We start from the raw sequence: 288,358 nt of genomic DNA on the forward strand, positions 1-288,358 counted from the left end.
TCGAGTAATCGGGTACCCGAATATGCAATTTTTTGGTACTCGGTAATCGACGAGTATTCTCCAATTACTTATTCGAGGTCGATTTATAATAATAATAATAATCAGCTAGGCTAACACCCAAGGCACCACCTTAGGCCTAAGTCACCAAGCGACTTTTGAAGCCATTAATTCAGGTGGCCGGGTTACAAAAAAGGCCCAGTACTCGATGATGTTCGATTACTCGGCCAGCCCTACATATACCGCATCACACAACTCAGTGTTTCTGTGTTTATTAATGCAACCAAGAAGACGTGGCAGGTGCAATATTCGATTGTCTTAACATAGTCATCAGTAATGGCCTTATGGGTTGCGAGGCCCTAGGAAAAATGCCAGGCCAATACTACAATGAATTCGTAAAATTTGGGGCATATGATTATTATTGGATCCAACCAAATCTGGAAAGGATAAAATATTTGGGGATCAAACTTTGTTACCAAATAGTTTTTTACCAGAAAGATCAAATTTGGAATCAAAATATTTTGATCCATTGCGATTTGTTAAAATTTATATCCAAAATATTGTAAACTAAGATATCATGAATATTTGGACAAGATTTAATACATTTTTTTTGCAAAAATTAAATTAATTTGTATTTTATCCCCATTTAATGTGTTCAATTTTGATCATATCTGGATCCAATTTGGATAAATCATACTGGAAACTAAGCCCTCTATAAATATTAATTTCAACTTGACATGTTGATCGGCCCTGTGAGAACCTGCCTATGCATAAAAACCCTCACTGATAAAATAATTCTCCCGACAGTATTAATAAATACATTGTTGATCCAACTAACGATATAACATGTAAATATTAACTGCCTAGTGATATTTATTTACTTATAAACCATATTTTTCCAATAAAATAGTTTTAGAAAGTATCTATTCTTTCTTTAGAAATACATTTAAAAAAATCAACGGGAACCGGCGAAGGTAGATGTTTCAAGCGAATAACATTAGAACTCTCATGTACTTCTGATAATATCAAATACGGTTTGAGTAAAATCAGTTGGCACAATGGCGTTCCATATTTCTTATATGAAAAATACATTTCGAAGATATTTCCAGATATCGTAGCCCCTGCAGTGATCCGAGAGACATTGAAATGTCTTTTCCAACGCTCGCAACCATTTATAAACCCGCGTCAAGCGTATTAGGGTGATTCAGCCCTTCAAAAGTAAACGTCTAAAGAGCACTCAAGACTGCGAACAGTAGGCTACGTCTACACGTTGTTCGTTATACTTACTTAATCTCTGGAGAAAATTTCCTTTCTTCAGTTTTATTACGTATCAAATCTGAAGAAAGTTACGACTGGAATTTGCTTCCGAACAAAAACTGTAGAGAGTAATATCTCTCGGAATTAATCCTCCCAATTCAAAGGTGAAACTCATTTTTCACAAACCTTAAAGAGCTCTATTGTAATTTCGCGTAGACGGTACGTACGTTAAAATATGTTGATTGGAAATCCCCGAGCTTCTTTTGTTGCATGGGTGGAATGAAATAAAGATGATTTGCTTCGCGCGTGTTCCTAGAAAAGGGGCGTGTGTGTTGATTTCAGGGCCGCCATCATTGTTCCGACTGCAGCACCTTGTCTCTCAAACTTTAGTTTTACAATCCCTCTAAAGCATTTTTTGTCCAATTCCAGATCAAACTTGTAAGTGTACTAAAGAATTGTTGTTATAATTATAATTATTATATTATTATTATAAATATAATTATGTTCCATAAGCGTGTTAGTTAGTCGAAATAATAACCGATAACTAACGACGTAAGTGTGGAGTGACGTAGTATATCGAGAAAAATACCCAATTTAAAACACAAATTATCACGCGCCATTTCTACGTACGTGATCACCATGACGACGAGGCAAATATCACGTATTAGACCTAATGACTTATAGTCTGAAGTTCACCCAAAATTTGTGCTCCATTTAAAAATGGCTCTCAGAAAAATTTAACACGTCGAAGGTACGAAATAGGCACGCTTATGCGTAATATCATAAGTAACATAATAGCTATGAGTATGACAATTAACGAGCTTTACAACCAAACTGATTTTTATAGTTATTGCGTAATCAAGATGTTTTCTCAGCACAGAGCCCTCTAGTGTCTAAAATATGCGAGACTTCCCCTAAGCCGAAATATCTGGTTTCCGATAGATAGGTGGAATATTAGGCTAAATAGATAAAAATTAAAAACGTTTTACTCGGCGCCACGAGCTCTTGTTTTTATCACGCGTGATTCGCACGCAGGCTTCGAAACAAAGCCAAAGCCCCTCGCGACTCCAGAACGTGCTCTCCAGAACGTGCTTAAATTTTTATCAAAAAGTAGTCATCCAAAATGGTAAGTCGCGAGTCCAAGTCACAGCTTGAAGAGAGTATCAGTGCCAAAAAAAGTTTCGGTTAGAAAATTAGCATTAAAGCAATAGGAAGTGTCATACTTATTGTTATTATATTACTGGTTTACAGGTTTACAGGTGTATTGGTAGCCGTAGTTATACACCCTTTTATAACAGGGCGGCTCCGACACAGGGCCGGAGCACAGCCTACAATTTTAGCGTTTTAAAGTTACGAAAATTATAACAACATTTAAAACTATAACGTCCTCATACAATAAACACTCTACAAACGCAAAACAATAAAAAATAGAATACAAATATAAGTCGTATTAAAAGTCTTATTAGTCTTATTAGTCTTATTAGCCTTATTAGGCGGCTCAACTTCTTTTCCTTTACACATCTCAGCCACCCTTACTTCAAGTTGACCAATGTCTTTTATAACTTAATTCCTATCATCCCTAGCATCCTCTGACAAAAACAAGAAACGTAAAAAGGGTCAGTGCAACTTATCGCGGCGCCATTGCTCCCTGGCATTGTGCCATTCCAACAAGATACATTTAACTCCTACTTATGGTAATATAAATATAAGCTTATAATTTCGAATATTAAAAAACAAGATAAATTGAAACGCGGCAGGTTCGTTAATTAAATCAGAAATAAAAACCTCGAAATAAATTTTATTAAAGGGAATATAACCTGCAAAGCAATCTTTATGGAAGACCCGTTCAATTTTTAAAATTTCCCTGTACAGTGGCGCCAAACATTTTTGTAGTCAAAGGCTAGAGCGGTCAAAGCTGCAAACGTTGGTGTTCCACACCAAATACCTGAGGTTATATTCCCTTTAACAATAAAAATACCTACTATTGCCGGAACAACGTTTTGCCGTCAAATTTATTTATTGTTAATAAAAAAAAATTTACTTACGAAAAAATGTCTTTGTTTTTACATTGAAAAATCGCTTCAGGGTCAAATTATTATATTTTTACATGGTGGTAATTTTCAAGTTCTAGTATAAATTATAATCGTACCATTAATTTTTGAGTAAAGGGAAAAATCATTACCACCGTTAAAATCGAAACCCCCCAAAAAAAAAGAGACGTAGGATAAGAAAATTTAGCGCTTATATTTTTAAAATTTCCCCAAAAATAAAACCCGGCCTTAAAAAGAAAGTTTTCCTTCTAATTTTCCGATCGCGCGTATCAATTGACGGAAATTGGAATATGGAAGGTAGGATGGTCCGGGAGACATGGCCCAAATAACATCGTCAATGAGATCATCGCCAATTAAGTGGGAGGTCCCAATACACTCTCGTCTTGTTACATTTCTTTGAATTATTTGGGACACTTTTCCCTTTATACGGTGGTTTTAAATTCTGAATTGGAGGTCATTATTAGTTAGATATCTGTCTCGAACACTAGTTTTTTTTAATTCGCGGTAATAATTTAATTTAAAACAAATTGGTATTCTTTTCGCGGATGCAAAAATATATATTTTGGTTGTTTTTTGGAGGACATAAGTATCAGGTGTGACTTGTTTACGGTTTTTTAAATAAAATGAAAAAAGATTGTTTATTTAAACAACAATCTTTTTTTAAATCACTAAGTTTGTTTTTTATAAAATTAGTAAACCTTCGTGTTATGACCAATAGAATATCATTTCCAAAATATTCTTATTACATTTTAATAAGAAATATTAATTTAAGGAAAAAATAACCAACGATATATTCAAATACATAAATTACAATTTATTTAAATATTTATATTATTATTAATTTTATATTGTATATTATATTATTTATATTTAGATTATTATTAATTTCATATTGTATATTATATTATTTATATTTAGATTATTATTAATTTCATATTGTATATTATATTGTTTATATTTATATTTACAATATTTTTTATATTATTATTAATTTTATATTGTTTATTATATTTTTTATATTATTATTAATTTTATATCGTATATTATATTTTTTATATTATTATTAATTTTATATTGTGTATTATATTTTTTATAATATTATTAATTTTATATCGTATATTATATTTTTTATATTATTATTAATTTTATGTTGTATATTATATTTTTATATTTACAATATTTTTTATATTAATATTAATTTTATATTGTATATTATATTTTTTATATTAATATTAATTTTATATTGTATATTATATTTTTTATATTAATATTAATTTTATATTGTATATTATATTTTTGATATTAATATTAACTTTATATTGTATATTATATTTTTTATATTAATATTAATTTTATATTGTATATTATATTTTTTATATTAATATTAATTTTATATTGTATATTATATTTTTTATATTAATATTAATTTTATATTGTATATTATATTTTTGATATTAATATTAACTTTATATTGTATATTATATTTTTTATATTAATATTAATTTTATATTGTATATTATATTTTTTATATTAACATTAATTTTATATTGTATATTATATTTTTTATATTAACATTAATTTTATATTGTATATTATATTTTTTATATTAACATTAATTTTATATTGTATATTATATTTTTTATATTAACATTAATTTTATATTGTATATTATATTTTTTATATTAACATTAATTTTATATTGTATATTATATTTTTTATATTTATATTTACATTATTTTTATATTAATATATATTTTTATTAATTTATATAATTTTATAACGTACACTTTGAAGAAAATAAAATCTTCTATTTATCATTAAAATCCTAAAATTGCAACTCAGCCTAGTCAAACGTGAGAAATAACTAACCCTTAATCGACTTCAAATAATTTGATAATATTTTTTTAAAAGAGCACTTACGTTAGTACCATATTATTTAAAACCAACGTACAAAATCGTACTATCCTTTAAGTTAACGCGAAAAAAATACCAAGTGAATTGTTGCTTGAGATGTTGACAATTTAATCAGTGGCTTAAGAGAAATTAGAAACGGTGGTAACTTAATCCCGGATGGAAGTATTGATGGAATACTCATGAATCATGATCAAAGTCGGGTTACGAGTAATTATCTCGCCCGTATGGTTCAGTCGCCAGAACTTGCTAATGATGAAGACATGAAATCTCCATCCTTCGACGTCAAATGAAAAGCACCATCCTCCCCTCCCACAAAGAACGCGAAACCCGTTAACTAGAATATGACTCCTTCAAAACCCGGTAGGGGGCCTCACCGTCGCAGTCGGCCGCTCAAAGACGAAACATTAGACAGACGCGAAAAATCACCCGGCAAATACAAACGTCGAAAGAGAAAGGCATTTCCATAGTATCAATCCTACTATAAATAGAAGGAAAATACCGAGCGATCGAATCCGATTCGTCAGTCGAAGCGAAACGGCTGTAAATGGTAGGGGGAAAAGGAGGCTACGGGGGTAAAAAGTAGGGCGATATTACGAAGGTATGGCGCAGTTTGTCCCACATTTTCATTAAGCCGACGAATAATCGGGGGCGCCAGGCGCGTCGGTACTTTTCTCCGCGCCACCAAAGACCTGTTTCCAAAAGATTCAGCCCGCAACCTGTCGTTTTGGCTCGATAGGCAGAAGTTGTTGAAAAAAATCCGAAATTCCCCCGCAAAAACGAGTCGAAAAGCGTTTGTCGAAAATATTTGTGGAAAACTTTCAGTCAGTGGTCGCGGTGCGGACCAGATTAGGCGCGTGTGTCATCATTGTCTACCGCCGCCAATCGGACAACATCCGGACTCTGGATTTTGGCCCAATCGGTTCCATCTCGACTCGGATGATCATTTCGGGATGAATTGTTCCAGCCTCCGGACGGGCTAAGGACGGCAATCTTCCAAAATGATATCTTGACGACCCTTTGCCCAGTTTCGGCTTACAATCTATTCTTCTCGCGAACTGCATTTTTTTAATTGTTAATCCGTTAATCCGCCTCGTTCATTTTATAGCAAAGTCGCGATTTTTTTAACCGTTCGCGTTAATTTCTCCTTTTTCTTAAAGTTTTTTCGCAAGCGGCGCAATGGCATCAACGTTAAGGATACCGCTTTCTTGGTCGTCGTGTTCTTGGACGGCTCTCTTGTTTCTGCTCATCTCGTCTGGTAAGTCGAAGAGACTCGTTTTGAATCTTCTGTCCCAGTTATTTCTCGCCTTCGGTTCTCTTTCCCCTTTCAGTTTTACGAGAGTTGCTAATTTTCTATACGGAAGAAGTTCAACGATAACATATTTTCTTATTTCAAAAGTGTCAGATGATTTTACAGGAATGAACTAGAAACTAAGTCGGTTTTTCGTTTACAGATTTTCATACCTTTATTTTAGATATTATTCCTACATTCCCATTTGATGTTGAGAATTTTTTAAGCTAAATTAACATTGATTTGACGTTGATAACTTATTTTATAGAATTGTGTATGAGAGCTAAGTTCATACTATACGACTTTTGTCAGCTGATTTTACTATTTTGGACGATTAGTAGTTAAAAATATACATCAAATTTAAGATTATGTTAGAAAAAATTACATTTTAGAATTTATAAATATTAAAAGATTTTAATCTATCCATGGAAATTGTTTAACTAAAATTTTTATTTATTTTTTATTATTAACAGAGAGACACGCATGGATTTTTCAAAAATATTATTTAATCAATAATTGGGGTGTAAAGAGCCCACAATTTTACCAAAAACAACTGAGCTTTCGACCCGTGGGTCTTCGTCAGATTAAATAATATTTTTGAAAAATCCATGCGTGTCTCTCTGTTAATAATAATAAAAAAAAATTAGAATTTATGGTACATTTCAAAATATTATAGTGTAATTTGTTGGAAAATTGCAACATAACTTTATCCAACATATGGACCAGCTGACCGATTTTAAAAGTTATTGTACCCGAGAAAATACCGCTACATTATGTACCAAAAAATATATAATTGAATTTTGAGATTGGTAAATTGTGTAAAAACAAATATTTCTAATATTATAGTTTGAAATTAGATGTATTGTATGACGCTGATTAGATTTTAGGGAAATGCGCAGTTAAGATAAATATGGCAAATTAGATTTTTTATCTGAAATGGTAAATATTACCAATTAGGTTTTTTATCTGACATGGTCAATATTACCAATTAGGTTTTTTATCTGACATGGTCAATATTAACAATTAGGTTTTTTATCTGACATGGTAAATATTACCAATTAGGTTTTTCATCTGACATGGTAAATATTAACAATTATATTTTTATGTCTGACAAGAATTTTTAGTAAATCGAGCCTTTTAAATCGTACATATTTCCATATATAAAAGTTCAATAATTAGAAAACTATTTTAAAAAAAGACAAAGTTTTGAGGCATACTTAATTACGTTGTATACAAATACTAAATTTGCTATAAATTCATTAGATTTATGGCTGAAAAAACAAATTAGTAGAATTTCCTTTGTTTAATCCAAAGTGAAAAAAATTAAATCGATGAATAAACCGTTTCGAAATCCCAGCCGAAAAAATGATTAAACAGCGACCTTCAATTAGTTTGAAATTAGATCTCTCTTCATTCCCCCGTTTTTTTTTTCAAATGAAAGAAAAAACAATAATTTTCAAAGGCAACGCGTTTTACGTGTAGCCACTTTTCTTTTCGTCATTATAAAAGCGAACTAGTATAATTACCGAAGATGAAAACAATATCGTCTCCTCTCAATTATAAAAGCATTTCGGAAGAAGAATATTCGTCCTATATGTATCACCATTTCTTCTTGTAGCCGAGAGAAATGCTAATGGCTTAATTGGCGATACTATCGGAACAAAGGATACTCGATTCCCAGGGTTACGGTCGAGTGCACCTCGACGCGCGCCCAAAATTTCTCACGGGGGGTGCCCCGTTTCCAACGGGACCTCTAACGTCGCTTTCAATTTCTTTTACATTTTAATTTCTCCTAATAAACCTCCATTAGAAAAAGAGCGTCTCTTTATACGCCATTGAATTAATAAATATCGATAAATCGAAAAGGATTTTATAATTCGAGACCGATAGGCTTAAGTGTATATTTGAAAGACAGGTTTCTGGAGCTGAGACCGGCTCCTGTTATAAGACCGATAAAATTTCAAGGTAATCCTGTACCCCCTCCTCACTTCTATAGAATACATCTTTTTGGCCAGAAAACTAGCAACTAGTATTTGACGTAAAGAAAAGCTTAGTTTCGATCAGAAATGCGTAGCAATTTCTTATTAAAGGCCATCTTGTTATTATTACGATTGTGTAGTTTTTGCACGAGAATTAAAACTCGCTTTTGACCTTTTCATTATTTCCATAAAATATAAAAATTATTTATTGTGAAAACTGTAAATTTATATAAAACCTGATTTGAATATATTATAATCTTAAGGGTGAATTTCGAAAGTGGTTTTGTCGTTGGGAAATGGCTTTTAATTTAAAATATATAAATTTACAATAATAATAATAATATACAGGAATATTTCGAGTTTGAAAAAAACAAAAAAGGGTCTTAGGCTCTTAAATATTCGCGTAACCAATTGGTAAGAAGGTAGAAAGGATAGTCATCAGTGTCTTTATATTTTGTAAGTAAGCCAGTTAGTATAGCACCTGGATGAACCGTTAAATCTATTAGATATACATAATGGGTGAGACGGATCGCGTAGATCTACGTTTTAAAGTCCATTCACACTATCCAACTTAAAGGGAGTATAACCCTACGGGTTTGGTAGGGTGCACTAAGCTTACTCAAAAATCCACACGAGCTATACTTTATACTAGAAATCTACTTGTATATTTGGGTTTAAGGTCATAACCCTACTGATTTCCCCGTTATATTTTTAAACAAAAGCATCGTAAGTAGTGAATTAACTATATCGCAATGATTACGTAAATAGTTAAGTCATAAACGCGCCATATTTTGAAATATAATTTCTTCTTGTAGTTTTCCCTAACTATCTATTAAATATCGACTTGATCCGCATTCAGTAAGGTATTCGTCGTAAAAAATTCTTATTCATTATCCCAAAAACACTCTTATGGTTTTGTATCTTAGGCGCCTGGGAGGAATAGATAACTTTTTCCCTTAAATTTCGATAAAGGTTATACTCCCTTTAAGTCAGCTGAATTGTCAGGTCAGTTTGCGCATTCACACTGTCCGACTTGTCAGTATTGTTATGTCGGGTACTTTAGTTCATACGTTTGCCACCACAGGGAGTTCGTAAATTATTAAGGTAATCAGCGAAATGGAAGCTGTCTGCTAGAAATGTTATAGATAATAAAACAGACGGTTGATTAATATTTTGTCGTCTATTAACTCCTTCTGAGTTGAGTTTGCAAGTTCTCGCGTGGCTTGCGAGGCTTTCCACCACCCTCCTACGCATTGTAACCCGGACACCTGAATAAAAACTTGTTGAGGTTAACGGTAATAGTTAGTGTAGGGAGCTGTTGGCTCGTACGCGTGGCATGCAGGGCTTGCCACCACCCTCCTACGCATTGTAACCCGGCCACCTGAATTAAAGGCTTCAAAAGTCGCTTGATGACTTAGGCCTACGGTGGTGCCTTGGGTATTAGCCTAGCTGATTATTATGATTATTAATTAAAGGCTTTAAAAGTCGCTCGATGACTTAGGCCTAAGGTTGTGCCTTGGCTATTAGCCTAGCTGATTATTATTTAAAAATAAATTTGAAATAATGTTTTTATTTTTACTGACCGTTTATTTCAAAATTCTGTTCTAAACAATAACAATCACGATGCACTCAATATAGTCGAATTTTTGAATTTTAAAATTTAGTCAGCTGACTAAAGTTGGATAGTGTGAATGGGCCTTTAGAATACTTACATGACTTGTAACTTAAGAAGCAGTCACGAAAGGTACCTAGTAATGTAAAATACCCGGGTATTTATAACGCAGGCTAAATACCTTAGGTACTTACCCGGGTAAATACCCAGGTGCTTATAAACACCATTAATTTCTTTGTTATTTTTTTTATTTATTCAATTAAGAGTACGGTAATTGAAAAACCCACAAATACATCAACTTATGCTCATATTAAATTTTAATTATTGTTTCTTACTTTTTTTGCAAGTTTTACATAGTAACAATAAAATATGATATAACTATTAAATATCATTTATTCATTTTCTGGACGATCACTTGAAAGTTCAGTCTCTTCTGCCCCTGGCTCTCCTGAGTCTCCTCAGACTCCTCATCATGACTATTTTATTAGCAGGCTTAACACTAACAGTAACGTGAGCAATTAAGGATTTTATTCATTTCATTTGGGCCATTAAACATTTCCTGATATGCTTTGTCATTTTGTTGACATTAGAATGTTTGTACTCCTAACAGTAATATTTGAATAACTCCCAGGCTAGAAATAAAATAGACTAAAATAAAAATGTAGTTTGCCCAAATTGCCCTACCTAATAATAACAGATAGTACCACTCAACCCGATACTGACTGACGCCCCAATCATAAAAACCCTAGTTTTGGGTATTAACCCGGGCATGGGGTAAATACCTATTTAAATATACCCTACCCACTGGGTATTTACCCGACGTACATCACTAAAGGTAACCAATGCTAAGTTACCCCAAATTCCCCAAATATATGATATATGTTTCGAATAAAATCAGAAGTATTTAAAATTTATATTAGAAGTGTTTAAGGGAAAATATGCTATTACCAATAATTACATAATATACGGAGTGTGATTATACGTTTTTACATCGATAGGCGACAAATTTTGAACCGTCACGCGGTTTGGCGGTAAAATCACGTCCATCGCACGATTCTTCGAAGGTACACGTATCATATTTACTTCCCAGATGTTAAAAATATATTATATACTTGTAATAAAATTCATCGAAGAACATACTATAACAAAAATTAATTTATCTTACAACTATATCGCTTCCTGAATATAAGTCAATATTTTCCAACTTGCTAAAACATATTAGTCAGAGATAGAAACTGTCATAAGGAAATAACTAGAAACCAAATAATAGTCATCATGAATAAAGCCGGCTAGTTAATTAGAACCCCCGCGGAAGACCAAAGTTACGATTATTTCCCGCAACGCCGTTGCGAATGTTAGTAGAAAGGGCAAAGTTCCCTCGCTACCGCGAACCGAAGAAGGAGGTTGTCGTCATCACGATTTCAGACACTTTTTCTTTTCTTTACCTTTGATTATTTATCAAAAGAGACCAAATTATCGTAATTCAGTAGTTCTTCAACGCTCGTAATTTGAAAGTCGTAACTTTTTAAAAATATACATTAGATGATACGGATAAGCAAATTATTTATAAATTACCCGACTGGAATATTTTAATAACGCTGTCCTACCTTATTGAAAGGATAATTTCTGTTCGAAGGAAATTGGGTATATTTCGAAATACATATAAAATTTCGCTATTTGAAAAAAAAATATCACCAACCAGCCTTGCCACGAGCGATATAAGACGTTTTCCCAAACGTTACCGGATAGTTCGGATAAAGAGGCAGATATGGTTGATAACTGGTGGAGAAAATTGTCCGGTAATAAGCGTTCTTGAGCGTAGGGCGTTGTACCCACTAAAAGGCATTTTTTTGCCCTCTCTCCCTTTACGGGAATAACTCGACCGTCACTGTGTCGTTCCTAGTGTGGGTATAAAAATAAAACCTATCATGTATAATATTTTATAAATTTTATATAGCTTAAAGTTATAATTGGTGTTTTTGTGCCCATAGGAGGCGTTGCCCCGAAAGCTTCCTTTTCATAAAGGTGATGAGAATTTTTCTATATTTCAAATAATTTCGACTTGTAGGAAAATTTATCTGATAATATTTTGAAACCAAAAATACCACTTTCAGATTAGCGTATTTAAATAGTAGAAAAAAAACCCGCAAAATGTATTAAATTTATATGTTAAAAGTCCCTGAGGATAAAATTGGCGGTTTGAAGCAAAAATATATTTTTAAGGTATTTAATAAAGTAAATTATCACTTGTAATATTTAATAACATGATAACTATTCTAATTCAAAATTATACTATAAATTGAAATATGATAGATAAATATCAATTGATTTATGTAAAATATTTATAATATAATAAAATAACATTTTTAATGTGCACATCGACAGAACAGACCTTCAAGGATATACACAGCAATTGGACAATATTTAGAAATTCATACAGAAAATGTTTAGAAATTCATACAATGTTTAAAAATTAATTCCTACAGACAATATTTAGAAATTCATACAGACAATATTTAAAAAATCATACAGACAATGTTTAGAAATTCACACAGACCATATTTAGAAATTAACACAGACCATATTTAGAAATTCATATAAGGTACAATATCACAATATTTAAACATTAATCAATTACAAAAAAGGAAGCATTATATAATTTTTTAATATAAATTAAATTATAATATAATTCAATTAACATAATTAATTATAAATAAATATAATATAATTAATATAAATTAATATAAAATAATTAATATATATTAATATATTATAAATAAATTAATATAATGTAATATAATATAAAATAATTAATATATATTAATATATTATAAATAAATTAATATAATATAATATAATATAATATAATATAATATAATATAATATAATATAATATAATATAATATAATATAATATAATATAATATAATATAATATAATATAATATAATATAATATAATATAATATAATATAATATAATATAATATAATATAATATAATATAATATAATATAATATAATATAATATAATATAATATAATATAATATAATATAATATAATATAATATAATATAATATAATATAATATAATATAATATAATATAATATAATATAATATAATATAATATAATATAATATAATATAATATAATATAATATAATATAATATAATATAATATAATATAATATAATATAATATAATATAATATAAAATAATTAATATAAATAAGTTTTAAGCTTAAATACGACGTGAAATATTTGTAGATTGGTTAAATTAAATGTTTAGTACTTTAAGCGTCTTTTATCGTCCTTAATTCTAGTAATATATTTATAAATAATTTTATAAAAGTAAGGAATGTAAAAATACCTATTCTTAATACATTAAAAAATAACAAAACTTTAAAAATAGTAATTCGATATTGGAGAACACAACAGCCATTCAAACTGAGCTATACACAACAAGAGGGGATTATAAGGTAAAATTACAGAGTACGTATATTTAATGGTTCTCTTACGCGGGTCAAACGTTTCATTATTTTTCTCCCTAACACGGTATAGCACTGAAAAACTTCCTTAAAATCTCCTCAGCGAAACGCTTTTGAAAAGTTAAAAATAATATCAAATATCGAGAACCGTCAAAACACTCAATCAAATCCCAACTTCAAATCCAGGTTTTAAAGCATTTTATCTTACAATCCTGCAGTTCACTCAGAATAAATCTAGCCCTTAATAATAATAATCAAAATGTTGATTTGTTTCGTAATTTTCGGCAAAAAAAATCGGTTGGTTACTTCACGAAAGGGCGTTGGAAAATTAGTCGAAATTCGGGCGAAGTTTTAACGTACGAAATGAAATCAAATCTGAAACACAATGGGTTTACGCGAACTGCCAATTAAAATCAAATTATGAGACTTTATAATCAGCCGCAAACCCGAACTACATTAACCGAAAACAATTAAATGAAAGAGATAAAAAATTCGAAACAAATTAGAATTTCGTAAAACCTCGTCTCATTTGAGAAATAAAAAATTCCGCAATTAAAACTAACTAATAATAACACATCCGCAAATGATTAATTAATTGGGAAATTAGAAAAATTAAGGAAAAATTAAAAACAGGTATCGCGAATTAAATAAAAATTATCGAAAGTAATTTAAAGAATAGTTATAAAAAATCAGTATTAAATCAAGTTGAACTAGATTGTGAGAATATAGTCTTAACGAGTGATCGAGGCGCTAGTCGATAGTACCACCAAAGGCAGGAAGAAGCTATATAATTCTGACTCATTATTTATGTCAAAAAGTGTCAACGAATACAGTATATAGAGAGAAAAAAAATGAAAGTGAAATTTCACTGGGAACCTGAAATGAAGTAACCTGGTTTTATTTTATTTATTTTTTCATTATTTCCGATGCGACCTATCACGTATCAGAAAATAATTCATTCAAACGAAAAAGACACATTTTACTCCCTTTTTTTCTCGATATATATTTTGTTATCTTTTTTGGCGACATATCTATCGTGTACCGGTGTCTACGGTTTATCCACAGACACGAGTTACACACACGCATTTTTATCTGTAAAGAGAAAGCAATGTTTTTTTACCCCGTTAGATATATTAAAATTACCGTGGGCTAATTCCTATAATCCAGAGTGGAAAAGGTAAACTAACTTACTTCCTACAAATATTTCTCTCTCGAATACCGATCGAAATGATTTGGACATATTTTCAAATCTAATCGAACTTTCCCATAGTTTATATAAATATGAAGAAATAATTAAAACAAGTGATTTGACTAAAAACCCTTTTATAAATAAAATAAGGTAAGATTTTAATACAAAATCTTTTTTACAAAAAAGCCATTAATATTTTTATGTTTAATATTTATCCCGAATAAGATATTATATTTTTTCCTGATACTTTATCGAAATCTATACACACTAAATGAATAATAAAAAACGCAAGAGTTAATTTTAGTTTCACGATTTAACGCGAACATTTAATATTCCGCACGATTCGTTCATTTTTTTGTTTCTATCAAATAAATCGTCATATTCTAAAGAGTTAAAAACCCCAAAAAGTGCTCTAGGGCGGTCAATTTAATTGCTATCCCCTGAGAAGATCGAATCGCTAATTCAAATTCAATTTTTCCTCCGTTCGTATGGCATTTTTCTAAAATATATTATTTTAATTTTATTTTAAAGCTAGAAGAATACAAAAGCAAGTTTTCTATGTGTATTTAATTTAAGGGTAAGAACTTCCTGTTCTAACTGCTGTAATCCTTTGTTTTCCTGTTTGCAGTGATATACAGAAATAAATGTACGTACAATCAGTATTGTTTTCTTACGAAGAAAAAATGCTGAGTGCAAAGAATGGAAAATGAAATGAATGAAGCTCGAGTTTTTGTTATTTAATTTTTTCTCATTTCGCATTAAGGCGCTTCAAATTGCGAAATTTAAAAATGGAATAAAAGAATATTGTTTCGCTATAAATGTGTCTCACACTTCCGCTTGTGGTAACTTAAGCTTCAAAAATTGGAAATCACGAACTTTATACTGTTTAAACTTTCTCCAAAAATAAATCTTTGGAAAAAATAAATTCTATATTAAACTTACTCTCCCGCTGAGATTTAAAAACCGTTAGGAATGAGAAGAGTATATAGTCGATGCACGAACTTCAAATTTAAATTAAAAAGAACCGTGAAGTATATTGGTCGTAGACTGTACCATCTTTCAACCTTTATCCGTATTTATCTTTGTAGATAACGCTACATTAAAGTATATATTACAAAATATCACGTATTTTGAGGATTATAAAACTAAAATTCTTTCTTATTTTGCGCGGTGATTCTATATAATCTGCGATGTTTAATCTGTTTGTAAGGCACGTTTGAACCATAATTTTCGAGAACGAAGGTCTATGTCAACCAAATACATTAAAATACGTGAGATAACCCGAAGAAATAAAAGCATTTTCATTATGAATTTTTCGATGTAAAATGGGTTAAAAACCCTCGATTTTAGAGGATTATACGTTTTAAATTTCCTACTAACGAGGTAAAAAAATGTATATTTAAAAATAATTAAAAATCTATTAGCTCGTTAAATTAATAGCTGCTATTTTATATAATAGATCGAGTAGCGTATAAAAAGCATTATCAATGTTTAATAATTATTCCTTTGACAGATAATTAATTAGAAATACATTAGCGTAAATTGAACGCGGAAGGATATAAAGTATATCATAAATGTATAATAACTATACCGACCTTAATTATATTGGAATTTATAAATATCGAGTCCAAATAGCATGACGAGTCATAAATTTAAACGAGTTCGATAATATGGATGAAACAAATTCAACGAACTATTAGTCAATAAACGTTCATCGTAAAAACAATTATTATTTTTTCAATTATAGTTTTATTATTTAATCTAAATAGATATAAAATAATGCGTAATATCGTATTGTGTTGGTCGATCAAATTTTGATCAAATAATAATTTGTATTTTATCCAATTTTATCAAATCACGATTGTAATAATTTTACATCTGGACTTTGCTTTTTTATTAAATATTAATTAATCATTGATACAATTTGGAAAAATCTTTATTAAAGTTCTGAAAAATCATTGATCACGTTCTGAAAAATCATTGATCACATTCGGAAAATACTTTGAACAAATTCTAGAAAATCATTGATCACATTCTGAAAAATCATTGATAACATTCGGAAAATACTTTGAACCAATTCTGAAAAATCATGGATCACATTTTGAAAAAACATGTATCACATTTTGAAAAATTAGGTATCACATTCTGAAAAATCTTTGAGCAAATTCTAAAAATTTTAATTAAGCTCTGGAAAATCTTTAATCAAGTTCTGAAAAATCTTTAATCAAGTACTGAAAAATCTTTAATCAAACTCTGAAAAATCTTTAATCAAGTTCTCAAAAATCTTTAATCATATTCTGAAAAATCTTTGATCAACTGTTGAACAACTCATATAGCAAAACGTCACCACATCCTATAATTTTATATAATTCTCTATATTGAACAGAAATAAAGCCATTGAACAAACTGATTGAACTATAATAAACTGATTGAACTATAATAAACTGATTGAACTATAAGAAAATGATCGAACTATAAGAAACTTATTGAACTATAAGAAACTTATTGAACTATAAGAAACTTATTGAACTATAAAAACTGATTGAACTATAAGAAACTTATTGAACTATAAGAAACTTATTGAACTATAAAAAAATGATTGAACTATAAGAAACTTATTGAACTATAAGAAACTTATTGAACTATAAGAAACTGATTGAACTATAAGAAACTTATTGAACTATAAGAAACTTATTGAACTATAAGAAACTGATTGAACTATAAGAAACTTATTGAACTATAAGAAACTTATTAAACTATAAGAAACTTATTGAACTATAAGAAACTTATTGAACTATAAGAAACTTATTGAACTATAAGAAACTTATTGAACTATAAGAAACTTATTGAACTATAAGAAACTTATTGAACTATAAGAAACTTATTGAACTATAAGAAACTTATTGAACTATAAGAAACTTATTGAACTATAAGAAACTTATTGAACTATAAGAAACTTATTGAACTATAAGAAACTTATTGAACTATAAGAAACTTATTGAACTATAAGAAACTTATTGAACTATAAAAGTGTAATTTGAAATATTTTCCCAATATATCTTTATATTTTCTTTAAGTGAAATAAAATACCGAACCATATAACGTTTTAAGATACGTCAAGATGACGCGCTAAAATTCTCTTAAGCTTTGTTTTGTCATCAATTGAGGTCGACAGATTCGCCTAAAGAAGTTTGTAAATGTCAGAGGCCTTTGAAAGCAGCTCATCTTTCCCAGGTTTCGAGTGAGACGGAGGCCAGAATTCATTTACTTAAGCAGGCTGCGAAGAAAAAGAGCCTCTACATAATGAAAGGGTGAAACGAATTTCATTATCCTCTTCAGATATCCTCCCTTCTTCCAAGCGAGCGTAAAAACCTTTTTTGCAACGCGCGTGCTGGGGTTTACAACAATTAAGTCGATGCCGAGCTCAATGAGTTCGAGGGCGAAAGGTAACAGCGCCATTGTTTTAGATATTCTTGATGGGATGAAATTAAGTTTAATTGCCCTCGGAAGCCCTTGGATGCCCCCTCGCGGTGAATTAAAAATGAATTTAAAATTAAGAAATACAATGGAATGGGGATATTATCAAATTTTAAAGAGAAAACAGTTTTAGACGTATTTATTTAAAAGTAAATAAAGTAAGCGGTTTGTATCAACAATAAAGGTTTTATAGGTTAATGTTCGTTGATTTATAGTTCGTGATGGGTTTAGTTACGATACTCGTAAACTTCACCCGCTCCTTCGTTTTGTTTTTAACTGTCATTTGATTTTGCTTCGCAAATATACCGTCTTGAAGACGTTTGACAAAAATGTGTTAAGTTAAATATTGTCAGAGTATATAGGAACTTGAATATAATTAAAAGTAAATACATAATATATAGAATTATACTTTCATTTACCTGAAATATTTCGACGAATTTTTTTATGGTACTAAATTTGAAATATTTAAAAATTAAAGGAGATATGGCTATCAGGGAAAAATAAAATAAATTGAACAAATGACGTTCGACCAAACCCACTGGTACCACATCCTGCTATCTCGCAGTTTCCCAACTAGATCACAACGATATATCGTCCTTACATCGATAAAAATTTGTAGAAAAAATCGAACAATAGGAACATAAATTTTGTCCACGTATTGAAACCACGAGAAAAATTCATTATAATCCAATACTATTTCCTATATACGTATAATTTTACAAAAGGTACCGCCCATTAAATTACCCGAGAAAAAATACAATAATTAAAAAGTAATTAAATATATACACTTGTTTACCGTAAGCTATAATCGAATTAAAATACGAAAAAACTACCAGAAAGGTTAAGTCGAAGATTAATGTAACTCGAGGTCTTTTTGTTATCAATCACTTAACTGATAGTTTTGCGGAAGGGGAGTGGTAAGGTAAAGACTGTTCACTTTATTAGTCACGAGTTAATTTTTCGAGTATTTCCAAAAATGAACGGTTAAATATCCGTGACGTCGTCATAGCTAATAAAATCTGAAGGAGTGTAAAAGCGAAGCAAGGGCAAAAGTAAAGAACGGTTTACGGCGATTCGACATGGCAGGGGCGCCTTGACAAATTCCCATTTTATTTTATTTTTGTCGGTGTGTTTTTCGGCAAATTTGAGGGGCCGCACCGTGTCAGCCAGAGCGACCTTACTCTTAAGACACGCCCTGAAAATAACAACTGAAACTGTAACGAAGTAGATCGTCATTATTCAAATTTACGTCGGAAGAAACGCGTTCTACACTGAGTTTTGGGGATTTTTCTTTTACGGGAAAGTTAATAAGGCGTGGAATCACGGTCAACCGCCTTTTAACCCTCGAGAATGCTGACAAATTCCATCTCAAAAGTGGTTTTCCTTTGGCGGTACAAATATTAATTACCGCGTTCAAAAATCCTCCCTCACTTTGGAAAATAAAAACAAAATGTCATTTTAAAAATATCCAAGGATATTTTTTTCGAAACGTATTTAAAAACATATTAAATTAGGAATGTTAAAATGAAGACGTCTTCTTCGCAGAGTTTCGCCGTCAAAACGCAAAACGCAGTGCCCTTTTTCAAACGCGATTACGACGGTCGCCATTAGGGAAATCCCAATCTTAAACAGCATCTTTTAAAACAAAATGGCGGCCTCCACGCGTTTGTTACTAGTAACTAGAGCCCTCTAGTTATTAGAATTAACACACAAAAGCTGGCTAAAATCCTTGAAATATCTTTTGGCTATATCCACGAAGGGAAAAAAACGCGTTTTGAAGTGAAACTGACTGACGACGAACCGGTACCACGTTAGCTACGTATAAATCAACCGAAAGCGGTACTGAGAGGAAAGCTACGATCCGCGGCGATGATTAATGGGGCTGTAATTTCGAAGTTAGATTGATCGAAACGAACCCAACATTCAGTCAACGCGCGCTCCAGCCTTGAACCAGATTCCTACAGCGATTCTTTTCAAACTCGGCGAATAAGTTAAAAGCGACGATTTTCCCCGTATAAATATCCCTTTACCTAGCAAACCTGATAGCGAACGACGGGCGGCACCCTTGTGCCACGACAATCCACTCTGTCAAAAGTCACTTTCTCGAAAAGGGTAAAAGATAGAACTTGTAAAAGTAACGAGAAACAATTATGGAAACAATTTTTTTTCTTTCAATTTTGGCGCTTCGGGCCCCGCCCAAATCAAGATGGGATCGAGACCCGGCTGCGTTGATGGCAAATTTTAAATCTGAAAAATATTGCCCTGGATTAGATTCTCGAGGGGTAGAACGCTATCCAAGGTCGATTACACTGCCTACAGTTTCGCTTAGACCTCCCGAAAAAGATGTTGTACAAAATTACGCCCGGGGTTACTTTCTTACCTATCATTACAGATCGTAGAAGAATTTTGAGGAGTAACTCGGTTGCGGGCATCCAATGTTTCGTTTTTTGGGGCATTTATACTTTATTTAATTGTAGGTATTCGATTTCAATACCAAATATATTTCTTTCTTAATTGGACGAAATTGTGTAGTATTTTTCGCGTCTCCAATGGGAGCGTGAGACACTAATGAATTAGCAGACAGCAGACGTACATTAGGCTAAGCCTGTTCGCGCTTAACCCGCTCTTAAACTATAATTAAACTTAAATAATGCCCAGTGAAAGCTGCGGGCTACATTATTGTCATTCATAACGTATTCTTATATTAAATTATTATAGCCATAATTGAGGTTGCCACGATCCGTTTCAAGACAAATTGTTATCATTTAGGATCAAATTTAATTTATTTACACCCCAAAACCAAGGACGCCCAATTTAATTCAATTCGAAGTTTTAAGAGAAATTTAACAATAAAACGAATGAAATTATATCAAAAACAGAATACAATAGATTACGATCATAATCTATTGTATTCCGCTTTTGTTATCATTCGGTTCTCGAAATCGTATTTCATTACAATGATAATATACTGTAAAGAGAGACAAAATGTATTTTATAGAATTTTAGTTAGGTTGGGCGTCTGAATTTTGTCGTACTTTGAATTTTTCTCAATAAGTATAAAATTAAATAATAATTTACATAAATTCTATTTTTGTAACGAAAAAAAATTAGCCGATATATGCTAGACTAAACGTTATAATTTATTGGTATTCCGTTCAATAGAACCAATGGACTTGAAAAAAAAAATTATACTGAATTTCGTTTAATAGATTTCAGAACCTCACGGAAAAGTAGTAAAATACGTGGATAATTATATTTGAGCTACACAAAATCAGAACTGGATCGTATATATTATATTATTTTACAAATTCCGATATAAAATGATTGTACGCTAATGAACACGGTTGATTTAATCTCGACAATGTATTCAACTCGCGAACTCGTACAACACGAGTTATTTACGTGATTACATCACTACCTTTTTGAAGGTAGCGCCAATATAGAAATAAGGTTTCAGCGTCTTCCCTTCATCTAAGTATGCCGAACGTACAATAGACCAAATCTAACGCGTCAGACAAGCTACCAACAAAGACGGCGGCCGTCAAACTTTTCCCAATCATTGTCTACATTGTTTAACGTGTAGAGAAAAATTATTCACCGCGAATATCTGACCGCGTTTTTGGGTGAAGAAAAATAATACAAGATAGCAAAAATGCCTTTTTTCCACCCAAGGTTCTCTTGCCCAAATATTATTTCAGCTTGACCGAACCCGAACAAATCATTAATAATTGCTTATAATTACCCTCAAGGATCCAAAGTAGTTATAACACGTACACCCCAGAGAGCGCACAATCAAAATTCCGCATGAGGAAATACATTATTACGAGATTAAGTCCCTACCCAGAAAAACGTGTTGAAAGAACGCCTGCTAGCTGATCTACTCGTTCTTCCTACGTGTTATTGTATCGAGCGTAATCTCATTTATCCTTGATAGAAAGATTTGAAGATACCGCGTTTCTTTCTAGATCACAACGTTTATAAACACCCCAAAAATCGCGTAAAAAAACCACGTATTTACAAATTATTCATAACCAACTTTTTTATTTCTTAAAGAATTCTGGAGATGTTACGATGTTCATTATATTTGAAACTTGAAAAAAAGTCCGACTTTTTTTTCCCTTCGATTCAGTTTTCTTTTTTAAGTCACACATGATTAAACCGAAAATGAGGTAAGGAAAGGGTAGCTAGTTCTCGCTATGGCCTCCTTTACCTGTTTTCTTTTTCAAGTTTCCACAGCGCGACAATGAAAACGGAACGTTTTCCTAATTTTCCGGCCAAAAATTAATTATTAACAGTTTTTTTGACAGTTACCCCCATATCTCGCGAGAAATTGGGGTAGAAAATGTTTTCGCAACGTCGTGTTTGTCGATAATTAGTCTTCCTATACCGGAACTTTCAAAACGTACGGATAAATACTGGTTTAGCCTTGCTTTGGCTTTCAAATTAATTTTAAACTTTTCTTAATAGGCGGTATTTATAGGTAAATCTTTTATTCGTTACAGCGATTAGTTCCGTGATTACCTCGGACCATTGCTGTTTTTAAAAAGTATGAAAAGTAAATTTTTCTAAAATTAAGGACGTATTGAAAATTAATGGGAATATTTAAAGTTTTATTTTTTTAATTAACTTTTGGGAAACAAAAAACAGATATTAATTTTTTGGTAAAAAAAACATTTTTGGAAACTTTTCCTGTTGAAAAACTATTTCTCTAAGTGATAAATATGTTTGCCTTTACACTATTGTTTCGGTAGAATAAAGGTTTTTTCGATGATGCTTATAAAGTTTTACGTGGACGCATTTGGTTACACGTAGGTAGAGATGAAACATACATTTTACCCAAAATGAAACATTATTATTAGTTAAATATTTAATTTTTCATATTATCAGAAGTAAATGAACCGAAGTTATCGAGATAGCGCTCAGAATCGGAGAGCGTTTTCCTTATGAAAATGATGAGAAAATCGAGTCAAATAAAAGCTAATTTCCATCCCCGTCTTTTGACGCGATAAATTGCACTTGGGAATTGTGGGTATAGCTATTTCTATGTATAAAAAAGTATTTCATAAAAACAAAAACGCAGTGGCGTAGCTAGAATGAGTGGCACGGTGCGCTACTTATTAGTCAAAACGTGTAAAAACTTTTTTCGAATTTCTCTAGTTTGTGTAAATTTTTATTTTTTTCACGGTCGGGTGCCACCCCCCAGCTACGCCACTGCAAAAACTTTTTTTTCGGCATAGGAGCGCTCAAAATTTCAAATTCGAGGTCAAAATATAACTTCGTAAGAAAAACGCCTCCAACATGGGGAGTATAGCAGTCTGATAACTTCGGTTCATTTACTTTTGATATTATGTTTATATATTTAATATATCGGGAACTTTTTTTAAATTTTGGATTGAATATTATTCCCCCATCGAACAAATGGAATCACCCTGTACAGGGTGCACTCTAAGTATTCCCAGGAAGCGACAATGTAACTGGATCAAATGTCCATCTCACTTTCGTACGAATAAGCCAAAATGTTGCGTAGATAATTTTTAAGTGAAGGGTGAAAAGTTAATATCAAAACAACGGGGTTGGTTTTTTTAATTTGAAGGCGGCTCACCGCGCGATGCTTAAATAATTCTTTTGTTTTTTTCCTTTATTTTATTTTTTGTTTCTTTAAATAAAAAATAAATGGTTTGTAAGATAAAGCGCGGGTGGGTGCGCGTCACCAGTTATCATCAATGGACCGAAGTGCCCAAAAAAGAAACAAGTTGATCAACACCGCGGCACTCGTTTCTTTTCGCTCAAAGGGCTACTTCAGGGCTGATAAAAGTCACTTTTTTTAAAATCAGTCTCTAAAAGTCACTTTTTTTAGAATCAGTCTCTAAAAGTCACTTTTTTTAAATCAGTCTCTAAAAGTCACTTTTTTTAAATTTGTTCACTAAAAATATTTTTCAGAGTAAAATTTCATAGGGAATATTACTCATAATCTAACAAAAATTGTTAATTTAACTCAAACATATCATAACTCTAATTTTGAAATCGGATATTTTCCCTCTAAGGTCGATTATCTTATTTCTGCCCCTCTAATTTAATTACAAATATGTTTAAGAAAATATAAGAAAACACAACTTTTAAGAAGTAGAAAGTTGCATTGTAACCCGGCCACCTGAATTAATGGCTTCAAAAGTCGCTTGACGACTTAGGCCTAAGGTGGTGCCTTGGGTATTAGCCTAGCTGATTATTATTATTATTATTATTACAAATGCTGTGATTTTTACTTTAATAAACTTTTTATTTTTACTGACGTTTTGATCACTATTTAGTAATTTTTGGTCACTATTTTCCAAGTGGCTAGTCACTATTTACACTAAAATTTAGGCTAACTCTAACAAGGAGAGTACCCGAGGTGTTTATTTCCGATTTTGTTCAAAGTCGGGCATAATGTAGGATTGGTTGCACTACCCATTCGATTTGCCATGGCAACCGAAAATGTTTTTGACCACTTAAAACAAAAATAAGATTTTTTACTTATTTTACCCAAAAAGTGTTACAATTTTACCCCAAAAAGGTTACAATTTTCCCAAACTCGATGAAATTTACCTAAATGTGGTCCAAATGACCCATTTCGTTATTTTAAAATTTAAAAAACCGAGAAAATCCCATGCTTTTTTAAATTGAGATTTTTTTGTTTTAAGTGGTCATAAACATTTTCGGTTGCCATGGCAAATCGAATGGGTAGTGCAGCGTCTCCTTTTGGGGAATTTCATATCTCATATAGGTCTACATTACGCCCGACTTTGAACAAAATCGGCAATAAACAGCTCGGTTACTCTCCTTGTGAGTATCAGCATTGCTACTTCGTACAGCGTCTTATTCGGTTGTTGTAGTAGTTGCAACCGGTGTTGATTTCGGCGGGAAGGAGAATAGAGGGCGGAAACAAAGAGATTCTTTCTATTTCGTCTTTTTCCCTTCAATTTATTTTTCATTCGAGAATCAGGAAGTGAGCGAGGCGCCGCCACGCGGCAAATCCCCGTATATCTGATCGAAATTTAAATAAAAGAAACAGTTTTTTGGGCGAATTACTGTCATCATATTTACGAATTGTAGGGTTCCTAATTTCCCATCGACGAAACGATACCGCAATTTAATAAATTCAAAAAGGAAAAGTTGTTCACGATTTATTTATTCCAAAAAAAAAGGAAAAGTTGGGTGCTGAAATAAACTTTCAGATAAAAATATATTAGAACGGATTTCAATTTCACGAAATCGGTTTGATATTCAATAGAAAAGTTACGTACGTTGGTTTTATATTTCCATTAGGAAAGCTACGTACGAACAAAACAAAAACGTAGATATAATCAGCCTTCTTGTCTGCATTTACTAAGCCTTTTTAACACTTCAATCTCTTGAAATATTACGCTTCAAAAGTAGCTTGAAAAAGCCTGATAGGCTCGACCATAAGTAACATAATACCAATAAGGATGAAAATTACGATAAAACGTCTTTATGGAAAACGCCAAGAAGTAATATTTCCAAGAACCAGGACCTGAAAGCTACGGTTTATTTAGTGCTTGTGGAAATTGTACGGACGTTCTGTTGACAGGTGACAAGTTTCCATTATTTCAACAAGAAGTAACTTGCAGGTCCTGCCTCTCGGACATATTACTTCTTGGCGATTTCCTTGAAGATGTTTTATTTAAGCGCCTATTGATTTTTAGAGTTATTGCGCAATCAAGGTTTAGTTCAACGCAGAGCCACCTAGTGTTTAAGTACGCGCAATAACGTGTACCAACAAGGACGATAATATACTACTCAGTTCGGTAACGAGTCCAAGTCAGAACTGAACGATAGTGCCAGCTAGGAGCAAGAAACACAAGGAGAACGCAGCTAGCCTTTAAACACGCTAACGCAGAGTTGTGTACCTTTACGCTGAACGTTTTACGGAAAGGAGGGAAGACAATTTTGAAATTTCCCCCTTCCGACGGCAGCAGGAGATAATGCATCTAACCAATGAAAAATGTACGCAAGAAAATGCACGACTTTTGACGGGTTGCGTTCTCCTTGTGTGAGTTGCGGCTCCTAGGTGTCAGTGTCAAAAAAAAAGGTACGGTAAGAAAATTAAAATTAAAATAGGAAGTGCCATACTCATTGTTAATATGTTACTAATATGATATTAGGCTTCAAAAATGCTTCGAAAAGGCTTTGACGCTTTACCTACACGAATTTCCCGTTCTTAACCTCTCTAATAAATCATGAAACTTCAATATTTATTTAGATCTTGTTTTTAATATATAGTTACAATACGGCGTAAAAATTGCTATTCGTAATAACAGGTCGACCTATATTGGTGGAATTTCGGTACAATTTCGTAGCTCATCTCTGAAAAAACCCCTTTGGGCCACCCTATCGTCTCGCTCATACATAAAGACAACTTGCGCAAGTACGGATTCGATAGAAAAAGTAGAAATATAATAGTGGAATAAACGAAGGCAATCAAACGGCCAGGCGTCGTTAATTAGCCCTTAATATTAATTACCCATTATACTTAATAGATGGAAAACGTGACCGAAGGCCCCCGTTAATTACTTTTTCAAATTTAAAGAAACTATTTCATCGTTGCCTTCTTTAACAAAAGACGATTCCGCTCCGGGCCACAAAGATTTTCCCAGAACTAAAGACGAGCTTCAAAATTGCAACGCGCGAAGAAAAAGTGCTAGTAGATTTATATAAGTTTCTATAGTATGACCAGGAAAAATACTCGAATTTCGCAAAGGATGACATTCGTATCCCCACCTTGACGTTTTTTCGCGTTTAAAAAAAAAATATCTCTATGATCCACATTTTTCCATTGAAATCAAACCTAGGCCTAGATTCGATGTTATTTTTATTTAGTTCGGGTTTTTTTCGTCTTCTTCAATTCCAATCTTGAAGAGTTTAACCGTGATTTCCTGTTTATTTTTCGCACTCTTGGTAAGTATCCACCGTGATTTTTGTTCATTTAAAACGAATGATCCGTTTAATGATATTTGCGGTTTTTCTTTTGAAGTCATCGATGGATACGTTTCCGTTTGTAAATGGGAAGATTAAGCGCTTAAGCCCGTATCATAAAACGCGTACGGAGAACGCCTAGACGCGGTGACTAATACTATTTCTTAACTTGATTTTTTTTTTAAAAAACAATGAAACTGGAGAAGATCACACGGAATAATTTTATTATTTAGAGACGTTTCGATTTGATTTTTTTTTGCAAATAAATTTATTTAGGTCATACGATAAGCGTTAACAACGAAATTATCGCTACAAATATAATTATTTATTAACTATACGCATTCCTTAATTAGATATTTAAATTTTCTCAGTATTTGAATTTAATTCAGTGTTAGATTATCGTTAAAATTAAATTTAAATATTCTACAACTACAATTTTTCCCGGGTAGTATCTACAGATTTCAAACCAAACAATATTTCTTTGCGAAGGGAATATTGAATGACGTGGGTTTGTTTGTCCTCCAATTTCAAAGTAATGATTCGGCTATTTAAACCCTGCCTACGCTTTTACGGGGGTTTTAAACACCCTGCTTATTTAACAGATCATATTTACAGGCTAAAGTTGGCTTCGTCTAGTCGCGAAGGAACAAGAGATTTTAAATGAATTTCTGGTCGTACATTTATATTTATTTTTGAAGTTTGTAAGTAAATCGTGACTTATTCGAATTGAACCAAAAAAAAACTCACGAATTTTGTAAAATACGAAATTATTTTGTACGTAGAGTGACATTGGCAAGGTTATATATCCCAAATCGGTCGAGATAATTTGCGGCTATCGAAAGTAGCGGGTATCGGTGTGACCTAGTTGGCCAGTAATTCGAACAATGCGCTCCAATCGCAATTGTAATCAAAGGGAAGGGGGCTGTAATTATATTCCCCATTTCGGAAATGTTTTCCCCGTAAGCGCCGAGACTTACCGTTAACTGGAGTAAGTCCGAATGACTAATGAATGTTCGTGGCTAAAGCGTTCGGTGGACATGGAAACGGTTTTTTAATATCTGCGGTTAAAATAACACCCAGCCACCTAACAGTTGAGTCATAGGCGGGAGGTGGGTACGTCCGGCGCCTTTTGGCGAATGCCTGACTTGGCCAATTTCTCCCCGAGACCGTTTAGCGATGCATTCACTGTACAAAGTTGGGCTTCGCTCCGTTGATCGCAATTTCTCCGTTAAGCTCCCAGTTCCGGAACGAAGCGGCTTATAATAATAGATTACCCCCAAAAGAAATATTTTCCTACAAGTCGTTGCCCATAACGTAACGTATGATTCCGATAAATAGAGGTTAAGCGTACCCGAATACGTCTAGAAATACGTCGAAAGTTTTAGCCTTTTTCCATATACATTCCGCCAACCCAACTAGATCAGAGTGGGAGGATGTTAGGCTTAAGCAATGCACTCTAAAAGTCTGATAAATTTGACGTATTCTTTATATTCTTAAGCTCTCGATTATTGAGCTAGAAAACGCTACAAAGCGTTTACGTATTTCCACCCACAAAATACCAAAATAAATAGCTATTTCAACCCGGTACCCCGCCAATCTCCCAACCCGAAATTACTCCACTGAAAGACTTTCAAAGTCTTACAGAATGGATATAAAGTAAATTGCTATTCCATTGTTTATTTATACGAAGAAAAACGGGGTTATTTCGTATTTACGTTTTTATGCTAAAATATGCCTTTGTTTCCTAAAAAAAATGAAAAATTTTGAACTTCCAAACTAATATTAACTCGAAATCACCGTTAGTTTCCGTATTTAAATTCAACTTTCACGTAATTCCACTCAAAACCATCATATTATTCATTAAAATAAAAAATGTTCGCGTTATTATCAATTCATAAAACCCTAAACCAGAATAAATTATTTTAACCCACCTTTTGAATATTTTACCATTTTAATAAAAATGTATAAAAAGTGTTCGGGAGTTTGGCTCCTTGAACGGTCAATCACCTTCTTTAGAAAATGACACACTGTCCACTAAATACTCTTCTTTTTTTTTCAATCTATTTATAGTTTTTGTAAGTTAAATAATTTTTAAGAAAAAATCCTGTATTGGCGGAGTTTATACAAAAGGGCAATTTCCCGAGGTATTGTTAGAAAGTGAAGCAGTTTTTTTCGACCTAAAATGGTACTCGGACGAAGACGAAATTATTTATTCCATTTTTAAGAAAAATGTTGTTCTAATAGTGGCGGGCCACTCCCATGTCGCCCGTTTTTCGTATCACTTCAAAAGAAACCGGCCTCGAAAAAAAAGGCACACTTTTGACCAAAATATTCTGCGTGTGGGCGAAAAAAGTAAACACAATTATTATGTTTTTCATATTTTTGTTTACATCATCCGCATTAAATTATTAAGATCCAGTTTCAAATTTCTCTTTAGAAAATCTGCTTCGTTTCTTAAACGGAAAAAAAGACTACTATTATATTTTTCACATTAAATACGTATTAGGATAAAATACCTTTTAAAATACATACAATGTGGTTCAGATAAGATTTATAAAAAAAAATATTTGGCTCAAAATTAGACCAAAATGTCTGATAAACTATTAATGGACTGTTAGCTAAGAAACTAATTAAAATATAAGTTTCATTAGGGTAACACTAAATAATTATAAAAAAATTTACTTAATTATTTCTTTATTTTTGAGAAATAATTTTAGTTCATTCATAAACTTGCCCCAGAACTATCAAAAAACATAGTGGAACTTCCAAAAAAAATCTGGCGCAAATCCTGACAAAATACCCTTAGAATAAATTAAAAATAACTGTTAACAGTTAAGCGATTAAAATTATGTCACCGCGGAATATTATTTCGAGACTCTAGACACCGTTAACTTGAGGGACGAATAAACCACCAAAAAATAAAGTACCCCGCTCTATAAATATCATTGAGGCGCCTCAAAAAGCTACCAGCATCCCGAACAAAAATTAATGATTCCAAATCATTATTTCCTTCGTGTCGCCAACAGCCTTCACCTTAAGTGCGAGAAACAAAATTGATAGAAAACTCATAAGTTCCGTCGAGGCGAGAGCAAACACCTAGCATAATAATTAGTTCACCGAAAAAGAAAGTTTGTGTAGTAACGGTAAGCCAGCGCTGCATCCGCCTTAGCGTATAACGCCCTGCCTACAAATTTATGGTCTTATATATACACTAACAGTAAGACTGAATTTACACCCATTATTTCAATAAATCAAAAATTGCGGCTCTTGACAAAAGCCTCTTTATAAGAAATCGAGCGCATTTTTTTATCTTTCAAATGGACAAGTGTATTGTATTTTTTTTTTTGTGGTAATAGGCGCTCGCACTCGTCAACTCGGGGGGGTGTTTCTATTCGCCCTAAATAGTGAGATAGTAAACAGGGGGGTTATAAAATCAACATTACGACACACTCGAAGCACGCTGCGCGGAATCTGGATGAGAGAAGTAGCTTGACTCCGGGGCTCAAAAACTAATCTAGATTCGCAATATACGCGCTCGACTTTCTATCTTTCCGAAGGAGTGGTTGAGATGTTATTGGGCAGTGTCTCAGGGTGGGGTTGCCGTGTACCCGCTAATACCATTAGTTTATAATTAAATATATATAAGTGTGTCAATTCCGGATCTCCCGCTTGTTATTATTAGGACCCTAAGTAACGTAATAACGATAAGTATGACACTTTCAATCGCTTTAATGCTAATTTTCTAACCGAACCTTTTTTCGGCACTGATACTCTCTTCGAGCTGTGACATGGACTCGCGACTTACCGTTTTGGATGACTACTTTTTGATAAAAATTTAAGCCTAATATCGGAGAGCACGTTCTGGAGTCGCGAGGGGCTTGGGCTTTGTTTTGAAAGATTCTAGATTCTGTTAAGTCTTGTAGCCGAAATATGAAATTCGTTGATCGTTAAATTTCTGTATTCAATAAATTGCTAATTTGTCTATTCAATAAAATACCAATTTATCTACTCAATAAAATCCCAATTTATAATAATAAAAGTAATAATAATAATCAGCTAGGCTAATACCCAAGGCACCACCTTAGGCCTACACAACCCCAATTTCCCTTCTCAATAAAACCCCAATTTCTTTACTCAATAAAATCTCAATTTCTTTTCTCAATAAAACCCCAATTTATCTCCTTAAAAACCCAATTTATCTACTTAGTAAAACCACAATTTGTTTACTCAATAAAACCCCTATTTCTTTACTCAATAAAACCCAAATTTATTTACCCAATATGCCCCAATTTCTTTACTCAATGAAACCTAAAATTTATCTTCTCAATAAAACCCCAATTTCTCTCCTCAATAAAACCCTAATTTCTTTACTCAATGAAACCCCAATTTCTCTCCTCAATAAAACCCTAATTTCTTTACTCAATAAAATCCCAATTTATCTTCTCAATTAAACCCCAATTTCTCTCCTCAACAAAACCCTAATTTATTTACTCAATAAAACCCCAATTTCTTGACTCAATAAAACCCTAATTTCTTTACTCGGTAAAACCCCAATTTCTTTACTCAATAAAACCCTAATTTCTTTACTCAATGAAACCCCAATTTATTTACTCAATAAAATCCCAATTTATTTTCTAAATAGAATCACAATTCCTATATTCAATAAAATAGCAATTCCAAATCTAGCTAAATATTGAATAAAACCATATCTTCCAGATTATTCTCTCGGCGCTCGCGAGATGTTACACGCGATGAAAAAGTGGAGGTTAAAAAAAATCGGGTGTGTCTTATATAAAACAGGCGAGAGAGAGAATTTGGTGGCGCCTAAATTTCCTGTTATTTTGGTGATACAATTTATATTAGGCAATAGAGCGGCGAAGACGCGGTCAGCTCGGACTCCCCGGGGCCAGCAAATCTAATCAGGGAGAAAGCCAAGCTCAATTGCAAATAGATCACATTGAACTTTATCTGTCCATAAAATAATTCTATTTTAGAAATTCCCTCAAAACTTTCGTTTTCGACTCGGCAACGAAAACAGACCGGTTTCTTTTCATTTCGGAGAAAATAAAATTGAAAAAATAAAATGGTACGCGGGCAAAACGTAAGGAAAAAAAAGATTTGCCTTTACGATTAAAGCTAATTAAGATTTGAAATGTCTCGCTGTTATTTAAAAATAGAGCGACTTTTTTTTAAAGAAATTTTCTACAACTACCTCTTATTTGTATTTATTAATTTTCCTAGGTTTCGAAATATATTAATCTGAATATGTTAATTAGGTAATCTACGGTCTCCTACTGGTTTTATTATCTACTGTACGTTGTAGCTTCCATTAAATTAACTCGGGGGATAATTATCTGTCTAATGCGAAAGGAGTTTATTAAACTGCCCCCCCCCCCCCTTGGTGGCGCTGATGGGACGAAAACGTCATTTAAATAAAATTGAGAAAGACCTGGGTTTAACCGAACGAAACCAAAATTATAACGGTTTTTTTTATTTATCCAAGACCGAAAAACAGAGGTAGAAATTAGGACAATGTTTTGGTTAAGCTAGTTTCGCAATAAAAGTTTAATTAATACAATATAATTTGAGGTTTTAAAACCAATTTGTCGTATTAAACCCAACTTGAACATTTTTATTCCATTTTCCAAAATATAAATTGAACCTAATTTTCCAACTTTATTCATAGCATTTTTTTAAATAAAACGAATTTCCAAAATTATATTTTGAACAAATTGCAAAAAATTTAACCTAATCGTGAAAATTGAATTAAAAACAATTTTATTTTTTTAATTAAACCGAATTTTCAAAATTATATTTTGAACAAATTGCAAAAAATTTAACCTAATCGTGAAAATTGAATTAAAAACAATTTTATTTTTTTAATTAAACCGAATTTTCAAAATTATATTTTGAACAAATTGCAAAAAATTTAACCTAATCGTGAAAATTGAATTAAAAACAATTTTATTTTTTTTAATTAAATCTTCTAGTGAATATTGTATTTAAAAACCATTTTAAAAATTTATTCAAACCTAACTTTAAAAATTTTATTCAAACCTAACTTTAAAAATTTTATTCAGACCTAATTTTCAAAATTTTATTCAAACCTAATTTTAAAAATGAAATTAAACCCAATTTTTAAAATTTTATTCAAACCTAATTTTCAAAATTTTATTTAAACCTAATTTTCAAAATTTTATTCAAACCTAATTTTAAAATGAAATTAAACCCAATTTTAAAAATTTTATTGAAACCTAATCTTTAAAATTTTATTCAAACCTAATTTCAAAATGAAATTAAACCTAATTTTCAAAATTTTATTCAAACCTAATTTCAAAATGAAATTAAACCTAATTTTCAAAATTTTATTCAAACCTAATTTCAAAATTTTATTCAAACCTAATTTCAAAATGAAATTAAACCTAATTTTAAAAATTTTATTTAAAAATAATTTTCAAAATATTATTCAAAACTAAATTTAAAAATTTTATTCAATCCTAATTTAAAAATTAAATTAAACCCAATTTAAAAATTAAATTAAACCCAATTTAAAAAATTTTATTCAAACCTAATTTCTAAAATTTTATTCAAACCTAATTTTCAAAATTTTATTTAAATCTAATTTTCAAAATTGTATACGAACCCAATTTTCAAAATTTTATTCAAACCTAATTTCAAAATGAAATTAAACTCAATTTTCAAAATTTTATTGAAACCTAATCTTTAAAATTTTATTCAAACCTAATTTTTAAAATTTTATTCAAACCTAATTTTCAAAATTTTATTCAAACCTAATTTTTAAAATTTTATTCAAACCTAATTTTTAAAATTAAATTAAACACAATTTTCAAAATTGTATTTAAATACAAATTTCAAATATGTATTCAAACTCAATTTAATTTTTTTTTATTTAAATTCAAATTTTAAATTTGTATTCAAACCATTTTATTTTTTTTATTCAAACCATTTTATTTTTTTTATTCAAACTGAATTTTCAAAATTATATTTAAACAAAATTTGAAAAACATGAATAAAATAAGCAGCGCTATTAACAATCTCAAAATCTCTTTCCAAACGATTATATGGTGGAAATGATCGGGCACAAACCAATGAGAATATTTATTGTATTAAATTTCCAATTATTCGAAAGAAAAGAACGAAACTTGGCCATCTCTCCTAAGAAAAACGTTAAAATTCACTTTCACTGTTGAGAAAAACAGGCATTAAATAGATTGAGAACGAGGGCACCCAATCGCGTACGCGCAATGCGATTTTAAAAGGTCGAGAATGTGCCCCTCGCTTATAGCCACGAAAAAAATATATATAAAGGCGTTAAAACTCGATTTTTCTCACTATAAACCAAAAATGAGAGGATGAAAATATAATTATAATAATATGGAAAATTCTCGATGCCGCCCGAGCCGCCAAAAAACGAGAGCCGCCGATACAAAAGCTTTTGACTTTTCACAATAAAAGATGGCTTCAATCCGGTAGAGACAGCATGGGGCGAACGGATGGATGGAATCCTTTTAATGGCAATTTTTTTTAATAGAGAGGTTAAGCTCCGACGTAATGAACGGGAAAGTTTAGGCTTCCAACAGTGCTTTGCGGAAGTTACTTACTGACACGCCATTGTGAAGTTCCTGTCGAAAATTAAGATGAACCTCTCTAATAATTCCCGAGGTCATTGCGCTATCTGAGAGCGAAAATTAAGCAAGTCGAAAAGACCCTATTTGCGAAAACTATTTGTTTGTTTGTTTGGAATTTAGAATAATAAGAATAGTAATAAGCAATAAATAATATACCACTTAATACTGATTTTCGAAAAAGGATTCTATGATTGGCAGTGATTTCACCCATTTATTACATATTTTCTGTAGTTTCCAGTTATTTATCACATATTTTTCTATGGTTTCCAGTTATTTATCACATATTTTTCTATGGTTTCCAGATATTTATCAGTTTTTCTGTGATTTCCAGATATTTATCAGTTTTTCTGTGATTTACAGATATTTATCAGTTTTCTGTGATTACCAGATATTTATCAGTTTTTCTGTGATTTCCAGATATTTAACAGTTTTTCTGTGATTTACAGATATTTATCAGTTTTCTGTGATTTTCAGATATTTATCAGTTTTCTGTGATTTCCAGATATTTATCAGTTATCTGTGATTTCCAGATATTTATCAGTTATCTGTGATTTCCAGATATTTATCAGTTTTTCTGTGATTTCCAGATATTTATCAGTTTTCCGTGATTTCCAGATATCAGTTTTTCTGTGATTTCCAGATATTTATCAGTTTTCTGTGATTTACAGATATTTACCAGTTTTCTGTGATTTCCAGATATTTATCAGTTTTCCGTGATTTCCAGATATCAGTTTTTCTGTGATTTCCAGATATTTATCAGTTTTCTGTGATTTACAGATATTTACCAGTTTTCTGTGATTTCCAGTTATTTATCAGTTTTCTGTGATTTCCAGATATTTATCAGTTTTCTGTGATTTCCACTAATTTTTTACAATTTTTTATACTATTTCCACCAATTCTTATACGTAATCATTACATCTAAATACTTAAATGACTAACCCTTCGATCAATATACTAGGAAAAGTTTAAAATAATAAAATGATAAGTAAATGAGTCAATCTAATATAAAAACAGAAATAATTATTTTATTTTGTCACCCAAAAAATCCCTTATCTCGACTTGCTTGACTTCTACTCTCAGGTAGCGATGATCAATATGTCACCTAGCTCAAAGTATAAAACTGTCGGAAGCGACGCGGAACAAGGCACATCTTTTATTTATAGACTTAAGCGCCAAACTTGTTAGGCAAGGTGAGCACAATCGGAAACAAAATACTCGCGAAAGAACCAGTTTGCTTGGGCATTCCAAAGAGCGGGCTTTTTCAAGGCATTTCGTAACGCTCATGACGTTTATCTTACAGTCGTGTTAGGCTTAAGAAATTCGTTGAAAAATCCCCATATTCCTCCACGTATTCGATGGGCGGAATACGCGTTATCAACCTCTTTATTAAAAAGCGTTTTAAATTGAGTAAGGTAGATTGGAATCGTAGTTGCCAGATAACAACACTTTTTATCATGAAAAAAAAACGTACAAAAAATCAATCACAAAACGAGGGTCATAGAGATAAATTTTAAATTCCCCGCAAAAACCGACATACATGACTGTATTCATCCACAAAACAACCAAAAATGTTCGCATTCCATGGACAAGTGGGTGCTAGTAACCCTTGACGTACCCGTTCAAAGTTATCGGGGTATAATATTTATACTATTAATTTAGTATAAAATTCACGTGTGGGATATATCGCCCAAGTACCAACCTTGGTGTATAAACGTAAAAGCAAAAGTATATAATATATTTAGAGACAAGTATACTGCTAATGTTATTTTTATGCCCAAGATGTTGTTAATTTTCCGGAAAAATAAAAAAATTTAAATATAAATTAATTTTAGAGGATTTTTAATTTTTTTAAATTATTGATATAAAATGTCTAATAAAAGTAAAAATCAATAATAATCAGCTAGGCTAATATCCAAGGCACCACCTTAGGCCTAAGTCATCAAGTGACTTTTAAAGCCATTAATTCAGGTGGCCGGGTTAAATACTACAAAACATTAATAATGTTACATTGTTAATCAGTTTAAAGATAGTCTAGAGGTTTTGTTTTACTTTTAGATTCGAAAAAATGAAGCGAAAATGCCGCATTATTTCAATTTGCAAACAATATTAGATTAATAATGATTTTTTTTCGGAAAAATACGGAAAATTTTCGGGGGAAAAGGCCGCAGTCATTTTCCGGAAAATTTTCCGACTTACAACACTAATAAATATTATATACTTTTGGAACACTAACGTTTGCAGCTCTGGCCGCTCTTGCCTTTATATTTCGAAATGTTTGGCGCCACTGTACAGGGAAATTTGAAATATTGAAGGGGTCTTCTATAAAGATTGCTTTGCAGGTTATATTCCCTTTAAATAGCGCCTAAAGGAACCAAAAATAAAATAACTTTCACACGATAATAAAAAATATTATGAATAATGATAATACATGATACTTAGGTGTGAAGAAATAGATACGCCATGATCATGATTCATGTTAATTGAGCATACTTTAGAGTTCTTAGATTTTAAATAAATTTCAAAATCAGAACCCTAAAAATTGAAATATTTAATTTTTATATTATATTTTCTTTGCATTCTCAATCCCTGTAAATTAAAATGTAATTTAAGTAACTACGAAGGTACGAATTACGTATATGCAAATTAGGCGGTACTAATTAAAACAAACGGGTGTTGTCGGTGTTGGCAAAATATAATAACGACATTAATAAGTCCCCCCCCCCCTCTCCATTCAAATATTCAAAATTTTCACCTCAATTAAAAATTACAAAAAAAAACTAAATTTAAACTAAAAGAGATAAAGAACGTGTATATATATCCTAGGCCGTCGCCTTTTTAATTACCAATTCTCGAGACGGTTCGTAATTAGCGCGTGGCTTTTCAAGGATAATCCCCTCGTGCGGCCGGCGTGACAGTAAGACACGCGCTTTATCTAGCGGGGACATTTAAGAAGATAATCTCAAGGGCTTATAGAAAATCCAGTCCCGATTTGGAAACGGACTTCCCCTTGATTCGCTCTACAAACTGTACCCCGACTTTATCCTAAACCCTTATATTAGGTCGCGACCGCAAAATTGGATAAAAAGAATATAGCAGTCAACGTGGAATATTAGGCCAATTTCCATATGGAAATCTAACATTCCAATCAAATACTTTCGCACTTTCGAAGGCCCGCAGCCTATAATTATATCCCAATCTGGATAACGAGTATATACGTTTTTTTATTACGGAAGTTAAGCATCCTTCGTTAGGAACGGGAACGTCTAGACAATTCCAGAATACTTCGTATAGACGGACCATTTTGAAGTTTAACCTCTCTCTAAATTCGTTAGTAAGCTCCTGCAACTTCTGCCTACTTATTTTACTTAATTATAGACATTATATTTCCGCACGCTGCGGCTAAAATGTTAAGAATATAATTTAAAACCTAAATTACATCAAAATTTACCTCGTTCGTGATGGGAAGATTTCATAAAAAGGGTCGATAAAGTGTTATGATTAATAGCGATGCTAAAATCTTTTTCTTTTTTAGCTATTAGGTCGCAATAGTTTCGTGGCGTTTTTTCCAGAATTGTTAGACGAAAACGAAATTGTCCCAAATCCGTGTCTTTTAGTCAGGGTGTGGTTAGTTTCAGACAACTGTTTGTAATTCGAACCTCAACTTTTGTCGACGTAAGCCGTATATCTCGTAATTATTATAATACTCGAATATAAGTACTGTCCATGGGAGAAAAACACGGATCAATTAGGGTTGGTAATTACCAACTTGATTATTCGCTCTTGTTTGCTAGGCACAATTATATATTAGAAGCCGTAGCTGGAAGGATTCTAGATTAGAATGTTTTTCACTCTAGTTTTCGATATTGAAGACGTTCCGTGAATTACAGCTTATTTGACACACATTTATAGCGTGGGAATCCATTTATAAAAATTATATTTTCTGTATTTTTAAAAGATAAGCATTTTTACATTTGTCGCAATCAATCATGCGATGATTAATAGTTAAGGGGGAAAACCAATATTAAAGTTAAAGTTACAGTTTTATTTCGAACAAACATTTTAGGTATTTCGTGGATTCAAATGGGATTTTTCTTCGAGTGCAGTACATCAATTAGCTCTTTTTGTTTACCAACAAGATGAAGTATTTCATTAATTTGAAAAAGGGGTTAAAAGGGGTTTTTCTTCTGGTACTTCGGTTTTCCCCTGCGGTGGAAGGGTAGTTACGTTGGTTAGCGATTTTTGCGTGCAAACAAGAAAGGGTATTAAATGGATTGAAAACGGGGATTTTCCACCGAGTTCTTCGATTTCGCCTTAGCAATTCCAGTTTTGGTTTCTTAAAGTTTAAAAATTTCGATGGGTCGGACATTCAAAGAAATCTCGTACTTTTTCCAAGAAATACGAAATTCAGCGTGGATTTCTTAATCCGGAGATTGTGGGAAAATCTCAAAATCGGGTAAGAAATCCAGAAATTCTACGAAAAATCTCAAAATCCGACAAGAAATCGAGAAATGGCAAAATCTCGAAATCCAGAGTGAAATCTCGAATTCCGACGTGAAATCTCGAAATCCAGAGTGAAATCTCGAATTCCGACGTGAAATCTCGAAATCCAGAGTGAAATCTCGAATTCCGACGTGAAATCTCGAAATCCAGAGTGAAATCTCGAATTCCGACGTGAAATCTCGAAATCCAGAGTGAAATCCAACAAAACAATCTTGAAATCCAGCGTGAAATCCCGGATTTCAAAATCCCGTACAAATTTTGGTGAATTTCCCAGACCTCGAAAAATTCAAAGTATTGGAAAGGTGATTTTAAAGTTAAAAATGCACTTTTACAAAAGTTTTTCAGCCAGAATGTCAAAAGTGATATCAATAAAAACAGCGTCCAGAAAAAAACGAAATTCCCGATATTAAATTAGGCGTAAATTTCGTAAGTAGATTATGAAAAGCAACAGGTAGTTCAGCGAAACGATTTCACTCTTGAGACACCATAGTAAATAAGCGTAGCATTCTAAGTTTGTAAACAAAACATCAATTGATTTATATCAATAATAACATATATACTGGGCTGGAGTAGCCAACGGACCGTGCCCGATTTTCTAGTCAAATACGATAATAAGGTGAAAAAGGTTAAATCGCCATTATAAACGCTATTACGGTAGCGACAATTAAGGGGGCCCCCACAAAAATTAAAAAAAAATTCCAAAGGATTGAAAAAATAATTTCACAAGATTTGTTGAGACATAGTTACGGCCCTGAGGAGTTCCAGGGGGCCCCTTTTTAGTTTGTTTTGTTCTATCACGGCACGAGCTTTTCAGCGTTTAGGAAAAGATTTTTTGATAAATCGGGGATAATTATAAATAAAGTATTAGTATTATCCAAGATTTCAAATACGAATTTTGCTTTCCTGAGTCCGGCGACTACTAACGTAGTAATAACCGTAGATAAATGTCCGTCGCGTTTTTAGCCAATCTTGTTCAGTTTTTAGATTAACGGAAACGGATTATACGGATAGTTGGATTATCTCTGTACTGTGTAGTGTAGTTGACATTGAAACCGACTTTTAAGTTTGTAAGTTCTTTAAATTTTTACAAAAATTTATTAATCTTGAATTAACCCTTTGTTTAAAATCGAAAATCTTACAATACATAATCTAAAGTGAAACTAAAACTTTATCGTTTCCCTCAAACGTTCGATATTTTTTATGATGTAGTAGTGTTTTTAAGAAAAATATTGGTTGCGCTGTGCCTTTTGTCTTAATTACACTTTACAACATTCGATGGGTTATGTTTTGATTTCATTTTTATTGTTTCGTTTCTAATGCTAATGTGGGAAGAAAGTCATTAGGACCTTGCCAAACGTAAGCTATTTTAACTACAAAGATTTGGGGGCCCCCACCGCAAGTTGTGCCTAGGGGCCCCCATAACCTAAATCCGGGCCTGACCAAGATATTATTTAGATTACTGAGGACATACCTCTTTCAAAATGAAACTCCATTTTCCGAAGAACCTTTTCGGAATTTTGGTTATATTTCGATAAAAGTACATATACATAGTACTGGAAAAATGAAATTAAACGTGGTTTAATGTGTACCAAAACAATACAATTGTATCAGGAAGTTGATACACACACTACAAAAATGTATTCAGTAAATTAACCAGTAATTTAAACTTGTTTAAACTCTCTGAATTTAAACAATTTAGTATATGTATAGAAATATTTTCCTTGAAATATGAGTAAATTAACGATACAAAGTCGAATTCAGTTAGGTAAAAAAATTGAAGAACATTTAAAAATTTCTCAAATCTTAATTAACTATCAATTTAGTTAGTAAAATTTTAATTAAATCTTAATTTAAAGTTTTTTTAATTAATCATATACGATAAAATAGTTGATAGATCTTCAGTTATTTCGAACAAACATTTTAAGCCGACAAAAGATATCGTTACTTATTTTCAGTCAGATCTACGAAGTACACGTCCTTCTTGCTTCTGTAAACGTGTAGACTACTACGTTTTCAATCATCTAAATACGTTCTTGGTTTAACGGTTTCTTAAATAGACTAAATATATTCTAATTAAACCAAGCGTGTTTATCTCATTAAACCGAAAGTCGGTACGAACAATGGAGAAGGTAGATGTTGAGAAAAAGTTAAATATAACTGTGGACAATCTCGGCATCAATAAGATGAGTCAGTAATGGTACAATGACACGGGACGCGTGTCTGCGAGTTCAAAGACAAAAGAGGGTTACGAGAAAGGGGATACCTGGACCAGATAATCTCCCCTTTGAACGAAGTCCGCCCCGACAATGCAACGTCCTAATCGCGAATAACCTTGAATAATTAGGGAAAGCCGAGCGTTGCGCCCATTGAGCCAGTTTACTCGGGCGCGTAATGAACCGCTGATTTCAATGGGCAGCGAAGGCAATGGCGGGGATACGAGTAAAGTAAACGCCAGCTCAAGCGCGGCCCGGAGACTTCGAACGTTGTTGGAATGCCCTTTCAAGTTCACTGTTTACTTTCACACAATAGAAGGAGGAAAAATTAAAACGGTGTATTATTATTTTTCATTATTCGAGCCCGAAATGGGTCTGGGCTAAAAGGAATTAATTTGTACCCTTCAAACGAGAACAATACCACGCCGCGCAACCAACGCCGAATGTTAAGTTCAACAATTTTATTTCAAAAAATAAAGATAGAGAATTTATCCAGGTGTGTATAGCAAAAGCGTAGATCAACTGTCTGATAAAACTTGAATTTTATAAAGGGAGCTACAGATTTAATTTCAATTGATAGTGACGTAACCCGCGAAATTCGGCCGTAAGAAAATTTGCATCTCCAGTAACCGTGAGTGCCTTGGATCCTGAAAAACGTTAATACTGAACGGTTATTAGACCAAAAAACGGACAAAAAACGTGTACCGAAAACTTGTAGGAGGCCGGGTTGACATGTGGTAAAAATCGGAAAAAAGTGGAAAAAACTCTTTTCAGGCTAAATGAATAATTGATATATTTATTAAGTTACAAATTTGGTCATTGCAAATAGGAGAGATGAAAAAAGGCCAGAAGAAGAGTGAATAGAATACAAGAATATACTGCTTTTATTATTTTTTTTATTGAATTTTGCCACTAGAGGTGGAAAACCATGGAAGTACGATTTTCCAGACGGTTTTTAACGGGAAAACAATAGGTGGAATAACCGCGGAAAAAACTGGTTTTTCCACCCTGGGCAAAATCGTGCCAACCCTGGTAGGAGGTGCAGACTGTACATATAATGGTAGATCTACACTCAGTGGCGTATAGCTAGGGAAATTGGGCCCCAATGCAAGATAAGTAAATTGGTCCCCTGTGACAATTTGTGTGCGTTCCAATGTACGCGATTGGGTTTGTTGGCCTATTTACGCCACTGGATTCCAATATCGTGAGACAGGCAATCGGGTAAACGTTTATGGGCCCCATTACTAGGGTGGGCCCCAATGCACCGCATTGGCTGCATTGGCGTATTTACGCCACTGTCTACACTCCTACAAGTTTCCCTAGTCTCTATTGGGGAATTTAAAATAACACGTAATATAAAGTCTAGAGAAAATTGAAATTTTCACAAGCAATTTAAATTGCATTAATGTTTCCCGACCATACAATGCACTGGGAATCCAGCCTAGTCATTAATAGATCTTAAAAGAAATTGATTTGAAAAATTCAACGGTTATATTGTGTAAATTGACGCGTGCTTGCTCGGAAGGGATAATCTTATTGGCTAAGACAAATGCGGATAAATATTGCTAAGCCCACGTGATTCTATTTTATTATCAGAATAAATAATTACACGTGCTACGAAAAAAACCCTTCCTTTTGACGTTTTTTTATTTTGGAGCGAATAATTTCTTTTAGCGTCTATACTAAATTACGAATATGTTAATTAACTTGAATCTGATGATTATATAACAGGCCTTGGCTATAGGGGATAGCCGGCAATTAACGCGCGAAAGTTGGGTTCGGAGACTTGGCCGTTTCCATCTCACGGACTACAAAGTCTCGAAATGCCTTTAATGTTATAAACGTTGTTGGGTGGAGCGTTTTTTTGATAAAGACGCGACTATCCCAAATGTCTTTGACGACCATTAAGCGCGCCACCTGACCTGGAAATGGAACGCCGAAACAATCGGGTTCATTTCATCGCGCCAGAATTGTTAAGCCCGAAAGCAACGTGTTGAATTTGTAAGAAGGGCCGTTCTATAATATATACTGCTTATACGGAGAAGGGGGGGTTCATACTCAAAAATTATTTTCAAACCGATCAATTACAGAATGTATTAAACTTTGATGGCTTGTTAGTCTCAATTCTAGCTGTTCTTCGAAAATTTCCGAGAAAAAATAATACATCTTTAAAGGGAGTATAGATTTAGTTGGAAATTTTGGGGGTAGTAAATGTGGGACAAGTTACTTAATTTAAGTTACTGGTTTAAGGGGTTTTCCGTCGAGCTCTTCGGTTTCCCTTCCATAAAAACTTGTAGAGTTTAACGGTACTAATAGTGAATGTAGGGAGCTGTTGACTCGCGTGGCATAAAGGGCTTGCCACCTCCCTCCTACGCATTGTAACCCGGCCATCTGAATTAATGCGAGGGGTCGGACACTTGCCATTATTTTGTACGGGATTTCGGAATTTCGTAGAGATTTTGGCGATTTTATCATTATTATGGGATTTCAATGTTAATTTACCATAGCGAGAGTTAAAAGATTTTGCGATTTTAGACAAAGTGTACGGGATTTTGGTAAATGTCCGACCCCTCGAATTAATGGCTTCAAAAGTCGCTTGATGACTTAGGCCTAAGGTGGTGCCTTAGGTATTAGCCTAGCTGATTATTATTATTATTATTATTATTATTATTATTTCAAATCCACATTTCACACACTGTCAAATCTGCACTGCTGCGTATCGATGGGATTTTTTTTTTCAAATTTAGACAGTGAGTTGTAGTAGAATCTCCTTTGAACGAATCATCTTCCACTAAGCCAAGAGCCCGAATTTGCGTAAGGTAGTAGGATTAGTGGCTCCTACAGACTTTTCATCTCCTAAGAACCTATCACTTAGCGGGGAAAAACATGAAATTCGACTGCTTTTAAAACTAATGAGTAATGGTGGCAGAAGCCCGCTTACATATTTTTATGGGCAAATTACCGATAATCTTTGAAACGCAGAAGTTCCAAAAACAATAATTACGCTACCGGTATAGCGTTGAAAAGTAATTTTGAAGACGGATTACCATTCAAAAAGTAATTTTCGAAACATTATATCACTGTCATTTTTCTTGAAAAATTAGTTTTACCATTTTAGCGAAATGCAATTACGGGTTTTGGAAATATTAAGCGCATTCTGGTTTGACTAAATGGTATTTTACCGGCCAAATTGAAAAGCCGTTTGACCACACGGTTTGACCCTATGTGTCAATGAGAATTCTATATAGCTTTGATCTTTTCGGAGCTTGGCGCTGATGAAAAGAACTCCAAAATCGTGCTAACAAAAACTAGCTCATTTTTCGTTAGGCTTTAGACACGTATTGATTAAACCATAAGTAACATAATAAACGTAAGTATGACGTTTCCTATTATCCCAACGATAATAGTCTGTTTCGCCAATGAGCATATAAAATCATTACGTGGCTATGCAATGAGATATAACTCTACTGAATGTTACCTGAGACAACTAAAGCGGTTGGCATTTAACACTAATAAATCTCATTTATTTGATCAATAGATGGCATTAGTCCTCTTCCGTTTTTTAAATCTTCAAATAATAGTACTCACAGATAAAAAACCGTCATGAAAAATTAGTAGGGCTGTGCCTTTTTTGAGGCCGAGTACTCGAACTCGACCTCGAATAAGTAATTGGAAAATACTCGTCGATTACAGAGTACCTAAAAATTGCATATTCGGGTACCCGATTACTCGAATAATTGGGAATTTCTTCAAGTTTGGGTAAATTGGAACATTTTTGGGGTCAATTTGTATCACTTTTTGGGTAAAATAAGGAAAAAATCTTATTTTGGTTCAAAGTGGTCAAAAACATTTTTGGTTGCCATGGCAAATCGAATGGGTAGTGCAACGTCTCCTTTTGGGGAATTTCATATCTCCTATAGGTTTACATTACGCCCGACTTGGAACACCTCGGGTGTGACAGACTACTATTCACCAAAATCTTTCAGTGTCAAACTTACGTTTAAAATGTTACTTATGCTTAAACCCATTTAATTCGTAATACAAATATCATTGAGAGTTTTAACGGGATAAACAGGCAGTCGGGGTTAAACCAAAGCAGGAAACCCGAAGTTTCAGGGTCACCATTTAAATAAATTTACCACCAAAATGCGGCGAACAAAAAATAAAATAAAAAATATTTGTGGAGTCCTAATAGCATGTCGATATAAAGCTTTCATTAAAATTAAAAAGTACATTAAAAGCGAATTTCGGGCGGAAGGCAGCCAACGCCTCGAAAAGGGTGTAAACCCCGAAACATTTTATACCGAAATATAAGTATAAATAACCGAGAGAGTTGGCAATTCATTTAAAAGCGATAAAGGGGGTAAACTCTTCGCCATTTTTTTAACTAAACTAAATAAAGAACAAAAACGGTCCGGTTACCAGCGTCTTTTAAACGTTATTAAAATTATTCGTTCCCGCATTAATTTCGATATCAGATGGCCTACATGATTACGGACAAATGGATTTCAGCATCTTCCCCCGCCCAATGAAGAGCGAACTCTTTGGAATATTTCAAATCAAACTTATTTCTAGCACACATGGTTGCCTTTGTGAGTGTTTCACTATCATCAAATAATTATATATTCCTCTGAAATGCAGGCGCACGGTGTTACCAAAAGTCTATAATTAGTTTCAAAAGTGACGCAGTTTGTCGACATTATTACGGATTATAACGTTACATGGAGTGACGTTAATAGATAAGAGCCTTCAGTGGCGTAGCCAGGGGGGGCACAGGGGGCACATGCGGAGTGTTAACACTTTCGTCTCGCAGCAAGAGGAGCTGGATTCGATCCCAATTTGGGGCACTGGGTGAAAACTCGGAACAACTCCTTCAAGTTCTCTCCCCACTGGCTTAAGGGGTTTTCCACCGAGCACTTCGGTTTCCCCTTCCATAAAAACTTGTTAAGGTTAACGGTAATAGTTAGTGTAGCGAGCTGTTGGCTCGATCGTGTGACATGCAGGGCTTGCCACCACCCTCCTACGCATTGTAACCCGGCCACCTGAATTAAAGGCTTCAAAAGTCGCTTGATGACTTAAGCCTAAGGTGGTGCCAAGGGTTTTAGCCTAGTTGATTATTATTATTATTATTAAACGTATGGTCATACGTACAAATACTTTTATTTTTTTTACTTTTTTTTTCAATGGTGTGCCTCCCCCGACACAAAATCCTAGCTACGTCACTGAGAGCCTTACGGGTGTAGAATGTAAATCGAAAACTGGTTTGCTGAAACGATTTTACCACCAAAAATGCGTGGTCTTAATTATAAACTTATGGCGTTACCCGAACGACCGGATTTATTTTAGTTCATTTTAGTTTGCGCGATGTTCGCGGAGTTCATTAACTGATAAGGAACTGTATGTAGAGTTCACGAACCGCGTAGCTCAAATTGTTTCCAAAGTTCTCCCAGTCAACAAATTATTGTTGGTAAACGATGGCGAAAGTAGATCAAGATTCCAGCGCGCTGCAGTCTTTAAGCGCGTTACGGCGCCAGTTGTTGTTCCCGGTGGCATCCTGTTTATTGGGTAATATCTCCGCTTTGCATAGACGTTAACCTACTTTCTGAGACAAAAGAGGAATGAAACGGAAGGGCCAAAGACTGTATAATAGCGCGATGGTGGCACGTTTTTGGAGAGCTCATCTCTTTTCAATATTTTAAAATATCTCATCAATTGGTTGGGAAAGAAAAGCTAACGTCGTCAAGAGGAAAATTTCTCAATCCTTTCTACAACTTTCTTTTTTTCCTTCTGGTTTTTTTTTGTATGGGAGAGTAAAATAGGCTATCAATTCTATAGATCAGCGAAAGTTGCTTTTATAACGAAGATACCACGTTCATTTTGGAGATTGAAAAAAATTGGTACTTATTTTTCGGTCGATCGATTATTTTAATATTGGAAAAAAAATCGTGATTTCTCAGTCATTATTTTGGTGATTTTTCGAGATTTTTGGTTGTGATTTTGTGCGAAACTTAGAGTTTATTTAATATACAGGCAAAGCTACAATTTAGGGATACAATCTTTCATAGAAAAAAAGTAGAATTTGCGCTAAATCCGACTGATAAGAAGTTTAAATTAGTCCAAATTTTAAAATAATTTCAATAATGACTCCAGGAACCCTAAATTTAAATCCAAAAATAGTCAAAAATATCATTTTCTAGCCCAGTTAGAAACGCCCAATTTTTACAGCCATTTATAAAAAATTAGGTATAAAAAATACGGATGAAAATATTTATGACGGAAGTTATAAATTTGACAAGAATTACAATATCGAAAACATCACGTTTAATAACAACATAATCGTAATGATTTTAATATTTCTAGGAAAAATGGTAAAAATATTCTGACTAAAATGAATATAATAACAACGGATCCATTTTCTTTCCACTCGTAACAATGGAAAGGCGAAAGTGGTTCTTTTTAAATGTCCCTCATCATCATCTTTCCCCCTCGACTAAGTAGTCAGCGACTCAAGAACAAAATCATCTTATAATAACAATAATAATTTTTTTTTCATTTCTTTTAATCGTCTTTACATGAAAAGCCCCCGTCAAGAATCATCTTCAATTCTGATGTCTGCTTCAAAGTAGGGCAAGTCGAAAGTCGTAATCGAGCGGTACCACTATCACCGGGTGATCCACGCGGCGAAAGGGATGATGGGAAGGCAGAGGGGGGGATTTTATTATCTCTCGTCAACGGGAATAACGGGAGCAGACTTTACCCTCTCGACTGGTTTTGGGCGATTCTGTTTAAAAATGAAGTCATATATTCCGGCATTGTCCAGAAGACAGACACGGATGGCCATTAATGCGTTAAGTATCCTTCGCCTTCTCGCCTTAATTGTCCCGAAAACAACTCCCGTGAGCCGTAACAATGAACAATCGCCCGTTTTAGGGTATTATAAAATATGATCCCCGCGATACTCTATATGGTCAAATAAACTCGTTGCTAACCGACTTGATATATCGTCTGCAATCTCGGACAATACGTCATCTTTGTCAACTATTATATAAAAGATTATATAATTTATATAATAATGCTATCATATTTTTTCTCTCATCGTGTACAAGGTGATTTTTATTTCTTTACAGACGTTAAATTGTTTAGGACTACAGTCGTTATAGAGTGGTTAGCACTTTGGCCTCGCAGCCAGAGGAGTCCGGTTCTATCCCAGCTTGTGGCACTGACAAGGAGACATCCCGAAGTGTAACCCACCGATTTTGTTCAAACTCGGGCGATTGGTAGACCTTCATGTATCATGAAAAATCCTAAAGGGAATTTATTCAATGGGCAAACGTTTTGCCATGGCAACGAAAAATGTTTTTGACAACACAAAATATTAAATTTACCCTTTGAAAATAACATGGGATTTTGACCTCAAATTGATCAAAAGTTGATCAATTTTGATGTTTTTTCGTCAATTTTTATCTATTTTTTCTATTTTTGGCATTCTCCAAATTTTTAAATTTGTTAAATATTTTCACAGGGGGGTCCTAGGAATCGGTCAGAATCCCATGTTATTTTCAATGGGAAAATTTCCATTTGTTGTTGTCAAAAACATTTTTCGTTGCCATGGCAAAACGGTTTCCCATTGAATAAATTCCCTTTAGGATTTTTCAAGTTAGATGAAGGTCTATTAATCCCCCGAGTTTGAATCAAATCGGTGTGTTACACTTCGGGATGTCTCCTTGTGAGTGAAAAACTCGGAACCACTAATTCCGCATAGAGTTCGCAAGTTCTGTCCCCACTGGTTAAAGGGTTTTTCCCTCGAGCGCTTAATTTTCCCCCTTTTTTTATAAATATTGTAGAGGCTAACGGTAATTGTAGGGAGCTATTAACTAGCTCGCGTGGCGTGGAGGGTTTGCCACCACCCTCCTACGCATTGTAACCCGGCCACCTGTATTGAAGGCAATAAACGTCGCTAGATGACTTGGACCTAGGGTGGTGCCTTGGGTATTTGCCTAGCTGATTATTAAAAAATGTTAAAAATTTATTTCGTTGTTATCGTAAAACTACTTCCTTTATGCATGCCTCACAGCAGTGTACAAGCCGACCATTCTATTGTTGATCAACGTGTGTTAAGTTATTATTGAGCATATAAATTATATTGCATTGTATTATATTATAAATTCTGAGTTACTTAATACTAAAAATCAGAATTCCTAATCTTCATTCTACATACTAGAATAACGACACTAAAATTGGAACCTAAAACCTTTGATGTCGGATTGCTTTGTTTACGAGGCCGTTAATTGCGAGGTCGTTGCTAAATAAATTTCATTGTTTAATAGAAAAAAATTACCCATTAAATATAGAGCAAACGAATACCTTTAAAAGTTGATGGAGGTAAACTTAAGCTTAAAATATACCGTAGAGGCTAGACACTGTTGGCCGAGGTACTGTACTAGAGAAGAGGTATATTTACCCTTAAAAGATCAGTTCAATGTTCCGGTAATCGTAGCCTTTTTAACTATAATAGAGATATAATTGCTTTTAAAGGTTCAAAATGAAGGGGTCTTTAAACTATAGTTGAGATGCAATTGCCCTTAAAGGTTCAGGTAGAAATGGCCAACCTTTTTATCTCAAGGGCCAAATTCGAAAATTCTAAATATGTCTAGGGCCGCAAGTTTAAAATTTCAATTTGTCTCTTACCAAAACAAAATAAAACCGTTCAGTCCATTTTCCATGAAATGTACGATTTTCGTACATCATCTCCCTTTTTCTGAAAATACCACGTTCCTTCAACGAAATACTTATCTTATATTGCACAAGGCAGTGCCGTGGAGCAGTGTGAGAAATAAGGCACTATCACAGGCCAATCGCCAGTTTAAAAATTAGCTGGGCCAGTTTAAAAATTAAATGCTTGGGGTGTTAGTGGCCCTGGTGACCACTTAATTAAATCAGAGTTTTTTCGCTTCAAGATTTTAGTTCATTTTAAAAAAATACTATATTAATCCCTAAAATTGTTTGCTCTTTGCTTCTATGCTGTGTGCTTGGCCTTGTGTCAATTGCGTGTATGGGTGGGTGACTGGTGTCCTGAGTCTGTCTACTCTACACTCTACACACAGTATAGAAGAAGCGAATTTAGCAGTTAGCAGAAAGATATATAAACAATTTCTCTCTCAGTAGGCTTATTCGGGTCGGGTCTATAGCACATTTTGTCAAGAATAGATAGTTTGACCATAAATTATGAAAGCCCTGTTTTGAAGGTTAAAAATGGAAAATAACTACCTAGGCTCTACTGGCCACAGGTCCAGTTTAAAAAAAATCCTTATTTCTCACCCTGCCGTGGAGGTAACATAGTAGCATATAGAGAAGCAGACGACGCGAGAAAAATGTTTCCCAATAAGGATTTTTTGAATTATTAAGCGGGAAAATTCAAGGCTACGATGCTGCTACATTTGAAAATCGGAATTCAAAATGTCTAATTAAGTTAAATGCGCACCGAAATACAATAGGTGTTTCTATAAAATAAATAATTAAAAAAATTAAATGTATAAAATGTTTTTCCCCGCGTGCTTTATTGGCACGCGCGTTTCGCACGTCGACTTCAATTTACCAAAATCTTTATCGACTCGAGCGCACGCTCCTTATCTTCAATAAATATAGCTAGTGACGTAGAAAAAACATTTACACGTGACCTCCCGTATTTTATAGAAACTCCTATTAATTATCGATTACTTTCGTGGGCCGCAATTTAAAACACGGCGGACCCACGTGTTGGCCATCCCTGCCTTAAAGGTTCAGGTCGAAGTGACCTTTAAACTGCAGTAGAGATACAATTGCCCTTAAACGTACAAGCAGAGGTGACATTTGAAAGGTTGTACTAGAAACGTGCGAAGAATAATCGGAACCCAAAAAATCATATCAGTACCTTGACCTTAAAAACAGAGGTACAGTTTAAAATTGAGTATCCCATTGGAGTGTTATCCGCCCTTCGAAGCCATAGCACCCTGTACACGAGAGAGTATCCGCTTGGAAAGTGTAGTCCGATTTATTAATGGCACTTCTCACAATGAAAGGTAACGATGTCAATCACGATAGGCGGCCATACCAGAAAGACCGGTCTCCATTGGGCGTAATTACATTTTCGCCGCTGCCAGGCTGTTTTACATTCTCCCTTTTTTCCTTCGTTGCAAACAAAAACCTTTCTCCGTCTAATTCGTTGGATGGGTATCTCTCAGCTCTCCCCAATTTGATCGTAATAAAAAGATAGGAAACCTCTACTCTTATTTGACCTTTATATTCGCCACCACCCCCATCTGGACGAGCTGGTTTCGGAGACCGATTAGTGGACCCCGATGTATTCGCGGGTACCGAAGGGTCAAATCGAGAGGTCCACCTACTCCGAATCAACAATTACTGTTGGAAAATATCAATTTAAAGTTTGAATTTCGACGTGTTGTGACAGGCCACTCTTATCGGATATTAATTCAATTGATTTATTCTAATGTATAATTGTTTCCATTGAGGTTTATAGATTTTTAAAATTCGTGTAATTCCCCCAACGAAGATAGCTTTAAAATGTAAATTTCTTACTAATGGAGGCCAGTTTTTCCCCGGCCACCTTGTCAGTTACACAACGGGGAATTGGGTACAAAAAAATCATTATACACTGGCGGATGGCTCGTCGAAATTCTAAATGAATTTTAAGAAAATATTATAATTTTTCTTCGCGAATATTTTCGCGTTATTACGAATAAGTATGCCATCTTGTATGTATTATATGGGTAAACCATTCTTTTTCAAAAAAAATGTGTTTTATGTTTTTATTAAGGAACAAAATATCATGGTGCGAAACCGAGAAAGAGTACATTACGTTTGGAACACAAATAAGATAACAAAAACAAACGAATTTTGTTTATGAAATTAGGAACAGAAATCCCGTTTTATGGAATCTTGCCATAAAAGTAATTCTATGAAATACGTAAATATTGAGAACATAACGCTAACTGAGTGCCAAAGTCAAGCCAGTTTGAGATACCTGACTTTCGAAAAAAATTTAAATAAGAATCCTTACCTGTTTAATTCTGTTTAAAACCATTTATTAGTATATTTTAATTATCATGTTATTAATGCTTTTATTTTAAATATAAACCTGAAAACTCTTTTTTCCCCTCAAATTGGGGTTTTTTACACTTGCTTGATTTTGCTATCAGGTAATGTAGCAGTTGTAGTTAGAAACACTTCGTAAAAATCATATAGTATATATTATTTATGATTTTCAGGAAGAAGTTAATTTATATGTTAATTTATATTGACATTTGAAATACCACTTAGTGTTCGGAATTGTTTATTCATTATCCAAAAATTTTCCGATTTATTTAAAAAACGTTGGTAAAAAGAATATCATTTTAACTTATTTAATCATGTTTTTTACGCAACCAAGCATTTATTTGAATAAAGTGGTATTTATTTAAATAATTGTTTGTTTTATTTAAATAATAGGCTGATTCACTTTCGATTATTTAAACATTTTACAATTTTTATTCAACTATTGGTTATTTAAATATATATTATTTAAATATAGTCGAGCTTATTTTATTCATGGATAAAAATTAATCGACTGCCGACCTCTCATACCACTTTTGATTTTGACTGATGCACTGTGATTTCGGAGAGAAAAGCTTACAATTTTTAAGCTGCTCTTACATCAATAGTATCGGTACCACGTCACTTGACGTCACCCATGCTCACTCCCATAGAGAAAAAGTCTCCAAAATGTTAATCACAGAAACATTGTGAAAATTAAATGGAACATGCAATTTGTGAAAAAATCAATGAAATTCACATGCAATTTGTGAGAAATCAATGAAATTCACACGCAATTTGTGAGAAATCAATGAAATTACAAGCAATTTGTGAGAAATCAACGAAATTCACACGCAATTTGTGAGAAATCAATGAAATTCACACGCAATTTGTGATAAATATATGAAATTCACAGGTAAATGACTAAATAATGAGAAATCAATGGAATTGAAATGTTTTTGGAAAATCAGTACTAGGGGCAGCTCACTTCAAAGATTATTAGGACCCCCTCGTATGATTAAATCATGATTACATTAGATTAAAATTCAATCTGTAGCTTTGGTTATACAATGATTAAATCATTATTAAATTTGTAATAATGATTATTAGGACACCCTGTAACAAAGTGAGCTGCCCCTCTAATCAGTAATCAGTTGTACAAAGTGCTTACGAGTGACTATCCCCATGGCCATAAATGCGGTAATACAATTTTAGACGAAAGATCCGAATCAACGAACTTATCAACCTCATCCAGCCTTGTCTATCTCAATCGTAATCACCTAGTACAGATCAAAGGAAAGGAGAAACAAAACCAAAAACTTGGTTTTGAGCATTGAAAATTAAGGCGGAATTTCCCACATGATTTGAGAATCGGAACGCGGCCGGGCCGGTTGCGCTAAACTGGATAAAGTAAGCGCGAAAATGCGAAGCAAACCGCCGAGAGTGGCGCTGCTATAGCGCTGTTCAATGACGCGTTCCCGCGCAAACAAATAATTCGTTCAAGCGTTCACTGGGAAAAATAATAAACGCTTCCTTCCATTCCTTTCAAAAGTCCCTTTTTATCGTCTTTGGAAATTAATTTTCTTTTCCGCGTATCTCACCTTGATTTTTATTCACATTTAGTTTCTGTCTAGAACTGGGTTACTCTCCGGATTCGATCCGAGAGTCTGTTGGTATTGATATCATTAACACCGGCATCCAGTCGGTAAAAATAGCCGCGAGAATTAAATGTTAAATGACCCACAACAACAAAGAGAAAATCGACTTCGTTTTATGGGTGTTACAAAAATAACTCGATTTCTAAAAAGTAATAAAAAAATAACCAGAGCGATTTTCCGATTTTCAATTTCACTGTTTGGCCCGTAAAAGAAATTTTTTCGCCTTTCGACAAGATCGACCCGCCGCCCGACCCAAATCAACCACTATTTTTTGTATTATTTTCAACTTTTTAAATTAATCGTATTAGCGAAACAAAAGGGTTTTTATAATGTTTAATCTTTTAACGTACTTGACTTGCCCCATATCGCGTTCTTAGGCGGTTAAATCAACCGGTATTTTGCGGCAGTAATACTGGATTTAAATTATACCTCTTAGCGTGATAGTGTGGTTGAGAATTGTGGAAGGGATTTTAAAATAAACGGAAGTTTTTACCTGTTTTCAATCATCATTACGTTATTGTTGACACCCATTTATTATAAACCGAAAAGTTCGCGAACTCTAGTTTTAATAACGGCTAGAAATACTTCGAAAATATATATCAAATCTATGTCTTAACGCTGAACAATAGAAATATTTACGGTTAGAACGAAAAATTTATTTTTAATTAATATATATTAAAACGCAAAGTATTCGTAATTATTGTTTACAAGTAAAAAAACCAATTGTTGATTGTTTGAAAAACAGAAATTGTCAATACTTTTTATCAAGGCCCTTATTACACCTTTAACGTTGAAATCGCCCAGAGCGTTTAAGACAAACCAATGTCCTACGCCGTTGCATGAAGTTATAACTTTCTAAGACTGCGCTTCAGAAAAGTAAATTAATCACTTCGTGTTAAAAAACTGAAACTAAAGAGTTCAAAAGAAAGTTAAACGAACTTAAGAAGAACAGAAAAAAAGTTTAAAATGATTTCCCCGTCAAGATTTTCTCCAATAACTCGAGGGTTAAAAAACTCTTATTGAAATATAGCTTATTTCGCGTATTAGGGTATGGAAGAGGAATAAAATTATTCGATTAATACCTGCCATTTTATAATATAGTATTGACCGAAATATTTACCACCTTTTTCATATTGAATTATGGTTAGCTTCAACTGGACGTCATCGTCATTTTCATTCTAATGTTTAGAGGTTTGGATCGGCACAGTTTTTCCCACTACAGATGTCTTAGACATGAAATCTGAAACAACTTGGCGAAAACCCAACTATTCATTGTCCGGTAATCCAAAATAAATACGCGAAATCCATTGAGTTGCTAATATAGTACTTTTAGAGCCAAAATTGGTATTTAATGGCTGGAGGCACTTTCTTGAAATCATGTACGTAGCGAAACCGTTATGATTAGTCGGTGGCGTCATCTACCGAAAGTTGGCGGCGATAATAATTTAAGCTAGTGGCTCTATCTACCACTAGCGTGAACAAAGTATAAGCAAATGACATTTAAAAAATTATATTTTCTTTGATAGGTGACGCCACCGACTAATGATAACTGTTTCGGTTCTTTCATGGTTCTTACCCCAGCCACAGCAGATATAATTTGTGGCACTAGAAGTACTATATTCCCAACTCAATGGTGAAATCCTAATAGCATTCGGTCTCTCCATAGATTTCTTATTCATGAAAATAAAAATTTCCAGGCGAAATGCTACTAAGACTCAATCCCTCTACAGATTTCTTTGTCCATGAAATCCAAAATAGCTAGGTGGAATCCACTTAAAGATTAGTCCCACTACAGATTATTTAATTAACGCAACCCAAAATAGCTAGACGATATCTCTTAAGGACCAGTCCCTCTACAGATTTCTTAGTCCATGCAATCCTGAACAGCTAAAGTATAAAACGAATTAGGAGTCAGTCCCTCTACAGATTTCCTACCCCGCAAAATGACCAACAAGTAAAACTTCCTTTATCGATAGTATACGACGTAACTTGGATGTTAATTGAAACGCGGGCACGAAGGTGAAGTCGAGCTAGTACGAAATCAAGGACCTCTTTGTTTGAATAAGCGTGACAACGTGGCACTCATTTGGTCGGCCAGTCGCCACCAGGTAGCGTGCGAGGCAAACCACCGAAAACGCAACTGCAGGCTTGGCTTTCTAAATGTCTAAATTACAAATTTGGGAGGGACTGGTGGTCCGGAATACCTGAGCACTCTGTCATCGGCTGGTACGCTCTCTACCTTGGCACCCCGTCAATTAAGAGGTACGACCATGCCTTCGTAATAACGGCCCAACGTCCTTGCACCGAGAAAGTTTCATATTTGAAAAATAACAATGCTATCATCTACGCTCTTCAGGAAGTTTTTTTATTCCGAGTTTTTTTTTACGTATTAAGATTTGTGGTTTTGACTGAGGATTTGGGGCGCTTATCTACGTATTTTATCTCGGCTAAACATTTCGTAACTATAATGTCACACCGTATGTCATTTTTACGGGTAATTTCACGAGAGGTAATAGCCAATTTACGCCCTCTAGAATAAATTAAAATTTGCAAAACAAAACACGAAAGCTTAAAAGAAATCGAAGAAAACATGCCTCCTGGGATTTTTATATCGAAATTGCACTAAATAATAAAGATTAAGCCCGTTTAATAAAACGCGAATGAAAAACGACTAGAGCTGTTAAATTTCATTACACAAATGCTTATTACTGTTATTATTATTATTTCGTGCTTTAACACTTATCATGAACCCAACAAAGAGCATTTTAAATATATTTAACATTAAAAAAGAAAATGTAAAGCGGTTAGACATAATTTCTAGAAGTTTTTCCTTCAAGTTTTAACCTCGGGCTTAATCTATCAATACAAAAGCTGTCAATAGTACGTATTAAAAACGCCGATATTTTGGGGTTAAAGTGTTACCAGGGGCGCTTTTAATTTCTGCAAAAAAAATATTGGAATACCGGTTATACGCGCGTAAATATAATAAAAGTAAATAAAAATATAAACCCACTTTCGATACAGTCAAATATAGGGCGTTTTCCACATTACAAAAAATCTGGAAGCCTTGTAGAGGGAAACTTATCATCTGGCTAGCCTTTAAATAACCTTTGAACTCTCGCGCGAATAAAAAATCTACTACTGACTATATGATATATCCCATAGTGGGCCCCGCCCACAGTAAACCACAATAGCCTTTAATTAACCTTTGAACTCTCGTGCGAATAGACCCTGTTGAGCGTGATTCTAGTCTGACTCTGTGAAGAAACACGAGAGGTGCAGCGTTGGTTGACGTAATTTTCGAAGTGAGACGTTAAAGGCGCGTAGCCAAATAATAATGATAGGCTAGTAACGGTGGACACGATTTCAATCTCGTTTTAATCGAATTATAGAAGTAGCACGTTCGCTATATAATAATAACCTCAATATCCTTGAATTATAATTTTCTCGTGTTTAATTCCGGTACAGTATAGCACCTCGATGCGAGATTGGAAGGTTAATAAAAGGTTCAAGCAGTTCCCACCCTGAGGTTAATGACGACCTTGACCATCCCACGGGAAAACACTCATTTCATCTATTAACAGTTATAAACGACATTTTAAGCCGCTATCTTCAAACCATTTCCTTTCATTACATTTTTTATATTCAAAATGCTAAAACCCGAGTGGCTGGACCACCCTCTGTAAGTCGGTTTTTCGTACATTTTAAAACTTTTCAATGTTAATTTAATGATTTTCAAATTGATTTCATGATTTTTAAAGTTTATTTCATAATTTTCAAACTTGACTTCATTATTTTCAATGTTGATTTCATGATTTTTAAAGTTGATGTCATGATTTTTTAAGTTGGCTTCATTATTTTCAATGTGATTTCATGATTTTCAATGTTGATTTCATGATATTCAAGTTGATTTCAAAATTTTATGATATTCAAGTTGATTTAAAATTCACGATATTTAAAATCTGTTTCCTTGGAAGTGTAAGTGAATTTTGGGAAAATAAACCCAAACTAAAGTAAATAGCACCCAAAACCTGTTGATATAAACTAGGCAGTTTTCTAAAGCGCTGTCATGATGCTGGTATCAAGACGTTGCATACGTAAATATCGAACAATAACTTCCAATTATACTACCCAGCAAAAATCAGAGTATAGTATAAATATTAGTTATCTACCGCGAGGCAGACCGCTTTGAAAACCTCTTCGTGTAAAGAACAATTTCGTGAGCTCATTGTCAGTGGACAACGGGTTTAAGAGCGGGGAGACGGTAGCCGTCCTTTTGATTTCGATACAGGTTAGATTTGTATCCGCGCCAAATAGCTACCGGGTCTTTCGATTTTGATATCAAAGGAAAAAGAAGCGCTGATGTTTTATAAAAGAATCTCGAGCACGGCGGCGGTTGCCTCGGAAACCAGATTGGACTAGATGGAAAAGAAAAACATCTTCTTTTCCATCAAAAATAACGGGAACTTTTGGCCAGAAACGCAAGCACGAACTGAGCTCTACTTTAACCCAAATCCGAATGCCAAATAATAAATACTCTAGTGCCTAGATTGGAAGAAGAAAATTACCACCGCTGAGAGTTAAACGCGCGCTAATAAGCGCTTCGAGCGATAAAATAATAATATGAGAACCCGATGACAACCCTAACCTTCGGGGGGCCAAATAAGGAACAAAAATGGCAATATACATGTTTTAAAGTAAATATAAATAAACAATATGAATGTAGGAGTGTTCAATGGAGTTTTTATATTAGGTAATAACGCCCTGGAGACTGGTCATGAAAATTAACGACCTTTTCTGACTTTTGAGTAAATTATCTCAAATTTATACACATGAAATATACGCCTCCAAAATCAAGTCCATAAAAATCTGAAAATATGTAAAAAAAGCTAAATAATTGATATTTAAATTATCGTATACAAAATTTGGAAGTTTCCAAACCCCTCGTGATTTGCCCAATTATTAAGTAAAACTCAATTTGATTACTCCCTAAATTATCTCATTTCAAAATATTTAAATTTTACTTAGTTTGTTCTTTAGGTACCCAATATTCCTTGTGTTTACTTTGTTTATTATCCACCTCAAGTAAATTATAACTTTAACTATAAAACCACAGAGGCAATTTTCGAAATTCAAAGTGTCTGAATCCAGTGATTACTAAACAACTAATTTAGAAAATAGCGATTTGATTTAGCAATCATAAATTTTCGCTGGAAACGCCCAGGGTACCGAAAGATTTTGGGACAAATAACATTCCCGCCCCAAAAAAATAAACAAATTAAAAATTTCCCCAAACTATAATAATAAACCTATCGAAAAGTTGTTCCCAAAAACCCAGTAACCATCAATCTACGATTTCATAAACACGTGAATCAAAGCGTAACAATGTCACACTTCAAGTTGCTCCTACCTGGCTTTCATAAAAACTCGAACACATTGTTCTGGCGGGCCTCTTACAAAAACATTTTTAAAAAATGTAAAATATTTTAATCCGAGCTGATTCGAAATTTTGCAATGCCTGACAGATCGGAAGGGTGGAACTAGGCCTATATATTAAACACTTTAAAACAGCCTTAAAAACGAATCTAGAGCGCGCATAACTTAAATAAGAGAGAAGATTTGATTTAAAAAAAAAGATTTTAAAAGGCTTTTAAGAATTGGGCGATCCTTTACAAATGCGTCTCAATTATTTCTCTCGAGTACCCCTATTTGGCTAACGACTTAGCTGAGAGTTAAAACATACTGACTTCACCCTCATTTATAGCCTTGGATATAATTGTCATTTAATCCGAAATGTAATCCCACTACTTCGATGAAATTTCAGTCACGTTCACACTATATATTATTTATCAATAAATTTTTCAAAGAATTTTTAAATTGTTCTTCCAATTAAATAACTAAGGCACCACATTAGGCCTAAGTCATTAAGCAGATTTTAAAGCCATTTATTCAGGTGGCTGGGTTACAATGCGTAGGAGGGTGGTGGCCAGCCCTTCATTCCACGCGAGCCAACATCTCCCTACACTAACTATTACCGTTAACCTAAACAAGTTTTATGGAAGGGGAAACCGAACAGATCGGGTAAAAACCCCTTAAACCAGTGGGGAGAGAACTTGCAAACTCTACGCGGAAGGAGTGTTTCCCAGTTTTCACCCAGTGCCACAAGCTGGGATCGAACCCGGCTTCTCTTGCTGCGAGGCGAAAGTGTTTGATGCTAGCAACTAATTTGTCAAAACAATTATTTTCTTACCTTCATTTTCATACTATAATATCTATTAGAGGAATAAAATTGCTAGACAAGTTTTCCAACAGAAGTAGAGTAGTGTGAACGTTGCTTTAATCAATGGGGAATCTACATGCAAATACCAAAACCTTTCGCAAGAATATGAGAGCACAAAATTTTAAATAATTCGGCCATTGGCACTCCCACAGGTTGAAGGGGGGGAGGGGGAGGGCAAGAAAAAAAGGATTACCCAGATTTTGTGTTACAATCGGAATTACGAAATTTCTTTCGGATTCGGTTTGGAAAAAGATTTATAGCTCACGCACGCTTTCGCGTTACTTTCCGAAAGCAACCCCTCCGCCACCCTAAATGAGATCATTTGATTAAGGTTGCATGAAGAAGAGAGAGTAGGAATGAGCGGAGATGTTACGTCAAAAGTGTGTCACGATCGGAACTCATCGTACGACAAGAACAATCCGGAAACAAAAGCTTTCCCCCCCACTTTACGCCAACAAATCTCTAGAAGTTTTGGCTTTAAATTATTATAAGATAAACTCAAGCGTATCTTTACCCACCCTCGCCGGAACGGAACTTTTCGATGTAATCGGTAAATGAAAACGTTACGAATTTTATCTAAATAAGACTATAGTATCTGGGACTATGGGCTGAGGCAACGGTTTCCCCCTATTAAGGGAATCATAAGATGGATTATAAGTACTACTTACGAGTCTTTTGTGTTTCTCAAGATGGGTTAGGTCGGAAGCGTGCGCGCGGGAATCTGACCAAAATAGACTTAATCGCTTTTTGTTTATCCCAGAAATATGAAATGCACGGTATTGTTTTACGTTTAATAACGGTATTGTTTGCGTTTTATCTTTTTCCCGTAGTGGTTCCTCTCTTTTGCCAAGCTGTTGACAAGCAATTCAACTGTCCCGAGCAGTTTGGTTACTATCCCGATACGGAAGACTGTAGCAAGTACTTCGTGTGCGTCTTCGGCGACGCCCTACACGAAAGTTGCACCGGAGGATTGTACTTCAGCGTCGAGTTGCAAACTTGCGACTGGCCACGAAATGTTGAATGTGCCAATGGTACGTTAATTATAAATACTTAATAAACTCCAACGTATTAATTGTTTAACCTTGGTTAGGTTACAAACCACCCGTCGATAAAGATGGTCCGACGCAGTCCAAAGAGGGAACGTTCTCAGCCAACCGTAGGAACCCCCCTCAGAACGTCAACAAAGCGCGTTCCGCTAGACCGCAATTACCGGCTTCCCAGGGAAGGTCGGTGTTGGGAAATGCGCCAAATAAGAATCCTCCTCCGAGATCGACCAGCTACGAAGAAGACGACTTCGACTCGTCCAGAAACGGACCGGTACGAAGTGTCACTCAGCACAACGAACTGAGAACGACCCCGCTGCCCAGGGCAACGACGCAAAACACGATCCCGGCTACCTCGACGCTTCCAACTACGGACAGCGACCGTCCCACTCTACCCGTGACCACCACCGCTTTGCAAGTCTACAAGGAAACATCCGACGACTACGAAACGGGAACTACCGACACGACCACCCAAGCCAACGGACCCAAAGACTCTCTGGACTCTTTGGAAAACGCCAGAGCTGATCCGCCCAATAACAGGTTCCCCGGTTACGACGCTCAACAACCTCAATTCGAAGAAGCCGTCCCGTCCGTCGTCGACTCGGAGGGACGAATCCACATTCCTGATGGACTTTACAGCAACGGCCCCAGTATCCCGGGAGTGTCGGACATCAGCGTTTTCGTCAAACCCATCTACGAAAACGACGAACGCGATCAATCCGATCGCAAAACGCCCGAGGACGATGGAAGACCGCGAAAACCCTCTCAAACTAGCTCTTACGTCACGCCGGTTTATTCCAACAACGGTAACTCCAGGGACCACGACGCCGATCGCGTAATTACGTCATTCAGATCGACGGATCAAGATGAGGATGACGAGGAGGATGATGATATTTCCGACAACGAGAAACCAGTTGGCAGAAGCCGAGACCTGATCCCGGAAATTACCAGTAATAATGGCAATCACAAGGAACCGGAGGAAGAAGTAAACCGTTATTACCGAACGAGTGGTAGTCAGGAACATAGGGATAGGGCCACGCCCGTCATACAGGTGTACCCGCAAAATCCCAGAGAGAATGGACCTTATCCTCGACTTCCCAGCAACCACAACAGTTACGGTGAAGCGGGACGTTCCATCAGGTACCCGAACCAACCACCCATAGAAGTCACCTTCGGAGAAAATCCGCAAGTATACAGAGAAACCGCCCCGGCACCAGCACCTAGTTACAGAGAACAAAGTACTACTGGAAACGTTTACGGACAAGAAGTCGCGGTTAGAACTCCAGCTAGAGAGTTGACAGTTAGAGAACCGGCCAGAGAAATTATCCCAGTTCGAGAGACACCGAGAGAGATAACGCCTGTACGAGAGGTAGCTAGAGAAATTGTGGTGCCAGTTAGAGAGGAACCGATAAGAGATCCGTACAGAGAACAAGCTCCTCCCAGAGCGGTGTACCAAGAAACTCCAACGGTCAGAGAGATACCAAACAGAGGTCCCAGTTACAGAAACCAACCGGATCAAATTCGAAAGAGGGCCTCGACAACGACAACGCCAAAGCCGACAACCGATACGTCCATTGTCGTCGGTCGAGATGGTTCCAGATACTCGAACAATAACCAGAATAACAATCGTAATGCCTACAGGACTACGAGCCAGGATCGATCCAGAAGACCGAATAAAGAAATCCCGCTGCAATACGTCTCCACCAGACACAGACCGAACCCGAACCAACAACCAAATTACGGGTTCACGGAAAACCCTCCGAAGACGGACTACAACATCTACGCGACCCCAAAACCGGAAGTGACGGAAGCGCCGTACGAGTACGCTCGAGTTCCATCTCAATACGGATATCCTCAAGACCAATACTACCACGACGATAATGACAAAGCCGTTTTCGTCGCTACGAGACAAAGAAGCACCCCGAGACCCACATCCAGGTCGACTAGACCACGAACGACGGCTCTGGTGACCAGCACCACTCCCGCTCCCACAACCAGAAGCAACAGGAGACCGATGCCGACGGGTCTCAACCGCCCGGCTACGAGACCACCGTCCACCGAACCTAAACTGCCGCCGAAACCGCCTTCGAGGCCGGCTTCCAGGTACGCCACGCCAGTACCGTTCTCGACGGCCACCAAATGCAACAACCGAAATTGCAAACTGCCAGACTGCAGATGCGGTGGAACCGATACACCAGGTAAGACCTTTACCACTGCTACCCGATGTACGCGCGTACACATAGTCGTAAAGTATATCTGACAGACAAATTAGAAAAAGGCGGAAATATATTTGAATACTTCTAGCGCAAAAATATCAACCCACTATCGCTTAAAAATAGCATAGGAAATAATAGGAGTAGGCTTAAATCAGTAATTTTCGCAATATCCGGTAACATCCCGCATAAGTGAAAATTGAACCGATGCCAATGAAGATGCACTACCATTCTTTCCCCGGGTAGTTTCTCTAAATTACCCTCACCCCATCCTCCCTCACCACCAACAATACAATCTAGAAAAAAAATACAAGAATTTAAAGTATTACCAATTTCACCTTAGACAAACGCCCATAGTAGGCCGGCTAAATACAGTCACACCAAAACAATAAGGAAAGGTAACGCTAACCCGTGATCACCCCTCATTATTACAGGCTCGATTCCGGCAAGCGACACTCCTCAGGTGGTCCTCTTGACCTTCGACGACGCCGTCAACGACCTCAACTACGAGCTGTACGAAGATATCTTCACGACGCGCAAGAATCCGAACGGATGCCCCATCTTGGGTACCTTCTACGTCTCCCACGAATGGACGGATTACGGAAAGATCCAAACGCTCTACGCCCAGGGCCACGAGATGGCGTCCCATTCGATCACGTGCGTCACTTACACTTTTCTTTCTTTCTTTCGTTATTCGTCTTCCATAAGCCACCTAAAGTGTTAAAAATAAGCGTGTAAAAATGTATCGCGGGTAGATACGTAGGTTGCCTGTTTAGGTTTCCGTGAATGAGTTTTGTGGCGTAACGAAATTTTTAAAAGTTCACCGTGTGGGTAGCGATTTTAAACAACACCTATAATAGGCGGCTAGTGCTTTATGCTAAAATATTCACCGGGCAAGGTTAAAGGCCTATTCGCAAAAGCTTATCTTTGAGATAAATTCGGTTGTGACGCCATCTATCGCTGTTTTACAGAAACAGATCATAGTTACGTTTTGTAGAGGGCAGGAGAAATCGAAAATCACATAATTCTGATATTAGATGATTCGTTTTTAGTGGCGTAGCGAGGATATTTGGCACACGCCCCCCTCTTCCGTTGCCTCTGGAAAACTAAATTTTTTGTTTTATTTAAAAAAAAGTGTACTTTTCAAGTTTCAGGAAAAATGAGTTTAATCGAACAAATCCATTTTACATGCCCCCTAGCAATCCGCGCCCGATGCCCCCCTACACCCCCGCCCTCGCTACGCCTAGATCTGTGCGTTTTGGACAGACCGATTGCTGAAGTGGTATACTACAGATTTTTTATAAGACAGTTGTTTTACCACTACCAAGTTGACTTAAGAGCTCCCAAGTGCGAATCGGCCGTAACATTCTTCACGTCCAATAAAACAACTCAAACGTACTTGACCAAAGGGAGAAGGATAATAGTTGAAAATAAATTAAAAATTTTCTAATTATAACTGATTTGATATAATCGGGATAATGAGTCGGCTTTCACGTCCCCAAAAGAAAAGAGAATTCGGCAAATCAACCCGTTAGGCTTAATTATAGAAACACAGTAGGGTTCCAATAAGCGACGCCAATGGGAAACTAGGTCCGGGGACGCGTTTCCTCAAATACGACTGATTTGGGGGGAAATATTACCCAACTTGTTGAAAACGCCCGAATTAAAAATAGATGGTATATTATCGTCCCCCCTCCAGGGGAGTTGCTGCGATCGGAGCCGACAGAAAAGACATAAATTAATGTTTGGGAAATATAAGGAGTTAAAACACGAAAGGGATGTCGTCCATATTTAGTTTTCGGAAAATTTGTTGGTATAATAGCGAGCCCCGCAGTTTGATAAATGTCGGGAGAATGTTCTCGATGTAAGGAAGAGGGCCAAAGATTAATTTCACTTCTTAGAAACTATACAAATAAGACGTAAGAAGGCGTTTCGCGGGTTCACTCAACTCCATCTTTTCGCTGCTTTGGCCGTCGTGTTAAAAAAACTGACGCGACTTTCAGACTGTAGACGCGACCTTGGTTACGTTACTTCGTATTAATGACTAGAAGGGGTTATCCGACATTGTAACGAAAGGCGGGGAATTGTTCCGCGCGACTATGGCTATTCTGTCAGTTGAGACGGTGACTTAACCTAACCTGGGCAAGGTCATTTCGAAGATATGGTTGGTTTGATTTATGTAAGTGGAGATGGCGATAAGAATATCGGTGGTTTAACATCATTATTAAGGTTGTTCCCCCGTTCTTTCCCGCTCGTTTTCACCAGCCATCATTACTTGGTAAATCATCTAATTTTGATCATTTATCTCGTATAGTTTACGGCCTAAGGCCATTCCGAAGAACCCCACGCGATATTTCATCGCGTCTGTCCCGGGACGACAATCCATTTTTTCTAAAGCAAAATATTTTCTCTCCCAAAAACAGGCATAGCTACGGAGAAAAGTTCTCCAAGAGTCAATGGCAGAAAGAGATCAACGGTCAGCGAGAGATCCTTCACCTTTACGGCGGAGTTAACTTGGAGGACGTCAGAGGAATGCGCGCCCCTTTCCTGCAAATTGGCGGCAACAAAATGTTCGAGATGTTGCACGAGTCCAACTTCACCTACGATTCGTCTATGCCCGTTTTCGAGAACAACCCACCGTTTTGGCCGTACACGACGGACTACGCCATCAACCACGAATGCATGATCGCGCCCTGCCCAACCAAGTCCTTCCCGGGCATCTGGGAGGTCGGGATGGTCATGTGGATCGATCTTCGCGGTGGCCGTTGCTCTATGGGCGACGCCTGTTCCAACCCGACGGACGACGAAGGCGTCTATAAAATGTTAATGAAGAACTTCAACCGCCATTACAAATCCAACAGAGCCCCGTTCGGACTATACTACCATTCGGCCTGGTTCAGTACCCAACACCATCGCAAAGGTTTCTTCAGGTTCCTGGACGAAATTAACGGCAAGGACGACGTGTGGCTCATTACCACTTGGCAACTGCTCCAGTGGATGAGGAACCCCACCCCTTCGTCCAAAATCAACAGTTTCGAACCTTGGCAATGCAAGCCAGACTCCAAGAAACCACCCCTGTGCAGAAACCCCATCGTCTGCAACGTATGGGATCGCGGCGGGGTTCGGTACATGAAAACGTGCCAACCGTGTCCTTCCAAGTACCCCTGGGTTGGCAAGACGGGCTTCGAAAGCAGCCGCGGCGGTTAAACCAACCCAACTATAGCCTCGATGGACAATTCAGGTTTTTCTCCTGGAAAGCGAAATTTTCGAAAACCAAATATCATAAATGGACTCGGACACGCAAAAAATAATTAAATAAAATACTCAAACACGGTTTCGATATCGTGGTTTATATTTTCATAAACCGGTCGCTGCCGTGGGCTGTTGTTTTATATCATATTTCGTACGGAAAAGTTGGCAAGAAGACCTATACAACAAGTCTTTCAGATATTTGTTTGTTTATATTATATTCGTATAAGAGGGGCGCCCGCCCTCCCACGTGGAGTCTCGTGCGATAGTTTCCCCTCCCCCCCCCTGCACCCCCCCTCGTTGACGTAACGTTGTTTTGACTTTGTCCGCGTGTGTGAAAAACATTAACGATTGGTCAAAAATGCGGAAATTTTTTAATAAAATCATCAAAGCGAATTTCCAAGAAAAATTAATTTATAGTGTCGCGTTGTGTGTATTATTATTTTGAAATGATATGTTCCGTATCTAAAGTCGAACGATAGTTATTTAAGTTAAAGATAATAATGTTTTCGGTTGGATTTAAATACGTATTAAGATTTTATAAAGTGAACTGAAAGGAATTAATAGAGTGAAGATATAGTAACTATTATTTTGTTAGTTAAGTTTGACTTTAGCCGAAGTTTTACCCATCCTAAATCTCCGACCTTTAATCTGTTTGTTAGTACCGTTCGAAATACAACGATATTTTTTTTTCAAGTTCTATCCAATTCCCTAGTTCGAAAAAACCCTTTTTTCACCAACACAAAGATAAAATATCCGCAGATATTATTGAACCAACCCCTTTTTGTATTGTTTTAAAAGTACGAAAAGAATTTAAGGAGTTCTCATTGCCATGTTAATTTAATGTTTTTTTTTGTTGTTTTTTTTTAAGAATCGCGAAACATGACCTTTCTTCTAGTTTTATTCGAAATTGGAAATAATTAATCGTTTTAAAACATTCTTCTGAGAAAATAAAAGGCCAAACAATATTCTCTCTTTAGCGCTGTTTTAATCGCTGAAAACTGGAAAGGTTTTTACGTATCTTTTCTAATTTGCATTTCTTTCGGTGTTACCCCTTTTACCCAGACAATCCTGTTTGAAAGCAAAAACCATGAAGTTCTAATGAATAAATTTAGGAATAATTTAAATTTATCCGCTGTTGATTTTATTCGCATACTGATAGTGTTTTAAGTTAAAGAGCCGTTTGAATTTTGCTAGATTACTGGGCGGGTTCCGGAAGTTGGCCTAGAAAAATCCACGAATGTGATTGGACAGATAGGCTAAAACGGGATACGGAGGAGGAGGAGCTACTTTTATTTTCACACCGATTTTTCAAACACCCTTGTAGCCCTTTAATACAATTTTTTTTAAATCCTAGTTTCAATAATAGCCACAGATGGCGATATTCACCAAGTTAACGAAAATTAAAAAAACTACTTTTTTCCTAATATAATATAATATATCTAGGGTGCCCTATGTGGAAGCAGTCTACTGCAATTTATCGCGAAATTCTTCACCAATTATTGCACGATGGTCGCTATACAGCAGACTTTACTGTTATAGTTTGGCAGATCTAACTTCATGAATTAATTCATACACATAAACATTTCAGGGGAGGTTCATGTTTATATTTATTAGTTTACTTTACCTCATCTGTACGGTCTGCGCCCGTAATATAACTAGTATCATAAGTAACATTGTATGTCAATTGTATGTTTATATTTAAAAATGCATCATTTTATTTCCAAAATGAGTTTAATTTTTAATTTTGAAAGCGTATCAATTTTCAATGGTGATTTTCGCACTTTTACCTGACAGTTCCAAACACTAGAAAGGACTCGCGTAGAGTGGTCAGTCCTTAGCCACGTTAATATTTATATTGTCATTGGTGAAAGAGACTCATTAAATAATAGCGTTGGAAGAATAGCGTCATACTTATAATAGTACGTTACTTACGCTAGCATTTCGTTATTACTAAAATTAACATTTTTATAAAAAATATAATTAAAATTTTATTAAAAGTTTTAAATTTCATATTCAACAAATTGAAAAAAATATATATATAATATAAAATGAATCAGTGCAATGCCAGGGCGCGAACCCACGACATTTCAACTCCCACACGAGGCGCCCTCATAAAATTTGCGGTCAGTACCAGAGCCCACGCAAAGATGTCGCTACTAGTCGCTAGCGTCGCAGCTGTAAATATCACTCTTACGATTTGTATATAAATAGGCCTATCCTTAAAGGGTTCCAGGGGATGACAGTGGGGGGTGAAATAGCACTATTTTTTAAAGCGGAAGGAGTCAAATTTTTGGTAATACGAAACTTTACAAAACACGTTGTAATTTCGCGGAAATTCGGATTTCGATATCGGTCGCAACAGATGGAGTTTTTGTCACCTTGGCCTAGTTTGCTTTTATTGGAATTTAATTAGAATTAACATGGAAAGTTGTTCTTGTTCAACGAATTGTCTTAGTGATTGATTTTCTTTTCATTTATCATGTATTTTATTATTACCATTAATTTCATTGCTCGACATTGTTAAAACCGAAAATTTTAAAACAGACTGGCGAACTCGCGGAGGAATACTACGCGGTCATCGTACATTCGTTTAGCGCGACGTACGCCCTCTAGTGACGGTAATCGAAATCAAAATCCGGACTGGCATTCTTCAACGTTTCCAGAAATGGTAATATTTAATTAATATAGAGCCACTTAGCTACTGGACTTTCATCTGCCAAGCAGTTGCTTTGTGTTTTAGAATAGAAAATGCATCAGCTAACTAACTTTCCCACTTTGGCCGCTACGTGGCTCTATATAAACTGAAAAGACTAATCAATTTACTCAGTGGTAAGTGAACAATGAACAGTGGCAGCGGAATAGGGGGTTACAGGGGTACAATGTACAATCCTAGATTTTACAATCAATGGTATTTGTACCCCCCAAATTGTCCGTTCAAAAATTTCATAAATCACATTTTAGTCTATACAAAAGGTGGGTAAAAATGCAAACCCACCCAGCAAAGCTTGAATTTATGTAAAATAAGACCAATAAGAAACTGCAATTTCGTTAAAAATCGTCTGAAACGCAAACGATTTTAAACCGAGAACACGAAATTACGCAACATTGTTTGCATCCCTACGTCATCATTAATGCAGTTCCAAGTATAGATATAAGCACCAAGAATAAATATGTAATATTTGTAATTTGAGCAAGAATGAACCGTACAATAACGCCATTTTGCTGGTGTATATTTCTTACTAATATGCGAGGGTTAACAGTTTCAATCGTCTGTTTGCGGATTTTAATTATTTTAAAATGATTAAGAATTTAGTTTCACGTTAAAAATGGTTACCTGCCTTGTTAAAAATTGTTCGATTAGTTCAATTAGAATTAGAGACCTAATATTGTCGTTTTATTCGATACCGAAGGTAATTGTAAAAGGGATCACCACAAAGGCCTAATTTGATAAACTTTGCCAACCTCTTTTCGTAGATATTCCTGTCGTCATTTGCTATTAATTTAAATAACCAGGGTTTAAAATCTTATCTGGTTTTGCTTAAAGGGGAATTGTCACCAAAACCAAAGTTTACGGGGTTTTTTTACAGAATGATAGACAATATATTAATGATTATGTCACTGAAATTTTATAGTTATTGGGAAAGTATTTAAAAAGTTACGCTACTTTTTCCGCAACCTACATCAAACGGCTCCAAAATTTTCAGAAATCGCGGTTGAACCTACATGCAGCGCCAAAAGAATGAAGCGGCGAAAATTTGAGAAAGGGTGGCGTTTAAGGCATTTTAAAAACACGATAAACTACAATCTACGAATTTAACTCGGTTAAAAAGCCAAGGAGAATGTCGTAGCAAACCGAAAAACGATAAAACCGGGGAAAATAATATTTCGTCCACGAGATGGCGCTTCAAGTAGGTTCAACCAAGCGGTACTGAGAATCTGAGACCAAATTTGCCGGATTTTATCACAGCGAGCGCTGCCGGGGAACGAGAAAACGGATAACCTTTTTTTGAGGGGCTTTGGGCTCGACCAAAGATAATCTAAACTCGTACCCTAGATTCGAATACTGAGAGCTTTCCCATTGACGGTTTTGTTACGAAGCGTTTACCCTTTTCCGGCACGTGACCTCAGAAAAATCACGCTCCATCGGTTGCGGTAAGGCGCAAACCATGGAACGAATTTTTTCTGAGTTCCAGCGGGAAGTGGGTAAACGCTATCGGCAACGCGCGAGAGAGTGATTTCGAATCTTGGGTACGAGTTTAAATTATCTTTGGCTCGACCAGTCAGCGAGCGTTATGCCGTCACGTGGTAGACGCAAAAATTATTAAGCCTACTTTTAAAGACTTTCAAAATCGCTCCTTATATCACGTGACAGCGAAACGCTCGCTGATTAGTTGAACTCAAAGATCTTCAAAAACCGGGAAAATAAAGTATAGATATTTCAACATTTTTTTATCCGTTTTCTCGTTAACCGGCGGAAAAATCCGGCAAATTTTGTCCGTGTGTACAGTCGTTTTCCCGTGCGCCAGGACAACGGGAAAAGGTGGTAAAACGAGAAAATAGAGAAAATCAGGCTTAAGTATAAATAAAAACATTCTCGTTAACAGTCTAGTCACGTTACTAATCCGCATTAATTTCCCGATTCGATTTGTCAAAGTCAAAGTGAAAAAAGAAATGGTTTTGAAATAGGGCGTTCTCTAACGGGTGTTGCAACTTTTACAAGCCTACAATATTTTATATCTTACAATGGGTTTAATTTCGATATTTTTTTGCTGGTAATCGAAATTGGCGAAGAAATTAAAGTAATTATGGGGCGTGAAATTCAGACATCCGAGATAAAATTCGTCCTTCACGAATATGCATATTCATAACCAAGGACGTTGAAAACTTGGCCATTCAAAACGAGTTGAAGGGGCTTTCAACTTCGTCTACGTGGACGAAAACCCATCGGGCAAATAAAAGAACTTAAGATCTTAAGAACTACTGAAGACTAGCTATAATTTAACCGCCATTGTTGACAGAATTACTACTAGGTTACGTTGATGGAGAATAAATACTAGCAAAAGTGTATCCAGCTACGAAATAAAAATGAAAAGTGTAACTTCTCGGGCTCGGCACGTATTTCAATGGTCTCGAATTTCTCATCCAACTGCTGAAAATTTATTTACTTTATTGATGTTTTCTTATTTTTAAATTATAGATAGCTTAAGCGGAACACTTTAAAATTTTGAACAACAACGTCAGTGGTGCACCCAGGGGGGGGGGGGGGGCAGGAAGAAAAAAATATGCATGACTGATGCCTTCATAAAACGTTTTTTGCTCTCAAAGGGACACTTCTCTACCTAAAATTTTTTTTAGGACTCACCGCGTTTTTCAGAATCAGCATAAACACCGTCCGATAGATGGCTACACTGAGTTCAGTTTTCCGTGTCACATGTTAAAAGTCTACCACGAGATCCCCCTTTATTTTAACAGCCCCCTAAGGGAAGAGGAATTACACTGCCTAGCCAGTTCGGACCAATAATTTCCCCTCCTTACTATTCCTTCATGGTTGCATTTGAATTTTACTATTTTTTAAGAAAGTCGCTCATCAAGAACGTAGCGACTTCTCGCGTCAGTTAGGCTAACTACACAGAAATACGGTTTTAATTGAATATAAAATTAGTTCCTTAATCCAATCATTCCAATGTGAGGCTAGCGGCAGAGATTTACCGCGTCCAAGGCCTAATGTTTCAACTTCCATTATTAAAAATATTCAATTCCAAATAATTTTATTCCAAAACATTGTTAAATCGAAAATATCAAAGTCCAACTCTCGGAAACTAACCCAGTTCTTTTCTCCATAATAAATAAATTAAGCTAGGCCTTAATTCATGGGTTCGTTGATTGCGAGCTAACTCAGCGAAGAAAATCGAAAAATTCGCGAATGAGAGCGAAATTGCGCCACGTGGCAGCACTAAGGAGAATAAGGCTTTCGCGCTGTATAAAATCATCCTTGGAAAACCTACTTACGGCTTGTTGAAGAAAACATAGTTCCCCCCCTGCATGACCACTTGCGTTGCCCTTTAAGACGAATTTGGTGAAATAAGTGCGAGTATACAAATTGAAACATTTGCGGTACACTCGGGCACACGAAGAAACAAATAATTGTTTTTCGACAACACTCAAACCCATACATAATTTTGCTATTGTTCAAACGTTTTTCGTATACCCTGGGTCAGCGAAAGGTGTGCAATTTGCTAAAATTCGATTGGAAACGTACTTCATTGCGTTTGCCGGCGAACTGAAGCGCGCTTAACCAATTTTAAATAATAGAGAGGTTAAGCAGGACGCTCTAGAGTTGAACGACAACGTCGGGAGTATCTACACGTTCGTGAAATTAGTTTCTTTAAAATCGGTTAAGCGTGCTTTCACTTTGACGGCTAAAGGAAACATGAACAGTTACAATAGAATTTTAACACATTTTATAAATATTTGCTAAACATGACGAAAATAAAAAGTGTTTAACTAATACTAAAACGCGCTTTATTTATGACTGAGAAAATTGTCTAAAAACAAACATTGGTTTTCGTGTACCCTGGGACGCGTCAAAATTCTAAGAAGGAATTCTTCTCTTGAGAAGAGTTCTTCGTGAGAATTTTTCTCCCCGTGAGAACTCGCTAAAAAGCGTCAAATGTAAAAAGCTTGGAATTTTTGATCTAAACCTAATGGTTCTCGAGATAATTTTAGTATGACCTTGAAGACATGGTTCAAGGTCGTACAATTTTCCAAATGTTAAAATATCCTACCATGATGCGATTGTCTAGCAAATTTCGATAATGTAGCACGACTTGTTTTGGAGTTATTAGCGCTGTCTTGCAATTTTCCCTTTTACGACCTTTGTGATTTTGGTACCAATTTTCTCGACTTACTATTGGTCGAATCCGATCATGTTCACGCTATGTAGGCATAAAACGTGACGGGGAACACTTTTCTAATTGAAACCAACTTTCTAACACTTACGGTTCTCGAGATAGTTTTTGGGTGACCTTGAAGACATGGTTCAAGGTCATCGAGGTTATCATTCTTCTTTGGCCCCCTGCACGAGCTACGTAACATAAAAATTTCAAATTCCTAGAGAAAACGGTTTCTGAGATATTCGCCCTGGATCGTTTTTTAGTGGACAACCTGTATATGAAGGAAGAAAACATTTTATTTATAATTTAATAGGAAAGATTTCTTCGGAAAATAGCTTAACATTCGGTTTTCTCTGAAATTCATTTTCGTCCACAAAAAGATCATATTAGCTGAAAACTATTCGTGAGTTCTGAACCGTTAAGAGAACGGCCTAGGACTGAGCTGTAACGTCACGCAAAAGTTCTGGATAATTCAGAACTTTTGGACGAATAGTTGTGATTCGTACGATTTAACGTACGCAGCCCGATGTGCGGACGAATTTTAGAGATTTCAACCTTGAGTTCCGACCAGTACTTGCTCTTGAGCAGGTACCATTTAGAACGGTTCCGAACGGTTCAACAAGAGGTTGTTGTCTGCGAATAGTTTGCATTTGGGTAGTTCTAGAATTTTTTTGCCGAATAGTGCGCATGGGGACTGGTTGAACGGTTCAGAACTCACGAATAGTTTTCAGCTAGTGTTTATTTTATTTAGCATCAAGTGAACTGACTAGAATATTAGATTCCATTTTTATTTCTATATCCCCTTTTTGACCAACTCTTCTCAAGACAACTCGTGAGAAGAGATTACGTCACCTCCTGTAAACAACCGTAAAAATTTTGAGAAAAGAGAATTCTCCGAGGGGTCGGACATTTACCAAAATCCCGTACACTTTATCTAAAATCGCTAGATCTTTAAACTGTCTCTATGGTAAATTAACATTGAAATCCCAAAATCACTTCAAAAAGTAATGATAAAATCACCAAAATCTCTACGAAATCCCGAAATCCCGTAGAAAATAATGGCAAGTGTCCGACCCCTCGGAATTCTCACTATCAAGGGAAATTTTTTTAGAATTTTTACGCGCCCCTGGTTTACTTTAAATGTGTCTCCGTAGAGTCCGTAGTCCGATTTCGCCTATAATATACGAGGCTTAGGAGCATTTTAATTTAAACCAGAATTTACGATCGCTAAAACGCGTATGTTGCCAGAAAATTATTTGTTGAGCAGGAAAATTGTAATTTTAAGTATTTTTATTTGAACGCTATAGCTATTATACGACAGTTCACATTAGCTCGACATAAACATGGCGCCGTCGTCAGTTATAAAAGGTTCCGACTCCGAAGTAGAAACGCGAAAAGAAAACCGTGGAGAATGATCACGTGACTCGATCTCGACGTTGTCGTTCAAACGTCTATGCGCTCTGCTTAACCTGTCTAATATTTCTTCTCAAAAGTCGAGGTACTCCCGACGTTGTTGTTAAATCTTCTAGAGCGCTTTGTTTAAAATCTCTATTCTTATGATTTTTCCTTTCGAAAAATTAGTACCTTCAGAAACGAAGCGAGTTTTTAAAATACTAAATTTTATGTTTCGATTCCATAAATTTTCATTATTTCACAGAACTAAGCGTTATTTTTACTTTTAAAAGATTTTAATTTCCAAATAAACCTTGAAAAAGTTCGTGTGTTAACTCAATTCATAAGTTCGAATGTGTAAATAAAATACTTTATTTTTATCGACATATTGGAAAATGGCGACCAAAAGTATTTAGACGATTAAACTTAATACGTCATCTTTTACGATACTTTATATTATAATAAACTAGAAGCTTACAATATTGATTGTATGTTCATATTCTAAACATGAACTGAGAGACACTAAATTTATATTCTGACATGTGGACATTCGTCATAAAAACAAGTTTGAGTTTCAGAGTTTGACAGCAAGAAAATGTGAAGACACCGAAACGAATCTAGCGGTGTTAGGCTCTTCCGAGATAGCACCTAGCGCCACCTATGATCTAGCGTCTGCTACTGAGGAAAATTTCTAACTCCAGCGTCGTATTTGCACTGTGTTACTATGTAGGAAACAAAAAACAGTGTAAAATTATAATAAAATGTAACTTTTATTTCGTCCGTCAATACACGTAAATCTTCACGCTACTGGCTGGCATCTAGGAGCAACAAACACAACACCCCACACAAGGAGAACGCAACCGGTCAAAAGTCGTGGATTATCTTGTGTACGTTTTTCATTGGCTAGACGCTTTAGCGCCTGCTGTCGTCGGAAGGGGAAAATTCGGAAATTGTCTTCCCCCCCGCCCGTAAAACGTTCAGTGAAAAGGGTCGTCCAATGAAATTTGTATTCAACTCTGCGTTAGCGTGTTTAAAGGCTAGTTGCGTTCTCCTTGTGTTTGTGGCTCCTAGTTGGCATACGCTAATAGAGTCTTCTAATACGCTATCTATCTAGTTTTCGACGGAAACCAAGAGTGCGTAGCTTTTCGCGACCGAAAACTATAAGGTTCGCCATCGAAACCTAGATAGTTAGCGACTAATTAGTTTTTCCTCATCGTTATTCGTAAATTTGATGATATAAATAATGATATTTGCATTTCAATATAATTTTTGAATCGTTTGCTTATATTTTGATAAGTTTATTTAAGACAAAACGTTCTTAAGACTTTTTGATTTGTCTGTAGCAGACGCTAGATAAATAGGCGCAACCTATAACGCTTTTCAACATCTATGACCGTCGGGGCGCCGCCCCCAAAGAATTCTTCGATCGACTCCTTACCGGACTTACCCCGCCGTTCCTCATCGTTGGAGACTTCAACGCACACAATCTCCTCTGGGGTGGCCACCACACCGACGCACAAGGTCGCCTCATTCAGACTTGGCTGGAGGCCCACGACAACGTGGTACTCCTCAATACGGTGGAAGCAACCCGTCACCCAACCCACGGCCCGGAGAGCGCTCTTGACCTCGCCTTCGCTAGCGTCGACCTGGCCGCAGGTCTCCCATGGCGTGTCCAACACGATGCCCACAAGGATGAGAGTACTCCCCACTGGCGATATGCGGAGGCTGACTGGAAGGAATTTCAGATTGTCCTTGATAATGCTCTTGGCGTCTCCTCTGCGGAATCCCTTCTTCTCGACTCGACGAAGGCGTCGATCCCTCTCACCAGTGGCCACAGGGGGTATACGCCCCACCAGCCGCCTTGGTGGGATACCCGCTGCTCGGCGAAGGCTACAGTCGTCACTGCAGCCCGGCGGAGAGCGCAACGTTCGGGCCTCTCAGCCGACGTGATTCTTTATAAGCGGGAAAAGGCGCTCTTCAACAAATTGGTCAGGGAGACGAAGCGGAACAGCTGGCGGGCCTTCTGCGATCGGTTCCATGCTCATACGCCACTGCCCCAAGTCTGGTCCCAGGTCCGATGGTTCAAGACGGGAGTTCTCGCACCGAAGCTTCTCACGCTACAGAAGGGGGCTCATCTTATCACCAACCAATGGGACGTTGTGGAGTGCCTAGCCTCCAAAGCTGCAACGAATATTCATCCTCCCCCGGACCTCTCGCCGGATCAAGCCGGAGCCTTTTCTAGCACGTCCGCCGGCCGGAACTCTACAGCGTCATCTCCGGGCTTCACAACACGGCCCTGGGCGCGGATAACACCTCGAACCTACTCCTTAAAAACACCACCCCAGCGTTTCGCGCAGCTCTACTCAGGCTCTACAACCGTCTCCGGACCGAAGGCTTCATGCCCTTGCGGTGGAAACATGCGATTCTTCATCCCATACTCAAGTTGAACAAACCAACCAGAGACCTCAATTCCTACAGGCACATCTCCCTCCTTCCGAACCTGGGCAAGATCTACGAGCGGCTTGTTCTAGGTTGACTTACTTGGTTTTTGGAGGTAAATCATGTGCTCCCACCAGAGCAATCAGGTAAAGGCCGCAGAGCGACCGATAACGCCCTCCGGCTGGTCACCGCTGCCAATGTTTGGCTGTTTTCCTCGACTTAAAAGATGCCTTTGGGAGTGTTCACCATCGGGCGCTACTCTACAAGCTCCAACGCCGAGGCCTCGAGGGAAACCTCCTCCGCTGGGTGGAAAGCTTTTTGGACGGCCATTCCTTCCAAGTCCGGGCCAATGGCAAACTCTCAAAGCCGTACTCGGTTACCCGCGGCGTGCCGCAGGGCAGTGCAATCAGTCCCCTCTTATTCTGCGTCATGCTCGACGGCATTCCCGAGCTATGCCCTAGGCCTATGGACCAAGGGGCCCATGCGGACGACATCGGGTCACGGATTTGCGGTCCAAACCTCAGCCGCCTCTTCCCTGCCATGCAGCTTGCTCTCGATAACATCTCAAGTTATGGGATCACCTGGGGGCTAAATTTCCAACCATTGAAATGTCAGTACATGGTCATCACCAAATTGAAGCAGGTCCAGGCAGGCTTCCACCTCACGCTTGGGCGCATTGCCCTCACTCGAGTCTCGTCCTATCGGTATCTAGGAGCGCTGATCAACGACAAGCTGTCCTGGTCTCCACACGTAGAGGTCCTTGTCGCTTCTTCGCTGAAGCGGCTTAACCTTCTGAGAGCCGTCTCCGCGACTCGCTGGGGGGGCGGGAAGGAAGGTCCTTCGCCTTTTCTACACGCACCTCCTTCGCTCTCGGCTGGATTACTCCAGTTCTCTCTACGCTTCGGCCACAGCTACCACGCTCAGCAAACTAGACAAGGTTCAAAATGCCACTCTCCGGGTCATCCTAGGTGTTCACCGTCCACTCCCATCCAGCTAATGGAATCGGAGAGACCTCTTGGATCTTTTTACCATCGCTCCCTGCGGAGCGTCTGACACACCCGATTTCTACCCAGCCTTCTTGCGGTCTACCCTACCTTCACTGGAGATCATCGAGGACCGTTTCCCACCGGGCCGTCTTCCCTTTCCCCTTCAAGCGTGGCGCCTGGCCTAGGAGTACAATCTCATATGGCTTCTTCACTACTCCGGGGATCATCTCCCTCGTTTGCGAACACCGGTGTGGGAACCACCAGTGGCCACGATCATTCCCCGTTGACTTTCATCTACCAAGGGAGACCTAGCATCTGACGCGCTTCGCCAACTCTTTTTTGCGACCCTCGAACCTTACGCCAATGAAGCCACGGTCATCTATACGGACGGCTCGCTCTCCCCGGACTCGGGTGTTGCTGGTGCGGCTTTCGCCATTCCCGCCCTCGGTGTCGGCTCGAGGTCCTTCGTGGACTCCGGGCATCCTATCAACAGGGTCGAGCTCCTCGCTATCCAGATGGCTCTCTCCTACGCGGTGGCAGGAGTGCGAGGTGCGTTGGTCATCTGTTCCGACTCCCGGAGTGCCCTCAGCCAACTTATGACGCGCTCTACTGATCCGGTGGTCACCATCATCCATGACCTATGTGACAATTTTTCCAGCCCCGTCACTTTCCTGTGGTGCCCAGCTCACGTAGGAGTGCCAAGCAACGAAACGGCTGACACACTTGCCGGGGTCACTCAGCTTCAACGCCCTCAGTGGGTGCACTTCCTCCTTCCCTCGACACTCTCGGAGCTAAAGAGTGTCTATGGGCGGACGATCACCACTTCATGGACTCGCACCTGGCGGTCTCTCTCAGCCCAGTGGCCCCTCCTAGCAGCGAAGCCAAACCCTGACTCTCGCGCCGTTCTTGCCTTTCGACTTTCCCGGCTTGAGGACACCCTTCTCGCGCGGCTTGGTTGAGGCAGACTTCCCACCAAGGCGACTCTTCATCGTTTCGGGCTTCGGCAATCCGACTCCTGCCCTAGGTGTGCAGTGCGGGAAGACGACGTGCATGTCCTGTTCGTTTGTGTTCCTCAAACTAGAATGGTATAGAATTTATGGGAGTTTTCAAGAATAGCGCCCCCTCCTATATATTAGTTTTGATTGTGTTATATTGTAGCATTTTTTGCAAGGAATCTATTGCCATTAAAAAAATTAAGAAATTAATACTTAAAGAAATATATTTAATTAAAAATTGTCCCCAGCCCCGTTCTTTATAATCATCGCGGGTGCATATATAAACTCCACGTACTAACATCGTATCTAATTAAATCGTACCTACTGACAATAAATAGAACTTTGAAATTATATATAATTTTAAATTAACTATATCCCCTTAAGTTTTAATTTCTGAAAAATAATTTTAACAGCAATAGATTCCTTGCAAAATATGCTATTATATAGCACAATCAACACAAATATATAGGAGGGGGCGCTATTCTTGAAAATAGCCGAATTTATTTAACAGGGAAGTATTCCGACAAAATTAAATTTACCGCCTATTTTTCAATGATTAGATAACGCATACTGGCTGCCATCTGTCGGGAAAGCTTAGAAAGCTACTAAGCCAGTAATATTTCAATAAAATATAACAACGAACGCGTAGTTTATTGATATAAAAAAAAAGATATAAAAGACTTCAATTTTTTGGTTTTAAAAGTAATCCAGTATTTGTTCGTACCCATAATTTAAAGAAGAAAGAGTTTTTAAGAAAAGTTTAAACGAATACTTGTGTGCGCTTTCACGTAATTAGAAAATAACATTGTCGTAGCCAAGGCTTAGACTTTACAAGTTTTGTAGAATCTTCTATCTTCCATACTTTATAAAACAAAACTAAGAACAAAGAGCCAACCATCATGGCTATGCAAAGAAAAGCAAATGTGCGTCTGCCACCGGAGGTAAATAGAGTGTTGTATGTTAGAAATTTGCCCTATAAAATAAGTGCGGAAGAAATGTATGATATCTTTGGGAAATACGGGGCTATCAGGCAGATTCGGGTAGGCAACACTCCGGAAACAAGAGGAACAGCGTTTGTTGTGTATGAAGATATATTTGATGCAAAAAATGCTTGCGATCACTTATCAGGATTCAACGTCTGTAACCGCTACCTTGTTGTACTTTATTACCAATCAAATAAGGCATTCAAAAAGATTGACCAAGATAAAAAGAAAGATGAGATTGACAGAGTTAAAAAGAAGTATGGTGTGTCAACGGATTAATGTGGATGTCAACCAAAATGTATACTTTTGTTCACAGACATTGTTTCGTAATAAAATGTATGTATCCTCTTAATAAGGCTATATGAATCAAATTATTTTATAACACCAACTGGCTTTGATTTTATTGCCAAAAACAAGTACAAAAATGGGAGAAATTTTTCCAAAATTTTACAAAGAAATATCCAGTCAAGGCATATTTAACTATTATAATGGCATCCATGAATATGTAATTATTGTTGTCGGATAATGTAAACAACCAGAAGTCTTACTCTTTTAATAGCAAGCAATCAATAAATTAACAAGTGACTAGTGACCATTTGCACAAAAGGTGTTCTCATCATACGCAAGATTAACGATATTTTTAATACCCTGTCACAATCACAATATTAGAAATAAATTTTTTTTATCACATTAATCGTAAAATAATCATTCATTTATACACAACTTGCGAATAATGTATTTTCAAAATTGCCTTACTAAACAATGGAATGGCTTTGATCTTACATTCAAGAATAAGTGTTTAAAACACATGGACGGGAATATAGCTAAAGTTATGGAATGAAAAATTGGTGGGGGTTTAAATAACTAGGTTTCAATCCTTCAATTTTTTTCTAAAAAGATTTTTGGGATACCACTTTCACTTTAAACACTATAATAAAATTGAAAGGTTACGTATAACCCACTATGTACAATAATCTAAAAATACCAGGGAAAAATATCAACTGTTATATTTTTTGCAAAAGACAATATTAGCTACAAAAAATATTTCCTTTTCCTTCAAAATTGGTACTTCATAAATTTTACTGTTATTAAATGTGATGCACATTTAGCTATTTCATTCGCTACACTCGCTAATTAAATGCGTTATCCATGTCATTTTACAATATACGACTTAGTAAATTACTAAAATTAATTATTTAATGAGAAATTGAAAAACAAACTAAATGAGTAGATAATTGAAAAAACAAAACCTAAACGAGTAAAATAAAAATAAAGGCTAATTTAAGTATTTTCATAGTGCTTAATTCAAATTAAATAATTGAAAAACTATAATAGATTTCTTTTTGTTCAGAATTGAAATTTACTCTAAAAGATTTACTAAAATTAAATATATTTATACTGTATCATTCATACGACAAAAGTGAGAAGTTACGTTGAGAATTATGTATAGTTTGTCCAAACCTAAATCTGGAAACTTCACTAAACAACGGGAAACTTCACATATATATAAAAAATATATAACAAAAACATTTACATGTACTAAAATTGTGCGAAAATGTTGATAGTGGTTTATTTGGTTTTACGGGTTTACTTTTTATCAGCAATTGCTGGGCTAGATTTGGTGCCAACTGTGTTGATATTTGTAAAAGACCCGCTGGGTGTCACAGAAGGTACGGGTAGCCGCCAATATGTAAATGAACTGTATTGTTCAGGAGCTACAAAATTGGTGGATAAATGGCCATTGACCGATTTGCGACGTTCCAGAGGTGGAAATACGTGATCTACCACATCACTCAGTCTTGTGTAACTATTTAGTAAAAAAAACACATTTAATGTTTTGGATTTTTAGTTTTTTACACATGTTATTTGGCTCAAATGGAGTATTACCCTATCGGGGATGATCAAGCTCCTGTCAATACTCACTCTGGCACTACAGTCCATAATGTAGCAGAAATTTTATCATCCTGTTGAAATTATGCAGCAGGTTTTTCTACTACGTTATAGACTGTTGCATAATGAGTAATTATTGACGGATTCTAGAATAGCTAAGCATGACTAATATTTGTAAGCTCTGCACCTAAAACAAGCAAGTAATTTATACCAAAAAAAGGGAAAAATTGAAGTACAGCGGCCTTTTTTTTAAAAAAATTTTTTAGGTGATACAATAGAGTTTGACTCGGACATTGAGAGGGAGGTTTTATTTGGTGAATTGATTGCATTTAACACAATCAAAACCCTTCCCTTTTATCATGGAAAATACCACAAGGCTACCAAAAATTAATTTAAAAATTAAACTAGTATCTTGCGACAAAATAAAAGCCAGTTAGACCAAATGAAAACTAAATATTTTAAAACTGAGATAACAGCAAGGGACGTACCCATAAAACAAGCGCCTTGTATAAATACTATATAGTAGAAAGCTAACTGATAACAAAATCAGCACTTACGAAGATTCAAAAGTTTGAATGAGTTCAGACTTAAGTTCTCCCCTGTGGTTTATTGTGAAAATTCGTGTGATGGGAATATCAACCGCTCTATAAGCCCACGTATCCTAAAAACAAATAAGATAATTTAAAATACAATAGGGTAAAGAGTGAAAAGAATAACTATCAATATTAATCAGAAAAATTAAATTTAAACTTAAGTGCGGATGACACTACACTTTATCATTTACTAACTCAAAACCCTATCGATATATATAACAGTGATAAATGGCTCGCATATCAAGGTTGACAAAAATATATTTGACAAGATAAGGAAAATATTGGTAAAACTCACGTTAATTTTGTTTCCAAAACCAGCATAAAATGAATTGGGCATATCCTTAGGGAATAAATCCTTTATACTAGTCAGGCAACTAATTTTAAAAATCTCTGGTTTCTTCTCTATAACTTCCCTGCAATATTAAATTTGCAAAGTTAGACCTCACATGGTTCCAAATGTAACAATACAATACCTATGAAAAGCATTGATGAGTGAGGTAGGAGACAGGAGTAATGGTCCATCCGGCAGACACAAGTCCCCTTGTCTCACATTCCTTAAGTATTCTTTAGTAACTCTGGCTTGGCCAATGGCCCTGGCAGACAGGTACAAAAAGTGGTAGCCATTCTTCCTAATCTTGGTGAAAAGTTGAGCTACACCCGATTGGGCCCAATCATTACCGATGATTGGCAAAATGTGACCTAAAACATCTGACCTATTCAAAATGAGCAATAAAAAAATTAATACAGACAATTTAAAAACCGCAAGGTCGTTTGGAAGCATACTTGGTAATTGTTCCATCTATATCAGAAATGACTATTTTATCATCGTAATTCCATAAGTAAATGTAACATTTACACCTAGTAGTCCCCTGATAGGCTGTTGTCACGCTAAACTCCACTTCATTGGCTCCGTCTTTAAGGTTAAGGCTAGCCTATTGGTTAAAATCTGGTTGGTTAGGATCATTACCAACTCTCGTAAATGTTTGAAGTATCTATACCAGTTCATCGGTTGATAGGAATAAAGTTTTCTTGTATTTTTCACTCCTCTTGCCAGCCTCAATTGACTCGGCGTCACTGTCTACATTGACTGACGTCAGGTTCAAATTGGTGGGTTCAGTTGAGGTGCCAGTTGACTCTTGTCGCGGAGGAATGGATAGTGGACTTTTGTAGGATCTGGCTTTGTTGCCATTGGGCGGCGTTAACGACTCTAATTTCCCACTGTGTTCTAAGTCCGAGAGACCAGATATCTAAGAAACAAAATTTGGGATTACCCTGTGTTATAATTGGCGTTTTATCTATTAATATACAATATATAACAAATAGTAAGCGTATCAAAATTTAAACTTATTTTTTATTATGAAATCTCAAAGTTAGTTTTATGTAGGCTGGTTAACTGGCTGTTCATAGAACTTGTATGAGCTTTGGCAAGTGTAAGATTTATCTGTTGGTTTTTCGGTGTTAAAATAAGACTCCAGTTAAAAATAAAACAGGTTTTATTTAAAAATAAAAAAGACAGTGCAACAGCTGCCTTGAAGATCAGAAAGGGCGCTGGTGATGTAGTTCAAACTGTAAAATTCCAGCCTTCAAACTGGATTTTAGAGTTTTTTCTCTTTCTCCAAAGAGCAGTCAGCAATTGAATGCTAGCATAATCGTTCCACTAATAAAAGGCGTTGAGAAAAGAATAAGTTTCGAATCTTAAATCCTTTTGAACAACTTCTTGCAACTTTCCTCAATTAATATAAATCAATTAACAAGGTCATTTTAAATAGGTAATTACTAAATAGAATATACATTTGGCACCATAGTTAGTCTTTTATATTTCAGCTTATACCCATTTATATAGACATCGAAAAGTTTATTGTCACAAAACCAGTTTTATACCCTTGGAATACTAGATAGTGTGGTTATTTCGTGGTTGATTGCATTTTGGACTACGTATTTTCCTCAAGAAATAACGTTTCTATGTAATACTTAATAGCACCATTTTTTATTTAGTAAATTTGAGATGGAAGGGTGGGTGTATATATCAAAATGCTTGAAATTATTTGGGTTCTATTCTAGTGACTGGGTAAGAAAATTTAGAGATTAGAAATTCTAATCATCACAGAAAAATACTATACAGATAAATTACATAAGTGCTTACAGATAGAGATACCACGTACAACTATTAGTATTTCTTTACCTCGCTTTGATCTTTCTTTATATTATCGGATTCAACTGTAGACCGCCTCCAAGACCACCAAGACGAGTAGGATGTCTTCTTTTTCTTCTTTGGCATGTGTTCTGATAGTAGCGTCACCACAGCTTTCTGTTAAAGTGAAATTAATAAGGGAAAATGTAAAGTGTTAGAGATGGTTATAGATTTGATGACTCGTCCGGCTTAAAGTTTATAAGTATAGTTACTTCAGTTAGAGGTCTCTGAAACAACGCTAGAGACAGTAGCATGGGTCCAGCCGCCTGCCAATTATAAAATTTTCCACCCATTCTCAAGACTAGATTGGGATTGTGGAGCAAAGATGGTTTTTCACAGAAGTCATCGTAGGTGACGACAAACTGCAAGAACCTTTCATGAGGGATATCGCCATTATATTCCTGTAGCCCTCCACATAGTGACAGCTCTAAATCATTGTAATACTTGCTAAAAATTCAAAGAATATTAAGACTCCTAAACCATTTTCCTTCAAAGGCTGTTCTAAGTAACATGTATACCTAGTGTATTCGAAAATGGAGGGTCGTTCTTCGGAATCGCTATCAACGCACATGGGTCCACCTATGGCACCCTCTACGCTGTTGGGCGAATGAGGCAGAGATGGACCATTGCCAGACTCTGTATCTTCGTCTTTAATCGACATCTCTTTGTCATTCAAAGGTCTCTCGTAGTGCGACCTGCAAAATTGAAAAAGATGGCATACACACTTTCCAAAATGATTCCGTTTCGCTGGATATCAAAGCGGGAAATGGCATTCAGTAATGAAAGGATCTCTTTACAAAAAATAGAAAGTACCAATGTTGAAACCGAAGGTTTGTACACGACCTTCCGCGGCAATTAAAAGGTTTTATTTAAAACAAATGGCTGAATGCCAAACAAAAGAAAAGTTTAAACGGCATAGGCGAGAATTTTGGGAAGAAGGGATAGGATGGCAACAATACAGGTTACTCTGAAAGAATACACTCTAGACGCTCTAACCTGAATTTGGGAAAGTAGAGAGCGGCAACTTCAGGGTCTAGTTCGTCAGGGTTTAGCTCGTCTAAAAAGATCCCTTCGCTCTCTGGAGCGTGACGCATCTTTTTAGTGGTCCTCATAAAACTCAACATACCACCCAACATTGACCGCTTGTCCATTTCACCTCCTGTTTCAACAAAAAAAGTACCATCGGGATGAGAACGCGTATAAAGTGACGGTTTGGAAAACGGTGGTCGTACCTTCCTGCTTGATTTCCAATTGACCAGAAGTTTGCTCGACGACGGAACCCTTCCGCCATTCTCTCATTTTGTCGCTTGGCACCGACGGTAATTCACCCCAACCCCAGCTTATCTGACCCATCTCAGTTTGGCTCATCGCGTCGTGTTTTTGCCTCTCGAACTCCGAATCCGACTTGGGGCTCGGCGGACGAGAACCCGCTGGGCTGCCAATTGCGAATGTTTATATTTTTTTACATTTCATAGTCAGGATTAGATTAGGGTGAGTATTTATAAACGAAGCGTCTATGTACCTAGTAATGGGAGTAACGTCTCCGTCGCTGAAAGGGTGAAATTCTCCGGCGAAAGTGGCGGAAAGTTTTTTGCTTTTCCAACTGTACGGCAAATCGTGAATGGGAAGAGAAGAGGAAAGGGGCAGGCTGAACGAGCGGCTAATGTAGATCGGGGACGATCTGCTCAGCTGCTCTTTCTTGAAGTCTTCGTCGTCATCCTCCATGTGGAAGATTTCGTCCAAGTCTCGTCGATGAGGTTTCTTCAGTTTGTGACTGTGCGGGGTTTCCTGATCCGTCGAGGCGCTACCTCGCGAATCGGAACGTTCTCTACCTACATCTGGCGAAATTAAGGAACAAGGATTTTAAGAATTTGGATCGGAAGTGGCTCGAAAATCGGCCCAATTTCATAACCTTCGTTTCCAATAGTTTGTAAGGAATTAAAAGTCGCTGGTTTACTTGCGCCTATGGTGTTGTCTTGGCTATTATCCCAAGTTAGTTTATTAAAATGCTAAAGATCATCTTTAATTTTGCGTACAGTTTTCATTGGTTAGACGCTTTAGCGCCTGCTGCCGTCGGAAGGGGAAAATTCGGAAATTTCCTTCCCCCTTTCCGTAAAACTTTCAGTGTAAAGGTTCGTCCAATGAAATTTGTACACAACACTGTGTTAGCGTGTTTAAAGGATAGCTGCGTTCTCCTTGTGTGGGGTGCTGCGTTTGTTCTAGTTCCAATCAAGCCAACTGAATCGCGTCTACGGTAGAGGTAGGAAACGAAGGTGAGGAACGGAGCAATTTGCATGATTAGGCGTAGAATATAATTCGACTAACTGATGACGCAAGCGATGTCCCGACTGGAGCGCGTCTTCCGTTTGATCATGGACTTTTTCTTCCTCTTCCTTTTGACTTTGTCGGTGGACGCCTCGTCGTTCCTTTGATCGTTGGCGCCTTCGTCTTGGCTCTCGTCGTCGCCTCGCGCGGCCAAAGAGCTATTGTTACTATTATTCAGTTTACTACCGTCCTCGTATTTCAGCGGGTCGGGGTTTTTCAAAGACACGACGACCTTGTCGGCTTTGTTATTATTCGCGTCGCCGCTGCGAACGTCACTAGACGCCGTTTGGGGCTCGATTTTAATGGGCACAAAGTCAGTCACTAAGGGGCTACTCCCGTTATTAGTATTGTAAGAGTCATTTTGGTTGGATTCCATCTGGAGCACGACGCACTCTACGCTGCGAGCGACCGTTATTGTCCCGTCACAGCTGGCGACAATCGTCTCTTGTTTTTTGCTGAGGGTGGCTTTGCGCTCCTGAAACTCCATTTCGAGTTTCATCTTTTCTAATTCCGCTCCGATGTCGGTCGCCGGTGGGATGGGAGACGTTGCCAAGTTATCCGGGATCTGTTGACATTTATATACACACAGCCATGAGTATCGCCAAAACCCTATTATTTCTTCGTTAAAAATAAATTATCTCAACTGACCAAATCGGAATAGTCTCCGGTGACCTCCTCGACGAAAAAGGCTTCCCCGCTTTCTCCTAATTTCATGTGGATGTCGATGGGCTCGCCGTTTACCTCAATGTCAACCTGTTAATTTTAACGGCTCCATTGAACACGCAACGCAAAACAAAAACCGCGCGGATAGGAAACACGATTTTGGGAATTTTTAAATCAGTTTGAAAATCCCAAAATATAAACAAAATTATTCTTAAAATCTGGGTGAACATTAATTCTGAAATCCGAAAATCTTAACTAAAATTATTTTTAAAATCTGGGTGATATTGAAATCCCTAAATCTGAGCAAAAAATAGTACAAACCCTCAGCGAAAGATAGTAAACAATCCCAAAATCTGAACGAAAACATTAAAATCCCAAAATCTGAACGAAAATATTAAAATCCCAAAACCTGAACGAAAATATTAAAATCCCAAAATCCTTAAGACTAAAATTAATTCTAAAATCTGGGCGAACCGTAATCATAAAATCAAGTAAAAACCCTTAAAATCGTAACGGAAATCACACTAGGATATCAGAAATCACTACCAGATTCAAAACCCCGTACACAGAATTCTCCAAATGTGCAACCCATCGATACAAACCGACCATATAGGGGTGACGCTTTTAAATAAAAACTTTCCCAATCCTACTTTTTTGTTTTCTTTGGTAACACTCGCAATCAACGCGCGAAACTCCAACCCCCGCTCTTTCAATCCAACAAAAATATTTCTCTCGACTGACAAAGAGTTTTTGATTATTCCCACATATGGCAGACAAGGCCATCGCAACGGGGAGCTGTAAGCGCAAAAATCTCACACCCAACGACATTATATAACGATATTTGCTCTTACCCTTGCCACGGGCCCCTGCAAATATAGGATTCCCCCCTTTTACATTTATAACCATCAAACTATGGCAACTGCCTTAAACGTTAAATGTTAAAAAACTTACGATTTTCTCCCGACTTCGAAGCACTCCGATTTTCCCGAAACGAACGTGAAAAGGAGAACTTTTCAAAGATCCATCGGGCTGACGGATTACGACAACGTCAATCGCGCCCGTTAACGTCGCCGAGTTAATTTCGTTGTAGAAATCTCGAAAGTTAGTGATGAACTTCCCGATGTAATTCATCTTGCGGATTTTTAAGTCCTCGCGCTACGGCAAGATCCTACAAAATGAGTAAAAATGACTGGTTTAACAAAAATGGAGGAATAGAAAAGGACGTTATCTCGGAAAACAAATTGCGACAAGATACGAATTGACTATCGCAAAACACGTTGTGTAAAAGCACGCAACTACACAGCTACTTTTTCGAACAGATACCGAAAAAAATAAAAGTTTCCGATTTGATAAAAATGGGGGCAAAATAAAGATTACGGGACCCTCGGAGCGACGACTATGGGCATTGTGGATATTAACAAAAACATGTAAATTTAATTTTAACGCACAAGGAACGCCAGAGGGAACCTGACAGGCGACATATTTCGAAATTCGACCTATAAAACCGGGAAGTTCTTGGAAATGAAAAAGTGCTGGTGGAAAAACAATAATATACCAACTTGCCATAGTCATTCAATCATTTTTCCTAATTAATATTACAATTAACGTAATGAAGCGGGGGAAAACAAGGTACGTAAAACGAAATATAGAAGAGCTTAAGATAGAGATAATATAAATTACACCTTCCGCTACTCTGGGTTTTTAGCAAATTAATGAATGATGGAGACAACCCTTCGCGTTAGTTATACGCGAAAAGCGCGGAGGGGGAAGCGGCATTTATCTAGGTCACGCACACCCCCGAAGCGGCCAATGGAAACGACGATTCCGAATGACGTAAAGTCACACCACCAGAAAAGACCAGCGGCGGGATTGCGATTCTGAAACGCTACAGGCTGTCACGCGGGCGTTTCGAGCGTCAGGAATTCTATGGGCGGGGATGTACTGTACCCAAGGACGAAATGTTTAAGCTGGTGTTTTGCACTGAAGATGTATTTTGGCAAAAACAACCGAAACTATAGAGTGCAGTCCTCATTTAACCCTAACTATACAATCAACGGGGATATTCTCTGGCTCTGCAACCGATAAACAAGCCTAAAAGCGTCATCACAACGTTCAAGGACTAACTCTGGCAGTTTCAACAACAATGACACATCCGTTATTATTTCCCAGAAATAATAGAAGCGTTACTTTTCCCCTTATTTACGTTCGATGGCTTAGTGCAATAGCCACGGGATATTACAGGCGTTGCTTTCTATATTATACTATAGGTCCGACTATACCTAATCATAAATAAAAATACAAACAATATCAAATTATAAACATTAAGTGATTTATCAATAAGATTATCAACCTTCTTACGGGGGGGGGGGAGGCTTCAAAAGTTTCTACAGAATTTTACCAAGTAATTTTTCATACAAAAGCTCGTCATTTTTATCTATAAATTTCGATATGATTACATTCAAGGTTTTGTAGATAGTTTTATCGCGAAAGCGAGAAAGTATCGAATAAACACCAGTTCAATTTGGAGGTCAAGTTTAGACAAACGCTCCAAATTATAACGTTCTTTCTTATATAGTAACAGCGTTACTTTTAGAGTAAAGTGCGATCCCGTCACACGTAGCCTTTGACAGCGCCTCGCTAGGGGGAGATTTTATTCTTGTTATGACGTCACTCCGTTACTAGCTCTCAGTAAAATATTCCCCAAAGTTACACACTTATGGAACAATATTATAGACTTATGGTATAAATGATGGATCGAAGAAGTTCATATTCCGGCCACCAGGTTTTTTCAGAAGCTAAGGGTGATTGGCGCCAAGTACGTAGCACGTGTTAGAAAAATATTTATCGATTTAGTTTCGACTCCCTTTAACCTAGGAGCAACAAACACAAGGAGAATGCAGCTAGCCTTTAAACACACTTGTTGTGTACAAATTTCATTACGGGCGGTGGGGGGGAAGACCACTTCAGAATTTTCCTTCCGACGGCAGCAGGCGCTAAAGCGTCTAACCAATGAAAAATGCACGACCTTTGACGGGTTGCGTTCTCCTTGTGTGTGGTGCTGTGTTTGTTGCTTCTAGCTTTAACTGTGTTTAATAAAATGCTGACTACATTTAACAACTATAATTTAAGCATGTTCACTCAAGCGTATACAGAATGCTGAGTTTCCCCTTGCCGCAACTCGCGCATTCCAGCGACACCCCGACTGTATTGGGGGTTTGGGTGCCATTCACAAATTATGTAGCACGGTAAAGGTAGAACTGGAAGAGTCGCTGAAATGTTAAGTAACATATTGCAATTTCAAACCATAATCCTAACTTTTAATGAAAATTTAATACTACTAGGTTCTCATTTATTAAAGATTAGGTTATTAATACTTAAAAGTTAAAAAGCTTATTGTAAAATGGAATATTTTCTAGTTTATTGCTATTACACCACACTTCTGATGAGGCAATTGAAACATTGGCTACGTGCGAATAAAGGGGGTGGGGAAATCGAACCACTGGCTCCGTGCGAATAAAGGGGGTGGGGAAATCGAACCACTGGCTCCGTGCGAATAAAGGGGGTGGGGAAATCGAACCACTGGCTCCGTGCGAATAAAGGGGGTGGGGAAATCGAACCACTGGCTCCGTGCGAATAAAGGGGGTGGGGAAATCGAACCACTGGCTCCGTGCGAATAAAGGGGGTGGGGAAATCGAACCACTGGCTCCGTGCGAATAAAGGGGGTGGGGAAATCGAACCACTGGCTCCGTGCGAACGAAGGGGGTGGGGAAATCGAACCACTGGCTCCGTGCGAACGAAGGGGGTGGGGAAATCGAACCACTGGCTCCGTGCGAACGAAGGGGGTGGGGAAATCGAACCACTGGCTCCGTGCGAACGAAGGGGGTGGGGAAATCGAACCACTGGCTCCGTGCGAACGAAGGGGGTGGGGAAATCGAACCACTGGCTCCGTGCGAACGAAAGGGGTGGGGAAATCGAACCACTGGCTCCGTGCGAATAAATGGGGTGGGGAAATCGAACCACTGGCTCCGTGCGAATAAATGGGGTGGGGAAATCGAACCACTGGCTCCGTGCGAACGAAGGGGACAATTCCAAATTTACAACACCAGTTAAAATGTTTTTATTAAATTAAATTTTGATACGAAAACAAGAAAAAATGGTTTTGTTAAATAAACTTGTGTATACGTAATTACTTATCCAGTATCAGATACTAAAGATATAAACACAACGTTGTAAAAATCAAAATTATGTTTATGTGCTTATCATAAAATATTTTAAATTGCACGAAACCATTTATACAATTTAAGACACCGCCACACTTTTCGGTCACAAATTGTCTGACAAAAGCTTATTATCTCGGTATATTTGAAACGTTAATCAAATTCAAGGTTTTAGTGAGAGAAATGTACGTAGATAAACCGAGCTTTTTAAAATAAGGAGGGGGGGGAGTAAACACGAACGATAATGGCTACATGACCGAATATCTCCTTAAGCTGGAACCACTTTTAATTTGCTCCACGTACAATATATCAAAACTGGGAAAATACCAAGGATACGTTCAGGGACACCGGTTGAAAGATATGACACTTTCCGGCTACGACTGGTTTTCAAAGTTTGTTGCCTAGGCTAGTCATTTCTCGACCGCCACATATTGTAGCCTTTATGATATTTCTATAAGCACACTCATACGCGTAGGCTAGTTTGAAACCAGGACCGTAGCTGGGCGGCTGCCCCGGGCGCCGTTCGCGCGATAGGGTATAGGGGCGCCAAATTTGGTCCATATTATTATATTAGGGGGCGCCAAAATTGCAGCTCGCCCCTGGCGCCATTTTCTCTAGCTACGGCCCTGTTTGAAACTAATCGTAAGAGGCCTGTTCCTCCGAACGGAAAAGCGAGGAGCTAGCCACTTAAGAAATCTGGTGTACAAGTAGCGAGAAATCGAACGATTATTTCAGGAAATACAGAAAACTGCAAGAAATAAGTAAAATTTAAAAAAATCCGGATAATAAGAGGGAACCCTTATAAATATATTGGCGGGGGGAATCTGGATAAATATTGTGGGGATATCTCACGAAGTATCGAGAAACCCACGAATACAATGAAGAAATATTAGAAATATTTGGAAATCAGAAATAAAGTTTTCCGAAGTGATTAGCCTCACGCGGAAAAGAATGCACTTCGAAAATCAAGCTTATTCTTTCCCAAGATATTTAGTTTTGTCAAGAATCAATGTATAAAAACAGACACTTTAAAAAAACAAAGGAACGTACGCTAGTTTCTATAAGTTTAATTGGTTTCAAATATCGTTTAGCAAGTACCTGTTGGAACGTCTAGATCTTGGAAATTTAGAAGGCACGAACAGCTGTGAATTTGACGTACAGACGTTTATATTGCTAAAATTTGTCTCTAGACGTTGTTGGTTTAAGAAATGTACCTTACAAAAATACTTAAAAGGGGTAAGAAGTATTTTAAAATTAGATAATATATATTGGAAAAATCATTTATTAATTAGTGCTTATTCCTATACCATGTAATTTTTACATTTTACACGTTTTATTTTTATGGCCTAATTGGATCTCTCGTATGAAATATATTCTAAGCTTCTGGTAGTAATAAAAATTTGTTCCATGAAATGATACTAGAATATCTATCCTCCAACCGTGTGTGCTACTAGCACTTTGACGACAGTTTTAGCAGTATAATGACTACTATATGCCCTCATTTGATAGCACAACTAATATATTTAACTTTATAGTTAACAGTGGATGATAGTAATTAGTATTTACTGGGCTGACCATAAATCCAGCCTCCCCCCAGTGGTTTATAAATCACAAGAACAGATCAAAGCAACTTATAAATAAAAATTACTATTATTGGTCTGCGAATTAATTTGTTCTCATTACCAGTACGCCATATCGCCCTACTAGCCTACATAAATTTTAATAGTACAACAGCTTATAGAATAAGAGTGGTTCATGTTATACAACTACATGTGGGTGAACTTAAAAATTATGTTGAAAAGACATCACGCAGTTTACAAAAACCATCTTTCTTTATATATTTATAAAGAATATATATATATATATATATAAGATTCAGCTGGTTTCTTTAGTGATGTCAAAAAATAATAATCAACAAGAATTTTCTGTTACTTCGTGTAATAGTTTTTCAGAATTTGCAAACCTATCACTTGGTAAGGTTCTACCTTCATTGTTATATAAAAGATAATTTTCACTGATAATTCCAGATTTCATTGTAATCATGATGATGTTCTCACAGATTAACAATCAGGGTGTAGAACCTGGCATTATGCCAAATTCTATTCTTGCCTACATATATTATTACATGCCATTTCCTTATGTTATAAAACAAACATGGGGGGGGGGGGGGAGCTGACTAAGCAAACCTGGTAGGCTGGCTGTCATTTCAAAATTTTAAGAGTAAGAAATAGATCTAAATCATGTGAAAGAAGTTTCAAATTCCTAGTATTTACACAACTTTATAGGAGCTTATAACTTTAGATAAATATTTGACAAATTACATTATAATTTGTTCCATTCTCGGAAAAACTACAGGTGCATAATAACTAGATGACATTTGTTTTAACAAAACAGCTCATCCTTTTGGAAACGAGCCAATCCGTTAATCTTTCAGAACGCATGTACATTTGCCTAAAGTAAAATTACCCATTTTAATAGAGTAATGATAGGCCAATGACTTTAAGGAAAACTTACTCAGTTATTAATAATCATTAAAACATAATTATTAAAGATAACATTCCGTCCATAGCTAAATGGGGTTACTAAAACTAAATATCCTCTTAATTTCTCCAAGGCATTGTGTACTTTGAGTTAATCATAATTGTGGGGACATTAAAGCTTCGCAAAATTTTGGCAGCTATTTGTCGCTATACTTTAACGAAAAATCGAAATTACTTACCCAAAATACAACTCAATACTGAATCACTCAAATTAATATTAGCCTAGGAGGCTAAGTCGGCACGTCGCCAAGGCCCGAAAATGACAAGCTCAAGTTAATTACGCAACACACAACGAAGACACTAGAGGCCTCGTAAAGAAGCCTTTACAAGGTTTCATTCCAGATATTTTAGGTAACATTATACTACATTCGAGCAAAATATTATACTTCACACATATAAAATTATTTCTTTAAATAAATTAATTCAAAGAGGAATTTGGGAACACCAGTTTCCCTGCACCTCTCACGAACGCGATTCATCAAAATAATGACGTTCGAGTTCGACGTTTTCAACCCGAAACAAACGTCCAACTGGCAGCGACCCCTTTCGACAAATGAAAGGCGCGCTTTTCGATCGGTGGATTTCGACGACGTTAACACCGTTTCTCCGATTTTTAATGAAGTTTTAATTATCCTATTTTTAGAACAATTTCCGTGTGGTTATAATGAAATCGAATATTTTTTTCGCAGTCCATAAGTATTTTTTTATTTGTGCGCTGTAATTCGAATACAACAATTGTTGTTTGTTGAATTTGTTGAACTGTATTATAATTAGGCCTTTGTAAACTTTCTTTCGGCCTTGAATAATGGTGTTTTTGGGGGTAGCGATTAGAGAAAAAGGCCGGAGAAAACTCTGTAGATTAATAATCACTCTAGGGGCTTTGATATTTATAATGGGCCTCGCCATTCTTATTATTGGTGCCTCTTACAAGAACTACATCTGTGAAATATCCCGGTTGGTTTTATACGAGGAACAGATTGCATTTTATAGCGATTATCTGATTTACATGGGGGCATCGGCAGCCATCTCGGGTTGCCTGCTCTTCAAGATGTTCCTGGACATCGCTGGTGAAAGGAACCATTACAAAAGTCGTTGGATGATGGTAGTCTTTATCCTTCATTTGGATTTGCTCGTTACGTCGCTATTGATGCTGGTGGTCGGTTTGGGTTTGTACCGGTTGTCTCAGGAACTGTTGGTGCCAGACGCCTGTTCGGGGCTCTTCGTACGAATGAAGGAGTATGGTTCGAAACAAGAAATTCAGTCTTGGATCGATTGGGCTCATAGACACTTCGCTTGTTGCGCTTCCAAGGCCCATCGAGAATGGTTTCAAATTGAATGGAATAAACAGAGAGGGTATTTAATATTTGAGTTATTATCGATCGCTTTTGGGGTAATTTGATATTCTAAACAGAAACAGAAACCAAGTACCGGCTAGTTGTTGTGACCCGAAAAAGAAGAAGCAAGTTTGTTTCTACGAGACGGCACCCTTGGGTGTAGGAATGGGAGGAATATACGCTCATGGCTGTAGTGATCCTATCTGTTCTATTTTAGCTAATATATGTTTGGCTACGGCGGTTACTTTATGGTTAACTCTCATCGCGCAGGTAAAACTGTTTTCCTCATATGTGTGATAAAAACCATGGAAGTCAATATGACTTAATTCGTACAAAGTAATATTGACTTTTGATAAAAACTTGTTGATTTTGGTTAAGATTAAAAATTATCTCCCAATTTTCAGATTTTGGCTTCGCTTTTTGTTCGATACGTTCGAACTTCGATAGATAACGCCACGAAACGATTTAATCCGAACGGGCTTGGAGTGGGCTATCTCTTCGAGGAGTGTACCTTCTGTCCATTTTTAGAAAATTATAAAGTCAAATCTTACGCGGTTCCTGCTCGAGTAGATTTTTTGGGCTAACAAATTTTGTCAAACCTTTATCCTTCTGTGAATAAAATTATTTATGTTAAAATAATATATTTTTCTTAATTTTGAGCCTTCTCTTCCTTAAGTGATCAACACTGAAGAGTGGCACCTTTTATATGAAGTCTTGGGTGCGTCAGTTCATGGAGAAAGATATCTTGGGTTTTATTGCAAGATTGGTACTTTATGACTCTGCTTGCAAGAATTCTTTCCAACTTTACGCACCCCATTGTAGAATATAAAGCAGACGTTTTATTTTTTCCCGTTTTTTGATTGGCTAAAATCAAAACTGAAACTAAAACGTCATAGTTTAAGGAATTCGTTTGGTTTGCACTAGCACGTTTGCAGTTGGCACCCGAACATATTATGGTCAACTTCGAGCTATACTTTTGCCATGGACTAATTAGTCCATGCTTTTGCTATGACTTAATTTAAAAAGCTGGTAGTAGTACACCTTGGGAGAGCTTAGAGCGGGCACGGACATTCAATATGTCCGTGGTGCAGGCAAACAGTTTGTGATTTACAGCATGGACGGTTTCTTTTTTTAGCTTAAAAAACAATTTATTTCAAAATTTCCCAACTGATTTTCATTATATAAACGGAAAATAATTGTTCAGGATGTCATATTTTAAGAAACGTTCTTTGAGTGGTAAGAATCGAAGTGTAGTCGTTAGTTGATTGAGACCTTTTGCTCATGTGCTTTATATTCCTATGCTTTATATTCTTATGCTTTTGCTCATGTGCTTTATATCCCTATGTTTTGCTCATGTGCTTTAAGGAAGTGTTTAGTTCAATATGTAGTTTGTCATATACTGATATTTCAGAGTCTAGTTCAGATGAAGATACTGCAAGAAACTCAAACGCATCTACTAATAAGCCAGCTCAAGTTCCAAAGAAAAGACACCTTGATAACTCTGATATTACTACCCCTAACAACAGTACATTTCCCACATTACCCAAGAAACGAAAATATACTTACAGCGAAGAAACAAGCTCTCCTCAGCCTGAAAATGAAACAGCTAAGAGTACGTTCAATTCCAATAATTTACTGGATTTGAAATTATTAAATAAACTTCAAAATTATTAGGTTCAAGCTCTGAAAGTGATGATAACAATGAAACCTCTGGAGGCAGTCGATTTTCCTCCCCGACCTACAGTTCGATGCCTACTGTTAACGATACAACTTCACAAAAACAAAATACTTTGGGTGAAGGTGGAGTGTATAATGATAAGGCCTATGATCTTATGGTATAATAATGGGTCTAAGAAAAATGCTGAAACCCTTTATAAAACATTAATCTTATTTTAGGCGAAAATGGGTTTTAAAGCTGGATCGGGTTTGGGAAAGCGTGGGCAAGGTATCACCAACATTATAGAAGTATCAAAGCAAAGAGGAAGAAGAGGTTTGGGTCATCGTATTAAAGGATTGGAACCCAGTGATGTTCAATGGAAGTCTGAGGATGAGCATGTAATGGAAATGTTTTGATGTTCAGAGCTGTTTATTGATGTAAACTTAAAATTTTCAAAGATTACTGTTGACGAGGAAGTTATTTGGATGCCTGAATGTTCTTTAGAACCTCCTGATATTCAGGAGTTGAGAAAGTGGTGTATAGAAGGGGAGAAAAAGTTAACTATAGATGATGAAACTGATTTCTGTGACCCTCAAATTTTAAAAGACATCATTGGTTTAAAAGTAACAAGATTTCAATAAAGGCATGATGCAAGTTCCTAATTCTATTTTTATTTTCAGTCAGTTTTTGATGAACTAGAACCTGAAGAAATGAGAAAAGCAAGAACAAGATCAAATCCATTTGAAACCATCAGAGGTGTCATATTTCAAAATAGAGCAGCCATGAAAATGGCTAACATGGATGCCATCTTTGATTTCATGTTTACAAAACCAAAAGATGAAGAAGGGGTATAATACCTGTTGTCAATTATACAAACATTAGCGATGTTTTACCTATGATATACTTTCAGAAACCATTAGTAGGACCAGATGAACTATTATACTTTGCTGATATTTGTGCTGGACCAGGGGGATTTTCCGAATACATTCTCTGGCGTTTGAAGTGGCATTCTAAGGGCTTTGGATTCACCCTAAGGGGAAGCAATGATTTTAAACTGGGAGAGTTTTTCTCAGGGCCACCTGAATCTTTTGAACCTCATTATGGTAAAGTTGAATAATGTATTTCTTTTTCTAGTTGATTATTAAAATTAATTTTAAATTAACAGGGGTTAATGCCAGAGAAGGAGACGGTGATATTTTCAAATCTGAAAATTTAAGGGCATTCAGAAGTTTTGTTCTTCAAAATACAGACAATCAAGGTGTACATTTTGTAATGGCTGATGGTGTAAGATAATTTATTTGTTAAAAATTATATTTCAATAACCAAAGATTCATAATTTTTTATTATTAAGGGATTTTCAGTCGAGGGTGAAGAAAATATACAAGAAATCCTATCTAAGCAACTTTATCTTTGCCAATTTCTATGCGCTTTGTCAATCATACGAACAGGTACGCATATTTTTTGATAAATTTGACATATATTCAATTAATAAAAGTTTTTATCACTTTTTCACAGATGGTCATTTTGTATGCAAATTATTTGACATATTTACTCCCTTTAGCGTTGGTTTACTCTATCTTCTCTACCGCGCTTTTAAAAAAGTGAGAATTTTGTCACTTCATTTACTACAGATTTTAAATAAAAATGATTAATTCATAGGTTTGCATACATAAACCCAATACTAGTAGACCAGCCAATTCTGAAAGGTAAAATATATTTTTTTCTTTAAACTGATTTTATCACTTAAATAATTTTTTTGTGCATGTTAGATATGTGATATGTAAATGGAAACGTAAGGGTGTGAAGGCCATTAACGACTACATGTTTGAAGTTAATTGTCAGCTTAGTACATTGTCAAAAGGGAAAGATATTGTAGAAGTTGTTCCTATGTCCATATTACGAGATGATCAAGAATTCTTCGATTATATTGTGGACTCAAATAACACGTAATGAGCTGTTAATTGGATTGAAAATAATTTTAAGAGTGGTCATAAATATATTTTAACCTTAATTTTTAGGTTGGGAAAATGGCAGGTTGCTGGTTTGGCCAAGATAAAGGCTTTTGCTCAAAATACGTAATAAACACAATTTTTTCCTCTAACTTGGAATTATATAAATTTTTACGTTGCAGAAATTTGTTCGAAGAGAGGCAAGGTGACCTCAGAAAGGAGTGTTTACAAAAATGGATCGTATGTCTGTCTCATAGTGAATATAGGTTTTATTTTGCTTAAAAAAACTTAAATTTACAGGTTCCTGATAAAATGAGAGCTACGCATGCTAGGTCAGATCCAAATTCCAAATTCAAGGAACTACTGGGTGGGGAGTCAACTAGTTTCATGAGCCATAAATATGAAGATTTAACTCCGAATATACTACAAACTGTCCACAGCGTTTATGATTACCACTGCATTGTTGCTGGAACTAATGGCAGTAACAAAGGAGAAAGGGGTTATGTTCTGGGCCTTGGTGTATGTAAAAGTTGGGTGGTTAAACAACAGCTGCATTCCTTACCAATTTCTTTTTTCAGAGATCTCATATTTATAAATGGGATGGAGCAACTGCTACTCCCTCTTGGACAAAGCTTGAACACACGTTCGAACTTCCCGCTGACACACTACTGTATGCTGAAATTGTACAGGAGCTCAAAGGAGAGGTATTGTTATTTTTAAATCAAATTTGAAAGTTGACTAAAAAAATCTTTCTATTCTAGTGTCGGGCTCAGCGAAAAATTACCGCTATTCATATTATCGATGTGCTATATATTGGAGGAGATAATTTCAGAAATTTAAGCTACGAAGAAAGAATGAAGCAAGGAGAGAAGCTAGTCAAAGCGGTCTATAAGTCAACGAGGGTAGATCATATTCCCATCAGGGCCAAAGAAATTTTTCCACTATCTAAAATTGACCATATTTTTGAAAGGTATTAGATGTAGAAACCGGAGCTAGAAATTTTTCCATGTTGATTTTACATGATCCAAAAATTAATCGAAGAAAATGCTACTTCTAATATATTATTTTTGTAGGTTGCAAATGACCCAGGTCAAAGGTTCTAGCCATAACCATCGACTTTGTTATAGGATGCAAAATACACATAATTTTTTGCCCAATGGCCTTTTCATTATTAAAACAGTTAAAGAGCCCTGGATGGTGGCCATGAGTAAAAAGAACAATTGTTCCTACAGGTATAACACAAAGAGCCGAGAATCCCGATATGATTGGCCTAAAGGATCTATAGGAAATTTTACGTATGGAAAAATATATCTAGGTCTCGTCAGACAAAGGTTGAGAAGTTAATTTTACATTTTAGGTACTGTTTTCAAAATCGTTTGTTCTGGTCATGGGAGGAAGGTGTAAAGCTACTAGATGGCCATCGAGAAGATGTAGGCAGGGTTCACAGAAACACCATATCCAAGTTTGTTGCAAAGAAAACAGCGTAGAATGTAAATCTTTCCAATTGCAAACTTTTTATTTGAAATGTATAAATTTTTACCCTTTTTTATTACAATCAGAGATAAAAATGACAAAATGGGAAAAAAATGACACTTAACTGTACATAAATGGATATCATATAGTCTCATTTTTCTGTCAAATTGAAATTCTTATTGCAAAGGAAAAATAAATTGTACAAAGTAAAATTTTGTTCCAGGATGACTAAATTTTTTTAAGTCAATTGTTATCCTCTTCCTAACTTTTCTAATTTTTATTCTTCCATATAACAGGTCAATATCACTGATTTAAATTTACAAGATTACAGACCTATTCGTACACTTCATAAATTTTATTCAGTCTCAATCAAGTTTCCCGATTGTTTCACTTTCCGAGACCACCCATCAGATTGCCCAATCCTCCAGAAGCAGCGCCTTGAAGCTGTCTCATCATACTTTGAAGCCCATTAACTCCGCCTACAAGCGAATAAATTGAGTTCAATAATGGATTAATATAAAGAGTCAGGAAAATCATACCCATTTGATGAAGTACTCTGGGATCCATCATCTTAGCCATTTGTTGGTTTAATTTTGCCATCTGAGCCGGATTAACATTCTTTGCCATATCTCCTCCTATAAAATCAAACAATTAGCCAAGAATATTAATGAAAGTAGAATTTTTGAAAGACCAAAGAACCCATAGCCTTTTTTGAGAAGTCATGCTGGAAATGAGAGGCAAGTTCAGTTAAGGCAATGACTACTTTTTCACTCAAAAGCAAAAAGAAGAAACAGAAAACACCACGTTTCCCAGAATATTTACCCCTCTGACCTTTGAAGAGTCCTTTAATTCCACCCATTTTCTTCACCATTTGGGCGAATTTAGTGTATTGAGAAAGAAGTTCCTGTACTTCTCTACTCGTAACACCAGAACCTCGAGCTACTCTAACAACGCGTCCAGGCTGACGGGAAAATAGTTTGGCTCCTTCCCTATGGTCCAGTTCTGAAATTTCAAAAAAAGACATTCAAATCTTTGGGTGTGAGTTAGAAAAGTTCCACAATACCTTGATCATTCATGCTGTCCATAATTGTCATGAGTTTTTTTAATCTCGCCATAGACTCTTGTTCGTTTCCTTTAGTCATAAAGTCTGTGCTAAAACCAGGAATCATGTTCTAAAGAATAAGTCAATGTTTGTTAAAGATTTATTAACTTCATGATTTATATATTACCATAATTTGACTAAAGGGACCCATCTTCATGATATTTTGGAATTGTTCGTACATATCCCGGAGAGTAAATTCACCTGCAAATAACACAGTTAATACTGCTGCTATTTTTTAAATTTAATTTAACAAACCATGTTTTAATTTCTCTATCAGTTCTTCGTTATCATCTAATTTTAGTTCGTTTACTTTGTCAATGAGCCCCTCTATGTCTCCCATACCTTAATAAAAATAAACCATAAAAAATTGGAACCAGTTTAAAAGTCTTAGATAAAAATTAACCTAATAATTTGCTGACAAAAGGTTTGACTTTAAAAGGTTCAAAATCATCTACATGTTCTCCAGTACCAATAAATATAATAGGACTACTTGTGGCAGCAACACTAAGAGACAAAAAAAGATTTTAGTTTAAAACGATTCAATTGAAAAATCATGTTAACAGAGAAAACATACGCGCTTAAGGCTCCACCACCTTTGGCATGGCCATCTAACTTAGTCACGATAACAGAGGCTACATCAACCTTTTCCTTGAAAGCTCTGGCCTGAGCTTCGCAAGCTTGTCCAATGGAAGCATCCATAACAAAAATTACATTATCTGGAGCCTACGCGTAGAAAAACAAACTGCCGCAGAGGATAACAAAATTTTAAAAGAAATGAAATTTGGAATGAAATACTTACAACAGCATTAGATACTTGTAACATTTCTTCAAAAAGGGAATCTTCTTGCTTATGTCTACCACTAGTATCCACTACTATAATTTCAAAACCTTCATTTTTGAATTTTTCAACACCTTCCTGAGCTATAATTACAGGATCTACTTCCGTGTAGCTGTAAGAAAAACTTATTACAACTCAAGATACAAGTTTTAGACATTTTTTATGCCAAAACAAACCTTCCGTAAAAAGGAATCCTAGCTTTTGTGGCATTTTGTTTCAACTGGTCAAAGGCACCCGCTCTGAAAGTATCTGCGCAAACTAGAGAAGTTTTCCAGCCTTTTTTTAAATAATAATACGCCAACTGTGTTGAAGAACCAAGGTTAATAATACACTAAAAAACCTTCCTCAGTTATGGAAAAGAATATTACCTTTGTACAAGTTGTAGTTTTTCCACAACCTTGAAGACCTACAAACATTATTATATTGGGTTTGCCTTTTGTTGGAGTCCATGCTTTTACACCAGGATCTACAAGCTAAAAGAGATAGATTATATAAAGATTTTACCTCAAATAATTATTAATTGGAATCTTACTTTCACTAATTCTTTAAAGACGGCAGATTGGATCATGCGACGTTTGTTGAGGCCTGCAGCCATTTCATCGAAATCTATGACGGATCTTTAAATTGGGTAAAAATATTTTAATATACTTGAACTACTAAAATTACACAAAATATTACCTGACATTTTCCCTCAACTTCTTCACAAGTAATATATTTACATCTGCTTCTAATAATGCTGTACATATTTCTTTTAGCATAGAATCAAGAACCTTTAAATTGAAACATATTTAAATTTTATTTTGATATTTAACATTCAAGGCTTAAAAGCTCCAGTTGAAAAAGTTAAAACCAGCTGTTATAATTTACCTCTTTATTTATAATTGTTGCATTACTTAAGGATCGCAGAGCGGAAGTAATCTTCCTTCCTAAATCGGCTAACACCATTTTGGTGTCTTAAACAATTTGACTTCGTTTATCTAATTCAAATTAACAATATTAAAGCAAAATATGGTTTGATTAGAGCTCCAAGATTAGAGCTTAGGCAACCTACAAAATAATTTCGTTGCGTGTACAGTGTCAGTGTCGTAAAATAACACCGCCAGATGGCAATCCGATTTTTGTCAAAGTAATTCCTAGATGGCAATGTGATACGTGTCAAAGGACAAAATAAAGAGTGCATTTAAAAACCTTGGTGCTGTACATAGAGATAGAAAAGAAATAGAGGGAAGATTACCGCGTTAAGGCACCCCTGTTTTGATCGGCAAAATTCATCCCCCTCCCACGCATGTATGAAACGGAGATGGGCAGACTTTGCAACGCCATCTATCCTTCTTTTGTTTACATCAAATGACAGCTGATTTTCCAAAAGGAATAATGTATTTCATTTCACCGCGCGTCGATGGCGCCACGTAATCTGCCCATCTCATGGCTTCCTACATGGGCGAAAAGGGGGTCGGCACTCGCGGTCAACTTCGCCAGATACAATAGTGCCTCTATTTCTTTTCTATCTCTATGGCGCTGTATTTCGCTTTCCGATTCCTAACTCAGCTAGTTCAAGGACAGTAGATCTACTGTCCTTGGCTAGTTTCGGCCCTTTCGGATAGAGGCTTGCGCCGCCGCTAAACGCCGCCGCCCCCGTTAATTTTGAACGCGCCGATCGCGCCGCCGCCGATTGTTATAAAATCGGCGCAAGCCGCCGCCGCCGCCGATACAAAGAACGGCGCGCCGCCGTTTCTTTTTTTCTTTATACACTTTTTTTTGGTATATTAAGCAGCTGCTTAGTTTTCATTTACGCGAAAATAACTACATTTGAACACGACGTCGAACGTCAAATTTTGGTTTTTCGATTTCGGTCGACGCAGAGTAATTGCATTTTCACTTAGCGTCAATAGATTCCAGCATTGCTATCTCTTTAAATTTAAATGTTGCTTGGTTTATCGATATGTTTTCTAAAATTGCATTATAATAATCAATGTAGGACTGGGTCTAATATTTTTTGGTTGCTAGGAGACTAAGGATCCCAGCTTTAACAACTATAACGCTACCATGTTTACGGAGGCCCACTTCATGCTTGGAAAAGGGAAGTATTCTGGATTGGAAAATCCCATAGCGGTAATAAGAACGTCCTTTCCCGCCTATTGCTTTTAGAATTACCCAGACTACCCCGGTTAAACCGGTTTTTGGTCGGACGTCAGCTTTATCTGCCATCATTCTGGCTTGATGACGTCCGACCAAAAAGTGCATGATGGGAATTTTACAAAGCCGCAGGTGGCGCCCGACTTTTCCACTCCAGTATACTTCTCTTCTCCAAGCTTCATGAACGCTCCATGGGATCTACGCCATCGGGCAGGTTACCTCTATGGCCAATCCCAGACTGATCAGAATTTTTTACTTTAAATTCAATAAATGAAACATTTGATACACTGCATTTTAGACCTATAATACGTTTATAAAATCACATCATAATACCTTAAATTATATTTAAATGGAAAATAACATATGAAAATAGCAATATGTATGTTCACCGTGCGATGATAACCTTCGGCAGCAAAAATGATATTATTCGTAACTCGGATTTATTTCTGATTGGAAGGCTCAGAGCGTCAGTGGCGTAGCCAGAATTTCGCCAAAGGGGGTCCAAGAATGTTAATATTAAGAGGGGTGTCGAGAAAGGGGTGTCAATTTAGTATAGTCAAGGTAGGCCCAGGGGGTTGACATTGAACCCTCCTTGTCTACGCCACTGCAGAGCGTTATCGTGGAGCACGACCAAAAAAATAAAAAGCCAATATCGAGCCTTCAACCGAATTTTGACCCGGCATAACTGCGAATAATTTTGGATGTCGTTTGACGTCAGGTCAGTGGCCTACCTCGGAAGGACCATGGAATAATTAATGTACTTCGCACATTAAAACATTAAAACCTTAAATCAAACGTTTTACAAATTGAGCCAGCCCCACGTGTTTTCCAGCTGCTGAGCCACATTTGTATTTTCCCTCCCCTCACCCCTTTTCCTTCTTCCCCTGTTATCATTAGTTAGTTAGTTCCTAACTCCGCCGCCACGGCACACGTTTAACAATCGCCCGAAACAAATATTCGGAAACGGGGCGTCCCTGTGCGAAGTATATTAATTAGTCCATGGAAGGACTAGTACGAGTTGGTATTTGTCCAGGCTTGCCCTTCCCGAATCTATCCGTTTGGATCATATCACCGAAAATGGGAGGGTATTTTAGGTGGTGGCGGAACAACTGCGCTGGGAGGAAATATGCTGCATTAAAATAATGCTAAAAAGCCATTGGAATAACGCGTATATTGTTAAAAAGCCATTGGAATAACGCGTATAATGTTAAAAAGCCATTGGAATAACGCGTATAATGTTAAAAAGCCATTGGAATAACGCGTATAATGCTAAAAAGCCATTGTAATAACGCGTATAATGATAAAAAGCCATTGGAATAACGCGTATAATGTTAAAAAGCCATTGGAATAACGCGTATAATGTTAAAAAGCCATTGGAATAACGCGTATAGTGTTAAAAAGCCATTGGAATAACGCGTATAATGCTAAAAGCCATTGGAATAACGCGTATAATGCTAAAAGCCATTGGGATAACGCATATAATGCTAAAAGCCATTGGAATAACGAGTATAATGATAAAGGCCATTGTAATAACGCGTATAATGATAAAAAGCCATTGGAATAACGCGTATAATGCTAAAAAGCCATTGGAATAACGCGTATAATGCTAAAATGCCATTGGAATAACGCGTATAATGCTAAAAAGCCATTGGAAAAACCCGTATAATGCTAAAAGCCATTGGAATAACTTGTATAATGCTAAAAAGCCATTGGAATAACGCGTATATTGTTAAAAAGCCATTGGAATAACGCGTATAATGTTAAAAAGCCATTGGAATAACGCGTATAATGTTAAAAAGCCATTGGAATAACGCGTATAATGCTAAAAGGCCATTGTAATAACGCGTATAATGATAAAAAGCCATTGGAATAACGCGTATAATGTTAAAAAGCCATTGGAATAACGCGTATAATGTTAAAAAGCCATTGGAATAACGCGTATAGTGTTAAAAAGCCATTGGAATAACGCGTATAATGCTAAAAGCCATTGGAATAACGCGTATAATGCTAAAAGCCATTGGAATAACGCGTATAATGCTAAAAGCCATTGGAATAACGCGTATAATGATAAAGGCCATTGGAATAACGCGTATAATGATAAAAAGCCATTGGAATAACGCGTATAATGCTAAAAAGCCATTGTAATAACGCGTATAATGCTAAAAGCCATTGGAATAACGCGTATAATGCTAAAAAGCCATTGGAATAACGCGTATAATGTTAAAAATCCATTGGAATAACGCGTATAATGTTAAAACGCCATTGGAATAACGCGTATAATGCTAAAAAGCCATAGGAATAACGCGTATAATGCTAAAATGCCATTGGAATAACGCGTATAATGCTAAAAAGCCATTGGAAAAACCCGTATAATGCTAAAAGCCATTGGAATAACGCGTATAATGCTAAAAGCCATTGGAATAACGCGTATAATGCTAAAAATCCATTGGAATAACGCGTATAATGCTAAAAGCCATTGGAATAACGCGTATAATGCTAAAAGCCATTGGAATAACGCGTATAATGCTAAAGGCCATTGGAATAACGCGTATAATGATAAAAATCCATTGGAATAACGCGTATAATGCTAAAATGCCATTGGAATAACGCGTATAATGCTAAAAAGCCATTGGAAAAACGCGTATAATGGTAAAAGCCATTGGAATAACGCGTATAATGCTAAAAGCCATTGAAATAACGCGTATAATGCTAAAAAGCCATTGAAATAACGCGTGTAATGTTAAAAATCCATTGGAATAACGCGTATAATGGTAAAAATCCATTGGAATAACGCGTATAATGTTAAAACGCCATTGGAATAACGCGTATAATGCTAAAGGCCATTGGAATAACGCGTATAATGATAAAAATCCATTGGAATAACGCGTATAATGCTAAAAGCCATTGAAATAACGCGTATAATGCTAAAAAGCCATTGGAATAACGCGTGTAATGTTAAAAATCCATTGGAATAACGCGTATAATGATAAAAATCCATTGGAATAACGCGTATAATGTTAAAAAACCATTGGAATAACGCGTATAGTGTTAAAAAGCCATTGGAATAACGCGTATAATGCTAAAAGCCATTGGAATAACGCGTATAATGCTAAAAGCCATTGGAATAACGCGTATAATGCTAAAAGCCATTGGAATAACGCGTATAATGCTAAAAAGCCATTGGAATAACGCGTATAATGTTAAAAATCCATTGGAATAACACGTATAATGTTAAAACGCCATTGGAATAACGCGTATAATGCTAAAAAGCCATTGGAATAACGCGTATAATGCTAAAATGCCATTGGAATAACGCGTATAATGCTAAAAAGCCATTGGAAAAACCCGTATAATGCTAAAAGCCATTGGAATAACGCGTATAATGCTAAAAGCCATTGGAATAACGCGTATAATGCTAAAAATCCATTGGAATAACGCGTATAATGCTAAAAGCCATTGGAATAACGCGTATAATGCTAAAATCCATTGGAATAACGCGTATAATGATAAAAATCCATTGGAATAACGCGTATAATGCTAAAATGCCATTGGAATAACGCGTATAATGCTAAAATGCCATTGGAAAAACGCGTATAATGGTAAAAGCCATTGGAATAACGCGTATAATGATAAAAGCCATTGAAATAACGCGTATAATGCTAAAAAGCCATTGGAATAACGCGTGTAATGTTAAAAATCCATTGGAATAACGCGTATAATGATAAAAATCCATTGGAATAACGCGTATAATGTTAAAAAACCATTGGAATAACGCGTATAATGTTAAAAAGGCCATTGGAATAACGCGTATAATGCTAAAAGCCATAGTAATAATGCGTATAATGCTAAAAGCCATTGGAATTTCAACCACAAAATCAGATTAAAAAAACCATTTCATTATGGTAAAAGAGAGTATAAAAAGGCTTTATTTAGCCTGATGAATATCAGATTTACATAATTAAAATGAAACCTATTTTGGTAAAACATAAATATTCAAATTACATTAACTGTAAAATAAGTAAATTCAGCAAAATCAGAATAAAATACCATTTGATTATGGTTAAGGGAATATGAGAAGGCCCGGATAAAAATCAAATTTACAATTAGGAACAGTGGCGGCGGAATAGGGGGGTACAGGGGTACATTATACCCCCCCAGATTTCACTAGGGGGGTACAATGTATGTATTTGTACCCCCCAAATTGCAGCACAGTAATACTACCAATAGTTGATTTTATAAAATGTCTTTACGCTTGCCCAACTTGTTGAAATGTTGCCCTGGAATAGTTCAGCCAATGCCTAAGAATGAGTTCATAAACTCTTTAGTGGGAGAGAAAACGGATCCACAGCTGAAGCGGGGAGGCAACATGGCCAAGGTTATTTTATAAAAAGAACTATTACTACAGATGGCCCATCTACATAACTTTCTTTTGTCCTCCCCCCCCCCGCGTTACCAAGTTAGACGCGTTTGCTTGTTTATACCCCCCCTAAAAATTAGCTTCCGCCGCCACTGATTAGGAATATAATATAATAGGAATACTGACAAAATCCCCCCAATTTAATAATAATGGGATCAAAGGTAAAAATAATGGATTTGGGTGGGGAGTAAATATATTAAAATTTAGGTACATTATTTACTAGCGAAAGTTATGTTTCTATCCGTCGGGTTGGGTTGGGTTGGGTTGGGTTAGGTTAGGTTAGGTTAGGCTAGGTTGGGTTGGGTTAGGTTGGGTTAGGTTAGGTTAGGTTAGGTTGGGTTGGGTTGGGTTAGGTTAGGTTAGGTTGGGTTGGGTTGGGTTGGGTTGGGTTGGGTTCGGTTCAAAAGCAATCTACTGTGTACCTACCCTGGTATATATATAAACGAAGGTTATATTTTCCATCGATGAGCTTTTTCGTCATAATGACGTCGTAAGTTGCTGAACGCTTTTATTCAGTCATCGGTGTTTTTTAAAATAGCGTAGAATTAATAGTAGTTTTAAGTCATAATGACGTCAGTCATCGGAAAAACCGACTATCTCTTTCGGTGATTTCGGTGTCTCACAGATGACTATCGTGACGTCAATACCCGAACACCGGTGTCAGCGGTGACTCAGCGGACTCACCGGTGAGCGTTTCTGAACGCAGCCCTAATATTGATGGTTTTTAAAATTCATTTTATGCGTGAAAATACGACGCCATGTTTGGGTATTAAAGCAGGTAAATAAGCCTGCTATAACTCACTGTAAAGTACTGTTACGCGCAAAAACATAATTTAGAAATCGGCCAATTCCGCCAATCTATCGGAAACCAGATATTTCGGCTTAGCGGTAGTCTCGCGTATTTTAGACACGAGAGGGCTCTGTGCTGAGAAAACATTTTGATTACGCGATAACTATGAAATCAGTTTGGTTTTAAATCTCGTTAATTGTCATACTTATTGTTATTAAGTTTTTTATGGTGAAATCAAATAAAAGTTAGTAAAATCACCTAAAATCAATATGAAATCAGAGAAATCACCGAGAATCAATATGAAATCACCGAGCAGTGGCGTAGCCAGAAGTTCCTCAAGGGGGGGGTCGAAGTATGTGAATGTTAAGAGAGGGGTCGAGAAGGGGGTGGAAATTTAGTACAGTCAAAGGTAGACCCAAGGGGGGGGTTTGGACACGGAACCCCCCCCCCTTGTCTACGCCACTGTCGCCGAGAATCAGTAAAATTACCGAGAATCACTAGGTAATCAGTGAAATCACCTGAAATCTGAAATCCAGTGTACAACATCTTCTTTAGTGGTTAGCCCCTCGATTAAAATTGTATTTTAGACTAAATTGGATATATATTCATATATTTTCTCGTTAAAGTGAGATAATACAAATACGGCCAAAGGTGAATTAATACGTTTTCACTCCAAAACATTTTTTAAGCTAATCTTATCTCGGCCGTAACATGTGTAAATTAAAAAAAGCAATGTAATATTCACGTAATTTTAGACACCTCAGGGAATTGAAAGCCTCAAACACCGGAAAGCAAAGTTTTAAGAAGTTTAAAATCACATTGCTTTTTAGTTCCTGCCAATTTCTCAAAATATTGATATTTACATTTATAAATATTAAAATTTCTTTTATCTATAGAAAACGCTTAACTAATTATTTTATAAAAAAGAAAAGACACGCATAGATTTACTTTTAACAATTTATATTAGGTCTTTTACAACCTAATAAATTGTTAAAAGTAAATCCAGGCATGTCTCTTTTTATAAAATAATTAGTTATATTTACATTTAGTTTTTGTCAAAACAAAATGGCACCTTTGGCAAAATATTTCTATTTATATTTAGTTCTTTCCCAAAAATCCGGCATATTTTGGGCGTTTGATTTTTTCCTTTAATAGATTTAGTACAGTCTAAACATTTCGACTATTTGGTTTCCGCCATCACTCGTATGGTATCCAAAATATCTATGGATGTATTTGTTTAGTCGAATTGACGATGTTAGTAGACGAGAGAAATACGTGCAATTTGGAAATTTTCAAACAAATTTAAAAAAATACTAAAAAAAAATCGAAATAATTTAAAATCTAGAAAAATCGAGCACTGAAAAATGGTCTTGACTAACTTTATTCAAATCTGAGTTTTATTTTTCATTTTAGAAATATAATAATATTAGTGAATGATGTCATCTTTAGAATACAAAACTATTATTTTCGGCGATCTAGTCCACAATTTTCGTTTAATGATGGTTAGAAAATAGAAATTTTTATTTAAAACATTATGTAATACGTGGAATTCGGTGACATAAGTATGCTGAGTAGTATCCTAGCCTCGCTGCCTAGTCGCATTATACGCGTTATTCCAATGGCTTTTAGCATTATACGCGTTATTCCGATGGCATTTTAACATTATACGCGTTATTCCAATGGCTTTTTAACATTATACGCGTTATTCCAATGGCTTTTAGCATTATACGCGTTATTCCAATGGCTTTTAGCATTATACGCGTTATTCCAATGGCTTTTTAACATTATACACGTTATTCCAATGGCTTTTTAACATTATACGCGTTATTCCAATGGCCTTTTAACATTATACGCGTTATTCCAATGGCCTTTTAACATTATACGCGTTATTCCAATGGCTTTTAGCATTATACGCGTTATTCCAATGGCACGCGTTATTCCAATGGCTTTTTAACATTATACGCGTTATTACAATGGCTTTTTAGCATTATACGCGTTATTCCAATGGCTTTTAGCATTATACGCGTTATTCCAATGGCTTTTTAGCATTATACGCGTTATTCCAATGGCATTTTAACATTATACGCGGTATTCCAATGGCTTTTTAGCATTATTTTAATGCAGATTGTTTCTTCCCAGCGCAGTTGTTCCGCCACCATCTAAAATACTCTCCCATTTTTGGTGATATGATCCAAACGGATAGATTCGGGCAAATGGGCGTTCGGGGAAATGGGCTTTCGGGGAAATGGGTGGACGCCGTACGGGTTTTTAAAGTGTCGCTACCATTGAGTTGGGAATATTAATCTAGAGATCCAATCAAATCTGCTCCCCGCGAAACAAGTTTTTGAAAAATACGAATGTGCCATCTGCTCTAAAATGACGAGCAAACGTTATCATATGACCCGTGGCGCCATCCATTATTTTGAAGAAAAAAAATCTTTTTGCTTGAAAACGCGTCTTATTTGAACGAACCATTGAGAGATAGACGACGCCACGGGTAGAATGATAACGTTTTCTCATCATTTGGGATGCCGATGGGAGCAGACGACAGTATTCTTATTTTTAAAAACTTGTTTCGCGAAATACTGAAATCCGACGTTTTGATTGGACCTCTAGATTAATATTCCCAACTCAATGGTCGCTACAAGAAATAGCTCTAAAATTTATACAAACGCCGGCGTACGCCGCCGCCGTCGGTTATTTTGGCCATGCCGAAGACGCCGCCGCCGTTGGCCTAAACGCCGGTGTAAGCCGCCGCCGCCGCCGCCGATATATTTTGGGTCAAACGCCGCCGCCGACCCTTATCAGATCGGCGCAGGCCTTTACTTTCGGAGCTAGGGACTCAATTGGTTTCAAACAGGCCAGAAGGCTAGTGTAGCAGTAGCAGTGTTACTCGTTGGGAATGATGCTTCAAGCTGGAAGACAATGCTTACTTTACAATAAATATTCCAAAATTAAATTTTTATGTGAAAAATATCATTCAAAGTCTGGGGTTTTTGGTTATAAACCTTATAAAAGACCAGACAATCACTATGGTAATTTAACCAAATGAGAAAATGTTGTATGTTGTTTATTAAATTATCTCCTTCTTCCCAAAGTGTCCAATAAGGATTTGCTGAATAGAATAGAAAACTGTAATGTTTATAATATAATTAAAGCATACCGTGAACATGGTCATAAAATTGCCAAAATTGACCCTCTTGGCCTGCGTAAACTTAGGTAAGCGCTTACTTTATTTAATAAGAGCCTTATTCATTATTAGTTTCTTATTTACAGACGTGTACCTGAACTAGAAATATCCCAATATGGTTTTGATTCATCAAATTTGTCAAATTCTGTTACTATAAATGGCTTGTTAAATGGTCTGGAGTTCGATGCTCCTTACAAAATAGAAGAAATAGTACAGTTCCTTAATGATACGTATTGCGAACATGCCAGTGTCGAGTTTATGCACTTGCCTGTAGGTGCTTCAAGAAATATCTATATTTGCATTGAAATTTAATAGGTTATTTTAAGGATTTGGAAGAAAGAGAATGGTTAGCTGAAGAATTTGAATTGCTTAAGAATGATCCATTGACAGATGCTACCAAAAGAACCATACTTTCTGATTTAATCAAATCACAAGTCTTTGAAAAGTTTTTGCAAACCAAATTTCCAACAGTAAAACGTTATAGTGGTGAAGGAGCGGATAGCATGATCACATTTTTCACTTCACTGTTTCAATCAGCTGCTCCAGATTGTAAGAACAATTTAATCTCTAATTTTTTATTTAAACAAGTGTGTGTTTTTATCATCATCATCAAATTATAGATGGAATTAGCAACATCGTCATTGGTATGCCACACCGTGGACGCCTTACCTTGATGACAGTTCTTCTAAAATTTCCACCTGTAGCTGTTTTCCAGAAAGTATGTTTCTTATACACATTTTGTGTTTAAACATATGCCTAATTTTCATTACTTTTACCTTTACAGATGAAGGGTTTCTCTGAATTTCCTCCAGGATCAGTCGGAACTGGAGATGTTCTTTCACATTTGTGTAATATAAAGTTTTAAATTTTTAATATATGTTTTCAAGTATTAGTAATATTTTTTCTATATAGTTACTTCCGTAAATTTGTCAAATGACCTTCATGTTATGCTGTTGCCCAATCCTTCTCATTTGGAAGTAATTGCTAAATTTTAGTACATTAAGTTTATAAGTGATCGGGCTGAGGGTGGCAAAGAAATGTCGAGGCTTTAAAATTCTTCTTATGATTTTCGGCTCCATTCATTCTCCTTCTGTTAAATTTTTCGATTTGCCATTTTTTCCCCTGCGAGTCCTGTTTTTTGAAATTCGAGTTGAGTCTCGAGTCTTAGAAACTTGGACTCGCGAGTCCTCGAGTCCAAATATTAAGGACTTGATCGAGTCCTCGAGTCCTAAAGAATTAGGTTTAAAGCTTTCGAGTCCAATACGAGTCCGGAATGTTTTTAACGAGTCCAATTCGAGTCCTAATTTTTATAGAGTTCAATTCGAGTCCTAAGTTATCGTGGCCAATTCGTCTGAAATTTATTTGCCGCTGTTTAAATAATCTTGCCCAATAATAATGGACTCGCTGAGTAATAATGGACTCGCCGAGTAATATTAGACTCGCCGGGTAATTTTCAAATTATCTATTTACTCGAGTCCGCTTCGAGTAATTATGTACCCTTTTCGTGGGAATCGGGTACCCGTGCGAGTAATAAAATTACGTATTCCGAGTCCGAGTACTCGGACTCGGACTCGATAATGAGTACTCGCAATTTTCGAGTACTCGCACACCACTAGTTAATTTTCAGTTTATTGCACCTCTATAATAGCATGATTTGCCTTTTTTTTTCATTGCTCTCTTACCTCCCCTTTATATGCCACCTTGTGCCCAACAGCGTTTGTTGCCCTTAAAAATTATTTTTTTAAAGGCTATCTGTCCAGTTACTGTTGGAAAAGCTCGTGGTCGTATGCAATCTTTGAAAGTTGGAGATTATTCCCTTCCTGATTCTAAATCAGACGTAACTTCTCCCGTCTTACCAATTCAAGTTCATGGAGATGCTGCAATGGCTGCGCAGGTAAAAAACGAAAAGCAATATATCACGAGCGTTGTCTGTAGTAGTTTTTATTCATTTTGTTAAGTATTTGTTTGTGCCAAAGCTATTGTAAAGTGGAGTGAAAGGTAGTCAGATAATTTAAGATAATAGTTTCAAAGAATTTCTTAATATTTTACTTATATTTTCAGGGCGTTGTTATGGAAACTTTGGCTATGTCAAATGTACCTCACTATCGGATTGGAGGCTCCGTTCATTTGGTTGTTAATAATCAACTTGGATTCACAACTCCAGCTCATAGGGGCAGTTCTTCTTTGTATTGCAGCGATTTGATGAAAATGATTGGTGTACCTATTTTCCACGTTAATGGTGACTTTCCAGAGGTCTGTTTTCTATAATTAGTGGTTAATTTTAGAAAATTTCAATGATATTTGATTTTGTATTAATATAGGATGTTGCCAAAATAGTGCAGTTAGCTTTAAAGTACCGTTGTCAGTTTAATAAAGATGTACTAGTCGATATGGTTTGCTTTCGCCTTCATGGACATAATGAAATTGACGATCCAACTTACACAAATCCGGCAATGTACTCAAGCATCCATAGCCGTCCTCATTCGTGTCCAGACATGTACGCAAACAAGTTAATTGTAATTATAATTCTTATGTTTCATTTGTACATTTATTCTTTGTGTTTAAAGAAAATATTTTAATAGGAAGAGGGAATATGGTCAAGTAACGAACTTAGAGACCTTATTAAATCACAAACAGATATGCTTAATAGTCATTATAAAGAAATTGGTTCTTATCAACCACAGGTATTCAAATATATTACTTTAAAAAAAATGTGCCAAATTCTTGTAATTTGCAACAAATTCTAGCCTTCTAAACTCCTGGCAAGGTGGCAAGGAACAGAAAGTCCTCCAACGTCGATCACCAAATGGGAAACTGGCTTACCCTCTGATCTCCTTCGTTATATAGGGGCTAAATCAGTGGAAATTCCGGATAACTTTGTACAATTATTGTCATTCATTTATTTTTATATTCTTTTTGTAACTAATATATGGTAATTTAAACAGAAACTTCATCAAAATTTGCATAGGGTATTAGTAGCAGAACGACCCAAAAGGCTGTCTGAAGGGATAAGAATTGATTGGGCCACTGCTGAGACTTTGGCAATTGGTTCCTTACTCTATCAAGGATTTAATGTTCGTATCAGTGGTCAGGATGTAGGAAGGGGAACGTTTTCACACAGACACTGGTAAAGAAGCAAAACCAATTAAATATTAAGTTTTTGTTATTTAATTAATGCATAACCTGTTCAATTAAAGGATGCTGGTAGACCAGGAAACGGATGACATTATCATTCCTCTGAATAATTTGTTGGATAATCAAAAGGGATTTTTAGAGGTTGGTTAATTATGTAATGAACATCTTCAATTCATTGATGATTTTCTATATAGGTTGCAAATTCCATTTTATCCGAAGAAGCCGTGTTGGGTTTTGAATATGGTATGAGTATCGAGAGTCCAAATAATCTGATAATTTGGGAGGCCCAGTTTGGGGATTTCTTCAATGGCGCCCAAATTATATTGGATAATTTTATAAGCAGTGGAGAGAGTTGAGTTTTCATTTTGTTGCGTAATTACATACGTAACATAATCACTCATAATTTAATGAAGCCTTGTTCACGGGATAACTCCTGGACGAAAACCGAAGTTGGTGAAGTGAATTTTGAAAATGTAAAGAATTCTTAGCACATATCTAGATAATAATCAGCTAGGCACCACTTTAGGCCCAAGTCATCTAACGACTTTATGTGCTAAAATCAGATGACCTGGTTACAATGAGTAGGAGGATGGTGGCAAGCCTAGTGATCACAAGATTTTGTTCCCTAGTTACCTTTTCAAAAACACAGGGACTATAAGAATTTCCCATTCATAGTCTGTGTGAAACAAGGTCTCGTTGAATTTTTTTATAGAGGCATATTTAGAAGTGACTTATGTTACATATGGTATTTGACTACTATTTATTTGTAAAGAGTGTTAGGTAGTAATTCTATTTTCTATTACAGCTAAATGGTTATATCAAAGTGGTATAGTAATTTTATTACCCCATGGAATGGATGGAGCTGGTCCTGAACATTCTTCGTCCCATTTTGAAAGATTTTTACAAGTTAGGGATAACATTTCAGAAAAAAAGTTGAAAAACTCAAGGGAATGAACATCTAAGTTGTGCTATCTTCCGTTAGATGTGTGATAGTCGTGAAGACGGAATCGATGGTGATGATAGAAATTGGAAAGTCGTAAATCCAACTACACCAGCGCAGTATTTTCATTTGCTAAGGAGGCAGATGCTACAAACCTTCAGAAAGCCATTAGTGGTAGTTGCTCCCAAAATTATACTGCGTTTGCCAGCTGCGTCTTCAACTTTAGAAGATTTTGGGCCCAAGAATACCTTCTCTCCTATAATCGGTGATCCACTTTCAGCTACCAATGTTGATAAAGTCGAGACTGTTATATTTTGCAGCGGAAAACATTTCTACGAGTTACATAAAGAACGAGAAGCCAGAGGAAGAGCGAATGACACAGCTTTAATTAGAATAGAGGTAATTCTTATTTTTATTTAGAATAGAGGTAATTCTTATTACCTATTAAAGAAAACGTTTTTCATATTTTAGGCTTTATGCCCTTTTCCCGCTGGGGAGCTATCCCAAGAATTGCAAAAATATAAAAATGTTAAAAGTAAGAAGAAATAAATTTAAAAAAATTTTATTCTTTATACAAAAGATTTTTATATAGAATATATTTGGAGTCAAGAAGAACATCGTAACATGGGAGCTTGGACATTCCTTAGACCTAGATTTGATAATTTACTACATTGCAAGGTTTGTATTTAATTGAATTATGTAAAATTTGCCCATTTCAACATTAATTTCTTTTAATAGTTGAAATATGCAGGCAGAAAAGAGCTTGCTACAGCGGCAGTTGGAATTGGGGTTTTACACCAAAAGGAAGTTAAAGAAATCATGGATGAAACTTTTAGCATCTAATTAGTGTTTTTGTATTACATAAATATTTTTTGGGTTTTTTAAACATTTTTGAAAAGAAAGATGTTATGAGCTTTATACAGTGAAAGTTGTGCCAAAATATGTACAAATATTAAATTTTTGAAATTGTTATATATTTTTGGATATGGAATAAATTTATAATTTATCTTTGGTTCCCATGTTTGTGTATTAAGTAGCAGACAATAGTTCAATTTACTAATAAGACTATTCTACTATACCAAAATAATTGAGAGCACTGTAGGTGTATCTTGGAAGAAAAACGTATGTTGTATAGGCTGACATGGCTAGGAACGTTACCAACACAGTATCTAATGAGAAATGGTTAATTAATTGAGTGCTAAGCCTTAAAGGCGGCTAGAGCTTACTAAATAATCGTTTTTCCCAAGGTTCCAGCATATAAAGCGCCGTTTCAAGTTCATAAGTGAAATATAGAAATTTCACTTTGTCGACTGCATTCTTAATAAAATTCATAATTTAAAATTTAACTTAAAATGAATTAGACTGAAGAGTGGATGATATCAAGGTTTGTAGAGAAATGCACTATAGAGGTTGGCTCTTGTCAGAGTGTCGGAAAACGAAATTTCAAGCAGCTGGGTTAGAAGGGGGGGAAGACAGTGGCGATGGAGAAAGAAAACGAAACAAGACGCCGCGTCACTCGCGTCTAACCACTGCCTTCTATAATATTATAGTAGGCAGTGGTCTAACAGTCTCGGTTAGCTAAATTGGATGAGGGACGAGGGGCTTTTTACAGATGGAATTAATTTCTAGGTAAGCTTTTAATATACAATAATTATGTTGAAAAGCACGTCGTTATCCTCTTTTTTTTATTTAATATGCATGTAGGCTTTTTCTTGAAATTATTTCTGCTGGCTGCGCCGCTGTCCTGCTGAGCCTCCTGCAGTGGCAGGCTGCATGCCTGCATCTCACTTTCTAGGCCTTGGTTGATTAAGAGCGGGCTAAAAACATTTTTCAAAAGTTTTTAAACTTGTTGAAATTTTAAATGAGGGTAGTCAAGGTACTGTAAAGCTCTACAATCCATGTTTTCAATTGTTTAGCTAACTATTTATTATTTTTTTTATAGCTATGGCTCCACATAAATGCGCTGTAATTGACTGTAAAAATTATTTCACATCAAATTCGCAAGTATCATCGCATAGATTCCCTTCAAATGGAAATATAAGAGCTCTCTGGTTAGCAAGATGTGAGGGAAGTTATGCTAAAAAGAGTATCAATCCAAAATATGCTAGAATATGTTCGGAACATTTTTCCCCTGAAAATTTTGAAACGGATCTCAGGGAAGATCTCTTAAATCAAAAAAATCGAAAGAAGTTAAAAAATAACGCTATTCCTGATTTAAAACTCCCGTCCATTGCAATAACTCAAACAGTGAGAGAGTCAAGAAGTAAACCTGTGATAAATTTGCCAATGACCTCCAAAAATGGCACGAAAACAATGCCAGAAGTCCCTGATGGGATTGAAAAACTTTCCGGATGCCATGCAATGCCACATACCCCCAATTCTAGGCCAAGCATTTTAAAAGCAACTGAAACGTCCAAAGCTGCAATAAACTTTCCAGACACATTTGAATCATTAACCACTTTCCAAAACACTGCGGAACCGCCAAACGCTGTGATTAACGTCTCAAGAAGAGGGTGGAATGGAGTATCTCGCAGGATGGGTAGCCAAAAAGTTCTACAAAAAATACCCAAATTTGAATTTAAAATCAAATCGTAATGAACATGATTACAGTGTGCCTTCCTGGGTGGAACACCTTAGTTACGATGGTATTATTGTTCCATCTCTATCCTTCTTGAAGGATTTGAAAATAGTCGAATTAGAGTTTTCAGAATTTCACAAAGTTAAATCTTCTAAAGACATAACTCTAAATAAAGAAATGGGAGTTACCAAAAATTTAGCAACGATAATTTCTGGAAAACTTTTAAACTACCCAAAAGAAATTATATTATCGTATGTGAAAATGAGAACCATAATACGGATGAAATATTTGAATTAAGTTTATTTCTGACGCGCAAAACAGAAGACAAGCCAAAAAAATTACAAAGTACATTAAAAGCAAAAACCCTTAAGTTCCCCTGATATATTTTCATAGTCGAAAATAGTATGAAAATTGTTTTACAAGAACTAAGGTGATAAATAGTTTTAACCATTACGTTCCTTTTAAACTAATAAGAAATAAGCTCTCCTGATGTATTAACATAGTTTATATATATGTTAAACTACCTCACTGTGATTACCATTGTTTTACAAGAACTAAGGTGATAAATGGTTTTAACTATTACGTTCCTATTAAACTAATAAAAAAAATAGCTCTACTGATGTATTAAACTACCTCACTGTGATTACCATTGTTTTATAAGAAATAAAGTGATAAATGGTTTTAACTATTACGTTCCTATTAAACTAATAAAAAATTTGCTCTCCTGATGTATTAATTAACTTAGTTTATATATATGTTAAACTACCTCACTGTGATTGCCATTGCTTTACAAGAACTAAAGTGATAAACTGTTTTGTTTTTAATTTCTTTTTAAAATAATTGAAAGTATTACTTTAATTTCAATCTACCTCTCTCTGAAAAACACTTTTTAAAAGGACTAGTTAACAAATAAAGTTTTTACCTTTTATAAACATGTGGATTATTTATTATCACTTTATTACAACTAAGTGATATTTTTTTCGAAAGCAATAAAAACCTTGCTGTTAAAAAAAACTGTAAAACGTCCCTATTTTCAGCTACCAGCTGATCGCATTAAAAAGACACACATAGATAGTGACAAACGTAAGTACCCCCGTAACTCGCTCCTTTTGAAATCTAACCAGTGACGTCACTGGTGAGATAGACTGATACCGTCTCCTGCGCCGTTTCGACTTTCTCTCGAAAAACCAGTTCCAGAGATGCGCCCCCGTTGGGATGATATGATGAAAACGACGGATGCCCAGTCTATGCAAACGCCTAGCTAATATAAAAGAAACGACCCTGACCTTTAACCCATTGTCGCATTCATGAGATGACGCAATAAAGTCTAGAAAAAGCCGAAATGTTTTGTTGAGGTTGAGGAATTTCGCTGTTGAATGCGTAGCTTTTTTGTGTAATTAATGTTTGAAATACTTCCATCAACACGTAAAGTACTAGTATTTTAGAAAATAAGCTAGAAACCGATATTATATTTATTGACGTAATCTTGTAAGTAAAAAAATATTTAAATATATTCTGTTTGCGGGACTTGGTCTGAAATAAACGGATTTTTTCATACCAGCTTCTCATCTTGAGCGCCCTCTGGGAATGATGTGGGTTAGTTTTAATTTTGAGGGAAATATAAATAGTTATTTTATTTAGAAGATTATCCATTATCTAGGCTTTCATTTGGACTTTAGAGTCTTAACAATCGTACCAAGATTAAGTTATCTTTAGTTTTGACATACATCAGGAACTTTGCAACTATTTATAAATATAACTTGTTTAAGCACTTTTGTAACTCTTATTTTTGAATTCAATTAATGGAAAACTTAAAAAAATTTAAATTAGTAAGGGTTTATTTAACTAAAAATTTCCTATGTGAATGGTTAATGTTTTGAGAAAATTAACTGATGGCCTTGCATTTGCGAAAACGAAATTAATTTTCTCAAAAATGTAACCTACAATAATAATACCTTTTTTGCAGGATATTTCAAACCTTTAATGCTTATCCTTTAAACATAATCCTATTGTTATATGTGAGTCACATAATTATTAAACATGGGCTATCTTATTTTGTTCCGTTGAACGGGATGGCTTTGGCCGCAAGCTCTTTCAATCTATTTTGGTACTGGCAATGCTCTTATAATATAGAAGAGCAATAAAATAGAAGCCTTATGGAAATATCAAATTCTTGCTCAAGTCTATTCGTCTCTCTGTTTCTTAGACTTCGGTAGGATTTTTATTCTATTATAAGTGCTTTCCTTTATTTTTTTATCATTAATTCATTGATAATTCCCCTGTTTGATTTATTTATTTAAATTCTTATCAGTCCATCTGTTTGCTTTTGATTTCAAACCTTACTCCTTATAATAATTTAAACTAACATTGTTGGATCGTTAATCCCGAGCACTTAGCAGCTTTGTGTTTCCTTATATGGTTTTGTTCGTGCTCTTTTTCTCATTTTACTTCAAATCTTACTGTTCTTGTCAAACCCTACCCCATTCGAAATATCAATAAAATTGAAGAATGCTGTGGTCAGTGCATTCGGTAAAACTGCACGAGTTGTTCTTGTACTGGCACCCTACATGGTATGGCCCTTCAACCAAACAGTCATTGACCAATTGGATTGTTCATCGCTCCACCAAACAGTCCATTCTGGTACATAATCAACGAAAGATACTCGTAACTCTTTCGGAATCGCAACTGCCACCTGGCAAGCGACAGATAACCCAAAAATTACCTGGGAATACTCTGTTAAGCACAGCAGCCAGCGAAGCTACCCTAACACAGCCAAGCCATTCTCTTTCTCAGACTCAGTTCCCACAACTGGACATGAAAGATGCTTCAAATGTTTTAAATCAAGACGATGAGTTTCAGTCTAAAAAGAGACAGCCAGTTGAAGTTAGATCAGTCTTTGGTCACCCTGATGTGTACAAGAAATTTAAAATGGAAGACAGTGATCTTGACTCCAAATTGTCATTGTCTGCCTTTGAAGTTCAAAGAATAATGCAGCTGTCTGATCCAAATATTAACGAAATCAATGCCGCTTCTACTAGTAGTATGCCTGGAATCCCAAATCCTAGTCAAGACAATTCTGGTTTGATTGACCGAAACGTTTATTGTTTGGAGAAGAAAACAGGTATTTACATGGAAAAACAAAAATTCTTTGTTTCTAAAACGTAATTATTTAACTATTTCATTATAGAATTCATCGCTAAAAAGGTTGAAGCTATTAGAATTTGGGATTTGACCCCTGTTGGTGAAAAGATTGAGAACAAACTTGGCACAAACTCTAATTCACAAAACAAATTGGATTTCAAGCTTATGACGTACAATATTTTGGCTCAGGACTTGTTGGAAATGAACAGCTACTTATACCACCATTGCGATGGTAGAGTTTTAAATTGGTCGTACAGATGCAACAATCTTTTGAGGGAGATCATTGAATCTGATAGTGATGTAAGTTTTTAACCTTACACGTAATATTTAAATTCAATATCGTTTCTTAATAGAAAAATGTAATCCATAGATTCTGTGTTTCCAAGAGATGCAATGCAATCATTATGAACAATATTTCAAACCTGAAATGTCCAAATTAGGTTATGATAGCGTGTATAAAAAGAGAACTGGTGATAAAAATGACGGATGCGCTATCTTTTATCGCAAATCAGCATTTTCTCTAGAATTTCAGAAAGCTGTTGAATTTCACCAACCCAGCGTCAATCTTCTTGACCGTGACAATATCGCCTTGATTGCTGTATTTAGACCAGTATTGAAAAATGGAGAAATATGTAACAAAGAGGAAGACCTTAAACTTTGCGTGGCTACAACTCATTTGTTATTTAATCCGAGGTAACATATTTTCTGTGATAAATTAACAAATATAGATTTGTTAGTAATTTTTTTATCTTTTTACATTCGCAGGCGAGGTGACATAAAGCTAGCTCAGCTACAAATGTTATTAGCTGAACTAGATAAATTAGCTTTCCAGAAAATTTCTCCGACTACCGGAAAACCAGTCTACCATCCAGTAATTTTGTGCGGAGATATGAACAGCAAGCCTTACTCTCCAGTATACAAATTTCTCACTCGGGGACGACTTAATTACTATGGACTTCAAATCGGAGATATTTCCGGTCAACACGAAGGAGTTAGTAAAGGCAGAAAATTAAGATCAAACGAAATTGAACTATCAAATCTGGGTATCACCACCGATTGCCAATATCAAGGATTGCAAGAGCTCAGGTCAAATCAAACTGAAAATAAACAAGAGGAAATAATAATAAGGTATCAATATTCTTTAAATTTGTTATAATTTCTTTTATTTAACTTTTATTTAATTACTATTTTTAAATACAGTGACCAGCGAACGACTGAGACACAAAACCCAAATAAAGAAAGTGAGGCTCAATTAAATCATTCTTTCCTCCTTGAATCCGCATACGACCATAATGACCGTAATGACCATAATGGAATGCCTTACATCACGACTCATCATTTGAAAGCTTGCTGCACCGTTGATTACATTTTTTACTCTCATGCAAAGAAATCCTCCACCCCTAAATCTCCCAAGCACAAAAAAGACTCAAATTTAAGTCCTAAACGCCCCAGTAGTTGCAGTAAGGACCCCTTGACCCTGTTAGGAACTTATCGTCTACTGTCATATTTTGATGCGGATGCAGTGGGCGGTCTTCCCAATGCCTCGCAATCATCGGATCATATTTCTTTAATTGCTAAATTTCAATTGAGATTGCCTAGTAGATAAATTATTCATTTTCTTCTTTCTGAAACTTGCAGAATGTTAATATCTTTTAGAAATGAGTAAATTATTGGTAATTAACTAATTACACAAGTTTTGTTTATGTACAGTACATGTATTTAACATAGTTTGTGGTTTTTAAAAGAAACGTTGTTTTTATTTTTCCAGTAGATAAAAGACCAAAACATAGTGGTACATTGAGAGTTTTATTTTAGTTAAAAAGAATTATTCTCTGGACTCAATAACTATTATAAATGGAAAAAAAATTAGCTGGGAGTATAAAATCGCCTATTTTTCTCATTTTTATTAGTCCAAATGAATATAATGTTTGAAAAAATTTAATAAAACTATTTTAAAGAGTTATTTTAAAGCCTAATTATTTCCCATTGATGGCGTATCATATAGAAGAGGAATAGCAACTCTAGCTTTAAATATAAAATGATCTCTAGATTCTAAAGCTTGGGGTTAAGAGGGTTATTTCCAATTAATATATATAGGTATCTCAATTAGTGAGGGTTAAGTTATAAAATTATTGAAAGCTAATAGGACTAAAGTTTTCTAGACGATAGAGCTGCTATTCCTCTTCTATATTTTCTATGGCGGTACTTTGATGAAAGAGTTGAAATGCCACTCCCCCCTGGTGCCCTTTATTATTTGATAACTTCCCGGGGAAACGATGGGGGGGGGGAGGGAAGTCGCTACTTGTTGATCTCCGGTGGGGGGTAGAGTGGGTAAAACGAGTTCGCGTCGTGTGCTTGGCAGCCTGTAAAATGCTTAAAAGATTGAGGTATTGTTTTGAAGCTCTTCAGTTAATTAAATGACTGCTAATAATGTACGTGTTCCGATAGGCTTCTCCTCAGGCGAGTTTATAGTGAATGAAGATATTTTAATTAGATTTTTAACAAAGAAGAAGATGCGTTTCGTAAATACTCTTCGACTTAACTTTTAGACCATACGTGCTAAGACTTGGTTACTTATTTTGTGTCAAAACTTGAAAGTTCAAAGTACTGGCTGGTGAGTAGTTTTATGTACTTTTATGAAGTGATATTGAAGTTCATGGAATGTAAATCTATTTCGATAACGTATTTCCTCGATGGTTTGCGATAAAAGATATTTGCGAGTGTAATTTTCAACTTGGAAAGTTTTGGAGCGGTAGTTTACAGCATATAAAACATATTTGGGTATGGTTTTAGTATCTGTGGGTGTCATATCTGGGTGGGGCGCTCTGTAGGTAAACCAATTCAGCTATGATCAATTAATCAATATTCTTATTTATAACGATCATTTTGATACCTTTACATTGGCTATATTTAATATTACATCAAAATTAAAAATTAGGCCTACTACTTCATATTTCAATATTTAAACGACGATTTCATTGAATCTGCTTATTTTTTAGGGAAAGGATGAACTATGTATTTTCAAACTTTTTTTTTATAATAAATGATCAAAGAGTTCCCTTACTCTAAAATGGTTGTTATACCGAGAAGTGTTTTTATAATTTGAACTAATTAATACAGTACGTTTCAGTGCCAAGGTATTTGCCTAGCTTATACCATAAGTAACATAACAAAAATAAGTATGTCAATAGGCGCTTCAATGAAATTGCCAATAAGTAACATCAGAAGTAAATGAACCGAAGTCTTCAGACTGCTATATTCCCCATGTTGAAGGCTTTTTCTTATAAAGTTACATTTGGACCTCGAATTTGAAATTTTGTGCGCTCCTAGGCCGAAAAAAAAACGTTTTTTGTTTTTATGAAACCATTTTTTATACACATAAATAGCTATACCCACAATTCCCAAGTGCAATTTATCGCGTCAAAAGACCGGGATGGAAATTAGCTTTTATTTGACTAGATTTTCTCATTTTCATAAGGAAAACGCCCTCCGATTCTGAGCGCTATTTCAATAACTTCGGTGCATTTACTGCTGGTAATATTTTCGAGAGCCCTGACCTGCAAGTTACCGTTTACATTGTGCTTGTTGAAATAATGAAAACTTTTCACCTATAAATAGGACGTCGTGTTTTGCTAAGCCTTAATATGTCAAAAAGAAGCTACCTGGTTAAAAAAAAAACACTTGTTGCATACCATACAAATATTCCATTATTTCAACAAGCACTATATAAACGGTAACTTGCAGGTCCTGGCTCTCTGAAATATTACTTCTTGGCAATTTCTTTGAAGATGTTTTATTGAAGCGTCCTTGAGGGAAAATGATTACCAAACTGATTTTCAGAGATATTACTCAATCTAGGTTAATTCTCAGCAATAGAGTAATATCGGCGTGACGTATGTCGACGTCACCCATGCTTTTTCCTATAGATAAAAAACTGCCTTCAAAATGGCGGCCATAGCCCAAAACAACAGAGCGATACTACTCTATAGGGAGTTGGCAGCGTGAGGCAGGTAATACGTCACCCATGCTTTTTACAATTGGAAAAGAAAACCATACTAGCATGGCGGCCATAGCCGAAATAAAGTCGAGGTTGGGGATGGGAAGCTATTGGTATGTAGTATGAAAATGACCTAGTTTATGTCATGTTCTCAAATGACAAGACTGCTTAGGCATTGTTTTTTACCTTACAAGTTACAAAAAAACCACTGCACTCTGCAGCCGAGACGACCGTTCTAAAACTAAAACTAAAACTAAAAAAAAACGAAACCCCGTGAGCGACGCATTTTGAAGGTCATTCCATTATCACCCACGAAAAAAGGGAGGAAACGATTTTTTTTTAGTAGGGTGCAACCGTCCATAACCAAAAACCTTAACCCCGAAAAATGGTCAACTCCGACCATATAGTGCTTTTCTTTTACGAACCTTGAACTCCGACCTAATTTTTGATCGTCGGGGTCCCTACGCTACCTTTAAAAGCCGATAACATGTTTTTCAGTTCCAAATTAGTCCAAGTCGGGCAAGAATGTTAGTATCGAAAAATTTGCATTAAAACAATAGAAATTGTCATGCTTATTATTTTTATGTTATGCTATGCTTAGACTAATTAATTAATACAGGGACGTCTCGATGTCAGTGAATTTCTTCATCAAACGCGTAAATCTCTTATTCCTATCTCTAGCGGCGCAAAAAAGCGTAACTATTTGCATAATGGCCATGTCGATATCAACGAATTTCGCATTTCCCTATCTTTAAGTAGTCCGTGTCATAACATAAGATGGTAAATATCCCTGGGTTTTTTCCATCGGGTGAGATTTTTACTTTAGTATACTATTTCCATATTTGTATTAGACGATATAGCAAAACTAAGAGAAATTAGAAATGCCTTATGTCTAGCCCTGCTAAATAAAGAATATTTTCATAGTTCGGCCAAAACTAAAAAAGCAGAAAAGCTTATAAAAGTGTACAGATACTGCAAAGCTAAACCAAAGGACTGGTAGAAGTATCAAGTTTCAAGTTAACAAGCCAGTTAACTTTGTAGCACATTATAAGTCCCGTCTAAGCTAGGAGCAACAAACACAAGGAGAACGCAGTGTTGTGTACAAATTACATTGGACGAACCTTTACGCTGAACGTTTTACGAGCGGGGGGGAGACAATTTCCGAATTTTCCCCTTCTGATAGCAGCAGGCGCTAAAGCCAATGAAAATCGTACACAAGAAAATCTACGACTTTTGACGTGTTGCGTTCTCCTGGTGTGGGGTGCTGTGTTTGTTGCTCCTAGGTCTAAGATATATATTAAAGTGGTCCGCGTTAAATAAATAGTGCTATTTCACCCCGCCCCCTGTCATCCCCTTACGAGGCTGGTGGAACCCTTTAAAGGGCCACACCGGCGTTTGAAAAAATTCAGCCCGGATTTAGCACGTGGTAGCAGATACGACCAGTCATATTCTGGAAACAAGTGCGTGAAACTGGTGAAATTCAAACTCCGGTGTGTCCCTTTAAATAATCAAATCGTCTTAGTTTCTTAAACTGACGTCTTTCGAGGATGTTGAAGCACACGCCGGTACAGTTTTTCCTTCCCCCTCCTCTCGGGGGGGGGGCTAGACTCCCTCGGATCGTCTCCCAACAGTAGAAAGAAATGCATGATTGGTTATATTAAATTAATGTGTGTCGTTTTGGCTTTTGTTGGAAAAAATACTTTGGGTGGTGAGATAATTTTTGTCTAATGAAAATTGAAACGATTAAAACGTTTAGTCACGCGTGAAACAGGAAAAAAACCGAGACAGATAAAATTAACGTGACACTGTGGGATTTGTGTACATTAGTTTACCATAAGTAAAATAAAACCGTAAGTATGACACTTATAGGTGGTATTCACGAGAAGATGGCGGCGGTAGATAGTTATGGGGGAAAGGGGGTTGACCTAGCCTTCCACTACAGCGATGATGATGTCACGAGAATGAACTCTATAGCCTTTGTCCACGAATTTTATTTCCAAATTGGAACAAGGTTGGCATTTTTTTTTATTTAAATCGGATTTTTATTGTTTTTTTTATTTATTTTAATTAAAATTTCAAAGTTTTATATAATTTAGTATAATAATTTTACCTAAATCAAATATGTTTTAATTTAAGCTAATAATCATATAGAAGTTTTTATTTTTTAAAACCTATTTTGGTACTTTTCAAAACAAATTTGGCGTAATCCCCAGCCACCGGTAGTATCCAATTCAATATTAGGGGGAAAATACAAGGAAGATTATAATTAAACCTAAATTATAGCAATTGGCGAGGTTTTTTCTTTTTCAAAAATACTATTTAAAATTGATTTAAATCAATGATTTTTTTGAAAAAAATCATTGATTAAAATCGCGATTAAAATTAAAGAAAACTCCATCGGAGGGGAAGTATCTAACTCCCTATTACGCCCACTACTTAATAGAATCCATTATCATGATGTTTAATCCATTATCATGATGTTTTCCTAACTAGTTAGTTGCCTGCAAGTCTGTTGATGGTATCAGCCAAAAGGTCTTGAACACCAAATTGGAATTCCGTTTAAGTCTCAAAATTAAAAAAATATTCAGTAGAGACATTTGTTACTAAAAAGGTTAAGCCTATATTCATATTGGTTAACGGAATATCGCTAAATGTTTTGCCGTAGCGCCATCTTCAATTATGTCTAATTAATTTTCATTTTAATCATATTTTTACCGCTTTTTTATATTGATCATATTTGAGCGTGTATCAACTCCGAAAAATTTATTACCATGCTCTCCCGCTAGAAAATGCCGCTTTCGTAAGAGATATAAACTTTTGTTAGACTTATATTTCGAAAATTAGCAAAATTACGTTTCGCGAATCCAGGGTAATTATAGAACAGGTAGTGCGAAGATATCCTAAAATTATAAATTTATTTTACAGGAGAAACGTGTTCAAATGTAATATTAACTTCTATTATAACGTGTATGCAATTTAAGCGATAATTTAAGTGTTCCGGCAAATAAATTATAGGTGGCGCCAAAATCTTGTCGAATTTTCAAATTTAATGACTCTAAAAGACTAAATGTCATACTTATGGTAATCATGTTACTTATTATGATTTCAAGTATATTTTCACCGAGGGGTAAGACACTCTGCGAACTCGGTGTACACTGCCGTACCTTTGACAGTGCTAAATGGAATTTACGAACTCTTGAAAACATGTACCTTTAACAGTGCTAAATGCACTAACTCGGTGTACAGATTATCTGAGACTCTCTTACCCGTTGATTTTCACCTCACCAATGGTTCAAAGGTTTTTTGCGCGAAAATAGTTTTTTTTTGAAACTATTGCTTTCATCTTAATTCTATAGTTGTCGTAATTTTTCTGTGTTGATTCTGGGGGGTGTCGATTACAAAATGCTTGGTTTCAATAATACTAGAATAAAAATAATAGATATTGACGTAAACTCTACATTGAATAAAGGAACGGTTTTTATAGCTTGATTCTCAATTTTAATTATAAATAAAATTAAACTAAACTTAATTTTATAAATTTCTTTTCAGTTCGGAAGAAATTAATAATTTTATTTTAAAAACCAATTGACTGAAATACCTCATATTTACGTTTTAAGACGAGAAGATAAAAAAAAATAATAAAAGCAATTTCAACATTGACATTGTTTTTTAGTAGACGTTAAAAAAACTGCCGACCTTCGTACCCAAAACCAATTACCTCGTTGAATGGAAAACATTGGACCAACTTACGGTTATCGCGATAAAAATAACAATGACGACGTCGTCGACCCCGTTGACCCGTCGTTCGGGGACTTGTTATTTTGGCGGGCTTCCGTGCCTACCATTTCTAGTTCGGAAATCGAGTCGTTTAGCGAGCCTCTACTCGACGGAAAAGACAAGTTTTTGCCGCGAAATATTAATAATAATTGTACGGAAGAGAACGAAATTGAAGTGGGTGCCGAAGAAACCCCGCTACGGGGCGACCTTCGCGCCGTTCTCCCCAATAATCGCGAGCTCTCCGAGGAAGAAGCCCACACCGCGCCGACGCTTTATTCCCGTAATGGTCTGATGGTTGCCCAGGGCAACGGCCTTAGCAACGCGTCTTTCGTCGTTCCGAGCCGAGGAATCGATTTCCACGAACCGTCGCCAGCGGACGGACGCGAAGATTACTACCTCAACGATATCTCTAAATTAGGCGAATACACCGATGTCGAATCGTCTTTTATCGAAACGCGGAATACCTCAGTCGCGGTACGGACTAGAACTTTCAGTTACGATAGTTCCGGCGAAGATAGCTTGTACGAAGAATTTCAGGACGAAATGGGTAACTTAAGTAGTCAACAAGGCGAGAAAAGGGGCAAAATGGGCGGTGTCAGCGTCCAACAGCTGGACAAGGCCGAAGCGAAGGGGCAGGGCAGCCCGGGCCGCTTTCATCGACTGATGGGACGAGGCGAAAACAAACAGAAATCGCCCGGCGCCAAAAAGAAACAGGAGCCGGCCGCGTCCAAATTAGCCCGGGAGTCTCACTCCGACAATTCTTCGAGAGACAGTTTGCTAGCGCCGCCGCACCACGAACAACAACAGAGACACGCGCCCGGTGCCGGCACGTCTAGCAGGAGTCGTTCTTCCAACGCCAGCAATCACGAGAGGAGTCCCAGCCCGGAGAGTTCCATATCTAGCATGTACGTCGATACGGTGAGTCATCTGCAGACGCCGGACGAAGCGGCCGGCAAAGGCGACGATGACGATTCTATTACGGACGGTCAAATCACGGAGGAAACGCGTACGGCTGATTTGGAAAGCTCGACGGGTGGTAGTCTCAGCGACATTACGGTGATTCTGGACGAAAAGCTCACCAGGTCTAACGTCAACAGTTACTACTACAACGCCAATTCCAGCTTGTCAACGACGCCTTCGTCTCCCCCCGACTCCTTCGAGGAATTATCCAGGACGCCTCCCAGAAGAACAGTGACCAAGTCGTGTCCCGTTACTCCGGACGCGTCAAACAGTTTGGACGCCAGCTCGGGTTGCAATATTTTATCGGGACGGACGAGGTACAGCAGCGAAAGTGATTCTTCGGCTTTTGGGACGCGAACGGTGTCTCACGAAGTTATCGCCGAAAGTCCTCGAAGTTCCACCGGTGACTTGTCTTCGGGTTCTTCCGTACATTCCCCCTTTACCGTAACGCAACATAAGAAAGTGGTGTTAGCTCCTCACAAATTCTCTACTCCCCAAAATGGCAGTATTAAAAGGGACAGAGCCGAATCGGACATCACGGCCAATTCCAGTGGCGCTTGTCAAACGGAACCCAGAGTCTCGGTACGACGTCATTCTTCCTACGGAGACGTACCACCCTTGGACGGTAACGTTCTCAGAAAGGTTGCTTCTTTAACGCTGGACAAAGCGACCATTGAATCGACAGTCAAACGACCTAAAGTAGTACCCGAAAAACTCGACTTTAGTATCTACGAAAAATTCGAAGGTTCGTAGATTAGTTTTCCCAAATTTTTGTTTCGTTTTCTACCACCGTTTATTTTCCACAGGTCAAATGCTGCTAAATTGGCTGTACTCGGCTTTCCCCGACGAACATTACATCAGGAAATCAATGAAGAAAAGGGACCTCAAAATTATCCTCGCTCAAATTTGCACTTATTTCTTAGCCGCCGGAGTCATGCGTCAAATCGAGGACGAAAACGCGCCGTTGGAGAATTTATTCAGGGTCTGTGGTGAACGTTCTCCGTTATCCTTCTAGTTTAAATACAACCCCAAATCTTTGGCCAAAAAAGCCGGGAAAACAACGAAAGGGAATTGTTATTATGTTTATATTAAGGAAAACTTAGTGTCCGGAAGTTAAAAAAATATATATAATATTGCCTTGAAACTTTCCTTTCATTTTTAAAGTTTTTCTAGTTCAGGTTGGGTGGTTTTCTTTGGAGGTTTTCCTCTTTTCTATTTTTTTCGTTACGTAAAAGTTAAAGCGTCTTTTTTATTTTGGGGTTGGTTGACCATGCCTCGAATTTCACGCTTTCCCTGTTACTTCAGAACACATTTTCTTGGCATTATTAGTCATCACTCTGTATAGGTAGCCCTCGATGATATTTTCGAAATTTACCAATAGGGAGTTTTCATTCTGTAACAGCCCGACTATCTCTATTACTGGACCCATCATTCTGAAGTGAGCGCCTTAACTCCGACCTCCATGCCTGGGAAATTGACTCTGTCAGCATGGCCTCCTCCCAGTTCCGAAGAAGATGCTAAAGCTGGTCTTCGTTATACGGAGGCTGGTAAGTTTTATTTTGATATTTATAAACACATTCACTTTGTAGAGACACGGAGAAAATCCTTTCACAGGGGTAACGCCGTTAAAGGTCGTTTGTTAAGTACACGAAGTTAAACCAGATGGCGCCAACAGGAACGGAGGAATTTTCAGTTTCGAAAATAATTTTGTTGATTCTTTTTATGGTTAAAGTTACCTTTTATTAAACTTTTGTTTATCGTTTCGTCATGAAACATCGCTTAAAATAGTGATTTTTTTAATAATCATCTTTCCGATTGAAAATTGGTGCCATCTAGTATAGATAAAAACGGTAAAATCGAACCTCTTAAAGGACTTCGCTTTAGATGATTATTTCCCTGTAAGCGTTTACTGAATCGGTCTTATTTATATTTCTAATAGAATTCCAACAGTTCATCATGGGTTTGCGGAAAGAACACCGCGACACCATGCGGAAACATGAAGCATTAAAGGACGTTCGCGGTAGCCAAGATCACCTTTTGACCGAATACAGGGACCGAATAACGCATTTAGAGCGCGAGGTTGAGAAATATCGGACTCTAGCAGGTATTGAAGAGTTGACCAGAAGGGCCACCGACGACGAAGAGACTTCCTCGACTCCCATCATCGAGGAAGAGCAGCCACAGTCTCCCATAAAACAACGAGGAACGACGGATGTCGACACGCAAACCGTTGACCAAGTTCCCGTCGAAACCATCTCCGCTGATACTCAAACGGAAAGCCTGGAGTTCTCGTCGATGGGAACGCAAGTTGGACACGCGGAGGCGACCATTATCGCCGTCGGAACCCAAACCGACTTGCCGCTTGATTCCTCACCGCCCACTTCAGTCGCCGCATCGACGATACCACAAGCAGCACAACCTCTGCTTTCATCAAACATACCAGTACCCCCACCAATGCCACCTTCATCAAACATACCAATCCCCCCACCAATGCCGCCTTCATCGAACATACCAATCCCCCCACCAATGCCGCCATCATCAAACATACCAATCCCCCCACCAATGCCGCCTTCATCAAACATACCAATCCCCCCACCAATGCCGCCTTCATCGAACATACCAATCCCCCCACCAATGCCGCCTTCATCGAACATACCAATCCCCCCACCAATGCCGCCTTCATCGAACATACCAATCCCCCCACCAATGCCGCCTTCATCGAACATACCAATCCCGCCTCTTATGCCGCCTTCATCGAACATACCAATCCCCCCACCAATGCCGCCTTCATCGAACATACCAATCCCGCCTCCTATGCCGCCACCTTCTAACATACCAGCCCCGCCTCCAATGCCACCTATGCATGGCTCCGGTCATCCCCCTCCCCCTCCGCCCCCACCGCCGCCTGGAATGCCACCCCCACCGCCGCCCCTTCCTGGTTTTGGAACTGCTGGCCCAACTCCACCTCCCCCACCTCCGCCTGGAATGGGTTTTGGTCCTCCAACTGCACCACCTTTATTATCACTACAAATTCCAACAGGTACGCAGAGCCCATTCAATCCGCCTCCGCTTCCCATGCCACCTGCACCACAAATTTCAACAGGTGTGGAAAACTAAGTCCAGACATAGACAAAATGATAGATACATACAGTCATCATTTCATAATCATCACAAAAGCGCGTCTCCTGAGATGTAAACTATCGCCAGACCTCAATTTTGGTTAGCGCATTACGTTGATGAGACAAGCTTTGTACTGGGAAAGGTACAAACTAGCTGTCCTTCCCAGATGTATCTATTATTTGTCTATGGTACAGTGAACTGCGCCCTTACGGCGTTCCCCGCCCCCATGCTTAAAAATAAAAGAATGTTAATTGAATTTGTTTCTTTCCAAATGCAGCTCGTAAACCTTTATTACAAGCAGTTAAGGATATTAAACCTCTTTATTGGAATCGAATTCAAGTTCCTCCTCAAGCTGGAGAACAGTAAATATTTTTCCTTTTTGCTTTAGCCAGAAATAGTTGTTTCCATAAAATCCCCATCAAAATGAAATCTACTTTGTGTTATCGCCACTTGACTATATATGAAATTACAAAAGCTGTTCTAGAAGTTCTGCATGCTTGGCATAAGATCAAGGCAGTTGTGGAGGATTTTATGGAAAGAGTTTTGATAAAACTTGGTCTTGTTACGCTGAGAATCATTTTGATATTTTCTAATTCATTGAAATACTGCGTGCCTTTCCAAAAAAAGTTTAGCAGAGTTAATGAAACTTTAAAGATTAAGACTATGTAACTAACTTTACTTGTATTAATAATTGGTACTAATATTAAGTAATAAGCAACTATTCTCATGTGTCTTATTAGTGCGTTCTGCTTCAAGCCTTAAATCAGAGGGTCAAATGTCAGTAAATATGGTATTTGGATAGGTTTAATAAATATTTTGTTCACTCCAAATCTATAGAAATTCAGACTCTCTATGGATTAAATTAGACGAAACTACCCCTGAAGATTGGGACGAGTTCAAGAATTTATTTTCTCGTCAAGTTACAGAGAAAAAGACCAAAGTTGTTAAAACTTCGAAAGCCAAAGAAGTGAGTTAATTCTTTTCTTAACAAAATACTAGATAATAAAGCATATCTTATAGGTACTACATATTATAATTTGTCTGTTATTTCAAAAATTAATAATTTTATTTTTTGTGGAAGGTTGCCAAGTTATTAGATCAAAAACGATCCCAAAATGTTGGAATTTTAATATCGAGTTTACATCTGGATATTAGTGAGGTTGAAAATGCTGTCTATAATTTTGATACGTCTGTAGTAGACCTTGATTCGTTACAAAAAATCTATGAAGTGGTTAGTAGTAATTACTAAACTCTCTTTTGTCATTTTGAGGCTTTAAATAGAGGAATCAAAATTTAAATTTCAGAGACCAAATTCGGATGAGCTTCAAACAATTAAAAGTCACATTCAGAAAAATCCTGATGTTCCACTCGACAAACCTGAGCAGTTCCTCCACGATCTATCACAAATTCCTGAATACGCTGATAGAGTAACTTGTATGATGTTTCAAGCTACTTTTTCCGAAACTATCAGCAGCATAGAGAACAAGTTGAATAATTTAAAAATGATTTGTGAGGTGCGCTTACCTAACATAATTCTTTTAAATTATTTTCCGCATTAATAGAAATGTGGTTGATTTTTATTACAGTTCTTGACTACGAGGGAAACTGTGAAACAGGTCTTTGGCATTATCTTGGCCCTCGGAAATTATATGAATGCTGGAAATCGAAACAGAGGGCAAGCGGATGGCTTTGGTTTGGACATTCTGGGGAAACTAAGGGATGTAAAAAGCAAAGATAACTCTCTGACTTTGCTTCATTACATTGTTAAATCATACGTTCGAAAGTTTCAAAAAGTAATATTATTTTTACAATAAACTTAAATTTTAAAATGAATAATGTCAAATGTTTTTAAAGGAAGAAAACTTAGAAATGGCTCAGTTTCCTCTGGTTGAACCGGGTGATGTTGACAAAGCCACTCTAATAAACTTTGACGATGTAATAGCTGATCTGAAGAAGCTACATACTCAAATTATAGGGTGCGAAACAAAGGTGAAAAAAGTGCTGGAGCTTTCGGACGAAGAGCACAAACAACCCTTTCAAGATAAAATGGAAGAATTCTTGAAGAAAGCCTATGCGGAGCACAAAGAACAGGAAGAAAATTTAGAAGAGACAAAATCAAAGTATGTTTGAGGAGCTTCTTGCCTTTTATTTGTAAACTAAAATAATATTTTTGTGTAGGTTTATGAAAATGAAAGTCTTCTTCAGTTGGAACCCTAAAATGCCAAATCAAAGCGAATGGCCAAAAGAATTCTTCACGCCGTGGGTGCCCTTTTGCAATGATTTTAAGAATTTATGGAAGAAAGAATTGCAAAGGAAAATTAAAGAAGAGTAATTATCTATTATTTGTAAAAAAAAACAACACTGAAATAATATTAATGTTTAATCAAATATTATTGTTCCTACTTTTTAGTATTGAACTAGCCAAAAAGAAAGTCCAAGAAATGAGGAGGGAGAAGAAAGCGAGTGTTACAAGCATGAAAACTACCGGGAAATCAACAGGACTCGTAAGTATTTTCGATAAAGTTATTAGTTACTTTTAGCACGGCTTTTAGGCATACAATTATGGGAAAGTCTACTATAGTTGACAGAAAAGCTTAAGGTTTAAGTTATTTCATTACACCTTTCCAAATTAAATGCATTTGGTCTTTAAAAATAACTGATTAATTACAAAAGCGTATCTGGCTTACTTTAGAACCTAAATAGTTTTTGAAAACAATCTCATTTTAATTAATTCAGAAAGCAAAACTTGCGAAGAAAGGAATGATAAGCATGGATAGCAGCTCGTCAAAATAATAGTCGAGGAGTTTTTTAACAAAGAGCCTTCTAACCTTTTTTAACGTCTTCAAAATTTTGTTTTTTAACTTCAAAATTAACCCTTTTGTTTGTTCTTTATTTTTAAATATTTGTGTGTTTTACTAGTATTTTTTTAAATATTTTTATTGATAAAAGGGAGCTATTTAATAATGGTTTTTTTTGTAACTTGACAATTATTCCTAAAATTAAAAAAACCTTAAGAACTGTGATACTAGACCAGGACTATTTAGTCGACTTAAATTATGAAAATGTTCAAAGCCCTAGTATTTAATAAGAATGTATTAAGTTTTTTAAATAAAACAATTTACAATTATCAAACCCTCAATTATTTAAATCTACTTAAAGTAATGACACCAAATTTTACGTCTAGTATTTTATTTACCTCGTCTATTTAAAATAATACTGACTAATTACATTTAGGTACATTTTTCAGATTTGTGTTTTTTAATTACAAGCGAAACAAATTTTTTTGCGTATTTTTTATTCATTGAAAAAAAAACTGCATCACAGACACTCATGGAATGGCACAAAATGTGTGTCACAGGTACACTCTAAAAGTAGCCTACGAAGTTGTAAAAAACGAAAACAATTAGACAAAAAGCTGGCTTTAAGGGGGCAGTTTTGGGTTAGTTTCAAAGATGAGACGTTGCACTGACGAGAAAGTTATACGTTGCTAGGTCTAAGTAGACCATTTTGTACCCTGTTTGATTTCAAATACGTTTAAACATATTAAATAAACTAGCGTTTTTATCGCGGCAATTCCGCCTGGCAACGGCATTTTTGTATCCTCAACACCCGTTTTGTCCTGGTAGGCGGTGTCAGTCCCGGACACCTCAGGGTAACGTTGACCCAAGCCGTTTGATGCGGTTTACAAAACGCGCAAGATTGAAACGCGCTTTTGGTGTTGTTCGAGTCACTATCTTCACCCGTTAGCGGTATGTAAAAGGAATTACACTGACCGTAGCAGAAATTGTTCACGATCGTTTTGGGTCTGCAGCCCGGTTCCGTAATTTTTTGTTTTAAAGGGTCCGTGCGGCACCAGTCGCGTTTCAAATGCGACGCTTTCGTTATCACTAACGGTGGTTTATTAGATATCAAAAGTTCATCGTTCGAAACGATTGAAGGTTTATTCGAAGATATTCTCCTTTTCCAAGAATCACTTCTTCTCGGAGTCTTTCGAGTTGGCCTCGGCGTTTTATGTACCAATGTTGCTTGTACGTAATCGGTCTTTTGTAGTTTCTGAAAAGCGTCGAAACTCAATCGTAACTTTTCATTTTCCCGCCACTTTCGGTTCTGTTTTCGCTGATGTTTCCTGATTCGCTGACAAGCTTTGTCGCCACCACAGCGCCCTCTTTTACGACGGGCTGATTTTTCCCGCGAAATATCGCGTCGACGGTTCATCGCGCTGATCAAGCTCATGTCGAACGATTTTTGATCGAAATTTGATACCGGCCCTAATTTGACATCCACGTTCGGATTAATTGGATTTTCCGGCCTTAATGCGGACATTATTATGGATCCTGAAATGCGAATGTCGTCCGTAATGATACCGTCGTTATTAGTGTCGTCCCTATGAGCACTCAAAGACGATGCCACACTTGAACCGTTTTTGGCAAAGGTCTCTGACTCCGCGTGCACCAGCAGGAAAAGTGTCAAGAGAAGGGTGACGTGACGCAAAGCTACCGTTTGGTCAACTCTCAGCCAGGAAAACAACATTATTCTTTAATCTGTTATAAGAAAAAATGGAAATTGTTAAAACATTCGTGGTAAAAGTCTGATTTGAAAACCCTTTAAAATCATTTGGGTATAACATAGGATCTGCGAGGCTAGGACGGAATTTTCACCTCCAGACCTTTTCCATTACGGAAAATTTAACACCGCTAATACCTTTAGGTATGTCAAATGTTTCGTGAAAAAGAAAGTATTTGCCTAAAAATCCACTTAAGGGGTTATAATTCTACGTCTCGGAAGCCCTTTGGCCTAAAATTCCAATCATATTTCACCAATGTATAAATTATTCTTTTAGACCGACAATAGAACACTCGGAGGAGAGGTTAAGATTAAAAAGCGGACTTGTAAAAACGCCCTAATTATCCAATTTATATGGATATTTTATCAAGGCGGGCCAAACCCAGCCTCGCCACTCTGACCCCGTCATAATTCTTTTCGCGCAAATTCCGAAGGCAAACATTTATAGTTTTTTACGGTCACTTTTAATATTTTGCCAAAGTTAAAACGCCGGCGCCCCACCATCTTCCTTCGCTCGGCAATAAAATTGGCGCCAAAAACTTGGCGCGTCTTATCTGGCGAGAGAGCAAACATCGGGCGCCTTTTCTCCAGTTTTCAGAGAGAGAGAGAGAGCGCGCGCGTGAATCCAACGCGTCACCCCCCGCGCCTAGGAAGCGTAGGTGTTGGCTGTCTCCCCGCTTGATTTGCATACAGAAATACGTTTCACCCCAGGGCCCAGAAAGTAAACACGCCGGCGAGTACCCCCACCTTTTCGTGTTCGGAGATTGTTTAACAAATCTCTTCAGCGCCACGCGCCCAAACCCTCCGCGAAATAGCCCCCTAAAACCCTACATTCCGTTTAAAAAGTCATAACGTTAACGGTAAAACGTTTTGCATAACGCGATTTTATTCCAGACAGGCACGATTTGCCTTTAATCCGTTAAGATTAAATAGAGAGTTTCAGCAATCCTATTTCTAGGCGTTTACGCGAACGTCTTCAGGAGATTTTGTAGACGTTCGCGTAAACTCCTACAAATGAGTTTGCTGAAACTCTCTATTAAGTAGTCGCTTGTTAAAGTAATATACAGAACCAATAAAATCGCCTGAAGCTTTCTAGATAGTGCATTTTTGAAATTATTTTATCTTGTCCGGTATTATACTGTATTTGTTTTATTAAAAACAAATGTTATTTCACTGAAAAATAGCCCTCTATTGAAAATAAATTGATATTTCGTTATCAGAATTCCGTAACTAGAAAAAACATGGTTTAAGAAATTCGAATTTAAAGTCGTTAAGAAAATATAGGAAACCGCATTTTTGACATATACTAATACATTATACTAATTGTTATATTAAAATCTATATGTTATGGGAAAGACTAAAACAAAATACAAGAAGGAAAAGGTTCATGAGAGTTACGATATTTTTAACCTCAGGTTGCAATTAGAGAGACCATGGTTATTCAACTTTTTAGGAGGTTGGGGGACTTAGCTTTACCCGCAATAGAAACGCTTGTCCGAAAATAAAGTAATATTCCCGACCTGGGTACAAGGGGTAAATTTTTGTTCTTTTGCTAAAAAAGTTCTCTATTGCTTGTGAAAACTGTCGGTCACTAGCGAACCCTGGTGGGTTTGATTAATCACAAAATTTACTTAACATAAAATATTATGTTTTATCAGTAAAATTGTATTTTGAATTATAACAATAATAACTTTCATTAATTTTGCTAATAAATTGGGCTACCTAGACGGCTTTAACGTGGAATAATGATAGGAGAAGGCAGGTCTGACTTATGGGTAGCGGCCGAAAGTTAGCGTAATCTAACCTAGAAATTTGAATAACCATGCCCGTTCTATAATTCGAGTAGGGATAATGCCAACGCTAGAAACGTGTATGTAAAACCAGTCTGTGCGCAATAATGCCACGTCTACGTGTTTTTTAGCTCTGGCTCAACCTATCGAATATCAAAATTTTCCCAATTCTTAGCCTTTCTCCTATCGCCATCTATAATAACAAATAGTAACTAAACTTTAAATAAAACCAATTATCTTGTAAATATTAGTAGGATGTTTTTTGTCTTTGATACTGTTATTTATTAGGTTAGTCTAACCGAAAACAACGAATCCCGATTTTAAACGGGGAAAATATGTAAATGGGCGTTTTGTCTGGGACGAACGTAACTTTTTCCCAACAGCAAATTAGCCATCTGTCAAAAGTAATAATGCTTTAAACAAACTGTTTTTCTTATTTTTCAATTCAACGGGGAAGGCTGACGATAACCCGCGTCGAACCTTTTAAAAAAATGACAACTCGTAAGCGGGGCTGGTTTAAAATTTCCGAAATAGGATGACAATAAATTAAAAACTGCAGGGTTTTCCAGGCAAGCGATATTACATAGGCGCGGGTTGGTGAGACGCAAAAACTAAACACCCTTCTAATCCTTTTCCCATATTCTCCGTTTTGGGAAGAAGACTCGAAGAGGCTATTGTCCTATTTCATCACGCGCCAGATCATGTAGGAAGCGCCCGTGGCTGCTGTCTCGGACTCTCCCGCGATAAAAATCAAATCGGCCGCCTTTTACCCAATACAGGGACGTCTTAAAACAAATACGCCACGGACAGTTGCGTTGAAAGCTGATGGGGCGTCAAGAGACACGCGAATGCTAATTTATGGTAACTCGGATTTTGGCTCAAATTGAAATTGAGGGGAAAGTACGCGAATGTACTCATTTTAGAAAATTAATCAAAATTTATGTCAGAATCGCTGCAAATCATTACAATATTATATTACTTATTGGTAACTAAGTAATGTAACTTATTCTGTTTAAAATTAGACAAATTTTGCGCCATTTTATTGTAATTTAATGATAAATATATATAAACTTTAAAGTTTATATTTTGATCCTTCGAAAAAAATAATTAAAAACAATTAAAACGGAGGAAACACCTGGATGTTTATTTATTAAAGATTTTAAAATTGAGCTTTCGACCCGTAGGTCTTTGTCAAATATTTGAAATTAGATAATTAATCAAAATTATTTAAGTTGCAATTTCAATAAAATTTATTTTTCAAATAAGAAAAGGTTTGGGGCAAATTTATTGTAAAAATATTGTAATTTTAAATTTATGATTAATTTTTCGGTATACTTAAGAGACGACGGAATGGATTTTTATATTTTTATACCATATTTTTAACATAATTGGAAACAATTTAAAAATTTAATGAAAATGAGTGCTGAAGTTGCCGAAAATAATTTAAAATATAAACGTACTGTTGTTATATTTAAAATTAGAAAACGGTCGGGGAAAATCTATTGTAACTTAATTCACCATATAATTCCATAAATTTAAAAAGTAACTTAAAATTTTCTACATTTTACCGTGCAAAATATTCCATTCTAAATTATATATTTTTTCCTAATAAAACGTTTTAGTGATTTAGCAGATAGGCCTACTTACCAAAAACGAAATTTATATTTCAGCCCTCGAGTGTTTCAGGTTTTAGCAAAACTAACATTTTTGAGTTATCATATTTTTACAATGAGGTAGAGGTTGTACCTTTTCCTGTCTATCAAGTATAGCCAATGTTATTTTAACCTGACTCCTACGTCTTTCGATAGGTTTTATTTGGACGAACGCGAGAATACTATCTTTGCCTCGCGATCTAACTGCTAATAGCGCACCGAAAGCGCTTAAAGTTAGTAATTAAGGTTCTTATAGCTTTTGGTTCATCAGCCAATCAGATTAGAAAAAAAGTAAAATCCGGGAATCTCTATATTAACATCTGTCGCTCTAACAATAGAATTATAATGACGTTCGTGGAATTACTCGTCATTTTAAGAAATCTCAAAATACCTCTTAAGATTTTTCTAAATTTGATTGGAAATCAAAATCCCGTACACAATTTCCTACCCCCGCAATCGGGATTAGCTTATATAAAAGCTAATTTCAATAATTAGTCGCGAATTAAATTAATTATTTATTGACAAATAATTGTATTACTTTTAAAAATCTATTTCAATAAAACGGATATTTTTTAACAGATTGGGACATAAAACGAATGAAAATATTAGGTAAATTTTGAGAAAAATACGGTCGCGGGGTACGGGGGCCCATTTTTGGTTTGAAACCTTCTGGATCCGAATATGGTATGACGTAAGGTAAAGATAGAAGAAAAAATCGAGGGGGAGAGAATACATTGGTCACAATTTACGTGGGCTCGAATCTCGCAAATAAATCGAACAGATGGTCAGGCGCGCCGACTTCGAGATTCACCAAAAATTATATATTTTTTCCCCGCGCTTTGAAAGAAAAAAAAACTGTTCATTTATTTAACTTCGACTTGGTCAGGTTTTTATTTTAAACCCACCAGATTTTAAATTTTATACGCGTATTTTTCCCCCTTCATCCGCGCCCAACATTTTCGTCCGTCCGGCCGATAGCTCCGTTATGAGAACATCTGTTTTGGCGTTTTTCGCGTCGAGCACGAGTTTTTTTGAAGTGACAACTTTTACGTAAACTCCGAAATTTAAATCGCTTCGCGAAGAAAGGCCTTTCTTTGTTCGCGACGCGGCCCGCATATTTTAGCCTCAACGGTGCCATTCCTAGATTGCTCTCGTAGCTAATAAAGTGTAGAGGAATTTGACTCATTTTTGGCTTGCCATTGAGATGACTTTTACAGATTATGGCGAAAATGTCTTCGGATAATGTTGAAAATCTACGCGTTTAGAAATTCTGCGGAAAACGCCGAGTGATACGTTTTTGGGTACCTCTTAACCGTTTTAAGATGTTTTCAGAATTTTAAAAGTGTTGGAATATATACCTTAACAAAAATCGTTTACGTATAATATTCGAATATTTTGTGTTAAGGAGGACGGCTTGTTTCGATACAAATCGCCAACTTTACACGTGTTCTTCCAAAACACGCAAATATTATATTTTACTATAAAATTTTAACGTCAATTTGTGTCGTAAGAATACAATTTAATGCGAGGTGAAATATGTTGGAATTGTAAAAATCGTTTCAAAAATTATTTTAAATTTAATCAAGTAATTGATGAAAAACATTTTTGGGAAAATAGATTTTTAATTGCTCACAATTGTTGAAACGCCACTCTACCCGTTCCTTTTAAAATGTTCCCAAACTACCCGGTATTAATTTTTTTCGCAACACCAGGCGTGCTGAGAGCGAAGGTCAAGTATCTCAAATTTTTTCGTACTTTTGGAAAAACTACCCATGCACTTTGAAAAAGCAAATTATATCAGTAACTCGCAACAACCATTCTTTCATCCAACTTCTTGAAAAAAGTGTCATTTCGTAGGTTTAACTCGACCTTCGCACCAGTCCAGTCCAATAAATAATAAAAAAAAGCTTACCGTGAAATTTTCCCGTTTCGGCAAAATCAGTCCGCAATAACAACAAAGTCTTTTTCAGGAGCGTCAACAACTTGGTCGACGCGAACTTGTCGCTGGAATTGGGGTAAAACGCGGAGGAGCGATTCCTCGGAATGACCATCAGGTAGCGAACAAACTCTCATTTTGGGCCTAAAAAACGAAAACTGTCCGAAAATTGTTCTCCCAGATCTCGTCCGTTCCTGGGGCCTTTTTACCCCCGGGGGGTGGCAAAAGGTGGGGGGAGATTCACGCCGAAAAAAGGGGAGCGGATTTATATATAACAAACGCCTTTTGGGACGCGAAAGTTAAAAATAAACCTTTAGGGTGTCTAGGAAGAAGAGTTGGAAAAGATAAAAACAATATATAAACGTATACAGGCACACGACGCGAGTGAGAGCGATCTTGGTGGGATGGCGATGAGGGACTCTCAGAGACTGACTGAGCCGGAGAAGTTTCCTCGGCGCTCACCGCGCGACGGGAACCCACTCGTTTTCAATCCCCCGCGAGACGTCATCTGGCACTGCCGCGGAAGGCGCGCGCGGGGGGTACGGCTTGTCGTTCCCCGTCGTGAGGCGGAGGCGCGCGGTGGCGTCGGAGCCGGGGCACGCGCTCCGGGACGAGGCTAGAGACGAGCGCGTGCCGTAAAACGAAACCGGCGGCGGCGGCGCCAGACGCGATTCTCGGGGTCGCCGAGCAGACGATCTCGGGAAGATGGGGAGTTGAGGGATGACTTTCGGGGTGAGGGGGCCGATGTGGGCCGGGATGATCTCTCTGACCGACCTCTTCCACAGATAGAGGCCCCCCCTTTTTTAATTTTGTTTATGTCGACCCCCCCCGCGCTCGATTTAATTATATAGATTAATGGAATTAACTACTTTGTCGTACAGCCGCGTCCGACTCGCTGGAGACTTGTTTTTCAATTTTTGCCGAATGGAAATGATTTAACCGGGGTGATAGGTGACGCGCTTTTTGGAAAGGGGTAGATCGGCGCTGTGTGGGACGGCACTCTTTGAGGTAAATTTTGTTTTGTAAGATGGTACAATATTTCATCATTAGGTTGTCTAAATTCCGATATCGTTTTCCGAATACTTGATTATATTTTTAATGTTTATGTCGAACATGGTCTCACTAGGAAATTTTTAATTTTATGTATGTTCTTATAGAAATTGTACAACCTACATTTGAGACGTGTCGGTTTGGTAATTTTTATGGGTGTTTATGGATGTTTTTACGTTAATTATAAAAAGGTTTCAAGTATTTTAAAATGATTTGACCCTACAACAGACTTTCTGCACGATTTAACCCTCACGCGAAATTCATAAATGTAATATTTCTTGCGCATTATTTTAGTTTATTAATACTTCTCGCCAGGGCCGGATTAAGACTTTATGGGGCCCTAGGCCCAAGTTAATTTTGGTGCCCCCTTTCAATAGCGAGCTTAATTCAATAGCTTAATTTATAATTGAGAAATGGAAGGAAAATTCATTTTGCTGCCAGATTTAGTATGTCGTCAGGGGCTAGACGGCAGTCCGTCAGAGAATGTGACAATCAAACGTTTTTGGTTTATAGGGGTGGACGCATTTACTAAAATTACTCCGGAAAATATTTTGTGAAAAGCAAATGATTCAAGTTTTGTACTTTAATTTTTTTCGATCCCTCTTGGTGCCCCTTGTAGGCTTGGTGCCCTAGGCCCAGGCCTATTCGGCCTATTGGTTAATCCGGCCCTGCTTCTCGCGCAATTTGGATTAATTTCATCATTTTATGATAATAATTTAAATTAATTTAATTTTTAATTTAGAATAAGCGAAATTTGTGGATTTAATCGAGTATAGTATTTTCCTTTTCATCCGCTCTCTAAGCCTTCTTGAACTACACCACTACCAACGTTTTAAATTCATTTCCATGAAAAGTGTTGCTTGAAATTGGACTTACGAAAGATTTGATGAGGTTTTTTTTGTTGTTTTATCATAATTAAAAATAATACTATGGTTATATTTAAATTCAATGATTACAATCATGCTTAGCAAATTTCTAGTGTTGTTAATTTTCCGGAAAAATAAAATTCGTAAATATTTCCAGAATCTTTTTCCGGAAAATTTTTCGAATTGCGGAAATTTTACGCAAATCATAAAAATAAAAAATTTAAACATAAATTACCTTTTAAGGGATTTTAATGTTTTGAACTTTTTATCGATATAAAATGTCTAATATCAGTAAACATACTACAAAACATTAATAGTGTTACATTGTTAATCGGTTTAAACTAGTCTAGAGGTTTAGTTTTACTTTTAGGTTCGTAAAAATTAGGCGAAAATGCCGCTTTATTTAAATTTGCAAACAATATATTAGACTAATCATGGAATGAAAACTTTTTAATTTTTTTCGGAAAAATACGGAAAATTTTCCGGAAAAAGGCCTCAGTCTTTTTCCGCGGAAACGTTTCTGACTTACAACACAACAAATTTAACTACTTCTTTGCTACGAGAGACTACACAGTGTATAAATTGACCTTGATTTCCGGCAATAGCATTGATCGCACCAGGTCCCTAAAGTATACCTATTTCTCTTCAAGGTTTATATGATAGTATTGGACAAATTTAACTTAAATGACAATCATGAAATGAGTTACTCTATAAATCTTAGTTTTATTTTATCTTGCACCTGGAAAAATCTAGTTTAAAATCAGGGAAATATTTTTGGAAAAACCTGGTTTAAAATCAGGGAATTATTCTTGGAAAAACCTGGTTTAAAATCAGGGAAATATTCGTGGAAAAACCTGGTTTAAAATCAGGGAAATATTCGTGGAAAAACCTGGTTTAAAATCAGGGAAATATTCTTGGAAAAACCTGGTTTAAAATCAGGGAAATATTCTTGGAAAAACCTGGTTTAAAATCAGGGAAATATTCGTTGAAAAACCTGGTTTAAAATCAGGGAAATATTCGTTGAAAAACCTGGTTTAAAATCAGGGAAATATTCTTTTAAAAACCTGGTTTAAAATCAGGGAAATATTCGTGGAAAAACCTGGTTTAAAATCATGGAAATATTCGTGGGAAAACCTGGTTTAAAATCAGGGAAATATTCTTTGGAAAACCTGGTTTAAAATCAAGGAAATATTATTTGGAAAACCTGGAACAATCAGGGAAATCGGTTTGCCAATAGCCGTATGAACCCATGTAATAAATGTCGAAAATATTGAATCGAAAATCGTTCTCCAGAACTCGGGCCAAGGTGTAAAATGAAAGTCATTAGAAGTCTCCGAGGCCCAGCGAATCTCGCCACCCCGCTGCGGGTGATCACCGTGATGGGTCCCTCAACCTCGATATTCCGCGTTCCGTCTCGGAATCAACGGCAAACCCCACCCAGCCACCGAGCGCATATTTGGGGGCTACATCACGGCCGTACCCGCTAATATTACACTTTTTGATCCGCCGTCCTCCGCCCCTCCCCCTTCTCAGGTATTTTAAACTTTTTACATTACGATGATTGGCGCCATACCGACGTCTACCGGTCAGCCAGACAAGTTTCGCTTTGGGCCTACCACCCCCCATTGACGGCTCCCCCTTTGCCAACGTTGTACGCCATTCCGCCAAGTGACTTTACCCCGGCCCCGTACCTTCGAGCGCGCTGTCGAGCGAACTTGGGAACGTCGCCACGCGTTTGGCGTATATTTCATTTACGCAATCTTTATGCCTTTCTCTAAACTGGTGTTTTGGCGTCGTAGAGCGAGAAGGTGAAAATAATCCATCGCCTCTGGAACCTTCGCAAACAAGACCACAATAACACGATTTTCACGAGGTGATAAACTTAAACCTACTTTTTAAGGCTGATCCGACATCATTTTTTTCGTTATCGTCCCCTTGGTGACGTCATTACGCACGTCATATTTATTTCGCACCAAAAAACGTATATCCCGTAATAGGTTTTCAAAAATAATTAGGGCTGTTAATTTAAGTTCCTTTTAATTATTGTCGCTACTGGTATACCCATATACGATGGATGGTATGTCACTTGGTATTACGGTTCAAGGTGGAGATGATATCGATATATTGTCGTAAAATTAACTCTGTTTCGTCCTTTGATATTAAGTGTTAGCTAATTGTTTTACTTCGCTAATTGAAATTTTATTTTAGCTGGGTCAAAGGCCTTGCCGCTATCTTAGTGCAAAATTATGATAACTCGGATTTTTGTGTGTTTTTTTTTTTAACGAATTGAGATATCTTGAGTATAAAAATTAGTTTATTTCGTGAGTGCATTAAAATTTAGTTTATTTCGTGAGTGCATTAAAATTAAGTTTATATCGGTGCAATATTTAAATTTAGTATCATATAATTGTGATTTTTTATATTTTTACTAGAAATATTATCACCATATGCTTACAAAGATAGTATTTTACAATTTATACAATTACAATAACAAATTTAAATTATCTAAACAGCAAGTTTTATAATTTTTGCATTGAAAGAAAAACATATTTTTAAATTTGTATATTTTCAATAGCAAAATATTACAACTTCGAATCACCCAGGAATCCATACCTCTACTTGGAATGCTTATCGCGGCAGATTTTCGTCTCGATGTAGTTTTTTTGACGTCACTATGTTAACTTAACAAACAACAACGTGAGAGGGGAGCGCGCGCAAAGGGGATTTTTTTTCTCGTAGGCGGGGCCAAAGCCGTCAGAGTGATCTTACCATACGCTATACGGCTGGATAAGCATTCCGAGTGGAGGTATGGATTCCTGAATTACCTTATTTGTGGCAACAAAATACCTTTTTTAGTTTCATATAACCTCTCTCACAAAACCATATATTTGGCCACAAAATTTTGAATTGCGAAATATCTGTGGTAACTCTTGAAAAATGTAAAAATCAGTTTTTTATATTAATATTTACAAACTCTAAATTGTAACATCAGAAAATTAAAAAAAAAATAAAAACTGAAGATAATTTTCGACGTACGACATTTTAGCGCCGAGCTAGCGTGGTATTTTATCCATATTATTATTAATTTATAATTTATTGGGGACGTACCGAGGGAATTCCATCTGTGTATATCATATAATAGAAATTGTTTGGGCTAATCACAGTTAATAAAATATATCGCGAGGGCCACGCGTCGATCGTATATAATTATGTAAATCTGAATCATTATTATACCCTAGGAATTTAATTCCTTCGATTCTTCTAATATGGGACCTTCTGCCGTATTTTTTACCGCCGCTTAATTTGTACCTATCACAGACGGTATGGCACTCGCCGTGCTTCGTTCAACGACGCTCATCTCCAGCGTATACACCCTTCGTAACGGCCGTAGACTGTACTCGCTTAAAACTGCGACGTTAATTATCAAGTGACGTTAGTCGGTGGCGTATTTTGACACGGCGCCTCTCTCTTCCACGTATTGGAATTTTACAAGTCTGTCGGATAATTATAACATTTGATATTTTTTTTCTTATATAATTCATTTTTTTTATTCGGGGAGTTTTTTGGGTGAAATATGCAGGCCCTGTTACGGGTAATTTGGGATCGGAATTAAGCGCCCCCGGCCGGAGAATAGATGGACCCACTTAACCCCTTCCCCTTTTTTTAGCAAATTTTATTTTCTATTATACCGCAAGAAGCGTGCTACCGTATTCCAAGCTTTTCCATCCAACGCTTGTTGATACTGACTGCGCATAATGCGCTGTCAGTATAATAAAAGAAGTTAGAATTGAGAGAATGACCTGTGAGAAAAACAATAGGCGCCATCCAGACCCTTTCGCGAGGATTTTTTCCTTCTGAACTGTGGCGGGTGGTATTATATACAGCCCGAAATAGATTCAATAATAACAAAAGACCGGCATCATGTCTTTGAAAATCACGCCCCCCCCCCCCCGTAATTCCAGCCTCCCGCACTTCGCCATTTTAATTAGCTCTTTAATTTTTATTAGATTGGGTGCCGTGGCTTTGTTTTCTTCAATTTTAGGTCCAATAGACGCTTCAATAAAACATTGTATTTATTTTTTCAAAATTAATCAATTTTATCGCAATTTGTGAATTTTTAATAGCCTCCTTTTAAAATTTTCCCCAATTCGAATTTCCCTAGATTTAACGATTTTTCGATCTAATTTCTCTTTTCTCAATTTTCGAGATATAAATTTCTTAGATGACGGTAGTGTTCGGCAGTCGATTAATTTTTATCCATGAATAAAATAAGCTCGGCTATAATTAAATAATATTTATTTAAATAACCAATATATTGGTTATAGTTGAATAAAACTTGTAAAATGTTTAAATAATCGAAAGTGAATAAGCCTATTATTTAAATAAAACAAACAATTATTTAAATAAATACCACTTTTATTCAAATTAATGCTTGGTTGCGTAAAAAAAAACATAATTAAATAAGTTAAAATGATATTCGTTTTACCAACGTTTTTTTAAATAAATCGGAAAATTTGTGGATAATGAATAAACAATTCCGAACACTAGATGACGGAAATTTGGCTGTCAATAAAACATCTTCAAGGAAATCGACAATAAGTAATATTTCCGAGACCCAGGACCTGCAATTAACTATTTATAATTTTTTATATAGTGTTTGTTAAAAAAAATTAAACTTTTCACCTGTATGGTATGCAACAAGTGTTTCCTTTTAACTAGGTAGCTTTTTTTTTGACATTTTAAGGAAAAGTTTCCATTATTCAACAAGCACTTTAAGTTTTCTTCCCGCCGCGCAAATATCCTGGTGGTAGGCCAACCGCACAACACGTTGGCCTACCACCAGGATATTTGCGCGGCGAGAAGTAAACTTAAAGGAAAACTGGCAGAAGAAATCGTAGGCCTTTAAGCGCCTATTGCTTTTATTTTTGAATAGTTTCGATAATTTTAATTTTATTATTTAAGTTTGTATTTGTATTGATTATAATAAACCACCTTAGGCTTCGTACACTACCTGGAAAACCTGTAAAAGTCAGGGAATTACAAAATGTTTCCAAAAGGTCAGGGAAAATCATGGAATTTGGAAATGGTCGAAAAAAGTAAGGGAATTTGAAAATGGTCCAAAAACGTAAAGGAATTTCAAAATGACCCCCAAAAAAAATTGGACAAATAAATTTTGAAAGATGTACATAATAAATATTTTTCAAGATTTTAACTCAAATCATTCATTTAATCTACAAAAATGGTCAGGGAAAACCTGGAAATGTCTGGGAATTTAATCCCGGAAATTTTGTACGAACCCTGAATTAACTTAATGACATCATTTTAAACACTACAAGAATGTTTGACCTATACGTATACAAGAGCTTTTGTGTCAAAATGTTAAACTAGACATAATAATAATCAGCTAGGCTAATACCCAAGGCACCACCCTAGGCTTAAGTCATCGAGCGACTTTTAAAGCCTTTAATTCAGGTGGCCGGGTTACATTTGGTTCTATACTAGAATGGAAATTTTTTATTAGGTTGTTTTTTTTAGTTTACAACTGTGTTTAAATTTTTTTTACAATTTCAAGAAGGAGTGGTCACTCCCTCTGTGAAAAATACGTTCGTCGGAATATTTAATTGGAGCGATAAAAATAGCAGTTTCCCAACGTATTAAATTCGACCAATAAAATATCAGAATTTTTCCAACATATTGAATTCTACCAATGGAATATTAGTACTTTCCCCAACGTATCGAATTGGTCCAATAAAATAACAGCATTTTCTCAACATATTGAATTCTACCAATGAAATACTAGCAGTTTCCCAACACATTGAATTGAACCATTAAAATATCAGAATTTTCTCAACATATTGAATTCTACGAACGTAATATTATTAGTTTCCCCAACATATCGAATTTAACCAATAAAAAAAACAGAATTTTCCCAACATATTGAATTCTACTAATGAAATTTCAGAATTTTCCCAACATATTGAATTAAACTAATAAAATTTCCGAATTTTCCCACCATATCGAATTGGACCAAAAAAAATCAGAATTTTACTAACATATCGAATTGGACCAATAAAGTTGAAGAATTTTCCCAACATATCGAATTGGACCAATAAAATTGAAGAATTTTCCCAACATATCGAATTTAACCAATAAAATTTCAGAATTTTCCCAACATATCGAATTGGACCAATAAAATTTCAGAATTTACCCAACGTATCGAATTGGACCAATAAAATTTCAGAATTTTCCCAACATATCGAATTGGACCAATAAAATTTCAGAATTTTCCCAACATATCGAATTGGACAAATAAAATTTACGAATTTTACCAACATATCGAATTGGACAAATAAAATTTACGAATTTTCTCCAGGTGTATGTATTTCACTATACATAATAGTGTGTAGACGTACCTTTGTGTGTACAGCCTGCACTTCCTACAAGTACCCCCTACACGTTTTCTGGTTCGAGCTTAAGTGCTTAACCTGTCTGATGAGTGCTGTCGTAGAATTCATGACGCCAGATGCGGGTTTGTTTAAAATCATTAACGTAACCTGCTTGAATTACAAAATTATTAAAACCACAAAAAATTTAAATTTTTGGAATTTCCCATCTTATGTTGCTGTCCTCCCCCCATTGGGTTGATATAGATCGTGTGAACGTACGTTGGGGGGTTATAAAACAAGCGCTTTCCACCCTCCCTAATAACTAAATCAGGCCTCCCAGAGTTCCTATAATTCCTATAATTTTAATATACTCCTATAATTTCCTATTTTCTCATAATTGTTCCTATAAATTTATATTTTTTCTAAATTTTCTAGTTTTTCTATAGCTATATCCAGAAATTCCTATAATTTTAAAAATAATGTATTAGAAAAGCTTTGGCTTAGGTCCGGTGTTCCCGAAAACATCTACGGTTGGGCTCCCAGAGTTCCAATAAATTCCTATAATTTCAATATACTAATATAGTTTCCTATTTTTTCATAATTGTACGTATAAATTCCTATTTTTAGCTATTTAAATGTTCCTATAAATTCCTGTTTTTTGGCTAAAAATGTTCCTATAAATTCCTATATTTTCTATGAAATTTCCTATAATTCCTATAATATTTTTAAAAAAATCGCTGGGAGTCCTGTAACTTCCACCGGCAAAATTTGGTTGCCCTTTAAAGAGTCAGCTATTCCAGAAAATCAATTTAATATCAATCGGGGTTCGATGCGCGTGACGTAATTACTACCGTAATTAATCGATGATTTCATTTCTAGATATTATAATTGGTGGGAACGTGAAATGCTCGTAGGCAAAGAAATAAACTCTACCCACTCAATCGGGAATAAACGTCGGGGTTACCCGAGGCGTTACCCGAAATTATCCGTCCGCTCAATTTATTTAATACTGTTTATATATTTTTCAAGGGTGCCCGAAATATATTTTTTACGTTCTCATTTTTTTTATATAAAGAGAATGACGTAATGACTAAAAATAAAGTCTGACGTGGAATCGAAAAAATTTCCTAATTAATAGTTTGTGGTAATCAATGACCTTTTATTTCTACGGATCGACTATCAAGTTTTTTTTATTTTATTTTTGCGCGGTCGACTTTTAACCCTATCCGGAATGCCCACGCCTGAAAGGAGGAACTCCAAAAAGATATCCGCTTGTCCCACTACGCGTCGCTGTGGTAATTACGCTTAACACTTTCGATTACGCAGTTCGGAAAACTCGGTTGATTAGTTCATCCCCCCTCCCAAAAATAAAAAAGGGGGGGGGGGGAACAAATTGATAATATTAATAATATGATTTTTATTATTTTTATTTCCGTGATTATTCCTTTATGGTTCCTCCGCTGAACGCGTGACACCTCCGTCCGACCCCAACACAAGATTGACTCGCTGTGGGTTTTGTTGCCGGTTGCTTGTCTTATAAACGGGGGTTTTACGATCAGGGGTATATCTGTCTGTCTGTTCAGGTTTCCCGGGTATATTCAAGTGGTTTTAGCATATTTACTTATTTTTTTCATTATTTTATTTTCTTTGATTTTATTTTCTTTGATTTCATTTTCCTTGATTTTATTTATTTACTTTACTTTACTTTACTTTACTTTACTTAATTTTATTTATTTATTTTACTCGATTTTATTTATTTATTTTACTTGATATATTTATTTACTTTTCTTGATTTTATTTATTTACTTTACTTGATTTTATTCATTTATTTTACTTGATTTTATTTATTTTACTTGATTTTATTTATTTTACTTGATTTTATTTAAATTTAATATGTTGGCTACTTACGTATAAAATAATCTAAATTTTAAAAAATGACAACTTTATTTACGCAATAAAAGTGATAATTAAAAGCATATTTTACATATGTCAGTTAACATATGTATTTAACTGACATATGTAAAATATGCTTTTAATTATCGCTTTTATTGCGTAAATAAAGTTGTCATTTTTTAAAATTTAGATTATTGATTTTATTTATTTCATTTTATTTCATTCATTTAATTAAATTCATTTTATTTATTTCATTTTATTTATTTCATTTTATTTATTTCATTTTATTTATTTCATTTTATTTCATTCATTTTATTTCATTCATTTAATTAAATTCATTTTATTTATTTCATTTTATTTATTTCATTTTATTTATTTCATTTTATTTATTTCATTTTATTTATTTCATTTTATTTATTTCATTTTATTTATTTCATTTTATTTATTTCATTTTATTTATTTCATTTTATTTATTTCATTTTATTTATTTCATTTTATTTATTTCATTTTATTTATTTCATTTTATTTATTTCATTTTATTTATTTCATTTTATTTATTTCATTTTATTTATTTCATTTTATTTATTTCATTTTATTTATTTCATTTTATTTATTTCATTTTATTTATTAATTTTACTTGATTTTGTTTATTTATTTTTCCTCACTTTATGTATATATTGATTTGTTTATTCATTTCTTTATTAAATGGCGGTCTTACTCTTCTTAGTTAGTTTAATGGTTAATATTTAGACCATCTCTAGCCATTTTTTTTATTTTATTTTTTTATTCTTTTTCCTTGTTTTTTTTTTATATATCTGTAATACTATAATATTCAATCGGATTTAGTATCCTTACTCTTGTTTTATTTTTTACTTTATATATTTTATTTATTTTTCATTCGCTTATGTATTAATCGATTAATTTATTTCTTTATTAAATTTACCGTTTTATTATAATAGTAATATTATATAAAAAAATGTTGACGGAATGTCGGGTGCTGTTCAAAAAACAGCCTGTATTTCGTCAAGAATATAGAATATGACTCGATTGATTTTTCCCAGGGTTACGGTGGTAAATAACGGTAGATATTAGGCCAAAACTATTCGCTCGCTTTGGGACGAAAAGAGTACACCTTTTACCCCAAACTACCATTTCTTCAATAACAGCCAAACTGTATTTTGAAGTTGCTCGCTGTTTCCTAAAAAATTACTCCAAAACTAGCTAATAGTTTTCGCCTAATGGTTTATAATATATTTCCATAGGGTTACCACGAAAACTGGAAAAACCTGGAATTCCTGGAAAAGTCAGGGAATTTGAATATGGGTATAAAAATCAGGGAAAAGTCAGGGAATTTGAATATGGGTATAAAAATCATGGAAAAGTCAGGGAATTTGAATATGGGTCTAAAATCAGGGAAAAGTCAGGGAATTTGAATATGGGTCTAAAAATCAGGGAAAAGTCAGGGAATTTGAATATGGGTCTAAAAATCAGGGAAGAGTCAGGGAATTTGAATATGGGTCTAAAAATCAGGGAAAAGTCAGGGAATTTGAATATGGGTCTAAAAATCAGGGAAAAGTCAGGGAATTTGAATATGTGTATAAAAATCAGGGAAAAGTCAGGGAATTTTAAGAATTAGTCTAATAATTAGGGAAATGTCAGGGAGTTTAATTTCGGTTTGCAAATAGGAAACTTTCTAAAATATAGGTTAAAAAACACAAAAGCTTGGCACAAAATAAGTCAGGGAAAAACTGGAAAAGTCAGCGAATTCGATTGTGAAAAAACTGTGGCAACCCTATACCATGAATTGCTTACAGTATTAAAAAATTAAACGTACATTTATGCAATTAAATCTTTAAGATTTCGAACAGACTTGTATAGTAATGAAAATAAAGTTCAAGATCTTCTAAAGTTGGTATTTTCCTTTTTTGAATGATTTTCATGATTTCACATATTATTATAGATTATTTACCACTATTTACAACTATTTACCATTATTTACAACTATTTACCATTATTTACCACTATTTACCATTATTTACCACTATTTACCATTATTTACTATTATTTACCACTATTTACCATTATTTACTATTATTTACCACTATTTACCATTATTTACCACTATTTACCATTATTTACCACTATTTACCATTATTTACCACTATTTACCATTATTTACCATTATTTACCACTATTTACCATGATTTACCAGTGGTATGCACAATTTTCCAAAAAAGTGGTATTTTTGAAACACTGATTTTTCCCAATACTATTTGATGCTCAGTTCCCGAGCACGCGGCACAAAAATCATCTCTGTCAAAAAATGGACGTAATATAATTTGAAGACAACACTACTGATAGAAAAACAGGTGCAACGCTGCATTACGGATAGATGCAGTACCGAATTTACTGAAGGTGGGGCCCTAGGCAGATTTTGGCGGGGGCCTATGTAAGGAAAGCGTAAACGCAAAACTCGCGTGTCCCGAAGCTGAGCTTATGTCCCCAGAATAATGATTTTTCAAATAATAAAGCAACATATGTTTTTCTCTTAAACCGAATCAGTGAAAACTCCGTCGATTTCATCAGCGGGGGGGCCTTCTGTTGGTGGGGGCCCATAGTCCAGTGCCTAGTACAGTGGCGCCGATCGATTTTTTCCCCAATGGGGGCCGAAGCTCACTAATAAACTTGGAATGAGGCTGCTGGCAACACTTTCTTGCTACGGATACTTAAAAGTAAATGGCCTTTAACATCGGCGGTTTTACCAATGGGGGCAGAGCCCCCATTGTTTTTTCCCAATGGGGGCTTCAGCCCCGCCGCCCCCGTGGGATCGGCGCCACTGGCCTAGTAGGCCTAGTCCTTGATCCGGCACTGGATAGATGGGGCTTTTACAAGTCAATTCCGCCATTTTCGTCTACTTTCCTCGAGTGATTTTAGATTTACGACTCGCTAACAATAGATCAAAAAGGTGGCCGATTTTCAAACCATCTCGTCCAAGACGACTTCGCATCTTTAACAATGGTCGAAATAGAGTAAAGTCTACGCGTTAATTGCGCGATGGCGATTGGTAGAAAAATCAGTTTATGATTATTATACCGTAGGGAATTGAAATATATTTTTTTTTGAGTCGTTCCTTCTTGTTTGTGGGTGAAAGAGGCGAACCATTGCCCACGCGAGCTGCCCTCTGGCGTGGTAACTTAAAACCTCCGTGTCGGGTCGTAATAAAGGGTTAAAAGGTCGTGCGACCTTCGGTGACCCGCCTCGGGCGTCAGCGAAAGCCGAGATTCTTTGAAGGTAAAGTACAGGTGGCGCGTTTCTAGTGGGTGGAAAATAGAATAGGTGACGATATTGGAAAGTAGACTTAGAGGCGCCATCTTCCGACTTTTAAAGCAAAAAAAGCCTACGACTTTTTCTTCTCTTTTCTCTCTATTGACGACGTCACCCACTGATTTCTTTCTTTAAAAAGGTAAATTTCCTTTACCGTGCCAGAGGTATAACCATGGAAGAAGTTATGGTATAACATATTAGGCTGATTTTTAATGAAACGTCGTGTGTTTGTCAGATTGAAAATAAGGAAAATAGCTCGCGGCTTTTAAATCTTTTCACACCGATCTTGAATGCTACATATTTTTCACGTTAAATTTAGTCAACGAATAAAGTTTTTGAAAGGACGCAATGTTTTGACACATCGATATAATTTTGTTATGGCTGAAACTGTATTAGATATAAATATAAGTTTATAATTACAGTTCAAAGAAGTACCTCTGCGTGTTACATTTTTGCTGAAAGTCATTTCTAAATTGAGCTCACATTTTTGGTGAACTTCGGACTAAGTTATTAGGCGTAGGACCAGCGAGTGATACTCTTTTTTAAGTTGCGCATTTTTCTCGCTAGAGGTGCTTGCCGTTTAGTTATGACGTCAGTTCTACGTCACTCAACACATATAGTAATAACATAAGTGTATAATATTGTTACATAAGTGTGACACTTCCTATCAGGGTTCATACAAACATGGAAATCAGTGAAAACCTGGAAATATCAGTGAAATTTATTTAAAGCAAAAAGTCAGGGAAATATCAGGGAAAATGAAAATTTTCCTGAAAAATCAGGGAAATCGGGGAAAATGATTATGAGAATTCCAAATTATGTGCAATTTGTTTTAGTATTTTTGAAATTATTACTTAGTATTGAATTCATACGTTCAATCTTGACTATATTATATTAGAAAGTGTAATAGTAATGCTTTTAACATTTTAGAGACCCCTATTGTTTTAAAAAGTACACCTGGAAAATATTCTGGGAAACCTGGAAATATCAGGGAAAATGGTTTTTGAAATATTGTATGAACCCTGTCCTATTCTGACATGCAAAAGTTTTACTATATATCTACATCGACCAACTGGCACACTTACGAGAGGAAATAATTGACCTATGATATAACGCTAAATAACTCTTCGTAAAATGGTTCTATTGGTTTGTCTCGTGAATAAAAAAATCTAAGAACAAATTTTAGGTCCAATTTTTGCATTCTAGCCACAGATATTAATTACCTGTAAAAATAAAAAATGACAAAAAAATCAAGATCCGTCAAAAATGACAATACGCATGTGCAGAAGAGGCTGCTTTCGAAATATCTAACAAACCCAAAGGCAGATTCGCTCCTCTAATGTTGTGCAGCGCCCCCTTTTATCTAAACTCATTTCCACAACCTCATTCAAAATCGTGGCGGTCTGTAATTCCGACGTAAATGATTTTAATGAAATGCTTCGACATACGGTCGATGGTGCCAATTTAAGCCTTGGCCACCAAAAATAAACATATACTTGTCGTCCGCTGAAGCATTTAGTTTATGGTTTGACTCAAATACCGGATATAGCGTAACATACTGCCCCTACTAAAAATTGAACTTACACAATCGATAGTTTGATATTTCGATATCCGCCCCTTCTCCACACGCGCATTGCCATTTTTGACGGATCGAGATTTTTTGTAATTTTTGAATTTTACAGAATTGTCTTCCTGTTTATTAAATATTAGGTAAGATCTCTAATTATCTATTAAATTAGATCGAAAACGTTTGAGATCGTTGAGCAAATAATTAAAAAAATTAAGCAGACACCTGCCAAAAAGAAAACGGCCTTAGGCGAAGAAACAGGTAGTCGCGTTGTGAAATTCGAAGACTCTTAAAAAGTCAAAAAGGTTCGTGAAATATGTGTTCATATGACAGTGGCGCCAATCATGGGAGGTTAATTTCAAAGCTTCTTTTAAACAAACGAGACAGCGCTTACGCGGTACTTTACAGGTATTCTGGAAAATCCCAACTTTAATAAGTGGACTTTACGAAACACTACCCTCAAAGAAAACAATTAGCTAATATAAGATTGATTCTACACCTGGAAACGAAATAAATTGACAAAACACCGATACTGTACTGTCCGTCGCGTGAAAGCCGAAAAACAGCCCAGACCACGTTGAAAAAACAACATTACCTGATTAAATTCCCAAAGGTCTCCCTTTCAGTCGGGTATGCAAATTAGTCGGGGTTTACAATTTCCTTATTTCAATTTTGAAGCGGCGTCAATGTATGCGTTTCAAAGACTTCACCCCCTCCCCCAACGCCACTCTTTTTTGTTTGGGTCAGGGTTTCGAATCCACGTTTTAGAAATTGGCATTTTTATACCGCCATAAATTAGCTATGTGTTTCAACCAATGATATTATTTAGAGAGGAAGAAAAATTTTTACGCTTTTATTTATACTATAGATGGCGCCAATTTAAGATGTTTGCCGAAAAGGTAATAAATAACGACTAATTTATTACAAAAACATTTTCTAACACTAGTGTAAGCGATGTTTTATGTAAAAAAAACCTATAAACATAAAATCAACTCGTAGAAAATTCGGTATAAAAAAGAAGCCAAAAAAATTATATTTTTCATGGGTTTTTAGGCAATTTAAAATTTTTACGTTTCAAACTGCTGGCGCCATCTGGTAAGACTTGGGGTATTTAAAAATGGACCTCTAATGGCGTTACCCCTGCGAAAGAATCTTCGCCCTAAGTGTTAAATCGCTCAAGTATATTTATGATTTTAACTAGAGCCAAACCTCGATCGTATTGATTTGGTTATAATAAGTATTCACTATATCCGTTCTGTTTTTTATTTTCGTCCTTCTCAACGGGGGTGAAAGAAAAATCGGTGTTTAAATTGGGAGGACTTCTAATAAACATTGGCTAGGTTTATAACTTTCAACATTTTCTCTTTCGCTATTTCCCCGTCTTTCTTTCTGGGCGATTGCAAATATTTCGATGTTTAAATAGAATGAGACCAAAGTGGCGCCAATCGTGTTATTGCTATCGCGCCTAAGAATGTTTTATTTTCTTACATTTATTCGAAATATTTATGATTTTTAGACGGAAAGACTGTGCCTATAATAAATGGTTTAAGCGCTGAAAAATCCCACCCTTGATTGGTAAAAATATACTAGAGATTCAACCTACTTTGGACCTCATTTTTTATTCCAAATTAGCTATACTAAGTTGCGGGTTAAGAACGGCAAAATATATAGTACATTTGGCGGGAAGACACTAGCATGAATTTATGGTAAATTGGCGGCGGGAATTTCGAATTTCGCTTATTTTCTGTGGAATTAATCTAGGCTAGAAATATCTATTTCGTAAATTTCAAAGTGATCAATAAATATTTTATGTAGATTATTATTTTTAAGTTTCATTATAAAGTATTTTTAGTATTACGCTCCTTAACAATCATCAAAACGCGCGTTTATGGTAATTTCGGCATTACCCGTTCTATACTTACCCTGGACTCGCCAAACTGATTTCTTTTAGGTATGCCTCTCTTGTAGTACTAAAAATAAATTATGACAACTGTTTTTAAATCTTATCTATGTTAATTAATTAGTTATCACTTTGAAATATAATAGTCGGTATTATCCAAAATTATACAACGCGCGCGGGTATACTTAAAAATTCAACCGTAAGTAGGCCAAATTTGAAATTCTCGTCGCCGATTTACCGGAAATTCTTCCTAAGATCTGTCCGCCAAATGCATTAGATATTTCGCCTTTCTTATAAACTGCAACCGAGTATAGAATTTCTTAATATACTTTAAAATAAGGACCACGAAATGTTCAAGTTTTTCCCCTACTCTTGATAATGATATCAAAGGTAATCGAAACCTATAGGTCAGATTATCTTTGCCTAGGTTAAGTTTTTAATTATTAAACTTGTGCACTTGAACATTTCGTTGTGTCCTTATTTTATAGTATATGTTGAACATAGGGACATTTTGGACCGGCTGTGGGATCAACTTATATAGGGAACATGTAATATAATTAATATTACCTTTAAAGGGTATATTTCTCAATGGTCTAATGAAAAGTGTGCAATTAAACTCTATTTTCCCACCAAACATTTAATTAAAACTAGTTTATTTAACTTCATTTCTGTTTATATTATATCGTTGTGCACACACTATAATCTAAATATTTCAATATAAATTTCATATCTTATGAAACGCACGTATTTGGCCAAATAGTTTAAAATTTATAATTGAAAACGTAGTACTCATTTGCGTTAAAATTATAGATATTTACAATTGCGTATTAATGCGATAAATGTTTATTTTATTTTAAGGAAGTTTCCAAAATGAACTCTTTATAATCAAAATACATCAACCAAAATGCAATATAAATAATATAATTTTATAATAATAATAATAATAATATAAGGTATTTTTAATTTTTTGTTATTAATGTTATAATTTTATGTATTATTTAAAGGAAGTAGCCAAAATGAACTCTTTATAGTCTAAATATATCAAACCAAAATGCAGTATAAATATTTTTTTTAAATAATATTATAATATAATAATAATTCAAATATAAGATATTTTTAATTTTTTGTTATTAATGTTATTTTAAGGAAGTAGCCAAAATGAACTCTATATAATCAAAATATTTCTAAACCAAATGCAATTGAAATCAATAATGTAGTATAATTAATGCGGATTTTAAGGAAGTACGCTATAAATCTATTTATCGCGACAATAAAAGGGAATCCGAGAAAATCCTGGCGTCGAAAATTGAAAATGGGTATTTCCAGGACGCCGTAGAAGGAACAAAAATCTGGCGTGAATATTAAACAGGCTTTATCCGCGATCCGGCGGCGCCGAGACAAAGGGAAGGCACGGGCCAATCGGTACTGATCAAAGACGATGATGCAGACGCTTTTCTCTCCCCCTCCCCCGTTCCTAGCCTACTCCATCTTAGCAACGCTTTTAATACGCTCTTTTGAAACGTTTTACAAAATCGACTATTTGAGAGCAAATGTCAAGCAAGTCTAAAAAACCCTATTTGAGTTTTTGTGTGTTATATGTATAATAATCGCAATAATAACATGCTTATGGAAGTATACTAATAAATTTAATAAAAAATGAATCAATCTAATATAAAAACCCGTAAGGATTCTTTACGCGATTTTTTTTCAAAAGTCACATAACTCGACTTGCTTAATTTTTGCAAGGTGGCGCTATAGAATGACGGATACGCATCGAAGGCAGGGTGTAATGGGGGAGAGAGCTTACTTCATCTTTCCGCTATGTAGATGATGACGTCACATGAAAACTACCTACAAAATGGGGGGTTGAACTTCCCTGTAGGTATACAAGTTGGAGGGCGCGGTTTTTTATTTCAGTTCAATTTTGAGCAAATATCCCATCCGCCTCTGTGAACCCTGCCTTAACTGAGCCACCTTTATGTACAATATTTCTTTTCCACCGAAATTATAGACCGAAAAAAAAAGATCATATCTATACTCCGAATCTCCGTCTTTTACCTGGCAGTGCAGTCCAAGGTGATAGAGCTTGCGCGCTCAAATTTGCACGAGGCAAAAAAAAAATATATCGAGCGGTGTCTATGATGTTTTCTAACATAGACACCGCTGTAATGAAATGCATAGTTGTAACTTAGCCACGTAGATAAGTATTTTCAACGCGAACGCGGCCACTATCCTCCCTTTTTTTCCCCTTTCAGTAGCTTCTACAGCGGATCAATCATATCCAGGCGACTACGTTCGCACTGCAAAATGGTAGTGACGAGTCCCGAAAATTATGTATATCATCACTACCTGACCAATTATTTTGTCCAAATCAGCCCCAAAAAATGAGGCGTGGACCGCTTTTTATGACCATCAGCCGCTTCCCAATAAACTCTGTTAGTATAAGTTTAATCAATGATTTATACCATTTATCAACGGCTCTCTCCGCAGTTGGTTGGTTGAGGTAGATGCGGCTACCGCCTCTGGCTACCACCAATTTTTCAGTCCCGGAACTAATTGTAAAATCACTTCAAAGGTCGTTTTAGTGGCGACATAAACACTGCAGAATGCGCCGGCAATTATCATTATTTTTTATATGAATTTTTTGGGGAACTTACGAGACGCCATTTCTGACAGTTTATAGTTTATGACTGATACGGTGGAGATTCGAGCGGTAATTTACCTTTTCTTGGTAGAGAGAGGATGTAAATGTTGAAAAAAAAATGCTTAAACGTCGAGAAGCGGTTTATTCTTCCCCTTGTAGTCGCCTGCACAGCTATGCACCGAAGCAATGCGGGTGGAACACTTCTACAGGCGGAAATAGGCCAGTTGGTCTACTACGGCTTACCCGCATTATTGCCGTATTTATTCTAAATAATAATAATAATAATAATAATAGCGACTTAAAGGGCCACACAATAATTTGATAAATTTGGCCTGAATTTCAGATAGCTCCTCCCTTTCCGTACCTCGTGATAGCGGATCCAACTAGTGTTGTTAATTTTCCGGAAAAATAAAATGCGGAAAACTTTCCAGAAAATTTTCCGAATTGCGGAATATTTTCCGCAAATCGGAAAAATAAAAAAATTGAAACATAAATTACTTTGTAAGGGTTTTTAATGTTTTTAACTTTTTATCGATATAAAATGTCTAATATCAGTAAACATACTACAAAACATTAATAGTGTTACATTGTTAATCAGTTTAAACTAGTCTAGAGGTTTAGTTTTACTTTCAGATTCTAAAAAATTAGGCAATAATGGCGCTTTATTTAAATTTGCAAACAATATATTAGACTAATCATGGAATAAAAACTTAATTTTTTTTCGGAAAAATACGGAAAATTTTCCGGAAAAAAGACCTCGGTCATTTTCCGTAAAATTTTCTTACAACACTAGATCCAACGAATTATAATTTGAGCAGTTTTAAAGCCATATTTCAAACAATTCTGTGGCCCTTTAAAAAGATTCTATTTTCGATATTTGCTCATTACTAAAACAGGCAACGAAGCTTTTATTAAAACAGCAAAACAATTGAATAAATTGGTCTGTTACCAATTTCTATCAATATTGCCGTATTTTTTTCGAACACAAAGAGAGCAAATTTGTAATTGTTATCGTGGGGTATAAATAGCAACTAGTTTGTCTACTAGCTCTTTTCACACGATGTTTACGCATTTATAAATAATAAAAAGCTGTATTTATTTATAATAAGGGGGTTCAAATTTTAATTATTCCTCAGGGTTTTAAATAATATTTAATTATTAGCATTGGGTATAAATAGCAACTAGTTGGTCTACTAGCCTTTTTCACTTGGCTTTTATGTATTTATAAATAATAAAAAGTACACAGTGTTTATTTATATAGCTGGTTCAAATTTGCAAATATTATAATTAGTCCTGAGGGGTTTAAATAGCATTTTAAAGAGTAAGAAAAACCATTAAGACGTGAACAAAAGAAAAACAAAAGAACCAGCTAAAAATAGCATATTTGTTCTCACCCAGCAGTCATTGCCAAGAAGATGCCATACATAAAAACTATTTATTTCCCCTTCATCCAGGTTATTAACGTTCTTACAAATAACATGTTTACAATTTAATCTTTTCCCCTGTCTTATTGCGCGTGATTTTTTACAATTTCCTTTTAAAAGTAGGCGTAGTAGTAGGTGGGTCCCCCAAATGAGCGGTATTTCTTCTAATTAAAGAACGCCATCTCCCGAATACAAAAATTAAAAAGAAACCCCCCAAAAAAACTAATTTCAAGCATTTCGGAGGGCGAAAAAATCTCTCTTTTTCACTTCTTCTCGTCTGTCTGTCTACTTTCGCTCTTTTCGAGGGAGTGTTCTTCGTAATCAGTCCAAAATGCGACGCAAACTTTACCAGCTACGAAGCCTTGACGAGTATCGTCAACTAACCGCCGCGTTGAAGCTCTATAGGTTAAGCTTATTTTTTCGCGTCTCGGTGAAAAGTAGGCCTAGGCCCGGGGTACAGCGCGAAATATATCGTCTTGTGGCGCCGCGCAATCGCGACGAGCCGCCGCGTCTCTCCGCTTCCTGAATGCGCCGCCGGCGCCTATTTACTCCGCGCGCGACGTAGCCCGTTTAGTAAAAGCCCGCGCTATGAGCCAAAATATAATTCAGTCAACGATATAGAATTTTCCCGTAGAACTCTTATCCCCCGTTTCTTCGCTCACGGCCGCCGACTGATATTTTTTTCACGGAAAAACGTCACGTTTTTGCGTATAAAGGCTAGTTTTCACTCGTGCAACAACGCAGCCACGGCCAACTTCAACTTGTACAATATCCGTTAGGCCTAATGCATTTTTTTTGCGTCGTGTAGTTTTTACCGCAGTGAAATCACCCCAGATAGAGTCACTCGGACAATGTCTTTTCCTCCTTCTTCAATTCCTGAAGTTTCAGAGATAATCTACAAGTTTTTATTCATTAAAGAGATGGGATGGGGTGGCGGGAAACAAAAGCATTGTCTTTCCATTTATAACTTCTAGGAAAACCAGTAAGGCGAGTTCAAATCAAACTTTTCGGTTTTCTTTCGCCTAATTTTGATTTTTCGAGATAGCAAAATTTCCACGATACCTGGAAAACCTGGAATTACCGGAAAAGTCAGGGAATTTTAAAAATTAGTTTAAAAATCGGGGAAATGTCAGGGAATTAAATTTCGGTTGCAAATAGGAAACTTTTACTAAAATATAGGTTGAAAATACCAAATCTTGGCACAAAATAAGTCAGGAAAAATCTCCGGAGATGGTCAGGGAAAACCTGGAAAAGTCAGGGAACTTGATTGTGAAATACTGTGGCAACCCTGACGTAGTATAAAGATTGATACATGTTTCAATTTAGAAGGCTTTTTACCAGATTTCTAGACCCTCACTATGCAGATTTAATTTATCGATGTATAATGAAATTGGTCGATGGGGATCGAGGACGAAACATTTACCGCTAGTAGCGTGACCGGGCTATAAGTCCTGTAAGCAGACGGCAGCTTATTATTCCATTGAACAACAAGTAGTTATTCTTGACAACGCGTGTTTTTAAAACTAATAACATATGTCGTCTGCTTAGTTAACCTATAGCTCTGTCACGCCACAAACGGTGAATTTTTTTCTTAGATCATCATAGATTTTGATTTTTCGAGGTATGGATTTATATTTGTTCCGATATATTTTTGTGATTTTAGTCCAATAAATTTCCCATAAATTTGCGAAATAAATTCAAAAGTCTCCCATCTTTTTAATCTTACTTTTCGAGATGTATTAATATATTATTAAATTTAATAAGAGATATTAATAATTAATAAAATATAAATTTAGATTATTTCCTATAATTTTGGAATTTGAATTCAATAACACTATATACATTTTTATTAAACTTGATTTTCAAGTTATGTATTGGTAATATTAGTTGTTCAAAAACTCCTATAATTTAGGGATTTTAATCCTGTATTTTTTTGCGGACTATTGTGGTGAACATAATTCCGGAGAAAAAATTCACTGGTTGAATAGGAAAAAAACAATGGAAGGAAACTCCTCGCTAACGAGGGAGCTATATTGCGTAGAGCGCCACATTGTCGCCTGGTGACGATGTAGGGACATAACATAATAGAAAGATTAAGCACCCGACGTCACAAACGGAAACGTCTAAGCTTTCCACAGTACATTCCAAACTTTTCGCCAAGCTATCTTGACACCGCTGACAAAGAGTTTTAAAGTTCCCGTTAAAAACGTCCGTACGGCCGCTGCCATATTCTCTGACGGGTGCGCGGCTTCGTCTCGTCTCGCGACAACGTTGTTCTATAATAAGAGAATGGAGTTTAATGAGGTCGCCGACAGAAGGCGGCACATGATGCGTTTCCGGCAGAAAACATTTTATTCGATAATTTGGGGATGATGGGTTAAACGGAGGAAAAAGGATGATGTTAATTTAGGGTTTAGTTCGCCAATTTAGCGGGGGGATGTTTATCGAGGAAGTTTGCGAGAGAGCTAGCGAGGGGGAGACTGTATTATAAAATCCACTTAAAATTACTTTGGCCGCAGTTTTTCTCTTTCAATGCCGGCAGCGCGGCGTACCAGATTAAATTATTAAATGAAGGGAAAAGCGGCGAGAAAATGAGGGGGTGGCTCGGTCCGTTCTTATTCGAGAAAAAGCTGGCAAATAATCGGCCGCCCTTGTAGTAAACAATTTGTACGTCTCGTCTTTCGCTCTCCGCGTTTTCATTCATGATTCGCTTTTCGCCTCCTTATCTCGAATGAACTAAAGAATGAACCAAGAAATAAAAAATAATTGCGATTTCTGTAAAAGCCAGCTTTTCTTTTAACGGCTTCGAAATGCGATTGCGCCGAATTGTTGCCTTTCATGATGAAGCTTATGAAGTTTGCGATGATGTTGAGTTGTACCGTAGATAAATATTTCATTTTCGAACCTCTGTTACTTTAAAAATGTGCTCTAACGTTACGTGAGATAATAGTAAATTTATTGCCAAAGTTAAACTCTAATATTAATAAAATTCCTATTCAGTTGTTCTTGTTATAATTCGTTCTCCAATTAAAGTAATAAGAGTTAATAAATTAAATAATAAAATAATTAAAATGATAAATAATAATTAATAAGATGATTAAAATGATTAATAAGATGATTAATGAGATGATTAAAATGATTAATAAGATGTTTAAAATGATTAGTAAGATGATTAATAAGATGATTAAAATGATTATAAGATGATTAAAATGATTATAAGATGATTAAAATGATTAGTAAGATGATTAATAATATGATTAAAATGATTAGTAAGATGATTAATAAGATGATTTATAAGATGATTAATAAGATGATTTATAAGATGATTAATAATATGATTAAAATGATTAGTAAGATGATTAATAAGATGGTTTATAAGATGATTAATAAGATGATTAAAATGATTAGTAAGATGATTTATAAGATGATTAAAATGATTAGTAAGATGATTAAAATGATTAGTAAAATGATTAAAATGATTAGTAAGATGATTTATAAGATGATTAAAATGATTAGTAAGATGATTTATAAGATGATTAAAATGATTAGTAAGATGATTAATAAGATGGTTTATAAGATGATTAAAATGATTAGTAAGATGATTAGTAAGATGATTAATAAGATGATTAAAATGATTAGTAAGATGATTAAAATGATTAGTAAGATGATTAAAATGATTAGTAAGATGATTTATAAGATGATTAATAAGATGATTTATAAGATGATTAAAATGATTAGTAAGATGATTAATAAGATGATTAAAATGATTAGTAAGATGATTTATAAGATGATTAAAATGATTAATAAGATGATTAAAATGATTAATAAGATGATTAAATTTAAAATTATTTATAAGATGATTAAAATGAAATAAAAATAATACAATTATAAATAAGATGATTAAAATGAAATAAAAATAAAATTATTAATAAGATGATTAAAATGAAGTAAAAATAAAATTATTAATAAAATGATTAAAATGAAATAAAAATAAAATTATTAATAAGATGATTAAAATGAAATAAAATTAAATACAAAAATAATGAATTATATAACTAATTAATTAAAAGTAAATACAAAAATAATAAATTAAACAATTAATTAATTAAAATATAGCAATAAACTAATTAAATAAAAATAAATAAATACATTTTTAAATTTAAAAAAAGTTTAGACAAACATTAATTTTCGAAATGTATTTATTTTTTTCACTATAAGTTCTAAACCCTCTATCTTTTTTCACCGATTCCGATCATCGTGGGATCAAAACAGGAAGTTTACCCGTTGTAAAACCTGGTTCGCGAAGAGGGTTCGGCGAAAAAAGCGCTCGCTCGCTAGCTTTTGTGATAAAGCAGGATACACGAAGAAGAAAAAAGTGATTGGACGATTTTACAGCTATGGTAAAACGTCCATCTAGTAAACAAATAAGCGGCAGGACATCCTGACGAATGCGTTGTACTTTGTGGAAAAATTCTTTCAATTAAATATGATATTCCAAAAAAATGTTCAAATAAGGTCCAGAAATTTCATAAATCAGGGTTTCCACACGTTAGGGAAAAGTTAGGGAATTTAAAAATGGGCATAAAAAGTCAGGGAATTTTAAGAATTTTTAAAAAGACAGGGAAAAGTCAGGGAATTTTAATTTTTTTTTTAAAAGACAGGGAAAAGTCAGGGAATTTTAAGAATTTTTAAAAAGACAGGGAAAAGTCAGGGAATTTTAAGAATTTTTAAAAAGACAGGGAAACGTCAGGGAATTTTAAGAATTTTTAAAAATACGGGGAAAAGTCAGGGAATTTTAAGAATTTTTAAAAAGACGGGGAAAAGTCAGGGATTTTTAAGAATTTTTAAAAAGACAGGGAAAAGTCAGGGAATTTTAAGAAATTTTAAAAAGACGGGGAAAAGTCAGGGAATTTTAAGAATTTTTAAAAAGACGGGGAAAAGTCAGGGAATTTTAAGAATTTTTAAAAAGACGGGGAAAAGTCAGGGAATTTTAAGAATTTTTAAAAAGACGGGGAAAAGTCAGGGAATTCAATTTTATTTTGACACTTTTTGAAAGTAATTTAACTCGAGTTATCTGATAAATTCCGTGATTATTATTTAGTTCCTTTAAAGTTTTGCTATTTTTTTAACGTTGCAATAATACTTTTGTACTGAAATGTAGGTTGATTTCAATTTATAAACTTCTGATAAAATCATAAAAGTAAAATATAAATCTGAAAATTGTCTAATTTGGTTTTAAAAACTCAGGGAAAATCTCTTAAAATGGTCGGGGAATTTAAATCTGAAAATATTGTGCCAACCCTGTAAATTTAGAGCATTCTCCCGAGTCGCGAAAATGTTCATTTTGAGACACCGTGTTGAAAGAGAAATATTCTTATAGTACGGTTGACCTCATTGTTTATTTCAGTTTCCTTCCCGGATCGAGAGGTTTTTTAACCACTCTTTTATTGCGTCATAGACCCAAAAAAAGTGTTATCATCACCCAGCTAGTAAAGGAAATGAAAAACATTTTTTTTATCTCAAGATTTTAAGATTTACATAACAATGATGAGAAATTTATCTCGCATCTTTTTCAGAGAGGGAGGAGTTTCATCGTAGGTGTATTTTTTTCCGTTTCTATAACACCGTTCCTTTTATGATTTATATCGTCAATGGGGCTCGCTTTTGAAACCTGGTAGGTGTAAATCAAGGTTGGTTAAGGGTGTTTTTGATCTCTGACAAAATTTAAGGGTACCTTTGAGGGGGGGCTGCATGAGGGATAAAAATAGTCATATATTACGTCGCTTTCGTTATTGCGCTTGTAATGGCTATGTTATAAAAACGTGTGAATTTTATTCCTGGAAAAAAGATAATGTTCTTTTTTTCGGGGATTCTGATTTTATTCCCATGTTTCGAGAAGTTTTAAAAATCTAGAATTCGTTTCAGTTGGGCTTTGCATTGTAATACTTTTTGTAGATGAGAAATGGATGGTTGTAAATTTGTATCCATTGTAAAGTATAGTTTATAGCCTGAATATTCTTAACCTTACGTTAGGATACTTTGTAGTTAAAGATCGTCTGGTTTTGATTTTTACGTAACACGATCGCCATCTAGGTAATGTTTTGTGATTGAAAAGGAGATGAAGTTTGACTACAAAGTATGCGAGCAGTGGCGTAGCCCGAAATTCGTCAAGGGGGGGTCTAAGTACGTGAATGCTAAGAAGGGGGTGGAAATTTAGTACAGTCAAAGGTAGGCCCAAGGGGGGAGGGGTCTGGACCCGCAAACTCACTCTACGCCACTGTATGAAAGGGAGGTACCATAGACAAAATGATATTACTAATCTGCCCTTTTAGATTTTTCCTGATCAAAAGGGCTTATTCAGGGTCAAAGTAATCGTTATTTTCAAGTGATTTAATTTTCCCATGTTGAAATGAAAACAAGTTGCCTCAAGGCAAATTAGACTTTTAAGATCAAAAGGGAGATAAGTAAATTTTTTTGTTTAAATTCCCAAGTAGCATTGCAATTGGAACTAATAATGTCGTTAGATAGCCTATAATAGGAATTATTAAGGCATCTCCCTGGGTGGGGGGAGTTACTACATTTTGATCTTAGTTGATCCAAAAAATGTAAAAGCGAGAATAAATTAAATTGGGCAAATTGTCCCCTCTAGCCATAAACTTTCAGCATTAGACTCTGACGTCAGATTACCAAACACACATGAATCATTAGAGGAGTTAAGTCAGCACCCGAAAACGTGTAGGAGAAACTTACCTTTAAGTGTACAAGTCTGCACCTCCTACAAGTTCCATCTAAACGTTTTCCTGCCTTTTTTTTTGGTTGTTAACGAGAGTTAGTAACCAGCCAGACATACTTGGTAAGGCTATAACTTTTGATCTCAAAAGTGAAAAGGGGGACGGAATAGATATATCAAGTTAGTTCACCTGAAAATCTCAAACTTATTAATCATATATTTTTGACACAAAATTCGTATATAATTCGTACTTTGGCGATAAATTTTAGTGGCCCAAAAGGATAAAAAAATTATATTTCGGCACCGTTTGACCTAGTAGGTGTACGCTGATTGGGAAGTAAGTTGGGTAGTAAATGTCCTTTTTAAGGTTTGTTAGTCGGAGTAAAGTAGTCGGCGACAATTTAGACGAAGCGATATCGCGGAGTATCCGGACTCGAAGCGCCGAGCGGTTTGATAAAAAAAGATCAAAGAAAAGGAACCGTATTATATAAAATACTGTACCATCCGCGTCGCCTTTGGGCGCGCTAAAAGGCTTACGGAATAATAGGAAAAATAAATTTCCATGAAAGAGGCCTTTTTTTTATTATACTATGTTTCACTGCAACAAAAGGCCCTCAGTCGGATCGTTTTAGTGTAGAATTAAAAAATAGCGGTATTATATTTGAGGAGAGGAGAGCCTTTGACAATGGGCAGCGCGGCTGGCAGAGAGCGCCGTATTATAATGGCTAATACGTCTTGATTCTTATTTTGTCTGATAGTGGGTCCCCCTCTCAATAGAATCAAGGAGACCCGACTGGCGCCAACTTTTTTCACGTTGTCAGTCAGTTTTTTGAGGTTCCGCGGTGGTTTCAACTTTCTCATGGCTGTCACGAGGTCACATTTTGAGGTCGAACACCTATTGGATAACTTCCCGTACTCGCATCCCCCTCGATGGATGGATGTTGATAGAGAATTCGCTCTCTTAAAGGACGGCCAGAGAAGAACGCGCGTTTTGCTCCAATTTTTTCGCCGTTATACTCGCGTTTCCGACATCGGAACTAGAACAGTTCGAAGGTACCCGAATGGCCGCCACCCTCTTACGCCCCTATACCTACAGCCAGCCTTTGGCTGTTCTAGTTTTGCTACCGTGGAAACGAAGTTAGAATCTTTGAACAAGATCGCCAAGGACGAGTAAATCGGCCATTCAAAGGCGAAACTTGACTTAAGTGTTTTCATCTCCAAGGATCGCGAATTTTGGTGGGAACATTTGCCACACGCTATTGCTCCTCAGTCTACAAAAGGTATTCGATAATTCGAAACAAGAACGTATTTATGGTCTAGAACTAAATCCTGAGAGCTATCTTTAAAGGGAATATAACCTCTAGTATTTCCCTCACCCCAAAATGTACCAATAATGACCGCTCCCTTCTATGGCTTTGAAAAGTCCTTTCCGTAAATTCGCTACGACTGCCCAACTTGTTCTTGAAATTGTGCAATCAAACCTATGGACGAATTCATTCACTTTCTTTTGTGGGAGAGCTGGGGAAGCATTGTAGTGAGGAAAAAAAAACAGTAAACAAGAAGGCTACGTTAATTTATCGAAAGGCCCCGAAGGTAATCTCTAAAATTGTATGGGTCTTCCGTATAGAATAATAATAATCAGCTAGGCAAATACCCTTTGCACCACATTAGGCCTAAGTCATCGAGCGACTTTTAAAGCCATTAATTCTGGTGGCCGGGTTACAATGCGTAGGAGGGTGGTGGCAAGACGGAGGTTATATGCCCTTTAAGAGCGCTGTGCGTGTGGAAATCTTCGAAGGGCACAGAATGGAGAAACAAAAGTAAATAAAAATAAAATTTCAAATTTATAAACTTAATTGCAACAAACCAGATGCTCCTTTCACAGCGATACAAGGTTTTTCAGAGACGTGTCTTGTGGTTTTAGTGGCCCTGAGGTCGAACCATTATTATTATACGGTCCTAAGTGGCACAGCGATAGCCTCCTGTCAATATGACCCTTTAAACTACGTTGAAGCTTACCTACGGGGGGGGGGGGGGGGGGGCACACCCTAAAAACCGTTTCACGACCTTTCTAACGACGAACAAATTGTGGTACGAAATCCTTACAAAGGTATATACCCATTCGATCGAAATCCCATTCGACCGAATTCAATATGTTTCCGAAATATAGCCCAAAAGGCGGATTCGGTTCATTGGGACCTTTTGTTTTGTTTTTTACTTCTGCCCCGAGATATAGCAGGGTACGCAAAAAACGTTATACCTAAACAAAATTGCTACAGGTGTACTAACGGTCAGGTTAGGTTAGGTTAGGTTAGGTTAGGTTAGGTTAGGTTAGGTTAGGTTAGGTTAGGTTAGGTTAGGTTAGGTTAGGTTAGGTTAGGTTAGGTTAGTCTCTCACTTCCCTAGGGTCGCGCGCTTTTATAAATATATTTATGCTTTTAACTTTTTATTTATATCAAGAATACAATAATTCGAACAATTCGAAACACTTATTTATATAAGAAGTAAACCTATTTAAAAAACGTCTCATAAAAACGAAATTTGATGTACTATAAAAAATAATATAAACGTGCAAAATTGGGCTGTAAACCCTCGTGTAAACCGCACAATTGGGGTATTTTCGATCGATTGGGACTCAATGTTAAATCGTTTTCGAACGAATGGGATTTCGGTCGAATGGGACCAAAGCCCTTACAAAAGCTATTCTCTTTTTTTATAAGGGGATAACCTGCAGTACTAGGATAAAAACTGGGATCGAAGCCGAGATCATCTTACTCCGAAATAATAGGGTTGACCGTGGGTAATTATTGTTGGAATTAACTTAAAGGCCCCATTAACCTCGTTGACACCTATAACATTATCGACTTTATTATGAAATTTACACGTTCGCCGCAAGCGAACTTGGCGCTGTGTGTAACGTTCAGATAACGAAGGTGGCGAATCTCCTTCGCAAACTAAATGTTGCTTGAGGCCAAGGCTTATTGAAAATTAAAACGCGTTCATAATGAAAACTGACGCTTACTTCGGCGAAATAATGATTAACTATTACCATAAGTAACATAAGAACAATAAGTATGACAATTATCCAAAATTGACACCGAGATATTGTACGGACAAGGCTTAGCACAGAGCCCCCTAGTATCTAAATATGACCAAAGACGATAATATACTACTCGTTTTGGTTGTAAGTCCAATTCAGAGCTGAGCGAGAGTGTCAGTTTGAGTCGAATAAAGGTAAGAAAATTATCATGAAAACAATGAGGTTTTTGAAATGATTTTAGATAAAAGGGGGCGCTGCACAACATTAGGGGACGAAATCAGCCTTTGCTTTTATATGCCACGATAGAGCGCGTGTAATAAATAACAAAAATCGGCGCGCGATGTCTCGTGCGGCTTATACAAACCCGCACAATGGTTGCGCAGCGCCCTCTTTTATCTAAAATAATTTCAAGAACCTCTTAAGAAGTGTCATACTTATTGAAATAATGTTACTTATGATATTACCCTTTCGTTTCTGAAGGGACTTATTTTGAAAACTTGAGACCAAAAACGAGTTTTCACTGCCATTTAAGTAAATCACCGAACAATTTTATGAAATCAAATCAAATCACAGGATATTTTTAAAATCAGTGATCATTACAGGTGTATAAAGGTTTTACGAGTTAGTCTATATTTCAGAATTCAGAGTAGGCGGAAAGATGCACTCAAGCAAGGCTTACGCGGAAATATCACTTATCTACGCCAGTGCTGCCACCCCATCACAAATTGATCAGATTACATTGGTATCTATTTTCTTCTGGTGAAATCACAGACTACGCAATTTGAAGATTTTATATAGAGGTTTTTCTTTAAAATTTTCCATTTATGGTTATCCGCGTTACGTGGGCGAGCGTTGGAGGGCGCTTATTAAATTTATAAGGGCTAATCTTCCTAATTACGAAATTTATCAGAGAACCGATTCAATTTCAAAAACGTGGGTGTTCACTATTGAGCGATCTCAAAATTACGTTTTAGCGCGTGATACTTTTTATCTCTACATGTTTGGGTCTATAGTAGGCTTATTTACCCGCGTTTTAGGCACTAACATCAAGTGAAATTTCCAACCGCGCAAAATTAAAGGACTACAGTTAGTACAGTATCGTTTGAATTCTGAGGATGGGGCAATATTATAACCGAGAGTGTAATCGCTTCGCTATGATTGGCGTCTCTTTCGAAAAAAACACGTAATATTATTTTTGGCGCGAGAGCGTCCAAGGATCACCGATGACAGAGGGCGCCACCTGCACTGCCAGTCTGCTCGCGCGCGTTTTGAAGACGCGTTCTTAGGTGGTTTCTTTTCGCCCGTTTTCGGAAAGTGTACTCTTTTTACCCTAAAACGTTTTATTCGCCTGTTCCGGGGATGACAATTATTACGCCCCTTAAACGTTAGCTTGTTCCAAAGTATTAGGGCTACTCTTGTTACTCCTTCTGAAAAGAAGGTGTAAAGGAGTAAATCAGATTTTGTCGTCTGCTAGCCGGAGTTTATTTGCTAAAAAGGCCACAGGCAGCCATTTTGGAAAAACGATTTAACTCTGACTCAAACTATTCGCCACCACAGAATCCGAATAAAACGACGTCATAGCATTACTCTTATTACCCTACTCCGAAAAACAGGACCATGCGAAAAGAAATCACCTACTAGCGCCATCGCGTTTTGGGGACCTGAACTATCTCGCACGAAGCGCGCTCTTCAAAAATCTCATTACCGGAGGAGGGAGAAACGCCTCTCATAGGGAAGCGACTTTACACTCTCTGATGCTGATAATAACCAGTTTTAGGAAGCGGAACGGTACGCCTAAGTTACGACCAAAGACTATATATACGCTTCGCTACTTAGACTAGCGTGTTCAATGGATTCATAAGATAGCTGCCGCTGGTCAAAATTTTCCCCGCACTTCAGCAGTGCTACTAGTGGCACGTCTACCGGCTGGCCAGAAGATTCTCCCGTGTTTCGAAAGTGCTAACAGGTTTTTTGTATAGAGATGCCTGTCTAGTAAGCGAAGCGCATATATATTCTTTGGTTAAGAGGCGGAAGTGGAGGACCACACTGAAGTTCTACCGGAATTTTTCAAACGATTTTATGGGCCTTTAACAAGGAACTCCTGGTGTAGCAAATTAAAATGTATTAAAACCTTTTGGGGTCGGCGTACCTCAGTTTGGGAGAGTACACAAACAGCCCGATTGCTTACTTTACATCTTGAGAACAATATGCTTCGAGCTTAGGAAATATAGCGCCATCTGCCTTAATATCAGTCAACCAAATTCTTTGAGTCAACTAATTATGTGAAGAAATAGCAGACCACTTTATAATTTCAATGTTTTTCGTTTTAAACTTTCAGCTGTTTTGCAGACAGCTTTCATATATTCAATTTAAAACTCGGTCGGTAGGCGCAGATACTTATGACCAAAATTTTAACTACACACGAAGCAGAATACCCTGAAGCGTTGCCTACGCCTGAATCCTACAATGCATAGGAAACTTTCCAACATGGAAACTCGTACACTACCGCCATCTAGTGCATAGTCTTTAAAACAGTAATTTTAAAAGTTAATACTATTTTCAAAAGATGTCACTTTGACCTTCGTTATTTTTTTGTTAAACTTTTTGTCTTCTGATTGGTCGAAATAATATCATTCGGACGGGAAAAATGGCCACGTGCAAGAGGTAAGCGATTCTTACAAAGGATTTGTTTTCCCTTGTTTTTTATGTATTTGCGTAATATATTCGATTATAAATTTGTTATTCAATTTGATGTTTAGTTTTAAAACGGATTACTATAATTTTTCGCGTTAGCTTATGCCTACAGTTTTATTTTTACCCTTAGCATATCTCAGAATATGGGGTTGTTGTTAGGCGGTTTTTAGAAGCCAACTTTTCCCTTATGAATATCATTACGAAACAATCCTAAAATTTGATCGATTTTTATGTACTTTTGTTTATTTTGCTTTTTTTATTGAAGTATTCTATAAAGTTTCCATTGTTGTATTTACAGCGTGATGAAGCCTCTAAAAATCCTAGCAATTTTAACTCTTTTGTGTTGTGTCAATTCCGTTGACAGAGGCAATTTCAAAACATGTGACCAAAGTAGTTTTTGCAAGTGCGTTTCATTGATTAAATTATGCTATTTGGTCAGTAGTGTTATTAATTTACTTCCTTTTAGACGTCATCGTAACTTACAACCGGGCTCTTCACCATATTTTCTACAAATGAATAGCATTCTCGAAAGTGGCAACAAAATTGAAGGTCATTTAGTTCACAGTAGCTCTGGGGTAGTTCTCAAAATGGAATTGTTTATTTTGGACGATGGTATCGCTCATTTGCGTATTGATGAATTAAATTCTATAAGACCTCGCTTTGAACCCAAGGAATCGTTTGCCAAAGCTCCGAAAGAGGGGCGTTTCAAAGTGACTAAAAAAGATGGTCAAAGTTGGACCCTTACCTTTGGACCCAATAAAGCGGTTGTGACATCCTCTCCATTTAGAATTGATATGTACTCCCACGACCAACTAGTTATAAGTGCAAATCCTCGTGGCTTGTTGAAGTTTGAACAATATAGAGAAAAGAATCCTTCACCTCAAAATGTTGGTGAGGGAGGTGCTGAAGGTGAAGAAAATAAAGTTGAGGAAGCAAAAGCTCCTCCACCCGAAGAAGAAAATCAAGATGGAATGTGGGAAGAGAGCTTTAAAGGGCACGGAGATTCCAAACCTTATGGTATTGCAGCCATTTTTGCAAAATAAATCTTGCGTTGCTAATAATTGTGTTACGAAATTTAGGCCCAGCTTCTGTTGGTATGGACTTTTCTTTCGTTGGTTTTGAGCATGTATATGGAATTCCGGAACATGCAGACTCATTTTCATTACGTCAAACTAAGTATGCAGTATTTTAGTATTTTATTAGAAATTGTGTTTTAATTGATATCTGTTAAATTTAGGGGTGTATCGGAGCCTTATAGATTGTATAATTTAGATGTATTTGAGTACGAACTAAATAACCCTATGGCTTTGTATGGTCAGATTCCTTTCATGGTAGCACACAGGTATGTTTAATCTATTTCTTAAGTCTCTAGTATAGAATTGGTAAATTCTCAGTTGATAAGGTGCCATAAAATAGGGCTTCTTTTTCAGTCTTCGTCATTGTTTAAAATTCTTACGCTGCTAGTGCCCCTTGTTGTGTGAATTTCGAAGATTGATAAAATGAGACCCAAAATATTTCACGCAACAGGGTGACATGCATTAAGGAACTGCATTTTTTAAGTGCTTGAACAAAGTTTTTTAATTTAAATTACAGTTCTTCAAGAACTGTTGGTCTTCTATGGTTAAATGCCGCTGAAACGTGGGTTGACATTGAAGCTGCCAATAAGCAGGTAAATAAACCTTTCATTTGGTGTTAGTGTTTTTAAAAATTTAAAACTATTTACACATTGTGTTTCATAAAGTTAGGATAGTTATCTATTTAATTAACTAACTTAACCTAATTGGATCTTGTATTGCGTCTTTCCCAAATAACAAAATTATTAAGTTATGAGCTAGTTGCGTGTTTCTCTCCTAACTTTGGCAATCTAGGGTGTGGTTTCATCTATCGTTGACTACGTTAAGGGTACTCAACCAACGATGGAACGTGAAACGCAATGGATATCTGAAAGTGGCGTTTTGAACGCTTATTTCTTACTGGGACCTGCTCCTAAGGATGTCATTCGCCAATACACCGTAGATTTGAGTGGAACCACTCCTCTCCCTCCCCTTTTTTCATTGGCTTACCATCAAAGTAGATGGAACTACAATGATCAGGATGATGTTCGTAATGTGGATGCCTCATTTGATGACCATGATATTCCTTATGATGTTATCTGGCTGGATGTTGATCATACTGATAATCGAAAGTACGATATAGCACTTTGAGAAATTACCATTTTAATATATCATTTTTTTCTTAGATACTTTACGTGGGAACCACATAAATTTCCCACACCTGAAGTTATGCTAAACAATTTAACGGCTAAAGGCCGTAAAATGGTCACATTAATTGATCCTCACATTAAGAGAGAAAGCTCTTATTACATTCATAGTGAAGCAGCCTCTCAAGGGTTATACGTTAAGAACAAAAATGGGGAGGATTACGATGGCTGGTGTTGGCCAGGTTCATCAGGATACCTTGATTTCCTCAATCCGGCAGTACGCGATTGGTGGGCGGAGAAATTTTCTCTGGACCAGTATAAGGGCTCCACTTTGTCCCTTTTCACGTGGAACGATATGAATGAACCCTCAGTTTTTAATGGTCCAGAAATTACCATGCCAAAAGATAATCGCCACTTTGGAAATTGGGAGCACAGAGATGTTCATGGAATATATGGAATGCTATTGGTACTTTTTCAAAAGTTTTTCTTAATATTTTGATTATCTTTTAATATTTTTTTCACTATATAGCCAATGTCCACTTACAAGGGTCACTTACTTCGCTCAAATGGCCAACATAGACCTTTTATTTTATCCAGAGCTTTTTTTACGGGTTCTCAGCGTTTCGGTAAGAAAGTTTTATAATTTTCACAATTTTTAATTGAATAGTATTTAATTTTAATCAGGGGCTGTTTGGACTGGCGATAATACCGCTGACTGGGGTCATTTAGCCATAAGCATTCCAATGATATTGACGCTGAGTGTTACCGGGATGGCCTTCTCTGGAGCTGATGTCGGTGGTTTCTTTGGAAATCCTGATGAAGAGCTCTTGGTACGATGGTACCAAGCTGCCGCTTTTCAACCATTCTACAGAGCTCACGCCCATTTGGATTCAAAGCGTCGAGAACCCTGGCTGTTTGGAAATGAAGTCAAAAGAAGAATAAGAAACGCTATTCGCGTTCGTTACATTTACCTGCCACATTGGTACACTCTTTTCTACGAGAACGAAGTCACTGGAATTCCACCATTCAGGCCTTTATGGATGGAATTTCCCCATGATGTTGATGGTTTTGTCACGCAAACTGAGCATTTAATAGGAAATGCGCTGCTTGCGAGTCCCGTTGTTGATCCAGGGACTAGTAGCGTAAGCATCTACTTTCCTGGGGGTAAAGAAGAGGTATGTTTATGGAACAATTTTAATTTTGGTCTTATTTGCGTTATAATTTGCTATTTTTTTATCTGCTTTTGCTTAAGGTTTGGTATGATCTCGAGAAACATACCAAATATCTGGGTGGACGTACAGTAACCTATTCTGTTACAATGGATAGTGTAAGTAGTTTTACAAACGTTTAAACGGCTTTGTAAGTGTAATTTTGATTTTCATATAACAGATGCCATTATTCCAACGGGGAGGAACTATTGTTCCGAAGAAGGAGAGGGTTAGGAGAAGCGCGTCTTTGGGAGTTGATGATCCATATACGTTAGATGTTGCGTTAAAAAAAGTTGTAAGTGCTAAGTTTTGACCTTCAGGTTAAAGATTTTTACCTCATTAAATCTAAATGTGTACTTTTAACGAATTTTTACAGGATGGGAAAGACTTTGCCAATGGCACACTTTACTTAGATGATGGTTTCTCAACCCACTACCGAAATGGGGACCATTTGTACCTAAAGCTCACTTATAAAGATAAATCGTTATCATCTAAGTACGGTCTTCTGGCGAATTAGCGCGTTTCAAGCCCTTGTTTTAAATATTTTCTAATTAAAAATATAATTTCAGGATTATAGAAGGGCCTGGCAATTATCAGGTTAAATCTTGGCTAGAAAGAGTCAGAATTATTGGCATTACTTCACTGCCTAAATCAATACACATCAGTTCACATAGTAAGTTATTTACTTAAGTACAAATTACTAGCCATGTGAGAGTTCTTTATTTTGTTTGAAACACTTGAAATTCCCTTTTTAAACCAAGCCTAATTTCTCGAAAACTTTAAAAAAAAATATTAAAACTTTGACTGATACTTCCAAAGATACACTTTTGGCACTCAAGACGAATAGATGTTTCTATAAAATTAAATGAATAAAAAGTAAAAAATAGAATATATTGATTCTTACGTCTCAGCCTCTTATTTTTACAAGTCTCAAGGACTATAGGTTTTTCTAGCGAGCGTGCAAATCGCCCATGTTAAGAATATACTAATAAAGCCATGTTTTGTGACCTAAGAGCAACATATTCTACTTTTTACTGTTCATTTTATTTTATAGAAACATCTATTCAAAACAAAAACAAGTCTCGCACTTAACTACAAAATACTTTTATATATTTCTTATGTGTTGCATAATTCATTCACAGCTTTAGGAAAACAAGAATTAAAATTTGCCTACAATAAAGCTGAGGAGTTGTTAGTTATAAGAAGACCTGGTCCAAATATGGCCGAAGAATGGACCATTGACCTTGTTTATTAATAACAACACTCGCACCACCCAACCAGTTTCCGCCAGTTGATTTAAAAGCAAATTTGAGAGAGAAATCAGTGTCTACGAGATGGTAAACATTGATTCGCTTTTTTTGTACCAGCTTCAGATCATGCGCTCCTTTAAACGTTTCACACAGAATTACACAGTTTAAATTTATACATTGGTTTCTCTACAAAAAAATACAATAAAATGGAAAAATGGACTGTGATATAGTATTTCGTGGTTAACTAAAACATAAATGCCGTGTTAAATAAACAGCAAGTACAAGTTGCGCACTTCTAAAACAACTCGATTCCATTTTTTAGTTGTTAATTCCTATTTTGAATAAATGTTTTCCATTTCGTTACTTATTGCCAATACTTTATAAATGGAGTGAAGAATTTAATGAAATTATTTTGTTTCCCATTTTTTTCCCAGTTAAGTCAAATAATTGTGTTTAATTAAAAAAATGTTATAATCACTTTATTCTGTGTTTTATTTTCCATTAGTTAGGGTAGGGTAGGGTTTCAATTTTTCTTTTCGGTGGGTAACTCTGGCTTTAATAAAAATAAAAGGACTTAGCTGTTACATGAAAAACGCTGGTCGTTGCGAATTGTTGGACTTCGTTACTTGAGACTACTCAATGCTGAGAGTTGTCAGCATTATGGAACCAATTTGGTTCCATGTTGTCAGTCTTTATCCTACTGCTTACACGGGTTTACGCCGACCTTTGGATTTCGGGTCGAAATGTCCTAGGGGAAAAAGGGTCGGCCGACCGTCGGCCGCGTACAAAACGTCGACTCTTTACCGCCTTTTAATAGACCTAAGAACCGACTCCGAAACGACGTCATCCCGACTTAGAATGTACTGCATAATTACGTCGAAACGACTTACTTTTTGATATTTTAAGTGACTGAAAATGACCAAATATAAAGAGCTATATACATGTATGTAGTTGGTCACGTCCCATGAACGGGAGTGAAACAATGAGTTTATTTCCGTCAATCGAAAAGCTTTTGAATCTAGAGTACAGAGTTTCTTGGGACTTACAAGGAGAGTACCCGAGGTGTTTACTGCCGATTTTGTTCAAAGTCGGGCGTAATGTAGACCTATATGAGATATGAAATTTCCCAAAAGGAGACGTTGCACTACCCATTCGTTTTGCTATAACAACCGAAAATGTTTTTGATCACTTAACACAATAAAATCTCCATTTAAAAAAGCATGGGATTTTCTCGGTTTCACAGGGTCCTAGCTACGAAAATTTTGAAAAATTTTGAAAATCACGAAATGTGTAATTTGGACCACATTTAGGTAAATTTCATCAAGTTTGGGTAAATTGAAACATTTTTAGGGTAAATTTTTAACAAATTTTGGGTAAAATAAGGGAAAAATCTTATTTTGGTTGTAAGTGGTCAAAAACATTTTCGGTTGTTTTGTGTTTTGTTCTTGTATATTTACGGAATGAGCTTTAACGTATATGGATATAACTGATTTATTACATTGATGAATATATACATAATATGAAATGATGCATGACGCTTGTGTCGTAGTATCGGACTAACTAACTAACTTCTCGTTTCCTAGCGGTGTCTATCTAAAGAGTCTATGATGTCATATACTACAGGTTGCCATGGCAAATCGAATGGGTAGTGCAACGTCTCCTTTTAGGAAATTTCATATCTCATATAGGTCCACATTACGGCCGACTTTGAACTAGATCGGCAATAAACACCTAAGGTACTCTCCTTGTTAGTAAAAGTAACGAATAAATCTTCATTAAAAATATCTTAGCCTAACATATTTAGCTATACGAATGTAACCTACTTGAGCTGAGAGATTTTTAATATGGAAACATTCTCAGATTGAATATATAATCTTTTTCGAAAAAATATAATACAGAAAGGAAGTTATTTTAAAAATATTTCAATTTGTTTTATTAAATCGCCAAAGTTTCACAGTTTTGAGCGATTAATTGGCAAAGCGCGACCTTAATTCGACTCTTTGCGCTACAGGGGTAATAATTAAATGTAAAGTCTATTTTAAGTCGGATAATGGTCGGCATACCGACCATAAATAGTCCCAAAAAAGGATTTACGGTTTTAGTGTCGAAAAACGTTCGGACGTTTTTAGGTCGGCATTTGGTCGTCGACTATTAAGCGACTTTTCGACCGTACCCCGACCCTAAAACGACTTCATGTGCTACAGGGGAGGCTTTAAAAGTCGCTCGCTGACTTAGGCCTAAGGTGGTGCCTTGGGTATTAGCAAAAGTAAATATTGGTATTATCCAGCTGATTATTTATTTATTTATTTATTCTTCATTTTCCCGTTTCCATAAAACCTTGCTGAGGTTAACGGTAATAGTAAGCTGTTGGTTCTAGTGGCATGCAGGGCTTGCCACCACCTTCCTACGCATTATAACCCGGCCACCTGAATTAACTAACAAGTGACTAACTAGTCACACAACTGTTCTCAGAGTCGTAAGGGACTTAGACAATTTCGGGTACATCAATCCGAGGCTCCGTGGACAGGGCTGAAAGAACTTTAACTTGGCAGACGTTGTCCTTGCGTACTTCGTTGCATATCGAGCGTCAGAGTGGCGAGCAATGACCTGGGTGTGGGAAATAGCTATGTCTGGAGCATTCTAAATAGTCACCAATATCATCCTTACCGAGTGACACTCCATCAAGCACTGCACATTGGAGACATGCAGCGCCGATACGAACTCTGCAACTGGCTTAACATGATGGCTGACGAAAACCGGGATTTTCAGCGTCTTTTGCTAATGTCCGATGAGTGCACTTTCTCAAGGGATGGCCCATTTAACCACCAGAACAATCACATGTGGTACAACGAGAATCCTCACTGGGGATACCAGCATCACCACCAGTAGCAGTTTCGCGTCAATGTGTGGGCTGGTCTGGTAGGAGATAGACTTATTGGTCCCTTTTTTCTACCGGCTCGTCTTAATGGTTATAATTACATGGCCATTCTTCAAAACGAGGTAGCGGACGCATTGGATGATCTTCGCCTGCACGATTTCAGCCGTCTTTGGTTTCATTACGACGGAGCACCAACTCACCAGTACCGTGATGTCGTGGAGTACCTCAACAACGAATTCCCAAATAGATGGATGGGAAGGAATGGACCCGTTCATTAACCTCCTAGATCCTCGGACTTAACAATTTTGGATTTTTTCTTGTTATATACTGGACTGTGGCCACCGTTCAGAGTTACGCGAGATAATTGTAGAAGCATGTCGTCTTGTCACTCCAGAAATGATCCAAGACTCTTTTCGAAATCTTTTTGCGTATCGCAGCTGACGGTGTTATAATTGAAGCACATTTCTAAACTAATTTTGTTTTTGCAAATTCCGAGTGGTTGATTCCCACAAAGAAAACGTTCTGTCATATTTCGATTAAAATAAATGGAATAAAAAGCTGTTGCCTCCTACGATCAACTTGTTTTTTTTCATGACTTCGTATTTCAGTGTATAGAGTCAGCTGCTCTTTCACTTTCTCATTGAAACGTTTTGTCTGCAACGTACCGGTGAAACATTATTTTGCAATACATAGATTTTGCGAAAAACGCTCGTAAAGACGTGTTCAGTAAGTACCCATACCAATTGTTTGTATATAATCATTTGTTGCTTTTTATAGGTAAAGCAAAGAAATAAATAAATTATCTTTAAGAAGTAAGATCTGAAAATCTAAACAAACTATTTTAAAGTATTGATAACATCACGGGTGAAGGCTTTTCAAAGCAGCCAAGTCATTTTATCATCGTTGGTTCCATCGAATAAATTTTTATTTCTCTTATTGCGCTACTGAGCTATATCGCGAAGAGTGTATGTATCCTGAAATTGTAAGAAATCTTTTTCACGGTGACATTTAAACCACTTTCTTTCGCCGCTCGAAATAATCCGCCAACTCTACCGAATGAGCAAGCTCCAAGACTTTATTTTAAATTTGTTTAAATTTATAATAAAACTTTGGTAATGCCAAAAACAAAATAATAATATTAATAATTAAAACTGTGGTTATTGTAATGTTTTTAAGATTTTTAGTTATATTATCTTTATTAAATAAGCTCGAGCAACGAGAGCATTTCTCTTAGCGTTTGACACGGAATTGGAAAATAGATCCGCTATATTTAATCCTATAATTTTGCATTTGTTGTATTATAATTTGTCCGCGTCCGTTGGCTTGAATTTCATCGAAAGCTTCATCCATTTGTGCAAGTTCAAACACTCCGTTGCTATACAGGGTGTCCACTAAAAAAACCATCCAGGGCGAATATCTCAGAAACAGTTTTCTCTAGCAATTTAATTTTTTTTTATGTTACGTAGCACGTGCAGGGGGCCAAAGAAGAATGATAACCTCGATGACCTTGAACCATGTCTTAAAGGTCATCCAAAAACTATCTCGAGAACCGTAAGTGTTAGAAAGTTGGTTCCAATTAGAAAAGTGTTCCCCGTCACGTTTTATGCCTACATAGCGTGAACATGATCGGATTCGACCAATAGTAAGTCGAGAAAATTGGTACCAAAATCACAAAGGTCGTAAAAGGGAAAATTAAAAGACAGCGCTCCAAAACAAAACAAGTCGTGCTACATTATCGAAATTTGCTAGACATTCGCATCATGGTAGGATATTTTAATATTTGGAAAATTGTACGACCTTGAACCATTGTCTTCAAGGTCATACTAAAATTATCTCGAGAACCATTACGTTTAGAGCAAAAATTCCAATTAGAAAGTTGTTCTTCGTCACATTTTATGTATTAATAACTTTAAATTGTAATTTCTAATTGGAACGGAATCGGAGCTAATTTATAAGAAAGTAGAGGAACGGAATGGAATCGGAGCAAATTTCCGAAAATTTGTTGTATCGGAACGGAATCGGAGCAAAATTCCGAAAAATCGTTGTAACGGAACGGGATCGGAGCAAATTTCCGAAAAATCTTTGTAACGGAACGGGATCGGAGCAAATTTCCGAAAAATCTTTGTAACGGAACGGGATCGGAGCAAATTTCCGAAAAATCATTTTAACGGAACGGGATCGGAGCAAAATTCCGAAAAAAACGTCATATATTGAATCATGGACACGGTTTTCATTTCTCTCTTGGCTGCTGATTGGGTCTCCCACTTTTCCAGACAGTGAGATCATAATCCCCCTTCTTCACCGGCTCGTGGGAAACATAACTGCAACTGAAGCATTTTTCTCTACGACTACGTTGCGTACATCAATGCGCAGAATCGCAAAAGGTACAAAGGCCTTTTAGCGAAAAGGGGGAATAAATTGGCGGGGTGACCCGGCTTGCGGTAAACTTTTAGTTTTACATTCAATTCAATATAAATAATAATTGTTTCTGTAAATTTCTGTATTCAGGAAAATAAAATAATTTTTCCTCATTTTTCAAGACTATAGACTCTTAAACGCGCCTTCCCAATCGACCGCCATTACCTTACAGTCTACGGGGAGGGTGATGAGAAAACCAGTTTTGGGGGATGAAATTTCTGCGGTAGAGGGGTGGCTCGTTGGTTGTCTGTACGATAATGGCGGGGCCCAGTAAACGTTTCTAAAAAGAGTGTATACTGAGGGAAAGCAAAATATTAAACGGGAGCGGAAACTGAGCATTAAGTAATAAGCCCCATTTTCATGCTCGCTGGTAGTGGATAAAAATCGTCAAAATTCGCTTCCGCCACTCGCAAGCGTGAAAATAAAGCTAAAATATCTGTTTGAAACAGATCGACGCGGAAAGTGAAAAAGTGTATAGCTGAAGCGGATTTTGTCGATTTTTACCCGCTACCAGCGAGCATGAAAATGGGGCTTTATAGACGATTAATGAAACGGAGCGGAACACGAACGGAGATAATATCGGAGAAACAAACGGAGCGGAAACGGACGGAAAATATTGACGATAAATGAAACGGAGCGGAAACGGACGGAAATAATAGGCTAGAAATAAACCGGAGCGGAAACGGACGGAAATATTGGGCTAGAAATAAACCGGAGCGGAAACGGATGGAAATATTGGGCTAGAAATAAACCGGAGCGGAAACGGACGGAAATATTGGGCAAGAAATAAAACGGAGCGGAAACGGACGGAAATAACGGACGATAAACAAAGCGGACCGGAAACGGACGGAAATAATAGGCGAGAAACTAAATGGACCGGAAACGGACGGAAACAACGGACGAGAAACAAAGCGGACCGGAAACGGATATATGTACCATAACGGGAAACAAAACGGAGCGGAAACGGTGTGGTATTTTCGCTGCTCTGCAGCTCTCTAGTTCACTATTCAACGATATCCGTAGGGTTAAATGTATTCCGAACGACTGGTATGAAACCCGAGTTACCTTAATTTTCAAGGGCAAGGGCAAAGATGAAACTGACCTAAGTGCCTATAGACCAATCGCTATAACATCAGTTCTTTATAAGGTTTATGCAATTCTATTGAAGAATCGTATGACAAGCTATCTTGAAACTAATGGCGCATTAAGTGAAGCACAAGCGGGTTTTAGGAATGATCGGCGTATCACGGACAATTTGTTTATTTTAACTAGTTGGATTGAACTATTACGAAATTATAACAAACCACTATTCCTAGCGTTTCTAGATTTGAAAAAGGCATACGATAGCGTTAACCGAGAACTGTTGTGGCAATCGCTATTAAATAAGGGCCTTCCGAGAGAATTTATTCTTCTGATCTCAAATCTATACTCTTCTTGTAATTATGTATATAGTTTAAGAGTTTTTTATTCTGACTCCGTTCCCAGTAGAATTGGCCTTCGCCAAGGCTGCCCTCTGTCCCCTATACTTTTTGTGATATTTATTGATGACCTACCACGCAATATTGAAAGGCTTCACCTAGGTGCCAGTTTACCAGGAACCCAATTACCATTGTCTAACCTAAATATCTTGTGTCTGCTGTACGCAGATGACATTATCCTCTTAGCAAATTCTTCCAAAGATCTACAAAGCATATTAGATGCATGCTCACAGTTTGCAATTTCCAAAGGTATGAGTTTTAGTATGGAAAATTCCAACGTGATGATTCTTAATGGCTCTTTCCCAACTAATGAGGAGTATGATTTTAAACTTTGCGGGGAAGCGGTGTCTGTTGTTGATAAGTACACTTATTTAGGTATTGTAATAACATCTAAAGGGGAGCACTTTCTCAGTGAAATGTGGAGAATAGTTAAGGGCAAGAGTAGTAAGCTACGTTGGGCAATCAGCAATATGGCCTCGTTTTCCTACAATAGATACTCGGTGGGTCGGATGCTGTGGAAGACTGTAGCTGTACCAGCCCTCACGTATGCTAATGAGGTACTTTGTATTGCAGGGGATACGAATGCGTGTCTAGAGAGGGCTCAGAAAGATGTGGGTAAAATGCTGTTAAATGGTGGCCCATTCGCCGCCAATGCGGCTATACAAGGGGAAATGGGCTGGTCTTCCATGGCCTTCCGGGAGTGTAGAAGTAAAGTCAAATACCTGGGACGTCTAAAGTTCTTGGACCAAAACCGTCTAGTCAAACAGGTATATGACTTTATCAGAAATAATGGTCACGACACCGATTGGACTAAAAGGGTGGCTCAGTTAGATAGGATATATAGTGTTGGAACTAGTAGGGGCACATGCTCAAACTACAGGGAGTGGTTAAGGTGTACTGAGACTGAAATGAAAGATGCAGCGGAGGTATTTTGGACGGGCCAGGTCAAAGCCAAATCCAGTCTAAAAACGTAGAGAACTGCTATAACAGCAGCTATAGCAGTGGGCTCCTTTTCCAAGCTAGGATAGGGTCGCTGCTGACTGGAGAAAGGCAGGCCGAACTCGGCCCATATAGTCCGGTATGCAAACTATGTGGGGCAGACAAGGAAAATATATGGCATGTGTTGATAGAATGTCCCCAGACAGAGGTAGATGAGAATATTCGCATCTGGAGGGTCACAAATAAAGGAAAACCCCTGGAATCTCTACTCGGTTTAAAGGAGGACCCTTGGGACCATGGTGTAGTCTCCCATATACTGTGCTCCTGGAACAGACTAAAACTAGCTTGGCGAAGGACAAACTTGAGTTGCAATGCTAGTCAGTAACCCCACTACTCCAGTACAGTGCTATATTTGTGATTTTTTTCAAAGTTTATTTACATGTGTTTTTTATTTTGTTGTTTTAATTCTCGGTGAGCTCCGCAAGGAGCCGCTCTGTTCAAAAAGAGTGTAGTTCAACTACGGCAATAAAAACCTTTAAACCTTTAAACCTTTAAACCTTTATCCTCGTACGATAAGTCCGAGAATGACATGGTGCTTTGAAGATACAGACATTATAGTCCCCGGTCTCCTTCGAGAAACAAATACATTTTCTTTATAATCATGATGGTCCTTGAACTCCAAAGCAGTTGACTTCAACGATTGAAGGGGTGTTGAAAACTTAAATCCATATTAAAGGAATGAGACAAGTGATGAACACCCACAGTAATTTATAATAGGCGTAAACCATAAAAAAATTACAATACCCATCTCTCTGGGATAGTCTTAGTTGATATGTACGCCGCACAAGTCTCGCAAATTTGCGGCGTTTTTCGTGGATCACGTGATCGTTGGATTCGTCGGCCATATTTTCAGAGTGGAACGTCCCATACCAATCAACGTGGAAATATGGCAGTCGGATAACGACGCCGAAAATCCGTTTTGGCGTTCTGGTCAAAATATATTGACCTTTGATAGTTTCAGTTGAGCTTGAGTTTTTTGGCGACTTTCGAGACCAATTTTTAACTTCTCGTGTATGTCGGAAACTTTTCCGTATTTTCCAGAATAAAGAAAAAAATAGGTTTTATTCCACGATTAGCCTAATATTGTTCGCAAAATTTAAATTTCGCGTCATTTTCGCCTCATTTTCGCCTCATTTTTTCGAATCCAAAAGTAAAACTAAACCTCAAGACTGGGCAAGAATAAAAACCCTTAAAAGTAATATGTTTCAATTTTTTATTTTTCTGATTTGTGGAAAATTTTCCCGAAATTTCTCCGCATTTAATTTTCCGGAAAATTAACAATTCTACTTTTGATCTTTATTCCTTTTATTTTTACGGATTTAATAATTTTCAATAAATAAACTAGTGTATATTTTTCAGTAATTTGAATCAGATTTAAACAATCTTACTATAGGTATAAAATCAGCAAATTATTGAACTAAGACAAGGTATGTTAATGAAAAAAGGCCATTTGGGGATAAAGAAGCAACTGGCGCTTTGCTCCTACAAGCCTATGCAGTTACGCTAGTCAAAGGTTCGTAGGATTTATATTGTTATATTAAGTCGAAATGATGTTGCAAATTACATTGATTGAGAGATTTGCAACAGTGAAGCATCAAAGTAAGATATAATACATGTTTTCTATCAAATATTGTTAAAACACAGTTTCATAGACAGATTTCAGTCTTTGAAAATCGTTTTTCTTTGCCGTGTCATATATTTATGTTGATGAGTGATTTCGAAGCAGAGAAAGATGATTGAGAGCGCGGTTCCACAGAACCACACGCGGAAAACGGGCATCAAGAAAGACATTGCGATCGGTCGTAATGGAATATTCAAATCCTTCTTGTTAGCATGGGAGAATTGAAATTCAGAGAGTATGTCATATAGCCGTCCTTGTCTGGTGTCCACAAATCTTAAAACGCTGAAAAAAAGAAACAACGCATTGTAACCCGGCCACCTGAATTAATGGCTTTACAAGTCACTAGATGACTTAGGCCTTAGGTGGTGCCAAGGGTATTAGCCTAGCTGATTATTATAATTATTATTAAATAATGTACTTCTCTTTATTTTTATAAAGAACACGCTTTAAATGTTGAACGTTTTCTGTGACGGAAATCGTCAGATGATTAGTATCAGCTATCCCCCAGCAACGACTTCGGTTATTCAACGAACTATGTCCGAAGAACCCTTCATTACCACCACTTCCACTTAAAGTACTAAATGGAAGGCTGGCTTTTGTACAATGCATTAAAATGTGAATTACATGTTTTGTGAGCGAAAAATATGTAGGATCTTTTTAAACTTAAACATTTTGGTTGTTAGGCCTATGCATTCAACTAAAATTAATAACAAAAAGATATTCATTGCCCTAAAATACCAGGATGTAATATTTTTGGTAGAATCGTAGAAAAATGAAAAGTTGAAAACCTTAACGTATACAAAATAGGTGTTTACAAAAAATACGGAAGGTGCTGTGACAATGTTTTGTCTACGTCACTTAGCTGTAACCTTTGAAGGTAGAGAGCACGCACTGGGGGGCAATTCTGTAAAAAATCGAATGGGGATTCGATCTCGATACCCTATACCATGTCGAAATCGACTTCGACAATTTGCATTGATTTATGCTTATTCGAAATCTTTACCGAATACCATTCGTCGAGATCTCGAAGTTCGAAATTGGAAACCCGCGTGCAAAACGCAATAAAGTACTAAAAAGCTTAAAGGGGCAGAGGCGGGCAGAGTCAACCGTAAATTTCGCACTTTACTGACTTTACACACATTTTGCTACCGAACTTTGGAGCCCCGCAGATAAAAACATTTTATACTTTTAATTTTTATGGTTTTATTTTTGTAAACACCTATTGTAATGCACCCATAATAAAATCATCCTTGGCACAGATGCGGCATATTTAATAATAATAATAATAATAATAATAATAATAATAATAATAATAATAATAATAATAATCAGCTAGGCTAATACCAAAGGCACCACCTTAGGCCTAAGTCATCAAGCGACTCTTAAAGCCATCACTAACGACGTAAGTAAAATCAATGACGGCACAAAGCACGCAGCTGCCGACTTGAAACTGCTTGACTCCACACTACTCTTACCATCGCTGTGTATATTTAAAAGTTGGAATTTCTCACCGATACTTTATAGCCTCCTGAATAAATGGCGGCAGAGTAGCTGATAGGAACAGGGTGACTGTCTTCGAAAAATATTCCTCTTTTCCTTGGTAAATATGGTCGCAGTCTTTACTTTGACTGCGGAGAAGTGACGATAAACTAAAATGCCCGAGGACTGCTGATTTTCTATGTACCACGGCCAGTTCATGCTCATCCGCTTCATTTGCTTTTTCCAAGAACCTTTTCATTTCTGGCGTCCAGGTTTCCTAGAATATTATAAAAACTGATTTGAGAAGCAACAAAGCAAAGTTTCATTATTGTATTGTAAATATCTTAGCGTAAAATATCCATTTTCCTACTTAAAGCGAAACCAACGCATTCGATATAATTAAATTAAAGGGAGTATAACCTTTATCGGAATTTAGGGGAAAAAGTTTTCCATTCCTCCAAGGCGCCTGAGATAAAATATCATAGGAGTGTTTTTGGGGTAATGAATAAGATTTTTTACCACGAAAAACTTACTGAATGCGGATCAAGTAGATATTTAATAGATAGTTAGGGAAATCTACAAGAAGAAAATATATTTCAAAATATAGCACGTTTATGACTTAACTATTTACGTAATCATTGAGATATTGTTAATTCACTACTTACGATGCTTTTGTTTAAAAATATAACGGGGAAATCAGTAGGGTTATGACCTTAAACCCAAATATACAAGTAGATTTCTAGTATAAAGTATAGGTCATTAGCAGCGTGTAACCCGGCCACCTGAATTAATGGCTTCAAAAGTCGCTTGATGACTTAGGCCTAAGGTGGTGCCTTGGGTATTAGCCTAGCTGATTATTATTATTATTTATTACTAGAGGTTTTATCTGGAAATCATCCTACTATTTCACCGTAGCGCCTCGTGTGGATTTTTGAGTAAGCTTAGTGCACCCTACCAAACACGTAGGGTTATACTCCCTTTAAGGTTATTCCATGTGAACTCGCCCAATGATATCACCACGGGTCAAACGATTTCTTTTAATTTTATACACACTTTCGTCACTATTTAAAACTACGAAATTTGAGTTACAACCGCCTAACTACACCAGGTTTTTCCGAAATCCTTTTTGACAAATAAATTGATATTATTTTTATCTAACAATTAGGTACGAAATCCAATGACGAGGTCAAAATTATCTTAACAAATGTTTCTTGTTGAAACTTACTTATGCTGATTTGAAGGGTAACATTTGGAGCTCTATAAAGTGAGGTGAAACAGAGAAATACTTGAATATATTTCCCCATTGGAAAAGTAACGAATAGGGCTTTTTATTGATATGAAAGCATGTTTGCTTAAATTTATTCCTAATTGTTTGAAGAAATACTCCTTTTTAGTAGTTTTATTAAAATTTCTTGTTTTAAACTGCTTAATACTACAAAAGTCAAATCAGTTTACATGAGCTCAAATATGTGAATCTTGGCATAAAATATAAATTAATGAAAAATTAGGTATCTTATCAATGAAAGTCCACCAAAGATTATTTTTAATAAAATATCTTTTCACAAACGTCATTTACTACTAAAAATAATTCGGCTATCAAAGCAATGCGGCAATTTTTAGCATACATCGCTTTCACACTGACAATTGTGAGATATTTGATTCATCGTGGTGGCATGTGTTATTGTTATTATTTTTATTATTATATAAGAAATAACGCTTTCAATATTTCTAAACATGTTCCCAGATTTTTTGTCATTTTATTTTCTTTACAATGGGTATTTGATTTATGGACAAAGGTTTAAGTGGGATAAATACTTTGTCTAGTGAACATGTTTTATATTTGGTAGAAGTACCAGTAGCAACCCTAGGATAATATCAGTAGTTTACAAAACGTGATTTTCTGGTTGCTCTTCTGTGAGTTTTCTTAGCTATAAAATACTGTGGAATGGCTGACTGTACACATTCTGAAAAATTGCAATAGCTTGCACTTTAACGCCAATAAAATTGAATCGCCTGTCCACAATTTATTTGACCTTTTTATAATCCAAGATATACTTCCTTTTCTTGAAGGTAATTTAAAAACCATTCCTTTCCAGGACACTTAATTTAGTATATCCGTGAAGCACGCTTTGCCTCTCGTCAGTAGATCAGATTAATTGATTTAATCTGTACATGGATCTCGCGTATGTTGGTTAGTAATAGCCTTTTCTCTTTTTTAATTTTAACCCCGTTCAGTTTTATAGATACAAACTCTTTTTCAGTTCTAAAGTTTTAAAGTTCTACGTCGAGTGATAATCTATTTCCACTTTTCGAATCTGGATTGCGAACTCGTTCTGAAGTCTGCGCGATCTTTGAGTTAGGTGCTATAGATACGACGAACTCCTCCCAAATTCTCGCTATTGACAACGAATTGGGAATTAAAGCGCGCACACTTATCTTTCGTATAGGGTTTTCTGTATTTTTCCTTTCATTCAGTAATTAACGCGTCTAAATCACTGAAACTCGAAGAACTTGAGTCATAAAGCTCTTAACTAATGTTTAGAACCTTAGAAACCATGGGTTTGATTCTCTGTATCTTCTGAAAAACCTTTGCTTGATATGACCCTAGTTGATGCGACGTTTATTTTCGCTGATATTTTTATCGTTAACGTATTTGAAAGTAGCTTTGCTTCCTTCGCTTAAGCTATGGGTTATCGCTCATCATACGGATATTTATTATGTTCATATTGATTAGTAGACATCTGGCAAAGAACGTAATTTGAAATTTATATTAAGGGAATGTAGATATTGTTAAAATTAATAAATATTTAGCCTTGGCTGAACAGGTGGGAAAAACCCCAACCATTCAATTGATTTTAAAAATGTAAAAAATATAAAATTAAATATACGTGAACCTCTAAAATTTCTTAGTTCACATTTAAGGTAGTTTAAAAATCAGAATTTGCTTTTCGTATGGATAATTTTTTTTCGTGGTAGCTAGCGGTTCTAAGCCAAACGTGTTTGCGCATTATATTTAAAGTTGAAAGGGTACGGCGTCGATTTGGTGTAATTAAAGGTAAAGTCTGAATATTTTTTTTGTTCGATAAGTTAAGATTTGTTCGCAGAAGTATAGGAGCACGAGTAGCAAAAACAAACCCTGAAACAGGGCCCGATGCGAGGGGTCGGACATTCCCAAAAAAAAAAGCGTACGGGATTTCGAAATCTCTGTGATTTCGCGATTTCGTCAAAGATTTCGCGATTTCGTCAGAGATTTTGCGTTTTCATCAGATTTCGCGATTTCGTCAGAGATTTCGCTATTTTATTAGAGATTTCGCGATTTCGTCAAAAATTTCGCAATTTCATAAGATTTCGCGATTTCATCAAAGATTTCGGGATTTCATAAGATTTTGGGATTTCGTCAGGGATTTCGCGATTTCATCAGAGATTTCGAGATTTTATTAGAGATTTCACGATTACTTTTAATTTGACGTGAAACGCAGAACGGGTAGAAAAATACGTTTGAATCTCAGGAATTTTGAAGAGATCTTCAAAAGTGTCGATGAATTGAATTTTTTGGCCTGTTGTCATTTCTCCCTTCATGTTACAGAGATAACATTTGTGCAAAATGAGCGTGGCCCCCAAGAACCAGCCCGACAAAAGTAGTCTCCAGGCGTTGTTGCGACCGTGCAGCTCGTCAACGACATCTAGATGAAATCAAATGAGTCAATGCTCTTATATTATATTATAAATATCTAAAACTCATTGATTCTTCAGTTTTGTAACAGCGCTTTCGAATAAATAACCATTTTTTACGCTTGTTATCATTTAAAAAGGATGTAGTAAAATAATCTATTCTTTATTATTAGAACCAGGGCTTTAAAAACTCTTTTTTTTTTAAAAAAAACCTGACCCTGCCGGTTATATTGTTTTTTTGGGTTTTATTAACTCGGGATAGTAATAAAATTTAAGACATTTCTAATAAAATCTATGAACCATATATTCCAAATTTTTGAATAAACATGTGTTAAAACTAAAATAAGTGTGAACTGAGTCTTTCTTATATAAAGTGGTTTTAATAACGGGTTTTTTAAGTGGGTCATACCCAAAAAAACCCTCTTTTTATTATAATTTTTTTATTTTGAACCCGGATTAAAACTAATTTCTTAGGGACAACTTTACAACCAAAAATTCATCTATAGTTCGTGGTCTCACATTAAAAAAAACAAGATCATGTCGGTCGTGTGCCAAAAGAGGATTAATGTAAAACATCTTTCTTTGAGGACAACGGTAGATCGTCTAACATAGCTTACATTTGCATTTATTCAAGAACAGATTGGAGTAGAAGAAGAAGAGGCTGTTGGCGACGGAAGTGGCCCAGCTAGTTTCCAATCTTCGTCCCTTAAAGGCAAAAGCTGTGAACATCGAAATCGAAAAGAAACAGATTATAAATAAAATCTGAATGCACTGATCCAGAGCTCGATGCGGCAAATAAACGTGCTCGTTTCTCTCTAATTGTCCATCCAAACAGGTGAAGAGATTATAGATGTCCAAATCAAAAGATTGGGTGAAAGAGGTCAGGTTTTCTCTAGATGCTTTCTCCAACAAGCTGCTCGTCGTTGACACGACCTCAAAGTCTGTTACCTAAAATATAATGTAACAACTAAATTACGGGTCCTATCTGCCCTGTTGAATGAACCAGTACTTACACCGGCGATTACTTCCCTCGGATATACCACGGTTGGAGTGATTTGAATTGGTTCGTAAAGAAGGCTGAAATGCAATAATTAAAACACAAACTAGAGTCGGTGGTTTTAAAAGCGCGATAAATGGTTTTCATCTTGAAATTAACTAATCGGGTATTTTTAATTTTTAAAGATAATGACTATGTTGACACGATATTTTGCGTGGCTCCCAATCACCCTCATGCACGAAAACGTGGATCGTCTCTACATAGTTATTCTTAGTAAGTATAAATCAATATGTTTTGCTAGAACACTACCGTTTTCTAAGTATTCAATCATATTATATTTAAAATCTTACATCACATTTTCTAATTTCAGAAACACAAACGGCAAAATTGCACTATAAGGAATTGTATATCTATAGTTCTCATAAAACCGTTCTTCTCCCTGCAAAAAATATACGCATTAAAAGCAACAACGTAAAAATTATCGAAAGCATGATAATTTTATTGGTAATATTTTAGAAGAATAGTGATTAATATAAAATTTCTCGTTAAAGTTAAAATAATATAAAAACAACCGAAAGTCCTGCCAGCTTACCCTAATACAATAATATAGCCATAGATAACGGTGTTTGATTTCAATTGAAGCCGATGAGTTCATATTTAAAGGTGAAATAAGGGTGATTTCTCCAAACTTTTGGATACTACGCTAAGAACTTCTTCAAATTTCTATGAACACTAGCGGTACAACAATAACATTTTTTATTAATATTTCCGTATTATTTTAAAAATATCATGTTGTCAATTTAAATGGCCTGAACTTTCTTAATTTATGAGAGTATCCGATCCCAGGTCCAAGTTACAGGCCAAGAAAATGCCTAGAAGTACTGAAACTGAAACGCTGCAAACTTACAATCTCATAACTTTATGCTTTCTACTCATGAGTTATTTTGGGAAGCACGGATAGTAACTAAAACCTTTTTGATTAGTCAGTCAAAAACAGGAAGCACCACTTGCAATGGTTAGAATAATCTTTTTATAAAAATATTAAACAAAAATATTCGGCTGTATTTTAAAATACACGATCCAAATTAATTACGTTTGTTACGGAAAACTGGACATCTTAATTGGACTAATAAATAATGTTCTTTAATTTTCGCGAGATTTATTTGTCAATACAAGAAAATACAGTCGGAGTTTTCTTAGTGGCCAAAGTGTTACAATTCCGAAGTTAGAAAAAACAGGGCGATGCAAGATTTACGGGAAATAAAGGTTATTTAAAAAATATACATATCTCATTTGTAGGCCAACACCTTAAAGTTAATACATAAATACATAGTTGCATCAATCATATATATGCGACATCCCTTTAGCAACTTAAGGCTGAGAACTTCAGCGTACTGCTTAATATTATTTGAATAACTAAATACATAAAAGCCAAAACAAAGAAAGACAGATAACACACAAAAGTGTCGTTATATAAAATATAAAGCAAAACTGCAATGCGTATAAAATAATGGTTTTATATTTATATTATAAAAGCCTGATCCATCAAATTTTGATTGATTTCTTGTTTTGGTTAGAAGCAAACATTTATTGTTGCGCCTTGGATGTCTTAATTGTCATAACAATCGATTATATTTGGTTTTGAATAAAATACACAAAAGGAATTGTTTATATTTAATCAATAAATATAACGCTGGGCGGAAATCAAATTATTATTTAAAAACATTTCTTCACCGTTAAGCGTTAATTTAATAATGGCTTATGTAAAGCACTTTCGCTTACTTATCCGTGGTTGTAGGGGGCTTTCCAATTACACAGGCTACTGCTATAGTGCTTTCAACCTTTTGTACTTGTAGGAGGGGAAGTTTGGTCAGATTTTGAAAACTATTGCGAAACCTGTCTTATTAATCTGTGAAGTGTTTTAAAAAAACTTTATATTTAAAAATTTTACTCAGCTCTTGTTGGTCACCTTTGTTATCTATATATATAAAATCTGATGTTTGTATATCTATATATAAAAAATCTGATGTTTGTATATCTATATATAAAAAATCTGATGTTTGTATATCTATATATAAAAAATCTGATGTTTGTATATCTATATATATAAAATCTGATCTATATCTAAACTATATTCCTAAGTGTCTTCTGTCTGTCTGTTTCTCTATAGGCGTCCGAGCCGTTCAACCTAGGCCCGCCAAATTTCTCACAGCTATTCTTATGGCTCAAAGGCAGCGAGTCGCGCTATTTTCATCGATTTCCAATTTCGGTTAAGTTAATTAATTAAATAATGGTAAAAAGCGAGTCGAAATCTATGTACTTTTGCCCCTGGAAAGGTGCCGTGAATCCTGCAACCTACATACACCTATACGACCAATATTTTTCTGCCTCAGCCAATTTCGCGTCTGCGTCATCGTCACTTGGCGAATAGAGACTGGGAGGGGGGGTGGGGGATAATTGAACGTAACATTTCGGAGACCCCTCCCCATTGTAACATTTAGTGTACCAAAGACCTTAGGGGGGTTAGTCGTCCGTGCAAAGACCGAAGAGTATAGCTTTAAATTCTACATTTTCCTTTAAAGGCAGTATGTTTTTCATATTTATGTCACCAGGTTTAATATAAGCTAGTGGTGATTGGCGCCAAATTTCTCACAGCTATTCTTATGTCGCAAAGGCAGCGATTTCCAATTAATTTAATTAAATAAATCATGTATTTTTGCACCTGGAAAGGTGCCGTGAATCCTGCAACCTACATACACCTATACAACCAATATTTTTCTGCCTCAGTCAATTTAGCGGCTGCGCGGGGAGGGGTGGAAGGGTTTTACTTATGCCTAAGTCTTCACGGTATTTGAGTTCTAGCTGGGGCCCGGCCGAAACAGTCTTCACGGGATTTGAGTTCTAGCTGGGGCCCGGCCGAAACAGTCTTCACGGGATTTTAGTTCTAGCTGGGGCCCGGCCGAAACAGTCTTCACGGGATTTGAGTTCTAGCTGGGGCCCGGCCGAAACAGTCTTCACGGGATTTGAGTTCTAGCTGGGGCCCGGCCGAAACAGTCTTCACGGGATTTTAGTTCTAGCTGGGGCCCGGCCGAAACAGTCTTCACGGGATTTTAGTTCTAGCTGGGGCCCGGCCGAAACAGTCTTCACGGAATTTGAGTTCTAGCTGGGGCCCGGCCGAAACAGTCTTCACGGGATTTTAGTTCTAGCTGGGGCCTGGCCGAAACAGTCTTCACGGGATTTTAGTTCTAGCTGGGGCCCGGCCGAAACAGTCTTCACGGGATTTGAGTTCTAGCTGGGGCCCGGCCGAAACAGTCTTCACGGGATTTTAGTTCTAGCTGGGGCCCGGCCGAAGGACGGGTTACCCAGCTAGTATATATATATGTATATATATTGGTTTGTTACCTTCTATGCACGCCCAAGATAATTGTCCGATTCGCACGAAATTTGGCCTGTGGCATTGTGACCCCTGCCGTCAGGTTTTAGGGGCGTCTTGAGATTGCTAACCTTCGTAGTTTTTGACCACGGGACCAATAACCGGTGACTGCAAGACCGGAACCCCTGACCTCACGCTGTCAAGAGACGCGGGTATTAAGAGACACGGGAGTTTATATCTTTGGCTCTAATTGCCTCACTTAGCTGCTGCATGGCACGACCTTCGACCCTTTTCGCTCGCGTTCGTTCTCTTTTCTCAGCCCCCCCCCTCCCCTCTCTATATGTGTCACGCAGACACTTTTGCCCGGGCCGTATTCATTCCACGCATACCCATAATACCAACCGATATGCCATTTGATTTTAAACGCCTGCAATTTCCAATCAATCTTAGCTTCGCAATGACAATTAATAAAGCGCAAGGACAGTCACTTAATTTAGAAAACCCATGCATTATGTGGCGTGCTCAAGAGTTGGAGCTGCAAATAACCTGTACATACTTACTCCAAACGGAGAAACTACAAATATTGTGTACAAAAAAGCTTTATCATTATTACATCTTAAACTAATCAAAGAAATCAAATATATGTTACAAGATATGATATTTTGCACTATTAAACGTTTGCAATTTACAAAAATTCCTATTTACTATTTAAAAATAATTTAATTTGCATATTTAATGTAAAGTACGTTTTGTTCCCATTTTCTAAACCCCAATTTACTCAACTAGCTAAGAAGCCCGGCCGAATTATTTTTAAATAGTAAATAGGCATTTTTTTAAATTGCAAACGTTTATTAGTGCAATATTAACATATATTTGATTTCGTTGATTAGTTTAAGATGCAATTATGATAAAGCGTTTTGTACACAATATTTTTAGTTTATCCGTTTGGAGTAAGTATGTACAGGTTATTTGCAGCTCCAACTCTTGAGCACGCCACATAATGCATGGGTTTTCTAAATTAATTCCTTCAGTTTTAAGTGACTGTCCTTGCGCTTTATTAATTGTCATTGCGAAGCTAAGATTGATTGGAAACCGGCCGGATCAGTAAAGTGCATTTTGTTCCCGTTTTCTAAACCCCAATTTACTCAATTAGCTGAAATAATCGTGGTTTTAAGAAAATGACTATATGGTTTAAACCGGAAAACATTGCACTGACAATCACTTGCCTTAATGATATATTTACAAATCGTGCATAGCCACGATATAACGCTTAAATTTTTTTACTGTTCACAATGGTGTTGAAGAAAATGTACCTGGAAGTGTACACTCAAAATAGGGACCAAAACAAAGCAATAATTGACCATGCGATAGTTGGAGCTCATGAAAAATATATTTCTATAGCTAAGGTGAAATTTCCCCTGTTAGGCCAATTGTAATTTATTCAAAATATGTCGATTTTGGAGAATCACTTTCTAACTTACATTTTCTTAACAATTTGACAAGTTGGTGAATATTATACTAATAACTTGTAAATTAATTTCGGGTCCAACTCTTATCGCTGACAGGTATTCGCAAAATTTACATAATAGAGTAATCTTTTCATAAAGACAGCTTGTTGAGTGCCATAACTCAAAATTAGGTTTTGCCAATCATAATGCAATGGAAATTAACGTCTCATAAAAGGTTGAGCATTGGGCTATTTATTATCTTTGGCCAAATATATTACAGTTAAAAGGAACCACCTATGGACTGCACTGTAAAGGATGATAAAATTAGCGAATAAGTAGATTAATCCATCAAGAAAAGGGATAATAAAGCTAAACCCTATACAAATTTGAAGAAATTTAAAAACTTACTAATAGCTCGTACCGATAGGTCTTCGAGCAAACAAAATGACGTGAAACTCGGACCAAATAGATCTTCGAGTGAAAAACTAAATTAAATAGCCAAAAATTCCAACGGAAAGCCGAATAGGGGTAGAGTGGATCTCCACCAAAGATCTATTTGGTCCGAGTTTCGCGCCTTTTTGTTTGCTCGAAGACCTATCGGTACGAGCTATTAGTAAGTTTTTTTAAATTTCTTCAAATTTGTTTAGGGTTTAGCTTTATTATCCCTTTTCTTAATGGACTAATCTACTTATTCGCTAATTTTATCATCCAAATATATTACATATTGCCATGTCTATTTGTATTATATAGCAAGTGGCAATATGTGTATCTTTTGAATCATCTGTTAATTTTGAAGTGGTGGTTGACGAATTGTTATCGCCTTTAGTTTTAATGTGAAGTAGAGTACTAAATATTTAAATAATATTAATTTAGTAAGCAATTTTTTTCACATGAAACTGTTGTTTCTTCAATGTTAAATGAAATAAAAACATAATATTATATTTTACTTTATAGATATGCCTGAGAAATAGTTTTTAATCATTCACATGTGTTAGAAATATTAAACATATTTCCTGTTACAAAGGAAATTTAGCAGTGTTTAAAAGTCGAATGCCAAAAATGTTGTCTTCGACGTATTAGTTACATTTTATCAGTCGTAATTGTGCCACGATTCGAAAAATTGTTTTGTTCTAAAATAGATTTTATTTTTATTGTGGCTTAAGGTGTGTTTTTGGTTACTGAACAATGATAGTTCAGTATTGATTATGTCTATAGCCAGATTATTATTTATTATTCATAACGTTGATGTTTAATTTATTTTTGCTTAATATTATCTCTTAATATGATGAAGAAATTTTTTAAAAGTTACATATAACCAGCACTGTAATATGTTCATTGACAAGCAAAAAGGGTCAATAAAATCTTTCAACAATAATTGCACCTCACCAAAGCATTTAATACGACTTTGTTTTAGGGATTTATTACATTTATAATTAGTATTAATTTAGGTCTAAAGAAAAACATTCTTCTTCGGATTTTCATTTAGGCCCGATAGTAAAGTGGGTAGCACTTTCGCCTCGCAGCAAGAGGAGCCCGCTTTTAATCCCAACTTGTGGCACTGGGTAAAGTGGGTAGCACTTTCGCCTCGCAGCAAGAGGAGCCCGCATTCAATCCCAACTTGTGGCACTGGGTAAAGTGGGTAGCACTTTCGTCTCGCAGCAAGAGGAGCCCGCATTTAATCCCAACTTGTGGCACTGGGTAAAACCTCCTTCTGCGTTGAGTTTGGCAGTTCTTTCCATGCCTGTTAAAGACGTTTTCCTCCGAGTACTTTGGTTTTCTTTTTCCATACAAACTTGCAGAGCTTTCAAAGCATTAGTCAATGTTGGGACGCTAGTAATTATCTGTTATATTCATAGGAAATCCAAAAAACCTGTAATGATCAATATTAGATGTTCGTTGGGTAACCAAATGTCATCACTTTCCTGATCCTCAGAACATCATTTAGAAGCTTTGTACGACATTCTGTAAATATTACATGAACGTTGGATGGATATCCCTTATGTCCAAATATCACTGCTGATACTGAAAGATTATCACTTCAACCCAAGTACGTTCCAAGAATATGTTGGGATAACCAAAAATGTATAAGCAGATAAACCAAAGATAGCTCAATCTTATTATTATGTTCATAAACTTTATTTCATCAGGCCTGAGGACCATTTTTTAACAGCGGTACTGGGGAATTGAACCCAGTGCCACCGGCTGGGATCGAAGCCGGGCTCCTTTTGCTGCTAGGCGAAAGTGCTAACTACTTCTCCACCCTGCCTTATTTAGGAGGTCATATTCTTATGCATATTAATTATCTCTAATTTATATAATAAATAATGCACTCCTCTTTGGAATTTGAATTAAAACATTTATTTCATAATAATATTTAGAAATAATTGCATATATTTTATTTAAAATATTACGTGACATTGTTTTTTTTTGGCCCGTTGAAATCTTTAAATTTTAAGTACTTGAGAACCGATAAAAATGGTGTCGAATAATGGTAAGTCGGATAATGTATTGCTTTCGAAAATCTTTTCTGTGGGAACAGAGGGAATTCCCGTACGCTTAGCTGTTTCCCGACATTACCATGTAACGTACATATAAATTAGCAATAATTTGTTTTATATTTAAAAAAAATATATAAAAAATTGCTTAAACATATTTAAGATAAAAATCGTTCCATAATTTTTATTTAAATAGATCATTACACGATATAACGCTTAGTACCATTATTTGGACAACGTTTCTCCAGTCAATTTTCTTTGAGTTTAATTTCAGCATGACGGTGCGCCATTTTAACATAACGATGTTGTGGAATATCTCAACATAGAGCTCTCAGCGATGGATTGGTATGGCCTCCAAGATCTCCAGACTTGACTACGCTCGACTTTTATGTATGCCAGACGCCACTTGAGTCGTTGAAGCTTGCGATCTTGTAATTCCCTAAACAATCTAGAATTGATTTTATTATTATTCATCTTGCAGAGATCGGCTTGGGTAGAAACGGACGTATATTATAACCTTGCTCGTAATATAAAAAGCTTTACTGTCAACACTTAGTTTACGACTTCTTATAGGCGGCCTTACCATTATTTAGCCACTTCCTTGATTAATAAATAGTCGTCTTACCGGACCTAAAACTATTTGCCATTCCGATCGATAGTAGCCATGCCGACCTATATATACCCTATCAGCATAAAATCGTTGGGCCAATGACCTTAATAAAAGGTTGGCCATATTGTCGGCTTACTATCGGGTCAACCAGAGTGACGTGGCCGATGTTCGGCACCTTAAAGGCAAGTTCCGGGATAGTTAACTTTTGGTCTTAAAACAATGGCACACGCCTAAAATTCAAAATAAAATTTGTTATACGAAACAACAAATAATTGTAATTAACTTAGAAGCATTTAATTAATTATTATGTGCGCCCTTGACAGTGTGCCTTTAATGACTTTGTTTAAAGAGTTTGTTAAAATAAACCATCCATATCATATTTCTCAAACAGATTTGTCCCTTTATTTTTTTGACTAAATATTAAGGTATAATCACAAATTTATTTATCACTTAGATCTTTTTTACCTAAAAACATTTCTCACCTAAAAATAAAAAATTACTAATTTTTGGACCAAAGGTTAATGAATTACTAGTAAAATTATTGAGGCACTTGTCAATATCACTAAAAACAATAAACATTATGGAACAAAATTAACTTGGTTTTTAATTTTAACTGAGTTTGTTAAAATAAACCATTTATCTCGTATTTTTCACACAGATCTGTTAAATTATTTTTGACTAAAAATTAAGTTATATCACAAATTTGTTTCTCACTTAGATCTGTTTCACCTACAAACATTTCTCATTTAAGTCTGTTTTGACTAAGCTTTTCTAAAAATTATTTTAACAGAAATAAAAAATTACTATTTTTGGCTCTAAATATGACAAAAATAACCAAACATTTAAAGGTTAATGAATTACTAGCAAGATAATTGAGGAACTTGATAATATCACTGAAAAACCGTTAGGGAACAAATTTAACTTGAATTTTAAAACTAACTTTTGAGTAAAATATTTACCCTTACTAATATGGATCAAATGGTAAAAGATCTTAATCAATTATTCTAGGTTAAGAGCCTAAACTGTTCAACTTCAGTCCCAGGCTTGTAACTTTTATAATCATTCCCGTTAGCTTCGGGATAATTCTTTCTTACATTGAGAATTACGCAGACTGGCAAAACACGTCTAACATTTCTTCCAAGTTTGTCGTAAACTAGATGAGTGCAGCTCCTATATGCAGTATATCGATAAGTACGATTGGCTAACACAGCTGGGGCACGTGGAAGTCTCCTAGAATGTAAATAACTTGTATAAAATGCCCTTAAAATTCGCACTCTAGTACCGCACAAGACTTGATAATCTTCCTGTTGAGTAATGCATTGACAAGGATGATCAGTGTTTTCATTTAACAATTGAAAAATGTTATCAATTTGTTGGCAGCAAATGAACCCAGCTCTTATGTCTCGCTCATTCAAAAATTTCTTCAATATTAGTGTTTTTTCTTCATTGGTACCAAGGCCTAACCAGTCTGGAACACAATTTCCACAAGAACAGTTCTCAATCATTTCCTCGATATTTATATCGCCTAAATTTTCATCACCACGGCTTTGTTCTACCCTCTCTAACTCTCTTAGCTCTTCTTCAGTGTATTCTGGTTCAACGTCAAAAGGATTAATTCGTGGCATTTTATATTTACATGAAAACTTGAAAAGACGATTAGGGAAAACTAATTTCCTACAATCGTGAAAAAGAGACGAACGAAAGCAGCCAATCCCAGCCTTGCGTCCCCTTATCCAATAAACATCCTGTCCAGTCGTTTCACGGAGAAGCCTATCGCTTAGGCGTCTACTCTTCAAGTTTAAAGTTAATTATTTAATGATAGCAATTAAACTAATTGCAATAAAAATATATTAAAAGTTTTATTTTGCATTTTAAGTCTATGCCATTGTTTTAAGACCAAAAGTTAACTATCCCGGAACTTGCCTTTAAATGTTAGGGCAAACCTTTTTCCGACTGTTGGTTTAGGGACGTTCCCTATCTAGTGGTTGAATGGGGTCACTGGAGTCCTTGGGGGCTCCACACCCGGCGTACTGGGTTGCAGAGCTCTTGGGGGTGATCCACACCCGGTTTACTGGGTCACTGAAGTCCTTAGGGCGTCCTGTGCGAAACTCGGACCAAATAGATCTTCGAGTGAAAACTATATTATATTAAATTAAATTAAATATCCAGAAATTCTAACGGAAAGCCACTCTCCCCCTATTCGGCTTTCCGTTGCTATGCAAATCATTTTGAAATTTTTAATGTTTAGGCTTAGTTTTTCTTTTCGGTAATAAAGTCACATGCCATATTTCCCGCACGGTACTGATGAGTCCCAAATAGGACGAAACCGGCCTACCGTTGGAATTTTTGACTATTTTATTTAATTTTAGTTTTTCACTCGAAGATCTATTTGGTCCGAGTTTCACGTCATTTTATTTGCTCGAAGACCTATCGGTACGAGCTATTAGTAAGTTTTTTAAATTTCTTCAAATTTGTTTAGGGTTTAGCTTTATTATCCCTTTTCTTAATGGACTAATCTACTTATTCGCTAATTTTATCCTCCTTTACAATGCAGTCCATAGGTGGTTCCTTTTAACTGTAATATATTTGGCCAAAGATAATAAATAGCCCAATGCTCAACCTTTTATGAGACGTTAATTTCCATTACATTATGATTGGCAAAACCTAATTTTGAGTTATGGCACTCAACAAGCTGTCTTTATGAAAAGATTACTCTATTATGTAAATTTTGCGAATACCTGTCAGCGATAAGAGTTGGACCCGAAATTAATTTACAAGTTATTAGTATAATATTCACCACCTTGTCAAACTGTTAAGAAAATGTAAGTTAGAAAGTGATTCTCCAAAATCGACATATTTTGAATAAATTACAATTGGCCTAACAGGGGAAATTTCACCTTAACTATAGAAATATATTTTTCATGAGCTCCAACTATCGCATGGTCAATTATTGCTTTGTTTTGGTCCCTATTTTGAGTGTACACTTCCAGGTACATTTTCTTCAACACCATTGTGAAAAGTAAAAATAATTATGCGTTATATCGTGGCTATGCACGATTTGTAAATATATCATTAAGGCAAGTGATTGTCAGTGCAATGTTTTCCGGTTTAAACCATATAGTCATTTTCATAAAACCACGATTATTTCAGTTGTTTATAGGAAGGGTTTAAAAAAGGACAATTTATATTGATTTTTAATGGCTAGCCAGAAGGTCAATTTTGCATACACAATATAACAAAGGTGACCAACAAGAGCTGAGTAAAATTTTTAAATAAAAAGTAAAGTTTTTTTTTAAAACACTTCACAGATTAATAAGACAGGTTTCCCAATAGTTTTCAAAATCTGGCCAAACTTCCCCTCCTACAAGTACAAAAGGTTGAAAGCGCTATAGCAGTAGCCTGTGTAATTGGAATTACAACCACGGATAAGTAAGCGAAAGTGCTTTACATAAGCCATTATTAAATTAACGCTTAACGGTGAAGAAATGTTTTTAAATAATAATTTGATTTCCGCCCAGCGTTATATTTATTGATTAAATATAAACAATTCCTTTTGTGTATTTTATTCAAAACCAAATATAATCGATTGTTATGACAATTAAGACATCCAAGGCGCAACAATAAATGTTTGCTTCTAACCAAAACAAGAAATCAATCAAAATTTGATTGATCAGGCTTTTATAATATAAATATAAAACCATTATTTTATACGCATTGCAGTTTTGGTTTATGTTTTATATATCGACACTTTTGTGTGTTATCTTTCTTTCTTTGTTTTGGCTTTTATGTATTTAGTTATTCAAATAATATTAAGCAGTACGCTGAAGTTCTCAGCCTTAAGTTGCTAAAGGGATGTCGCATATATATGATTGATGCAACTATGTATTTATGTATTAACTTTCAGGTGTTGGCCTACAAATGAGATATGTATATATTTTTAAATAACCTTTATTTCCCGTAAAAGTTTGCATCGGCCTGTTTTTTTCTAACTTTGGCATTCTAACACTTTTGAAACTAAGAAAACTCCCACTGTATTTTCTTGTATTGACAAATAAATCTCGTGAAAATTAAAGAACATTATTTATTAGTCCAATTAAGATGTCCAGTTTTCCGTAACAAACGTAATTAATTTGGATCGTGTATTTTAAAATACAGCCGAATATTTTTGTTTAATATTTTTATAAAAAGATTATTCTAACCATTGCAAGTGGTGCTTCCTGTTTTTGACTGACAAATCAAATAGATTTTAGTTACTATCCGTGCTTCACAAAATAACTCATGAGTAAAAAGCATAAAGTTATGAGATTGTAAGTTTGCAGCGTTTCAGTTTCAGTACTTCTAGGCATTCTCTTGACGTGTAATTTGGACCTGAAGTCGGATACTCTCATAAATAAAGTTCAGGCCGTTTAAATTGACAACACGGTATTTTTAAAATAATACGGAAATATTAATCAAAAAATGTTATTGTTGTACCGCTAGTGTTCACAGAAATTTGAAGAAGCTCTTAGCGTAGTATCCAAAAGTTTGGAAAAATCGCCCTTATTTCACATTTAAATATGAACTCAACGGCTTCAATTGAAATCAAACACTGTTATGTATGGCTATATTATTGTATTAAGGTAAGCTGGCAGGACTTTTCTTTGTTTTTATATTATTTTAACTTTAACGAGAAATTTTATATTAATCAGTATTCTTATAAAATATTATCAATAAAATTATCATGCTTTCGATGATTTTTACGTTGTTGCTTTTAATGCGTATATTTTTTGCAGGGAGAAGAACGGTTTTATGAGAACTTTAGATATACAATTCCTTTTAATGCAATTTTGCCGTTTGTGTTTCTGAAATTAGAAAATGTGATGTAAGATTTTAAATATAATATGATTGAATACTTAGAAAACGGTAATGTTCTACCAAAACATATTGATTTATACTTACTAAGAATAACTATGTAGAGACGATCCACGTACATCATGTTCAAATTTGTCTCCGGCACAAGTAGGAGAATGATTCAAGAACTAGGTTTTAGGGAACTTATCTTATACCGTATTGATTTAATTGTTTTAAGGGGGAAACTTTTATTTCGAGCATGAGGGTGATTGGGGGCCACGCAAAATATCGTGTCAACATAGTCATTATCTTTAAAAATTAAAAATACCCGATTAGTTAATTTCAAGATGGAAACCATTTATCACGCTACTAAAACCACCGACTCTCGTTTGTATTTTAATAATTGCATTTCAGCCTTCTTTACGAACCAATTCAAATCACTCCAACCGTGGTATATCCGAGGGAAGTCATCGCCGGTGTAAGTACTGGTTCATTCAACAGGGCAGATAGGACCCGTAATTTAGTTGTTACATTATATTTTAGGTAACAGACTTTCAGGTTGTGTCAACGACGAGCAGCTTGTTGGAGAAAGCATCTAGAGAAAACCTGACCTCTTTCACCCAATCTTTTGATTTGGACATCTATAATCTCTTCACCTGTTTGGATGGACAATTAGAGAGAAACGAGCACGTGTATTTGCCGCATCGAGCTCTGGATCAGTGCATTCAGATTTTATTTATAATCTGTTTCTTTTCGATTTCGATGTTCACAGCTTTTGCCTTTAAGGGACGAAGATTGGAAACTAGCTGGGCCACTTCCGTCGCCAACAGCCTCTTCTTCTTCTACTCCAATCTGTTCTTGAATAAATGCAAATGTAAGCTATGTTAAACGTTCTACCGTTGTCCTCAAAGAAAGATGTTTTACATTAATCCTCTTTTGGCACACGATCGACAAGATCTGTTTTTTTTTAATGTGAGACCACGAACTATGGATGAATTTTTGGTTGTAAGGTTGTCCCAAAAATGAGTTCTAATCAGGGTTCGAAATAAAAAAACTAATAAAAAAAACTAACGTTTGATATATAAATAGCCATCCTAAGTTAAAAAGTGGATGCCAGCCACCCTCAGGATACGCGGGTGGGCAAACCAATACAAAAGCTGTTGAGACCATGTGATTACCTATCGTTAGATATATAAAATACCATTCTAAGTTGAAGGATTAAAACTTGGGCGCCACCCACCCTCAGGATACCCGGGTGGGCAAACTAATACAAAAGCTGTTGAGGCCATGTGATTTCCTATCGTTAGATAGACGGAAAGTATCAAAGGTGAAATAGGTAAGCAAAACACGACAAACATAATTCTTTTAAATTATTGAAATTAGTGGGAATATGATATAAAGAAATTCTTAGACTGGGATTCTAATGTGTTTATTTTAGGAAATTTATATCAAACATTTGGGTACTTTAGGCACCAAAAGTCATGTAAATTCATAAAAAAATACCCATGAATTTATTTTGCGGAAAATAGGAAATCAGTTGAAGACGCGTCAGTGCGATGATTTCATCGAAATTTTTAGGGCGTATTACAATTTTCGTGGCGTACGATATCGTACCATTTGGTGACTCTCCCTTTAAGGGGGTTGGTCGGAGGGGGCGTCAAAGAGTTCTATTGTGCGCGTCAAAGAGTTCTATTGTGCGCGTCAAAGAGTTCTATTGTGCGCGTCAAAGAGTTCTATCGAATGAGACCAACTTGTTTTTTTCGGTCACTCTCCCTTTAAGGGGGTTAGTCGGAGGGGGCGGAAATTAACGGCACGAGTGAGGGGGCGGAAAATCTCTGGACCAACTATACAAACTATAAAAGTGTTCAAGGCTAAAAGTTCAAGCATGTAATGCGAAGAGGACGGCGTGGCTCACTTTTTAAAGGCGACGGTTTCGAAGATTACGCGGCCAGATATCTGGGTTCGAATCCCGGTGTCGCTATTAACATAAATTATGTAAATTATTTTTCGCAGCTCCATCTACCGTGTCGTCGCTTTCCCCGACAAACAAACAAACACTTAACGTCATTCCGTCCATAGTAATAGTGTTATTTATTTGAAAGCGCTGTTATAAAACTGAAGCGTCAATGAGTTTTAGATTTTTATTGACTAGTATTTCATCTAGATGTCATTGACGAGCTGCACTGTCGCAACAACGCCTGGAGACTACTTTTGTCGGGCTGGTTGTTGGGGGCCACGCTCATTTTGCACAAATGTTATCTCTGCAACATGAAGGGAGAAATGACAACAGGCCAAAAAATTCAATTCATCGACACTTTTGAAGATCTCTTCCAAATTCCCGAGATTGAAAAGTATTTAACAACCGGTTATGAGTTTCATCTCAAATTAAAAGTAATGGGGTGGGGTGTAAAAAAAAGGGGGGTTTCTACATGTTTGTGGATTACTATCGCGGATTTTCTTAACTTGGTGGTGTTTTGTAGCGGACACTCTGAAATCGGAGTTATAACGTTGGTATTGTAGTCCAGGTGTAAATGGTTTTAGCTTCAAGCAACTTTTGTCTAAAAAGTGCTAACGTTAAAACTAGCAATTTTTGTCAACAAGTTAAATTATAATTTTTAAATATACACAGTTTTTCGGCTAATCAGCTTTTTCGTGGTAGATTATATGGGATGCGTGTTGCTCTTTTCATTTTAGGAAAGGGTTTGTTGGTTAACTTCCTCTAAAGTTCCAAGTTACCGCCGATGGTTTTCAACGCGACACCGATGCACCTTTTAGTTTTTAGAAAAAAAATCTTTCAAACTCCAAATATGCAATTAACATTACTTTTTTATTGGTACCGATTATTCAACAAGTGGATACCATAAATACATTTGGCGGTTTTTGAAACGAGGCATTCTACACCTTGTTTAATTATTCAAAAATACTCGCTCGACCCAAAAGAACACTACAGCGCTCCGGCTCTGTACAACTGCCTTTTATTTCGTTTTTAACTTAATAGCTAATTTAAAACTTAGAAATTTTAGAGGTTCACGTATATTTAAATTTATATTTTGTACACTTTTAAAATCAATTGAATATTTGAAATTTTTCACACCAGTCCAGCCAAGGCTAAATATTTATTAATATTACCAATATCTTACTATAAATTTCAAATGAAGTTCTTTGCCAGATGTCCATAAATCTATAAGAACATGATAAATATCCGTATGATGAGCGATAACCCATAGCTTAAGCGAAGGAAGCAAAGCTACTTTCAAATACGTTAACGATAAAAATATCAGCGATAATAAACGTCGCATCAACTAGGGTCATATCAAGCAAAGGTTTTTCAGAAGATACAGAGAATCAAACCCATGGTTTCTAAGGTTCTAAACATTAGTTAAGAGCCTTATGACTCAAGTTCTTCGAGCTCCAATGATTTAGACGCGTTAATTTCTGAATTAAAGTAAAAATACAGAAAACCCTCTGCGAAAGACAATTGTAAAGCGCGCGCTTTAATTCCCAATTCGTTGTCAATATCGAGAATTTGGGAGGAGTTCGTCGTATCCGAGCACCTAGCTCAAGGAGCACGCAGACTTCAGAATTATCACTCGACCTAGAACTTTAAAAATTTAGAACTGAAAAAAGAATTTGTATCTATAAAACATTAAGTGAAGAATAAAAGAACGTCGTTATATTTGCATATATAAAACTTTTTTTATATAATAATAAAAGCAATTAAATACAGTCTGACCGGTTTCGTCGGGCTTAGCCCTTCATCGTCGGAGACAATTATTAAATAAAAAAGTTTTATATATGCAAATATAACGACGTTCTTTTATTCTTCACTTAATATGAACGCATATAGTAACTGAACTACACTCAAGCCTTTATCTATAAAACCGAACGGGATTAAAATTGAAAAAGAGAAAAGGTATTTACTAACCAACATCTATGTACAGATTAAATCAATTAATCTGATCTACCGACGAGAGGCAAAGCGTGCTTCACGGATATACTAAACTAGCCGAGAAGCCCGCCTTACAGGCGGGCTTTCAGCTAGTTGTTTGTTTCGAGGCACTCCACCCCAGTACGCCCCCTCCCAACCCCTTTTACCCATGCGAGAATTTCCGTGGCACTCTTTTCCCCATAGTCGAACCACCGCAGTAAGGCCCCATCTCTTTTTTTCCATACGATAATTTCCATGGTACCCTTAACCCCATAGTTGACCTCCCCCCGTAAGGCCCCCTCCCCCTTTTCCCATGCGATAATTTCCATGGTACCCTTTTCCCCAAAGTAGAACCACCCCAGTAAGGCCCTTCCTCCCCTTTTTCCCCATATAATAATTACCGGGGTACCCCCAGTAAGGCCCTTCCTCCCCATTTTTCCCATTTGATAATTACCGTTCCTCCCCTTTTTTCTCATGTTATAATTACCGTGGTACCCTTTTCCCCATAGTAGAACCACCCCAGTAAGGCCCTTCCTCCCCCTTTTCACCATGTGATAATTACCTGGGTACCCCTCCCCCTTTTGCCCATGTGATAATTACCGTGGTACCCCCTCTCCGATTTTCCCATGTGATAATTACCGTGGTACCCTTTTCCCCGCAAAAATAACTCAAACTCGCAGTCGTACCAAACCCCCCTGTACCTCTTTAAACCCCCTGTATCCAATGGCCAATGTATAAAGGCCACGGGACTAACGCACGCCGAGAGAAAAGGAAGTATATCTTGGATTATAAAAAGCTCAAATAAATTGTGGAACCTTCGATGCAATTTGATTGGCGTTAAAGTGCAAGCTATTGCAATTTTTCAGAATGTGTACAGCCAGCCATTCCACAGTATTTTATAACTAAGAAAACTCACAGAAGAGTAACCAGTAAATCACTTTGTGTAAAATACTGATATTATCCTAAATACTCTCCAGGGATTATTCGACTGCTACTTCTACCAAATATAAAACATGTTCACTAGACAAAGTATTTATCCCACTTAAACCTTTGTCACCACGCACTTTTAAATAAATCAAATACCCATAGTAAAGAAAGTAAAATTACAAAAAAATATGGGAACATGTTTAGAAATATGGAAAGCGTTATTTCTTGTATAATAATTAAAATAAATAAATAACATATGCCACCACGATGAATCGAATATCTCAATGTGAAAGCGATGTATGCTAAAAATTGCTGCATTGCTTCGAAATCAACCTTTTATTATACTCTTAATAATGGAACGACGGTCGTTCCGAAACTAGTCGAGAATTTGTATATATAATTTTAAAGTGTATATAAAGAAATTTATTCATGCACATAAAGAAATTTATTCATGCATATAATGAAAGTGTCTGAAAATTTATTTATCTAAATTTATTTATCAAAAAGGATTTGGAAAAACCTGACGTAGTTAGGTTTGACCCGTGGTGATATCATATTGCGCGAGTTCACATGAAATGACTTAAATTTAATTATTTGGAATGCGTTGGTTTTGCTTTAAGTAGGAAAATGGATATTTTACGATAAGATATTTATTATACAATAATTAAACTTTGCTTTGTTACTTCTCAAATCAATTTCTACAATTTTCTAGAAAACCTGGACGCCAGAAATGAAAAGGTTCTTGGAAAAAGCAAATGAAGCGGATGAGCATGAACTGGCCGTGGTACATAGAAAATCAGCAGTCCTCGGGCATTTTAGTTTATCATCACTTCTCCGCAGTAAAAGTGGAGACTGCGACCATGTTTACCAAGGAAAAGAGGAATATTTTTCGAATACCGTCACCCTGTTCCTATCAGTTACTCTGCCGCCATTTATTCAGGAGGCTATAAAATATCGGTGAGAAATTCCAACTTTAAAATATACACGGTGATGATAAGAATAGTATGGAGTCGAGCAGTTTAAAATCGGCAGCTGCGTGCTTTGTATCGTCATTTATTTTACTTACGTCGTTAGTGATGGCTTTAAAAGTCGCTTGATGACTTAGGCCTAAGGTGGTGCCTTTGGTATTAGCCTAGCTGATTATTATTATTATTAAATATGCCGCATCTATGCCAAGGATTTTATTATGGGTGCATTGCAATAGATGTTTACAAAAATAAAACCATAAAAATTTAAAAGTATAAAATGTTTTTATCTGCGTCACGAAATTAAGCTTTTTACTACTTTATTGGTACGCGCGTTTTGCACGCGGGTTTCCAATTCCGAAAGGTCTCGGACTTCAGTGCGTGCTCTCTACCTTCAAAAGCTACAGCTAAGTGACGTAGACAAAACATTGTCACAGCACCTTCCGTATTTTTTGTAAACACCTATTTTGTATACGTTAAGGTGCCAAGGGTATTAGCTTTTTTAATTTTTATCATTTTAGCCCAATATTCCGCCTATCTATCAGAAACCAGATATTTCGTCTTAGCGGAAGTCTCGCATATTTTAGACACTAGAGGGTTCTGTGCTGAGAAAACATCTTGATTACGCAATAACTATGAAAATCAGTTTGGTTGTAAATCTCGTTAATTGTCATACTTATTATTATTATGTTACTTCTGTTATTATTATTATTAAATATGCCGCATCTGTGCCAAGGATTTTATTATGGGTGCATTGCAATAGGTGTTTACAAAAAATAAAACCATAAAAAATTAAAAGTGTAATTTTTTTATCTGCGTCACGAGCTTAAGCTTTTTAGTATTTTATTGGTAGGTGCGTTTTGCACGCGGGTTCCCAATTGCGAAAGGTCTCGCGAGCTCAGTGCGTGCGCCAGAGATATAAGAAATGTATATAAAGGTCTAGAAATTTAAAAATAAGAAAAAACCACTGTTGTACAATTTAAAAATGTTTTATTAAACAAGTTGGCCAGCCAAAATATACCTCTCCTCGGAAGAATTGTCCCTAGTGGTATTAATTTCTCGAGATAACCCTTAAAGATATATCTCCGCAATTTAGAGTTATTTGTTAAAAATGTTATCCCAGTTCTATCCCGCCCGGTATCAAATTTTAATTATAATTAAAATAATTGAGACGAAACGACCAATTTTAATTTATTCAGAATATCATAAGTTAAGTAGTTACAACAGTGAGTTAGACGTACTATAACAGTGCACAATTGAATTAAACCTGTATTGTAAAAAGGGTTTATCAGTTGAATATAATACAAAGCAAATTTTAATGAAAGAAATATCTACAGAGGGTATTATAACGACCGTTCGCTTTTTGGTTTATAATTTTAACGGAATCGGGCCGATTTTAATTAAACGATAGTTTATCGAAATTTTGTTAAAATAATTTTCCCTAAGGCCGCGCGATAAATTTACGAGAATAATTTCCCGTCGCCGTTATATCGAAAATTTATTTGATTCGGGATTGCCAGAACTGTAATGTTGTGGGCGAGTGATTAGAAAATAAAATGGCAACCAGAATTATACAAAATTATAAATGTTTATTTTTATTCAGAACAGTCTATGGAACGTTCTTGATTTAACTTTCATCAATAGCCCAACAATATATATCCCTTCTACGTAATTGTACAGAACTGGTACTTAAGTGTCTAAGACTAGATTTGTCTTAGTTCATCGTGATTGAAACATAAACCAAAACACACTTACACTTAAGTAAATATTATAAATTATACTGAGTAATTTTAACTAAATTCAAACTACCTAACTATAAACTCCGTCTTAATTAACAGCTGAGAGCTGTTCGCTACTAATTACTACCAATCTACTTAATTAGCCTCACAGGTTGAGTTGACAATTTCAAGGGTATAATTAGGTTATTCCAATTCAAAAAATAATAACATTCAATTTTTTCTTACAGCTGACTTGAGTTAGTTCACAATTACTTTAACACTTTCAGTCTTAAGCACGCACTGTTCATACACTTAAGTCCATTCACTCACGTTCCAAACGCGAAACACAATTTAACTCTTTTCTTGACCGAAGACCGAACATACTAATTAAAACCGCAAAGTTACCTCATAACTTTTGACCGACACCAGGACCCCGTCCTGTAGTATTTCGTCTGACAGCCAAGAACTAAGAAAGACTAAATCTTCTAAATTGACGGCAACGGCCTTATATACCTTTATTTCGTGTTTTTGTGACCCCTCGAGATTTGACTAAAGTTCGAAAAATTGAAGAGATTATATTTTTTACCCGGTTTGATTGATAGTTCTCCACACGGTGGCGCTATATTATTACTTTTATATAGTTTCCGCGGGAGTTTTGAGTAATTATCCTTTTTCTAAGCGTTATTAAAAGGTAAAAAACCCGCCTTATCATAATGGTTTCTTTACTTTTTATTTTCCTAAAGGAAGTCAATGGCTCGGCGGTAAACTATCTGCATTGTAACGATGCGACCCGAGTTCAATTCCTGAACACGATCAAATAAATTATAATACTCAGATATTTAATTTAATATAATTTATAAATATTTAGTTAAATATAAGATTAATATAATTTATAAATATTTCATTAAATATAAGATTAATATAATTTATAAATATTTCATTAAATATAAGATTAATATAATTTATAAATATTTCATTAAATATAAGATTAATATAATTTATAAATATTTCATTAAATATAAGATTAATATAATTTATAAATATTTCATTAAATATAAGATTAATATAATTTATAAATATTTAAAATGATGTAGAATAAATTATAGTACCTAACGTTATAACTTTGTAAATGACATTCGCCAAAGCTGTTTTTTAGAAAAACACCGTAACTTAACAAGCGTTGGTGGCTTAGTGGTTTGAGTAAATCTCTTGCACGAGGCAGACCCGGGTTCGATTCCCGGCCGGCGCCAATAAATCTCAAATTGATACTAAGACGAATACCGTGAACAATTGGTGGAAACCCTGCCATTGGACGTTGAGAGGTTGCATAACACTCAGCATTCGGTCCGTCCCAAAGTCATTAAGTAGAAGCTGGAGAGAAAACGCCCGTACAAACACAACATACTCAATATCTACAGACACACCATAAACTCAACGTGCACAACCATCAAAACACATCGAACTCAACATTCACAACCTACGCATAAACATTACAAAAACGTAATACACCAAACCGTCACGACGGTGAGCGAAAAAACACCATCCAAACCAAACCGCAAATGAATCCGTTAACGCTCACCGTCACACGGTGGTTTTGCCAACCCTTCGAGAAACTGCGAACGCAGAGATTTCGAGAAACTGCGTACGCAATGATTAACCTTTGCACGGAAAATGCGAACGCGTTCGCAGGACAGACCCACAGACAGACACGGTGATTGTAATAACCCTCCAGGGTACAAAGTCCCCTCGGAGAGGTATAAACAGCTACGGCCGTTTCGACGCCAAACACCAGCGTCGTCGTCAGGCTAATTAACAATTTAAACAATAACAAGATCTCGTCTGAGGTGATAGACAGAGTAAATACAATTTGAGTAACACTCACAGTGAGTTAACCGTCAGGATAACACCACAATTAATTAATCACGAGGGAACATAACCCTTTCAAACTAAATATTAGGGAATCGGTGGAAATCATCAAATTGAAATTAGAAAACAAACTCATTAATAACATAGATGGCCCTGCGCACGAACTGGTGTCACAATATAGTATGTTGTTCAATTCCAAACGCTAATATATTCCGTGTGTTGGTTTCTCGTTCTACATCGGTTTTTGTGGGAATTTTCACGTCTGCGGGTATCCTATTTTTTTAATTTGACTATCTATAGAAAGCTCAAAATTATCTAGTGTATTTTCGTGAATCTTGGGGTTTAATAAGTAATTTAAAGGTGGCGCCTCCTAATACTACAATCAATTAATGCATAGGCCAAACAACCAAAATGTTTAAAAATTGTAATTTCAATAAAATTACCAACTGTAATAACCTGACGATTTCCGTCACAGAAAACGTTCAACGTTTAAAGCGTGCTCTTTATAAAAATAAAGAGAAGTAAATCATTTAATAATAATAATAATAATAATAATAATCAGCTAGGCTAATACGCATGGCACCACCTTAGGCCTAAGTCATCTAGCGACTTTTAAAGCCATTAATTCAGGTGGCCGGGTTACAATGAGTTGTTTCTTTTTTTCAGCGTTTTAAGATTTGTGGACACCAGACAAGGACGGCTATATGACATACTCTCTGAATTTCAATTGCGCCAAGCTAACCAGAAGGATTTGAATATTCCATTAAGACCGATCGCAATGTCTTTCTTGATGCCCGTTTTCCACGTGTGGTTCTGTGGAACCGCGCTCTCAATCATCTTTCTCTGCTTCGAAATCACTCATCAACATAAATATATGACACGGCAAAGAAAAACGATTTTCAAAGACTGAAATCTGTCTATGAAACTGTGTTTTAACAATATTCGATCGAAAACATTATATCTTACTTTTATGCTTCACTGTTACAAATCTCTCAATCAATGTAATTTGCAACATCATTTCGACTTAATATAACAATATCAATCCTACGAACCTTTGACTAGCGTAACTGCATAGGCTTGTAGAAGCAAAGCGCCAGTTGCTTCTTTATCCCCAAATGGCCTTTTTTCATTAACATACCTTGTCTTAGTGAAATAATTTCCTGATTTTATACCTAGTAAGCTTGTTTAAATCTTATTCAAATTACTGAAAAATATACACTAATTTTGTTATTGAAAATTATTAAATCCGTAAAAATTAAAGGAATAAAGATCAAAAGTAGAATTGTTAATTTTCCGGAAAATTTTCTCCAAATCGGAAAAATAAAACATTGAAGGGTTTTTATTCTTGCCCAGTCTTGAGGTTTAGTTTTACTTTTGGATTCGACAAAAATGAGGCGAAAAGGACGCGAAATTTAAATTTTGCGAACAATATTAGGCTAATCGGGAAGGAGCGGATCCAGGCCATCAAGTAAGGAGGGGCGATCATGGGCATTCAAAAGTCGTCTGCTATTTCTTCACAATTTTAGTTGGCAGGTATTAAAGTAGATGGCGCTATCGTTTCTAAGCTCGAAGCTTATATGGAGCGTGAAAATGTAACGTGGAGCTCTCATTTTCGTTTGCTTAAACGAAGTACTTTCTACAACTAGAATTTGTGTTATAAATTGTCTTTCACCAAATAAATATATTTCAATAACTTCAAAAATTATGTTTTTTCAAGTATTCTAAGGGGGGCGATAAAACCTTTTTTTTCTTTATTCTGGAAAATACGGAAAAGGTAAAAATTGGTCTCGAAAGTCGCCAAAAAACTAAAGCTCAACGGAAACTATCAAAGGTCAATATATTTTGCCCAGAACGCCAAAACGGATTTTCGGCGTCGTTATCCGACTGCCATATTTCCACGTTGATGTGTGTATGGACCACACTGAAAACATGGCCGACGATCACGTGATCCGAGATTTCCTGCGAAAAACGCCGCAAATATGCGAGACTTGTGCGGCGTACTTATCGACTTAAGGCTAGTTCCCACTTGGCGAATTTTCTAGACGAATAAAATTTTCGCGCAATGAAAAAAGACGCTTTTTTTCGGTCGCTGGGGAAGCGGTTCTCACTTTAGCGTGAAAATTTAAAAACGCTGAAAACAACTCGTGCGGGTTTTTAGTAATGTTTTAGGCCTAACATAAAACATCAGTTCAAAATGAACCAAATGGATGTTCCTGTTGATAATTTCAATAAATAAACGATTCTATTCGTGAGATAATTACCTTTCCTTCAGTATCTTGGTCAAGTTGGCTCAGTTGGCTGAGCCCCTTCTCTAAAGACCAAGGCTTAATAAGTGACGGACGGTAGGGGAATAGATCGAGGGAACGCGTTTTCTGATTGGCTGAAGCTTTTTACCAGAATATTTATATTGTCACTTCATCCTTCAACTTAGCTCGAGTATTCTCCTGTTCCCTTTCAAAAATTTCCGTTTAATTTAATATTATCTCAGTACTGTGTTTTTTCGCAAGTAGACATAGTGAAAAATGACCCGCGCAACCGAATGGGTTGGAGCTTCTGGAAAGCATAATGCATGTTAAGTTTAGTTTACATTTAATGGATGCATCTTCGTCAAAATGTATTCCTCTCAAGGAATTAATATTATCTTTTAACTCCACTATGTATGATGATCTTAAATAAAATAAAGGTTTTTGATTGATAGTCCGAAATTATCTTTATTAGAGTAAAAACCCTCTTGTTAGCACGAGTTTAAAGGACTGCAGCGCCATTTAGCCATAGGGCGGTTTCGTAAAATCCCCGATTTTGGTTTGGGCGGAAATTGGGCTGGTTTTTCACATACTTTGGGTGAGATTCTTAAAAGTTTTCTGGGAACTCTGGAAGGAGATCATTTATTTTCATCGGAAATTGCTGCAAAAAGGTGCTGGTTTTGTGGCCAAAGGCTTACAAAAATCTATAATTTTATCGAAATTTTTAGAAACCGAAGTTAAAAACGCAGAAGACTCGCGTTTGTCCCCGCCTACTATACATGGCGTGTGAAACGTCAGAGGTTGTATTTCTCATCGAGACAAGAATCACTGTACCGTTATGAAAGGATTTCGGTTCGCTTTGCTGAAGATATACTTTTTTAAATATTTGAGATCTTGTAACATGAAAGTTCTAAAGCGGTTGGTAGTGTACTTCGGCCGATAGGCCTTCAAGGCGAAGGCACAAGCTAGGAGCAACAAACACAAGGAGAACGCAGCTAGCCTTTAAACACGCTAACGAAGGGTTGTGTACGAATTTCATTGGACGAGTGTCACGATCCTTTACGATGAACGTTTTACGGGCGGTGGGGAAGACAATTTCCGATTTTTCCCCTTGCGACGGCAGCAGGTGCTAAAGCTTCTAACCAATGAAAAATGTACACAAGAAAATCGACGACTTTTGACGGGTTGCGTTCTCCTTGTGTGGGGTGTTGTGTTTGTTGCTCCTAGGTACAAGTTAAGACAAACTAAAGGAATGTTTTTAAAATAAAACTCGCGACAAGAAAAACGCGAAAATGACCACGCGACACCCAATGATAAACCTACTAAAAAGGGCTGTCAAAAAGGAGGATGTTCGCGATAAGTTTGATGTAAAATAAGGTGGAAGGGGGAAGGCAAATACCAGAAAGGGGGAGCCAAAAAAACATCAAATGCTTGCAAACAAAACTACAAACCAGCGACCAAAAAACCACTGCCGATCGAAAGAGACGAAAACCCGAGGGCTGATCACTCCGCGTAATCGGTGTACAGAGCCGTACCTTTGACTGTACTAATAGGATTACGCGTAATCTTTGAAGTCCCTGCCTTTGGCAGTGCTAATCTTAGCGTAATCCGGCGTAATCGGTGTACAGACTTTCTAAGAGTGGTTAGCCCCTCGCGAAAACCTAACAATGTCGAACGCTAGCGGGAAAAACACGCCACCGGGAATTTCTAATCGTAACCCTCTTTATCGATTTGCACCAACTTTCTCTGGTACGGAGTTAAGGTTTTAGAAGCGTAAGCAACTGGTCAATATTTTCCATCACTTTGTTTCGGTTTTAATGTACATCCAACTCCGTATCACGATGCATAGGTTGTAAGTACAGTTTCCATGTTCGCATCGAACCACGCTAAAACAGGTGCCTTGACCAACTCACATTTGAGACTTTGAAACGCTTCGGTTTGCGGTTCACCCCGTAGAAATTCATTTTTATCGCTAAGTAGATCGTTGAGAGGTCGCGCTTTGGTCGCTATAGATTCAGTATAAACCTTCCAAGGTATTTATTTGTTTCATTAAACTCCTTAATTCCGTAACAGATTCCGGTGTATCCATTTCTTTTATCGCTTGTATTCGATCTTCATCAATGTGAAGGCCTCGTTCATCAATGATATGTCTTAAATACTTAACTTTAGTGACTCCAAATTCACATGATGCGTAATTAAGCGTTACTCCAACGTATCCCAATTTTTCAAAACTTACAATGGTTAGCGTAATCTTGCATCATGTTATTCTATGGTATACCAGAAAATCGTCTAACAAGGAGACTATACCGAGGTGGTTATCTCCGATTTGGTTCAAACTCGGGTGGTAAGTAGACCTTCGTGCAACTTGAAAATCCCTAAAAGGGTGGACAAGAATGGGCTTTCGTTTTGCCATGACAACCAAAAATGTTTTTCACAACTTAAAAACTGATTACTCGTATTTACCCAATATATGTATATTTACTCATATTTACCAAAATTGACGTATATTGGTCCAAATGTACCAGATTTAGCCATGATCTGAATCTAATTGATGAACATTTTTTAATTTTTTGAAAAATACTGTTAGGGGGGACCCTTTGAAATAATTCAGGCGCGGCGTTTATCCCTAAAGGATGACGTTTGTACTTGAAGCGTCCAGATGGAGTTATAAATGTCGTAAGCAATTATATACGACCCATGGTCAAGTTCGCATTTCCAAATTGGTCAAGTTCGCATTTCCAAATTGGTCAAGTTCGCATTTCCAAATTGGTCAAGTTCACATTTCCAAAATTCATGGTTAGCGTCTATTTTAATAAAGTATTTAGCTTTTCAAAGTCTTCCTTAAACGTTTTCCATGTCCGACATTGGGTGAACTTCTTTAAGTACATGACACTGCCGTTTGGTTTTGGAGCCCGGACAAGGCTCGCTCACCAATCCGTTGGCTCTTCAACCGGTTCTTTTACGCCCATGAGTACCATAATGTTGAAGTTCGCCTTTAAAGAGAATATAACCCGCAAAGCAATCTTTACGGAAGACCCCTTCAATTTCAAATTTCCCTGGTACAGCGGCGCCAAACATTTCTAAAGCCAAAGGCAAGAGCGGCCAGAGCCGCAAACATTCCACACCAAATACCGGAAGTTCTATTCCCTTTAAGAATTGGAATGGAAATTCTTCGTGGAGCGTTTAACGCGTGTGAAATCGCATCAGGTTTCAGTCGGATTTTAGAAGGAATTTTAACACGTCCCAATCCTTCAAATAATTTTGGACACGTTTTCTTTAGATCGAATGACATTTTCTTCGTCGCGTTCTCCACCGCATCGACATCTGCGCGTTTTATGATTCCTAACGCTTCACAGTGTTGCCAACCGTACGATAATTATCGTATTGTACGATAATTTGAGCTTCCATACGATGTACGATAGCACACCGTACGATACCGCAAATTGTACGATAATTGGGGAGAAATGAGAATAAATATGAAGATCAAAAAAACATTCTGCAGATAATTTTCAGAAAACTCTATTTCATCATCTTGTTCAGCTTCCGGCTGAGGAATACGTCGTTGATGAGGAGGGAGGGCGGCGCGCTTCCTTCTGAGGATACATCAAAATTTGAAATTTTTTTCAATTCAGGGTTTCATCGAGCTTTATCAAGGGGGATGCAATTTAAAAATTGTAAATTTTTTAAGGTATCAAGGGGGGGGGGGGGGTAAGGTACGATAAAGCTCTCTGAATAGGTCTAGTCATCATCTTTGCAATTTTATTATTGTTGTAAGAGTGTTCAAGCAGTAAATATTACAATCATAATATTGATATAATTATAGCCAATCAACGAGAAAATTAACTAATAGTTTGTGATAAATTAGGATTTAGCATGAATCTTAACGTTATCGATAAATAGATGCTGATTTTATAGAATTCATTGTCCAACGATTTATAAACATATGTAGAATCAATTTATTTAGAGTACTATTACTAATACTATTACTATTTGTTAAACTAAATTATAGGTAAAATTTTAATTTTTAAAGAAACTAATTAAGTTTAAGGTGTATATATCGAATTTTAACACTTTTATTGTAAAAAAATTAGAGCAGTTATTTGAACACTTTTATTGTAATTTGAATAGCCAATATACTTATTCCAAATCAAATCAAATTCCAAAATGTTTTAATTTTTATGTTACCTCCTTTTCTATTGAATTGATTTAATAGAGGATAGAGTTTTCAAACTGAGTACTAATAAACACTATTAAATCAAAAACATTTCATTATATTTTAATGCTGTTCTATAATTTTTCGGCGAGAAATGAAAGCTAAAGAAAATATAAGGAAGTTAGTTTATCTGTTTGAAAACGAAGTGTGCTAACACAAGTGAGACACTCTTTGACAATAGGAAAAATACACTTTAGCATTGGCGTAGCTAGAGTCAACGTTAGAGGAAAATATTTAGATAACAGACAGATTAAAACTACTCTATCAAAAACTTTTCGAAATATTAAAATGTCAATATTTAGTATTTTGGCGGAAAGCGAAACTTAAATTATATAGGTCAGCTAGGAGCAACAAACACAGCACCCCACACAAGGATAACGCAAAACGGTCAAAAGTCGTGGATTTTCTTGCGTACAGTTTTCATTGGTTAGACGCTTTATCGCCTGCTGCCGTCGGAAGGGGAAAATTCGGAAATTGTCTTCCCCCTTTCAGTAAAACGTTCCGCATAAAGGCTCGTCCAATGAAATTTGTACACAACCCTGCGTTAGTGTTCTCTTTGTGTTTGATGCTCCTAGATGTCAGTAAGTTTACCTTTTTGAAAATGAACGTCCTTTGACATGTTATTAGACGCCTGATCGGCTGATAACTGTCTTAGCTCATGAATGGCCGTAGCAGCCGTTGTTAACGTTAATTAACGATCTCCAAATAGTTGAAATTTGACTCCAGCACCAGGGGAGTATTCTGAAGTTGACCAAGCAAGTAATTTAAGCAAAACTATATGCTTATTCAAACGACAAAATATAAAGAAAATGGAATGAATTAAATGGCTTTACAAGTCACTAGTTGACTTAGGCCTATGGTGGTGCCTTGGGTATCAGCTTAGCTGATTATGATTATATTGATTTAGATAATTGACAGCGTGCCATGAGTAACAGACAAACATAAAAAGTATGCCTTAAGAAGTTATAATCGTTAAGTATCAACGAAAAGGCTCCTTCTTTGTGTTACCTTAATTCTAGATTAGAATTTTAAACCAGTATAAGCAGGGTGTCCTTAAACTCCTTACCCATGTATTTTCTGCAAATTGGTTAAAGGGGAGCGGCAAATATCGCCTTATTTGCATATCAAAAGATCATGTACCTTATTTTGTCTTGAAAAAATAGTTTTTGGCTCAAAAAGTTGATACGCAAAATAACGCCAAGTATTTGGGTTTGAATTTTCGCTGCCATCTTAAGGTGTATTGCCAGCGCCAGCACGACTTTAGTGAGCGATTTACGAACTAGCCTAAATTTTGAAATCGCGCAATTTAGGCTTAGGTCTCCTATAATTGAAACGCGCCGCGCGTGCAAAATAAAAAAAACTAAAATTTTTCGCGTCTTCTCGCGCGCGCGCTTTTATATTGTTTTTCACTCTTAATCAAACAAGAAGTGTCTCACCGGTTTCTCACCAGATGTCGCAGCGGACGCGCGCTTTTCGATTTCTCGAAATTTCTTTATTTTATTAAAATTAACCGCTTAAAATTTTTTGATGGGGTTTTCGTCATAAATTTTAGTTTTTAACGCCTTCCCTCCGCAGACCTCACGAGGAGCAAGCGCGCGCAGGGAACAGAGCGCTGTTATAGCGCGAACAGCGCGTGATTAAAGTCCTTAAACGTCACCGCGAAAGAAAATGGCAGATCGCTTGGCGGGTAAATTTCGCTCGTTTAAAAATTAATTTATCGTCATTAAAAAAAGATACAATTTTATGACTGATAGTTTTGAGTATATTTAAACATGATCTTTCAAATAGATCCAAGTTTTACCCAACCTGGACTTTTCCTTTAAGAAAACGATCACTAGTATCAAAAGTTCGTTATTAATTGAAATAAGTATTCTACGTGTAGAATTTAATAATAACAAGGTGAACACGTCAATTGAAAGAAAGTTACTTATGGCATTTGAATAAAAAAAAAATCGAAATTCAAGAAGTACAAATTGAACTGAATTACAATCACGTACAAAATGATCCCCTGGGGCACACGCAAATCATTCTTGAACCCTTTCGAAGATTCGAGGCGTGTTACGAATTATCGTATGATTGCACTCCCTAACGGCGGCTGGTCGGAGGTCAAAAATGCAAAAGAAGACACTTGACGTAATTAGACCCCTTATACGGTTCGGCGTCATCAACACCCGTTTCGGTCGCGAATAGATTCACAGCGATCAATAAAACTTTGTCGTAGGTCGTCAATGTTGCGGACTTCAATCTTGTGTACCAATTTTTCAAGATGTCCCCAGAACTAAAAGTTGGGTATGTTTAGAAATTCGTGTTCTTTGAGTAACTAGAAGTAAAAACGTCTTATGAGATAAGTGAATAAAAATTTCTACTAGCAAAAGCTTATTAAGCGTTCGCAACTATAGAAGTATGCTATCGTTACTATTTAAAATAATGACAAAAGTTGATTTAAAGGGAATATAACCCGCAAAGCAATCTTTATGGAAGACCCCTTCAATTTTTCAAATTTCCCGTACAGTGGCGCCAAACATTTCTAAAGCCAAAGGCGAGAGCGGCCAGAGCTGCAAACGTTGGTGTTCCACACCAAATACCTGAGGTTATATTCCCTTTAAATTACCAAGAGACACAGCAAAAAATGCATTTCTAGAGACACAGCAAAAAATGCATTTCTTTGTTTTATGGTTTCTCAGAGGTTACCTAACAAGATCCCAGGTAGCACGAGCACGTGTATATTAGGTTTATATTTAGAATTCATCGTTTATATTCCGTGTTGAGTGAAATATATACGTCGTTTCAACGTGTTAAGTTAGTATGTAAGTCACTTATTCAGTCAAGTGTTACACTACACGTGTTTCCTACGTATAGATTTGGTATATATATCACTAGATTGGCAGACAGGTAGTTTTTTCGTTTATAAATAGTAGATAAATAATTAAGTCGGAAAAGTTTTAAGCTTTACGTTTTGCTCACGTAGATATATGCCTAATTTACATGTGCTCCTGATATATCGGATATATTTGCAAAATATATCAGTAGATTGGTAATTGAGGTTTCAAAATGTGGACAAATAACCAGTGGCGTAGACAAGCGAATGGTTCCTTTTAAAAACCTTTCCTTGGGCGTATCTTTGACTATGCAAAATTTTATCCCCTTCCTTACCCCCTCTTAACTTTTACATAGTCTGACACGACCCGGGACGCGTTTCTGGCTATGTCACTACAAATATCATTTAAAAATAAAATTTAAAGATAAAGCTTTTACCTTTTAAAGAAAACGTTTCGCATATTCGTTAGTACGTTTCGGCCATTTTCAGCTATTAACAACACGTACATACTACGTATTTCTAAAATGTGCAAAAACACGTTTGGTTAACGTTGATCAGGTCACCAGTTAGCAAGTGTTTCACCAGGTATTTAAAAGTGTTAAATTATGCGTACTTACCAATTATAGAATGCGCTTATTAAGTTTAAATTACATTAAATCATACGGTATGAAGCTGTTATTTGGCGTGTATAGTAAGGAGTTATTTTGATGATCAACGTTCACCAAAACGTGTTTCGTATACGTTTTAAAAACCTTGATAAAACACGTAATATGTACGGGATGTTGCTACCTGGGAACCTATCCACCTCTGAGGAAACTCGGCATCAAGATGAGCTCTAACCCGAAGGCTAAAATGAGGGGTGCTCCGTCGTACATAAACCACATCCGTTGTCTTACTGCTAACGGTACGTCTTCAAGTAGCTCTGGTTAGTTAGTCTTGGTGGTAGAAAATAAGGTCCAATTAAATGGTCGCCAACAATTCTGCAGACTAAACTGCCCTTGATGTGACCTAATGGTAGTCGCGTGCGGATTTTCTTGCTGCCACTCATGACGATTATGTAAATTGAAGATTCCGTCACGGGAAAAATTAGCTTCGTCAGAAACTAGGAGCGTACTTAACCAATTGACGTCGTTAATCTGCTCCTGAAACCACTGACAAAATTTGGCTCGTGTTGGATTGGCCTCATTTAAAGATTGCACCTTTTGTAAATGGAATGGGTCGTACTGGTGTCCTCGAAGGATACGCCAGACAAGTACACGGTAGACTCGCAATTGATGTCCAACGTGTCTCGTACTTGTCGTAGGATCATCCTCAAAGATAGTAAGTACTTGTTCAAGTTGTTCCTCCACGTCTTCTGGAACGTCTCCTTCTGCAGTAGCGGGTTCCGTGGGTTGTATTTTTTCAGTTTCTCTTTAGCGTCTGTCAACCGCCGTGAACGTTTGGAAGCCGCGCTTCCACCACATTTCCCTGAACGAGTCCATACACAAGATGCATTTCGGCATATTTTGCATTCGTGTAGTACGCCATAGCATAGCGGGTTTAAGATACGAAATGTTAATTTAATTATTCAGGCCACTTAATTTATTGAAAATTCGAGCCTCGTACCCGTACAAAACACTATTAGAACATGTGTTGTAGACTAAAAACATTTTTTTTGTGGGTGACTATTTAATGAGACCATTAATTACACAAGCCAACTACATTCAGTGTACTAGCATTCGGGGGAAAAGACGGAGATGAGCTAGATACGTTCCAAAACGCCCCACAAGGTGTTAAATTTGTACTTATGGCATTAGAAAAATAAAAAATGAAATTCAATAATTCCCTTTTTTAAAAGGCGAAGTCACTTAGAAACCCTTTGTTATTGTTAAAACATATTGCTACACGTAGCTTACTTCTTTTATTTTAATAACGCACTTTTAATACTAGTTTCGTTTTTTATCGAAAAAGATAAGAAAAAGGAAACAAATGGGTCCATCGAATACTAGAAACTGCAAATTTGCCCGTTTTTCGACGTTTTGGACACGGCCAACTTCGATCGCGCGTACCGCGCTTTAGCGGCCCCGTCAATCGCCTCGCTTCTAATGTTAATTTGCGTGTAAGAATAATCCCGATAGGGGCGCTACATACGACCAAAAACCTACTATCGCCAAAGGCGGGGAATACAAGCGAAATCGCGGAAAAATGTCTTTTCTTCGGTTTTCCACTTTCCTATTTAGAAAAAACAAGGTATAGTACGTTTAACTATCTTTTCGCAATATATTTATGTATAATTCATAATTTAAAAAAATATTACCTTATAAATATTAAATGAAGAAAAAGAGACGCGTTTTTTACGCGAAGGCGCCATATTAGAATACATAGTTTTGAAGGCTGTAGAGGTGTTTAGAGCGTTTTGACGCGTAAATAATGTCTCTCTTAAAATTTATTAATCTTTAATAATAACAAATCTTTATTAATAGTATATATATAGCAAATTCACGAGTTTATAACCGTTCTTAGGTTGTATTTTCCGTAAACTAATATAATTGAAGATAAAAGATGCTTAGGTACATCTTTGGAACTAAATAGGTAAAAGGTAGATGGTCTTCAGCCTGCATTTCAAGGAGGATGATTTCTGTTCAGGTTTGTACCTTTATTATGGAAAACGTTTTCAGTCAGATAAAATTACAAACCGGCCCTTTCTAAATATACAATATTATTCTAGGTTTAAAAAGATGAAAGCTTAAAACTTGTTGAAACCTAAAATTATAATTTATTGCGCTCATAATACATTTTAACTTAATATTATTTAATAAAAAATGTTAAAATAAAATAATATATTTACCCTGAAGTTACAGTGAATCTTCTTTACTCTTTTTGTTTAATTTATTTATTTATTTACATTTGTTTCAAGTATTAAACAATAATACTATGTTTCTGGCAGCATCTAGAGGATCTTCTTGGTTTCTGTTTAACTCTTTTATAATTTATAAACACCATTTAAAATTTTGAAACATGAAAAAAATATTATACTATTAGTTAAATATTAACCTACATTCGGTTTAATTCAATGTTTTTTAAAATTTATTTAAAACTTATTGTTTTTTGTGGATTTTTCCTATCTGACTAACGTTAAATTTTGGTCGTAGCGAAAGCCTGGTGGGAAAATATATACACGGTAAATTCAGGCGATTGACGGGGCCGCTAAAGCGCGGTACGCGTGATCGAAGTTGGCCGTGTTTTGGAGGTCGATTTGTGTCGGCAAAGTACTCGCATATGGTTCAATTTAGGAAAACTTTTCTTAGGACCCTTTTCACTCCTTGTTACTCAAAGAACACGCCTGTAAATTTGTGCCAGACTTAACTGAAGCACCCTGTACATATATATATATATATATATATATATATATATATATATATATATATATACAGGATGTTTCAGATATATCGCCCGCGGCGTAAACATTTATTTTTTTTAGCTAAATTTGCACTGAGAACTCGAAATAAAATTTTGCTTTCCAAATCCGTATGAAATCAACCCTCAAAAATTAAATCGGTGGTAGCTTCATGTCTATTAATTCAATTATCACTTTCCGTTTCATAGGGGCAGCTAGGAGCAACAAACACGGCACCCGACACAAGGAGAACGCAACCCGTCAAAAGTCGTGCATTTTATTTTGTACAGTTTTAATAGGTTAGAAGCTTTAGCGCCTACTGCCGTCGGAAGGGGAAAATTCGGAAATTCTCCCCCCCCCTCCCCGTAAAACGTTCGGCGTAAAGGCTCGTCCAATGAGATTTGTACACAGCACTGCGTTAGCGTGTTTAAAGGCTAGCTGCGTTCTCCTTGTGTTTGTTGCTCGTAGGTGGCAACTAGCGGGTACCGCGAGAAACTCAAGCTGCTGGATTATGAGCTTATGACGTTGATCGCTACTAAAAAATTACTTAAATCAGCAAACCCTGACCCTGCTCTCATGATATATATTATATTTTACAGCTTCTGGCTATGAACGGATCAGGACAATATAAGATTAAACACGATGATATTGGCCTACATAAAATTTCCACGGTATTTATAATACTTCTAAATTTTTCTAAGACTTTTTAACGTAAACTAGAATGAACATTCTTAACGATAAGCTGTATTCGTGTAAAAAAACTACAAATATTCCAGAATTTCTGTGTTTCAAAACGAATCGAAACGAAACCAAAGCAATTTATATGATAATAAAATTTATATTTTTGAAAATGTTTTTTGCGAACCGTTAGTGCATCTACGGTTTTGAAGCAGCTCAAAGCGTAAACGCTTCCGAGTTTATAAACCAAGAACATATTTAACATATAAAATTAAAGACGATTATAGAGAGGCTATCGTGAATAATTTTAAAGACGGTAATAGAGAGGCTATTGTGAATAACTTTAAAGACGGTAATAGAGAGACTATTGTGAATAATTTTAAAGACGGTAATAGAGAGGCTATTGTGAATAACTTTAGAGACGGTAATAGACAGGTTATTGTGAATAATTTTAAAGACAGTAATAGAGAGGCTATTGAGAATAACTTTAAAGACGGTAATAGAGAGGTTATTGTGAATAACTTTAAAGACGGTAATAGAGAGGCTATTGAGAATAACTTAAAAAAACGGTAATAGAGAGGCTATTGTGAATAACTTTAAAGATGGTGATAGAGAGGCTATTGTGAATAACTTTAAAGTTGGTAATAGAGAGGCTATTGTGAATAATTATAAAGACGGTAATAGAGAGGCTATTGTGAATAACTTTAAAGGCGGTAATAGAGAGGCTATTGTGAATAACTTTAAAGACGGTAATAGAGAGGCTATTGTGAATAACTTTAAAGACGGTAATAGAGAGGCTATTGTGAATAACTTTAAAGACGGTAATAGAGAGGCTATTGTGTATAACTTTAAAGACGATAATAGAGAGGCTATTGTGAATAATTATAAAGATGGTAATAGAGAGGCTATTGTGAATAACTATAAAGACGGTAGTAGAGAGGCTATTGTGAATAACTTTAAAGACGGTAATAGAGAGGCTATTGTGAATAACTTTAAAGACGGTAATAGAGAGGCTATTGTGTATAACTTTAAAGACGATAATAGAGAGGCTATTGTGAATAATTATAAAGATGGTAATAGAGAGGCTATTGTGAATAACTATAAAGACGGTAGTAGAGAGGCTATTGTGAATAACTTTAAAGACGGTAATAGAGAGGCTATTGTGAATAACTTTAAAGACGGTAATAGAGAGGCTATTGTGAATAACTTTAAAGACGGTAATAGAGAGGCTATTGTGAATAACTTTAAAGACGGTAATAGAGAGGCTATTGTGAATAACTTTAAAGACGGTAATAGAGAGGTTATTGTGAATCATTTTAAAGACGGTAAAAGAGACGTTATTGTGAATAACTTAAAAGTAACAAGAAATTTAGGATTAACGAGTGTTAAAGTATATTTTTAAATTTAGCAACATGACTTTTCCGGACTAAACTTCCATGTCAATTTTGCATATTTGAAGTCTGAGAATGAATTTCAATTTGAACTCTTTATGAAATGCAGTCCAGTTTTTTCAATAATGCCTTTTGTGTTCTTGAACTTGGCCAATGTGACGTAAGATCTTCAATATTACATATTTGAAAACTTCGTAGTATTAGTGTTTCTCTCGCCAATGACATAAAAACGTTTTCTCAATGATTTATCACGCTGATTCTAACTACAATTGTATTTCAGCTTAGTTTACAGAAAAACACCATATCCTGCAACAAAAAACACCATCAGTGTAAGTACATTCTCAATAAACAGCAGGCCCAGTAGCCCTCACGAAGGTGTAACATTATCTTTAGGTAATAGACGTTCAAATTGCGACGTCAGATATCCCCGCACTACAGGAAGCAATTCAAGATCACGGGATGACGTTCACTCAATCTTTTCATTCAACTACCTATCATATATACAGCTGTTTGGACCGACAATTAGAAGGAATCGAACAGGTTCAACTGCCTCATCATGCCTTGGATCGGGCCAATTGGAATTTACTGCAGCTCTGTTTCGTTTCAATTTCGATCATCACGGTCTTCCTCTTCAGGAGGGCCAGAACGAGTCGCAAAACCAACTTTACCAGGTCCATCGTGGAAAGCCTCTTTTTCTTCTACTCTCACCTACTCTCCAATCCAGCCACAAGTAAAGGCTTTATCAAAACCCGCCGCTTTATAGCATATCACTAAAAAATTCTCCTTTGTAAGTGGTTTCTTGACTGAATAAGCAACGCGGTGCTCGGAGTGCTCTGGAGGCACGAGATGCAAATCGCTCTCACTTTCCGAGTGTTCTGAATACGAATAGTGTTCAAATCATTGGCACTGCGCCCAGTATGTACGCAAATACAATAAGTTTCTAACAGTTATATGTTATCCTTCAAAATTGCAATAGCATAATAAAACGGTGATAATTGATGAAATTAAATAAGTTTAAAAGCGGAAGTTGCGAGCCCATAAGGAATGTTATCATAGTCGTGAATCCTAGATCCGCGATATTTAAAATTACGCTAAATTACCGCGAATAACCTGGTAGAACACACCAATTGTATATTACCAAGGCCATAGGGATCTTCAATTTGCTAGGTACATGTTTAGTCTTCCTGGACGTGAAGCTAGAATCGTCATTCTGGCCTATGCTCCCCTACCAAAATAAGTGAAACGTTTTCCGATCCTAGAAATATTAAGTTCATAGATTTTCGGCATGCAATAAAAATATTTTCTCCATTTACAGCAACAATTTGAAGGGTCAAAATTACGCAAGCGGTTTTTAAAAATATGCATTTCTAACTGAGAAATATCAATTTGAAAAAAGGAGAGCCAGTCCTCAAAAATTATAATTATTATTATTAATATTTCTTTACCGTGAATCACCGCTTTTATGTAGTATGGTTTGATTGTCAAAGCTTCCTAATTTTCAAAAAGTCTGAATTTTAAGTTATTTTATCCCTGCCTTTGATGTAATAACCAAACCCTAGGCTATGGAAGAGAAGTTCGGTTTTGTAATAATTTTAATATTCCAGGTTTTTATGTGGTTATTTTTGGGAAATTATTAATTATCTTTTTCTCGTCATTATTTTAGATATCATCATTATTTTTAGTCGATATCATTAATCTTGTTATGTTCGTTATTTTAGTTATCATTAATTTTGTTATATTCATTATTTTAATTATCATTAATTTTGTTATGTTCATTATTTTAGTTATCATTAATGTAGTTGTGTTCATTATTTTAGTTATCATTAATTTAATTAAGTTCATTATTTTAGTTATGTTCATTATTTTAGTTATGTTCATTAACTTAGTTATGTTCATTATTTTAGTTATCATTAACTTAGTTATGTTTATTATTTTAGTTATCATTAACTTAGTTATGTTTATTATTTTACTTATCATTAATTTAGTTATGTTCATTATTTTAGTTATCATTAATTTAGTTGTGTTCATTATTTTAGTTATGTTCATTATTTTAGTTATGTTCACTATTTTAGTTATCATTAATTTAGTTATGTTCACTATTTTAGTTATCATTAATTTAGTTGTGTTCACTATTATAGTCCTTGCCAATATTTAGGTCATAATTATAAAAAACATTCAACTTTTAATCATGGCTAAGCGTTGTTTCAAAAGTTTTGGTTTACAAAAGGGAAATTAGCAACTTCAACAATAGGAGCCGGTGCATGTAGTTAATTTATTATTAATGAAAATGGTTTGGTGTCTTTTCACGGTGTGTTTGATTTAGATATCGTCGGAGCTCTGCATTCTCGCCGCACTTCCTGGAGACTGCTTCTGTCGGGCTGGCTCTTGGGTGGCACGCTCATTTTGCAGAAATGTTACCTCTGTAACATGAAGGGCGAGTTGGCTACAGGAAATAAATTAAAGTACCTCGACACCTTAGAAGATGTCTTCAACATGCCCTATATTGAAGAATACTATCAAGTGCCAACATTATCCTATAAAGAATATCAGGTAAACAACCAAATGCAAAAACGTTGGGAGGTACCCGTTCTTTTTGAAAGATGATAATGATGAACAAAGGCGAATTAAATCTACACTGTATCAAATACTTCGACCTTCCAGTCGCAGTGGCTTTCCGCCAACAAAGATTAAAAACTGAAGGTCACCACTTAAAGAATCCGTTATGGCCTTCAAGTTGGAGGACCGAAAGTGGTGGCTGTGTTATAAGTAGACTTTTGGGATAACCTTTAACCTTTAACAACAATCGTTTTACGAGCCTCGGACGCGCGTGATGATCGTGAAAGGATTTTAATATCTTCTTTTCCTTACCTCAATCCTTACTGTTATAAGTTAAGGACGAAGTTTAACTTACTTTCTCTTTATTTTGACGCCTTTTGACCATCTTAAAGGTGGGGTGGCGGAGTGGTTAGCACTTTCGCCTCGCTGCAAGAGGAGCCGGGTTCGATCCCTGCTTGTGGCACTGGGTGAGAACTCGGAACAACTCCTTCTGCATTGAGTTTGCAGGTTCCCTCCAGGTTGGTTAAACGGGTTTTCTTCCGAGCTCTTCGGTTTCCCCTTCCATAAAAACTTGTTGAGGTTAACGGTAATAGTTAGTGTAGGGTGCTGTTGGCTCGCGTAGCATGCAGGGCTATCCACCACCCTCCTACGCATTGTAACCTGGCCACCTACATTAACGGCTTCAAAAGTCGCTGGATGATTTAGGTGGTGCCTTGGATATTAGCCTAGCTGATTATTATTATTATTAATATTTAATTACTACTAAAAGTGTTTTATATGAGAAGTTTACATCAATGTTTCAATAGCGTAAATGTAACATTCTTAGTTGGTAACCTTGAAAGCATTCAACAATCAAAATGTACCTCATGCATTAGATTGTAAGAAGATTAGTGCCCAATTTTTATATTTAAAGATATTTAAATTTTACTGGCATGTTAGAGTTTCGCTCGATAATTTAAAAATTTTGTGAATTCGTGCGTCAAGATCAACATTTGGAAACGCTATTAGCTGATATAAATCCACGTTTCTTCAGTGGTTGCTATTCCTAAGCATGGTATGTAATTTGTAGATTTGAATTCCAATTTCGTAAAGAGTTGTGAGAATAAATGACCTGTCATATCGAACAGTTTTTATGAACACAGAGAAAATGATTCACTATTAACATCCCAGATTCACTATTTTCGAGGCTATTTTCCATATTCGCGAATCGCGATTATTATAGAGTAGTTTCAGTTCGTAGCTTGGCTATGGCCGCCATTTTGCGCGGGATTTTTTCTCTACGGGAAAAAGCATAGGTGACGTCGTGTCACGTGATACTGAAATCACTGTATATACTGATTATTTTAAATTTTGTTTTAAGCGCTTAGAATAATATTTGTAAATGGGAGGATTAAATTGGAAATTAATACACTTTATAAAATAAAGAAAATACAGGTTGCTTCCGATAAGTGTGTAGTAAACTTTAGTGGTCCTAATTAGTCAAACATATCTAATGAACATAAGTCGTCAAGTGCTTCGTTTCGAAGAAAAACTGCGAAATAACTATACTCTATAAGAACCGGTACGCAGCCTTAAAAATCAATAATCATCAGTTTTTATCGATGAATCGAGAAAATGAAAAGCAAGCGCCAAAAGATAATTAATGAACTTTTTGAAGTAAGATAAATAAAATTAGATTTTTGTCAGATATTTGTCACAAATGTTTTTAATTATAAAATTTAAAGGTACAAATGCATTTCGTAGTTCACACTTTTGCAAGATTTGCTCAAAATGACCACCACTGACTCTAATACAAGCGTGAGCCCGTCGTAGAAATTATTCACGTACTAGTTATAAATTCCACGCGTGTTACGAATAGTCTCACAACCTTCAATTACGCGTTGTCGCCAATCCTCAACGTCACGTGCTTCTGGTTTGTACACGTAATCCTTCAGAAGCCCCAATAAAAAAAAACACGTTGGTTTAAATCTGGAGATTGAGCCGCGTCGACCTATCCACTTCAAAAGCATTGTGTTCATGTTAATTCTTTATTAACGGTGTTGATATTTAAATAAGGAAATGTATTTTTATCTATATGAGATATATTATACAGGGTGTTTCAAAAAGTTATGCAAAAATTTTAAGGAGTTGTAGGGGGTGAGTGAAGAAGCCTGCCTGTTTTTTTTCCCCATTTCGCTACGATGAGTGAAAAGAGCGCCAGAGAGCTTCAAAGTGGCCGGGTGTAGTGGCTCACTCCCGTAAGTGGATGGCCGTGTGAGGACGACCACCAATCCCCCAACGGGTGGTCGGAATACTTCCGCCACGGGTGTCGTCACCCCTGTCCCCACGTATCCCCCCGTTGGCCAGTGGCCGTTACACATATCTCGCCCTGATTAATCAGATGGTGTCTTCGCCGGACTCGCGGTCTTCTCAGACTCAATCATCCCTTATTTATTCCTTCTTTGAATAAAAAAAAGAGCTTCAAAGTGTGGCCTACTAGCCCCTGGAAGTAGGCTGCAACAAGCAGCAGGGACTTTAAATACAGTTTTAGTTTACTTTGTTACGCTGGTTACCTCGATTTGCTTACAAAGTCCTTTTTTACCTATAACACGAACCCAAACCTTAATGTTCGCGTTTCCCTACTGCTTTTGCGCTTGTTGCAGGGGCTAGTAGGCCACACTTTGAAGCTCTCTGGCGCTCTTTTAACTCATCGTTGGAAAATGGGGAAAAAACAGGCATACTTCTCAACTCACCCCTACCACTCCTTAAAATTTTTGCATAACCTTTTGAAACACGTCCTATATATCTCTCTCTTGTACCACGTTTAATTGAAACATTTCCCATAGAGTACCCCAGAAACAAAAAGGTTCCTGGACAAATCAATCAAAATACCAAGCTTGACCGCTGCCATCACTCGAAAGTCAGCATATCTCACAGAGTTTCGTTTTTTCCCAATTCTCCGTCAGCGAAGCCTGTATTGCGCTAATGTTTACCGAGGAAAGAAAGGATATTTTCCTCGGAGGACGAACCTCTTTTTATCAAACAAGCTGCCGCGATTCATTCAGGAGACAATACAATACCGGTGAGAGTTTTAATTACCCCTTGAGGAATTGACGGCATCGTTTGCCTAATATTAAATTACCGATATTTTAAGTTAGGTGGTTCATACTACTGTTATGGAATTGAAAAAATTTGATGGCTCTTTTTAATAAATCTTTCTAAAGTATTCTCGAAAGTTACTGACTTTCGAGAAGCTGTAACTACCGTTTTGAGGTTACACGATTATTAAATTATAAGCGATTTTGAAGACTTGGCTACGTTTGTTAAAATTTCAAACGTCCGAATGATCATTTGTGTGGTTTTAAATATAGTATTTTATTTTCTAATTCCACTAATTTTTATTTCATTTTTTGGTATTTTAAATAGCCTAAGTTGTTAAAAACCATGGCTATGGACTGCATTGCAAAGAGTAATAAAAAACGCGAATAGATAGAATATTCTAGAGTTGTTAATTTTCTGGAAAAATAAAATGCGGAAAAGTCGGAAAATAAATAATTGAAACATAAATTACTTTTAAGAGTTTTTATTTTAAACTAGTCTAGAGGCTTAGTTTTACTTTCAGATTCGAAAAAATGAAGCAAAAATTCCGCTTTATTTAAATTTGCAAACAATATTAGACTAATCATGGAATGAAAACTTTTTTTTTCGGAAAAATACGGAAAACTTTCCGGGAAAAAGGCCTCGGTCCTTTTCCGAAAAATTTCCGACTTACAACTCTTTCCATAATGAAAAGGGACAAAAAAGCTATAACCTGAAAAGGGTTGAATAAATGGAGATTTGTATTTCAATTCTCAATGTTTTTCAGCGTTTTGAGATACGTGGAGACCCGACAGAAACGACCATTGGAAATATTCTTTGAAATTAAATATTCATCAGCTAATCAGACGGACCCAAAAAATTCTTTAAAACCGATCACCATGTTTTTCTTGATGCCCATATTCTACGCGTGGCTTTGTGGAACGGCGCTCTCCATCATCGTCCTATGTCTCGAATTCGCCCATCGACATTATTTGGGAATCGATAGTGCATTTAAGGCATTCGGCTTTTGAACGACGCTTCAAAGTAGGCTAAACATTCCGCGTTTAACTGGTCTGCAATATTAAGAAATTTAAACATTATTCTTCATAAATAAATTTTATTTTTAAAGGGGCTGTTTATAAATTACAGAACGCCAAAAAAAAACATTTTTTTTAACTACCCCCTCCCCCTCGTAACAAAGAGTAACTAAGGGAAAGACCCCTCTTCCTAAATTACGTCACAAATATCGACCCCCCCCTTTAAGGCAGGACTTAGAGATCCTGGGCCCATAGGCATATAAGGAGTCTAAGCCCCCTTTTCACGCGCTGCATTTACTCTTATCCCTAGAACTAGGCTGTGCCTGAATTTCCCTGATTCAGCGTAGATGTCTGAGCTCTACGGTTATATTACTAAATAAAAGCTCTTAGCAATCGTCGACTAAATATGCGATAATTACGCAACATTGCGATTTAAGGCTGCGTCCGTAAACTGCCAGGCAGAAATTTCGGTAATTTTAAAACAAAATCTTATACCTAGGAATTTCTCCAATATAAATTACGATTGATATTATAGATTTATGCCTTCGAATACAGTAATTACGGTCACTGGAGGGCCCCTTCCAAGGATGGGTCCCTAGGCCACGGCCTAGGTTTGCCTAGGCGGAAATACGGCACTGCCCCCTTTAAAGCAGATACGAGGGACGTAACCCCTATCCATCCCGAGCGTGAGAAAATGTGGCTAAGTCAATAAAAATATGTTTCTAATAATTGCGACTGTTTCTGAAAGTAATCGAAATTTTACTTCCCGATATTAAAAATAAGATTTGCTACGTAACATTTTAGTTAACCCTCCCTCACCCACACTTAACAATTCGTAACGCTTGAACCAATCCCCCCCCCCTTCAGCCTGTCACGTAATTTGTGAACAGCCCCTTAAACATACAAGTGAATTGTATTGAAAAATGGCTTAAATAAAAGTTTTTTTGTTAGTGTAGGGAGCTGTTTGCTCGCGTGTCATGAAGGGCTTGCCACCACCCTCCTACGCATTGTAACCCGGCCACGTGTTTAAAGGCATTATAAGTCGCTAGATGACTTGGGCCTACCGCCTAAGGTGGTGCCAGGGGCGTTGGAACGTTCTAGAAGTTGGAAGGGGCATGTGCACATTTTACTACTATGTAAATTGGCGGGAAAAGACTGAAATTTGAGGTTCTATAAGCTTTAAATTATGATTTTAAAATGAGAATTTGAGCCTTTTGAAGGTTTTAACTGACCAAAAATTTGGAGGGGGTAATAACATTAGTTGCCCCTCCCAGCAAAATTCTAGGGAGGGGCATTGCCCTTCTGCCCCCACCCTTGGTTCCTACGCCCATGGGTGGTGCCTAGCTGATTACTATTATTTATTACATTTATTTGATTGTTTATATATAGTTGTGATGGCGAATGATATGCATATTTATTAGACTATGGATTTGTAAATATTTAAAACCTATTTCTTAATTCTAAATCACCATTGAACCTCTGTAGTGTCATCTCTTTTAAGCTCGCTTTAGAAAACGCTTGGAAAAATAACACACCAAATGTGTTGATGTAATTTGAAACGTAATTAGATCAAACATTATCTCTCAAAAAAGGTTTTTTGGGAACTATCAACTTGTTTAATAACAAAAAAATTTCCAACGACGGATACTTCATGGTATTAATTTATTTTTAAAATCATTTAAAAATTAAAAAAAACTGTAAATTAAGAATTACGTTCTAAAAAATGTTATATTGATAAGAGGAATGAAACGGGAAAAATGTATTAAATATTAAGAATTCATTTATACACACCATTTTGTATCGACAAGACGCTTGAAAAGGGGCTAGTACAATGAAGTATCCGTTGTTGGAAAAATTTTTATTATTAAATTAGTTATTATAAAACCATGGTAAAAAAATTAAACATATACGATTATATACGATCAACTTGTTATTTTAATGACCTAATAATAATTTTATTTGTTGATTTATGAGTTTTCCCTACACCGTTTTCTTTGGAACGTGTCGTAAGCCACTCACTGGTTAAAAATGCTTAGACTGTTGTAAGAATATTACAAAATATTTACGTTTAGAGAAAAAAAGTCTGATCCAAAAATTTTAGACACACTGTATTTAAATTTCAAGGAATTGCTTTTCATTATAAGAATTTATTATCCATGAATGTATAATTAAACTAAAAATATTTTTAGAAATACCCGCCAATTAAACAGTGAACTTTAGTTTTGTGTGAGAACTAAATAAAATGCTAAAAAATAAAAACTTGATTTGAGAGTAACTAAGCTTTAACAGCAGTTAAGTTGACTTTAAAAAAATAAAAATATCAACATATTTGACTTCAGTCGTAATTTATTTGATTTTAATAAAAACATTATTTTATTGATTTTTTAACTTTGTATATCTTTTTCTTGACAAATCTATTAATAATTTTAGCGCACACAGCTCAACACGGTTTCCGCTCTCAACGATCGTGTGTATCTTACATACTGTCTGCTACTAGCGAATGGACCTCCTGGTTGGACGAGGGAAAGATAGTTGATGTGATACACCATCCCTCATCTGGGTCTTGTCGAAGCGATTATAATGGCTGGTGTGAGTGGTAACCATAGACATAATAAAGAAATAGACCCAAGATTCTACGGGGGGTAAATACGGGAGCGATAACTAGCAGACAGCCGGTATTTGTTCCGTATTCCTGTGGTACCACGTTTAAGCGACGCCTGTCGGTTAGGCGAGAAAATACAAAATCATCACGTGACACGTCACACATGTTCGTGTTTGTAATCTTTTAGGTACTCTGACGTGATTCGCGAATATTTTGGCTGTGAGAATTTAAAATAAGGTAAATTTTTATTATAATTTTTAAATAAGTCAATTAATTCTTTCAAATAAAAAGCAGCAGATGATCTTATAATTAAAAACAAAAAATTCTGTTTGCGAAATGATATTTTGTCAAAGGCTTAAGTAACTATCCGGTTTGTTGTGGAACTTGTGGTTATGGCTTGTTATGGGAATATTCTGAGATTCTAAATTGTAAACAAAAGTAAATGGAATTTTGATTAAAAGGATGATTCTACCTTGGATTAATAATGATTCTACTAAAGGTATGTAGCTATTGTCCTTGAAAAAAAATTAGCTTTGACAATTTAAGTCTGATGGCTTGACCCTTCATTTCTAGATTTTTGTCCTTCGCTAATTTGTGGAGTCTGAGCTTGCAATATAAATTAATAACTTTCTTAATGATGATGTTCGATTCAGAGGTGGGCATTTTACGAATATTTTTCTATTCGAATATTTCCTTCGCCCAGTGAAGTTTACAATTCCGCCATATGAAACCTTCTTATTCTGAAAGAAGAATAGGACTCTACCTTTCGAAACCACGGAAACCTTCCTTGCGCGAAGAAAACTATAACTCAGTGAACGAAACTTCGTCTTTACTACGCGAAACTGTTTTATATTCTTCCAATGAACATGGTCTTCGTTTGAAGGTTTTTACGGAGTTTTACAAAAGCGATTCTTCGCAAGAAGATATACATATGCTGATAGGCTAAAAAAAAGATATTATGACGATTACAAGTAAACATTTGAAATAATTTTGCTATCTAGAGTGAAGGTTACTCGGGCGATAAATTGTTGAAGGTTGATATTGATAAGAAAATATGTTTATTTACTTTTCAGTACTATTTTTTAAATAAACGAAAGGTGTTGATAAAATTTCATTATTTTTAATACAGTTTTCTAGTCAACTTTCCATTGAAGTTTTTCACTGGACAATAAAGATTAAACTTCAACTGCAAAAAGTATCCTCCGTACTGAGAAAAAAATTAATCTTTCAAAAAACCTGAATTAGAGTTCAAGCAGTCGTAGCTTCAGCCAAGCTCATCATTGTTTCTAGCAGTGGCGTAGACGTATAGTCCTTTTTTAGAAAAAAAAAGTTATTTGTTACGAGAGTATTAACAAAGGAATCGTCACCGGACTTACCTATTAACGTTGTCACCATTGTTATAAATTTAGAACATACTTGCTAGTTCGGGAGTTTGTGTTAGAAACAAGTTGGCAAGCCAAAATATACCTCTCCTCGGAAGAATTGTCCCTAGTGGTATTAATTTCTCGAGATAACCCTTAAAGATATATCTCCGCAATTTAGAGTTATTTGTTAAAAATATTAACCCATTTCTATCCCGACCGGTATAAAATTTTAATTATAATTAAAATAATTGAGACGAAACGACCAATTTTAATTTATTCAGAATATCATAAGTTAAGTAGTTACAACAGTAAGTTAGACGTACTATAACAATGCACAATTGAATTAAACCCTTTTACAGAACAAGTTTATCAGTTAAATATAATACGAAGCAAATTTTAATGAAAGAAATATCTACAGAGGCTTTTTGGAATTACTCGCTTACGAAATACTTGCCGCATCTTTAACGCTCATTTTATTTCAACACTCGCCCTTGATGAAGATACCGTAGATATCTGGTAGTGGACGACTCGTTCACTTCCTGTTGACGTTGTGACGCATACCACATGAAAAATACCAATGCCGTCCAATTTCCAATATCATATAATGACTCGCACACCCAAGAAATCATTGACTGCGTTAGAAATCGTAGATATCCAAATATCCACACCAAATGTATTTACAAGAAGCAAAAACCTTACCATCAACAAAGCACAGAGAGCCACTTGACTAACCGCCAGCTTTTAAAGCAATTTACGTTAAATTGTCTCCTTTGAATTAACAGAACTATATATAGGTCGTTAAGAAAGTGGACCACCCACAGGGTCTACCCTTTAACCCTCTAATCTCGGCTGACTGCGCTAAAACAAGATTTAACCTTTAAAAAATATCAGATTAGGCCTTCATAAATTCATTAATAAAAAAAGACTTTATTACCTATTATGCTTACGATGCCTGTCTTAATTTCCGTGAATCTAAGCAGCTATCGGTGGTTCTGTGGTAGAGCGCTCGACTGCCAAGCCAAATGGTCTGGGTTCGAAACCTGGGTGGCGCATTTGTTTTTAATCAATAGAGAAACGCTAAATTAGAATTTCTTCGATGCAATAATTTCAATTTCAATTCTATTTCAATTAAACCAAAATTTCCTACTCTATTAAATACGCTTCCGATAAAGCTGAAGGTCTAATTTTCAATAAGGCGTAACAAGTGTCGGTGGTTCTGTGGTAGAACGTCCGCCTGTCAATCAGGAGGTCTCGGGTTCTAATCCCGCCCGATGCGATCGCAAATTGATACTAAGACGAATACCGTGTACAACTGGTGGAAACCCTGCCATTGGACGTTGAGAGGTAGCATTACACTCAGCACTCGGTCCGTCCCAAAGTCATTAAGAAGAAGTTGGAGAGAAAACGCCCATATAAACACAACAGACTCAACAGGCACAACCATCAGAACACAAACACAACAAATTCAACACTCACAACCTACGCATAAACATTACAAAAACGTAATACACCAAACCGTCACGACGGTGAGCGAAAAAACACCATCCAAACCAAACCGCAAATGCATCCTTTAACGCTCACCGTCACACGGTGGTTTTGCCAACCCTTTGAGAAACTGCGTACGCAGTGATTACACTTTGCACCGAAAATGCGAACGCGTTCGCAATCCTGACAGACAGACAGACCCACCCACAGACCCACCCACAGACCCACAGACAGACACGGTCGTTGTATAACCCCTCCTAGGGGACTTTGTCCCCTCGGAGAGGTAAAAACGGATTCTGTCGCTTCGAGTGTCGAAAAGAAAACTAAAGTTAACGAAGCGAACCCAACCGTTTTTGACACTGAATTTTCAAAACAATTACACAGGTCCCCTCTCCCGGGCAAGCGTAATCTTATGGGAGATTGCACAGGTCTAATAATCAGCTAGGCTAATACCCAAGGCTAGGCCTAAGTCATCAAGCGACTTTTGAAGCCATTAATTCAGGTGGCCGGGTTACAACGCGTAGGAGGGTGGTGGAAAGCCCTACATGCCACGCGAGCCAACAGCTCCCTACACTAACTATTACCGTTAACCTCAACAAGGTCCCCTCTCCCGGGTAAGCGTGATCTCCTGGGAAATTGCACACGTTTCTCCCCCTTTCAAATGAAATTTAAAAGGCCCGCTTATCTCCAAGACCACTCTCGCTGTTTTGCCGTACACTCCTTTTTACACACAATCCTAAGGATTTGTGTGTATTAGTCTCACGTACAGTGTAGCCGTTGCCGATGCCGCCGATGCCGCCGTGTCACGCATACCTCTTCAAAGGTTAGGGCTAGAAGAGTCAATGATATCTCGTTCGAATATACAAACATCGGCATTGATAGCCTTTCATAAAGTTTTCAAATCGGAGCCCAAGAAGTTGGGCATTTGCCCAATTTACTATTTTCGGTGATTTCCTTTATGTGGTAGATATTTTATTTAAAATTAAGTCCGATAACGTTAAAAAAAATATTATTGGATAGGTTAGGATTCACTTGAAATACAACTTCGGTTATATCAGTAAATATTAAATTTAAGTATAGTTTTCGGGGTTATTTACCGGACCCCAATGTTCGTGGTTTTATATTTCCGCCTGAAAGTCGACATAACGTTGCTTAATTTAAGTCCGATTTTCATGAAAGTTATATTTTTGAATAGCTGTGGTTTACACTTAACCTAGAATTGCAAATACGTTCCTTAAATTTAATTCTAAGTAAGGTTTTTTGGGCAGCGTATACGGACCCCCGCAATTTCCAACATTGTAAATCCGCGTGTTTATAGAGGTCTACGCGCCCGTTTCCCTCTGGCGTTTTTCAAGGCGCTTTCAACATATGAGCAGAAGTAACAATTAACTATGACACTGATCGGCCTAGTCTTCGGCGTATGACCAGAAGTAACAAATAAGTGTGATCAGAAGTAACAAATAAGTGTGCTCAGAAGTAACAAATAAGTGTGATCAGAAGTAACAAATAAGTGTGATCAGAAGTAACTAATAAGTCACTAGAAGAAATAAGTGTGACACTCAACGGCTGACTAGTAGTAACAAATAAGTGTGATCAGAAGTAAAAAATAAAAGTGACACTGATCGAAGGAATCTTCGATGCTTTCAAGGTATGACTAGAAGTAACAAATAAGTGTAAATATTATACTCCGCAAATACGTTCCTTAAATTTAATTCTAACTAAGGTTTTTTGGGCAGCGTATACGGACCCCCGCAATTTCCAACATTGTAAATCCGCGTGTTTATAGAGGTCTACGCGCCCGTTTCCCTCTGGCGTTTTTCAAGGCCGTTCAGAGTGGGCCGCGCTTTCAACGTATGACCAGAAGTAACAAATAAGTGTGATCAAAAGTAACTAATAAATGTGATCAGAAGTAACTAATAAGTTACTAGAAAAAATAAGTGTGATCAGAAGTAACTAATAAGTTACTAGAAGAAATAAGTGTGACACTCAACGGCTGACTAGTAGTAACAAATAAGTGTGATCAGAAGTAAAAAATAAAAGTGACACTGATCGAAGAAATTTTCGATGCTTTCAAAGTATGACTAGTAGTAACAAATAAGTGTAAATATGTTTATATGTGTGACCGTGGATATATTTTGGTTGCGATACCGGCGTTGCAGGTTGCTGTGAATAGCTCAAACAAACTTAACACATTAGAAGGATTGTGTGTATTCCGACCGTCGTACGTCTTGTTTTAACTGGATTCTTAGATAAACAGGAGAAAAGCGCAATATTAATCTACCTATCGATAAAATGGCAATTGGACAGAGGTGGATTGGCCACAAGGGAAAGTAGGCCCATGGAGCCCAGTGCACCCTGGTACATGTAGGTCCAAATCCATTTGCGCCGTGACGACATTTTTCTTAAAGTAAGTATATTACAAAGTGCCGTGTTTTTGGTGGATTAACGAATTTAGCCTTTATGCCACCAATCTTAACTTGACAATTTTAGATTTTTCGCAAGTTAATTTAAAACCCAGTCATCACGGTTTCGATTCTCTTCATACTCCCTTAAGGCATGAGCCAATAAAAGCAAGACATGACTCTCTTATAACTACACGGACAATAAGATAAACAAATGAGCTGGTAGTGCCACCCAACGGTAAAACTTTAAAAATAAGGAAAACGTCAGACCTGAAACAAGTCACGTGAGTTCTTTTTGAATGGCTTCGGGAAACGTGAGACCAAGGCTTCATTACCGAATTGTCTTTTGTAAATTATAATAATTAAAAAACATTATTACAATGTAAATACCCTATTTTATGCGGACACCTAATATTTTGTATTAGTTCAGGTATTTGTTTTAAAATTAAGAATTAAAACCCCAACCATATTCTCGTCAAACAGTATCAATGTTGTAAGTCGGAAAATTTTCCGGAAAATTACCGATACCCTTTTTCCGGAAAATTTTCCTTTTTTTTCTACAAAAAAATAATTTCCCATTGTCACTCGAAAATCTGCCTCAACATGGGCCAATAAATGATAAATCCAGGACATGACTGCTGTACCTTCCCACGAACTAAAGCAGCCGGCCAGCCGAATGAACAAGCGGCTTCCCGGGAAACTTGTGGAGGGGAAGGAAAGGGGGATAAAAATACATTTTAGGGGCAAATTACGCCGGTTTCATGAGCGCCATCTAGCGTTAGATAAATCGGATTTTTGCACGCTAATATCTAGAAATTCGACATTTCAAAAAAAAACGACGAAAGTAAACTGAATTTGGCGGGAGCGTGTTTTGACTTAGTTTATTTAATAATTTCAAAGAATTGTTTGCGCTTTAAAATGGTTAAAAAAAGCACTGCATTTTCCCGAAATGTAATAGTGATAATCGCTACTTACATAAACCGCATATGCTTGGAGTAGATTTTGTTGCTTTTCCTAAGCCTAAGCAGAAGCCCGTCCAATGTAAAGAGTGGGTTACCTGGTTATCAAAGTTTAAACCTGGCTTTACAGTTAAGAACGTGAATTATGATACCTTTTATCAAGAGTTTCAAAAGTGTATTGGCGAAACATTCTAAAAAAGGGTATTCGATATAGCTTTATATGAACAACAATTTATATTTAAGTTAAATTAGTACTTACTTCAATTATTTTCTATCATTTAATGGCCTATTTCTCTAGCCTATAATCCCACGCGCGCGTTTAATAGGAACAATAAAACCGTTAAATTTTTCCCTGCCCGCCGAAAATTCTTCGCTCCCCCCCCCCCCCCCCGGAATTTCTTCTCAGGTGGTCTTTAAAAATAAGCCCCTGATATGACCTTGGAGTAGATGAACATGGAGAGGAAATTAAAACTATAATAATTCATAAAATTGAATTCAAGCAGTAAACTGTTATTGTAGTCGAGTTTGTATACGAGCAGACGATAAGTATACGTTTTTTCGAATATAGGTGTCGCCGAAACGTAGGACCCTACCACAACTGCTAGGAATTATGGTAGTCCTTTGGTAGTAATGATGGGGGACGACACTCAACGTTAGAGATACGGAATTTTCCCCTCCATGTTTATCTACTCCAAGATATGACGTAGTTCGGCTATTGCGCTTTTTCTTTCCACCAGATGGCGATACTTTGGGTATTAGAGCTAGTGTCCGCGTTTTGGGAGAAAAGTCATGTCCTGTACAAAGAATTTAGACCCCAGGAATGGAACCTGCAGCTCCACCTAGTATAATTTGCTTGTCCCTAGCCTCCAAAGGCAAACCTAGGTTGACAGGCTTATTTCCGGTTCTATTGATTCGCCTAGCCGGAAGCTCTCCCGTCAACTCGAAACCGAGACATTAATGGTTTTTCTTTCCATTCCTGGGGTCTAAATTCTTTGTCCTGTATTTATCATTTATTGGCCCATGGCCTCAACAACCCCTTGATGCCCCGTCCAAAATTTTCCTCTGTACTCTCGAGCCACGCTTAAGTTTGTGCGAATAGTGCTTCTTTTAGGAATTTGGCAAATACCAAATACGTCGGTTTTTGGGAACAATCTGTCGGATCGAATTTCGAAAATCACTAAATAATTTGACCAAATAGGGCGACGTTTAAAAATTGGATCCAAATTAATTTTTTTATCAAATTATTCTATCAAATACAAAATTTCCGCTTTAAAACAAAGAAAGCCTTAAAGGTAATGCACCCTTTATTTATTATTAAAATTAATATATTTTCTTCTTTCTTGTCACCCTCATGAACAAAATAATATAATAATACAATAATAAGAATACAATTTCAAAAAAAGATAGTACGTAATCACCCCTCCCAAAATGGTTTCTTCCACTCTACAGTGGCCGCGTTCAGTAACAGCAACGGTTGAACCGTTGAATGCACCTTCGTTACAGAACGATTTTGTCCACTTCCGGTTTTGACGTCACGTTTGTAGAATAAGCAATCCATAGAGCCGGTTATTTTGTTGATCAACGGAATCCGGACGTCACAGTCACAGTACGCGGGAAGGCTAACTGCGAACGACACAGCGGACGACACAGCGGACGCCATTTCCCTTTGGAGTTACTGTCTTTATTATTACAATACGCGCAAAACACCATCTACTCCCGGATTTGTGAATTTTCGATTCTAGAAGACGCTACACACAAGAAGTGGCTAGAAAACTTTAGCACCGCAGCGCTATCTAAAACTATTTCGGTCGCGAATTTACAAACGTCAAGATAATTTTAAAATTTAAATTTTGTTTGCTTCGTCAGAATCGTCATTCGCCACTAGTGACTCGGGTTTGTGTAGTGTATTGAATAGCGCTTTGGTGTGCCCTGAGGCTTAAATGCCCAGCTGACAGGTGCCATTCGATGGCTCCTGGTAGTGTCGATAATCGAACATTTAAAAACCAAATCCAAATTAATACATAAATTAACCAAAGGTTATTGCTAGAGAATCGATTTATTCCAGGTTCCTAGCCAGGATTTGGTTTCGGGAGGGGCGCACATTGAAAAAAGTAAAACAAAACATAAAAAAAATTGTATATAGAACCATAGGTTTCGGTGAGGCACGTGCCCCCTGTGCCCTCCCCTGGCTACGCCACTGATTTCATCCACCCTAGAATCTTAGGTCAAATAGAAGTATTAATTAGCAGTAGATCCACCTTCTATCAGGGTGTAAGTTACCTACTGGTGGAGGCGTAGCCAGAATTTGGCTATGGAGGGGGAACACAATTGAAAAGAAAAATTTAGTAAAATATTTGTTGGATTACGCCACTGCCTATACTCGACTTCTGTTGTTAACTATAAATCTTGTGCCAGTTGCTTTTCTGTAATTGAAAGTGTTTATCTATTCGCTTTAGCTAATTTACGAAAGTTATTAATAAACCCGAGAGGAAACTATAAGTAGCATAATGCCTGAGTAAAATGCTTCCGTTTTCACTTGATGCTAGTTATTTAACGATGGTTTGTCTCACCAATCACAACATAAATCATTTATGTGGCTAAACACTAAAAACGGCTCATAATTGTTTGTTGTCTTTGAAACTGCCAGTTAACAATGCACTGAACTAATTTTCATTGTATTCCAATTAACATAAACATGGCAGCTGTCAGCACTTTAGTAAGCATCGGCTCAATGATGTCAGCAACGGTCCCACTGAACCATAAGCGGCCGTTCAATAGATTTCAAGAAATCACAATGGTCCACAAAACCAGTTTCAGGGGTGGGCTAAGGACATTAGTTCCGCAACTGCCTGCGATAATGGATAAACTTATTTGAATTTACAAAATATCAGTATCAATGTAGAGCAAGTAACGAGAAACCTATAGCTATCGTGTTCAATGCATTAAAAATAATAAAGCTGGCGTGACAGTACGGGTTATTCTTAATTAATGTGTACATCAGAAACGTCAATGAAACCCGAGGACTATCAGATTTGTCACTCCAGCGGCTCAAAAATGTCACCCATCTAATACGATAAAATCATAAGGGGTCAATTGTAAACGAACCATGTTTATTACGTTTTCCATCAAGTCCTGTAATGTCTCATTAAAATCTTACCGACGAAAAATATAGAGATTTTTAGGAAGTTTCGTGAATTTATTTCGATTCTATTGAAAATTTAAACGTTACAAGACTGAAAAAATGACCTGGTTGTGCTATTTGAAACTTTATTTATTTATATACCACGCCAAATATAATGACGATAAATAACAAATTATATTTATTTATAAAAATATGTCCACTCATAGTCTCTTTAAATACGGTAACTTTAAAAAACATTGCCGCACCAGGCAGTGGCGCTTTAATTGACATCCAGGGTCTTCGGCTTGAGCTTCAAAAGGGTCCTTAAAAGTTAGACTTTCCTTTCTACAATCCTCTCAGGCACTCGTCTTTAAGCAAGTTCCTGGATCTTTAGTTTTAAACCTTATAATTTTTGCGCTTAAAACATGTGTAAATAGTTTAAAAAAAATTATTTATGGCCTCACGAATTTTAATCACGTTAATACTTGCATACATTTTTCACACTATTGCGATGTCGCTAGAATCAAATAAGTATAATGATAGTACGAATTTTAGTTTGAAGAATGAATGTTGCTATAGAAAGAACTAAAGCTTTATACTTCGAAGCTTTCACATAACTCATTCACTAAAAATTTCTTCGTTCGACGGTTTTCGAAGCACCTTTGCGTAATTTTTTAACGATTGAAGATATTTCAGACCATTTCGGTTAAAAATTAGTATGAAACATTTTTTACTACCATCTATAAAACCGAATGGTGTTCAGGAAAATGTTTGATTCACAACTTAATTTTTTTGAGGGATGATATTTTTAACTTTGAAATGTTCGAACGAATAAACTAGATACGTTTTATTGTTTTAAAACTTTCAACTTGTGAAGGCTACTCGACTTTTTTGTAGGAATTCGATTACTTCGCGAAAAAAGTCTAGTGAAGGTAAATTGTTTCTTCAAAGGCAGTCCGTGAAGCGAAAGTGCCCAACTCTGGTTCGATTCCAACTTCAGGATCAAACATGTTCGTGATGATCTGGTAAGATGTCCATGCCAACAATATTTCGTAATACAGCAAGTTCTAACAAGACTACATTTCTTTTATAGAGAGAGGAATATCTCTTCATAACAACTATACAAAATTGGCTAAAAACCAAGGAGATCTTACTCAAATTATAATAACATAATTAAACCTACACGAAATGATCCTTGGTCAAAATTTAAAGGTGAGAAGTTAGCATCACCGGTTTTTTCTATTTCACTTTCAACTGGATGTAATTTCTTTAAATTAAATAAAAAAATTATTTTGACTTTTGTTACTTGTTTTAATTCTATGGAAACCAAACCAGAGTTGGAATGGCTTTTGGTGTGACCCACCTTTTGCCATTTACAATTTGTATATCCCGTTCTAAAAAGTGATCATTACAAATTAAATCATGATTTGAATGTGTCGCGATTTACAGCAATTGTCCATTGAGAAAGTATTGTAGGTTTAGATAAGGGAAACCTATAGTTATAAAAAGATTTTAAATAAGAATGAATATTCATTGAAATAATATGATGGTTTAATCCTACTTATAAAGCGCCACTAAACTTAAGTGGCGCTTTGGACTAGGCGCCCACTGGCTCTCGGTTTCGTATCCGTCCTGCCTTCCACAAGGCATTGTCTCGGTTACGAAGCAAAGGCTTGTGGAATCCAGGACAGAGACGTTACGAGGAGTAGTGAGCGCTTGGCCTAGGCCATGTAGTACCTAACGCTTAGGAATATTTATCCGGTTTAAAATCAGACGCAAAAACTTTAGGGGTGAATTTGATAAACGGGTAGTACTTTTATGTTAGCTAACATGTTTCATAATTCGTTTTGGTGATTTTTTTTTATTAAAAAGTTATAGAAAAAGTGTTTTCTACTAAAAATCTTGTTTTTATTTGGTAAAAAAAGGTTAATTTTAGTGTTTTTACGCATTGCAATAACAAGTAAAACAATACCGGAAAAGGTTTCATTCCATAAGTAGGATTAAATTATCATATTATTTCGATGAATATTCATTCTTATTTAAAATATTTTTATAACGAAACCTACAATACTTTCTCAATGGACAATTGCTGTAAATCGCGACACATTCAAATCATGATTTAATTTGTAATGATCACTTTTTAGAACGGGATATACAAATTGTAAATGGCAAAAGGTGGGTCACACCAAAAGCCATTCCAACTCTGGTTTGGTTTCCATAGAATTAAAACAAGTAACAAAAGTCTAAATAATTTTTTTATTTAATTTAAAGAAATTACATCCAGTTGAAAGTGAAATAGAAACAAGATGTCACGGACATTTGAGTACACACAATCCCACTGATGTATTAACTTAATAAACCCAAGAGGAATGTTATCGGAAAAGAATTATTCGAGTTACCTGGTTTTGGAAATAAGGTGGCGGAACGCGAACACGTTCATTTAAATTAATTTGTATAAAAACCAAGCGTTTCGAGTTAACTGGTTTTGGAAATAAGGTGGCGAAACGCGAACACGTTCATTTAAATTAATTTGTATAAAAACCAAGCGTTTCGAGTTAACTGGTTTTGGAAATAAGGTGGCGAAACGCGAACACGTTCATTTAAATTCATTTTTATAAAAACCAAGATTTCCGAGTTACCTGGTTTTGGAAATAAGGTGGCGAAACGCGAACACGTTCATTTAAATTAATTTGTATAAAAACCAAGCGTTTCGAGTTAACTGGTTTTGGAAATAAGGTGGCGAAACGCGAACACGTTCATTTAAATTAATTTGTATAAAAACCAAGCGTTTCGAGTTAACTGGTTTTGGAAATAAGGTCCAAGTTTTTCGAGTTACCTGGTTTTGGAAATAAGGTGGCGAAACGCGAACACGTTCATTTAAATTTATTTTTATAAAAACCAAGTTTTTCGAGTTACCTGGTTTTGGAAATAAGGTGGCGAAACGCGAACACGTTCATTTAAATTAATTTTTATAAAAACCAAGTTTTTGGAGTTACCTGGTTTTGGAAATAAGGTCCTAGTTTTTCGAGTTACCTGGTTTTGGAAATAAGGTAGCGAAACGCGAACGAGTTAGATGGCACCTGTATCAATTGGCACGAAATTCAAATATGACAATCGACCAAAAACACTAAAGGGGGCAAATGCCCCACTTCTCGGGCTCCGACCCCAAAAATTACGAAAATCCCGTCGAGGCTATAATAGTGCCTACCGATTGAGATATCAATCGCCTTTGTACCACTAACGTACCGCGAGCAATCGTGTGTACGGCAGCTGGTCAAAAAAATATTTAGTGGCACACTTATGCTTAACTTCTGGGCATAACAAATATTTAGGGTCACACTTATTTTTTACGCGCCTGTTCATACGTTATTGTTATTGCAGGCAGGCTTTCAATGGAATGCGAATATAGCTTCATCGCGTAAAGAATTCAGGTATGACGCGAAATGGCTAATTAACTCACTTAAAATTAACTTTTTCCAACGCGGCTGCAACCTAAGCTGGAATAGGCCTAGAAGTAACAAAACTGGTGATTTTTGATCAAATCTTACTTACCTACTTCCTGTCGTACGACGTGCGTAAAAAGGGCGTTAAACGTGCGTAAAAAGGGCGTTAAACGTGCGTAAAACGTTGGGGGTCACACTTATTGTTACTTCTGGGAACACATTGAAAGCTCGGCGCGAACGGCCTTGAAAAATGCGAGAGGGAAACTGGCGTTTAGAACTCTATAGACACGCGGATTTACCATGTCGGAAGTTGCGGGGGTTCGCATACGCTGTCGAAAAAACCTCACTTAGAATTAAAATTAAGCAACGTAATTGCAAATCTAGGGTTAAGGGAAACCACAGCTATTCAAAAATATAACTCTCATGAAAATCGGACTTAAATTAAAGAACGTTATGTAGACTTTTAGGCGAAAATATAAAACCGCGAAAATTGGGGTCCCGTAAATTAACCAGGAAACTATACTTAAATTTAATATTTACTGATATAACTGAAGTTGTATATCCGCTGAATCCTAACCTTACCAAAAATATTTTTTTTAACGTTATCGGACTTAATTTTAAATAAAATATCAACCACACAAAGCGAAACCACAAAAAATAGTAAATTGGGCATTTGCCCAACTTCTCGGGCTCCGATCCCAAAATTACGAAAATCCCGCCGAGGCTATAATAGTGCCTATCGATTGAGATATCAATCGCCTTTGTACCACTAACGTACCGCGAGCAATCGTGTGTACGGCAGCGGCGGCGGCGGCGGCGGCTACACAGTACGTGATCGTAATACACACAAATCCCTAAGGATTGTGTGTAAAAACCGGTGATGCTAACTTCTCACCTTTAAATTTTGACCCAGGATCATTTCGTGTAGGTTTAATTATGTTAATATAATTTGAGTAAGATCTCCTTGGTTTTTAGCCAATTTTGTTTAGTTGTTATGAAGAGATATTCCTCTCTCTATAAAAGAAATGTAGTCTTGCTAGAACTTGCTGTATTACGAAATATTGTTGGCATGGACATCTTACCAGATCACCACGAACATGTTTGATCCTGAAGTTGGAATCGAACATCATCATTAAGAAAGTTATTAATTTATATTGCAAGCTCAGACTCCACAAATTAGCGAAGGACAAAAATCTAGAAATGAAGGGTCAAGCCATCAGACTTAAATTGTCAAAGCTAATTTTATTTCAAGGACAATAGCTACATACCTTTAGTAGAATCATTATTAATCCAAGGTAGAATCATCCTTTTCATCAAAATTCCATTTACTTTTGTTTACAATTTAGAATCTCAGAATATTCCCATAACAAGCCATAACCACAACAAACCGGATAGTTACTTAAGCCTTTGACAAAATATCATTTCGCAATTAGAATTTTTTGTTTTTAATTATAAGATCATCTGCTGCTTTTTATTTGGGTTTTGAAAGAATTAATTGACTTATTTAAAAATTATAATAAAAATTTACCTTATTTTAAATTCTCACAGCCAAAAAATTCGCGAAACACGTCAGAGTACCTAAAAGATTACAAACACGAACATATGTGACGTGTCACGTGATGATTTTGTATTTTCTCGCCTAATCGACAGGCGTCGCTTAAACGTGGTACCACAGGAATACGGAACAAATACCGGTTGTCTGCTAGTTATCGCTCCCGTATATTTTTGGCAAATCAAACTCCGCGTAAGGTGTCTATTTCTTTATTATGTCTATGGTGGTAACGCCTTAAAGTAGCTTACCAACTTCATTACAGATAGACAGCACGTTGTTGTTCTGCAGGGTTGCAAATCTGAGTCACTCTCGCCTATGAGTGGGGTCCCTAAGGGTAGCGTTCTTGGCCCAATACTTTTTTTGATGTTTATAAACTCCTAGCCAAGTGCTGTCCTCAACTCCCGTCATTATCTGTTTGCGGATGACACCAAACTTGCCATCCTATTCTTACTAAGCAAGATATAGATGCAGTTGCGTTGTGGGTAACAGATCATGGTATTGAGTTCAATGTTCAGAAATGCGGAGTCAATCGTTTGGGACGAAGGAACTCCCGCTGTTAATGGCAACGTTCTCCAAATGGGTGATTCACCCATCAGAGACCTCGGAGTTTGGATGGACCCGTCCACACTACTAAAGTTGTGAAAAAGATTAACTCTTTATTCTTCAGGTCATTGAAACTTATGCGCACCCTCTAACAAGCAATTGTTCTCCCACAAATTATTTATGCTTCTGAAGTGTGGAGTAACCGCGCTCTTAGGTGACCAGACTCAACTGACAAAAGCTCATAATAGACTTATTAAGTTAACAAAAGGCCTCGAAACCGTATCCCCTGACAAAAGAAACTCTCAACTAAAAATCGACTCAACCCCACTAAGAAGTCATGCAATAAGTGACGTAATAATGCCCTCAATTTACCAGACTTTTTCAAACTGGACTTTCTACAAGAAACACGTGGCCACGGAGCAAAAAACACAAGGAGAACGCAGCTAACCTTTAATCACGCTAACGCAGAGTTGTGTACAAATTTCATTGGACGAGCCTTTACGCTGAACGTTTTACGGACGGGGGAGAAGACAATTTCCGAATTTTCCCCTTCCGACGGCAGCAGGTGCTAAAGCATCTAACTTTTGACCGGTTGCGTTCTCCTTGTGTGTTTGTTGCACCTAGGTGGCCACAATATGAAAATTGTCAAACCCCGGGTTAAAACAACCGTCCGCCAATGGCACTTCGCTTAAAGAGGTGTTTGATTGTGAAACTCGGTGGGCTGTTCGCTCGTGCGTGTGGAAACATCTATATTGTCGGGACCAACGAAAGGGACAGACGGACAGCCACGCCAACACAATAAGGAGAAGAAAACAAGAAGCTCGGTTACCCGCGCCCACAATGAAGCGACCCGGCATTCCCCACATCATTTCCGGTCAACGGGTATTAAAGGTCGCGCTCGGGTCGGAAGGAGGAAATCTCTCTTCGGAGCAGTGTTGCCAATGTGCGGGAAATTTCTCTTTTTGCGGGAATTTCCGTCGTTAAATTATTGGGGAGGGAAAAAGGGAATTTTTGTCGAAATACTCATATTTTGCGGGAATTTTGAGGGGATAAGAGAGGAGAGAGAAAAAGTGAAGGCAGCATGCGATAGAGTCGTGATGCGCAGTAGATTCCGGTTTTTGTATCCCCTCAATGTCAAATCTGAAAGTCCCTGCTCAGCCATTGCGGCTCTTTCAACACAATTATATAGCTTAAGCCTCGTTTTTATCGTCTTTTATTTAATAAGTTTTGTCACATATATACTAGGACGTTGCAAAAACCGAAAACGGAATTTTCAACAAATACTTGAGCGGAGCGAGATGCAAATCCGGTGGTTAATTAGGCTTAGATTAATTAAACTCTTGTAGAGAAAGGAAAGCGAGATAAATAATTTAGTTTTTAAAGATTACTCTTTATTTCAATTCGTTTGCATTAATGAGTGGAGAAACAGTTATAAGATGCGGGGAACGACTTGCCGGTGTGGAATCTGAGGTTTTTTTACGTAAAATTTCAAAATAAATTTTTAAACGTGTTTTTTTTTTTAAATAAAAATATAAATTTCAAAACTCATTTAAACGTTTTGTTTTTTTCGGTCAATAAAAATATAAATTTAAAAATTCATTTAAACGTTTTGTGTTTTTCGGTCATTGTCAGCTGTTGAGTATTTTTAGTTTTACACGAGCCTAGTATAGGCTAGAGTAAAACTCCCGTAGCCGCTACGGTCCCCGCCGCCGCCGTTCGCAAACATGCCGTTTTCGAACGCCACGGTAGGATTCTCACCGTCCGCAATAACGTCGTTCTCTTACGCCACGGTAGAATCCTCCTACGCTCGCACTTTAAACCAGAGAGGGAAAGGCCGTAGAAAGCTAGCCATATGCTGCTATAGTTATACCAGCTTTTCACGTGGTTTAGACAACCAACAACCTAGCAAGTCGGGCAATTGGGATTCGGCGATCTTCTGGCGTTTCCGTCTCTGGCGTTTTGGCGTTTTCGTTCGCACACGGTTTCCGCAACAGCGCTTGCCTCTCGCTTCCATTCGGGTGGGGGAGGGTAAGATATGGCGACTCTGACACCGAGCGCTCCTATCTATTGTTGGCGACTCTTCGGAGCCCAGCCATTCTGTGGAATTTGGGAACTATGCTATCACCTTCCCTGAGCCCCTAGGTGTGAAGGGAGGGGAGGGGGCGGCATGGGTTTTCGTAAGTGCATCTCTAAACGTGGTGAAATCGCTTCTGTTGGTTTTTTAACCCTTTAGCCCAACCACTCTGGGTAATTTTTGAAATTGTCACCCCTATATTTCCCACAAACATATTTCGAGCAGTTCCCATATTACCCACAAAAATATTTCGAGCGGTTTTTCTCGACCGTTTATTTTATTTGTTCATGTTTCCGTTACCGGTTATACTACTATTCGTGTGTTCGTAAAGCTTGGCTCGTGTGAAACTATTATTTGGGACTGCCGGGCCCACTTGTTTCCCCTCTCGTGGCTCCGTCAGACAGCAATTTTCTGGCGCCGGCTCTTCTGGAGTCGTTTTCCCCCCCAACACGACCGATTAACCACTCTTTCCCTTTCGACTCGTTTTCCGAAACCCCACTTTTTTTCCCCCCAATTCATCGCAGTGAGAGAATACCAATTTTTTTTAAAGCGCGGAACAATCACCCGTTTCTCCCTCTCGAGTCGTTTTCCGAAACGCCCCTTTTCGTTTCATCCAATAGCTTCTCTGGGACCGGACAGCCACTTTTTCTGCCAGTTTCCACAGTGAGAGCTACGCTCGCTCGCTTCGCTCACTCGCTCCGCTCAATAATTTGTTTTTAATTTTTATATAATTTCATTAAAAATGTTAGATATTTGGTCGCTCCCGAAATATTGTGCCTGTTTTCCGAGGAGTTTTCACGAATGTAAGGGGGTTTTGGTTATTGAGGCAATTTTTTACCCAAAAAGGGAAATTTTTACGTTCTGAGAGGTAAATATTACTTTCAAAACTTAGTATCACTGCTTCGGAGTTCTTAGTGGGAACATTGAAGCTGAAAAGCTAAGCCTGCTAAGGACAGAACGACCTGGGAAGCATTTAGCTGAAAAGTTAGCTGAGAGACCTTTTCAAGTTCCCCGTTACTTAAGACACGTACTTATTTTGAAAGTGTAAATAATTTGTAAAAAAGTTTAAATAAATAGCAACTCTTTTCGTAACACATCACTTACGCTGACAACTGGTGTAGGCGCCAGGCACTGATCGTATCGACACGTTTACTCGCCTATGAGCTACGATCAGCGTTGCCAGATCGAAAATCTGAAATTATCGTATCTAGGCCAAAAAATTATCGATTTTCCTGGAAAATTATCGTACATTTCTTTTTGGCGATAAATTTTAATTCATACATAAATGCGTTGAATTTAGATGATTTTTTAAAGCACTACAGGAGTTTTATTTCAGGGAAATAAACAAAATGTCTATTATCATTATTAACTGAACTTAATATGTTTAAAAATGTTTTAAAAAATGCGGTAATAGCTAGGAGTAATAAACTCACACTCTGGACTACGCGTACAGAAAATGTATATCATTCATTTTTAAGTAGAAAAGTTATATAAATTAATAATAAAATATAAATCGTTCGTAGGTTTTTAAAAAAAATTAAATATTATCGTACATTATAGTACGTTGAGGCCGAATTATCGAAATAATGGTACGATATCGTACGCCATGAAAACTATAGTACGCCCTAAAAATTTTGATTAAATTATCGCCCTGTGCGATAATTATCGTACGTCTGGCAACGCTGGCTACGATCCTCGTTCCGCCAACTCGAAAACAAAAATTCAAGAGGCCAACCGCTGCTGTCACAACCATGGCCGCTGCCAACGAAATTGCCAACGCGGTTGCAGCCGCACTCCATGCCACAGTAGCGGCGCTAAGGTATTTTTACAGGTGGGCTAATTATTTTGTGGCCCCTAAGAATTTTGTGACCCTTAGCGGGAACCGTGGATTGACCATATTTCGCAAAAGTGGTGAAATCGAAAAAACCCAAAATTTTCCAGGAAGCGAGAAGAGCAAGGTCGTTTTATTGTTGCGGCTCTCGTCGCGTTTTCTGGACACACTACTGACCTTGTATCCGACCTGGAGGGGACACGTGCATGCCTGTGATATTTCCCTAAATTCCCATAAGCCCCTTTCTATTCAACTTTCTCTCAATTTCCGCTGCCTTCCTCCCGAATCTATATGTTTATGGTCTACTACCTTTTTGAGTAAACAAATTTATATTGAAAGATTTTTTCCAGAAAAAGTTTTTTGGCAATAAAACAAATTTCTAGAGATAATGAAAATTCATAAATTAAAATATATGGCCTCTTAATTATGAATATGTGGCCCCTCTCAGAAATGCAGGGGGGCTAAAGCCCACTTCAGCCCACCCTTAGCGCTGCTACTGCCGTGCCGTAAACTTCTCGCGTGACATGCCGAAATTTGATCCGGTTACGCAGGACTTAAACGACTACATCACCCTCTTCGAGCAGAGAACCGCGGGAAAAACGGATGCCGACCACATTCACTCGAGGTCGTCAGCGTTTCACGGTAAAGCACTCGTCTGGTATACTACTCAGGTTAGAATTACTACAGCCAACCCACATACTATTTGGGCCCAATGGAAAAGAGCACGGAAGAGTGAATTCGAACGCTCCTCACAGGCCATCTTCAACGAGCTGCTGGCTCATCAACAACTCCCCGGAACTGATCCAGTTAAATATTATAGAGACACGATGACCCTGTGTTCTCTAGCCAAACCGGCCAGGACGGATTCTAAAAAAATTAATTTTCTAATCCGAGGCCTGATTCGAGAAAAATTGATTCTGATGTGCCCCACTACGCCCCAGGACTTTTTGAACAAGTTACGGCTCATCGCTCCGGCTGCCCCGACTTACACACCGCGTACCTCTATTTGTAAAAAAGTTTAAATAAATACCAACTCTTTTCGTATCACATCACTTGTATTTCTTACGCTGACAATATCCTAGGGTATATTAAAATATTATTGATAATCTTGATGACGGAAAATATGTAATTGGGGATTTTCTAGATTTTAGAAAAGCGTTTGACTTAGTAAGCCATGAAATATTATTAAAAAAACTGTATATTATCGGAATTCGTGGCAGAGCGCACGATTGGATAAGCTCTTATTTACATGCTCGTAGTAGTAAAACCAAAGTTAGAAATACTCTATCGACATCTAAAAATATTAACTGTGGTGTTCCCCAAGGATCTATATTGTCTCCTCTACTGTTCAATCTCTTTGTTAACGACATTTTTAATATCGATGACAATGACTCACTTACTCTATACGCAGATGATTCTTTGTTATTGGACAACGAATATAACTTAACTACATTAGTCGCCAATCTCAATTCGGCTCTAAATAAAATAAATAATTGGCTCGATAATAATGCCCTGGAACTGAATCTCTCGAAAACAGTCTATGTGCTCTTTTCAAATAAAAATATAAAAACTGACCTAAACTTTAATTTATGTATCAATAATTATAATATTACTAGAGTTCAGAACTTTAAATACCTAGGCGTTTGGTATGACGAGAGATTATCCTGGAATACACATATAGATAAAATTGCCCAAAAATTAACTTACGGTATATATACAATAAAAAAAACGAAACCTATTCAATGAAAAATTTTGTATACAATTGTATTACGCGCTAATATACCCACATATTATTTTTTGTATTTCCGCATGGGGTAATACATCCAAAGCGAACATAGACCGTATACATAGACTACAAAAGAGAATTGTTAGGATTATCAAGAGAAAACCCTACTATGAAACAACAAAAAATCACTTTTTGGCCCTAGGTTTACTAAATGTACGCGAAATATATAAATATAATTGTCTAACTTTTATTCAAAAGTCTCTGTTACGTTCCAACAATTTGTTTCCATTGGCTACTAATAACTTAAATTTAAGATATAATAATTTCCTTCATATCTCGCATGTTAACACGTCTAAAAAACGAAACTCTATTTTCTAGGAAGGCATTAAATTATATAACTCCCTTCCGCTCCATGTCCAAAGCTTAACTAACCTAAACTCATTTAAAAAATATGCCAAGCACTTCATATTAGATCTCTAAAAATCGAGTTCTTCTTTTAACGTGTCTTGTTACCCGAATTATACTTTGTACTTTTTTTTTCTTTTTTAAGCCAATTTTTTTGTTTTTTGACTTGTATTTAAATAAGAAAAAACTGTTCACTGCCAGTTGCGAGGCCCAAAAGTCTTTTGAGACTTGGCCAACATCAATGCTTATAATGTGTTTTTTTTTGTTGTAAAATAAAATTTGATTTGATTTGATTTGATTTGACTTTAACTGAGATATACTTCATTTTATTATATTTTGCCATTGTAATTTTTTCTTGCTTATCTTCTACTTGTTTAATTTTCATTATTATTCTTCTGCAATAAGTGAAACCATGTAGTAGTCCATTACATTTCCTGATAGTTTGCGTATAAGCTATACTTAGCTTAGCAAATTATTTTTGATGATTAATAAATAAATAAATTCTATGTTACTAAAGGGGATTCATTTATTACTTATTTTTCGTAATAAATTTTGGAAAGTTATGCTGATATCAAATTTAAAAAAAATATAGTGACATATATTCTGGGTTAGATAAAATTTTATCAGCAGTGATATGGATTATTATAGATATGTACGATTCATTTTCATGTGAAAATTCATGTGTACTTTTGACCGCTAAAGAAAATTTTGTTAAAGGGCTATTCTTAATACAATGTTTTACTGATAAATTTATAATCAAAGAGCCACCTTTACCCAAATTGATATTCCAATTAAATTCTAGAGCTTGAAAAGTGTCTTGGTAGATTCATTTTCTACTTTTATAGGTGGTAGCTTCTTTTGCGGCTTAGTAACTATTCACTAAATCTTAGCCGGATTTCTCAATTTAAAGATAATTTTGGAATTCTATATATTGATATAGACTAGGGTTGTTAATTTTCCGGAAAAATAAAATGCGGAAAAATTTCCGAATTGCGGAAAAATAAAAAATTTAAACATAAATTACTTTTTAAGGGTTTTTAATGTTTTAAACTTTGTATCGATTTAAAATGACTAATATCAGTAAACATCCTACATAACATTAATAGTGTTACATTTCAACCAGTTTAAACTAGTCTATAGGTTTAGTTTTACTTTTAGATTAGAAAAAATGAGGTGAAAATTCCGCTTTATTTAAATTTGCAAACAATATATTAGAAAAATCATGGAATGAAAACGTTTTTAATATTTTTCGGAAAAATACGGAAAATTTTCCGGAAAAAAGGCCTCGGTAATTTTCCGGAAAATTTTCCGACTTACAACACTAATATAGACTGTTATAGATCAGGTTAAAATTTATCAGCAGTGAGATGAATAATTAGTATATGTTTAAATTAATCTGTACCTTAGCCAAAATTTGAAATTTTGGAAATTTATGTATATAGTCAGGAGTGATTCTTTGAAAGCTTATAAAATAATAGCACTAAAACAATTACTTTTAACTACTTACACTATCACAAAACTAAATATGTGAAAATAAGACTCAACAGCTCAGTTTTCTCACTTCGTAAAAGTCACCTATTAGAAAAAAGAAACCTATTTTTGTTGCCTTACATTAAAGGCATAAGCGAAAAAACAAATCGCCAGTTGAAAAAATTTGATATTGGACTAATCAATAATAATTTTGGAAATCTAGTCTCTATTATGTTAAAAAATCAACCGAAAATTGATATAAAAATGAAGCGGGAATTGTTTATTCGATTCCATGTAATTGTGATAATATTTATGTTGGACAAACCAACCGTAGGTTTAAAAAACGTGAGGCTGAACACAAAGACGATATAAAGAAACAAAATCTTTTAAATGGGCTAGCTACTCATTTAAGCAAAAACAATGATCATACAATGGACGCTTCAATAAAAGTTACTCGGTTTCTACTCCCCTCTCTAAATTCATCTGGGAAGGAGCTATTTCCGGTCGGTCGGTTAAACGGTTAGAATGGCTAGCCAAAAAGTCATATTTAAGCCAATTTGAGAAGCGTTTTTGCCCTCATTAGAATTTTGCGTCAGATAAGAAACGCGTCGGCTCACGTGTATAAGCAACATACTAATGTTAATTTTCTATAATTTATTTTAAGGTAAAATATATAATGTTACTAAAACTAAGTATAAGAAGGTAATATTTTTATTATTATCATCCTCTTATGGTATAAATAATTAAAATTATATGTAATATTTTTATAAAGCGGGCAATTTTAAAGCTTCTCATGGAGGCAGAGTTAATTCATTTCGTATAAAATTATCTTTTGGAAAAAGATGAAAACTCATTCCTTTAGAACTAAACATATTACATTTGCAGTACGGTATGCAACAAGTGTTTCCTTTTAACCAGGTAACTTTTTTGGCATGTTAAGGCTTAGCAAAAAACCGATGTTACGTTCGAGAAAGTTTCCAGCTTTCTAATATTTCAACAAGCACTATATAAATAATAACTTATGAGTCCTGGCTGTCGGAAATATTACTTCTTGGCAATTTCTGGGAAGATGTTTTATTTAAGCGCCTATTGAATGGGATAGTGTGGAAATATTAAAAAAGGAATCGAATTGGCATAAAAGAAATTTTTAAGAATCTGTGTTGATTAAAAAATTAGGAAAACTAAACCAAAGTGCCAAAAAAAAACGGAAAAAATAATTTGTCACCGGATAAGAGTTGTAAAAAATTGTGGTTGATATTTGGTTGTAATTTTAAATTTAATTTTATTTTCATTATTAAGACTTCGGCTTGAAAAGGAGCCACGGCTCGAAAGCTCGCCGTGATTGTAAATATTACAAATAAACCTTTTTAATCAGTCATGAAGTATCGTGTCTCTTTTATGCAATTTTACTAAATTAAAACTATTAGTACTAGACGAAATTTAATGAAACTAACATAAAATCTAAGGACGTTTTTAAACGATTGTATACCTTCCTGGAATTTGCAAACGTAAGAAGTTAAGAACAAACAGTTAGGCTTACAAAAAATTTAGTAATAATTAAATTAATTAATTTTTTCACAAATAATTTATTACGACTTTATAAAGACATTTCAAACCAAAAACCACTACAACAAAATGTTTCTTTCTTTTGTAAATTGCTGACAACTACGTTAAAGCGCTGAATTTAAAAAATATTACTTTTGCGTTTTGGTATGAGCCAGTCACAGAAAATAAATATTTACATAGATAAATAGCAACCTGAATGATTTATCTCCACACTAGATTTAGAACATTAGGATACACTTCAAAGCCTTACCCTAATTAAGGTTGTTTATCCTCTTCTATACGTTCTATTCACCAATTTACCGCTTTCCATGTCAAAATTGTTACACTATGAAAATACGATACGTCGTTTTTATATCTACTGTCAACCAACCTTTGTTAATTTATGCAATTCAAATACGATTTGCTTTGAAGACAACAGTAAGAACAAGCCTATACGGGGTTATTAGTAAATCAACGCTGGTTTTATTGTATTAAAGTACAAAGGCTTGACAATTCTAGGGGTCAGTAAGAATAATGCTGGTAGTTTTGATAATGCAGAATCTTCAGCATTAAAAGTGCTTAAAAAAGTCTTTCTTTTGAAAGTTTAAAAAGTGAAAAAAAAAAAAATTCCACCTGCCTTTGGCTGTATTGTCCAGGCAGAGTATGCTGAGGCTTTAATAATGTTTTGGAGTTGTTTGTGAAAGGTTTAAAATAACCAGGGAAAGTTCTTTTAATTTTTTTAAAGCTTGTGGTTCAAAGTGTGTTATTCAACACTTACTTTAAGTGAAGTTAATAAGCCATTATAGTTACTTGTATTAGATTGCATTTAACTCTGTTTTCAAAGGTACTCTATGTGAAATTGCTCCCCAAGTAATCAACACCTCGAATCTTTAATGATGTACACCACTTTCATATTTGTAAGTTTTACAATGGTTTTACATACTCAGTGGCTAATATGTTCACAATTGTCATTTATGTTAGTACCAACGACAGTTCTGAAGAAAAAAAACTTTCGCGATACGGATTGATCTAAGCTGTCAAGTTGGGGCTTGTGAACGGCTCCAATTAAAGAGATAGTGTCAGAATTTTCTACGTATATGAAGTTTGTTCATCAATTATTTAAAAATATAAAGAAAAATATATAAAGAAAAATAACATTTGGTATAAATATTCACGATTAATTTAAAATTTTAAAATAGAAAGATAGCGTAACTTTTTTTTATCACATACTGTCTACGTCATAGATAGGTTGATGTTTATTGGTTGCTACTAGAGCGAGCTGGAAATAGAATTTTTAGGGGATTACAGGAGGAAATTTTACTGCCATCGCTTTCTTTTGATCCGAGTTTCCCGCTTTCGCACGCTTTAAGACCCTCATTCGATGGAAAGTAATGGACAGATAAGCCACTTTTGTTGTTATTATTACTGCAGGAAGGAACTGCACAATACACTGTGGCGCTCACGGTCTTCGGTGCTTTCGGTGGCATATTTCCGTAGAATATAAATATTGTTATAATGACTACGTATAAGAAATAATGATATAATTTATAAGCAATACCTTGTTATCGATTTTTTCTTCAATTTCTACTTTGAAAATAATATTTTTACACTTAGCCGGCTCGTGAAGTCGTGATTCGAGAATCTCGAACCACGTGGTCCGCGAGAAGAAAGACAAAACACGCGCTTACAAATCCTCTACGCGATAGTAGAAAAAGACTAGTTCCCCGCCGCTCGAGCGCGCCGAAATCGACCAAACTCATGACGTCAACAACCTGTAAAGTTTTGCGCGGCTATTGAAATACCATTATTTTACATTAAAATATAAAACTAAATACTAATTGAAAGAACTAATATGTATATATATTCTGATTCAGGACTTAAAAATCTATCATAACGTGTAAGCCAAAGAACAAAATTTTAAATTAATCTGAGTTGGCACTATCTCTTTAAAACAATTAGTAAAAAATTCATTCAAATATTCACTTCACATGCCAAAACGTTTCAGTTTTAGTTTGACACTTTGACACAGATGGCGCCATTGTATCGCGATACGTTTGAATCGGAATTGCGTTCGAAGAAGAACATAGGGGAGAGGCCAGTTAAATTCGTGCTACAAAAGTCAAATAGAGAACGTATAATGGAAACAGTCTGTACACTATAAGGCCTTAACTTGTTTATTATGTACTCTGAAGAAATGAAAGCTAATTTTTGGTATCACCAAGTTTTTCGTGTATTTTACAGAGCCTGGCTTGAAAATATGAAAAATCGATATTCTTCCCACAGATATTCCAGCTACGGCTATGAATTAACTCGCGTACGAAAAACATAAATCAAAATTGTCATTTACACTTGACATTCCGATGGGAAAATGATTTTCGAAATTATTACGTGATTTTAATGGAGTTTTTGGGTGGGTCTTCTGGATTTAAAAGTGCACGTGCGTGGATTATCCAGAGGGAAGGGCGACCACGCGGTTTCCGGTACCATTCGATGCTTATCTGCGGGTGTCGGGTTTTCAATTAGCGCCCTTTTCCAAAATCCACCAACCGTGTCCTATAATTGTCACGAACAGCGAGCCCGCCCTACCGATATCTTTACCTTAAAAAACCAACTCGCTTAAAATATCGTATCAATCACTCCCGGATTTTTCCCCAAATTAAGTTCGCTTGGACGATTTAGCCAGTGATCGGTCTTCATTACGAATTATTGTTTCGAGCCCTTAACCGTTGGTTAAATTGGTTAGAGCCAGAACACATAGAAGTAAGTAACACTGTCTCCTGTTGCCACGATGTTATACTTCTCAAAATGGAAACGCCATCTGGACAATACAAAAGTGGGATTCAGAAATGGGAAGATAATATCTAGAAATTAAATTTGTGACAATGATAATAACAATAAATAAATTAAAATATGCAGACTTAACTTTCTCGACTATATGAAAATGTAGGCACTTGAGAGTAAATTCCCCGAGTTTAATAATAATAACTTCGTGCATGGACCAAGAATCTAAGGGACTCACTGTTCAGGCTTTAAAAAGTACGCATTAATAGTGGGAATGGGAAAATAACTGGGATCCATTTCATTTCTAAACTTAAAAAAAATAAATGAACTAAGCCTAACCTAACTTTATCTTACGTACGGTCACCTAAACGCTGACTAAGATTATCGTAGTGATAGTTGAAACGCATTCTTGAGGCGCTTCAATGCGGCTGATGTACCTCATTAAAGGGGAACGGTCAAGCTTTTCCAAATATCGCCTTATTTGCATATCAAAAGATTAACAAGACGTGCAATATGCTTACACCTAGGAGCAACAAACACAAGGTGAACGCAGCTAGCCTTTAAACACGCTAACGCCGGGTTGTGTACAAATTTCATTGGACGAGCGTCACGAGCCTTTACGCTGAACGTTTAACGGGCGGGCGGGGGGGGGAGACAGTTTCCAAATTTTCCCCTTCCGACGGCAGCAGGAGCTAAAGCGTATAGCCAATGAAAAATGTACCCAAGAAAATCCACGACTTTTGACGGGTTGCGTTCTCCTTGCGTGGGGTGTTGTGTTTGTTGCTCCTAGCTGCCACCATATTCTCAGATTCAAATTCCCTGACTATTCCCTGTTTTCCCTGACTGTTTAAGGCCAAAATTAGATTGTTTTTAACTTTTACCTTTATCAGAAGTTAATAAATTTACCTTATTTTGTCTTGAAAAAATAGTTTCTGGTCTAAAAATTTGAAATGAAATATAACGCCAAGTATTTGGGTTTGAATTTTCGCCGCCATCTAAAGGTGTATCACCAGCGGCAGCAGCACCTTAGTGAGTGATTTGCGAACTATCCTAACTTTAAATCGCGCAATTTAGGCTTAGGTCTCGTATAACTGGAACGCTCCGCGCGTGCAAAACAAATATTTCGCGTCTTTATACAAAGGGTTTTTTTTACATAAGGGACTGAATCGAGACGATTTGTGTCCTTGAAGTAAAGTAATACAAGCTAGTGAATGACACTTGGGAAACAATACAATGCAAATGAACAAATAAACTAAAAGATAAGATTCTGCCAAGTAATTATCCACATGAAATTTTTATCGTCCTTTAATTGTAGCAATTAGAGCAGGGTCAGAAACCCAGAATCGCTCTAAACGATTAGAGAATCGTATCTAAACAGCTATAATTAGACCCCTATTTAAAGGTAGGTAAAAAAAATTTCGTTTCCTAGTATTGCAAAAAAAATCTCAGTCGTTTGAAATTAGCTACCTCAGTTCCAAAACATGGTAAATACGTTTAATGTAAAAGTTGAGATAAACAGATGATTCTCTATAAACTTTATTAGTAATTAATTAACCAATTAACGTAACAATTACAGAAATTAACTAAGGAAATGGGACAATTTTACCATAAAGAAAATCCAAAATATCCTAACGTTAAGGGGGCATATTTTTGTAAAGAAAATAAATTGAAATTTGCAATGTTATCAGAAGCACTTATGTTACAATTATTTTTAAATGTTGTTAATACGTTTATATATTATCGGAAATTTGAGTTATATGGTATCTTTTAGAATCGCAAAATTTCCCGGAACTTAATCCAAAGCTAAAATCTTTGAGTTAAAATATTTTTGCATTGAGGTCGCCGAACCGTCGTTCTAGTTTGTAGGACACAAATATGCAAATTGTAAAAGAAAATCCTCATTTTTCATTTCCTTAACATTTGTAAAGAGATTATAAATGTTTATTACTCTCCCATTTACTCATTGACGCTATCGTGTCTGAGTTAACGTCTCTTAATCACGATTCCACAAAGATATTATTACATAAATAACACGCCATTCAGTATTCATGCAACGGTATAAATCATGGATTTTCTTGTCATCGTGATACGTTGCTCTTTTCATACTTTAACACCGCGAGCCTTTTTACGACTCAAGGATTTTAAGTGTCATTTTAATACCGATATAAATGATCTTGAAATAGTTTCCCAGACACATTACCCTTTCTTAAGCTTGTCTTTATTTCGAGGAAATAATACGGATTGTAGAAAATGATTGACTCGGAAATGAAAAAACCGCATTACACAAAGGTAACATTCATGTTAAAATTTTTAAAATCTGTTCAGAACTTTTTCAATTTCGATACCCCCGTTTAAATATAATTTTTTCTTTATTGATGGTTGGGACAAAAAGAGGGCGTACGAGATCATTTTTTATAACAAGAGATGTAAAAACCGCGTGTTAAAAACCCGCAACACGACCTAACTATTGTTTGACAATTTTAATTACATTCAAGGCTAAAAACTGTAAGATCCCAGGTTTGAATAACTGGAATAGAGATTCTTATCTGATTAATAAAATGTTTTATTATATACCGCGCGGCTCAGGGCAAAATTAAAAGGTGTACTTTGAAAATGGACAATTTTTGAATCATAAATATTTCATTATTCATTTTAGTAAATGATTATAGCGGCTACATTTTTCGGAACTACCGGCGTGTTTCATCTTTTTTTAAGTTAATTTATTAGGGCTTCCGCTATAGCCTTTCGCAACCTTAAATTAAATTCGTTTTCGTAGCGGGTTATTAGAAATTAACATATATTAAATATTATAAAATTTCGCAATCGTTAATTTAATGAAGATGAATCGCCACCTTTCCTCCTGTAGAGTTTTTTCACCGCCCAAGAAGATGGGTAATTTTTATATTTATAATTATTCGATGCGCTTTTCGGTATTAGCTCTAAAAACTTCGTTTGTGATTTTGCGAAAAATGGATCGACAACTCGCGTGTTTAGAGCTGGAAATTAAAATTATGAATCTTGTCAACCCACCCCAGTTTTTCTTAACACATCTATATATTTTACGATTTATTTTTACCAGAAGTATTCTGTTATTAAAGAAGTATCCAAATTACTACGCCGCTCATGTTATTAGCTCCAAGAATCATTTGCATTTTTAAAATATGTCTTTTTGATTGGCTACGAAAATCGATTAAGCATTTTTTTTCAAGTACGGAGAAGATTTTTCAAGCTATGTATTTATGTATATTATTTAATTTTGCTTTTTTTTCAAGGAATGCGCGTCTAAATCTTGATTAATCGTACTTTTTAAAGTTATGTATGAATAAATCTTGATTAATATTGCTTTTTCGAGGTATGTATAATTCGTTATTAACTTTTGATTTTTCGATCTAATGTAAGTATATATAAATCTTGATTTTTCGAAACACTGATTTACATATTGACTAATCCTTTTCATTGGATAATATACTTTCAGTCCTTCATACATATTTTTAATGAGCTCCAGAGCACGTGACTTAAAGAGCCAATAGAACTTTATCTTTTTCCTTAAACCATTACGCCCTTCTAGAGGCTTCTTTGGTAAAAATATACAGGGTGTTTCAAGTGTTATGAGAAATATGCCTGTTTTTCCCCATTTTCCTACGATGAGTTAAAAGCGCGCCAGAGAGCTTCAAAGTGTGGCTTACTAGCCCCTTTAAGTAGGCGGCAACGAGTACAAAATCAACTGAACATTGCGAGCAATCCGTGGTCAACCTACTTCGTCCTTGTTTTGTAAAACGAATAATATGTTTGTAACGAACCAGTCGCGGAGAAGCTCAAGTAAAAAATTAAGTAACGTACCCAGAATGTGCCTGTCTCACGTATACGACGATGGACATTGGTAAAGTCCGTGAGACGGGGATGTGCCGGTTCGGCTACCTTTAATGTTAGAGACGATGAGCAGCCAAAGGATTGCCATCCACTAGATGAGAAATCGTGGTCCATCACGACTTTAAATACTGTTTAAGTTTACTTTTCTACGCTGGTTACCTCGATTGGTTTACAAAGTCCATTTTTACCTACCACACGAACCCAAACCTTAATGTTCGCATTTCCCTGTTGCTTGGTTTTGCGCTTGTTGCACCTTACTTCCAGGGGCTAGTAGGCCACACTTTGAAGCTCTCTGGCACTCTTTTAACTATAGGAAAATGGGAAAAAAACAGGCATACTTCTCAACTCAACCCCTACAACTCCTTAAAAAAATTGCATAACCTTTTGAAACACCCTGTATATGATATTGCCAAATATGCAATTATTGCATATAGATTTGTTTTAATTAAAATCTGATATATTTACGCAATTGTAATAAATTATCGCTGGGACAATGTAAAAGCTGCGAATACTCTCCAGTAACCTTTCAAGTGTGGCTGAAGCCCAGGGACACGGTGGCAGTCGGTGGGTCTGTCGGTATTTTATCCCAAAAGAATTGAATTTGTCCGTGAGCTTATAAAAATTAATGATGTTTCTGGGGAAGAGATTATCACTGGCGACACACCTCTCAAAAGCAATCAATCGCAAAATGCGCCGGCTTATTCTATTTACTGAGATTAATTAACGCTATCACTTGGCACAAGTGCCCGTAGCCTTCTTAGCTCCCTCACGACGAACTTAATCTCCTTCGTAATAGCGTCGATTGTACTGCAAGGTTAAGTGGTAAATTATTCCGGACCTACCAGATAGCCGTCTTTTTTCGTTGCCTTTAGTAATCAAACTTATAGTTGTGGAATTGAAGTCGCGATTATGATATACACTGTCTTTGTCTGTCAAATAGGCCATGAATTCAGGCACTTAAGAATATGTGACTAAAGAGTGACCCTATCATAGTTTGTGTTGACTTTGGGTGATCAGTAGCGGATTAAAAACAACCGGGGGCCCTAGGCTTGACCTTTATTATGGCATCTCTGACCTTACTCTAACCTTGTCCCAGGCCCTCCTACCTTTCAGAAAATGTTAAGGCCTCCTAAGCTTAAGCCTACTTAGCATATTGATTAATCCACCACTGTTGGTGACACTCTTTCACAATTCACACAGGTGATCGCCATCTATAATTACTTTTGTAATTAAAACCATAGAAATTATTCGATACAAAGCAACGGAATAAATTCTTGTGTATGCCTTTATGAGTTCCCAATGCGTTGTTGAGAGGATAAATTATTCAAAGAAGGACCTTGCAATAATAGAGGGAACATAATATTTACACTTCAAAAATAAAATATAAATATACATTTAAAAAATTTCCAGTAAATCTTAGTCGTCTTCCTACACCTTTTAGTGCACGATGAAGGTTATACAAAATCGATAAGCGACGTCTTGTTTGTTTCATTTTGGGGGCTTAAAACTATGGGGGGAGGCAAGTGTAGTTTCTCAGGGAACGGGGGTTATAACTAATCAAAGTGAGGTTAAACGCTGCGTTTAGCGCGTGCTCACTTCGAAATTTCCGAGTCGTGTGAAGTCCATTTAATTTGTTCGTTTACGATTGGTCGAAACGGACCACGTGGCGCCAATATAATAAATTGAAAGCGAAATTATCATCTAATTTAATCTTTAGGCTTTTCGGACTCAATATTTTTTCCGCGCGTAAACTCTTGTCACCGAAACCAATTAACTTTAGATTTAGATCAAGTTATTCGCGCACTAAATTAACCCCAATGGGAAGGTATCTTTGCTACCGTAAGATGGACATTTACATGTAATTACGCAATCGAACGGTACTATGTTTTTTACACAGATTCAAACGCAATAAATTCAAGGACGCATTTTTTGGTAATCGGTTAATTATTAATTTTATGTAAATTTACCACTAAGCTGATTTTTATTTCAACGCGTAGGTTTTCTTCCCAGGTAATTGTCAGTCGTAGTCGTTCTTAAATTCAAAGAACTACTGAACTTGAATCATTTTTGGTCTCCCCCCCCTTCTCGGCTTCTGTGAAGATTGTGACGCTCCTGATTTGCATATTGCCAAGCCGTGGGTGGTTTCCCCTCTCGCAGTTAACCTTTGACTGAAACTCCATTAGTTAGAACTAAGAGTAGATATTGTATGTGGAAATTGCAAAGCTCGTACGTTGTTGGTGGGTAGGAATAGGGATAATTATTTCTATTATACTGGGTTTATCCTTGGTTGTGTTTATTTTTATTGAAATAGAAAGCGTTTGGTTTTATCTATTATTTTTAGATTAACTTCGATTTTTTTGGGTACATTTGATTTTTCAATATAAATACTTACCTATTAAACTTGATTTTTTCAAGCAATGTATTTATGTATCTTGATTAATCTTCCTTTTTTGACAAATGCAAGTGTAAATCTTAATTATTTTTAATTTTACAGGAATGCATTTTGTAAATCTTGATTAATTTTCAGGAATGCATGTGTAAATCTTCATTATCATGCTCTTTTGAGGAATTCATGTGAAAAATCTTATTTATTCTTGATTTCGTTGAGGAATGCGTGTGTAAATCTTGATTAATCTTACTTTTTTGAGGAATGCGTGTGTAAATCTGGATTAATCTTACTTTTTTGAGGAATGCGTGTATAAATCTTGATTAATCTTACTTTTATGAGGAATGCGTGTGTAAATCTTGATTAATATTACTTTTTTTTGAGAATGCATGTGTAAATCTGGATGCCGTGGTAATCTAGGTATGTATGAATAAATCTTAATTAATATTACGTTTTTGAGGTATTTAGGTATCTATAATTGTTGATTAATCTCTGATTCTTTGATCTAATGTATAAATCTTTGTTAATATTATTTTTGGATCTATTGATTAATCTGAGATTTTTCGAGTCACTGATTTACATATTGAGTATTCCTATAATGAATAGTTTATTGTAGGGTACTATCGACTGGGTGGGAGCGTGTGATGTCGTTTTTGAGTTCATGAATATTTTTATAAGAGCTACATATAACGCAATTTTTTACTTATATAATAAATTTTAAAGAAAATTTGATTGGAAAAGCTTAGACCTAATACCGGTATGGTGAAATTTACGGTCTTCGATATAGTAGAGGCGTTAATGTGGTAAGGTAACACGGTTGCTATACTCATCACTCATTGGCTACCGTGTTTGTTGGGCTTAATTCTTAGCTTTTGCCGGCTATTTTGAGCCGCGAGAGTTTAGCCTAGAGCGGCTTTTTTTCGGAGAAAAAAGTTTTAATAGAAAAATTAGGAATTTGATAAGCGAGGATGTTTAGGGGCGCCACCCAGGGTTTGGCGCCGTTATTAATGATCCGCGTCGTCGTCCGCCCGGGGGAGCCACTCTCCACCGAGTACCCCTTTAAAGGCCGACCTTTTCTGACCCACGTGGACACCCTACTGACGGCAAATTAATTGACCGTAGGCCGCCCCGTTTCAAAGCCAGGCGAAAAAAATAAAGATTTTTATTTTTTTAATCTTCCGAGATCCAATTTTTGGGGGGAACTTTTCTGTTCCATTAAAGACCAAATTTGTCGGCTGTTGGCATCGTAAAATATCGATTTAATGGTTTTATTGACGCTTTTTGTATTAACTTCTTCAACAAGTTGATTGACTTAAAAGGATAATAATCTTTCGGTTTTTATCGGTGCAGAGTTTACCCACTCTCTAGTATTAACGGAACAGTCGGCTTAGGGCAGGCAGCTGCTTCACGGCGAGGGTATCGTCTCTATACTGAGAGGCCAGTGTCATTCCCCTCTGCTCCACCAGGCTCTGCCTCTCAACCATGAACGCCATCTTGTTCAAATTAAACGTTAAATCAGTTCTAATTAGTGACTTTCGAGTGACGTCATCTCTATTGAGTGCTTACTCGTAGCTAACCCCCGCCTTAAAAGGGCCACCATGACATTAACTTCACGTCACAGATCACGAGGCAAAAGTCACACGATCCTGCGAAATAATATCGCGAGTGCCATGGGTGTCTTAATGTCATGGCCGCGTTACCATGGCAACGAACACGAACAAGCTACGAATAAAGTTGAAGGTTAGTGTTATCACCTTGTCCCCATCACAACCTACTTTCGAGGCATGGTCGCCATCCTTAATTTAGCGCTAAATCTCACGTGACGTCATCGTCTTCATAGCGCATATAAGTGCATTCCGCCATAGACTAAATCACCCCCTCCGACTTCGTTAATTGTAGTCATTTCATTTGTAACAAATTTATCGCTGAAATTTCATATAAATTTCAAGTGACGTCAAGATCACCTCCTTACTTTGTGTCTTAGCCGCCATCTTGACTAAATTCTAATTGGGCGTGAAATTGGCTGATAGTTGTGAGAGTTGAACACATTACGTTCATTCCAATTAAAGCTTTAGGCACGTTTTTTCAATAATGCGTTTAATGTCGTCCCTTTTTCGCGATTAGAAAAATTTCGCGGTCAATTTGAAAGTCCTCGAACACAAGAACGGGAGGGGGGTAAAAAGTTAATTAAAACAAAAATAAATTTCAAAGTTTTTGGTTATAATGGTCCTTACAATTTTTCTTTCTCGATCAGTTTCGGTGATAAATAGGAATTGATGGTTGCCAATTGCGGGAAACTGTTGGCGGATATAATTAAGATTAGCCACACTAGATTCGAGCCTAAATTGTCCCCTCTATGATGACCGATTTGAGTTAAATTTAACGACGTGTTGCCGCCACCTTAAATTGGTTTTTCACCTTTGAACAGTGTTAAAATCGCTGCTTAAAATTTGGTCTGCGTATAGATTTGTAAGTTTAGTTCCGCAGTGAGAAACACCAAATTTGAAATAGCTAAAAAACTAATCACTAAGGAATATTTGGAAATTCTATGGGCAAACAAATGCCAATTTTTTTTTCTATTTTTTTTAACGTTTCCTTGTCGGAAACTCTATGTATAGTTTTTAATTTAATTTCACTGTAGCCTTGTCTTTGTTGCGTTACAGAACGAAGTTTAAAGTAATCTATGAAATTTTACATGTAAAATGACTACTAGATATTAACTTTTAACATGATAATTACTCGTATTTTCTATAAATAAATTTCACTAGAAAAATAACTAGAACATGCCAAAAATCAATTCATTTCCAACGATAAGTCATTAGATTACATGATAAATCACTAGCAAATCAATGCATTTTACATAATAAATCACTAGCAAATCAATGTATTTTACATGATAAATCACTAGCAAATCAATGCATTTTACATGATAAATCACTAGCAAATCAATGCATTTTACATGATAAATAACTAGCAAATCAATGCGATTTACATGATAAATAACTAGCAAATCAATGCGTTTTACATGATAAATCACTAGCAAATCAATGTATTTAATAATAAAATAATTAGAAAAATATATATTTAATAGTAAAATCACTAGAAAAATATGAATTTAATAATAAAATCACTAGGAAAATATGTATTTAATAATAAAATCACTAGGAAATATGTATTTAATAATAAAATAACTAGAAAAATATGTATTTAATTATAAAATAACTAGAAAAATATCTATTTAATAATAAAATAACTAGAAAAATATGTATTTAATTATAAAATAACTAGAAAAATATGTATTTAATAATAAAATAACTAGAAAAAAATGTAATTAATAGTAAAATCACCAGAAAAATATGTATTTAATAATAAAATAACTAGAAAAAAATGTAATTAATAGTAAAATAACTAGAAAAATATGTAGTTAATAATAAAATCATTAGATAAATGTATTTAAGACAAAACGTTATGGGAAATCAATGCATTTCACATTAAAATCACTAGAAATCAACGTATTTCACATGATCAATATAATCTGCATGATAAATCACTACAAATCCATGCAATTCACACTAACAGACTAGATGTTGATGATTCACACGTGAAAAATGGCTAAAATCTTAATATTTAACGAAAATCAGTATTACAGGGGATATTTGATTTTCTTAAATGTTAGGCCATCGCTTCAGGGAGACGCGATGAACCGGAAACGTCTCGTATTTTTGGGATCCTGGTCCGGAACCCTTTATTTAAAATTCATTTATTTTGGTGGTGACCTTAGTTCGCCTCAATATTATCCTGAACACGCGTAGCCAGCTCCGGGATAATAAATTTAAATGATCGGAATAGATTTGTTTTCTAATCGGTAGGAGTTCGCGCGTCAAATTATGAACACGTTTGCCCGATCGTGTGCATAAATCAAAATTGTAATTGGATTTTTTCAGATATATCTCAACCGACCACCGGAGTTAAAAATTTTAATAAGCATTTTTTTTGTACCGTAATTTATCCAATCTATAAAGAAAATTAGTTATTATCGTAAATTCATCGGTTTCGCGGTGGGTCTCACATTCAATTTTGGGCGCATTTGCCAAAATTCGTTTTTTTTAAATAGAAAAATAAATTAAAAATTCATAATTTATCGAGTGCAAAAGGGTTATCGAAGATATGTAGTTTTCCACAATCCACTATTGCTATCTAAGGCTAGGGCTTAACAGATTTCACCCTCTTTTCGCCTTTCACAGAATTATCAGCTAAGGTCTTGATATAATAGCTCGCTATAGTATAAAACAAGTTTTTGAATATTGGAGTAACTCTCAAGTTATAGCAAATACAATTTCATATTTGTTTTCCGTATGTGTTTTTTTTAAATCGTGAAACATACCAGATTTATAGAAGGTTATACAGGGTGTAAAATTTCGAAATTATTAACGTATATTATTATTTATATTTATTTTCTAAATTTAATCAATGTCGAAAAAATATTTTTGCTCCTATAATGGCCAACAAAAGTATTTTAATTTATCAAACACTTTTTTTGCCAAAAATGGTGAAATTTGAAAATTAAATTTTTCCTTAATTTTTAAACATGTTAATCCCGCACCAAAACGTTTAGTTGTAACGAGTAGGGTAAACAGTTTGTGCACAACAAAGTTAGGTCTACGATCCTACAAGTTTCCCTTTAACGTTTTCTAGTACGGGTTTAAGGAGTTTTACTGGTTAGAGGTATTCCCCCCGAGTTCTTCGGTTTCCCTTTTCATAAAAACTTGTAGAGGATAACGGTAATAGTAAGTGTAGGGAGGTATTGGCTCGTGTGGACACTGTGGCATGAGGGGCTGGCCACAACCCTCCTACGCAATTTAACCCGCCATCTGGGATAATGGTATTAGAATTCGCTGGATGACTTGGGCCTTTGGTGGCACCTTGGGTATTAGCCTAGATTAGCTGATGTATTTATTTACACTCTGTGTTGGGCATGTTCGTCAAAGAGCCGTTCAGCTCAATCACCGCTCGCACTCGCTAGCCTAACATCCGCTCACGCTCACGCATTTTTGAATGGTAAAATCGATGCTCTTCTCCTTTCGCCCTTTTTAGAGCGGTAAAAACGGAGCTCCTCTTTTTTCTCTCTTTTTGAGCGGTAAAATCGGCACTCTTCTCTTTTTTTTGCTCTTTTTTGAGCGGTATTATCGGCGCTCCTCTATTTTCGCTCTTTTTGAGCGGTAAAATCGGCACTCCTCTCTTTCTCGCTCTTTTTGAGCGGTTAAATTGGCGCTCTTCTCTTTTCTTCGCTCTTTTTTGAGCGGTAAAATCGGCGCTCTTCTCTTCGCTCTTTTTTGAGCGGTAAAAAAACATTTTGCCGATCAATTTCACTCATAATAACAAAAGGAGACTCGCGTGGCATGAAGGGCTCGCCACCACCCTCCTATGCATTGTAACCCGGCCAGCTGAATTATTGACTTTAAAAGTCGCTTGATGACTTAGGTATTAGCCTAGCTGATTATTATTATAATTACTATTATTATTTTTTCCTGGAGCATCATGGTCTAGATTACCCCCGGCACGAGAGGGGGAATTAAAAAAGTCACCGGCTTTTACTTCAATAGCGTCAGAAGACTTCAGTTTTAGGCAACCAATGAGATAAGGGGCCCATTTCATTTTTTAGGTTGGATGGAGCTTTCTGCGAGAGCACGAGGGAATTTTTGATATCAAATGTGGAAGCACTGGTAAAATATTTCCCATACGTTTTTTCGTGTAACAATATTACACTTTTCTATGTTATTGTAATTGTATCACTCTGACTAGTGTAAATATAATTATCTTGAAATTAAGTTATTTTCAAGTATAGGTGGGGTGGCGGAGTGGTTAGCACTTTCGCCTCGCAGCAAGAGGAGTCGGGTTCGATCCCAGCTTGTGACACTGGGTGAAAACTCGGAATTATTCCTTGAGTTTGCAAGTTCTCTCCCCACTGGCTTAAGGAGTTTTCCCCCGAGATCTTCGGTTTCCCCTTCCATAAAAACTTGTTGAGGTTAGTTAGTGTAGTGAGCTGTTGGCTCGCGGGGCTTGCAGGGCTTGCCACCACCCTTCTACGCATTGTAACCCGGCCACCTGAATTAAAGACTTTAAAAGTGGGTGGTGCCTTGGGTATTAGCCTAGCTGATTAGCCTAGCATTTCTATGTGTCTCAATTGTCTCGACCAATTGGATTGGGAGCAACGCTTTAGTCACTCGATGACATGGTCGTCTAACCCCAATGTACAAATCTCTAAATATATTACTAATAAGTTTGATTTGATTTGATCGTTTCAACATGTCATTCACCCTAAAAGAAATAAACACAATCTTTGTTATAACATAATAAACATTTCTCAATTTTCCTTTTAATAATTTTTGAGAAATGTACACCCTGTATAGGACTGCATTAAAGTTTTTACGTCTAATTTAACCCCATAACTTTCTAAATTTTCCTTCTATTCAACATAACATGATTAGAATCTCCTACTTTGTGGTAATAAAATCCGATATTTTTTATTAGTTTTTTTTTTGCCATCTTGGAAACTGGATGCGTAAAAATTCCAGACAAGTTTTTTGCATGTAACCTTTCCGGACCTTCGTATTTTCTACTATAATCGCATTTTTCCACTACAGAGAAAATTAATAACTTTTCAACGAAATTTAGAAACGCGATGGAAATTAAATTGCTAAAACTTACTGTGAAAAATGAACAGGCGTGTTTTCGTGTATACATGAATTTTTTCCCTCATTCGTTGATCCAATTGAGCGTTTTAAAGACTCAATTTAAAGGTATTCGTTAGTCCTTGATAGCCCAAAGTTTAATCTCTACGTGTCCTAATAGGAACGCGTGGGCTTAGTCTTCGCTGCACTTTGTGGAAGTCTTCACGTTCCCTTTCATAGGCGTGTTGCTTAACCTCTCTTAAGTTCATAATATGTGTTTTATACGTTTTAAAATTTATTTATATAGGGCACAAAATAAGTTAATATTTTATTTACTTTAATCTACCTACTCTTTTTAAATATTGTCATTATTAAAATATTATTTATCTTCAAATATTGTCATTATTAAAATATTATTTATCTTCAAATATTGTCATTATTAAAATATTAATTATCTTCAAATATTGTCATTATTAAAATATTAATTATCTTCAAATATGGTCATTATTAAAATATTAATTATCTTCAAATATTTAATCTTATTAAAATATTAATTACCTTCAAATATTTAATCTTATTAAAATATTAATTATCTTCAAATATTTAATCTTATTAAAATATTAATTATCTTTAAATATTTAATATTTTTCAAATATTAATTATCTTCAAATATTAATTATCTTCAAATATTAATTATCGTCAAATATTAATTATCTTCAAATATTAATTATCTTCAAATATTAATTATCTTCAAATATTAAAATAACAAATTTCATTTAAATATTAATTATCTTCAAATATTAAAATATCAAATTTCATTTAAATATTAATTATCTTCAAATATTAAAATATCAAATTTCATTTAAATATTAATTATCTTCAAATATTAAAATATCAAATTTCATTTAAATATTAATTATCTTCAAATATTAAAATATCAAATTTCATTTAAATATTAAACCTCATTAAAATATTAAATTTAATTAAAAATCATTTAAATATTAAATTTAATTAAAAATCATTTAAATATTAAATTTAATTAAAAATCATTTAAACATTAAATTTAATTAAAAATCATTTAAATATTAAATTTAATTAAAAATCATTTAAATATTAAATTTAATTAAAAATCATTTAAATATTAAATTTAATTAAAAATCATTTAAATATTAAATTTAATTAAAAATCATTTAAATATTAAATTTAATTAAAAATCATTTAAATATTAAATTTAATTAAAAATCATTTAAATATTAAATTTAATTAAAAAATCATTTAAATATTAAATTTAATTAAAAATCATTTAAATATTAAATTTAATTAAAAATCATTTAAATATTAAATTTAATTAAAAATCATTTAAATATTAAATTTAATTAAAAATCATTTAAATATTAAATTTAATTAAAAATCATTTAAATATTAAATTTAATTAAAAATCATTTAAATATTAAATTTAATTAAAAATCATTTAAATATTAAATTTAATTAAAAATCATTTAAATATTAAATTTAATTAAAAATCATTTAAATATTAAATTTAATTAAAAATCATTTAAATATTAAATCTTATTAAAAATCATTTAAATATTAAATCTTATTAAAAATCATTTAAATATTAAATCTTATTAAAAATAATTTAAATATTAAATCTTATTAAAAATCATTTTAATATTAAATCTTATTAAAAATCATTAAATATTAAATCTTTTTAAAAATCATTTAAACATTAAATCTTATTAAAAATCATTAAATATTAAATCTTATTAAAAATAATTTAAATATTAAATCTTATTAAAAATAATTTAAATATTAAATCTTATTAAAAATAATTTAAATATTAAATCTTATTAAAAATAATTTAAATATTAAATCTTATTAAAAATAATTTAAATATTAAATCTTATTAAAAATAATTTAAATATTAAATCTAATTAAAAATAATTTAAATATTAAATCTTATTAAAAATAATTTAAATATTAAATCTAATTAAAAATCATTTAAATATTAAATCTTATATTATTGAAATATTAAAAAATTGAATCTTATATTCTATTAAAATATGTAATCTTAAATACTATTAAAATACTAAATCTTATTGAAATATTAAATTTTTGTAATTTATGTTTCTGTAAGAAATATGCTTTTTTGATGTATTCGAAAAACTTTCTTGATTTAGAAATAAAACCTTAATCTTAAAAATGTGAAATGTAAAACAATGAAAAGAAATGTTTATGTAAAATCAACCACATATTTATTCTCTACTATAATACAAAGGACTTTTTCATAAATTTACAAAAGACAAAAATTTCATAATTTTTCGTTGGCAACTAAAAACGTGCGTGTGAGGCGCGTATGTAACTTCCAGAGTTTTAGTTCTTAAATTATAAATACAACAATATCGGCCCGTCTAACAATAATTCAACATGAACACGCGATGTCATCAAAATCAACAAAGTTATGAAAAAAATAAAAGCGGCCAAAACATATCACAAAATAAACGACTACGATTTTACATCCAAATCAGTTTCGAGGGCGAAATAGCGAATTACGGAAAATCATTGCGGAATTCTCAGTCTTTGATATTTTCGAAAGATTATAACTATAAACGACAACGCGAATGTTAAAGAAAATTTAGCAGAGGCATAGAGAAAGTTTAGCGCTTGTCTGTTAACATTTGAGTTATCACGTTAGTGGATAATTTTTCAAAAATATAACTCGGTTCCACGTCGAGATTTGTACATTCGGTATCGATATGTCATTTTTGGGTTTGTTATCGTAAGCCTTAGCGAGAACGATACCACGTCCAAGGCTTACGATTTCGCCCCTTTTACAAATGGCATATCGATACGGAATGAAATATCGCCTCGTTTAACTCCGAAGGAAATCACGCCATTTATACTTCAGTGATGCGAATGTATATTTGACTCGTTCGAATCATTGAAGTTGGGCGGTTGTTAGTTTTATTTAAAAAATTCCAGTTCGGGGTTTTATTTTCCAATTGGGATTTAATCATTTACCAATAAGAGGGGTTCCAGTTGGAAGGCGCATTCAAATTGCTAAATTGGAAAATCCAATTTGGAAAATAGTTATTCTAAAGCGACTGAAATTTTTTAGATAAATCCTGATTTTCTTTAAAAGTTGATCGCGTTAGTTTTATTCAGCGCGAGGGAAATGCATCGCGCTGAATAAAACCAACGGATA

At 35.8% G+C, this 288,358-nt stretch overlaps 12 protein-coding genes and 1 long non-coding RNA gene across 29 annotated transcripts; 9 read left to right on the forward strand and 4 right to left on the reverse strand.

Annotated features, from left to right (window-relative positions):
- The first annotated feature begins 6,395 nt into the window (after window positions 1–6,395).
- On the forward strand, window positions 6,396–67,687 carry Cda5 (Chitin deacetylase-like 5). The gene is made up of 5 exons (XM_090153656.1): window positions 6,396–6,474; window positions 61,417–61,617; window positions 61,677–63,827; window positions 64,277–64,499; window positions 66,266–67,687. The coding sequence occupies exons 1-5, from the start codon at window positions 6,396–6,398 to the stop codon at window positions 67,047–67,049; spliced, it is 3,438 nt and encodes a 1,145-aa protein (XP_090009782.1). The 3' UTR covers window positions 67,050–67,687.
- Window positions 67,688–80,429: 12,742 nt separating this feature from the next.
- Window positions 80,430–81,144, forward strand: Sf3b6 (splicing factor 3b subunit 6). The gene has a single exon (XM_090154322.1). The coding sequence runs from the start codon at window positions 80,699–80,701 to the stop codon at window positions 81,059–81,061; it is 363 nt and encodes a 120-aa protein (XP_090010448.1). The 5' UTR covers window positions 80,430–80,698; the 3' UTR covers window positions 81,062–81,144.
- Window positions 81,145–81,153: 9 nt separating this feature from the next.
- Lpin (phosphatidate phosphatase LPIN) lies at window positions 81,154–95,667 on the reverse strand. 2 transcript variants are annotated; one of them, XM_090154319.1, is made up of 16 exons: window positions 95,381–95,667; window positions 89,396–89,612; window positions 88,430–88,534; window positions 87,782–88,346; window positions 86,979–87,294; window positions 86,689–86,891; window positions 86,453–86,615; window positions 85,975–86,151; window positions 85,669–85,903; window positions 85,448–85,573; window positions 84,264–84,512; window positions 84,049–84,197; window positions 83,739–83,978; window positions 83,561–83,678; window positions 83,230–83,333; window positions 81,154–82,589 (listed from the first exon to the last, which is right to left on the reverse strand). In XM_090154319.1, exons 2-16 carry the CDS (start codon window positions 89,573–89,575, stop codon window positions 82,370–82,372), a joined length of 3,150 nt encoding a protein of 1,049 aa, XP_090010445.1. In that variant the 5' UTR covers window positions 89,576–89,612; window positions 95,381–95,667; the 3' UTR covers window positions 81,154–82,369. The 2 variants fall into 2 exon arrangements, with proteins under 2 accessions (XP_090010445.1, XP_090010446.1); XM_090154320.1 differs by lacking the exon at window positions 95,381–95,667 and adding an exon at window positions 90,008–90,148.
- Window positions 95,668–95,786: 119 nt separating this feature from the next.
- Window positions 95,787–97,149, forward strand: LOC149936296 (peripherin-2-like). The gene is made up of 3 exons (XM_090154321.1): window positions 95,787–96,554; window positions 96,613–96,805; window positions 96,940–97,149. Exons 1-3 carry the CDS (start codon window positions 96,007–96,009, stop codon window positions 97,117–97,119), a joined length of 921 nt encoding a protein of 306 aa, XP_090010447.1. The 5' UTR covers window positions 95,787–96,006; the 3' UTR covers window positions 97,120–97,149.
- Window positions 97,150–97,625: 476 nt separating this feature from the next.
- On the forward strand, window positions 97,626–101,832 carry Cmtr1 (Cap methyltransferase 1). Its single transcript, XM_090154679.1, has 20 exons — window positions 97,626–97,771; window positions 97,947–98,147; window positions 98,210–98,370; window positions 98,432–98,590; window positions 98,651–98,815; window positions 98,873–99,040; window positions 99,103–99,295; window positions 99,358–99,476; window positions 99,544–99,640; window positions 99,708–99,793; window positions 99,852–99,898; window positions 99,962–100,138; window positions 100,211–100,267; window positions 100,324–100,381; window positions 100,442–100,660; window positions 100,720–100,845; window positions 100,903–101,111; window positions 101,215–101,436; window positions 101,499–101,631; window positions 101,701–101,832. Exons 1-19 carry the CDS (start codon window positions 97,741–97,743, stop codon window positions 101,626–101,628), a joined length of 2,625 nt encoding a protein of 874 aa, XP_090010805.1. The 5' UTR covers window positions 97,626–97,740; the 3' UTR covers window positions 101,629–101,631; window positions 101,701–101,832.
- Srp54k (signal recognition particle 54k) lies at window positions 101,662–104,696 on the reverse strand. 3 transcript variants are annotated; one of them, XM_090154681.1, is made up of 15 exons: window positions 104,606–104,696; window positions 104,422–104,531; window positions 104,233–104,324; window positions 104,087–104,171; window positions 103,923–104,027; window positions 103,731–103,855; window positions 103,516–103,666; window positions 103,291–103,439; window positions 103,120–103,220; window positions 102,972–103,058; window positions 102,844–102,917; window positions 102,678–102,786; window positions 102,437–102,616; window positions 102,154–102,249; window positions 101,664–102,093 (listed from the first exon to the last, which is right to left on the reverse strand). In XM_090154681.1, exons 2-15 carry the CDS (start codon window positions 104,497–104,499, stop codon window positions 102,002–102,004), a joined length of 1,524 nt encoding a protein of 507 aa, XP_090010807.1. In that variant the 5' UTR covers window positions 104,500–104,531; window positions 104,606–104,696; the 3' UTR covers window positions 101,664–102,001. The 3 variants fall into 3 exon arrangements, with proteins under 3 accessions (XP_090010808.1, XP_090010807.1, XP_090010806.1); XM_090154682.1 differs by lacking the exon at window positions 104,606–104,696 and having other exon boundaries at window positions 101,662–102,093; window positions 102,446–102,616; window positions 104,422–104,589; XM_090154680.1 differs by lacking the exon at window positions 104,606–104,696 and having other exon boundaries at window positions 104,422–104,589.
- Window positions 104,697–113,749: 9,053 nt separating this feature from the next.
- LOC149936299 (2-oxoadipate dehydrogenase complex component E1) lies at window positions 113,750–119,174 on the forward strand. Its single transcript, XM_090154525.1, has 20 exons — window positions 113,750–113,932; window positions 113,996–114,116; window positions 114,174–114,357; window positions 114,414–114,636; window positions 114,708–114,805; window positions 114,872–114,935; window positions 115,000–115,064; window positions 115,835–115,981; window positions 116,149–116,340; window positions 116,409–116,603; window positions 116,670–116,771; window positions 116,835–116,966; window positions 117,033–117,214; window positions 117,285–117,363; window positions 117,417–117,573; window positions 118,028–118,128; window positions 118,205–118,561; window positions 118,634–118,697; window positions 118,755–118,840; window positions 118,901–119,174. Exons 1-20 carry the CDS (start codon window positions 113,800–113,802, stop codon window positions 119,003–119,005), a joined length of 2,787 nt encoding a protein of 928 aa, XP_090010651.1. The 5' UTR covers window positions 113,750–113,799; the 3' UTR covers window positions 119,006–119,174.
- LOC149936300 (serine palmitoyltransferase small subunit A-like) lies at window positions 119,077–122,333 on the reverse strand. Its single transcript, XM_090154530.1, has 3 exons — window positions 122,027–122,333; window positions 119,389–119,472; window positions 119,077–119,331 (listed from the first exon to the last, which is right to left on the reverse strand). Exons 1-3 carry the CDS (start codon window positions 122,043–122,045, stop codon window positions 119,228–119,230), a joined length of 207 nt encoding a protein of 68 aa, XP_090010656.1. The 5' UTR covers window positions 122,046–122,333; the 3' UTR covers window positions 119,077–119,227.
- Window positions 119,543–121,276, forward strand: LOC149936301 (uncharacterized). The gene is made up of 3 exons (XR_016472352.1): window positions 119,543–119,791; window positions 119,867–120,038; window positions 120,105–121,276. It is a non-coding gene; the product is annotated as an uncharacterized LOC149936301 (long non-coding RNA).
- Window positions 122,059–125,784, forward strand: angel (protein). 4 transcript variants are annotated; one of them, XM_090154526.1, is made up of 7 exons: window positions 122,059–122,228; window positions 122,707–122,952; window positions 123,248–123,861; window positions 123,928–124,181; window positions 124,252–124,574; window positions 124,647–125,009; window positions 125,082–125,784. In XM_090154526.1, the coding sequence occupies exons 2-7, from the start codon at window positions 122,897–122,899 to the stop codon at window positions 125,485–125,487; spliced, it is 2,016 nt and encodes a 671-aa protein (XP_090010652.1). In that variant the 5' UTR covers window positions 122,059–122,228; window positions 122,707–122,896; the 3' UTR covers window positions 125,488–125,784. The 4 variants fall into 4 exon arrangements, with proteins under 4 accessions (XP_090010652.1, XP_090010654.1, XP_090010655.1 ...); XM_090154528.1 differs by having other exon boundaries at window positions 122,062–122,228; window positions 123,534–123,861; window positions 125,082–125,782; XM_090154527.1 differs by lacking the exon at window positions 122,059–122,228 and adding an exon at window positions 122,365–122,569.
- Window positions 125,785–126,241: 457 nt separating this feature from the next.
- On the forward strand, window positions 126,242–138,544 carry LOC149936303 (uncharacterized). 6 transcript variants are annotated; one of them, XM_090180595.1, is made up of 15 exons: window positions 126,254–126,495; window positions 131,496–133,360; window positions 133,422–133,597; window positions 134,018–134,162; window positions 134,555–135,184; window positions 135,440–135,718; window positions 136,013–136,097; window positions 136,573–136,702; window positions 136,817–136,966; window positions 137,040–137,249; window positions 137,322–137,528; window positions 137,590–137,855; window positions 137,914–138,063; window positions 138,146–138,239; window positions 138,472–138,544. In XM_090180595.1, exons 2-15 carry the CDS (start codon window positions 131,605–131,607, stop codon window positions 138,526–138,528), a joined length of 4,335 nt encoding a protein of 1,444 aa, XP_090036721.1. In that variant the 5' UTR covers window positions 126,254–126,495; window positions 131,496–131,604; the 3' UTR covers window positions 138,529–138,544. The 6 variants fall into 6 exon arrangements, 5 of the variants coding, with proteins under 5 accessions (XP_090036724.1, XP_090036719.1, XP_090036721.1 ...); XM_090180597.1 differs by having other exon boundaries at window positions 134,555–135,112; XM_090180593.1 differs by having other exon boundaries at window positions 126,253–126,495; window positions 134,555–135,718.
- A 393-nt stretch (window positions 138,545–138,937) lies between these two features.
- On the reverse strand, window positions 138,938–146,145 carry LOC149936304 (uncharacterized). Of its 4 annotated transcripts, none has more exons than XM_090181245.1 (2): window positions 145,653–146,145; window positions 138,938–140,276 (listed from the first exon to the last, which is right to left on the reverse strand). In XM_090181245.1, the coding sequence occupies exon 2, from the start codon at window positions 140,263–140,265 to the stop codon at window positions 139,297–139,299; it is 969 nt and encodes a 322-aa protein (XP_090037371.1). In that variant the 5' UTR covers window positions 140,266–140,276; window positions 145,653–146,145; the 3' UTR covers window positions 138,938–139,296. The 4 variants fall into 4 exon arrangements, with proteins under 4 accessions (XP_090037371.1, XP_090037372.1, XP_090037370.1 ...); XM_090181246.1 differs by lacking the exon at window positions 145,653–146,145 and adding an exon at window positions 140,553–140,872; XM_090181244.1 differs by lacking the exon at window positions 145,653–146,145 and adding an exon at window positions 140,479–140,872.
- Window positions 146,146–179,057: 32,912 nt separating this feature from the next.
- Window positions 179,058–184,329, forward strand: GCS2alpha (glucosidase 2 subunit alpha). Of its 3 annotated transcripts, none has more exons than XM_090181097.1 (15): window positions 179,058–179,164; window positions 179,493–179,597; window positions 179,661–180,211; window positions 180,274–180,370; window positions 180,432–180,536; window positions 180,788–180,863; window positions 181,063–181,379; window positions 181,434–181,860; window positions 181,924–182,020; window positions 182,079–182,569; window positions 182,647–182,721; window positions 182,784–182,897; window positions 182,979–183,097; window positions 183,172–183,275; window positions 183,745–184,329. In XM_090181097.1, the coding sequence occupies exons 1-15, from the start codon at window positions 179,148–179,150 to the stop codon at window positions 183,855–183,857; spliced, it is 2,808 nt and encodes a 935-aa protein (XP_090037223.1). In that variant the 5' UTR covers window positions 179,058–179,147; the 3' UTR covers window positions 183,858–184,329. The 3 variants fall into 3 exon arrangements, with proteins under 3 accessions (XP_090037223.1, XP_090037225.1, XP_090037224.1); XM_090181099.1 differs by having other exon boundaries at window positions 181,096–181,379; XM_090181098.1 differs by lacking the exon at window positions 179,058–179,164 and adding an exon at window positions 179,294–179,426.
- Window positions 184,330–288,358: the final 104,029 nt, after the last annotated feature.

Source organism: Leiobunum rupestre, chromosome 7 (assembly GCF_980474605.1).
Source record: "Leiobunum rupestre chromosome 7, qqLeiRupe1.1.hap1, whole genome shotgun sequence".
NCBI classification, from domain to species: domain Eukaryota; kingdom Metazoa; phylum Arthropoda; class Arachnida; order Opiliones; family Sclerosomatidae; genus Leiobunum; species Leiobunum rupestre.

Coding starts and splice junctions, on each gene's coding strand:
- Cda5 (XM_090153656.1), top strand. CDS start 6,396: ATGGCATCAACGTTAAGGATACCGCTTTCTTGGTCGTCGTGTTCTTGG. Junction 61,618..61,676: donor AAATGTTGAATGTGCCAATG/GTACGTTAATTA, acceptor AACCTTGGTTAG/GTTACAAACCACCCGTCGAT. Junction 64,500..66,265: donor ATGGCGTCCCATTCGATCAC/GTGCGTCACTTA, acceptor TCCCAAAAACAG/GCATAGCTACGGAGAAAAGT.
- Sf3b6 (XM_090154322.1), top strand. CDS start 80,699: ATGGCTATGCAAAGAAAAGCAAATGTGCGTCTGCCACCGGAGGTAAAT.
- Lpin (XM_090154319.1), bottom strand. CDS start 89,575: ATGAATTACATCGGGAAGTTCATCACTAACTTTCGAGATTTCTACAAC. Junction 83,334..83,560: donor GTTTTGGAAACAAAATTAAC/GTGAGTTTTACC, acceptor ATTTGTTTTTAG/GATACGTGGGCTTATAGAGC. Junction 82,590..83,229: donor ATTCAAACTTTTGAATCTTC/GTAAGTGCTGAT, acceptor TTTACTAAATAG/TTACACAAGACTGAGTGATG.
- LOC149936296 (XM_090154321.1), top strand. CDS start 96,007: ATGGTGTTTTTGGGGGTAGCGATTAGAGAAAAAGGCCGGAGAAAACTC. Junction 96,555..96,612: donor GAATGGAATAAACAGAGAGG/GTATTTAATATT, acceptor TATTCTAAACAG/AAACAGAAACCAAGTACCGG. Junction 96,806..96,939: donor GGTTAACTCTCATCGCGCAG/GTAAAACTGTTT, acceptor CCCAATTTTCAG/ATTTTGGCTTCGCTTTTTGT.
- Cmtr1 (XM_090154679.1), top strand. CDS start 97,741: ATGTCATATTTTAAGAAACGTTCTTTGAGTG. Junction 98,371..98,431: donor ATAAGGCCTATGATCTTATG/GTATAATAATGG, acceptor ATCTTATTTTAG/GCGAAAATGGGTTTTAAAGC. Junction 98,816..98,872: donor AAGACATCATTGGTTTAAAA/GTAACAAGATTT, acceptor TTTTATTTTCAG/TCAGTTTTTGATGAACTAGA.
- Srp54k (XM_090154681.1), bottom strand. CDS start 104,499: ATGGTGTTAGCCGATTTAGGAAGGAAGATTACTTCCGCTCTGCGATCC. Junction 103,440..103,515: donor TACAAGTATCTAATGCTGTT/GTAAGTATTTCA, acceptor TTCTACGCGTAG/GCTCCAGATAATGTAATTTT. Junction 103,221..103,290: donor GGTGGTGGAGCCTTAAGCGC/GTATGTTTTCTC, acceptor TTTGTCTCTTAG/TGTTGCTGCCACAAGTAGTC.
- LOC149936299 (XM_090154525.1), top strand. CDS start 113,800: ATGATGCTTCAAGCTGGAAGACAATGCTTACTTTACAATAAATATTCC. Junction 115,982..116,148: donor ATGCTGCAATGGCTGCGCAG/GTAAAAAACGAA, acceptor TTATATTTTCAG/GGCGTTGTTATGGAAACTTT. Junction 117,215..117,284: donor ACGTTTTCACACAGACACTG/GTAAAGAAGCAA, acceptor GTTCAATTAAAG/GATGCTGGTAGACCAGGAAA.
- LOC149936300 (XM_090154530.1), bottom strand. Junction 119,332..119,388: donor TTGGGAAAAACGATTATTTA/GTAAGCTCTAGC, acceptor ATTTCTCATTAG/ATACTGTGTTGGTAACGTTC.
- angel (XM_090154526.1), top strand. CDS start 122,897: ATGGAAATATCAAATTCTTGCTCAAGTCTATTCGTCTCTCTGTTTCTT. Junction 124,575..124,646: donor CATTTGTTATTTAATCCGAG/GTAACATATTTT, acceptor TTACATTCGCAG/GCGAGGTGACATAAAGCTAG. Junction 125,010..125,081: donor CAAGAGGAAATAATAATAAG/GTATCAATATTC, acceptor TTTTAAATACAG/TGACCAGCGAACGACTGAGA.
- LOC149936303 (XM_090180593.1), top strand. CDS start 131,605: ATGGAAAACATTGGACCAACTTACGGTTATCGCGATAAAAATAACAAT. Junction 134,163..134,554: donor TCTTCGTTATACGGAGGCTG/GTAAGTTTTATT, acceptor TATTTCTAATAG/AATTCCAACAGTTCATCATG. Junction 136,967..137,039: donor TACAAAAAATCTATGAAGTG/GTTAGTAGTAAT, acceptor TTTAAATTTCAG/AGACCAAATTCGGATGAGCT.
- LOC149936304 (XM_090181245.1), bottom strand. CDS start 140,265: ATGTTGTTTTCCTGGCTGAGAGTTGACCAAACGGTAGCTTTGCGTCAC.
- GCS2alpha (XM_090181097.1), top strand. Junction 181,380..181,433: donor GATCATACTGATAATCGAAA/GTACGATATAGC, acceptor TTTTTTTCTTAG/ATACTTTACGTGGGAACCAC. Junction 183,276..183,744: donor AATACACATCAGTTCACATA/GTAAGTTATTTA, acceptor ATTCATTCACAG/CTTTAGGAAAACAAGAATTA.